Below are 288,358 nucleotides of genomic sequence, written 5' to 3' on the forward strand. Positions count from 1 at the left end.
ATTCTGTTGTAATGTACTCTCCCATGTGCTCAGTACAGTGCTGTGCACAGAGTAAGTGTTCAAATACGATTGATTGAAAAAGACAGTTTTAATGAGTCAGGAAAAATATACTTTAGGAATTCGCTGTTTATTGCTATTGTTCTCGTCTGTCCGTCTCCCCCGATTAGACTGTGAGCCCGTCTAAGGGCAGGGACTGTCTCTATCTGTTACCCATCTGTACATTCCAATCGCTTAGTACAGTGCTCTGCACATAGTAAGCGCTCAAAAAATACTATTGAGTGAATGAAAAGTCCTAGGACAAGAGAATTCCCCCCAACCTCAGTTATCAAATGATGATGTTGGTATTTGTTAAGTGCTTACTATGTGCCGAGCACTGTTCTAAGCGCTGGGGTAGATACAGGGTAATCAGGTTGTCCCACGTGAGGCTCACGGCTAATCCCCATTTTACAGACGAGGTAACTGAGGCACAGAGAAGTTAAGTGACTCGCCCACAGTCACACAGCTGTCAAGTGGCAGAGCTGGGATTCGAACTCATGACCTCTGACTCCCAAGCCCGGGCTCTTTCCACTGAGCCACGCTGCTTCTCTAAATGTCAAAGGCATTTAGACATGAAAATGTGGTGCCAAAGAGGACTGAGGCCATCTAATTCCAGTCATATTAGAACCACCTGTTAGGAGTCTTATGAGTCTTCTAAGTAAAGTCTATTATTATAAATTATATAAGCTATAAATTATTACATTATCATTAATCGATAAATTTTGTCTTCAATTAGAAGATTGCAGGGTCTCCACAATAATAGTATAATAAGACTATTAAGACTTAATAATCTCGAGATGAGATTCAAGGTGTTGATCTTAATCTGTGAGGCTTCCCGGAGCTTGGCTTCTGGTTACCGCGGAGATCGCCTCTCTCCCCAGGCACCTTGACGGTAATTAAAAGCAGTTGGATTCTCCTGCTGGTGTTCTCCAGTTGGAACCCTGGAGAACCGGAGGTTATGTTTTCTGGGCTGGGATTGCTTGTTCGGCTCTCTGAAGTATTAGGGGACATAACTGTTTAGATGATCTTCCGGGAAAAGGGAGGCCAGGGCTGCCCAAACTAGAGAGAAGCATTTATTCATTCATTCAATAGTATTTCTCGAGCGCTTACTATGTGCAGAGCACTGTACTAAGCGCTTGGAATGTACAAATCGGTAACAGATAGAGACGGTCCCTGCCCTTCGACGGGCTTAGGGTCTAATCGGGGGAGACGGACAGACAGGAACAATGGCAAGGCATGTGCAAGTACATTCGATGACAGTATAGGTCCACAGTGCCCTGGACATCCACTGATGCACAGTCCCTCCGTCATTCATTATTATTTATAGAGGATTTGACTCATTACGTTGCTTAATTTAACAATAGGGTACGAAGTGCAAGTAAGATACTAGCATGCACAAATAACAACTACCGATTTAGTTTCTCCACCCAATCTCAATAATAGAATTGACGACAAAACTTATTTTTTTCAATATACTGTCATCTGAATTAAATTTTGTCTTCAATTAGAAGACTGCAGGGTCTCCACAATTACGAGAGGTTTTTTTGGAAAAGGGGTGATGATACCGTGAGCCCGTCGTTGGGCAGGGACTGTCTCTATCTGTTGCCGAATTGTACGTTCCAAGCGCTTAGTACAGTGCTCTGCACGCAGTAAGCCCTCAATAAATACGACTGAATGAATGATACAAGTTCAGGTTGCGAGTTTATTTTCGAACAAACTTTCTCAATTAAACTCTACCTGCACTTGTGTTACCCTTTTTCCAAAAAAAAAAAAAAGTCTCCTAGTGGAGATAAAAATAATAATAATAATAATAATAACATTGGTTTTTGTTAAGCACTTACTATGTGCAGAGCACTGTTCTAAGCACTGGGGTAGATACAGGGTAATTAGGTCGTCCCACGTGAGGCTCACAGTTAATCCCATTTTATAGATGAGGTAACTGAGACACAGAGAGGTTAAGTGACTTGCCCACAGTCACACAGGTGACAGAGCCAGGATTCGAACACATAATAATAATGTTGGTATTTGTTAAGTGCTTACTATGTGCCGAGCACTGTTCTAAGCGCTGGGGTAGACACAGGGAAATCAGGTTGTCCCACGTGGGGCTCACAGTCTTCATCCCCATTTTACAGAGGAGGGAACTGAGGCACAGAGAAGTGAAGTGACTTGCCCACAGTCACACAGCTGACAAGTGGCAGAGCTGGGATTCGAACTCATGACCTCTGACTCCAAAGCCCATGCTCTTTCCACTGAGCCACGCTGCTCTGTCTCCCAAGCCTGGGCTCTTTCCACCGAGCCACGCTGCTTCCTGCCATCTTTTAATTCAGAGTATGTAAAGAGGTTGCAATCCTTGAACTGGACTAAATATTGTCCATCACAGCGACGATGTTCGAGAACAGAATGGGCATGTTTAGATAGTTTTTTAAATCTGCCAGAAGAGATTCCAGAAATGCTTTTGAAGTGAAGATGTATGGTGAATTATGAATATAGGGAATAGGTAATTAATGGAGCATGATCATTTCTGATGAGAAGCAGCGTGGCTCAGTGAAAAGAGCCTGGGCTTGGGAGTCAGAGGTCATGGGTTCGACTCCCGGCTCTGCCATTTGTCAGCTGTGTGACTGTGGGCAAGTCACTTCGCTTCTCTGGGCCTCAGTGACCTCATCCGTACATCGCCTCGATTCTATTTAGTTGCCATTGTTTTTACGAGATGTTCTTCCCCTTGACTCTATTTATTGCCATTGTTCTCGTCTGTCCGTCTCCCCCGATTAGACCGTAAGCCCGTCAAACGGCAGGGACTGTCTCTATCTGTTGCCGACTTGTTCATCCCAAGCGCTTAGTACAGTGCTCTGCACATAGTAAGCTCTCAATAAATACTATTGAATGAATGAATGAATAAAATGGGGATGAAGACTGTGCGCCTCACGTGGGACAACCTGATTACCCTGTATCTACCCCAGCGCTTAGAACAGTGCTCTGCACATAGTAAGCGCTTCACAAATACCAACATTATTATTATTATTATTATATGGCTGGGTTTTTTGTACTAACCTGTAGGTGCTCATACTGACAAAATTAAAGCCAGCCATGCTGTTATTTCAAATGAAGATTGCAGATTAAACTGCCTACTCAGAAGATCTCAAAGCTGGAAGGATCCAAGTAGTTCAGTTGTCTGTTTGTAAACCCATTGATGGAAGAGAAGGTGGGCAGACGCTTTTACGTTCAACTGCAAAGAACTCAAGACAATTCAGATTTTTCCTCGGAACCCACTGTGTACATTTTTCATACATTCCGTTCAGAAGAGCATTTTGCCTCCTCTTTCGATGAGTACACTCAGTCTGTGGGCAAATCCTGCGAAAATTAGCTCCACAATCAATGGGGTCTATTGAGCACATACTGTGTGCAGAGCACTACACTAAGCACTTGGGAGAGTACAATACAACGAAGTCCATAGCCACGTTCCCTGCCCACAAGGAGCTCCGCAACATCAGAGAAGCAGCGTGGCTTAGTGGAAAGAGCCCGGGCTTGGGAGTCAGAGGTTGTGGGTTCTAATCCCGACTCCGCCATTTGTCTGCTGTGTGACCTTGGGCAAGTCACTTCACTTCTCTGGGCCTCAGGCACCTCATCTGTAAAAATGGGGATTAAAAAATGTGAGCCCCACGTGGGACAATCTGATTACCCTGTATCCACCCCAGCGCTTAGAACAGTGCTCTGCACATAGTAAGCGCTTAACAAATACCATAATTATTATTATCCCTAGAATCCACTCCTTCCCCTCCATCCGAACTGCCACAATACTGGTTCAAGTTCATTCATTCATTCAATAGCATTTACTGAGCGCTTACTAGGTGCACAGCCCTGTACTAAGCGCTTGGAATGTACAATTTGGCAACAGATGGAGACAATCCCTGCCCGATAACGGGCTCGTACCTATCGTATCCCATTGCCGCTACTTCATCAGCGCCCTCTCCGACCTCCCCGTCTCCAGTCTCTCCACCAGTCTGCTACCCAGATCGGGTTCTAAAATAATGGTCTGTGCACACCTTCCTGCTCAAAAAACTTCCAGTAGCTCGCCATCCCTCTCTGCATCAAGCAGAAACTCTCGACCGCCATCAGCTTCAGGCCAAGAAGGTGTTTGTTTCCCTGCTACTTACTCTCAATCCTCTCCCCAACCCCACTCCTCTGCCTAAACCTACTAGCTGTGCCTCGCTCTCGTCTTTCTCGCCATCGATCTCTGCCTCACGCCCTCCCTCCTGAACTCCCCCTTCCCGTCTGGCAGACCACTGCTCTCCCCATCTTCAAAGGCCTTCTGAGTTCACATCTCCTCCAGGAAGTCTTCCCTGATTAATCTCTCCCCTCCCCACCCTATCGTCCCCATTACCCCATAGTAATAATGATAATAATGTTGGTGTTTGTTAAGCGCTTACTGTGTGCCGAGCACTGTTCTAAGCGCTGGGGGTGATACGGGGGAATCGGGTCGTCCCACGTGAGGCTCACAGTTAATCCCCATTTTACAGATGAGGGGACTGAGGCCCAGAGAAGTGACGTGACTCGCCCACGGTCGCACAGCTGACAAGTGGCAGAGCCGTCATTCGAACCCATGACCTCTGACTCCCAAGCCCGGGCTCTTTCCGCTGAACCACACTGCTTCTCACCTGCATCACTTGAACACTTGAGTCCATTCTTCCTAGGCACTTGGGTCCTCACCTCGCCCCCTTACTTCTGCAACACCCATGTACCTTCATTCATTCAATAGTATTTATTGAGCGCTTACTATGTGCAGAGCACTGGACCAAGCGCTTGGAAGGGACAAATCGGTAACAGAGACAGTCCCCGCCCTTTGCCGGGCTTATGTACATATCCTTATACTGTCTGTAATACATTTTAAAAAATAGTTGTCTTCCCCTGCTAAGTTGTAAAGCTCTCCAAGGGAAGGCTGGTGTCTGCTTTATTCCCCCAAGGATTTAGCCCAGTGCTCTGCACACAGTAAGGGCTCAAAAAACACTGCTGCTATAGTGATTCCTAAATCCTTTGCACAGTGCTCTGCAGAGTCAGCACGCAAACACTGTGGATTGATAACACTGAGGAGAGTCCAATTCCAAAACAGTCGGTAACTACACAGAGCCGAGTTGTTTCTGGAACTTAGTCCGTAGGACCTGGTGGTAGAAGAGAAGCAGCGTGGCCTAGTGGATAGAGCACGGCCCCGCGAGCCAGGACCTGGGTTCTAATGCCGGCTCTGCCGCTAATCTGCTGTGTCACCTTGGGCTTCTCCGTGCCTCAGTTCCCTCATCTCTAAAATGGGGATTATGACTGGGAGCCCCACGTGGGGCGAGGACTGTGTCCAGCCTGATCCCCTTGGATCTACCCCAGGATTTGGAACAGTGGTTGGCACCTGGTCAGCGCTTTAAAAATACCCCCTGCAATCTTTTTTTTCTTAAAAAAGGGCTATATTTTAAGTGCTTACTAGGTGGCACTTGTTGAAATGAGAAATGGACCGCGAGCTGTAATCCTGGAAGTTGGTAGTTTCAAAACTTCTAATAGGAGTAAGAATCTGAATGAGAGTGACAGACAAGAGCCTCGACTTCGGGGGCAGAAACCATGGCCTGGTAGAAAAAACCCAGGGCCGGGAAGTAGGAAATGTGGGTTCTAACGCTAGCTTGGCAACACTGAGTCAGTCATTTAACTCTGCCTCGGTTTCTTCACCTATTATAGAAATTTCTCACTGTCACAGAGCTTCGTATGACAAACGAGATGCTCAGCGTTAATGAGATGCTCAATGTTTATTTTCTGGATTTGGTAAAATCAAGAGCATAATACACTGGTAATCCATTTCAAAGTTGTTCTTCGAAAGGATACCGGGAGGCCTTTCGGGCTTTCTGTTCTGCCGGATTTCTCCGTACCTTAGACCAAGTCACTGAACGTCCCTGAATTTTGGGCTCCTCATTTGTGAAACAGGAATTAGATTCTCTGAATTCAGCACGTCACTAAGGATATCATAACTAGAGAAAGGATGCCAGAGCCCCTTAGTCATGTGTAGTTATACCAGATATTTGCACCTCAAAATCAGCAAGTAGCCAGTGAAAACTAAAGGATAATGAGGCCCACGTTACCCAAGGTAAGCTACTGTAGAGGTCCATGTGCCTGAAAGATGTCAAAGAATAGTTGAAAGAATTGCAGTATTTCAGCCTGCAATAAGGTTCATTTAAAAGAGAATTGCATGAGCAATTCCCCTCCTCTCCGCCCCCTCCCCTCCTCTCCGCCCCCCACACACCCCAATGATCTTTCCCTCTAAAAGTCCCGGCTCAGCCACTTGTCAGCTGTGTGACTTCGGGCAAGTCACTTAACTTCTCGGTGCCTCAGTTCCCTCATCTGTAAAACGGAGATGAAGACTGTGAGCCCACGTGGGACAACCTGACTCCCCTCTATCTACCCCAGCGCTTCGTACAGTGCTCGGCACATAGTAAGCACTTAACAAATACCAACATTATTATTATTAAAAAGACTAGGGAAATTAGCAATACTAAGTTTTAGATTATTTAGCAGGGGCAAGGCTTCCCTATCCTTGGAAGACGGACACCAGTTACCAATTTCATCAGCAAATATCCTCTTCCTAAAGGCCTCCTGAAGTGCCATAGGTAAGATTCTACTTCATGAGCTTTTTGGGTTTTGCTTAGGCACTCAGTTCTAACCTTTCAAAACGTCCTAACCGAGAAATCTAAACATCAACAGATGACAGGTCTGGGAGAAAGAAGGCAAAGCTAGATCGGGTATTTCCGGATCCCGAGGAGGGGAGGGGCAAGTTCCCGGCATCGAACAGCAGACATGGAGTCCCAGACCAATGCTGCTCCTGAGAAGAGGATGGGCCAGAGCACCCCGATGATAATTATTACGGTATTTGTTAAAGTGCTTACTATGTGCCAGACACCGTACTAGGTGCTGGGGGAGGGGGCGGTACAAGCAAATCGGGTTGGACACAGTCTCCGTCCCGTGCGGGGCTCACAGTCTCAATCCCCATTTCACAGATGAGAGAACTGAGGCACAGAGGAGGTGAAAGGACTTACCCAAGGTCACATGGCGAACAAGTGGCGGAGCAGGGATTAGAATCCGTGACCTTCTGACTACTAAGATGCCTTCTAACTATCCTACTAAACGCTTGGGAAGAGTACAGTACAAGAGGCGATAGGCACATCCCCTGCCCACCTTGACCTTACACCCTAAAGAAGCAGTGTGGCACAGTGGAAAGAGTGCGGGCTTGGAAGTCAGAGTTCATGGGTTCGAATCTCGGCTCCGCCGCTTGCCAGCTGTGTGACTTTGGGCAAGTCACTTCACTTCTCTGTGCCTCAGTTACCTCATCTGTAAAATGGGGATTAAAACTGTGGGCCTCACGTGGGACAACCTGATCACCTTGTTTCCCCCAGTGCTTAGAACAGTCCTTTGCACATAGTAAGCGCTTAACAAATACCACCACTATTATTATTATTATTATTAAAGGGAGAGACAGACATTATAGTAAATGATGGGGATGAGTGTAAATGTCACAGGGCTGAGTGTGGTGTGAATATCAAGTGCTTAAGGAGTACGTGATCAAGTGCGCTCAAAACTCCTGACTACTAACCTGATCATTCTCCTCTGCTGACCCCTTTCACGCGTAGCCGCTCTTCTCCAGGCTGTGCGGTCGTTTCCTTAAAACTCATTTAATAATGATGACATTCGTTAAGCGCTATGTGCAAAGCACTGTTCTTAGCGCTTTATAGCTGCCAGCCACGTTCCAGTTTCCCATCTCCCATCCCCCGTGCACCCGGACACCCGGTTGGCTCAGGTTCTCGTACCTGATGTTCCCCCGGCCGTTCGGGGAGACAAGGGGTCCAGAATCTGTAGCAGTGCACGAGCCGACCGTCTTCCCAAAATCCTCAGGACTACGGACGATGAAATTAGTCCAGTCTTCTCAAAATCCTCAGGACTTCGGACGACCAAGTTAGTCCACTCTCCCTGGGGGATCCAGGGACCAGTTCTGGCCCAAATCCAAAGGAGACGGTTTTCTCAAGACCAGAAATCACGTCTATTTACCCCATCATACTCTCCCAAGTGCAATACAGTGCTCGGCACACTGTGAGCGCTCCGCGAGTACCACTGGCTGACTGTGGGACTGTCCTCGATTAATGCCGAAAGGTTGTTCAGCAGAAGCCTCCAAGCATGAGAAAACTACACAGATTCAGGGTTGGTGATCACTCAGGAGAGAATGAGAAAGCATACCATGTGCAGCACAACGTAGTAGAGGATAAACTTTTCGAAAATGTGGAGCAGCAGTGTGGTCTAAAGGACCTGGGTTCTAACCCTGGCTCTGCCAATTTCATGCATTCGATCGTATTTATTGAGCTCTTACTACGTGCAAAGCACTGAACTAAGCACTTGGGAGACTACAATAAGAGAGCAGATAATAATAATGGTATTTGTTAAGCACTTACTACGTGCCAAGCACTCCTCTAAGCACTGTGGTAGATAGAAGGTAATCAGGTTATGATGATGATGGTATTTGTTATCCCGTTTGGGGCTCACAGATACATTCCTGTCTACAAGCTCACAGTCTAGAGGGGGAGGTAGACATTAATATAAATAAATTTATTTATTCCTGTTGTGGGACCTTGGGCAAGTAACTTAACTTTTCTGTACCTCAGTTACCTCATCTGTAAAATGTAAAAGAATCTGTAAAATCTGTGAGCCCCATGAGGGACAGGGACTCTGTCCAACTTAGTTATCTTGTATCTACCCCAGCGCTTAGTACACCGGCCAGGCACGTAGTGAGTGCTTACAACATATCATTAAAAAAAAATTGTTGGAATTTTCCTCCAGAAGATTCAGATTCCCTCTATCTCCGATGTTATTTTGTGTTTCAGAAACCTAAAATATTACTAGTTCTGCCGTGGGAGGCCATAACCACCACTTGGATCTCGATGAGTGGCCGGGCTCACCTGTGTCGGAAAATCGAGTCATTAAAAGGAAACTCACTCCTCCAACTTTCCCGTTTCCCTTCTGTTGCGGTCCCATGCTTTCACCTGGCATCTGACCAGGCCTCTCCTCCCCCTCAGAGCCCTGGCCTGAGGGCTGGGTAACCTGATGACCAGAGCCGCTTCACTCCTCCACCCCCTCCCTGAAGGAGCACAGGGTGATCGGACGTTATTTCTCTCGAGAATGTTTTGACAACTTGGGCCGGGCAATTTGGGCTGAAGCAGGCCGGCAAGAAATAGACCATTTGTCGCTGTCTTTTCCCTTCCAGCAGTCCGCCCACTCTGCCTCCCGACCCACTGTAGATTCATTCATTCGTACACTCGTATTTATTGAGCGCTTACCATGTGCAGAGCACTGGACTAAGCGCTCGGAATGTCCAATTGGGCAACAGGTAGAGACAATCCCTGCCCAATAACGGGCTTGTGGGTTAATAACCAACCTGGCCATCAGAAAGCTATTCTTCGGGGGTGCAGTAGGCTCTTCAGGGGTGATCCACCGCTTTTTACCTATCCAACACTTCTGCTTATCAACCGCTCAACTGTATATATTTTCATTCCCCTATTAATTTTGTTAATGAAATGTACATGGCCTCGATTCTATTTAGTTGCCACTGTTTTTACGAGATGTTCTTCCCCTTGACTCTATTTATTGCCATTGTTCTCCCCCGATTAGACCGTAAGCCCGTCAAACGGCAGGGACTGTCTCTATCTGTTGCCGACTTGTTCATTCCAAGTGCTTAGTCCAGTGCTCTGCACATAGTAAGCGCTCAATAAATACTATTGAATGAATGAATGAATGAATGAATTCCAACCTATTATGAGCCAGCCATTGCTTACATTGGAATCGGGGCCAGGGATGGAGCTGGACAGGAATGGGGCCAGATCCTTTCAATTTCCCCTCCCCTCCCCGCTGGCTCTGGTACTTCAGAACTAGGTGTGGGTTAGATCTGGAGCACCGGGGAGGACATGGCGTGTTGAGGCAGGGGCCCACTTATTGGGAAAAGTATAATCTAGGAGTCAAGGATCCTAGGGGAGGCAGCGTGGCTCAGTGGAAAGAGCCTGGATTTCAGGGTCAGAGGTCGTGGGTTCGACTCCCGGCTCTGCCACTTGTCAGCTGTGTGACTGCGGGCGAGTCACTTCACTTCTCTGGGCCTCAGTTCCCTCATCTGGAAAATGAGGATTAACTGTGAGCCCCCCGTGGGACAACCCGATTCCCCTGTATCTCCCCCAGCGCTTAGAACAGTGCTCTGCATATAGTAAGCGCTTAACAAATACCAACATTATTATTATTATTACATGGACTGAACGTTTTTGTAGAAAAATGATCTGCTCCAACATCCAACGGCCATCCTAATCCTCCTCGACCTCTCAGCTGCCTTCGACACTGGTCGACCATCCCCTTCTCCTGGAAACATTATCCAACCTCGGCTTCCCGGACACTGTCCTCTCCTGGTTTTCTTCCTCTCCGGCTGCTTCTTCTCAGCCTCCTTCGCAGGCTTCTCCTCTACCTAGGAGAAGCAGCGGGGCTCACTGGAAAGAGCCCGGGCTTGGGAGTCAGAGGTCATGGGTTCGAATCCCAGCTCTGCCGCTTGTCGGCTGTGTGACCGCGGGCAAGTCACTTCACTTTTCTGGGCCTCAGTTGCCTCCTCTGCAAAATGGGGATGAAGACGGTGAGCCTCCCGTGGGACAACCTGATGACCCTGTATCTACCCCACCATTCAGAGAGCAGTGCTCTGCATGTAGTAAGCGCTTAACAAATACCAACATTATTATTACCTCTCCTCCTCAAGGTTCAGTTCTGGATCCCCTTCTAATCTCCATCTACACCCACTCCCTTGGGGAACTCACTCACTACCATGGCTTCAAATACCACCTTTATGGGGATGATTCCTAAATTCACATCTCCAGCCCCGATCTCTCTCCCTCTCTGCAATCTCACATTTCCTCCCGCCTGCAAGACATCTCTACTTGAACGCCCCACGGACGTCTCGAACTTCACATGTCCAAAACAGAACTGCTTTCCTTCCCATCTCTGTAGATGGCTCCACAATCCTTCTGGTCTCACAAGCCCCTAACTTTGGCATTATCCTTGACACCCCTCATTCAATAATAATAACGTTGCTATTGGTTAAGCGCTTACTAGGTGCAGAGCAGCGTTCTAAGCGCTGGGGTAGGTACAGGGTCATCAGATCGTCCCACATGAGGCTCACAGTCTTCCTCCCCATTTTCCAGATGAGGTAACTGAGGCACAGAGAAGTGAAGTGACTCGCCCACAGAGTCAATCCATCACTAAATCCTGTCGGTTTAATCGTCATAACATCACTAAAAATCTGCCCTTCCCTCTCCAAACTGCTACCCACATTAACCTAAGCACTCGTGGCTCAGTGGAAAGGGCCCGGGCTTGGGAGTCAGAGGTCATGGGTTCTAATCCCAGCTCTGCCACCGTCAGCTGTGTGACTCTGGGCAAGTCGCTTCTCTGTACCTCAGTTATCTCTTCTGTAAAATGGGGATGAAGACTGTGAACCCCACGTGGGACAACCTGATTACCTTGTACCCCCCCCCCCCAGTGCTTAAAACAGTGCTTGGCACATAGTAAACGCTTAACAAATGCCATCATTGTTATTATATCCCACCTTGATTACTGCCTCAGTCTCCTCACTTACCTCCCCGCCTCCTCTCTCTCTCCCTCTACACCAGTCCCCACTTCACTCTGCCGCTCAGGTCATTTTTCGACAAAAACGTTCAGTCCATTCCTCCCGACTCGAGAACCTCCAGTGGTTGCCCACCCACCTCCGCATCAAACAGAAACTCCTTAAAATCAGTTTTAAAGCACTCCATCACCTTGCCCCCTCCCACCTCACCTCGCTGTTTTCCTACCACAACCCAGCCCGCACTTGCCGTGCCTCAACCTCCTCAATCCTGCCTCCGACCTCTTGCCCACGTCCTGCAACACCGTTCCCTCTTTATAGCTAACATTCCCTCTCCCCACCTTCCAACTGAAGGCAGATCTCCTCCAGGCGGCCTTCCCTGACTGAACCCTCATTTCCCCTTTTTCCCACTCACTCTGCACCGCCCTGACTCGCTCCCTTTAATGACCCCTTCCTCAACACCCTTGTACATAGAGAAGCAGCGTGGCTCAGTGGAAAGAGCCCGGGCTTGGGAGTCAGAGGTCATGGGTTCGGATCCCAGCTCCGCTTGTCGGCTGTGTGACTGTGGGCAAGTCACTTCACCTCTCTGAGCCTCAGTTCCCTCATCTGTAAAATGGGGATCGAGACTGTGAGCCCCACGTGGGACAACCTGATCACCTTGTGTCCCCCCGCGCTTAGAACAGTGCTCTACACATAATAAGTGCTTAACAAATGCCATCATTATTATTATTTTCTTTACATTTAATGTTTATCTCTCCCTCTAGACCGTGAGCTTGCTGTGGGCAAGGGATGTGCCTACCAAGTCTTGTAGTGAGCTTTTCCAAGCACTTAGTAGTGCTCTGCACACAGTAAGCACTCGTGATCCCTTCACCTTGCCAACCTTGGGCCCAAACCCCAACGTCCCTGAGGAAAATCCCTCCCCGACTACGTCCACGGTCTTTACTACCTTTCACCCTTAACCAAGGCAGACCCCGGCCTTCCCGTCCCAGCAGATCGGGGCATCCAGTCTTCAACCAGCCTCTTCAACAAGACTGGAGTTGTGACCAGCCGGTCCTCTCTCACCTCCAATACCTTCCTCGGGCCCAGAACTCTCTCCACCCCCTTCAAATCCGCTAGACTACGGCGCTCCCCCTCTTCAAAGGCCTTCTGAAATTACACCTCCTCTTGGGAGATTTCTCTAGAAATCTCCCCCCTTTTTTTTCCTTCCCTGATCATAGCCTCTCAATCACATCAGCACTCTCCAAAAAGTCAATTTCTCGTTACAACGCCGCCTCGTGCCACTCCAAGTTCCCTTTCCTGGTTGGATTGGCGGTGAGCATTGCGTCTTACTAGTAATAATGATGGCATGTTAAGCACTTATTCTGCGTGAAACACTGTTCTAAGCGCTGGAGGGGGGATACAAGGTGATCAGGTTGTCCCACGTGGGGCTCGCATCTTCAGCCCCATTTCACAGACGAGGTAACCGAGGCACAGAGAAGTCGAGTGACTTGCCCAAAGTCACACAGCTAAGTGGCGGAGCCGGGATTAGAACCCATGACCTCTGACTCCCAAGCCCTGGCTCTTTCCACTGAGCCACGCTGCTTCTCTACCACTTAAGGGAGCTGATGAGATAAATATTGAGGATAAAATGCTCCTTCTCCCTCCCTCTTTAAGGGAGCCGACGAGACATTGAGGATAAAATGCTCCTTCCGCCTCCCTCTTTCACCCTGTGCCTCATGTGGGCAAGGATTGGTATCCCATCTACTCCAGGGCTTGACAAGTGCCAGTTATGATGAATACAGACTTTCTCTTTACATTCACTCAACCATGCGTATCCTTCCTTCCATTCTCTTCCTCCCAATTTGTAACTTTTTCTGCCTTTAGCTAGACTGTATGCTCCCTGAGGGCAGGAATGCCAGGCTTAGTGTAGTTGGCACTCGATGCCAATGGCTCACAGTGATTTACAGAACCCACCTCTTCCTTGAAACTCAGGAATACGTGTCCCTTGTTCTAGTTTCCGGACCTTTCTGGGCTCAGCAGGTTCCACCCGCGGAGTTCAAGTCTTGGGTCTCCATTCTTCCACGGCGAGGGGTCCTCTAGCAATCGTATCATTTCTGGGCAGAGGCCTTGGTCTTGACCACGCCCATCCTCATGTTTGTGTTGGGGGTGCGGGGGAGGGGGGGACTATGTGGAAAGATAATAATTGTGGTATTTCATAGGCCCTCCCCATGTGCCACGCGCCGTGAAACGAGATGAGCGGGTTGGAAACGGGCTCGGTCCCACATGGAGAACAAGTGTTTTATTCCCCGTTTTCCAGAAGGAAGAGAAGGGAGCCCGATTCATTCCAGTCTCTTCTTGAAAGCCTTAAACAAGCTGTTGACACTTCCAGGCTAAGGGGATGCGAGCATTCGCCCGTCAAACACTCTCAAAATGTCCTTTCAGCGATTTTTGCAAAAACCACACCCAAGAGAAAAATCTAACACCAATTGCTACGTGTTCCCCCCTTCATTCTCATCAGGCCTACCCTGCTTTCTTCAAAGGCTCCAGGCAGAGGAGCCGCTGCTTTCTCCTCACCTGTTTTGCACAGCTGCAGTTTCTTCATTTCAGCAAAATCGGACTCGAATTCAGCCCGGGGAAGAACGTGATCATCGGCAGCCGCGTGGCTCGGCCCCCCGAGGGGATGCTGCCCTTTCCCCAGGGTTCCCCCCTGTTCCAGGTGACCCTGGGGTCCAGACCATCTCAAGGTCAAATGCTATCTCGTGACCTCCCGAGCCAGCAGGCAGAACTCGGAAGTGAGGGTGGGACACCGCCCCCAAAACCCAAACTGCCAGATTGACGGCCCAAGCTGGGAATAGAGACGGTGCCCCTCGCCCCCGTGCCAATCAAATTAGGAATGGAGGGGGAGGGCAGAGATTGGATAAACTGAGGCCGGAAGCTGGAAAGGCCTAAGGGCACAGGTGATAAATACCTGCCGCCTCTAACCTTCTGTGCAGAGGAATGGGACTTGCAGCAGCCGACTGCGGGTCGCCTCTGTCCAGAGCGTGAGAAGGCCGTTCTGCCTGCACCATGTGAGGAGCCGTGGGATGGGTGAGTGTCCCGTCCTGCTGAGTGCTCTTGGGGTTGGAAGCGTATGTAACATTAAAAATGGATTTGATGTCAAAGTGGGTGCCTCCCCAGGGGGACGAGAACCGGGTGGGAGCTAGCCGCCTCACCGAGTGCCAGTAGCACCTAAGTGGATTCGATCTAATAATAATAATAACAATAATGATGGTATTTGTTAAGCGCTTACTAGGTGCCGAGCCCTGTTCTAAGCGCTGGGGTAGACACAGGGCAATCAGGTTGTCCCACGTGGGGCTCACGGTCTTCATCCCCATTTTACAGATGAGGGAACTGAGGCACCGAGAAGTGAAGTGACTTGCCCAAAGCCACACAGCTGACGAGTGGCCGAGCGGGGATTCGAACCCATGACCTCTGACTCCAAAGCCCGGGCTCTTTCCACTGAGCCACGCTGCTTCTCTAAGCAGGATGGCTTAGATGTCTAAGTGGGTGCCTCCCGAGTGGGACGTGAATATGGTGGGAGCTAGCCGCCTCACCGAGCGCGAGTAACCCTAAGTGGGCAATGCATAACTGGGTTTAACGCATAAGTGTATGTAAAGCAGAAGTGTATGTGACGCCTAAGAGTACGTAACTCATTAGTGTTTAACGCGTAAGTGCATTTAACGCAAAGGTGGATTCCTCCTGGGTGGGGCGAGCACACGGTGGGAGCCAGCTGCCTCGCCACGTTGCAAGGAAATCATAAGGGGGCTCGGGCGTCCGGCCACACGCAAGTAACGTATCAGTGTATTCCTCCCGTTAGGGAAGCTCTAACACCATACTCCTCCCAAAGGGGAAGCTTTAACATCATGTTTCCCCCAAAAGGGAAGGCCAATTGTCGCGTCTAAATAATTAAATTCAATTCGCCCCGCGGAATGAATTCTAGATAAAACTCAGGTTTTCCATCCCCAGTCTCTCTCTCTCGCCGCGCCGATACCGAAAGATCCCGTCCCCGGCGACGGGTGACACCCCCTCACCCACAGGTGACAGTGTCTGGCACAGAGTGAGAGCTTAAATAGCAAAAAAGGGGGAAGGGGGAGGGAAAAAAAAAGAGAGAGGCCTCCAACATGAAGCAGTCACCTCTGTGGCTGCAGCCGTGACTTGTGAGACTGCTGGTCTGGGCCGTGAGAAGCGTGAAATCCTGCCGGCTCCTTTCATCCTTATCGACGTTTTGGTCTTTTCGGTTCTCGTTCACCTTTCTTCGTGTGTTTCGTCAATCTCTCCACCCCACCCCTCGGCCCAACCACCCACCCCACCTCCCCCACGCCTTTCTTCGTCTGTGAGCCTCTTTGGTCCAGGGACCACGTCTATATCTCATTTGTGTATCTTTCCCAGGGCTCGGTTCGGTGCTTTGAACAGAGAGAATGCAGAATAAATACTACTATGCTTATTACAGAATTTATTCATTAGCTCCTTCCCTAAAAAGATATTGGGAAAAAAAAAAATCAGTCACCTCAGTGACTACAGGAACAGATCTACCCCATCTGTTAGAGTGTACTCTCCCAAGCGCTTAGTAAGTGTTTAACCAACACCACCTGATTGATTAAAGAGGGTTCCCTTTCAAAATACTCAAATTCACACCAACGGACTCCCGGGCTACAAGCGTAGGACTGTGCCAAGCTGAACTGCCGGCACTAATACCTGCAAGAACTGTGACCGTGTCAATTTTCTAAGGGAGACTCTGGCAGACGCCCGCATTGAGGTTTTAATCGGTCCCAGAATGGGAGTCGGAGCTACCAGGTGGAATCCTGTTTGTCAGACACAACTCCCTCCCCCAGGTGGAAGTTTCCCAAAGTTTCAGGCACCACTTCCCTGACTACTGGACAAATCGGAGGCCTGGCTGCGGCAATCACACCCCACCGTCTGAACCCACACGCAGCCGGTAGCTGCCCGATAGTGTTGGTTATTTGTTAAGCGCTTACTATGTGCAGAGCGCTGTTCTAAGCGCTGGGGTAGATACAGGGTCATCAGCTTGTCCCACGTGAGGCTCACGGTCTTCATCCCCATTTTACAGATGAGGTAACTGAGGCACCGAGACGTGAAGTGACCTGCCCACGGTCATGTAGCTGACAGGCGGCAGAGCCGGGATTCGCACCCAGGACCTCTGACTCCCAAGCCCGGCCTCTTTCCACCGAGCCACGCTGCTTCGGAATGGAACGGAGCAACCACCACTGAGGGCTTCATCAGTCCTAGATTCTTCAGGAGACGATTCAGCACCGTCCCTCCTCCGCAGGCTGAGTCTTACCCCCTCGCTAAGCTTAAAATCTGAGAGGGATCGCCCAACTCCTTGAGGAAGTTGCATAGTTTATGGTGATGTGTACACTCCACGTATACATCTCAGCCACCTTGAAGTGTCGCGAGGACAGGGAGCGCATCTTCATTCATTCAATCATACTTACCGAGCGCTTACTGCCTGCGGCGCACCGTCCACCGAACGCTTGGAAAGTACAATTTGGCAACGGATATCTCCCCTGCTGTACCCTCCCAAGTGCTCAAGGGAGTTTTCTGCGATTCAGTTCACGCCCATCGTATTTATCGCGCGTTTACTGCGTGCAAAGCACTGCACTAAGCGCTCGGGAGAGTCCAACAGCACAACGGGAAGAGCTCAGTCAATTATGACAGAGGTACTTGGTGAGCGTTCACTCTGTTCCCAGTGCTGGGGTAGATATGAATTAATCAGATCGGACCCGGTCCCTGTCCCGCACGGAGCTTAGAGCGTAAGGAGGAGGGAGAAGAGAACCGCATCCCCATTTTACAGTTGAGGAAACTGAGGCACAGAGAAGCTAAGTGACTTACCCAAGGTCACACAGCAGGCCAGTGGCAGAGCCGGGACGGAAACCAGGTCCCCCGACTCCCAAGCCCCTGGCCACGCTCCTTCCCAGCCGATACCAGCGATGACTAAGTGTCTACTTGTGTGCAATCCCCCAAACGAGACTCAAAAGCCGACGATAAAAGGAACAAAACACGGTGGCTGCCCCCGAGAAGCGGACATTCTACCGAGTTGAGGAAAAGGGTGCAAAGGGACAAAAACAAACAGAAACGTGCCCACAAAATGTTCAAATTTTAAAGGCCGTTAAAAGAAAACAACACACACAAGAGACAAGAGATTTACCGGGCAAAGACTGTGTCCAGGGATGGGAGACAGAACAACGCGAGGTTTTCAAAACCGTGCCAAAGCCCCGCCTGTCCGGAATATAATCAGCATGGCCTAGTAGAGAGGCAGCGTGGCGCAGTGGAAAGAGCCCGGGCTTTGGAGTCAGGGCTCATGAGTTCGAATCCCGGCTCTGCCACTTGTCGGCTGTGTGACTGTGGGCAACTCACTTCACTTCTCTGGGCCTCAGTTCCCTCATCTGGAAAATGGGGATGAAGACCGCGAGCCCCACGTGGGACAACCTGATTCCCCTGTGTTTATCCCAGCGCTTAGAACAGTGCTCTGCACATAGTAAGCGCTTAACAAATACCAACATTATTATTATTATTATTAGTGGAGAGCACCCGGGCCCGGGAGTCAGCAGGACCTGCTTCCAATTCCCGGCTCTGCCACTCGTCCGCTGTGTGATCTTGGGCAAGTCGCCTCACTTCTCTGCGCCCGTTATCTCATCTGTAAAACGGAGATTAGGTCTGTGAGTCCCAGGTGGGATACGGAACTGTGGCCAACCTGAGAAGCCTCTATCTACTCCAGCTCTTAGTACCGGCCCGATTTCCTAGTCTTATTGAAGGCTTATCTCCTCTGAGAAGCCTTCCGCGATTAAGCCCTCCTTTCCTCTTCTCCCACCCTCTCTGTCGCCCTGATTCGCTCCCTTTATTCATCACCCGCCCCGCCAGCCCCAAAGTCATTCATTCATTCAATAGTATTTATTGAGCGCTTACTATGTGCAGAGCGCTGGACTAAGCGCTTAGACAATTCGGCAACAGATAGAGACAATTCCTGCCCGATGACGGGCTCACAGACTAACCGGGGGAGACAGTCGGACAAAAACGAGACAACAGAATCACGATAAATAGAATCAAGGGGATGTACTCCTCATTAACAAAATAAATACGGTAATGAAAATATATACAAATGAGCACAGTGCTGAGGGGAAGGGAGGGGGGAGGAGCAGGGGGAAAGGGGGAAAAGGGGGTTTAGCTGAGGGGAGGTAGAGGGGGGAAGGGGGAAGGAGCAGAGGGCGGAGGGGGAGCAGAGAGAGAGCAGAGGAGAAAGGGGAAGCTGAGTCCGGGAAGGCCTCTTGGAGGAGGTGAGCTCTCAGTAGGGCTTTGAAGAGGAGAAGAGAATGAGTTTGGCGGAGGTGAGGAGGGAGGGCGTTCCGGGACCGCGGGAGGACGTGGCCCGGGGTTCGACGGCGGGATAGGCGAGAACGGGGGACGGTGAGGAGGTGGGCGGCGGAGGAGCGGAGCGTGCGGGGTGGGCGGTAGAAAGAGAGAAGGGAGGAGAGGTAGGAAGAGGCAAGGTGATGGAGAGCCTCGAAGCCTAGAGTGAGGAGTTTTTGTTTGGAGCGGAGGTTGATAGGCAACCACTGGAGTTGTTTGAGAAGGGGAGTGACATGCCCAGATCGTTTCTGTGGGAAGATGATTCGGGCAGCGGAGTGAAGAAGAGACTGGAGTGGGGAGAGACAGGAGGAAGGGAGATCAGAGAGAGGGCTGACACAATCATCCAGTCAGGATATTATGAGAGCTCGTACCAGCGCGATAGTCGTTTGGATGGAGAGGAAAAGGCTCATAGGGCTCTTGGCGATATTGTAAAGATGAGAGCGGCAGGCACGGGTGACAGATTGGATGTGTGGGGTGAAATGGATTTATATTAATGTCTGCCTCCCCCTTAGATTGTAAGCTTGCTGTCGGCAGGGAATGTGCCTGCTATATTGTACTCTCCCAGGCGCTCGGTACGGTGCTCTTCTCCGTGTGCTCTGCTCACGGTAAGTACTCAATAAATACGACTGACTGAGCGTGGCTCCCGGTAATCGCTTAAGGAACACCATAAAAACAAACAAACAAACATGGTATACTTTCCAAAAACAGCCAGCGGAAGGTGTCCTCTGAAAGGGCCCAATCTAACGCAAAGCAGGAACAGTGAAAAAGAACAAAGAGACTTTGAAATCGCTTGAGGGCTCCCAATTTCCGACGCATCTGATCTCCCGCAGGAAACAGAATCAATTTCAAGTCGGCCTACGAAAGATAACGCACACCAAATTTAACCTGTAATTACAACTGCGGGGTAAAGCGGGTCCGGATTAGATTTCAAACGCAGTCATCAAGCCAGCACGCTTCACGCCCGAGTTCGGAGACACGCACCCCGCAACGGATGGCTGGAAGAGTCATTCCGCCGGGCAGTTCTCCTTTGGCTCCCTCGAGCTTCTTGCTTGATGATGAGGTTTTCAGAACCTAGGCTCGGGTTTGTTAAAAGCATCATTTCCTAACTGATTCTCTTCCCCTCTTCAAAACCCTACTTCAAACTCACCTCCTCCAAGAGGCCTTCCCAGACTGAGCTCCTCTTCTCCCTCTACTCCCTCTACCACCCCCCCTTCACCTCTCCGCAGCTAAACCCTCTTTTTCCCCTTTTCCCTCTGCTCCTCCCCCTCTCCCTTCCCATCCCCACAGCACTGTACTCGTCCGCTCAACTGTATATATTTTCATTACCCTATTTATTTTGTTAATGAAATGTACATCGCCTCGATTCTATTTAGTCGCCATCGGTTTCAACGAGATGTTCTTCCCCTCGACTCTATTCATCGCCACTGTTCTCGTCTGTCCGTCTCCCCCGATTAGACCGTAAGCCCGTCGAACGGCAGGGACCGTCTCTATCTGTTGCCGACTTGTTCATTCCAAGCGCTTAGTCCAGTGCTCTGCACATAGTAAGCGCTCAATAAATAAATAAATACTATTGAATTCCCGTGAACGCCTTCGGCCCCCTCTTCCCCTGACATTATCCCGCTCAACTGTGAATCTCCTTGCTCCGCTCCTCATGTGAAGTATCGGATACCGAACCGCTGTGAAGTACCTAAAATCCTAGACGGTGCATGGTGGGGTGGAGCGGAGAACGCGACAGAAGCGGGGACTGGGACTCTGTAGAGCGGCTGTTCCAGGTGAAGGCCCGAAGAGGCTCCTAGCAAGAAGATTTCCCCTTTAACTTTAGCACCACGGTCAGCCTGAGGATAAAAAAAAAAAAATCAGGGAAGGAAGGACGGTAAAGAACGACTGCGGGGGAGACTGCAAACCGGAGGAAGGGTTACAGGGGACAACGTTTTTGGAAGGTAGTTCGTTCTTGCCAGGACCCAGAGGTCAACGTCATCAGCGCGTCCTACGACCTCCGATTCCCCGGACGTCGGGAAGGGTGGGCTTGCGAAGGGTAAAAGGGTTTCGAGTGGCCCGAGGCCTAAGGACCGAAGCGTCGGAGCAGAGAAAGGGGACGTTGGGCAGGGTGACACCACTGCGTGAGTTTATTTTGGGGTGCGGACCGGCCTCTTCCTCCTCCTCCTCCTCCGATAATGATAATAATGATGCTGGTATTTGTTAAGCGCTTACTCTGTGCAGAGCACCGTTCGAAGCGCTGGGGGAGATACAGGGCCATCAGGTTGTCCCTCGTGGGGCTCCCAGTCTTCATCCCCATTTTACAGATGAGGGAACTGAGGCCCAGAGAAGTGACTTGCCCACAGTCACACCGCTGCCAAGGGGCAGGGCCGGGAGTCGAACCCACGACCGCGGACTCCCAGGCCCGGGCTCTTTCCACTGAGCCACGACGACGGTGGTATCTGTTAAGCGCTCACTATGTGCCGAGCACCGTCCTAAGCGCTGGGGGAGAGGCAAGGTGATCAGGTTGTCCCACGTGGGGCTCACCGTCTTCACCCCCGTCGGACAGACGAGGCAACTGAGGCTCAGGGAAGTGACGTGACTTGCCCAAGGTCACACCGCGGACATGTGGTGAAGCCGGGAGTAGAACCCACAACCGCTGACTCTCGAGCCCGGCCTCTCGTCGCCGATTACTGTAAGCCCGTCAAACGGCAGGGACCGTCTCTATCTGTTGCCGACTTGTTCATTCCAAGCGCTTAGTACAGTGCTCTGCACATAGTAAGTGCTCAATAAATACTATTGAATGAATGATTATGATTATTTGGGTGGGAGGAGGAGCTGGGGTGGAGAGAGCTTGGCACCCACCGCCCTCCCCCCCCCCTCCCCCCCGAATGCTCTCCAACAAATGGGGTGGAAGGTTTCGGTTTCGAGAAGCAGCGTGGCTCAGTGGAAAGGGCCCGGGCTTGGGAGCCGGAGGTCGTGGGTTCGAATCCCGGCCCTGCCCCTTGTCGGCTCTGGGACCCTGGGCAAGTCACTTCACTTTTCTGCGCCTCAGTTCCCTCATCTGTCAAATGGGGACCAAGACTGCGAACCCTACGTGGAACCACCTGATGACCCCGTATCCCCACCCAGCGCTCAGAACAGTGCTCGGCCCCTAGTAAGTGCTTAACAAATAACAACATTATTACTATTATTACCCCATCGGTAAAATGGGGATGAAGACTGCGAGTCCTACACGGGACCGCCTCATGACCTCGTATCCCCCCCCCCAGCGCTCAGAACAGCGCTCGGCACACAGCAGGCGCTTAACAAATACCAACATTAACATTATGTGCCGAGCCCTGTTCTAAGCGCTGGGGTAGGCACAGGGGAATCAGCTTGTCCCACGTGGGGCTCACAGTCTTCATCCTCATCCCCATTTGACAGATGAGGTCACTGAGGCACCGAGAAGGGAAGTAGTGACTTGCCCACAGCCACACAGCTGACAGGTGGCCGAGCCGGGATTCGAACCCATGACCTGTGACTCCCAAGCCCGGGCTCTTTCCACTGAGCCACGCTGCTTCTCAGTTTGTTAGTACGCGCCTAACAGATACCAATATCTCCTCTACACCCAGCAAGCGCTTAACAAATACCAATAGCTCACCTACACATAGTAAGGGCTTAACAAATACCAATACCTCACCTGTACAGAGTAAGCGCTTAACAAATACCAACGTTATTAAAAGCAGCGTGGCTCAGTGGAAAGAGCCCGGGCTTTGGAGTCAGAGGTCATGGGTTCGAATCCCGGCTCGGCCACTTGTCAGCCGGGTGACTGTGGGCGAGTCGCTTCACTTCTCGGGGCCTCAGTTCCCTCCCCTGTCAAATGGGGATGAAGACTGGGAGCCCCACGGGGGACCACCTGATTCCCCTGTGTCTACCCCAGCGCTTAGAACAGTGCTCGGCACGTAGTAAGCGCTTAACAAATACCAACATTATTATTATTATTATTATTACAATCACTCTTACAAGTCTCCCCATCGTCACTATTACAAATCCCACCTTCATCACTATTACAAGTCCCCCCCTTCATCACTATTACCGATCCCGCCATCATTGTCCGCTCAGTCCAGCGCTCTGCACACAGTAAGCGCTCAATCAATACTACTGAATGGATGAACGATCATCACCATCACTATTACCGATCCCCCCATCATTATCCGGGCGCTCTGCACATAGGAAGCGCTCAATAAATACTACCGAACGATCATTACAAATCCCCCCATCATCACTATTACTGATCCCACCATCGTTATCCGGGCGCTCTGTATATAGTAAGTGCTCAGTAAATACAGTTGAATGAATGAATGATCATCACCATCACTATTATTGATCCCCCCCCATCATTATCCGGGCGCTCTGCACATAGTAAGCGCTCAATAAATACTACCGAATGAATGATCATTACAAATCCCCCCCATCATCACTATGACCGATCCCCCCCATCATTATCCGGGCGCTCTGTATATAGTAAGTGCTCAGTAAATACAGTTGAATGAATGAATGAATGAATGAATGATCATCACCATCACTATTATTGATTCCCCCCCCATCATTATCCGGGCGCTCTGCACATAGTAAGCGCTCAATAAATGCTACCGAATGAATGATCATTACAAATCCCCCCCATCATCACTATGACCGATCCCCCCATCATTATCCGGGCGCTCTGTATGTAGTAAGCGCTCAGTAAATACGATTGAATGAATGAATGATCATCACCATCACTATTATCGATCCCACCATCATTATCCGAGCACTCTGCACAGAGTAAGCACTCAATCAATACTAATGAATGAATGATCATTACCATCACTATTACCGATCCCACCTTCCTCAGCCGAGCGCTCTGCACAGAGTAAGTGCTCACTCAATAGGAATGAATGAATGATCCTCACTATGACCGACCCCCCCCCCCCATCCTTATCTGAGCGCTCTGCACATCGTAAGCGCTCACTCAATAAGAATGAATGAATGATCCTCACCATCACCGACCCCTCCATCCTTATCTGAGCGCTTTGCACACAGTAAGCGCTCACTCAATGGGAATGAATGAATGATCCTCACTATGACCGACCCCCCCCCCCCATCCTTATCTGAGCGCTCTGCACATCGTAAGCGCTCACTCAATAGGAATGAATGAATGATCCTCACCATCACTGATCCCACCATCCTTCTCTGAGCGCTTTGCACACAGTAAGCGCTCACTCAATAAGAATGAATGAATGATCCTCACCATCACCGACCCCTCCATCCTTATCTGAGCGCTTTGCACACAGTAAGCGCTCACAAAATAGGAATGAATGATCCTCACCATGACTGACGCCCCCATCCTTATCCGAGCGCTCTGCACATCGTAAGCGCTCACTCAATAGGAATGAATGAATGATCCTCACCATCACTGATCCCACCATCCTTCTCTGAGCGCTTTGCACACAGTAAGCGCTCACTCAATAAGAATGAATGAATGATCCTCACCATCACCGACCCCTCCATCCTTATCTGAGCGCTTTGCACACAGTAAGCGCTCACAAAATAGGAATGAATGAATGATCCTCACCATGACTGATGCCCCCATCCTTATCCGAGCGCTCTGCACATCGTAAGCGCTCACTCAATAAGAATGAATGAATGATCCTCCCCATCACCGACGCCCCATCCTTCTCTGAGCGCTTTGCACACAGTAAGCGCTCACAAAATAGGAATGAATGAATGATCCTCCCCATCACTGATCCCACCATCCTTACCCGAGCGCCTTGCACCTCGTAAGCGCTCACTCAATAGGAATGAATGAATGAATGATCCCCGCGTAGGCGCTCCATCGATACCAACGAATGAACGATCACTCCGGATCGCCCCCTTTCCTCACCGTCCCCACCACGAGTTAACTGTTAATGCTAAACAACGACGATTTCGGGGCGGGGGTCCCGCGGCCTCCCCGGTGCGCAGCGCTTCGCAGAAGGAAACGGCGGCGGCGGGCGGGCGGGCGGACGGACGGGGGGGGAGGGGGCTGTTCCGTCGTCCCTCCCCTCCCCCCGCGGGAGCCGCTCTGCCCGAGTCGCTCCGCCGCCGGTCATGTGACCTTAACGTAACCGGACAGGAAAAGCCCCGCCGCCGCCGCCGCCGCCGCCGGTGATCCCGAGCGCGGCGGCAGCAGCAGCAGCAGCGGCAGCAGCAGCGGCGGCGGCGGCGGCCGAAGGGCGGGCGGGCGGGCGGACGCGGCCTCAGGTGAGCCCGGGGACCGGTCGGCGGGGGCGGGGGGAAACTGAGGCCGGGGACGCGGGGGGCGCGCGCGCGCACAACCGGCGGCGGTGGCGGCTCCTCCATCATCCGGGTCCTGGCAGGACGACGACGGAAGCCGGGAGGGCCGACATTTCCCCCGCCACCCCCACCCCCACCCCCGCCGGGGCCGCTCCCGCCAATGGGGGGGAAACCGGCCGGTGGAGGACGGGGCGGCGGCGGCGGGGGGGGGGGGGGGCGCGCGCGCACGCGCCTCCCCGCCGCTCTCGCGCTGGCTCCGGGGCTCGCGCGCCCCCCTCGCGGCGGCGCCGGGCAGCTCGCGCCGGCCGGGGAAGCAAGGGAGGGGGAGGGGCGTCGCGCGCGCCTGGTCCCTCGCGCGCCCGGGCTGGAGGGAAGGGCGGGCCCGCGCCCGCCCAGGCCGTCTCGACCAATGAGGGCCGCGCTCGCGCTCTAGGCCCCGCCCCCTCGGCGGCGTCGCGCGCCGGAGGCTGGAGGGAAGGGCGGGGCCGCGCCCCCCGGGCCGTCTCGACCAATGAGGGCCGCGCTCGCGCTCTAGGCCCCGCCCCCTCGGCGGCGTCGCGCGCCGGAGACTAGGGGGAAGGGCGGGGCTGCGGCCCCCGGGCCGTCTCGGCCACTGAGGGCCGCGCCGACGTCCTAGGCCACGCCCCCTCGTCGGCCTCGCGTTGCGGACTGGGGGGAAGGGCGGGGCTGCCCCCTCCTCCGCCGTTTCGGCCAATGAGGGCCGCGCCGACGGCCTAGGCCCCGCCCCCTTGTCGGCGTCGCGCGCCGGAGACTAGGGGGAAGGGCGGGGCTGCGCCCCCCGGGCCGTCTCGGCCACTGAGGGCCGCGCCGACGTCCTAGGCCACGCCCCCTCGTCGGCCTCGCGTTGCGGACTGGGGGGGAAGGGCGGGGCTGCCCCCTCCTCCGCCGCCTCGACCAATGAGGGCCGCGCTGATGTCCAGGCCACGCCCCCTTCGCGGCCTCGCGCGCCGAGACTTTGGGCGGGGCGCACCCCCCTCGCCGCCGTCGCCGCGCTGACGACCTAGGCCACGCCCCCTTGGTGGCGTCGCGCGCCGGGCACTGTGGGGAAGGGCGGGGCTGCACCCCGCCGCCGTCTCGACCAATGAGGGCCGAGTCGCCCGTCTAGGCCACGCCCCCTCCCGCGCGCCGGAGACGGGGGAGCCCCCCCCAGCCGTCTCGACCAATGAGGGCCGCGCCGCCCATCTAGGCCACGCCCCCTGGGACCGTGGGGGAGGCGGGGCTGCACCCCCTCCCCCCCTCCGGCCGTCTCGACCAATCAGGGCCGCGCCGCCGCTCCGGGCCACGCCCCTTCCCGGCCTCGCGCCCCCCTCCCCTCCCGCGCGCCGGAGACGGCGGAGAGGGGCGGGGCTGGGCCCCCGCCGTCTCGACCAATGAGAGCCGCGCTCCCTCCTAGGCCACGCCCCCTGCTCCAGCACGCCCCCTTCCGGGCGGCCGCTGCAGGCGCGGCCTCCGCGCGGGGCGGGGCGCCCCTTCATTCATTCATTCATTCATTCATTCATTCATTCCTATTTGTTGAGCGCTTACTCTGTGCAGAGCACTGGACTACTCGCTTGGAAGGGACAATTCGTTCGGGCCCCGCCCCCACCTAGTAATCATAATAATAATCATGGTGTTTATTAAGCGCTTAATAATGAGAATAATAATAATAATGAAGGTATTTGTTAAGCGCTTAGTGTGTGCAAAGCACTGTGCTAAGCGCTGGGGGGAGGGATACAGGGTGATCAGGTTGTCCCAGTGGGACTCACAGTCTTAATGATAATGAAGGTATTTGTTATTAATAATAATAATAGTAATAGTGATGTTAGTATTTGTTACGCGCTTACTATGCGCCGAGCACTGTTCTAAGCGCTGGGGTAGGTACAGGTCATCAGGTTGTCCTCTTGAGGCTCCCAGTCTTCATCCCCATTTTACAGATGAGGGAACTGAGGCCCAGACAAGTCAAGCGACTTGCCCAAGGTCACACAGCTGACAAGCATTGGAGCCGGGATTCGAACCCATGAGCTATGACTCCCAAGCCCAGGCTCTTTCCACTGAGCCATGCAGTGGGGCTCACAGTCTTAATGATAATGAAGGTATTTGTTAATAATGTCGGTATTGGTTAAGCGCTTACTATGTGCCGAGCACTGTTCTAAGCGCTGGGGGAGATCTAATCCCCCGATTAGACCGTAAGCCCGTCAAACGGCAGGGACCGTCTCTATCTGTTGCCGACTTGTTCATTCCAAGCGCTTAGTACAGTGCTCGGCACATAGTAAGCGCTCAATAAATACTATTGAATGAATGAATGCAGGGTCATCAGGTTGTCCCACGTGAGGCTCACAGTTAATCCCCATTTTACAGGTGAGGTCACTGAGGCCCAGAGAAGTGAAGTGACTTGCCCACAGTCACACAGCTGACAAGGGGCAGATCCGGGATTTGAAACCCATGACCTCTGGCTCCCCAAGCCCGGGCTCTTTCCACTGCACCACGCTGCTTCTCATGATCATTAATGGATAATGAAGATATTTGTTAAGGCTTAGTGTGTGCAGAGCACTGTGCCAAGCACTGGGGGGAGGGATACAGGGTGATCAGGTTATCCCAGTGGGGCTCACAATCTTAATGGTAATGTTGGTATTTGTTAAGCGCTTACTATGTGCCGAGCACTGTTCTAAGCGCTGGGGTAGACACAGGGGAATCAGGATGTCCCACGTGGGGCTCACAGTCTTCATCCCCCGTTTTCCAGATGAGGGAACTGAGGGACTGAGAAGTTAAAAGTCTCGATTCTGTTTAGTCGCCGTCGGTTTTTTACGAGATGTTCTTCCCCTCCACTCAATTTATCGCCATCGCTCTCGTCTGTCCGTCTCCCCCGATTAGACCGTGAGCCCGTCGAACGGCAGGGACCGTCTCTATCTGTTGCCGACTTGTTCATCCCAAGCGCTTAGTCCAGGTGCTCTGCACGTAGTAAGCGCTCAATAAAATACTATTGAATGAATGAATGAAAAGTGACTTGCCCAGGGTCACACAGCTGACAAGCGGCGGAGCGGGGGATTCGAACCCATGACCTCTGACTCCCAGGCTCGGGCCTCTTTCCACCGAGCCACGCTGCTTCTCTCTTGGTCCAAACCCGATCTGCTGGTATCCACCTCAGCGCTCAGTACAGTGCCTGGCACACAGTTAAAGGCTGAACAGTTACCGTAATTTTCATTTAGTAGGTGTCCCAGTGGGGCTCCCCGCCTTCATCCCCATTTGACAGATGAGGGAACCGAGGGTACAGAGAAGTGAGGTGACTTGCTCAAGGTCACCCGCTGAGAAGCGGCGGAGCCGGGATCAAGAACCCACGACCTCAGAGTCCCGAGGCCCGGGCTCTTGCCACCGCGAGCACGTGGTGCAGCGGGTTTTCGCATCTGGCGCGGGGTGTTCCTCCCTCGAGGTCGTCGGCCCCGGGCTTTCCGCCCCGGGCAGATCTGTTGCCTCCGATAAGGGGGCGGACGGGCGTCGAGCCCCAAGGGCCGGCCTGTGTTTCGGCTGCTTTGCCCCCCTCCCCGTGAGGTCCCGGCGCGGGCAGCTCGGGGTCGTCGACAAGGAAGCGGCGGGTCTGGGAGTCGGAAGGACTCAATTGAGTAAACGCTCGATAAAATAAGATTGATTGGATGGATGGATGGATGGATGGATGAATGAATGAATGCAGGCCTGGGTTCTAATCCGGCTCTGCCGCTCGTCTGCCGGGCGACCCGGGACCAGTTATCAGTCCCGGCTCTGCCCCTTGGTCCAGCCCTGTGACTGTGGGCGAGTCACTTCACTTCTCTGGGCCTCAGTTCCCTCATCTGTCAAATGGGGATGAAGACTGGGAGCCCCACGTGGGACGACCTCATTCCCCTGGATCTACCCCAGCGCTTAGAACGGTGCTCTGCACGGAGGAAGCACTGAAATACCAACATTTATTATTCAGTTGTATTTCCTTGAGCGCTCACTGTGTGCAGGGCAGTGTACTAAGCACTGGGCAGTGTATCTATTGCCAGATTGTCCATTCCGAGCGCTTAATATTCATAATAATAATGATAATAATAATAATAGTATTTGTTAAGCGCTTACTCTGTGCAGAGCACCGTTCTAAGCGCTGGGGTAGACACAGGGGAATCAGGTGGTCCCACGTGGGGCTCCCAGTCTTCATCCCCATTTTCCACATGAGGGAACTGAGGCCCAGAGAAGTGAAGTGACTTGCCCACAGTCACCCGGCTGACAAAAGGCAGGGCCGGGATTCGAACCCATGACCTCTGACTCCCAAGCCCGGGCTCTTTCCACAGAGCCACGTACAGTGCTCTGCACAGAGTAAGCGCTCAATAAATACTCTGGGATGAAATACTGTGGAACGAACGTACAGTTCGGCAACTGACAGATGATGGCGGCGGGACAACGGGCTGACAGTCTAACAAGTAGTCAGGCATCGATGCCGTCAAGAGATCCATAGAATCACAGATATAAACACGTCATTAAGAAAGGGAGTAGTAAATCAAATATAGAAATCGACACCAGTGGTGCGGGGAGGGGAAGGGGGGAAGAGCGGAGGGAGGGAAATGGGGGAGGGGAGGAGGGGCAGAGGGAAAGGGAGGGCTCAGTGTGGGAAGGCCTCCTGGAGGAGGTGAGCTCTCGGCGGGGCTTTGAAGAGGGGAAGAGAGTTAGTATTATTGTGGTATTTGGTAAGCGCTTACTTTAATAACAGTAATAATACTAATGTTGGTATATGTTAAGCGCTTACTCTGTTGGGGTTCACGGTCTTCATCCCCATTTTACAGATGAGGGAACTGAGGCCCCGAGAAGTGAAGGTGACTTGCCCAAAGCCACACAGCTGACGAGTGGCCCGAGCGGGGATTCGAACCCATGACCTCTGCCTCCCAAGCCCGGGCTCTTTCCACTGAGCCACGCTGCTTCTCTTTATGCCAAGTACTGTTCCGAGCGCTGGGTAAATACGAGATAGGTTGGACAAGGCCCCCGTCTCACACCGGGGCTCACAGTCTTAATAATAATTACTATTATCATTACTTAGTAATAATGGTAATGGTACTTGTTAAGCGCTTACGATGTGCCAAGCAGACCTTGAGAAGCAGCATGGCTCAGTGGAAAGAGCCCGGGCTTGGGGGTCAGAGGTCATGGGTTCGAATCCCACCTCCTGCCCCTTGTCAGCTGGGTGACTGTGGGCAAGTCGCTTCACTTCTCTGGGCCTCAGTTACCTCATGTGTAAATGGGATGAAGACTGTGAGCCTCACGCGGGACATACCTGATGACCCTGTGTCTACCGCAGCGCTTAGAACAGTGCTCTGCACGTGTAAGCGCTTAACAAATTCCACCATTATCATTACTATTATTCTCGGGACGCGTTCTAGTTCGAACCCCGCACCGCTGTAGCCTTAGCCAGCCCGAGGACCGGAGGGATTCGGGGGGGGGGGGGGGAGACCGGGGGTCGATACCGGGGGAATGGGGCAGTTTTGGGGGGGGGGGGGCGGTTGAATCCATTCATTCATTCATTCATTCAAGAGTATTTATTGAGCGCTTACTATGTGCAGAGCACTGGACTAAGCGCTTGGAATGAACAGATCGGTAACAGACAGAGACAGTCCCTGCCCTTCGACGGGCTTACGGTCTAATCGGGGGAGAACAATGGCAATAATAGACGTCGAGGGGAAGAACATCAATCACCCGTCAATGTATTGAGCGCCTACTATGTGCAGAGCGCTGCAGTAAGGCTGGGGGTTTGTACAGCCCAGCAGACGTAGCAGGGGGTCGGGGGGGTGGGGGGCGAATGGGACAGGATTGGGGGGGCCGCCGCAGGACGGGGGACGGACTGGACCGAGGGCCGGGGTCCTCGGGGGGCCGCGCCGCTGGCACCCCAATGCCTTGGGCTCGGTGCGCCTTTGCTCTTTTTCAAAAGGACGCGGAATAAACGTTGGAGAAACCAGCCCCATCTGCGCAGTCGGGAGGAGTCCTCCATTTTAAACCCAACACAGAGAATCCGAAGACATCGTCTAAAATCAAGTTGCCTCCTTTGTCGGGCAAGAGTTCCCCGAGGCTTCCCCAATTTTAAAAGCTCTGGTTTCAAGAGTCCTAGCCACGAACTGAATAAGGCGAACACAGTCGTTTGCCAGGGGAAAGGTGGATTTCGTTTGAACGAGCGCCCTGCACGCGGTAAGGGCTTGAATAAATACAGTCGAACGAATAATAATGATGAATAATCAGGTTGGTATTTTGTTAAGCGCTTTACTCTGTGCAGAGCAACCGTTCTAAGCGCTGGGGTAGACACAGGGGAATCAGGTGGTCCCCCGTGGGGCTCCCAGTCTCCTCCCCATTGACAGATGAGGGAACTGAAGGCCCAGAGAAGTGAAGTGACTTGCCCAAAGTCACACAGCTGACAAGTGGCCTTAAACGAAAAACCAGGTCCTGGATTTTCACTAGCTTTGACAACACCGTTTAGCGCGGGGATTGTCTCTATCTGTTGCCGAATCGTCCATTCCAAAGCGCTTAGCCCAGTGCTCTGCACATAGTAAGCCGCTCAAGTGAATACGACTGAATGAATATTGGAAATCCCGGGTACCTCGTTGCGTAGCTCAGTCGCTCGATTCGGCTCGGCAGTGGGTGGACCAGGCTTCGGTCGCCCCTGTTGGGTGCCTTTCGGGCCCTTTTCTTCCCATTATTGATTGTCGGCTCACTTCGCCGACAGCCAGGAAGAAGGAGAAAATGAAAATGCCATCAATCCCTCTTGCCCTGTGACGTCCCCCAAAGTTGAGATTGCTGAGAAGGTGTTCGGATTATCCAGACTTCATTTATTCGTTCATTCAGTAGTATTTATTGAGCGCTTACTATGTGCAGAGCGCTGGACTAAGCGCTTGGAATGGACAAATCGGCAAACAGAGAGAGACGGTCCCTGCCCTTGACGGCTCACGGTCTAATCGGGGGAGACGGACGGACCGAGAACGATGGCGCTAAATAGAGTCGAGGGAAGAACGTCTCATTAAAACAACGGCAACTAAATAGAATCAGGGTGATGTACATCTCATTAAACCAAATAAACAGGGAGATGAAGATATATACAGTTGAGCGGTACGAGTACGGTGCTGAGGGGAGGGACGGGAGCGCTCTCCCATCCCACGGAGAGCAAATCGTCCGAAAACGATTTCATTTTCAGTTTCCTTTCACCATCGTGATTATCGTGATTCCGTCGTCCTGGTTTTGTCCCTCCTCCTCCCCCGATTAGACCGTGAGCCCGTCGCTGGGCAGGGACGGTCTCTCTCTGCTGCCCGAATTGTCCATGTCCAAGCGCTTAGTACAGCGCCGGGCACAGAGTAAGCGCTCAGTAAATACGATCGAATGGCGTAGAGCTCCTGAAATCATTCGGGGGGGAGGGGAGGGGGAGCCGCTTGAAGCGTGGGTCCGGCAGGGTCCGGGGAAAAAGCCAGAGATCCAGATCCGGGCTCCGGCTGCTCAAGCCGGAGGATTGGGAATCCCGGAAGGGCTGGGGCCGTTGACCGTCTCTCTTCCCCTCATCCTGTCTTCCCGCCCCAGCTCCTCTTCTTTCATTCATTCAATAGTATTTATTGAGCGCTTACTATGTGCAGAGCACTGGACTAAGCGCTTGGGATGAACAAGTCGGCAACAGATAGAGACGGTCCCTGCCGTTTGACGGGCTTACGGTCTAATCGGGGGAGAACAATGGCAATAAATAGAGTCGAGGGGAAGAGCATCTCTTCTGGCTGTGCGACGCCAGGGACGGGAACCCCGCGCCAAGGCCAACGGCGGACGGTTTGGCTACCGGATCGATAGGATGATCGGGAAACCAAACTTGTCACGTTTTCAAGTCCCCGGTCTTAGAAAGAAAATGGAAAGATATTTCTACCCGTGTGGGAATTGGTTTATTCAGTTCTATTGTCCCTCCCCTGCCCCTCCCCAAGCAGCGTGGCTCAGCGGAAAGAGTCCGGGGCTTGGGAGGCAGAGGTCATGGGTTCGAATGCCGGCTCTGTCCCATGGCAAGCTGGGTGACTCCGGGCAAGTCACTTCACTTCTCTGGGCCTCAGTTCCCTCATCTGGAAAATGGGGGGTGAAGGCTGTGAGCCTCACGTGGGACAACCTGATTCCCCTGTATCTCCCCAGCGCTCAGAACAGCGCTCCGCACATAGTAAGCGCTTAACGAACACCAACATCATTATCATCGTCCTTTCGTCTTTATTTTCCCTTCTGGACCGGTGATTTGTCAGCAGTGTTGGTCCGCCTCCCCTCTGAGATCGTCAGCTTCTCAAGGGCAGGAAACACTCGTCTGGCTTCCGATCACTCTCCCAAGCGCTTAGTCCAGTGTCCTTGGAAGGCGCTCAATAAATAGCGTCGGTGGGTTGACGCTTTATTTATCGACTAACTTCCCGAGTCTCGCCCATCTGCTCACCTCCCCGAGTGTCAGAGCGTTTTACGGCGACATTTGTAAAAAAAATGTTATTTCATTTTTTGCCTCCGACGGTCGGCGTTGGGTTGGCACGGTATTTTTGGCTTCGGTGCCCGCTCGAGGCAGCGTGGCTCGGCGGAAAGAGCCCGGGCTGGGGAGTCGGAGGTCCTGGGTTCAAATCCCGACTCCGCCGCCTGTCAGCTGTGGGGCCTTGGGCGAGTCACTTCTCTGGGCCTCCGTGACCTCATCTGTAAAACGGGCCTTAAGGACCGTGAGCCCCACGTGGGACAACCTGATCACCTTGCAGCCTCCCAGCGCTTAGAACGGTGCGCGGCCCATAGTGAACGCTGAACAGACGCCATCGTCGTCTCGAGGAAAGATCAGCACACATCATGGACAGTTCGGACTTTTCCCTCCCAGCCCCGATCCCCGCTGGGTTGGGAAGTTCTCAGGATACCGGTGGTGTTTCTGTAAACGCTTACTATGCGCCGAGCGCTGTTGTCAGGATCAACGGGTTTAAATGGGGGGGGGAGAGGACCGCGTTCCGCCCTGCCTACCGGCACCCGAGAGGAGCGGCGGCTTGCACGCCGGTCCCCAACCGGACTCCCACACCGGTCAGGAAACACACACGAGGAGGCATCTGATGGCAAAAATACCTCGTCCGCAAGATCTCGGTTTAACCGGCTTTTTGAGCCTGACCGGGTTGAACTGAGACCAGAAAACGTCAGTGCAGCATTCCCCGAAATCGAAACCGGTCAGAAAGGCAGTTTAGGAAACAGTTGAGAGGCAGCGTGGCCTCAGTGGAAAGAGCAAGGGCCGGAGAGTCGGGGGACCTGGGTTCGAATCCCGCTCTGCCCGTTGCCGAGAAGCAGCGTGGCTCCGGGGGGGAGTCGGGGGTCACGGGTTCGAATTCCCCGCCCTGTTGCTTAAGAGGCAGCGTGGCTCAGCGGACAGAGCCCCGGGCTTGGGAGTCGGCGGGTCATGGTTCGAATCCCGGCTCTGCCCCTTGTCAGCTGTGGGACCGTGGGCGAGTCGCTTCGCTTCTCCTGGGCCTCCAGTTACTTCATCTATAAAACGGGGAATTAACCGTGGGCGAGTCGCTTCGCTTCTCTGGGCCTCAGTTACTTCATCTATAAAACGGGGATTAACCGTGGGCGAGTCACTTCACTCCTCTGGGCCTCAGTTCCCCCTCGTCTATAAAATGGGGATTGAACTGTGAGCCTCGGGGGGGGACAACCTGATGACCCTGTATCTACTCCAGCGCTTAGAACAGTGCCCTGCACAGAGTAAGCGCTTAAACAAATACCAACGTTATCATCATTGTTGGGTGACCCTCGGGCGGGTCACTTAACTTCCGGGTGCCTCCGTTCTCCTGGTCTCGCTCGTACTTAGACTGTGAGCCCCATGCAGGGCGGGGACTGTTTCACCCTAAAACGACCGCGTTCTACCCAGCGCTTAGAACCGTGTCTGAGACACGGTGAGCGTTTAAACCGATAGCATTTTTTTTTTTTTTTCAAAAGGCAAAACCCGAAACATGTTCTCCCTGCCGTTAAGAGACGGTGAATCAGTGGGGAATACCCACCACGGTCTTTCACCGCCGAGCCGAATGGCGACAGTGCAGGTGGAGGGTCGTCACGGTTTTTTTTGTATTGGTGTTGCTGATATAATTATGGCATCTATTAAGCGCTTACTACAGAGAAGCAGCGTGGCTCAGTGGAAAGAGCGCCGAAGCATCGGAGTCTGAGGTCCTGGGTTCGAATCCCTGCCCCACCACCTGTCAGCTGTGTGACCGCGGGCAGTCACTTCACTTCTCTGGGCCTCAGTTCCCACATCTGTCAAATGGGGATTAACTGTGAGCCTCACGGGGGACAACCCGATGACCCTGTGTCTCCCCCAGCGCTTAGAACAGTGCTCTGCCCATAGTAAGCGCTTCACAAATGCCAACGTTATTATTACGTGCCAGGCGCTGTATGGGGTTGGACGCGGTTCCTGCCCCACGTGGGGCTCACAGTCTGCGTCCCCATTTTACGGTGAGGTCGCCGAGGCCCAGTGAAGTGACCTGCCCAAGGTCACCCCACGGCTATGCCACGTCGAGCTTGTGGAAACAAAATCAGTTTTACTAGAGAAGCGGCGTGGCTCGGTGGAAAGAGCCCGGGCTTGGGAGTCTGAGGTCCTGGGTTCGAATCCCTGCCCCACCACCTGTCAGCTGTGTGACCGTGGGCAAGTCGCTTCACTTCTCTGGGCCTCAGTTCCCTCATCTGTCAAATGGGGACAAAGGCTGTGAGCCTCACGTGGGACAACCTGATGACCCTGTATCTACCCCAGCGCTTAGAACAGTGCTGTGCACATAGGCAGCGCTTAACAAGTACACATTGTGATTAATTATTATTGTTTGAGGCTCCCTGATTGCCCGGGGAGTTTACATGATTGATATCATAGATATTTGGTGCCTCCAAACCCCTGGGGATCCTTCCCCCCTCTTTTATTCCTTTCCCTTGCTGGGATTCTGGGATCTGCCGGATCCGAGCAAGTTCAGGGGAGGTCGGGGGAATGCCTGAGATGTCCATCTATCTACACTCGGAAGCAAGACTACTTCATTTGGCTTGGCAAACCCGCATTGATTTCAGGGGCAAGCATCCCCCAGACCTCTGGGTCCGAAATAGATCTGCTGAAAAAAACAAGATGCATTTAGGAAAACTTGAAAATATTTGGTAGAGACAAAACCTCCGTCCAATTGAGTCGCTTGCTAGAAAAGTCTGTGGAAAAATCAGGTCCTGTATTTCACTATCTTTGACACCGTTTAGGCTGGGAGCCCGTCGTTGGGCAGGGATTGTCTCTATCTGTTGCGGAATTCGTCCATTTCCAAGCGCTTAGTCCAGTGCTGTGCACATAGTAAGCGCTCAGTAAATACTATTGAATGAAGGGGAACTTGGTGTGGGAGACGGTAAGGGGATAATACATTCAGAGACAGCAAAAAAAATAATAATAATAATAATGATAATTGCCTGCCCAGAATGAATGGATTTGCAGCAACTGCACATTCATTTTTAAAACTTGGAGGAAAGTTCAAGGATCCTGCATAGATCTTTACAGTGCAAACACAGCAGGCTCTTTTTCATTTCATTTCTCCTACCCTCCGACCCCAAAGCACTTGGGTACATTACCTTTAAATTATATCTTCTTAATTACTTATTTATTCTTATTATTGCCAGTTTCCTCCCTCTAGACTGTAACTCCTTATGGGCAGGGAAGGGGGCTGCTGATTCTGTTGTTTCCTCTCCCCAGCACTTAGTACATTGCTCTGCTCAATAAACACCACTGATTGATCATTTATAATCATTAACTGCTCACTAAATACCACTGACTGATCGATGGGTTGATTGATTTCAAGGCTCCAAGCAAGAGTAGCGCTCTGTGCTTCCCAAACACTTGTTTCCTTCTCGGACGCAGGCAGCGTTCGCTTTAGGACGGTGCTTTGTATTACGGGCTCGCTGAAACCCAAACTCGTTTTCAACAGGAAGTGTGTTTCCGAAAGCACCCTCGCAGCTCTTTGTGGGCAGGGAGGGACCGTTGTCTACCGACTCTTGTCGAGCTCTCTCCCAAGCGTCCGGTACAGTGCTCTGCACACGGTCGGCGCTCAGTAAATAGGACTGATACTCAATTAATAACGCCCACCGTCTTGTGGCATCCTGAGCGGACCATCTCATCTGAGTGCTCACCCATTATATCTGGGTCGAGGTATACACTGGGTCGAGATCACAGTGGGGATGAATGCATTCAGCGAACGAATTCTGCAAACAATATTCTTCTGGCTCTACAAGTCATCCCTGACACCTGAGGAAAGGAGGAAGTTTGGGGATCGGTCATAACACTTCCCTTTCTTAGATTTACCCCCGCGAAGAGTTTTTATGCGTTTTCCTTTCGTTATCTTCTTCCTCGGTTCTCTAGGCAAAACTCATTCAGGCTCGGTCTGCTTGTCCTTTCAGGGTAACGGATTGAAAAGTACAAGAAATAAGGACACTTTTTTTTAAGCCTTCCAGATAATATCTAAAATTAAAAATCTAAAATCTCTCTTCCTCCCCAGTAATCCGTTCATCACTGGAGTCTGATTTTTTTTCAGCCAGTGGGAGAGCCTGAAAATTCGAACCTATGGAGTCTGATTCTTTTCAGCCAGTGCAAATCCCTGAAATTTAAACCGATTTTCTCCCTTACTGGGTTCCTTCAGGTGAGCTTGTTCTTCCTGTATTAATTTGTCGTGTTGATGGTCTATTTTTACCTACAGTGTCTCCAAGGGACGGTCTGTCCTTTGATAACCAAAGTCTGCTCCCGGTGGGAGGGCCATCTAGGTGCCACAGCTGTTAACGAGGTACACGCTAGTCCCACTTCTGAACTTGTCCGCAGGTCCTTTGATGTGTCACGCTCTCAAATTCGCCCAGACCCTCCCCGGCCTCGCTCTCCCCATCTTGTTGTCAGCTTGTTTGGCTGAAGGGCAGACCCAGTGTTTAGAAACACCAGTTACAGAGGGTCAGGAGAAGAAATGCAGGGGCAAGGTGGTCCCTAAACACCCATGACTGGTTCTCACAAAGCCAGGCAAACCTGACACCCCCCCATTCCTAATCCAGAATTTGTTTCACTGACCACAGAATCATGAACACACGAGCCATTAAGAAGTCGGATGCAATTTTTCACCCTAAACCTGGCCAGATATACTGTAGGAGAGGACCCAGAATACGTGTTGACCCCTCTCTCCCTTTGTTGCATTTGCTAGTCCATGTTTTTATTTTTAGCAGATGGTGACGTTTTATTCCCACATCTTCCCCAGAGGCAGCTAAAATATTTTGCGTTTGGGCCTTGATTTTGTCAAATCAGTCCAGTCAATTGTATTTATTGAGTTGTTTGCTGGCGGCAGAGCACTCTACTAAGCAGTTGGGAGAGTGCAATATAATCAAGTTGGTAGACATGTTCCTGCCACAAGGGCTTACGATCTCACACTAAATATCCCTTTGCCCATCTTAAACTTGATTGGAATAAGCCTATCTCTTGTCTTTCCAGAGGAAAGGGTTTGAAGAGTTCAATCATCATAAAAAAAAAAAAAAGGCATTCTATTGAGGGCCATTTCAGGAAGTTTCAGTTCAAAACAGAGCAAATTTTAAATCCCTCCTCCCTGCTCCCTACCCCCCACACGCACACACACATGCACACTGTGGCTGAGCCTAAACTTTCACCAGGAAATAGTGTAGCAATTTTGCAAAAAAAAAAAAAAAAAAGTCATCACACATGCTACTAACACGATGTCCTTTGGAGATTTTTTGTCTCCCCCTGCAAAAATGGGATTCATTACCACAACTTTTCATTCTAATCCAGATGGTATGCCTGGCAGTCATTTACAGGAGTTTCGTGCTTCCATGTAATATGTGGACTCACACAATTGGCCATTCATATCCAGACATGCGGAAAATTCTTTTTCCCCCCTCTCTCAAAATCCCATGTCTCTGCTGGCCTCCAATCCCTCTTCACGTGGCACCTCCAACTCAATCTGTCCAAAACTCAACTTCTTCTCTTCCTTCCTAACCCTTTCCTCCTTGTAACTTCCCTTTTCATCATCAGCATCAATCTCGGCCCTTCCCTGGCTGTAAAGTCCACAGTCCTCCACTGTCATCCTCAACTCCTCTCTACCATTCTGCTCTCACAGTCTGTATCATCTATGCACGTGGATCGGTGATCTTTGGACGTTCGATGTTTGCCCCACCTCCCCCCCCCCACGCACTTGGCATATAGAATAGCTTCCAAACTACGCGTTATACATTATTTTATTTATTCATATTCATGTCTGTCTCTCCGCCTCTAGACCGGAAGCTCGTTATAAGCGGGGAACACGTTCCCATTAATTCCTGTTGCCCCCCCTGGTATTCTCCTAGCGGCTTAGTACACGTGCTCTGCGCATATAAGTGCTCGATAATACCCTTTCGATTGATTGGTAGTCAGGTTTACTGACGTTTTCCCTGAAGAAATATTTGATGGCCTTTTGCCCTTCCCTCTCTATCCAAATAGCTCTACCCGCGTGTTTCAATCACGTCATGTTGGTTGCTAGCGTTGGCCTCGTCTTGGGGGACCCTGCCCTGGCCTATCCGGCCTCTCCCCCACTTCAGTGCCAACTGGTCCACACGGCAGAGGACATGCCTCCCTGGAGCATTGCCTCAGCACACCGTTTGCCCTCCCACATTCCTGGCCGTGGGTTGCCCCATCTCCCTTCATAGCAAAGATACTGGCCATATTGGCTTCATCGTTGGCTTTAAGACTCTCCCCTTGCTCATCAGCTCTCTTTACCCCAAGCTCCCCGGTTTGCCCTCTTTGCTCCTTCCAAACCCATCTCCCAGCCTCTACCCCACTCTCACGCCCATCCCCAACCCTTGCAAACATTGACCCCTCTAGGCTGTAAGCTCTTTGTGGGCAGGGGACCGTGTCTTGTATTGTACTCTCCCAAGCACTTGGGACAGTGCTCTGCACACTCTAAGCCTTAAATAAACGTGATTGACTGAATTGACTTGGAACTCCCCCCAAAATGCACCAGACCTCAGCCAATCAATCGTCTTTAATGAGGGCTTACTGTGTGCAGAGCACAGTACTAAGCATTTAGGAGAGTACAATATAACAGAGTCGGTAGGCATGTCCCCTGCCACCATGAACATACAACCCTCCCCACCGTCAAATTCCATCTCTTCCAACAAGCTTTCCCTGACTAATTTATCAATACCTCAGTACTTATCCCCAGCACTTGTGTAAATATCCACATAGTAAGCGCTCAATAAATACAATTGAATGAATGGATAGGCATATTTAAATATTTCTACGCCTGACTCCCCTTTTAGAGTGCCAGTACTCTGTGGGCAGGGAATGTGTCCTGGGCTTCTGTAAACCTCCCCAGCCACGTACAAATGGGCAAGGTATTTATTAGGTGCTCAATAAATGCCGTTGCTGAACTACCACACATTTCCTTTGCTTCTCCCCACTTCGCCGGTCTCCTTGGATTTAGGTGAGGGGCGGGTCTGACTCACCTAAAGCATGGTGTGTGGTGTCAGTGTCTGAATGCTATCTGTCAGAAGCGAAAGGACGACATTATCTGCACATAGTAATCGCTTAACAAATACCAACGTTATTATTATGGCCCTTGGGAGAGGTCTAGAAGCATGGCTAACGGATCCCGGTATTCCCCAAACAGAGAGATGTGCCTACCTAACCCAAATGCCATCTACCAATCATCGATGAATCAATATTCACCGAATCCCTGCTGGGGCACAGAGCATTGTACCCAAGTGCTTGGGAGAGTATAGCGAGTTGCACACAAGTTCCTACCCTCAGAGAGCTTACAGTCTAGCAGGGGTACAGAATTCTAAAATAATTCACAGAAATTACAGAAAGGGGATATTTAAGGTGTGTCTTTAAGGAATAGTGTGATTGGCACACTAAGGGAGTGGAGAAATCAGCGGGGAAGATGTAGTAGGGTAGATATGATTTCAGAAGAGCTATGAAGATGGGGAGAGTAATGGTCTGGTGGATAGAGAGGGAGAGCGAGTTCCAGGCAAGAGGAAAGGCATAAAGGATGGGTTGGGAGGCAGAAGAGATAAGAGTGAGGTCCAGGGAATAGGTTAGTTTGAGGGGAAACAAAGAGTACAAGCTGGGGCTGTAGTGGGAGGGAGAGAATAAATAGATAGGGGAAAGAGAGCTGATTAAGTGCCTGAAAGCTAATAATCCGAAGTTTCTGGTTAATGCTGAGAGGATGGGTAGCTGTTGAAGGCTTCTGAGGAGTAGGGAAGATGAGTGTAGACTTGCATTTTAGGAATAGGATCTGGGCAGCAGAGTAAAGTAGAGATTGGAGAGGGAAGTGTTTGGAGGCAGGGAGGCCTGGGAGTGCTTAGGCATAGTTAAAAAAGGATCAGGGTAGTTAGTACTTGTTTAGATGGAGGGGAAGGTTGAATCTGGAAATATGGTGGAGGAAAAAGAGGCGTTAGTATCAGACTGAATACGGAAGTTGAAAGAGTAGGTGGGCGAGGATAATGCCTAGGTGATGGGCTTCAAAATGGATGGTGGTGCCCTCAACTTTTCTGGAAAGTTAGGTGGAGGAGAGGATTCAGCAGGACGATAAGGACTCAGTTTTGGACATGCCGGGCTTTGAGATGCCAGTGGAAAGTCTGGAGACAAGAAGAAATTGCGGGCTTTGTACTAGATGGTGGTCAGAGGTTGGAGCTTACAAGGTAGATTTGGGAGTCATCTAAATAGAGGTGGTAGCTTAATTCAAGAAAACAGATGAGCTCCCCAGAAGAAGAAGTGTAAAGCGAGAAGAGGAAGCACCCAGAAAGAGACAAACCATTATTCATTCATGTCAATATTCATTCATTCAGTAGTATTCTGTAGCGCTTACATATGTGGCAAGAGCACTGTACTAAGCGCTTGGAATGAACAAGTCGGCAACAGATAAAGACGGTCCTGCGCTTTGGACGGGTTTACCGGTCCTAATCCGGGGGGAGACGGGCAGCGAGAACAAGGGCAATAAATAGCAGTCAAGGGGAAGAACATCTCATTAAAACAATGGCAAACATAAATAGAATCAGGCGTGGATGTACATCTCATTAAACAAAATCACATAGGGTGATGAAGAATATAACAGTTGAAGCGGACAGAGGTTAACAGTGCTGAGGAGATGGGACGGGAGAGGGGGAGGAGCAGAGGAAAGTGGGGAGAAGAGGGTTTAGCTGCGGAGAGGGTGAAGGGGAGGGTAGAGGGAGCAGAGGGAAAAGGGGAGCTCAGTCTGGGAAGGCCTCTTGGAGGAGGTTCGGGCGGCAAACAATTAGAGAATGAGGTGGCTGAGGAAAGACAGCCAAGGGGTTGAGGAGAGTTAGGAAAGAGTAGAACCCGCTAGATTTAGGGAGGAGGAGGAGGAGGAGGCCCTTGGAGAGAGAATTGAGTGGAGGCAGCAGATGTGTTTGATCCAGGAGAGGAGTTTGGACAAGAGTGGAAGCAAGGAGACACCAGGAGCCGGTCGTAGCAGTAGTCAGAGAGCCGTCAGAGAGTGAGTGGCCGAAAGTGGTCAGGATGGTGAGAAGAGTGGATGCAAGCATTTTTAGAAAATGAGAAGGGATGAGGTAAGAGGCACAGGGCATAGATTTTGAAAGACGACAGGCGATCTGGAGCCTCGGGTGCAAAGGTTGAGAAAGTGGATGTTGGGGAGGTCAGCGAGAGGTTTTGGGGAGCAGATGCTCCCCAAATTTAGAGAAGCGGCGTGGCTCAGTGGAAAGAGCACGGGCTTGGGAGTCCGAGGTCATGGGTTCGAATCCCGGCTCTGCCACTTGTCAGCTGTGTGACTGTAGGCAAGTCACTTCACTTCTCGGTGCCTCAGTTCCCTCATCTGTAAAATGGGCATTAAGACTGTGAGCCTCACATGGGACAACCTGATGACCCTGTATCTACCCCAGCATTTAGAACAGTGCTCTGCACATAGTAAGCGCTTAACAAATACCAAATTATTATTATTATGCTCAGTTTTGTCAACAAAGTACTAAGTAATTGATGGGGACAATGGGGGCTTTAGGAGGGAGTTAAAGATCTGGAATAATTGGTGGGGGCAATGGGCTTGCTTGACACAAGGGGAAAGGGGTCTAAAGGGTGGAATACTTGGTGGGGAGAGAGAACAGTTTTGTGGGGAGGGGATGTGCAAGTGAGGTGGCAGATTGGAAAGTATCTGTCAGTGAGTGATATTTCGGAGTTATCAGTCTGGAGCCACTAATAAAATTCCACCACTTGTCTGCTGTGTGACGGTGGGCAAGTTATGTAACTTCTCAGTTACCTCATCTGTAAAATGGGGATTAAGACTGTGGACCCCAAGTGGGACAGGGACTGTGTCCATCCTATGTCCACCTGTACCCCAGTGCTTAGTACAGTGCCTGGCACATAGTAAGCACTTAACAGATACCACTAAAAAAAAATCAAATGGGAATAAGATTTCCTAGGATAAGTATGACAAACTAGAATACTTTTCACATTGTTGTGGCACCTAAGGCGGCCCCAAAATGAATGTGCCTCTACGTCCTGGATAGTGCTTTTTATTTGGTTCCATGAAAGTTGAGCATGAAGTAGAAGAGAGCTAAATGTGGTATAGTTTTCCATAGAAAATAATGTCGTGCCTCTCCAAGAGCCCCTAGAAGTACATTTTAAAATGTGATTTAAAAAAGACAAATAGTAGAATAACATAATGAAGGAGCGATGTAAATATCACCAGTAATGGAAGACTGAATATTTGGGGGGGGGGTGTTTTTATGTAATTACAATGAATTTTTTAAGTGTCTTCTTTCACATCCTATTAAGCAAAAAGGCAGCTCCTGCTAAAGATTAGAATATGGCATCAGGTATGCTAAATAGATGCCATTATGTAGTGTTAAGGTGAAATGGGCTCTAAATTACTCAGTCCAAATTCTCCAAAGGGAAATGCTTATGCCAAGGTAAACTGCACACTGTCTTGAAGGGAGAGAGTGCTGAAAGTCATTACCGGCGTTAAATTCAATATTGCTGTTGTGAAAGAGGAGCATTATAACAGAGGTGGCAGTAGTCGATATCAGATCACCCGAAAGAAACACGCAGGTCGGGTCTGCCCCACACAGAGAGAAGAATTGATAGGGAGATCGTGTAGTTAAATTGATCAATGCAGACATCCAGCCATTCAAGCCAAACCACCCCCTAAAATACACACCAACATACTTACAGATTATTCTGGGCCCCTTATTAGAGACTGCTTCTCCCACCTCTAACAGACAATCGTGTAAAGGGATTGTTTTCAACAGGTGCCCGTTTTGAAATTCCACACGGTTGAAGACAAGCGTAAAACCGGTGAAGAGAGTTACCGAAATGGGCCACGGAACAGGTCCGGAAAAAGACAAAGTCCCGGGAGGGGGCTGGGAGCCACCACGCTGTGTGAGCCACATCAAGCTGCACAACCAGTTTGGCTGTGCGGCCGTTGACCAGGGCTCTTTAACTGGCAGTGGAACCCCCACTTCCTTCACCCCTCACTGGCTTCCCCCAGCAACTCAAGTCGGGGACGAGGTGGGCAGATGGTCCCTCTTCCCAGTAATGGTCATCTACTGCACCCCAAACCGCACCTCCGACTTTTTTAACCATTTTGATCCCTTCCGCGCATTCCTTCTCTTTCTCCGTCCCTACGTTGATCCTAGGGGACTTCAGTATCCACACAGATGTTCCTGCCGACCCTTCCGCTCCCTACTTTCGATCACCCCTCAACTCCACTGACTTCCTGCTCCACCCCAGCTCTCCCACTCACCAACTTGGACACGCACGCAATCTTATTATCTCTAGACACCGCTCCATGTCTATACCCTCACCAATTCTGAAATCCCTCTGTCCGACCTCAACCGTCTCACCTGCCTTCTCTCCCACATACCTTTTCCCCGCAAATCTGTGCCATTCTCCCACAGAGACCTCCGATCTTTTGATCCCATCTACTTTTGTCAAGTCAGCATGCCCCATTGAGCCTCTGTACCCTAACTACCTTCCCTTGATGACCAAATTGATGCTCTCATTCATTCATTCAATAGTATCTATTGAGCGCTTACTATGTGCAGAGCACTGTACTAAGCGCTTGGGATGAACAAGTCGGCAACAGATAGAGACAGTCCCTGCCCTTTAACGGGCTTACGGTCTAATCGGAGGAGACGGACAGACGAGAACAATGGCGATAAATAGAGTCGAGGGGAAGAACATCTCGTAAAAACCGATGGCGACTAAATAGAATCAAGACGATGTACAATTCATTAACAAAATAAATAGGGTAATGAAAATATATACAGTTGAGCGGACGAGTACGGTGTCGAGGGGATGGGAAGGGAGAGGGGGAGGAGCAGAGGGAAATGGGGGGAAAAGAGGGTTAAGCTGCGGAGAGGTGAAGGGGGGCAGTAGAGGGAGAAGGGGAGCTCAGTCTGGGAAGGACTCTTGGAGGAGGTGAGTTTGAAGTAGGGTTTTGAAGAGGGGAAGAGAATCAATTTGGCGGAGGTGAGGAGGGAGGGCGTTCCGGGACCGTGGGAGGACGCGGCCCGGGGGTCGACGGCGGGATGGGCGAGACCGAGGGACGGTGAGGAGGTGGGCGGCGGAGGAGCGGAGCGTGCGGGGTGGGCGGTGGAAAGAGAGAAGGGAGGAGAGGTAGGAAGGGGCAAGGTGACGGAGAGCCTCGAAGCCTAGAGTGATGAGTTTTTGTTTGGAACAGAGGTTGATAGGCAACCACTGGAGGGGTTTAAGAAGGGGAGTGACATGCCCAGATCATTTCTGCAGGAAGATGAGCCGGGCAGCGGGGTGAAGAATAGACCGGAGCGGGGCGAGAGAGGAGGAAGGGAGATCAGAGAGAAGGCCGACACAGTAGTCTAGCCGGGATATGACGAGAGCCCGTAGCAGTAAGGTATCCGTCTGGGTGGAGAGGAAAGGACGGATCTTGGCGATATTGTAAAGGTGAAACCGGCAGGTCTCGGTAACGGATAGGATGCGTGGGGTGAACGAGAGAGACGAGTCAAGGATGACACCGAGATCGCGGGCCCGAGAGACGGGAAGGATGGTCGCGCCATCCACGGTGATAGGGAAGTCTGGGAGAGGACCGGGTTTGGGAGGGAAGATGAGGAGCTGAGTCTTGCTCACGTTGAGGTTTAGGTGGCGGGCCGACATCCGGGTGGAGACGTCCCGGAGGCGGGAGGAGATGCGAGCCCGAAGGGAGGGGGAGAGGACAGGGGCGGAGATGTAGATCTGCGTGTCATCTGCGTAGAGATGGTAGTCGAAGCCGTGAGAGCGGATGAGTTCACCGGGGAGTGAGTGTAAATGGAGAACAGAAGAGGGCCGAGAACTGACCCTTGAGGAACTCCAACAGTTAAAGGATGGGACCCTCTCTACTGTTCGCGACTCACTCGCTCCCCTCTCCCTTCATTAATCTCGTACCACTAACCCACGGCCCTGGATCACTTCCACAGTCCACCTCCTTCTCTCTTGTGTACGAGCCGCAGAGCGCTGCTGGTGGAAATCTAGATCTCAGGCCAACCTCGTCCACTTCAGGTTTATCCTTGTGTGCTTTAACTCTGCCCTCTCCTCTGCCTGATAAAATTATTTCTCCATCCGTATTAACACCCATGCCCGTTGCCCTCGTCAGTTGTTCCAGAAGTTTAACTCCCTCCTCAAGCCTCTGGTCCCCACCTCTCTCCCTACCCCATCTGTTGCCCCTAATGACCTGGCCTTCTACTGTATTGGGAAAATTGAAACTATCAGGCATGATCTTCCTAAAATCTTCCCCCCTTCAAAACCCTACTGAGAGCTCACCTCCTCCAAGAGGCCTTCCCAGCCCCAGCCCCTCTTTTTTCTGTTCCTCTTCCCCTCCCTCTGCTCTACCCCATTCCCCACCCCACAGCACTTGTGTATATCTGTACCTATTTATTATTCTATTTATTTTATTAATGATGTGTATAGATCTATAATTCTATTTATTTTGATGCTATTGATGTCTGTCCACTTGTTTTGTTTTGTTGTCTGTCTCCCCCTTCTAGACTGGGAGCCCGTTGTTGGGTAGGGATCGTCTCTGTTGCCGAATTGTACTTTCCAAGCGCTTAGTACAGGTGCTCTGCACACTGTAAGCGCTCAGTAAATACGATTGAATGAACGAATGAATGAAATCTCCCCTGCCCCGCCCCAGTCCCTCCCCCGTCCCGCCCCGTCTTCAATTCTCCCATCTTTCCCAGCAGTGCCTCAAGAGGAGATCTCCTGCCTTCTCAAAATTGACCTCCACCACCTGCACATTCAACCCCATCCCTTCACACCTTATCAAAACCCTTGTCCGCTCCCTCCTTCCCTCCCTAACCAACATCCTCAACTGTTCACTCTCCAATGACTTCTTCCCCGCTGCTTTCAAACATCCCCGTGTCTCCCCTATCCTAAAAAACCCCTCCCTTGACCCCACGGCTCCCACCAGTTATTGCCCCATCTCCCTCCTACCATTCCTCTCCAAAATCCTTGAGTGAGTCGTCTACACCGGCTGTCTCAGGTTTTCCTCCAGTTCTCTCCTTGACTGCCTCCAATCTGGCTTCCATCCCCTCGACTCCACAGAAACTGCCCTCTCAAGGGTCACAAATGATCTCCTTTCTGCCAAATCCAAAGGTCTCCACTCCATCCTAATCCACCTCACCGCCTCGGCTGCCTTCGACCCTGTCGACCATCCCCTTCTCCCGGAAACGTTATCTGACTTTGGTTTCAATTACATCAACCTTTTCTGGTTCTCCTAACTCTCTGGCTGCTCATTCTCAGTCTCTTTCTCAGGCTCCTCTGCCTCCCACCCCCTAACTGTGGGTGACCCTCCAGATTCAGTTCCCAGTCCCCTTCGATCCTCCATTTACACCCGCTCCCTTGGAGAACTCATTCAATCACATGGCTTCAACTAACCACCTCTCTGCAGATGATTTCCAAATCTACATCTCCAGCCCCGATCGCTCTCTTTCTCGGCAGTGTCACATTTCCTCCTGCCTTCAAGACATCTCTACTTGGAAGTCCTCCCATCACTTCAAACTTAATGTGGCTAAAACTGAACTTCCTATCTTCCCACCCACACCCTGTCCTCCCGCTCACTTTCCCATCAGTGTTGACGGCACCGCCATCCTTCTTGTCGCACCAGCCCTTAACCTTGGCATTGTCCTTGACTTCCCTCTCTCTCTCGTTCCACCCACATATTCAAGGCACCACTAAATCCCGTCAGTTCTACCTTCACATCATCCCCAAAACCCAACCCGTCCCCTCGGTCCAAACTGCTGCCACATTAATGCAAGCACTTATCCTATTCCAGCTTCATTATTGTATCAGCCTCCTTGATGATCTCCCTGCCTCCTGTCTCTCCCCACTCCAGTCCATACACCATTCTGCTGCCCAAATCATCTTTCAAACACGTTCAGACCATACTTCCCCACTCCTCAAGAAACTCCAGTGGTTGCCCATCCACCTCCACGTCAAACAAAAACTCGTCACTATTGGCTTTAAAGCACTTAATCGCCTTGCCCCCTATCTCATCTTGCTACTCTCCTACTACAACCTAGCCCGCACACTTTGCTCCTCTAATGCTAACCTTCTCACTGTACCAGGATCTCGTCTAACTCGCCGCTGACCCCTCGCCCACATCCTACCTCTGGCCAGTAACACCCTCCCTCCTCATATCAGATAATTGCTGTCACCCACTTCAAAGCCTAAATGAAGGCACATCTCCAAAAAGCCTTCCCCAAGCCCTCTTCTCCCACTCCCTTCTGTGTCACTCTCGTTCCTTCACTCACCCTCCCTCATTCATTCATTAGTATTCATTCATTCATTCAATAGTATTTATTGAGCGCTTACTATGTGCAGAGCACTGTACTAAGCGCTTGGGATGAACAAGTCGGCAACAGATAGAGACAGTCCCTGCCGTTTGACGGGCTTACAGTCTAATCGGGGGAGACGGACAGACAAGAACAATGGCACTAAACAGCGTCAAGGGGAAGAACATCTCGTAAAAACAATGGCAACTAAATAGAATCAAGGCGATGTACAATTCATTAACAAAATAAATAGGGTAACGAAAATATATACAGTTGAGCGGACAAATACAGTGCTGTGGGGTTGGGAAGGGAGAGGTGGAGGAGCAGAGGGAAAAGGGGAAAATGAGGCTTTAGCTGCGGAGAGGTAAAGGGGGGGTGGCAGAGGGAGTAGAGGGGGAAGAGGAGCTCAGTCTGGGAAGGCCTCTTGGAGGAGGTGATTTTTAAGTAAGGTTTTGAAGAGGGAAAGAGAATCAGTTTGGCGGAGGTGAGGAGGGAGGGCGTTCCAGGACCGCGGGAGGACGTGACCCAGGGGTCGACGGCGGGATAGGCGAGACCGAGGGACGGCGAGGAGGTGGGCGGCAGAGGAGCGGAGCGTGCGGGGTGGGCGGTAGAAAGAGAGAAGGGAGGAGAGGTAGGAAGGGGCAAGGTGATGGAGAGCCTTGAAGCCTAGAGTGAGGAGTTTTTGTTTGGAGCGGAGGTCGATAGGCAACCACTGGAGTTGTTTAAGAAGGGGAGTGACATGCCCAGATCGTTTCTGTAGGAAGATGAGCCGGGCAGCGGAGTGAAGAATAGACCGGAGCGGGGCGAGAGAGGAGGAAGGGAGGTCAGAGAGAAGGCTGACACAGTAGTCTAGCCGGGATATAACCAGAGCCCGCAATAGTAAGGTAGCCGTTTGGGTGGAGAGGAAAGGGCGGATCTTGGCGATATTGTAGAGGTGAAACCGGCAGGTCTCGGTAACGGATAGGATGTGTGGGGTGAACGAGAGGGACGAGTCAAGGATGACACCGAGATTGCGGGCCTGCGGGACGGGAAGGATGGTCGTGCCATCCACGGTGACGGAGAAGTCTGGGAGCGGACCGGGCTTGGGAGGGAAGATGAGGAGCTCAGTCTTGCTCATGTTGAGTTTTAGGTGGCGGGCCGACATCCAGGTGGAGACGTCCCGGAGGCGGGAGGAGATGCGAGCCTGAAGGGAGGGGGAGAGGACAGGGGCGGAGATGTAGATCTGCGTGTCATCTGCGTAGAGATGGTAGTCAAAGCCGTGAGAGCGGATGAGTTCACCGAGGGAGTGAGTGTAAATGGAGAACAGAAGAGGGCCGAGAACTGACCCTTGAGGAACTCCAACAGTTAAAGGATGGGAGGGGGAGGAGGCTCCAGCGTAGGAGACCGAGAATGATCGGCCAGAGAGGTAAGAGGAGAACCGGGAGAGGACAGAGTCCGTGAAGCCAAGGTGAGATAAGGTATGGAGGAGGAGGGGATGGTCGACAGTGTCAAAGGCAGCAGAGAGGTCAAGGAGGACTAGAATGGAGTAGGAGCCACTGGATCTGGCAAGAAGGAGGTCATGGGTGACCCCAGAGAGAGCAGTCTCGGTAGAGTGGAGGGGACGGAAGCCAGATTGGAGGGGGTCTAGGAGAGAATGGGAGTTAAGGAATTCTAGGCATCGATTGTAGACGACTCGTTCTAAGATTTTGGAAAGGAAGGGTAGTAGGGAGATAGGACGATAACTGGAGGGGGAAGTGGGGTCAAGAGCGGGTTGAGCGCTTACTATGTGCAGAGCACTGTACTAAGTGCTTGGATAGTACAATTCGGCAACGATAGAGACAATCCCTGCCCAATGACGGGCTCGTCGTTCCCACAGCACATATGTATATATTTGTATATACCTGTAATGTATTTATTTCTTTATTTATATTAAAGTCTGCTTCCCCCTCTAGGCTGTAAGCTCGTTGTGGGCAGGAATGTGTCTGTTATATTGTACTTTCCCACGCACTTAGTACAGTGATTTGCACATAGTAAGTGCTCAATAAATACAATTGAAAGCCTGAATGAATGTTAATCCACTTATCCTATCCCATCTTGATTACTGTGTCAGCCTCCTTGCTGACCTCCTTGCCTTTCCCAAGCGTTTAATACAGTGCTTTGCACATAGTAAGCGCTCAATAAATACAACTGAAAGACTGAATGAATGTTAATCCAATCACTTATCCTATCTGGTCTTGATTACTGTGTCAGCCTCCTTGCTGACTTCCTTGCCTCCTGTCTTCTCGCCGCTTAGGTCCATACTTCACTCTGCTGCCCGGATCATAGAAAACGTTCAGGCCGTGTTCCCTCCTCCAGAACCTCCAGTGCTTACCCATCCACCTCCGCATCAAACAGAAACTCTTTACCATCGGCTTTAAAGCACTCAATCACCTTGCCCCCTCCTCTCTCACCTCGCTACTCTCCTACTACAACCCAGTCTTCACACTTTGCTTCTCTAATGCCAACCTACTCACTCTACTTCAGTCTCATCCATCTCGCCGCCACCTCTCACCCACATCCTGCCTCTGGCCTGGAACATCCTCCCTCTTCATGCCCGACAATTAGTCTCCAACTTTATTTATATTAATGTCTGTCTCCCCCTTTAGACTGTAAGTTCTCTGTGGGCAGGAACTGCATCTCTTGTACTCTCCCAAGCGTTCAGCACAGTGCTCTCCGCGCAGCGCTCAATAAATACAATTGATTGACTGAACCCACAGGGCCCCAGGGCAGAGCTGGAGGGGATGGACAGCACCTTTTGGGTCTGCTCAGTTCTTCCAGGCTACGTGCATCATTCCTGTTTGGTGCTGGGAACAGCCGTGTGGGGAGCAGTTGCTCCCACGAGGAGCCACGGCTGGCCGGCAAAGGGCAAGGAGTAGAGATGTCGTAATGTTGGTATTTGTTAAGCGCTTACTATGTGCAGAGCACTGTTCTAAGCTCTGGGGTAGATACAGAGTAATGAGGTTGTCCCACGTGAGGCTCACAGTCTTAATCCCCATTTTACAGATGAGGTAACTGAGGCACAGAGAAGTTAAGTGACTTGCCCACAGTCACACAGCTGACAAGCGGGCCTCCTTTCGGTTCCCAGGGGCAGGACGCTCTAGCCCATGGGGCCAGATCTAATAAGTAATAATAATAATTATGGTGTTTCTTAAGTAATGATTATGGTGTTTCTTAAGCGCTTACTCTGTGCCAAGCACTGTTCTAAGCACTGGACTAGATATAAGGTAATCCGGGTGGACACAGTCCCTGTCCCACATGGGGCGCACAGTCTCAGTCCCCATTTTACGGATGAGCCAACTGAGGCACGGACCTTGGGCAAGACACTTCACTTCTCTGTGCCTCAGTTACCTCATGCGTAAAGTGGGGACAGAGACACAGAGAGGTGAAGCGTCTTGCCCAAGGTCACACAGCAGACGAGCGGCGGAGCCGGGATTGTCCTCACGGTGCCAGGCCCAGCGGGACCAAGGTCCCCATGGAGTTGGGTACCCCTGGTTGGCACCATCCCTAGGGGAGGAAGTCACCGCATGGAGGTTATTCTGTGGGCGCAGAGCACGCCGAGTTTCTCAGCAAAGACCTCAGCTGCTGGTAGAGCGAAAGTGAATGTCTCACTCAGCAGTGGGATAGAGATTGGATGAGGGCATGGCAGGGACTGCCGGTGAGACGGGGGCACGACCATTTGCTGTTCCACGGATGGCACCCATACACTAGCCAACTGTCTCACACTGTGCATTAGTGGCTACAGGAGGCCTGGGTGAGCGTGCGAATGACGCAGTGCAAACCACCACTGCTAATGGAAAACAATTCAAGCCACACCCTACTGCTGGTGACCCGCTCTGCTCCTCCCCCTTCCCCTCAGCACTGTGCTCTTTTGTATAAATGATTACCCTATTTGTTTTCTTAATGAGGTGTACATCCCCTCGATTCTATTTATCTTGATGATGTCTTGTGTTTGTTTTGTTCTGTTTTGCATTGCTGTCTCCCCCGTTTAGACTGTGAGCCCGTCACTGGGCAGGGATTGTCTCTAGCTGTTGCCGCATTGTACATTCCAAGCACTTAGTACAGTGCTGTGCACCTAGTAAGCGCTCAATAAATACTATTGAATGACATCTCAAAGCTTCATTACACACAAGCACACGCTATTAGATGCTAGCCATCAGACATGCCTTTTTTGGACACCTACTTAAAGAACTTGCTACTGGAAAAAATAATAGTGATGTTGGTATTTGTTAAGCGCTTACTATGTGTAGAGCACTGTTCTAAGCGCTGGAGTAGATACAGGGTAATCAGGTTGTCCCACATGAGGCTCACAGTCTCAATCCCCATTTTACAGATGAGGTAACTGAGGTCCAGAGAAGTGAAGTGACTTGCCCACAGTCACACAGCTGACAAGTGGCACATTCGAACCCATGGCCTCTGACTCCCAAGCCCGGGCTCTTTCCACTGAGCCACGCTAAATGATTGCTTGCTTTAGACAAGACCAAGATGAAGTAGCGTTTTGTCCATGTCGGTATCCAATTCAGTTCAGTAGTAAAAGGGGATGTTTGGATGAGCATGATCCAGTTGGGCTACCCTACCTGGTCAAATGAGATAAATATTCACTAAATCAGCCCTTCCTTTTGCAAGTATAGGCCTAGCCGCTCAACATTCACCACTAGCCCGCCTTTCCAGGCTAGGGACTTGTACCTGGCATTCACCTTGGCCCTTCCCTTTGTACTCTTCCCACTCCTCCCATGAGGAACTAATGATATTAACTGCGGTGTTTGTTATGAGCTTACGATGTACTAAGCAGCGGGGCAGATACAGTGTAGTCAGACCAGGCACAGTTTCTGTCCCACATGGGGCTCACAACTTAAGTAGGAGGGAGAGCAGGTTTGAAGTCCCCATTTTGCAGGTAAGGAAACTGAGGCACAGAGAAGTTAAGTGGCTTACCCAAGAACATGGTAGCAGACAAGTAATAATGGTGGTATTTGTTAAGTGCTTACTATGTGCAAAGCACTGTTCTAAGCGCTGGGGGATACAAGGTGATGAGGTTGTCCCCCGTGGGGCTCACAGTTTTAATCCCCATTTTACAGATGAGGGAACTGAGGCCCAGAGAAGTGAAGTGACTTGCTGTGGGCTACTCCAAAGTAAGATGCACCTCTTATAGTAATGATAATTATGGTATTTGTTAAGCACTTACTATGTGCCAGGCACTGTACTATAAGCACTGGGGTGGATACAAGCAAATCGGGTGGGAGACAGTCCCTGTCCCTTGTGGGGCTCACAGTCCTCCTTTTACAGATGAGGTAACTGAGGCCCAGAAAAGTGACTTGCCCAAGGTCATAAAGCAGACATGTGGTGGAGCCGGGATTAGAACCCATGACCTTCTGACTCCCAGGCCCATCTCAATCCACTATGCCATGCTGCTTAGCCTGTAAGCTTACTGTGGGCAGGGAACTTGCTATATTGAACTGTTCCAAATGTTAAGTACAGTGCTCTCCACATAATAATAATAATAATAATAATGGTATTTGGTAAGCGCTTACTATGTGCAGAGCACTGTTCTAAGCGCTGGGGTAGATACAGGGGAATCAGGTTGTCCCACGTGAGGCTCACAGTTAATCCCCGTTTTACAGATGAGGTCACTGAGGCACAGAGAAGTGAAGTGACTCGCCCACAGTCACACAGCTGACAAGTCGCAGAAGCGGGAGTCGAACCCACGACCTCTGACTCCGAAGCCCAGGCTCTTTCCACTGAGCCACGCTGCTTCCCTAAGTAAATCCCTCCACGTAGTAAATACTCAATAAATACCATTGATTGATTATCCCTCACCAAAACATTCAGATGCTAGCCCGGCTATGCTTCTTTTATCTGCTTTTACCCTACCTGTAATTTATTTTAATGTCTGCATCCCCTACTGGATTCTAAGCTCCTTGAGGGCAAGGATCGGTTCTACTTACTCCATCACTTACTCCGACGTATTCTCCCAAGCGCTTAGCACAGTGGTCTGCATACACTGGTCTGAAAATGTTCAATAAATACGATCGATCGATAGTTATTTCAGTCTTCTGATGGAAGCAAGCTGGAGCAGTGATAATGGGTGAGTAAGAATAGAAAGAAAAATTAGAGACTCATGGTCTAAGCTCGGATTTTCCTATGTAGGTATATACAAAGTATTATGCAAATAAACTTCTGCCCTTCTGAAGTTCACCTGGGAGCAGCGTATAGGGAAAGGGCCAATAGTTATAGTAATAATATTTCTCTCAGGCACCCAGTGTGGGCAGAGCAACGCTCTGTGCTGGGAAACAATATACTGTGAGTAGCAGGTACAGTTCCTGGGCCCGTGAGGTGAGGCTCATGATCTAAGAATAATGGACCGGAAAAGACTGGCAGCACACTTGAAGAAAGAGGAAACTCAACAAACACAAAAAACCCCATGCAAGATAAGTACAGATGCCATAAGAACAGCAGGGTACGACGGTGAGAGCAGATTTTCAGGCTCTTCTCAGCTCGGAGCCCAACTGAAGCCACAGCCGTCCCAACCTAGATTTTGAGAAAACACGTTGCCATTGTCTCCTCACCCTAACCAGAGCAGGGGCTGTTGGATGTTCCGTTGGCATGGGGCTGGGCAGCTTCTCCTCTGGTCTCGGTCGTCTGTTCGTATGGGGACTGGCGAGGGCTCGCGTTGCCGGTGTTTCCCCGTCGTTCTCGGGCTGGAGCCGGGGGCTAGTGGGAAGTCCCGACGGCGTGGGGGCCAGCCCGCGTTCCTTCCCTGGCTGAGTGGGGCCAATAAGAGCCACTGGATAAAAACTCTGGAATTCGACTGTGGAACCTCTGCTCGATCATGGCCAAGGCCTCAGTGCGCCCTTGGATGGAAGAGCTCTCGTGCCTTCGGATATGGCGGTAGGCCTCACACACGATGAAAAGTCACAGTGTTCAGCGTGCTATTACTGTTTCGGCGCTGGAGGAGGGAAGGATCGGGGCACCGCCAGTTGTAACCGTTATTTAAAACATTGCTTTGCAGACCCAAAAAAATGGATTTGGCCAACCATGGACTTATTCTGCTGCAACAGTTAAACGCTCAGAGGGAATTTGGTTTCCTGTGTGACTGCACAGTTGCTATTGGTGATGTTTACTTCAAGGCCCACAAATCTGTCCTTGCTTCGTTCTCCAATTACTTTAAGATGCTATTTGTCCATCAGACCAGGTAACCAAAATGGATGAGTATAAAATCGGATGGGATTGGGGTTGCTCAGGAGGGGTTGCGTCATCCTTTAGCTGCAAGACTAGTCATGTTTTTTCTCTCCATCAGACCGTATGAAACTACACGACACTATAATGGTGGAAGCAAACTACAAGTATTACGTGGCCCGTGTTGGGAAGAACACATATTTTAACTCTGAGGAGCCGGGAGTTGGCGAGCGATTAATTCTAGCTAGCTGGTAGTCCGAGAAAACACTAAATGACTGCTGGCTAAATATGTTAAAAGACTGAAATACGGTAAAAATGGCAACAGTCAAATACAAAAACGATGGTCTGATTTCTTAGCTCTGAACGGCAATGTCTGTTTACCTCGGTCAGGGTCACCGCAGTGCTTTTATTCCAACCTGGCCCAGCTAGGTCCCCCGGGCAGCTAGCAGACTCATCGTAGCCACTGCCTTCCCGGGCTTCACACGTGACTGGCTCAGAGGTCTGCAGGAGGCAAGGAAGACAGAAGGGACTAGGGCTTGCTGAAGAGTCATGCCAGGCCCCTGAGGAGCTAGAAGCAGCCTCACCACTTGACCAGTCCTGAAATAAAAACGAAAAATAAAACATGTGATCTGTTTGAAACTGATGCACACTTTTTGCTTCCACCGTAAGCCTGTCCTTTTAACTCAGACCACCTCAGGTATTTATATGTGCCGGGGCTAAGAATACTACGTGAATTGCGTACTTCTAACTTGACCATTTGTTGCAACGATAAGCCACTCCGCCAAGGGCGAGGCGCAGGGCAGTGACCAACTCTGCTCGTCTAATGGGCTTTCAAAATGTTATTCTGGAGAAACCGTGAGCCGTTTTGCATTCCTTGAGCAAGAGTTTTAACATTATATATTGAGATTGGCAAAGATCTTCATCCTCATCCGCATTTTTTAGTGTTCACACTGAGATGAAGCAAGTCTGACCATCACTCTTTACGCGCTCCCACAGTGCAGCTTTCAGCCTCTCCGCGGTTCAAGGGTTTCGCAGGTTTCTGACCAAAGGCTTCCCTTGGGGCCGAGGGCCAGACGCCTTGGAGAAGCCCAGAGTCTAATTCTGCTTCCTAAAGCTTTGGACAGGGCGGAAAACCTAGTTGATGCCTTGCCTAGTGTGGGCCTAGTCAGGGTGAGGGAGAATAGTAACTTCCACCTTCACCCCAGCACTTTGCTGAGAAGAGGGGAGAGTCAGGAGAAAGGACCAACTCAAACGGAAGAGAGGGAGGCAGTATTATGCCTGTGTTGTTGTTTTTTTATTCATCTTATTAAGGGAGAGAATGATAGTGCAGATGGGACCCCATTTTTAAGGAGAGAAAACTTAGAGAAGGATGCTATTAAATAAGACTGTGGTGCATTCTTTGTTTCTTTTTTTTTTTTAAAAAAAAAAGCATTAGTGAAATCCTAGAAACTAGGTGAATGCCTGTTCTAGGATTCGATACATTTTCTAAGGATTTCTTGAAGGGAGAATGAAGAAGGCAAACAAAATGAAAGCTTGCATTTACACCCAGACTCACTCATAAGCTTCCCACCCATCCAGCCAGTCGTACAAGTATACTGAGATCCTTGCCTATCCAGACACGGACCCTTACCTACATGGGGCAATGGGGGTAATCATCCCCCCCAGCTACCTGAGCTGGACTTCCAGACTTGCTCAACCCAGGTCTCTGATCTACAGTGTAAGTTTGATGTGGGCTGGAAATGTGTCTGTTTATTGTTCTTTTGTACTCTCCAAAGTGCTTAGTACAGTGCTCTGCACACAGTAAGCGCTCAAGAAATACGACTGAATAAAGAAGACCCGAGAGTTTCCAGGCAGGGCTGAAAAGGCCTAAGGCAGACAATCAGTCATATTTATTGAGTGCCTACTGTGTGCAGAGAAATGTACTATACATTTGGGAGAATACAATATAACAGTCACATTCCCTGCCCGCAACGACTTTACAGTCTAGAGGCAGCTTCCTGGACTATTAGCTCTCCTCATTTCCCCTAAGATCCCTATGTTCTTTTCTCCGTGCTGCTCCACATCCAAAGCTCTGTCCCAGATGCTCATGCACACTCTTACACACACAGTCTCACACATACACACAGATATAGACATACCAAGAAACGTTCACAAGCATGCCGATCTCCTTTTGCTACAGGAAATGAGGAAAAAGTGTCACATCTGCCTCTGGCCTGTTGTATGACTTAGACAAGTCACTTAACCATTACGTGCCTTGGTTTTCTCATCTATAAAATGAATATATTACCCATTCTCCCTTAGAGAAGCAGCGTAGCTCAATGGAACCAGGCTTGGGAGTCAGAGTTCATGGGTTCGAATCCCAACTCTGCCACTTGTCAGCTGTGTAACTGTGGGCAAGTCACTTCACTTCTCTGGGCCTCAGTTCCCTCATCTGTAAAATGGAGATTAACTGTGAGTCTCACGTGGGACAACCTGATTACCCTGTATCTCCCCCAGCACTTAGAACAGTGCTCTGCACATAGTAAGCGCTTAACAAATACCAACATTATTTTAGAATGTAATCATTGTGTGGGGCAAGGGACTATATCCAATCTGATTATCTACCCCAGTGGTTAGCACATAACAAACTTATATTGAAGAGAAATTGGGAGAGAAAGAGAGATAGAGAATGCCTTCAGGGGAAAGAGTTTCTTCTTGTAGGGGATGTTGAGGGAGGAGGAAATTCAGAGAAAGGAGATTGGGGGTGGAGACAAATGGTTAGGTTTTTTTCTGTTTATTTCTCTTTCAGAAATCTGACCTGTAAGACAGAGCTTGCCCAGACACACATTTTGCTCCTTGTGTGCACCTCTCCTCCTCAAAATATTTTTTTGAAACTACCCATGTCTTCAACTACTACTTTATCACACCTAGAGTCTGTGGTTAAACTTAGTTTTCATCTTTTTAACCGTATTAACACTGTTTATCCTGGTAGCCTGTTTGAAAAACATTATTGTTTGAAAAACCACATTGAAAATAAATCAGTGAACGGACTACTGATCGAAAAGGGGACATTTGAGAACCAGGTTTCAGATTATGAAGCAAATAGTAACTAGAGAGTGGTATATAAGTGATTGATACCATTAAAGGAATCCAAGAAAACTAATTTTGATTAAACTGAAAGCGGAAATGAAAATCATGCTTTCGTACAGGAAGCATAGCCCGGCCACATTCCACACTTTAGCACTTAAAGGCACTATTTCTAGAGACTGTTGAGTCCGACATCACTTTAGGTGTCTAAGGGGTTTTACTAACTAAGCGTTATTTAATCACTTTTGATATATATTTCAAATAAATAAAAGCAAGAAAATCAGCCTACCAAGGTGTGGAGTGGGGCCCGGGTAGAAGAGAGCTTCCAGGCAGCCAGTGGTGATTTGACGGTGTCCCTTGATTGGGAGTTTAAATCCAGACTTCCCCAGCTCCTGTTGCTGGAGGTGCAATAGTAATAATAATAATAATAATAACAGTAATGGTATTTGTTAAGCGCCTGCTATGTGCCAGGCACTGTTCTAAGCACTGGGGTAGATGCAAGATAATTGGGTTGGACACAGTCCCTGTCCCCCATGGGGTGTGTAGTCTTAATCCCCATTTTACAGATGAGGGAATCGAGGCCCAGAGAAGTTAAGTGACTTGCCCATGTTCACACAGCAGACAAGTGGCAGAGCCAGGATCAGAACCCATGATCTCCTGACTCCCAGGCCCGTGCCCTAGCCACGGTCCCGCGCAGCAGTTTTCACAATCGAAGTTAAGGTGTGTGACACCGCTGACCTCAGCCTTCTCACCATTCCCGGATCATGGGCCCTTAAGAGGCCAAGGGGACTCTCCCCTTCTAGGCAGTCCCTGGATCCCGCTGAGCAGGCCGGGCCTGTGGGAGATCTCAGCCCATCCCCTTTTTCCAGTCCAAGGGAAAGGAAGGGGCTGTGGAATCCTTGGCATGTCCCCTTTAGCCTTAGGGTGAAGGGTTGGGACTCTGATTCCTCTCATGGCTTCTTCCCCTCCGGCAGTGGAGTTTAGGGAATAAAGTTAGCAGCAATGAAAGGCGTGGATTCAGTTCCTCCATTGGCCTCCGTAAATGACCCATTAACAAGGAGCCAAATGTGTTGAGAAAAAAGCTTTTTTCTACACAGTTTCTGGGGCCAACCAGCACATTTTTTCCCCCAGCCTGAATTTGGTTTAAAGTATGGGAGAATAAATGCCGATATGTAGGACCCAATTTGAACTACGACATTTATGGGGAGGGAGTTACACTGTTGAGGCACGATTCCTCCTCTGCCGACTCATCAAAGCACATTCGCTTTCCCTCCAACGAGCGTATTCCAAAATCAATTTGCAATACTGCCAATTATTTGCCCGAGGGAGTGTGATCCCTTTTCAAAGTCATCGCAGGACCGACAAGTCGCCATTTTAGGAACGATTTCCGATTTAACGGGCCGGTTCTTTTTTTTTTTTGTTTGTTTGTCTCTTCCAGTGAATGTGTCCGCTTGAAGCCGTCGGACATCCAGCCCGATATCTTCAGCTATCTCTTGCATTTGATGTACACGGGGAAGATGGCACCCCAGCTAATCGACCCAGTCCGATTAGAACAGGGAATCAAGTTTCTGCACGCCTATCCTCTCATCCAGGAAGCCAGCCTCGCCAGCCAGGGAGCCTTCTCCCATCCGGAGCAAGTTTTCCCCTTGGCCTCGTCTTTGTACGGCATTCAGATTGCAGATCACCAGGTAAGACAAGCCGCTAAGGTTACCTCGGCCGCCGACAAGCTCGGGCGAGAGCCAAGGCCGCACACGTCCAGGATGAACCAAGAACAGGTGCCCGAAGGGGCCCCGCTCTCTCAGTTAACGCCAGCCGTCACCCAAGCGAATCGGACTAACGCCACCCCCTCGGAACCCTTGCAGCCCTCGCTGTCCCCCGAACTCGTCTCTACTCCCGTCCCGCCGCCCCCTCCGGGGGAGGAGACGAACATGGAAGCCTCCTCCTCGGACGAGCAACCGGCAGCCCTCACGATAGCCCACGTCAAGCCGAGCATCATGAAAAGGAACGGCAGCTTCCCAAAGTACTACGCCTGCCACCTGTGCGGGCGGAGGTTCACCTTGCGGAGTAGCTTGCGGGAGCATCTCCAGATTCACACCGGGGTCCCTTTCCCGGCAAGCCAACAGGGAGAGGGTAGCGTGTCCCTCTCTCTGTGTAGCAGCGTGGCCGAACTAGCGAAAGATGCCATGGAAGTGCCTGAGGCGGGGATGACGAGCGACAGCGAGCTGCAGCATATCTCCGACTCCCCCATAATCGACGGGCAGCAGCAGTCGGAAACCCCACCCCCTTCGGACATCGCGGACATCGACAACTTGGAGCAGGCGGACCAAGAGCGGGAGGTTAAGAGGCGGAAATATGAGTGCACCATCTGCGGACGCAAATTTATTCAGAAAAGCCACTGGAGGGAGCACATGTACATACACACCGGCAAGCCTTTCAAATGCAGCACGTGCGATAAAAGCTTCTGCAGGGCCAACCAGGCAGCCAGACACGTCTGCCTAAACCAGAGCATAGACACGTACACCATGGTGGACAAACAGACGCTGGAGCTTTGCACCTTTGAGGAAGGGAGCCAGATGGACAACATGTTGGTACAGACCAACAAACCCTACAAATGCAACTTGTGCGACAAAACGTTTTCTACTCCCAACGAGGTGGTCAAACACTCGTGCCAAAATCAGAACTCTGACGTGTTTGCTCTAGACGAGGGGAGGTCCATCCTCCTGGGCGGCGGGGACTCGGAAATGACAGAGCCGGATCACTCAGTGTTAGCCTCCATCAAAAAGGAGCAAGAAACAGTGTTATTAGATTGAATGGGTTACTCGTTTTTTACGCATCGCTTTCGTTCTGACAAAAGACTGTTCTTCCTTTCCCCCAACCGGAAGTACCAACGAATCTCCTTGGCATGATAGGAAGACTTCCTCCTTCCCTTTACCCTCTTTCTTCCAACTCCCCCCGACCCACCTTTAAACAAGGTTTTGTGCATTGTAAACCTGGAGTATGTTCAACTTCTAACGCAAAAGAAAATTTCAAGGGGAATGACCGGTACCGCTAGCGGACTCGAGAAATAGATCTTGAGAAATTTTCGGCTCTTTTAAAAGCAGATTTGGACTCGGTGCAGGATACCCATTAGAAACTCAGTTAGCCATCCGGTAAACTAAAAATCAAATTATTACCACTGTTTCCCCACGTCTTCTATCTGAGAAGGGCTATTGTCCAGTGATGGTGCGCTTCTTAGATCTACAGCTGGGTACCGTGGAAAATACCGTGTAACAGTTAAGAGAAAAGGTTAACCCCGAGAAATCTATTAATATTTAGTTACCCTCAAGGTTTTGTTTCAGGTCACATCATTTATTTACACACACCCCCAAATCATAAATTACTAAACCTACTTTAACAACAAAAGAGTAATAATAATGTGATGGCAATCTCTTTTAGTTTTGAAAAACTGTTGAAAATCTATGCGTGTATGAGTGTGAGAGAGTGTCTAAGTGTGCGTGATCGATATACTATAAACAGGTGAATAAATGCACATGCCTTATCTAAGCGTTGGCCTTCTCTTTCCATATTGAACCAAAAAATCTCATTTTGGTGTGGGTTTTTTCTTTTTTTTTTCTTCTAGGGCCCTAAAATTAGGTGTTATACGTAACGCTCTTTTTAAAAATCAAATTCCCATGTGCACATTGAAAATATTACTACTGAATGGTAAATGATATGATCAATATTCTCAATCAGACATAGAGGTAAATAGCGAAACTTTGTATTGGTGAATGTTGTTCCAAGGCTGTTCCAGCAGTCACCTTACTGAATTCACCTGTAGCACTAACAAAGTCTTAAGTGCACGCTTGTTTCCCTAAAAGATACCGGCAGAAGAAGAATATAGTGAAGGTGTAGGTTTGTAAAATATACTCTGTAAGCGTGTCTTGAAAGCCATCTGATTTAAAGGTCTAAGTCAGAAAAGTAGGATAAAAAGCTGGAAGTTGCTATTTGAGCTAGCTCATGGTTTCGATGTTCAATATTGTTTTGAATTTTTTTTTTAATGCCTGACAAAAGTGGCCGAGTTGGCAGCAGTAAAAATGTCCATTAACCTGTTCTTAAGCCAGTAGGAAGGTCTCAAGGGCCAAAATTAAAGTCCCACCGAAATAAAAAAAGGAGGAGAAAGGGGAAGGAAATCCCTAAAGTTCTACTCTGTGTATATGTTAAACTGAATGTCCCATCATTCTACTCCATGTATAGTTGAGTTCTAAGATTTGTAAGTTTTTATACATCATTTCATTGAATAAAAATGAATTTAAATGAAGTGTGCTTCATCTGTATGTAGTTCTTTTAAGTTTCCAACTTGTTCCTGGTCATTTACATCCGAGCTGTAGTGTAATGGACATATTTGCACTTCACAGTTTGAATGATAGCATCGCCACAACTTTAAGAAGAGATGATACTGCATAACATAAATTTACCTTTCAAATTTGCATCTTCCTATTCTGACCATATTGCTAAGTGTTAGTCCTTTTACACTATTTGTAACAAACTTTTAGTGAGCTTGGGGGGAAACTAGTTAATCAATCACTCATCCTTATTAAATACTTACTTTGTGCAGAGCACGTTACAAAGCGCTTGGGAGAGCCTGTATAACAGAGTTGTAGACCTGTTCCCTGCCCACAAGGAATTTTTCAGTTTTGGGGCATTGGGTCATGTTTAATGTCACAGTTTCATTCATTCAATCGTATTTATTGAGCGCTTACTGTGTGCAGAGCACTGTGCTAATCGTTTCGAGCGTACATTTCGGCAACAGATAGAGACAATCCCTGCCCAATAATGGGTTCACAGTCTAATTATTGAAGGATGTATTCCTCCATCTTTGAAATAATCTGCAAATAATCAGAACCACTGCTACTGTTGCTCTGCCCTTCCAATTAAAGCAGCCTAAAGTGACAGCATAGCCAGTTATACGGTTGTTTTGTAAAGTACAGTTAACTGCATACAGTCCATCGGTGGTATTTGTTGAGCTCTTAAGGTGTGCTGAACACTATACTAAGCTCTTGGGAAAGTACAATAGAACAGAGTTGGCAGACACAATCTCTGCTGACAGGGAGCTTAAAGTCTACAGGGGGAGACAGCCTTAAAATGAATTACCGAAAAACATTTAAAAATTGAATGATTTTAATGGTAGGGAAAAGTTGGAGGAGAGAATTATGAGTAGCAGCGAGACCCAAGGGGATAGAGCACAGGCCTGGGAATAAGAGGGACCTGAGTTTTACTCCCTGCTCTGCTACTTGTCTGTTTGACCTTGGGCAAGTCACTTAACTTCTTTGTGCCTCAGTTACCTTATCTCTAAAATGGTGATTAAGACTTTGAGCCCCATGTGGGTCATGGACTGTGTCTAACCTGATTACAGTCCGTGTCCCAGAGAAGGGCTCATAGTCTTAATCTCCATTTTATATATGAGGTAATTGAGGCCCAGAGGACTGAGATCACACAGCAGAGACCTAGTGGATCTTAATTAGGACCCAGGCCTATGCTCTTTCCACTAGGCCGTGCTGATGCCTGGTTTTCGTAGGAACTCAGGTTTGTAGATGAATTCTGAGCTGGAAGAATGTTAAATTGAACTTCTCCCTCCAGTGGCATCTTTGTTGCATGCCGGAAGCCAAAAGTTGGAAGCTGATCATCTAGTGGCTCAAGTCATGTGGAAACCTTAACTGAAAGAAGAATAGGTGTTTTAAAGCCTATTAAGTAGAGTAAGATTGACAAAAGGGTGGAGGCAAATCCTGAAGCAGTGTGTTCTAGGGGATAGAGTACAGAAAGGGAGTCAGACCTGGGTTCTAATTCTGGCACCGTCATTTGCTGACTGTGTGACCTGGGGCAAGTCACTTAACTTCTCTGTGCCTCAGTTTCCTCCTTTGTAAAGCAGGGATAAAATACCTGGTCTTCCTCAGACTATGGGACAGAGATTTTGTCCGATCTATTTTGTATCCATCTGAGTATTTAGCACAGTGCTGTTTGGTACAATAATTTGTATACAGTAAGCGCTCAATAAATACAATTGAATGAATAAATGAATAAGCACTTTAAAAATAGCACTACTGATAATTACCAACTGCAAGGCTGCAATTTGTGGCATAGTCAAAACCTCACCTCAATTGATTATAGTCCTTGAAATTTCCAAAATGGAAACCAAACTGAGAAACCTTTTAATTTGGTCAAAATAGGAGGATTCTTTGAAGGAAAACATTGAAGGTTATAAACGCTGGCAGGGTAGTTAGGAGGAGAAATTTCAAAAAACATCCTATCTAATGAGCACTTACTGTGCATAGAGTGCTGTACTAAGCACCTGGGGGAGTACAATATAACACTTGGTAGACATGATCCCTGCCCACGAGTTTATAGTCTAAACAGGGAGAGAGACATTAATATAAATAAACTCCGGGAACATAAGTGCTATAATAATAATAATAATAATGTTGGTATTTGTTAAGCGCTTACAATGCGCCAAGCACTGTTCTAAGCGCTGGGGTAGACATAGGGGAATCAGGTTGTCCCACGTGGGGCTCACAGTCTTAATCCCCATTTTACAGATGAGGGAACTGAGGCCCAGAGAAGTTAAGTGACTTGCCCACAGTCACACAGCCGACAAGTGGCAGAGCTGGGATTCGAACTCATGAGCACTGACTCCAAAGCCCATGCTCTTTCCACTGAGCCACGCTGCTTTGGGGTTGAGGGGTGGTGAATAAAGTGTGTAAATCCTAGTACAAGGGTGATGCAGAAGGGAGTAGGAGTAGAGGAAATGAGGGCTTAGTCAGGCTAGACCTCTTGGAATTGATATGCCTCAGATTCAGAAAAATCCAGAAACATAGGACAGTGGTAAGCGCAGGGGAAGAATCAAGCTAATCAGGTTGGACACAGTCCATGTCCCTCATAATAATAATGTTGGCATTTGTTAAGTGCTTACTATGTGCAGCGCACTGTTCTAAGCACTGGGGTAGATACAGCATAATCAGGTTGTCCCACGTGAGGCTCACAGTTAATCCCCATTTTACAGATGAGGTAACAAGCACAGAGAAGTTAAGTGACTTGCCCACAGTCACACAGCTGACAAGGGGCAGAGCCTGGAGTCGAACCCCTGGCCTCTGACTCCGAAGCCCAGGCTCCTTCCACTGAGCCACGCTGCTTCCCCATGGGGCGCAAGTCTCTAATTCCCATTTTACAGATGAGATAATGGAAGCACAGAGAAGTTAAGTGACTTGCCCAAAGTCACTCAGCAGACACACAACCTGAAGGAGTTTTGGAAGCCTCTAGGATCCGTCAGAGGGTGGTGATTCAGGTCTTGGGAGACCCAGAAGCGGGACGTTCTACTCTGGCCCAAGTTGTTCCCAACTGGTACAAAATGGAGTGTTTATAATACTAACTGGAATTCACCTCGGGTCACTAAGATGATCCCTGAGGTGATTGAGGTCACTTTCAGGATTCTGGCCTTGCTGCTCTCCTTTGAAAGTGATGGTCACTTGGGAATCACATAGAGTCCTTCTGAGATTCCCACTCTAGTGCTTAGGTCACTTGGGAGGAGTGTAGTCCAGGCTCTGCCTCTTAATAATGTTGGTATTTGTTAAGCGCTTACTATGTGCAGAGCACTGTTCTAAGCGCTGGGGTGGACAAGGGGAATCAGGTTGTCCCACGTGAGGCTCACAGTCTTAATCCCCATTTGACAGATGAGGTAACTGAGGCACAGAGAAGTGAGGTGACTTGCCCAGTCACACAGCTGATAAGTGGCAGAGCCCGGATTTGAACCCATGACCTCTGACTCCAAAGCCCGTGCTCTTTCCACTGAGCCATTGTCTGCTGTGTGACCTTGGGCAAGTCACTTTATTTCTCTGGGCCTCCATTCCCTGATCTGTAAAAGGGGAGCCCCATGGAGACCTAGAGTGTCCAACCCGATTTGCTTGTATCCACCCCAGCACTTAGTACAGTGCCTGGCACATAAGTGCTTATCAAGTATCTCAATTATTCATTGTGTAGTAGAAAGTGCTTTGGGGGGGAAAAAAAGTGCTTTACAAGTTCCAGGAGGTATCTTTATCTCTGAGACACATTTAGTTTGGCAGTGGATATGTATGTGATTATATGGACGAATCACCCCGCACGAGTAAGGATTTTAATTAGTAAAAAAACCAATGCCTTTTGAACTGTCTTTATGAAGAGTTAATTTCACAACCTAACTTACCTTCAAAAGTTGTTGTAGAGTTAAGATGATCGCTTACACAGTTCAAAATGCATTTCTTTATAGGAAATAATAATAATAACTGATATTTGTTAAGCATGTCCTATGTGCCAGGCACTGTGCGAGTCACTGGGGTAATACAAGATCATCGGTTCCCACATGGGGCTCACAATATAAGTAGGAAGTGGAACAGGTACTGAATCCTTATTTTACAGATGAAGAAACTGAAGCTCAGAAGTGAAATGACTTGACCAAGGTCACACAGAGGTCAAGTGGTGGAAGTTGGTATTAGAACTCAGGTTCTCTGACTCTTTCCACTAGGCCATGCTGCTTTCCAAATAGTAGGAAATGGTATTTGAAATTGAGGCATTTCACCTCTTAGAACATGTGACACTGATTTTAAAAAGTAACTGTAATATCAGTTCAATGAATGAGGGTTTTAAAAGTACTAAAAACTTGCATTTCCATTGTCTAAACAACACTACAGGATTAAATTCCAGAAAATGGAGGGACGTCCACACTATAGTAGAAAGGGTAAGTCATTAGTATACTAGATTTTGGTTGTTTCATCCACTCCTAAAACCATTAGTTTTTACCACCCAATCCACGGCAAGATTTCTACACAAAACTCAGGCTTCTGTGGATCACTTCTGCCTATACCGATTGAACAAAACACTCATCAAATTTGCAGTTCTCTTAAATGCCATCAAATGGATCCAAGCAATCTCCTAGTGAACATCTCAGGAAATATACTATTCCTAATTTTCTTACTGGGAACCATCACTAGGGGAAAAAAACACACCCTTATAAAGCTGACTTACAATTTCAAGTGTAAATTTTGGCTAAATTATTAAGCAGAAAATGCAAGTATTCCCCCAACACTTTAGTTTTCCCTAAAAATATCACATACCTGGAAATGAGAAAGTCTGCTGGGCACTTGAATTTTCTTTCCGGTACTTGGTGGCTTTCCTTTGTTCCCTAAATCTAGTTTATTGCAAGTCAGTTCTATTATTCAGGAACTAATTTGCCAGTCTGTGAGAGTTACCAGGTCCCCATTCTACTCACTTCCCTTTACCTTTGCCAGTCTTTTTGATCATTTTATTGCTTGTTAGCACTTCTGTTGGTAACAGGGAAAGGAGAAGTTTTGAAACTCAAATTAGCCAAATGGTTTTTGTAAAGTTTGGTGGGGAGAAGGCTAGAATGTTGCTCACCTTGTTTGTGGGTGATCAGGATCTTCCTCTTCTTCTCAATCTCCTTGGTCTTTTGGCCATTCCACTACTTGTCTCCATCTGTGTAATGGGGAAGGAAGGAAGATAAACTCAAGGCAGCTGAGGGTCCTAATGATTATCAGCCCTGGTGAAAGATGTGAAGTCAAAGAGACTGAAATGGGATTTGGGGATTTTCTCCTGTGCTTTCCTTATTGCTGCATCAAGCCAACTGTATTCTTGGAAAGAGCACGGGCTTGGTAGTCAGAGGCCGTGGGTTCTAATCCCGGCTCCGCCACTCATCTGCTGTCTTAGGCAAGTCACTTAATTTCTCTGTGCCTCAGCTACCTCATCGGGATTAAAAATGGGGATTAAAAAATATGAGCCCCACTTGGGACAATCTGATTACCCTGTATCTATCCCAGCGCTTAGAACAGTGCTCAGCACATAGTAAGCACTTAGCAAATACCATAATTATTATTATTCTGGTGAGGCATTGGCTCCATCTGGAAGAGAAGGTTCAGAGAAAGAGGGGCCTGGTCAGAGGGGGTAGATGTGATGCAGTCCCAACCAGAGAAAATCAGGAATTCCCCAATCAGAACTGCCAGAAGGGCTCCAGGGCACTGCTTCCTATTCAGCAACGGCACTGTTGCTGAGCTGTAAAAGCAATTTAAGCAATCGGCCCTATTTACTGAGAGCTCACTGTGTGCAGAACACCATAACTAAGAGCTTAGGAGAGTACAAGGGGTTAACATTGTCCCCCTGCAGCCTGTGAAAAATAAGGTATTGCAGCACTCCCTAGGGGCCCCCAAATGCCAGCGCCCAGAAAAGACAGGTGTTTCCAATTCCTCATGAAGAGTGGTAACAACTCTGATTAAATTCTGGCTTCATCATTTTACAAGTACCCAATTGGGTTATAAAGAGAACTGAAATTCTTAAAATTCCAATGAAAATAGCACAAACCAAAACTTAAGATAGGTTTCTTATAAATAATAATAATAATGTTGGTATTTAAGCGCTTACTATGTGAGCACTGTTCTAAGCGCTGGAGTAGATACAGGGTAAACAGATTGTCCCACGTGAGGCTCACAGCTAATCCCCTTTTACAGATGAGGTAACTGAGGCACAGAGAAGTTAAGTGATTTGCCCACAGTCACACAGCTGACAAGTGGCAGAGCTGCGAGTCAAACCCATGACCTCTGACTCCTAAGCCGGGGCTCTTTCCACTGAGCCACAATGCGTGGCAATTTCAATATCAGAAAGGTGATTTAATTTCTGAATCACCAATTATTTATTTGCATTTTAATGCTCCTGCTGTAAAAAGTGATAAAGGACACTTTTGAATTCAGTTATTACTTTAGGTTCTCAGTTGCTCTTAACCAGTGCGGGCAATTTCACATGGATCCACTGATTCAAAGTTTTTAGTACTTTTACATGACCTAGCTGGAGTTAATGACTCATGGAGTTCAGAAGAATGGGAAAAGCTACATTTCCTACAAGAAACCATTTACCCCCTCCACTTGCCAATTCAATGACTGAATATTTCACCCTTTAATTTTCAACCATATATGACACTGGAGGAAACAAAGATATCCTGTGTCATTGATTTAAGATGAAAATTTTTGTTGTTCCCACCCAGTGACATACCCCAGATTCTGCAGCTCAGTTTCTGTGGACTTATCATGAAATATTTATATGGAATTTTGCTAGAGAGTGAGTTTGCTTTGAAATCTTCCAATAAAGCAAAAAGTCTATTGGGCCCAAAGGCCTGAGAGCAGATTCAGAGAATGGGTGGATATGAGGTCTGGCCCGCGGAGAATAGCACTCAGGCCTGGGAGTCAGGTGGTCATAGCTTCTAATCCCAGCTCCGCTACTTGTCTGCTGGGTGACCTTGGGTAAGTCACTTAAATTCTCTGTTCCTCAGCTACCTCATCTCTAAAATGGCGATCAAGACTGTGAACCACACGTGGGACAGGGACTGTTTCCAACCCAATTTGATTGTATCCACCCCAGCACTTAATACAGTGCCAGGTACATAGAGCTTAAATAGCATTACTATTATATTTTCTAGTTGAATTCTGGGCCCCTTTCAACCATTATCTTTCAAATAGGGGTTTATGCAGTGATGTCTAGTGTCAAGAATGTGACCCTGGGAGTCAGATGACCTGGGTTCTAATCCTGGGCTTCACCATTTGTCTGCTGTGTGACCTTGGACAAATTACTTAAGTATCTGTACTTCAGTTTCCTCATCTATGAACTGAGGATTAAATCCTACTTATTCTGTGTCCCACCTTATTTTCCACCTACCCTAGTGCTTAGTAGAGTGCTTGGCACAGACTAAATGCTTAAATATTATGCATATAAAAAACTCACTGAAGGACATAAACTCACTACTTTTGAGTTTTTTAAGCCACATGACTTTTAGCAGCAAGTGTTCTTTCCATCTGTAAACAAAACCCTGGGGTCTCCACTAGTTTCTTCCCCCTAGCTTTTTCCTATTTTAGGCCAAAAATGGTAAATTCAGGTACCTCAGCCTTATCTTTTGCAAAGCTGAGAACATCAAAATTAATAGCACATTTAGTGGTAAAATGGTAAATATTTTTCCCTCCACTTCATAGGTCAATTATCTCAATAGGTAAATATTTGTGTTCATAAGCCCTTTTAATGTTCTGGGGCAAGTCAAATACTGTAGGATTCTTAGGAAAGCATTCAAAATTGATTAAGGTGCAACTACAAAAAGAAAACCCATTGGATTGTATTTGAGTTGAATTTTATTTAGATAATGAAAATCTACCTTAAAAACAGAATGAGGAACCAAACATCTTGTAACAATGCCTTGGACCAGAGGAATCTGCAAAGCTTGAAGCTCAAAATGCAAGCTAAAGTTCCAAGCCCTCAACTGAATATTTGTGGTTCCACAGAGATCAAAGCAGTATATTGCAAAAGTGCTTGTATATAGAGACAAATCACTGGCACCATTAATAAAATAATCTCTGGGGGGGGCAACATTTTATAGTCCTCAGTTACAAGAAGTGTTAAGGAGTTTACAATTGGCTGCATTGCTTCTAACTATACAAGGCCCCACAATTATATCAAAAACAAGCAAGATTTAGGCACTTGCTCCCCAATTTTTCCAAACAATTTACAGTTGCTAGAGCTGAGTTCTAAATCCAAATTTACTTTACAAATTAACAGCTGCTTCAGAACTATGAAACTTAGAATCAGTATACAGTTCATGCTATGTTTGTTGTACCCGTTGCAGCTAGAATATGGCCGAACAAATATCAAACATACAATTTGTACAAATGTAACCAAGGACACAATGAGGCATTGGCCTAAAAACACAGACAATGCAAGCCACCCTAACCTCTGTAAAACCAATTGTCATTTTTGGCATGTATCAGGATATGTGCCCAAAGCTAAGGAGACTGGGGAGGTGGGGAGGAGAATGGCCCGGGGAAATGGCCAGGAACGAGACAGTAGGTAAAGATGGGAATTTGGAAGGAGTCAAAATAAGACATAATATTCTGCTAAGTTTGATTAATGTATATGCTTAAGTAGCTCTATTTGAGTAAGGCATGGCGTTCTTGCCTGTTAGATGCATGATGCGTCCAGCCTGGCCCCATTATAAAAATAGTAGCAGCCAGGGGCATATATATTTGGGGAAGAGGAACAAGTATGAGAAGTTTGTGGGCCAGTAAAATTAACACGGCAGTCACAGGTAGCCCACAGGAGTTCATGTCAATGGTAAAATGTTTGCGAATGATGAAAGAAAATATCTCCAAGGCCAAATTCATAATTAAGGGCCACAAGTCAGATATTCCTTAGTTACAATGCAAATTTTCCATAGTAGCCATGTGTGCTGCTTGCAACACTAATGGAAAAGAACTTCCAGTTTAGAAGTAAAATTGACAGTAGTATATTGACATTTAGTAACAGTCTGCACGGGGAGAGAGACAGACTTTCCAGCACATCTAAGTACATAGGTCTAAGTGACCTGCAGCCTGAGCACTTAAACACTGGAATACTGCAGTTATGCTAGAGAGTGACATTTAGAAATACATACTATGAGATCAATTCTAGACATAGAGAGACAGCATGTTTAGGACGTGAACATTATGGCAGATATTTTGCACATTTGTAATCTGATTGTGTTTAAGGATACTCAGGAAGCCCATTCTTGCCTCCTGACAAAACTATCGTTGGAATCATTCTCAAACACAAGTTCAAAAAATTCTCCTATGCCAATCTTGGCCCTGGGTATCTTCTTTTAACAAGGATCCTGTAAAAAGTAAATTCCTAGGTATATGAGCATTTACTTTCCAATCCAATCAGAATGTCTGGATTATGTACTGTCAGCCCCAGAGGGATGAACAACCTTCAAAAAAACACCACTAGATGGTAGAATTTCACCAATATTTAACAATTCAGTTCCCTTCGGTCTGTACTTTTGGAATGGGGAGTGGAAGGGTTGGGGCAAAAAGGTATCGCACCCTTTCTGGAATGTATTCAGACTTTTGAGAAATACTTTACTTATCTTGAATACCACTGAATAAGGCTGGAATGAAGTTGCATATATTTTCTGTAAAAATGGTCTTTTAAGTTGGCATGGTAACTCACTTGGACACCGCCGAAGTGAGAAAGTTGCCGTTTTCTAGTTTACCCAGTCTTTCAATTCATTCACCCATATCCATAAGGTAATTTTTGTCTGTCCCAAATTTCCTAGGTCTTAATAAAACCGACAAACCTATGTGTAGGCAAGTATTTTATTTAAGTCATTTGTGAAAACACAGTTGGCCAAATGAATGTGAAGATAATGAAACACTGTCCTTAAAAAAAGTGAGCATAGATATGAAGATACAATTCAGTATCTATCAAAAAACATTTTTTTATAGAACTTGTCTTATTTCATGCTGTTAATGTATGTTGTTGGTCCAGGAACTGTAAAAAAAAATCTAAGCATTACAAACAGTCAACCTTTTCTTGGTAACATCAAATACAATTCAGAATCGTCTTGAGACATAAGCACACTCATCTGTTAAAAGAGTCATGCCAAAGTGAATGGGGATGGAGTTAAGACATGAAGTTTACAAATAGAGGGACTCCCAGCTTCTGGCTTTTCAAAAAAAAGTGTTTAAATAAAATTATTTCTAGCTCTCCACTGAATGACAAGAAAACCAACGATCCTCAGGGTTACAATTTCATTGCTCACATATACATCAGTAGGTTTATTAATTGGAATTGTACCTTTTGACCAGGAATGCCTTTATGGAAGAAACAACCTTAGTTTTCATAGGTTAGTTATTTTGGGCCAAAACTTTACAGCGCTTCACTTTGGTCATGTGCACTTGATATTTCACGTACTTCAAAACTAAGAGTGATCGATAACCACCCACTGCATATTTCTTTAAACATAAAGTTGAGAAAAATATACAATAAAACAGAACTAAGTTTATTTAAGATATACATATAAATACATAAAAGAATTACACTCCAGTTTTGGAAGGATGTAAAAAACAGAATTCTGGAATCGCAGAAACTGGGTGTCGCCAACTTCCTTTCCAGGTTAACATGTTAGGTCAATAAATCAAAAACATCATGTATTATTTTATTAAGCAAAAATACAGGGAGGTTTTGAAGAGAGGAAGTGTGAACATCCATGAATAAAAAATGGTGATTAAAGCTCCTGATGCTACCTCAGGATTGTCAGTAGCTTCTCCAGGAATGGTATGGATGTTGGTAGCCTTTCTTTTCTTCTCACAGCTCAGAAAGATTGGTCTGCAGTGTAATTAGCAATCTTCATTTTCTTCTCTTGCCTTCTTCACATTCTGGTCATGCAACGTACATAATGTACTTTAGCTGTAGAGGGATAAGAAATGAATGAAAGTGATCAACTATTGCTGGGAACTTTAGTACTGTCCCAGAAGATGAATATCTGGAAAAATGGATTAAAACGGTTGCATTTGAAAATCAATAGTAATATCCCAGTTTCAAAGTTTTATAAAGGCCAGCAGAATAAAAACATTGTAGAAATCAAACATAATATTTTTAATATCTGAATGATTTTTTCCTCAGAAAGTGATCCAATGCCAGGAGGCGTTATTATTATTAATCGTATGAGGAAACTAGCTACATACTATGGTCTTCCTAAAGCCACGTATAAGGGAGGAGAAGGGGGAGGCCATTACTGATTCCTATCCTCCCCCATCTCCCCAAATCTTTTTCTCCTCTTTTTCCAAGCTCATGAGACTTTCAAATCCTTGCTAACCGCTAAGGATCCTTACCCTTCAGAGAGGGTAGCTTAAATCAGGACTGGGGGAAGGAAGTAGTGGGGAAAGGTGAGAGTCCTCTAAGTGGAAACTAACCAACAATCCGGAAGCAGTGGGAACTGCTGTAGCTTTCTCTTCCAGAAACCCCACTATTTCCCCTGGCCTATCAGCAGAGACATCATGAGTTTCTACTTGTGTAGGACTTAGACTAAGTCCTCTCCTCTCCTCTCTCCGTTTTCCCCCCGGCCCTGTGTTCACAGATTAAAAAAGGATGCTCTTTTGCCCAAGTTGCTAAAAAGATACTTACACTACGTCTCAGGATTCTTCAGAAGCTGACTTTGGTGGACATACACAAGATCCATCGTCATCCTTAGATACCTCTTCCTGCTTCTGTGTTTTGATATCTTCTAATGACTCACTACATACTTCTTCCTTTCTTTCCACATACGTCTGCTCAACTACTAGTGTCTCTTGGGATTCCACCACCTGGAAGGCTTCCTCCTCCTTTAGTTTTGGTCCATTTGCATCTGGGGATTTTTCAGCTACTTCTTTTGAGACATTTGCTTCCTCTGGGCCTGCTGTCTGGTCCTCTGAGTGACCAAGTGACACCTCACCTTTATCTTCTTCTTCGGATCCAAGTTTTGGTTTATCAGTTCTTTCTCCCGACAGGTCATGATCATCTTTCAAATGTGGTTCTCTTCCGATTACCGCTTTGTCTTCTTCAGGCAACACTACAGTTGCTTCACACTGCTGCTCCTCTATAGGTAATCTAGATTTCTGAGCACTTGAGGCAGTTGCATTGTCTGAGGCCTGAACGGTGTCTTCTTTGGAAAGATCTGAAGTTACGGGTAAATCTACAGTTGGCTCTACCGCCTTTTTGTCTTCTACTGAATCCTCTTCAACTGTAACAGATTTCACTTCACATTTTGTGGGAAGCTGAGGAGCTGCCTGTACCCTTTCATCTGTTTCCGTTGTAGACACAGCCTCCTGGCTTTTACTCTGCGTTAATTGTACCGGCTTCTCGGGACTCGATTCGGATGTTCCAGCATCTGGCTCTTCCGAGTCCACTAGTTGTTCAACAGCCGTCTGAATAACATTTTGAACAATTTTGCTACTTTGAGATTCTATAGTTAAAGTCTGATTCTCATCCTTTCCAGATTCCACTAGTGCTGGCATCTGACTGGTTTCCTGAAGGACAGTTTGGTCGTCAGCCTCATCTAGCTTCAGTTTGTGCAACTTCTGGCTACATCCTTGTTCTAGATCAGAGGTTTTCAATTTCTCCGCAACAGCGGCACTTGCTGGTACGGTTACTGTTCCTGATATGGGTTCTGCTGTTGGAGATGCAGACTCCGTTGAAGGTTTCTGGTCAACTCCAGCAGTCTGCTCTGACTGACGAGTCATTAAGCCTTGCTCTGTCTCAGAAGGCATTTCTTCAGGAGCAAAGTTCACATCTACAGGCTCCAAACTTTCGGCTTCTGTTCCTACAGCCTTTACTGTTTCTGCTACCACCTTCTCCTCTACTGCTGCAGCAGTGAGCGGTAAGGATGCTTTTTGAGCCTCAGAGCTCTCAACTTTGAGAATTTCTGAGGTCACTGCCTCATCTTGCACCACAATCTCTTCCTGCACTTGAGTGGAGTAAGATTTAACATCACTCTCTAGTTCTATGTTTTCAGAATCGCCCACATACTGTTCCACTTTAGGCTCTTCGGGACGGGTTGCTTCCTTTGGTTCAACTTCACGTATCCCTTGTCGATCATCATCCGACTTGATTATTGCCGGGTCTGAAAAAGCTTGAAAATCTTCCTCAACTGGGGTGGCTTTGAGGTCTTCATCCTCAACATGCCCATCTACCTGTTGCACAGTTTCATTTCCTGAAGAAATCTGAATCGTTTCAGCCAGCGTGTCTTTCTTTATAGATCCTGGCACTTCCTTTGACCTAGGCTCTTCCGATAGCTTTTCTTGGGGAGGCTGGGAACCAGAATCTTCTGGAAGTACCTCACTCTGTACAGGGGCTTCTGTTAACTCTGACCCCATGTGAGTGACTGCATCTACCACTGCATCTAATTCTTGGGGCACGTCAGCCTTTTCTTGATGCAATATAGTTAGATCTTCAAAATCTGCTACTGGGGTACTTTCTTCTGTCGCCTCATCCGGTGATGATTCTGTGGACCGTTCTGTTGAAATGGCCCGTGATTTTACTACGGGTAGAATCCCAGGTTGGGATGCTGTTTTAACATCACTATATAATTTATCTTCATTAGATGTGGACTCCTCCACACTCTCTTTAATTTCAGGCACTTTTTCAACCCTCTCTGAAATCGATTGTTCTTGACCCTGTCTGTCATCCGATACATATTCTGTTTCAGCCTTCAGTAGCAGTTCTTTTGCCCCACTACTTATCTCCTGACTCGTCTCGGTCGCTTTCTTTTCACTTTCTCCAGCTTCCGCAAAAGATCGTTCAATCAGTAGCTTATCTTGTAAGGGACCTTTTCCCTCTGGGTCTTCAGATCCATCTGCCTGCACAACGCCTTCTGCCTCGGTACCGTCAGGAACCTGTGCTGTTTCCGTTTCCTTCACTTTTTCTGCAACTGCCCGAAGCACCTCCTGTGTTCTTTTGTTCAAATCTTCTAAATCTGGTGTGTGACCTTCCACCTCCTGCACAGGGGTAGCCTCCTCTGTCGTATCAGGGGATTCCGTTAACCGGGAAACTGCAGAAACCATTTCGGTGGTCTCCTCTGCACAAGACACTTCCATTGTTTCCTCCACACAAGAAGCTTCGGTGGCTTCGTCTGGGGCTGTGACAGCTTCAGATGTGAACTCCAGGTCACTAACAATAGTGTCATCGCTAGCGTCTTTCGTCTGAGGCAAGGTTCTGATAACGACCGATGTTTCTTCCACAACCACTTCCTCTTCAAGTATCTCCGCAGCCCGTTGCTTTCGTTCATCTTCTGCCACTGGCTCGACGGGCACGGTCACGGTAGCAGATATCCAAGACGGCGATCTTTCTTCAATGCTGGTTACCGCCCGCTCACCCTCTACCACCGTCACAGTTACCGCATGAACCAGTCCCTCAATAGGTTCCCGTCCATCGGCATCGTCCTGTCCAGGAGCTACAGTTTCCGCTCCACCCTCTACAGAACTTCTTTGTACCACCACGTCATTTGTGGCTTGCTCATGAGCTTCAATCTTCTCCCGTTCTGCCGCATCATACTCAGCTAGAGGTACTACAGCAGGGATATCCGAGTCCTCTTCATTCCCTTCTGCCATCTCTTCAGTTTCTTCAACGGGTGCGTGCTCCTGTTTCCCATCTGACTTTTTCTTCCTTCGTCCAGGGATGAACTTTTTGATGGAAACCCAAGATTCATCTTTCCCGGCTTCGACGTCTGAGTGCTCTGTGCCAGAAACGGTGGCTGACTCTTCAGTTTTCTCTTCCATTTTGGATTTTGACTTTTTCCTGGGAGTGACTAATCTTTTAAAGGATTCCCAGGTGGAAACCCCTTCCCCTTCCGATGGGCTTCCAGCTTGTTCTGGGGAGGAACTTCCTTGACCGTGATCATTTTCTTGGGAAGTGGCCAGGGTTACTTCTGCTCCCATTTCTTTGTTTTTTCCAGCTTCTTCGACGGCCTTCTGGCCGTCTCCTCCAGACTTCTGTCCTCCTTCTTCATCCGAAGATGATGATTTCCTGGCTCTTTTTTTAGATGATCCTACACAGATTAAGGCTTCCCACGATACTGAGGTATCAACCTTTCGCTTTGGCTCTTCTGTCTTCGGCTCTTCCCCGTTTCCTTTTGTTTCTTCTTGAGCTTCCGAGGCCGCGCTCTCGGTGGAAGACATGGTAGCACTCTTCGCCTTATCTACTTCATCTTCTTTGTCACTTTCAGAAGGTCTTCTGACCCGTTTCTTTGGGGTCACCATCTTTTTAAAAGATGCCCAGGGAGTAACACCTTCCCTTTTTCTCTCTCCGTCAGATACAGCTCCTTCTTCAACTTCCCCATCCTGCGGAGCATCCGTTAAGCCTTTCTCCACTAAAGTCAGCTCATTTGATTCTTCAGGAGAAGAGGCAGAGCTCTCCCCCTTCTGTTCCTCCGGACTTTCTGGGGAATCGGCTGAAGCCTGCATGTGTTCTCCTGACTCCTCTAGCTTTGTTTCTTCATCTCCCCCTCCTCGTTTTCCTTTGTGTTTCTTCCCAGAAAGCTTCTTCAAGCCAGTACCAATGAAGAGTTTCTTTAAAGGACTGCCTTGCAGTTTGATTCTTTCTTGTGAAGAGAGTATTTCAGCCTCATTAGTAATACCTTCAGGAGGTTTACATGAAGCACTCTCCTCAGGGCTGATTTCAGTCTGGGTGTCATGGTCACCTTCTGAGGTACACACTTCTTTGGTCTTTGACGATTCCTCCACCGAGTCAATTTTCTGCTGTTCCGCAGCTGCTTCGGGGGACTGATCAAGGGGCAGAGAACCACAGAGCTGTACTACCTCGACTTTTTGATCTTGTTTCTCCTCAACAGTATGGACATGAACCTCTGCCACAGTCTCTAGCTTTTCATCAAATATCTCTGTGGCCAAGGGAGCGGTCTTCTCTTCAAGGGATATTTCGGTTTTCTTGTCAGGGGCGGTCTCCAATTCTTTCCCCGGCTCTTTGGGGGCTATACCTTTTACATCCTCAATGGCGCCTTTGCCTTCGGGGGTCTCCTGATCAGGCAGCTCTTTGGAAGGGGATAATTTTTCGGGGGCATCTCCTTTCGGCCCATGTTCTTCGACTTCAGTTTCAACGACATCGGTCTTTTCTGGCTCTTGTTCCTTTTTCTTTTCAGAAGCTTCCAGCTCATCTTCCTTGGGCTTCCTAAAACTGGTCTTTTTTCTCCAACCGGCCCAACCTTGGGTGAAAAATTTTTTGAATGGTGAAGCAGTTTCACTGGCCAGTGGATTTGTTGGTGACTCAGGAGTCTTGCTGGCTTCCTTGTCCTTTTTCTCTTCGGTAGAATCCTTGCTCTCCTCCAGTGGCTCAGCAGCGTAATCTGCATCAGGGGGATTTTCTCCTTTGCCCTGCTCGGTCTTATCTGGTTCTTCAGGTATCTCTGTTGTCTGAGTCAATTCATCCTCTTTCGCCTCTTCTTTGACTTCTTCCAATTTCGTTTCATCATGATCTCCAGCTCCAACGCCAACATCATCTCTTTTGACGGTGAGTAGTTGGACAGGGTCAGATTTTTCGGTCTTATCCTTTTTCACTGTGAATTTAAAGCCAACGAACTTGAACACTTTTTTAAATCCGACATCATTTGATTGAGGTTCACTTGCTTGTTCCGCCTCTTCACTATTGTCTTCTGGTGAGGGAAGCTGTTCGATTATTTCACTGGCATTCTCCTCTTCTCCCTTATCTTCCGCATCATCGCCAGCAGCTGCTGATCGGGATGGCACAAGTTTATCTGAGTCTTCTTTATCGACCACATTTTCAGGCTCATTCTGCCCAACTGTAAAGAGGTATAAAAGTTAGAATTTAGAAGATGGATAATTAGGACTCAACGGATGAACTACTCTCCTTATCCCCAATGAATGAATGAAAGAAAATGTGTTCTTTCATCTTTACATGTTAGACTTGTATTATTAAAATAAAAAATACAGCATCTGACAAATCAGGGTTTTCAACGGGCTCATTAAACCAACATTTGTTGAGCCCTGCTACCAACATGGCTAATGCAGGATCTAAGGGTGCATTTTGAGAATTTGTTATTCACCCCACAGTACTTACATACATATCTGTAATTTATTTTAATGTCTCTCTGTCTCTAGACTGTGAAGTCCTTGTAAGCAGGAAACGGTGTTTACCAACTCTGTAGTATATGCTCCCAAGCAATTAGTACAGTGCTCTGCACACGGTAAGTGCCCAATAAATGCCAATGATTGATTGAGAAAAGAAGTTAAGTACAAAAAGGACCTTGATATAGGTAATTAAAAGAGAGATCAATCAGAACAAAAGTGACCAGTTTATTCCTACTGTGCCCTCTCTAGACTGTAAGCTCCTTGTGGGCAGGGAAAGTGTCTACTTACTGTTATATTGTACTCTCCCAAGCACTTAGTCATAATAACAATATTTGTTGAGCGCTTACTATGTGCAGAGCACTGTTTTAAGCACAGGGGTACATACAGGGTAATCAGGTTGTCCCACGCGAGGCTCACAGTTAATCCCCATTTTACAGTTGAGGTAACTGAGGCACAGTGAAGTTAAGTGACTTGCCCACAGTCACACAGCTGACAAGTGGCAGAACCGGGATTCGAACCCGAGACCGATGACTCCCAAGCCCGGGCTCTCCACTGAGCCACGCTGCTTCTAGTACAGTGTCTTGCACACAGTGAGCACTCAATATGATTAATATTAAAATGCAAGCCTTTGGAGTTTGCAAAGCATGTTAATGACTAGAGTTTGTAAGATGTTTTAGTGACTAAGGGTTGCTGTTTAGTGTGAGCCCCAAACCATGATGTGCACCTCCTGAGGAAAGTGAAATGTACCTCCTGAGGAAATACTGTGAGGATAGTCACAAGTCATCATTAAGCTCATTGTTCAAAGGTGATAGTTACAGGTAAAGCTTTTTTCTCCCCAGAAAAGAACTTTATAGTGAACCCAATATTGGTCAATCGACGGTATTTATTGAGTGCTGTGTGCAGAACCCTGTACTCAACACTTGGGAAAATGCAACTGAGTTTCTAGGCATTAATGTATTTGGCTATTGGCCAAAATAATCCTGCAATGTAAACATTTGTAAAAAGAATCAGTGTTAAGGAAGAAGATGCAATAATAATAATAACAAGAAATTTTAAAATACTTAGTATTTGCCAAGCAACATATTAAGCATCAGGGTAGACAGTATAAGCAGATAAAACACAAACCCCTCCCAACTGGGGCTCAAATTTTAATGGGGAAGGAGAATAGGTATTAAAAACTGTTTTATGGATCAGGCATGGATCACTGATTTGCCCAAGGTCACAGAACAGAGAAAGCAGACAGAACTGTGCTCTCGTTCTCAAGCCACAGAGCCCTGCTGGTGGAAATCTACTATCAGGCCAACTTTGTCCACTTCCAGTTTGTCCTTGCATGCTTTAACTCTGCCCTCTCCTCTGCCTGGCGAAACTATTTCTCCACTCTTCATGCCTCACCCATTCATGTCCATCACCTTCACCAGTTGATCCAGACATTTCACTCCCTCCTCAGGCCCCCTGTCCCTCTGCCTTGCCCATCCCTCGCCCTCAATGACCTGGCCACCTACTTTTTAAGAAAATTGACACCATTAGGTGTGAGCTCCCCAAAATCACCCCTGCCCCTCCTCAGTCCCTCGCCCTTCGCCCTTCAACTCTCCCATCCCTCCCAGCAGTATGTTTAGAGATCTCCTGCCTTCTCTCAAAAGCCACCCCTTCCACCTGTGCATCTGACCCCATTCCTTAGCACCTTATCAAACTCTCGTCCCCTACCTTCTTCCCTCACTAACAGCCACTTTCAACCATTTGCTCTCCAATGTCTTCTTCCCCTCGGCTTTCAAAAATGCCCATGTCTCCCCATCCTAAAAAAAAACCAACCAAACAAAAATCCCTCCCTTGACCCCAGGCTCCCTCCAGTTATCACCCCATCTCCCTCCTACCATTCCTCTCCAAACTCCTTGAGTGAGTGATCTACAACCTATGTCTCAAATTCCTCTCTTCTTTCTCCTTGACCCTCTCCAAACTGGCTTCCATCCCCTTAACTCCAAAGAAACTGTCTTCTCAAAGGTCACCAATGATCTTCTTCTTGCCAAATCCAATGACCTCTACTCCATCCTTATCCTCCTCAACCTTTCAGCTACCTTCAACACCGTGGACCACCCCTTTTCCTGAAAACATTATCCATCCTTGGCTTCAGTGACTTTGTCCTCTCCTGGTTCTCCTATCTCTCTGGCCGTTCATTCTCAGCCTCCTTCTCTGCCTCCCACCCAACTGTGGGAGGTCCCTCAAGGTTCAGTTCTGGATCCCCTTCTATTCTCCACCTACACCCACTCCCTTGGAGAACTCATTCGGTCCCATGGCTTCAACTACCACCTCTTTGCAGATGACACTCAAATTTACATCTCCAGCCCTGCTCTCTCCCCCTCTCTCCAGGCTCGCATCTCCTCCTGCCTTCAAGACATCTCTACTTGGATGTCCTCATCACCTCAAACTTAACATGTCTAAAACAGAGCTCCTTATCTTCCCATCCAAAACCTATCCTCTCCCTGACCTTCCCATTACTGTAGATGGCACCACCATCTTTCCTGTCTCACAAGCCCATAACCTTGGTGTAATCCTTGACTCCGGTCATTTAATCCATCACCAAATCCTACTGGTCTCACTTTCACAACATTGCTAAAATCCATCCTTTCCTCTTCATCCAAACTGCTACTACGTTAATAGAATCACTCATTTTATCCCCCCTGGATTACTGCATTAGCCTCCTTGCTGATGCCCCAACCTCCTGTCTCTCCTCACTCCAGTCCATACCTCACTCTGCTGCCTGGATCATTCTTCTACAAAAACGTACAGGACAGGTCACGCTGCTCCTCAAAAAACTCCAATCATTGCCCATCCACCTCCACATCAAACAAAAACTCCTCACCATTGGCTTTAAAGCATTCCACCACCTTGCCCCTTCTATCTCTCCTCGCTTCTCTCTCACAACCCAGCCCACACATTTCGCTCCTCTGGTGCTAACCTTCTCACTGTGCCTCCATCTTGCCTCTCTCACTAATGATCCCTAGCCCAAATCCTGCCTCTGGCTTGGAACACTCTCCCTCCTCAAATCTAACAGACAATTATTCTGCCACCTTTCAAAGCCTTATTGAAGACAAATCTCCTCTAAGAGGCCTTCCCAGATTAAACCCCTCTTTTCTTCATCTCCCACTCCCTTCTGCGTCACCCCAACTTGCTCCATTTACTCTTCCCCCCCACCGGCCCCACAGCACTTCTGTAATATCTATAATTTTACTGGTCTAGATATCCATCTCCCCCACTCTACACTGCAAGCTCATTGTGGGCAGGGAATGTGACTGTTTATTGTTGTACTGTACTCTCCCAAGCGCTTAGTACAGTGCTCTGCATAGTAAGCACTCAAAAAATACGACTGAATGAATGACAAGTGGCTATACGCTCATATCCATACATCTTAAGTACTTGATATTCACCCCACCCTTGGCCCAAGAGCACTCATGTACATATCAAAAAAAAAAAGTCACTGGTATTCTTCTAGCCCTTACAGTATGCAGAGTCCTGCACTACTGACTTTTCCCTTATTTGTAATTTATTTCATGCCTGTCTACCACTCTAGAATCAATCTGTGCTATTTACTGAGCACTTACTATGTGCTGAGCAGGGACAGGCACACGCGTATCTACCAATTCTGCTATATTGTACTTTCCCAAGTACTTGATACAGTGCAAGGCACAGAGTAAGCTCTCAATAAATACCACTGATTGATTGCATAGATAATGAATAGATCATGGGCCTAGGAATCAGAAGGGCCTAGATTCTAATCCCAGCTCTGCACTTGCCTGCTGTGTGACCTTAGGCAAGTCACTTCACTTCTCTGGGCCTCAGTTACCTCATCTTTAAAATGGGGGTTGACTGTGAGCCCCATATGGGACAGGGATTGTGTCCAACCTGATTAACTTGGATCTACTCCAGCACTTAAAACTTAAGGGCTTACTGTAACAGTGCCCTGATTATCATCATTGACTGGCATTAGAACCCAGGTCTCCTGACTTCCAGGTCTATGTTCTTTCCAGTAGGTCGTGCTACTTCAGCAGTTGAGGTTATTTCATCAGTTTTAAATAAATACTCTTTAGCAACAAAGATTTCTCTCCATTCCACTAAAAGATTGCTTGAAACTGTTTCTAACGATAGGAAGCATTGTTACAGTCAAGAGAATCCCAGGGAAACAAACTGGAAAGCAAAAATACGAATGATGTATATTTCTACTTAAGTTTCCATTTGTTCCTTCTGCAGGTGATCCCATATTCCCCCAAATCTGTGAAAATACCTCTTCCCTCCTTTAATTCACATACACAATAGGACTAGATTCATGATGCTAGAAAGGGCCATGAGAAGTCATTCGCTTATTCCCCACCTGCCACACAGGAGCACCTCTTGGTCGCTTCAGACCGATGAGAATACATCCTCTTTTAAAATCTCCGGAATATCTAATATCTCACTTAAGGCACTTTTTTCTTGTTCTGGCTTCAGTGACACCTAAGCTGAATATAGCCCACCACTGCCTGGAAGTGGGCGCCAGGAAATAGCTCATCACATAACCGGAGACTGATCCTATTGTTCCTTTATAACCTTTTCTCACAGCCTTAATTACCTTTATGACTCTCTTTGGTTTTTCCACAACCCCAGAACTGGACCCAGAATACTAGAAGATGTTTGATCAGTGTTCCTGGGAAATGATGCAGTACTCCTATTTAGGCATCTCTCCTATAGCACATTTATTTTTTTAAAACCACTGAGCTATGCTGCAACTGTCTCACTTCTGTTGTTCCAGCTGAGTATTTCACAACCCGAGTTTGAAGAGTTTGATTTTCTTACTATGCTTCTCTTCCTAATGAACCCCTTTAATTTGACCATTATATTTTAAATTAAAATCTACTTTCTACAATATTGATTCATTTATACTTACTGATGATCCTGTACCTATCCTAGTGGTTAGTACAGTGTTCTGCACATAGTAAACCCTTAAATACCCCAATTATTTTATAGATGTGCTCATATGAAGAGATGTACCAAAACACCAATCACTCCAAATTGGTAAAGAATTATCCTCGGCTCAAAGTGAAGTTCCAGAAATACAGACTCTAGATCTGTTTAGTTTTCCATGCATAGCCAAGTATTTTAATTTCTCCAAAATGCTTTCTTAAAGAAAATGACATTCTGTACATTTTGGGTGTTAGCATGTTTCTGACTTTTTAAAAAATATCAATGTATAAATGAAATGAATTACTCCTTTCCCAGCTACACGAGGATAAGGAAATGTATGTGAAATTCAAAGCAGTCGATCTTGCTGTTTGGAAGTTGGTTGGTAAAAGATGTGTCCTGGGGGGGCGGGAGAAATCAAAGGATTTCATTGATCCATAGTAATCCTTATCTGCCACAGAAAGCTGCTGTAATTATCTAATTGTCCCTTATTCCTGCAAGGATCTTTGTATCTACCCCAGGACTTAGAAAAGTACTTGGCACATAGCAAGTGCTTAACAAATACATTATTATTATTATTAGATGGACAAGCCCAAGCATCCTACTTGAGAAGCAGCATGGCTCAGTGGCAAGAGGCCGGGCTTGGGAGTCAGAGGTCATGGGTTCGCTTCCGCCGCTTGCCAGCTGTGTGACTTTAGGCAAATCACTTAACTTGTCTGTGCCTCAGATACCTCATCTGTAAAATGAGGATTGAAACTGTGAGCCCCACATGGGACAACCTGATCACCTTGTATCCCCCCAGCGCTTAGGACAGTGCTTTGCACAGAGTAAGCGCTTAACAAATACCACCATTATTATTATTACTTCCTCTGTTGGCCCCACGGCACTATTCCAGTATTCTTTGTCTTGCAAGTTAAAGTAATCCAAAAACACAAAATGGAGTTTGCAAGCAGAAAACAAGTAAAACTGAAAATTAGCGGATTTCCTTACCCTGAGAAGATACCAAGATATCTTCTCAGGGTAAGGAAATCCGCTGGCAGTGAAGAAAGTGAAAATCTAACTGCTAAAATTGAGCTGTTTCTTCTAAACTTTCATCCCAGAGGCAGTTTGCCAGCTGAAGAAAAGCACTAGACCAAACAGGAAATTAGCATAACAAACAGTGGGGAATAAAGGATAAACCCTTAAAATCCTTCTTTCCTAGTCCCGTCCCACTAAACTTCTAGGTTGGGGAGGAGAACCAAGATATTTTCGTGTGTTATAAACATCCCCAAACTTTCTATTAGATGTCAATAAGCCTGATCATCTACATTTAAGTTATCCAGATATTTAATAGCTGTTTAATAAAGACCTGACCCAAAGCACTGGAATAAAGATTAGAGTGCATTTCCTTTCGACCTGATTATCATATAATAATTGGTACTTTGCCAATGCGTTCCAATCCTTTTAAAATTACTATCACATGCTTGACTTGCTTCAAGGCAAATACCACCCTCCACCCATTATTACCCTGAACCTTTTGTTTTGAAAGGAAAAGGCCATCTAGACCTGTTTACCACCTTTCTTCTCCAGTTATCTCCAAATACACCTGAATTCAACCAAACAAAAGATGGGGAGAAATCACAGAGAAGCTGGTTAACTTTGTTTTCCTTAACTTTGTTTTCTGCATGGCATTTCGAGAGACTAAAATACCTGGTCTATGACGCCACTTTCATTTACATTTGAACAAACTGAAATGCTTTGAAATAGGATTAAATGAAGTTTGAGGGAAAAATCTTTTCCTCGGGGACAAATGGGTTTCTATTTACAATATGAATACTCCACATCCATTTTAAAAATTTTCTACGATAAATTAATCGACAATTTTAAAACTAGCTCTGCCCCTCTTCAAAGCCCTGAGAGCTCACCTCCTCCAGGAGGCCTTCCCAGATTGCTCCCCCCTTTCCCTCTGCTCCTCCTCTCCTCCCCATTCCCCCTTCTCCCTCCCTCTGCTCCTCCCCCTTCCCCTCAGCACTATGCATATTTGTATTATTAATTTATCTATTTTGTTAATGATGTGTCTATATCTATGATTCTATTTATCTTGATGATATCCACGCCAGACTAATTGTGTTGTCTTGTTCTGTTTTGCTCTGCTGTCTGTCTCCCACGTTTAGACTGTGAGCCCGTTGTTGGGCAGTGATGGTCTCTATCTGTTGCCCAATTGTCCATTCAAAGCGCTTAGCACAGTGCTCTGCACATAGTAAGCGCTCAATAAATACTATTGAATGAATTTGTTTTGTGTTGCTGTCTGTCTCCCCCATCGTTGGGCAGGGTCAGGCTCTCTCTGTGGCCCAAATGTCTATTCCAAGCGCTTAGTACAGCGCTCTGTTCACAGTAAGCGCTCAATAAATACGATTGAGTGAATGAATGAATGAATGAAAACACAGCCTACATCTCCTCGCAGCCTTTCCCTCCAGATTCTGGAACAAAACAGAACGCTTATCACATTATTAGATCCAATCTATGAGTGTTGCCTGCAATAAGATGCACCTTTCACGCACTTATTTTTAAGAGCTTAATCACCATTCTCCATCCACCTACTTTTCACTCTTTTTTACTCCAATTTTTGCTTCCTTCCTTCTACCACTCAATAAATACACTTGAGTGCATAAATGAAAATATGGCCTACATTCATTCATTCAATAGTATTTATTGAGCGCTTACAACATCTCCTTGCAGCCTTTCCCTCCACATTCTGGAATAAAAAAGAGTGCTTATCACATTATTAGATCCAATCTATGAGTGTTGCCTGCAACAAGATGCACCTTTTGCACACTTACTTAAAAGAGCTTAATCACCATTCTCCATCCACCCACTTTTCCAACCTCTAATTTTTGCTTCCTTCCTTCTACTGCTCAATAAATATGAGAGGAAGAAAAGGAAAGGAAAAGGAAAAGGAAAAGGAAAAGGAAAAGGGAAAGGGAAAGGGAAAGGGAAAGGGAAAGGGAAAGGGAAAGGGAAAGGGAAGGAAAGGAAAGGAAAGGAAAGGAAAGGAAGAAAAGAAAAAACCGCGGCCTACATCTTCTTGCAGACTTTCCCTCCACATTCTGGAACAAAACAGAGAGCTTATCACATTACTATATCCAATCTACCAGTGTTGCCTGCAACAAGATGCACATTTTGCACGCTTATTTAAAAGAGCTTAATCACCCTTCTCCCTCCACCCACTTTTCAACCCCCAATATTTGCTTCCATTCTTCTGAGCCTTTAATTGCCCACAGGCCTCAAACCAACAACAAGTGCATGCAAAGGAGGGTGTCAAAGAAGGGGTTTTACAACCCCCTCCTTACAAAGAGGCCTTTGGGGGTTTCCCTGGGTACTCACTACATGTCTTCCACCACGACATGTTGGCCTGGGCTTGTCGCGACAGTGGCCCTACAGGAGCCCCGTGGGGTCAAATGGCAACCGCAAAATGGCCCCGACCTCCAGGGGGAGACAGGCTTCAGGAAGCCCATAGGCCTCTGGGGCTAATGGCAGCTCTAGGCCCTTGAAGACCTTCCATTTCCCTTACACAGAACAAATGGGAAGGCTCTTTAGCAATAATAACAACAGTGGTATCTAAGCACTTAATAATAATAATAATAATAATGTTGGTATTTGTTAAGCGCTTACTATGTGCAGAGCACTAAGCACTGGGGTAGATACAGGGTCCCCTGTGGGGCTCACAGTTAATCCCCATTTTACAGATGAGGGGACTGAGGCACAGAGAATATTGTTGGTATTTATTAAGCGCTTACTATGTGCAGAGCACTAAGCACTGGGGTAGATACAGGGGTCCACGTGGGGCTCACAGTTAATCCTCATTTTACAGATGAGGGAACTGAGGCACGGAGAAGTTAAGTGACTTGCCCACAGTCACACAGCTGACACGTGGCAGATCCGGGACTCGAACCCACGACCTCCGATTCCCTAGCCCGGGCTCTTGCCACTGAGCCACGCTGCTATGTGCCGAGCACTGTTCTAAGCACTGGGGTAGATACAGGGTCATCAGGTTGTCCCACGTGAGGCTCACATTTTTTAATCCCCATTTTACAGATGAGGGAACTGAGGCACAGAGTAGCAAAGTGACTTGCCCAAAGTCACATGGCTGACAAGTGGCAGAGCCGGGATTAGAACCCATGACCTCTGACTCCCAAGCCCGGGCTCTTGCCACTGAGCCATGCTATACCATGAGGAGGACAAGGCCCAGAATAATAATTTGTTCTACGGAATACACTTTCTTTCTTGTTCTGGGCCTTGGTCTCCTCCTGGCATTAATTTGTTCGGTTCTGGTTTTTGCCAAGGCAGAAAGAGCAACAGAAACCTACGGTGGGTAGGTTTATCCCTCCAACTGTGAAAACCTGTCAGCTCTTACTGGGAACAGGGAAAAGTTGATATATAAGAATATATATCCTACTTTTCCTATAGTTTCCTACTGGGAACAATAAGGCATTGAAAGAGTTTTGTTACTGAGCGCGGCTCAGTGGAAAGATCACGGCCTTAGGAGTCAGAGGGCTTGGGTTCTAATCCCAGCTCCGCCACCTGTCAGCTGTGTGACTTTGGGCAAGTCACTTCACTTCTCGGTGCCTCAGTTACCCCATCTGTAAGATAGGGATTAAGACTGTGAGCCTCATGTTGAATAACCTGATTACCCTGTATCTACCCCAGCGCTTAGAACAGTGCTCAGCACATAGTAAGTGATTAACAAATACCAACATTTTTAATTGCAAATCCAATCAATTGTATTTATTGAGCACTTGCTATGGGCAGAGCAATGTATTAAGGGTTTATGCAAGTACAATATAACAGAGATGGTAGATTTGCAGATGAATTTGAGGACACTTTTGCCTCATTTTCTAAACTGTGGTTTGGCTTTTGTTCCAATAGGTGTTGAGCAGGTGCTTAAACAGGCCCCAAATTTCATCAGACAGATATAAGAGACTGATTGGTTAGACTTTTGCTATGTGCCTTTTTTGACTACCTGCTTGTGCTCAGTTCCCCTCCCCCTACACCAGCCCCACTTTATTAATAAGAATAATAGTAATGGTATTTGTTAAGCACTTACTATGTGCAAATCACTATTCTAAGCGCTGGGGTAGATACAAAGTGATCAGGTTGTCTCATGTGAGGCTCAGTCTTAATCCCCATTTCACAGCTGATAAGTGGCAGAGCCGGAATTAGAACCCATGACCTCTGACTCCCAAGCCCATGCTCTTTCCACTAAGCCAGGCCGCTTCTCTAAAAACTTAGGGACCCATACGGGAGTCAAACCTGCGACCTTGGCCTTATTAGCACCACGTTCTAACCAACTGAGCTAATCCATATGAAAACATAATGTATAATAGAGATGGTAGATTTGCATATGAGTTTGAGGATGCCTTTGCCCCATTTTCTAAACTGTGGTTTGGCTTTGGTTCAAATAGGTGTTGAGCAGGTGCTAAACAGGCCCCAAATTTCATCTGACAGATATGGGAGGCTCATCGGTTAGATTTTGCTGTGTGCACTTTTTGACTGTCTGCTTGTGCTCAGTTCTCCTCCCCCCACACCAGCCCCACTTTCTCCAACATTCCCTCTCCACTTATCCAGTGTGAGCAACCGACTATGGAAACCAGAGGAAATCAAAAGTCAGGGGTTACTCTGACAAGTTGGAGGGGAAAGGGGAAAGGCGCTTCAGTCAGCAGTGTGGTTTTGGGTGTCTTCAAAGGACCACTATCCCAGGTGGGATGTGGCCGTCCTATTGGCAAGGGCACAGAATTAAGATTCAGGGCACTTGGGTGCTAAAATCATGGCCCCACCTCTTGCCTATATGACCCTAGGCAAGTTATATAAGTTTTCTAGCCTCAGTTTCCACATCTGTAAGATGAGGTTTAGGGCCAGTTCTCCCTAAGTGTTCCCTGTGGAGGGAGTAGGTACAGTGCCTACTCGGACTGAACTGTATCTAACCCCATGCTTGGCATATAGTAAGCCCTTAGCACAATCATCTTTTTTTTACTACTTTCTCAAAGAGGATTTTGGGAGCAGACCTTTAAAATTTCGTCACTTAGCAAAATCGGGTCACCTTACACATGTGGAAACATGAAGGAGGAATGTGCCTGCCTTGGGCCTGATTGAGCAGTAAGTCAAATGACACTGCCAGGACCCAGAGATAAGGCGAGACAAACAGGCGAGGCTCAAAATGAGGCTAAGAGGAGAAGCCCCAGGATGAGAAATGACAAGTGAGTTAAGTTGTGAAAAGGAGATGGCAAGACCTCTCTAAGATCTGAAGAAAGGCTTCCTGATGGAAGGAGCAAGCAGCTCTGATGACAGGTACAGAAAGAACATTTGGGTATTTACATCTATTTCTTTTGTACCTTGGGTAGTCTGCTCCCAGAAAAGGAGCTCTGGCCCTTTGGAGAGACTGGGACTTGGGAATGGGGAAGATTAGAACAGTAGGAAGGAAAGGTGAACGAGCTATATTGCCTATTGGCCTAATTAAAAGGGATGAGGGTTACACAGGTTCTATAATAAGGATTGGCAGCTTTGCTGTGCCAGTCTGTTTCGGCATGCTACCCTCTGGCCAAACCATGGACCTCCCACGGGCGTACACCCTCCCCACCCCCCGAATCACGTAGGTGGTAAGTGCACCTAAACCATTACAATAGTGCTCTGCACATAGTAAGCACTAAATACCAATGAATAAAGTTCCTCTAGTGAAAGGATTACATCTTTCTTAAAAATTGTACTCTTGCATATACTTAACAATGCTCAGGATATGGTAGGTGTTCAATAAATATCGACTGCTTTGTCTTTCATTGTGGGCAGGGAATGTATCTGTTTATTGTTGTATAGTAATAATAATGATAATAGTATTTAAGTGCTAAACTATGTGCCAGGCACTGTACTAAGCGCTGGGGTTGATACAAGCAAATCGGGTTGGACACAGTCCCTGTCCCAAGTGGGGCTCACAGACACAATTCGCATTTTACAGACGAGGTATCTGAGGCCCAGAGAAGTGAAGTGACTTGCCCAGGGTCACAGCAGATAAGGGGCCAAGCCAGGATAAGAACCCATGACCTTCCAACTCTCCGGCCCATGCTCTACCCACTACGCCATGCTCTTCCAAGCGCTTTTCACAAAGTAAGTGCTAAATAAGTAAATACAATTGAATGGATTGTATTGTGGATGAGTTGATTTATACACTTGAAGATTTGGAACATTGTTCAACCAGGACAATCTATGGGCTGTGTTGACATTCATTGTAGTGTGGGTATATTTGTCTGGAGGGGAAAAAGTCCTTTATTTTTGTGGAAAATAACTAATCTTAAATCATTAGGCAATTAAAAAAATATTTTTTGGAAATTTTCTACTGCATATATCAATGGGCTATACCCCATGCTTCCTTTTGTAAACAACATTAGAAATAGAATAAAGCAGCCTCGCCTAGTAGGTAGACTCTGGGTCTGAGTGCTAGAGGACCTAAACTGTAAGCTCGTCGTGGGTAGGGAGTGAATCAACCAAGTCTATTATAGTGTACTCTCTCAAACGCTTAATACAGTGCTCTGCACATAGCAAGCACTCAATAAATGATCTCTTTTATTGATGATCTATTGACTGACCTGAATTCTAATGCCGGGTCCATCCCTCACCTGCTCTGTGACTTTGGACAATTCACTTAACTTCTCTGTGCCTCAGTTTCCTCATTTGTAAAATGGGGATCCAATACCTATTCTCCCTCCTACTTAGACTGTGAGCTCTCTGTGGGACAGGGATTGCATCTGACCTGATTATCTTGTATCTACCCAGCGCTAAAACAGTGCTTGACAACTGCTTAACCAATAACCTCCCAACCACCACCCCACAGCCACAAGATCTTTCTACTTCATAACAGAGAGCCACAGAGGGATTAAAAAGTGCCCCAAAACATGTTGGAATCCAAATGCAAGTTAGAATTCACAGATTAATCGGATTTAAATATATCTCAGTTTCTCAAAATTTAGAAAATTCAACACCAGGAGAGAATTTGAGTAAGTCTGAAACTATTAATTGATTAATAAGTGAAACCAGGATGTCACCAACTAAATTAAAGTTGCTAAATTACTTCTGGGCTCCAGAAGTTGACACATTTCTACTACCAGAACTACAAAATTCAGAACCCTTAAAACAGATTGCTCATACCTATAGTCTATGTTTCAAGGATTACACTGTTTGTATTACATTAAACTTATTTCCTGAAGCAGATGAAAGCATTTTTATGAAGATCAATGACACCTTGGCCCTTGATACAGATGTCATCTTCAGACTTCCCTAGAATTATCCCTGTAGAAAAATTTGTAGTAATAACTGGTATTTGCTAAGTGCTTGCTACGTGCCAAGCACTGTCTGAGGTAGATATAAAATAATCAGGTTAGACAGAGTCCCTATCCCACCTGGATCTTGCAGTTTAGGAGGCGAGAACAGGATCTTAATCCTCGTTTATATAAATGAGGAAGATGAGGCACAGATAAGTTGAGTGACTTGCCCACGGTCACATAGCAGGATTATAACTGAGGTTCTCTGATTCAAGTTTGGGGTCTTTCCACTAGATCACAAAGCTATTAAAAATAGACTATTAACACCTGCAATGCTGTACCAACCCTCTTTGTGCATTCAAACCAGTTTCCAGTACTGTAATCTTGAAAAGGAAATAAAAATACTATTCTTTATTGCAGTAAAATTATTTTTAAAGAGGACAGAAAATATGAAAAACACTAGATTGAGGTTGGACAGATAGAATATTTTAATTAGGGGTCCACTTAATTTATCTTAGTGGATTCAACATTTATTCTCAATTCCCCAGGCCCCTAATATTCACTAGGAATAGACACTGATATTTCTATATAAAATGATTAGACATCCCCACATAATTGAGGTATACTAATGTTTCGGGAGTTGAGTACCTAAATCAAGGTGGCCACACATTTCTCTTCAAAAGACATGTATGGTCAGGACAATTATCAAACAGAGATTTTCCCATTAAATATCATTCTGCTTGTATTGATTCAGATTTCATTTTAATTTACAAAGTAAAGAGTCTAAAACCCTTTATCTACAAGTTCACGCATTGCGTTGATGACCTTATATAGTTGATCCAATTAAACATAAAAAAACTTGATTTAATGCTTGTGGCCAGAAATGCTTTCACTTTTATTATAAGTATTTATCACAGAATCTACTTAATATGTACTACTGATTACTAGAGTGAGAGCATTGTGGCCTAGTGGAATGAGCACAGGCCTAGGAATCAGAAGATTTGGCTTCTAATCCCGCTCCACCTTGCCTGTTTTGTGACCTGGAGCAAGTCACTTAACTTCTCAATACCACAGTTTCCTCAACTATAAAATGGGGATTCAATACTTACACTATGAGCCCCATGTGGGAGAAGGGTTGGATCTACCCCAGAGTCCTTGATGCATAGCGAGCATTTAAATACCTTTTTTATTTTTAAAGTAAGACTGATGTTACTTCACTAGTGAACTCAAATGAGATTAATTCTCTAAAAGATGCTTTGGAATGTTGTGAGAGTAACATAATATATTCTGACAACAGAACAATTGATCATTACCTATTTCATACGTGCATTCACACATACACATACTATCCAACTCAACTTTTTGGTATGAGTCAGAAAATGGTCACTAAGAGCTTTATAATGAGTCATTTTGATATATTGAAAATGAAAATATATAGAATCCATTAATGCCAAATATACTTAAACTAGCTAACATACAGCCTAAATCTATCTGATAGAACTAAATATAAAAAATGTGGCAAATTAAGCTCCTTGAGGACTGTTGTCTCTAAGTGGTCAGTACGGTGCACTAATAAGCAATAAATACCATAGATTGGTTGACAGCAATCAAGTACACTGTTGCATAGAATAGGATGTTTATAAAATTTCAATTTCTCTCTAGAATATCATAAGAAGTCACTGACAGATGGGTTGTCAAGTCACTTATTCCAGAAACTAACCAGGGGCAATAGAGTAAGTCTTGGGAGGAACTAGACTGATTTTATCTCTGCTTCTAATGGTTATTTGAGAAGCTGGGTAGTCTAGTGGAAAGAATATGGGCCTGGGAGTTGGGGCAGCTGGACTCTAATTCATATATTTAATTGGGTAAGGATTGGGTCTGCTTTTACTGTACTGTATCTACCTTAGTGGTTGATAAAGTGCTTAGCAACTAGTTAATGCTAACAAATTCCCATAATTATAGTGGAAAGTTTTGGGGAAAAAAGTTCCATTAATTTTAAAGTTAACCACATTAAGTCCAACCAAATTCCTGATACTTAATGTGTTTCAGAATACCTATGCATTTTTCATCGCAAGGGACTTCTTGGAGGTAGTGTGACTGGTCTGACTAGAGAACAAACTTCCTAACGAATTCTGTCATGTAAAATAGAGAAGTTTAAATCAACTTTAAATATTTAAAAACTTTAAATCAAGTTTAAATAACTAAAGCAAACTATTTTCAGTTACTATTATCAGAATTCTTTTAAAAAAAGTTTCAATCCTTCAGTTCCACTACATTAAAATGGGTAATTTTAGAGCACTACATAGAGAAAACACTGTTTAGTCCAAAAGGCCATTTATGCTGTTTAGAACAATCGAATAAAGGGCCAGGAGATGGCAGTGTGATATTGCTTTCAAGTATTTCTAAATGACCCTTGGATTACCACATACAAACTGTGAATACAAGAAGAAAACCTATTCCTATTCAGAATTTTTTTTTAAAAAGTGTATGATATGTAGACTGTGGGTCACTTCTCTGTGATCCACACACTAAGATGGAATCATCTCTTGTGTTGGGGATATCTTGGAGGTGGAATTATTGTGATAATAATAATAATAATGGTATTTGTTAAACATTATGTGCCAAGCACTGGGGTAGATATCAGGTAATCAGGTTGTCCCACATGAGGCTCACAATTTTAGTCCTCGTTTTACAGATGAGGTAACTCAGGCCCAGAGAAGTGAAGTGACTTGTCCATGGTCACACATCAGACAAGTGGCGGTGCCGGGATTAGAACCCACGACCTCTGACTCCCAGGCCAGTGCTCTTTCCACTAGGCCACACTGCTTCTCCTAAGTATTATTTGTGCGGGTGAAAGGACAGGAAAGCACTGTCTACCCAAACTGGACATTTCTGAAGAGGGGCTTTAGAATAAGCGATAGGTATTGACTTAGAGGGTGTTTCAGGATGAATAACTTGCTGGAAGATTTGCCTGACTGATGAAAAGGAATAGTTTATAATATTGTACTCTCCCAATCACTTAGAATAGTGCTTTGCATACACTAGGCTCTCAAATACGATTAAATGAATGAATAGGATACTGCTGCAGCCAGAGACAATGAAAACTAGGGGAGTGGCATTTTTAAAGAGCTGTAGAAAAGACCACCCTGTGGGAGAAAGCTCATTAGTCTCCAAAGAGTTAACTTTTAAAAATGTAATGGGAAAAGAAGTGTCAGGATTTAGAGAGGAATAGCTTGATTCTGGGTGAAAAAAGCAAAGTAGAAACAGAAAAAGGATTCCCATAAGAGTCCTTAAGTTTTTAACAATCAGAGAACTTTAAGAAAGCAATTTCAGGTGCTTAATCTTTACTAACATCACGTTGGAAGTACAATTAATAGATTTACTTTTCAAGAGACCCTCCAAAACCTAGGGGAGCCATAGCCACTTCTCTGCTGTATGCCTTTGGGGCAAGTAACTTAAATTTTCTGTGCCTCACTTCTCACCTGTAAAATTCAGATTAATACTGTGAGCTCCATAAGGGCATGGACTGTGTCCAACCTGATTAACTTCTATCTACCCCAGTGCTTCATGCAGTGCCTGGCACATAGTATGCACTTAAATGCCATTAGAAATAAACCCACAAAACTTATTTTTCCCACAAAAATCGGTTTCCTACATCTGGACCCGTTTCTTGAGGTTTTCCTGGGATTGGCACTATGCAAGACGTGGTGCTTCATTAGTTCACCCTGGATCTGACTGAAATTAGAAGAATTTGTGGCCTCAGGCTGGGTGAGGAGAGGAGAGAAAAGAACAGAAGCAAGAGAAACAAGGAATTTAAGAGGCTCTGGGTAAGTCCTCAATAAATAGATTGATTGAGAAGCCCTATTCAGGTCATTGCAAATAAGCTGGTCTTCTAGGAAATTCCCTGTGCTAAATGATAATAACCTGTTCAGAGTGCTTAACTAACTAAGGGGGGGAGGGGGTTCCATCTACACTACCAAAAATATGCACCTCTGTGGTTAGATCCTTATTTCCTAAATCAGATTTTAAATTTGCATAACTTTACAGGCAGCCCCTGAATGTGAGCAGAACTAAGACAGTTCAAATATATTTGTATCTGAAAATACTTTGGAGCTAATATAATTGGGTGAAAGCATTTGAATCTAGACAAAGTCTACTGGTGCCTATACTTTCTCCTCCTCCGGAAGCCTTGTTCTTTCTCTAACCCACTGCAAAGGCAAAATGGTCAGTTCTAAGTACCTGAAAAGCGTAACATTAACAAAAATACACACCGAAGTAATTCATGTTGTGTCAGGTATCATTCGCAAGTACAAAACTGTTTCAATACCATGCTGAATTCAGTCATGTGCATGCTGTCAAAAGAACTTTCCCCTGATTCCAACAAAATGCTATCCTAAATATGTAATAAAGCAAGTGTTTTCCAAGAACTGAAGGTATGTACTGAAGGTATGTATAGCCAGTAGGATGGCTAAGTAGGATACATTTTAATGGAGTGTTCCAAATTTAAGCAAATCTATTTGCCCAAGTAAATCTGCATTATTGAATTATTTTTTTTCCATTCCTCAGTGAGCAGTGTGGCATAGTGGATAGAACACGGGTCTGGGAGTCGGAAGGACCTGGGTTCTAATCCCGGCTCTGCCATTTGTCTGCTTGTGACCTTGGGCAAATCACTTAACTTCTATGTGCCTCATTTACCACATCTGTAAAATGGGGACTAAGACTGCGAGCCCCATGTGGGACAGGGTCTGTGTCTAGCCCAACTTGTATCCACCCAGTGCTTAGTACAGTGTCTGGCATATAAGAAGTGCTTAAATACAATTATTATAATTATTAACTGGTGCAACTGATCTAGCCAAATGGTCCCTTTAGTATTTGAAGTCCATTTCTACAAGGAACAACCCTTTCTCTTTTCCAGATTCAGAACATAATAATGCCATACTGGGCTCATGCTCTGAGAATTCTGGCTCTGAGCCAATTGGGCAACAGAGGATGCTTAGAGAGAAGAATGAAGGTTGCCTCCCGGAAGTCCCGCCACAAAGCTATGGTTGTACTAATTAACTTCCCCACCTTTTTCCATGAATAACATTTTCAAGTCCTGCCATCTATGAGTACATCTAAACCTAAAGCATAGGGTATGGTCAGGTCAGACAGAAAAGTGAGGAGTTGGACTAAACAAGAAAGACAAGGAGAAGAAAGGTTTTGCTTATATCTTCCCCTCCCCACATTCTCTTCTCTTCCTTTGTAGTTCCAAATAATAAAGAGAGTGGTATCCAAGCCTATCGACACTGAGCACCTCTGCTTAGGCTCCAAGCCCCTAGAAAGATGCACCTATATATTCCCTGAATAATAGCCAGGGCATTGCTGATGCAAAAGTAAATGACTCATGATAACCAAGCATTGAAGGAAAACCATTGGTAAAATACTACAGAACTGGTCATCATCCTTTCAGTTTCCTGGAAAGTACACACCAACAGTCATGATTCATTTCCAGAAACTCGTTCAAGCACCATACAAGGAGTAAGTGACAATTTAAACTCTATAACAAGTGAGGGCAAAGTCTACATGGCAGCCAGAAGCCTATTTTTTCAAAATAAGATATGAATTGAGTAAAATGAAGAGATATCAAAACACCATCAACATCATTAAAAGAGAACTCTCACTTTCAGTGATTAACAAACATCCTTCTAGAATTCATTTTTTGTTTTAAGAAAACATATTCAACTATAGAATTATCTGTTTTAGAATTGGACTCCTAAACAATAGAAATAAATTTTGAAAGTGCTCTGACTGCTTTAAAAATGAAATCATGACAAGGATTTCCAAAGTTTATAAAATGGAATCATATTATGGAAAAGTAAACTGCAAGGCATGGATTTCAAATATATATGTGGCAATAGATGCCAACAGCATATTTCTCATGATATGCAACCCTCATCTCATGGGCATGGGGGTGGTCAAGGAATACAAACCTAGAATAAGAAGGGTTGATTGAGATAGTGATAATGATACTCATTTTTTGCATCTCTCCAAACTGTATAAATATCTAATCTGCAAATCTTACCCAGTCTCTGTAAGCATTACTATATTTCTAAATAACTCCTGTAGGAAAGGGTCCCTAAATTAAAATTTCCACCTTCCCAGTCAATCTAATCTCACCTCAGTCACCTTAAGTGCTTAACAGATACTGTGGACATTAGTGTATTATTTTGATTTTATAGGCAGAGAACTCAAAGTCTGAGAAGGAGCATGGCATAATGGACAGAACGCAGGCCTGGGAGTTGGAAGGACCTGAGTTCTCCCAGATCTTCCACTCCCTGCATGTGTGACTTTGAGCAAGCCACTTCACTTCTCTGGGCCTCAGTTACCTCATCTGTAATATGGGGATTAAGACTGAGCCGACAGGGACTGTCCAACCCGATTTGCGCATATCCATCAAGCACTTAGTACAGTGTCTGGCAGATAGTAAGCACTTAAATAATTATTATTAGAATGATCGAATTGCCTTATATCAAACGGCAAGTTGGAGTCAAAGGAAAAGTCTAAATCTTGTCTCTAATAATGATGGTAGCATATGTTAAGTGCTTACTTTATGTCATCCACTGTACTATGTGCTGGGATAGATATAAGATATAACACAAAGCCTAAGTAGGAGGGAGAGCAGGTACTGAACCCCCAATTTACAGGTAACAGACACAGAAAAGGTAAGTGACTTGCCCAAGGTCACACAGAAGGTCTTCTGATTCCCTGGCCTGTGCTTTCTCTCCACTAGGCTACACTGCTTCTATCCCACTCTTGGCACTCTATCCATCATTGAAAATTTTCTGTTTTCTTTTTTCAAAAAAATTCGGAGGTTGACTTTCACTTGACCATGGATTGATCAAATAACTCCCTTGACCTCATTCTCCCTTTGAATTTTTTATGTAATCTCACTTTCCACCTTCAAAAACCATCTAAAGAAACCTGTCCATCTCACTTCCTGGATTGTAAGCTGCTTGAGGGTTTAGTACAGTGCTCTTCACTCAGCAAGCAATAAACAGACTATTTTGTGTAGAAAGGAAGAAAAAAAAAAGAGTCTTTAAAGTCTAATAGCTTACTTATTGGCCATCTTTTATTTTTGATTCCGGAAACCTCTCCCAGCATTTAGATCTATGCTTTCGACACAGTAGAGAGCTAAAATAGTTTTTTTTTTTAAAAAAAGCACATCATTACTAATTTTTATCATAATCCATTTTTAAGGTTGGGGGGATGGAGGGAGAAGAGAAGGAGCATGACAATGCCCTTCACTGAACAAAGCAAAATAAAAGTCCTACCATGAGAATCTTAATATGTCATTCATTTTTCACAAATACATAAATCCTTTGCTATCTGGACTCTTCAGCACAAGCACCATGATATTTGGAATCGGTCTTCAGATGATCAGCAAATCAATCATGTTTATTGAGCACTTACTATGTACTAAGCATTTGGGAGAGTATGATACAACAGAATTATCAGACTTATTCCCTGCCCATAACAAGCTTACTAATATGGTGATCTGAAGAGGCATCAATCACCTTGGAAGAACACAACTTAACATTTTCAACTCAGTTTTTTTTTTTAAATAAGAAAAAAGGTAAAAGCTGAAATTATGTATCATCATAATTTTACACATGGGTACTTCTTGAAACATCCTGAATAAGTAAGGGTAATGCGTAGTATAGAAACAATGGGTGATACATAATATTCATGCTTTGATATGATTGTGTTTTAACTAGCTGGAGAGCACTTGGATATTTTATTCAGAAAGTAATTGATTTACTGCTAAGTGTTAGGATTCTTTTTTTAAAAATAAAGAAAATACCTGATATCCAAGACACATGAGAACTAATTTTTAATTTCTAAAGAAATGGGCTTCTGTGTTCTGTTCCCTTTTATTTAACCCCTCTCATATAACAATTTTTTCTAGTACTTCTGGAAATCTGATATAGATAAGGATGAACAGCCTTCTTTAGTTCCAGCAGATTAGAAGGCAGGGGAGAGGGCTGCCCTCCAACTGTTTGGGATAGGAAACTTTAGGCTTTAACAGTTAAATCTAAAGCACTTCATGTGCTTGCAGTCATCCATGTCGACATCTGGAGCTGGTTGACTTTTCTCCAGAGATTTGTAGCACTACCCTGGAATTCTTCCAAAAATTCTCTGCATTCTAAATCCATCAGATATATCCTACACACCCAACCCCCTATGTTCCAAATCCCATTAACCATTGAAACATTCCAAAGAGGGCTTTTGGTTTGAGGGGTGAGAGGTTCCCCCCCTCCTTTTTTTTTTGGTTGAATAGGAAGGTTTAAACATATAAGAATTTGACTTAGAAACAAAACAATTTGACAATTCTAACCATTGTTTCTGACTTTTTTAGTTGTAATTTGTTAAGCACTTAATATGTGTCAGGCACAGGGGGATTTTTTTTTTGTTAGGACAAGATAAAATCAACTGTTCTGAAACTCGCTAAACACCAGGCATTGCCATAAAAATCAGGGTTATAGAAGTGGTCCTATTCTTCACCTTACCCACAATATTAGTAGAAATGTTTTCAATTATTTTATTCTGTATTTTCTGTAGAATGACCCATTCAAAAAGAGAAGCAAATAGGTTTTTCTAATTGGCATAATGAAAAAGCTTGCACATCAAATAATTGTTATCCAGTGTCACCAAATGAATTTGATTGAATTGGCCATGAAACAAGAAACTTTTACTTCTGAGAATGTCAATTTGGGTCATATATCAAATGATTGGACACTTAGCATCAGTAAATGTCAATTTGACTTTCATCCTTAGTATTTCAGAGAGGAAGAAATTATTTTTAAAGTGTTCAGGAACTCAATCTATTGATTCACAGGTTTATTCCCCATTTCACCCCCAAAATAAAACTGTAAATTTGAGAGGAAAAAAAGTCTTCCACTCTTAAAACAACTCCTGTTCAAAAGTAACTGATTGTACCACGAACCTACTCAGTCTATAGAGGTAAGAGTCTTATAACCAATTTCACCGTACATTAAGTTTATTACAGTCATTTAAACAAAAAGGTTAGCTTTAATAATATTTGATTTGCTATAAAAATGTTCACTATTCTGAAGAGCTTTATTTTCTCATTTGATTTATATGAAGCATCCAAGAATACATTACCTGTCCCTGTTTGCGCTTCCTAATTACAAAGTTGTATTTTCTCTCAAATCACTCCAGTGTCAGTTAATGCATTTTTTCTATTTTAAATGAGTGTTTTAGTTATTTCTAGTCTTATATATCTGAAAATTTGCATGGCTTTTTTAAAAAAGCTCTGTTTGCTATATACTAGTCTTATAGTGGATGCTTTGGGGATTCTTGGCAAGTTTCAAAGAGGATGACCTTTTAAAGCTTCAAGGTATAATTTTCTTTTAAAGGGGCAAAATCAAAAATATTTCATCTTGAGCTTCTATGAGGCAGATTGAATGCTTTCCTCATAGTAGGGTGCCAAAAAACGAATAAAAATGATAACTAATGTGTATTTTTTGTGGGGTCTAGTGATTACTCCAATTCACATGCTATTTTATTTACTAGAAAACGTTGAGATTTAACTACTCATTCCTTGCATTGCAATTAAACTGCAAATCACAGCAGTCTGTAATAGTAACTTGGGTTCTTGCATATTACATGGTTCTTCATTCATCATTCTTTCAAGATTATCTGACCCTATTAAAAAGGTTCCTCAAAAGAGAAACAATTTAACCCATAATTACTGCTCCAAAGAAAAGAACCCCTAGGGAAGAGGGGCTCAGCATGTGATAAGCTCATTAAGCAGCTAGTTTCATGAAAACCTCATTGTATGCTCCACTGTAAACAGCACCAAGTAAAGGTATGGTCAGGATTCCCTCCCCCTCTACCAGCTGTTCTACAACACATGGCATCCTTGCAGGCAGAGTTTCTGGTATTTGCAGGTTTTATCTACATAGATATCGTACCACAAAATTGGGTTTCAAAGAAAGTCTAAGAAGTTTCCCATATCCAGTGGATTGGCTCACACACACAAATCCTTTATCACCTTTCTTATAACTAGAGTCAAATGCAAGACAAACAAAAATGAGAATGGGGGGCGGGGAGTGAAAAGCTGACCTCTTTAGTTGCTAATTAAGTGAACACTCTAAAGAAGTAAACAAGCCAAACTACAGGAAATAATAAAATTCGATTTCGTCCAAACCTTGCTAAACTTTTCACCTTCATTATACTTAGTCACAGGAAGAGAGGGCTGTTCGCAAAAGCAGCACTAAGGGAAATTTGTGCTTCTTTTAATCCCTAGAGCTTCTAAACTACATGATTTTTATGGAAACCAAACATGCTGCGGTATTTTTTTTTTGACATACCAAAGAAAACTTTTGATCTCTACAGGGTTTGGCTAGGAAAAGGAAAACACTTAAGAGTTTGGACAGTTTCATCCCTTCCACACAAGTTACTTTTCAAAAGCTTGACAATTTCATGATCAATCAGTATCTGAGTTTTTTGAATTATCAAGTGATGATCTGACCCTTGAGCACAGAAGAGAGGGAGTAAGAGGAAGGAGAATCTGTTCTTTGGATTAAGAGGCTGTGATGAGAAGTTTAAAACTGCTATAAAACAGTGAAGGTACCTAAAGGTGTTCTGTTGTAAGATTTTTAAAATAGCCTAATTTACTGAAAAATACATTTGGATTACTCGACATCTAAAACTAACCATTTCTGGGAAAAAAGTTATTACTTATATTAGCTAATGAGGCATTTTATTCACTTAGGCAGTTTCCTAGACTATATCAACCTTTTACAAATGAGATCAAGTACAAACATTGGGTAACATGAATTTTATATAAACGCCTTGGCTTTGATATGAATCATGCCTAAAAGAACTAATACTTGGGTGAGCACTAAGTAGAGTATTTGGGTTCTTTTACCCTAGGTCATCAGAGAGAAAAGTCTAGTTTCATGAGGTAACTGCATTTTAGACTCATTTGGCTACAAAAACAAAAAAATCTCACACTGGTATCCTGCAATGCCTCAGTAAGAGATCCTTAAAATTCAACATGTCTAACAAAAAGCGACGATCAGATTCCCCCTGTATATGAAATATTCAGGGTTGTTAAAGTATCACCTGTTTTTTTCTCCAAAATGTTTTTTGAAAAAATTCTAATATATGCAATAAATAACATTCCGCCCCCTGCCACACCCCAAGATCCATCTCAGCAAGGCCAGCAGGGATCCTTTGCTTTCACAAATAATGAAGCCACTGATTCACAGTACTCAGGCATGACTACATTATTTTTTCTTTTTGGTAACCTACCTGTGATTGTTATGGTCCCCAACATTTTGAAAGCACGACTCTGCCGGGTAACCCTTTTTTCCTCTGTCCCTTTTCCACACTCGGGTGCTTCTTGCTTGCAGCAGCCCCGCAGCTTCTTAGATTAAATGAGAACACAGCGACCAAAGCTTCCTCAGTGCCCGATGAGAAAAGCCAGCTGAAGATGCATTTCAGCAGCTTAACTGCATGACAGACATCCTGTGGCCTGTCCCCTCCCTCGACTGTTTGCCTTAGTGTGATAGGAGTGTAAAGGACCTCTCACTTGACTTGGCAGGATGATCAAGTGAACCACGTGGTTCTTTTTAAGGGAGGGAAACCCTCCCCCATCCTGCCTCTACTGCTGACCAGCAGAGACCTAGGAATTGTTCAAAAATCTAGAATGTTTGAGTGTCGAGTCCGCAGATTTGATCTAGGCCATTATTTCACTCTGGACACGAATAGATTTACGCCTCAAACTCTTGATTTCAAAAATGAATTTTTAAAGGAAAAACTGCACAATTCCAGGAATACAGTAGTCAAAATGGCTACAGCATTTATTCATTCAGTAGTATATAGCAGTGGGTGTTTGGGTTTTTAAGTTGGGAAATATTTGAAACGCTCATTCTGAATTGTGGCATTGCAGACTCTTCATTCTGGGAGAAATGTAAAGTTCTCACCTTTTACATAGACCAAGGAAAGGACTTATCTACTTTTATTTGGTGGTGGGGGTTTTTGGGAAACCGACAAATTAAGGTTAATTTCAAGTGAAAACAACCTTCCCAGTCCAAACAAAATTCCTGATTAAAAATACATTTCTTCTCTATAAAATAAAAACCATAAACATTTTTTAAAGACCACAATGGGAAGGTTTTTATTAACAAGGAAGATAGTCATCTGCACACATATTATTGTACTGAAATTTCCTCAATAGATACAGAGGAATGTGGATTATTCTTCCGACTCTACTTTTTTCTCTCCATCTAAAACTTTACCTGAACATCTCAAGATGGCTTCACAGGGATTTAACAGAGTTTATTCATTTAAAAGAGACAAGTGGCAGAACTAAACACAGGGATCTAAGGTAATTAAATTTTATAAGAATTTGCAAGCCAAATGTTTCCCAAGAGAAGGGTTGACAAGATTAGCATCCTATAGCTGCTTCTCCCTTCTGCCAAGAACTTCAGAAGTCCAATATATATTTAATGCATTTCCACTGATAAAAAGTGTAAGTTAAAACCCTTTGTATTGTTAATTCGTAGGCTAATTGTTGAAGTGTTCTAGCTTCAACTTGAAGTTACCAGATTTAAATACTATCCTGAGGTCCGATAATGGAATTTAATACAGGGTCCTTAAGAATAGGTCATAATATTAGGGTAATCTCACTGCCCAGGTGCAATGGGAATAAGATGAAAAACAAAAAAAGAGATCTCCTCTATCTGTTGTTCTCCCAGTGCTTAGTACAGTGCTCTGCACACAGTGGGTACTCAAACACTATTGATGATCTTGAGAGATCAATAAAATACTCAAATTCCCACCCCAGTTTTGTGTTTTTAAGGAGAATTTGTAGATAAAAAGGGACTTTTAGCCCTTATATTTCTGTACCAGACATGGGCAGGGAGCAAAATCTTTCAGTTGTAAATGGTTTTATGTTTCTCTCTCCTCTTAAAAAGTAAGGTCCTTGTGGGCAGGGAATGGGTCACTTCATTATTTTTTTTTTAAAGGTATTTGTTAACCATTTACTATGTGCCAGGAAGTGTATTAATTACCAGGGAAGATACAAGAATCAGGCTGGACATAGTGACCCATGTGGGGTTCACAGTCTTAATACCCATTTTACAGAGAAGGTACGTAGAAATTACATAATTTACTCACGGTCACATAGCAGACAAGTAGTAGAGTTGGGATTAGAATCCAGGCCCTGTGACTCTGACCCATGCTCTTTCCACCATGCCAATGCTGCTTCGTTATTCTGTACTTCCCAAACATCTAGTAGAGTGCACGACACCAACTGGGCACCCAAATGCTGCTATCACTACTAGTGGGGTTAGAATGCGAGTGTTAAAAACAAAAACAACAAACTCTTTGCTTCATGGGATAATGTCAGAGTTGCCAGCATGGGTGCAAGAACTCATTTAGTGGGAGTTAAAAAGCAGAGCTATGTAGGATCAGAGGAAAAGCCAGGGTTCAAAAATTATAGAAATCAAGATCAGTATTGCTACTGTAATTGTTGCCTGGGATTTTTGGATAGAGATCAGAACATTTTGCTCAGAAAAGCGCAGATTAGGCTGCAGTGATACCTCTGGCTACCAGAGGGCTCTGTGAATCTGTCAACTCACTTCTCTTAAAAAAGTAAGCAGGCACTTTCTGGAGAGAGGGACCATTCTATAGAGGGACCATGGCAGTTCCTAACCAAGTAAAATCTTATTCTTTCCCTGGACCCAGAAGCAGCTAGAGCTTAGTTTGGGACACCACACTCTCCTTCCTTTTTTTGTATGGATGGTATTTGTTAAGCGCGTACTGTGTCACGCTCTGTACTAAGTACTTGAGTAAGACACAAGCTCATCAGGTTGGATACAGGCCATGCCACTAACATCTCTCCCTCATATTAATTTCCTCTACTGACCTTCTTGAAATTAGAGCAAATCACACCCTCTTTTTTAAAAAATGGCATTTATTAAGTGCTTACTGTGTGCCAGGCACTGAACTAAGTACTGGGGGTAGATATAAACTAATTAGGCTGGACACAGTTCACACATCCTACTAGGGGCTCACAGTATAATCTCCATTTAACATGTGAGGCAACTAAAGCCCAGAGAAGTGAAGTGACTTGCCCAAGGTCACAGCAGACAAGTAGCAGAGCTGGGATTAGAATCCAGATCCTTCTGACTCTAGGTAGTTACTAGGTTAAATTGCTTCCCCACTCATGCCCCACTCTCTGAAATTTTAACTGCTACCTAGTCCATAGTGGCTCTCCTCCATTCCCTTTTTTCTTTAAAAACTCCCCTTACTTCACACCACTAAACAACTTCTTTTTAGGGAAGAAGCATAAAACTGGGGTGGGAGCTCTTCTGCTGACCTCTTTCAAAGTGATTATTAAAGTTCATGTAGCTGGATAATAAAAAAGTTGCAGGCAGCAAGCTTTTAAAGCCTTTTTGAAAGAGTGGCAGGGAAAGGGTAAGAATATTTGTGTGGATCTGCATACATCAAGGAACAAGAGAATAAAGCACAAACATAACATTGCATTAGCCTGATAAAGTTAAGCCTTCCCTTTTAACACTCCGAAAATGAGATAGTGAAAACAGCAAGCAGAGCAACAGATCAGCCCACAAGCTGTTGTCTCAGTTCAATTCAATTTACAGATGGTCTTTCTTTGATCTTCGCTATTAAAAATAATCAGGAAAAAGGTTTTCACTTCAACTCCCTAGTGAGTTTCTGTAGCTAGTTTACAATTAGAATCTGTAGCCATTAGGACAAAAACAAAGGGTAATGATAAGGTCAACATAAAAAACCCAGGCTCTCTTTTTATTAAATTATCTGAGGTTTCCTAATTCTGTCTTTTAAAGTTGGTTTTATTTTCTAAAGCAAGAAACACCATGGTAAAAAAAAAAATTATGGTTCTTTAACTGTGGTATTAGTTTAGGGAAAAAAAATCATTCCCTGAAATTTTGACTTTTCCTTTCTAAACCTGTAGACAAAGATGTCAATTAGACAGCATTGTAGATTAAGGCTGGAGGCTAAAGAGACACCAAAATGTCAAGACAATGCATTTTAGTGTGGCTTGATGTAGCCCTAGATTAATCAATGTTACTTACTGAGCACTTACTGTATACAGAGAACAGCATTAAGCGCTTTGGAGAGAACAATACAACAGAGTTGGTAGACAAAGCACCTTCCCCTAAGGTGCTTACAGTCTAGACAGGGGCACGGATATTAAAATAAATTACAGATTTGAACATACCTGCTGGGGAGCTAAGGGTGAGGTATATGCAAAGTGCTTAAAGGTTACAGATTCACGTTTCTGGGGACACAGAAGAGAGATGAGGCTTAGTCAGGGAAAGTCTCTTGGAGATGTGATTTTAATGAAGCATGACAGTGGGGAGAATGACAGTCTGCTGTATATGGACAAGGAGTGCTAGGCCAAAGGGAAGACATGTATATCGGTTCAGCAGAGATACATGATAAGCAGAGTGGCTTAAAGGATAGAGCAATAGTCTGGAAGTCAGAAGGACGTAGGTTCTAGACCAACTCCTTCCCTTTCTGCTGGGTGACCTTGGGCAAGTCACTTAGTCTCTCTGGGACTCAGTTACCTCATCTGTAAAATGGGGATTAAGAGTGTGAGCCTAGAATGAGATAGGGACTGTGGCCAACACGATTTGCTTGTATTTACTCCAGTGCTTCATACAGTGCCTGACACATAGTAAGCACTTAAATAGCCAGTGTGACCCGGGGACCTGCCGAGCTCCTAATAGCAATAACAACAACTGTAGTATTTAAGCAGGGAAGGATTTAGAAGTGTGGCCTAGTGGAAAGAGCAGGGGTCTGGATGTCAGAGGATGTGGGTTCTAATCTCAGCTCTGCCACATGTCTCCTTTGTGACTTGGGGCAAGCCACTTCACTGTGCCTGATACGTCATCTGTAAAATGAGGATTAAGACTGATTCCCATGTAGGACAGGGACTGTGACTGACCTGACTACCTTGTATATAGCCCAACACTTAGAATAGTGCTTGGCACATAAGTGCTTAACAAATACCACAATTATTATTATAATGATGCATGTGAAAAACTCTTTTATCCAGTGATCCCTTACCACACTCTGGGGGAGCCTGCTCAGTGCCTCAGCTTAGTTCTTTGCTATTTAGCCTCTGGCTCACTGCCCCAATAGCGGCTGACACTCCTTAACATCCCTGAAACGCTGTTGGAAACCTGGGCTTTTGGCCAGAATGACATTCAGATAGTCACTGTACCATTAAAACCTTCTTATGTTTCCACATGGCTATGAAAACCTCTTAAGGGGAAAAAGAGGTTGCTAGGTTGGATTCTTTTCAAATAAATGGTATTTATGAGAAAATAATATTTTAAGTGTGTTTCACAGTTCCCTAAAAATGGATCTCAGAGATTGTAGTAATGTATTAGAGAAGGGATTTAAAAAGGGAGGGGGTCTTTAAGCTCTACATAACAGAGATCGGTCTTTGATCCATTTCAAAAAGATGACAAAGACTTAATTCACACACGATAAACCCAATATCAGAGTGAACAAATCAGGCGAGTTCTATAAGCTTTTTAAGAGTCCCATGGTTACTAGCCAGTTAACTCTAGGGGGAGGATCTGCTACTGGTCTTGTTTGACCAGCCACACCCACTGACTGAAAAACATTAGTTTGCAATATCGAATGTGGACTTTATCTGAAAGATTGTCTTCACATGCACCTCTTGATTAAGCTGGGAATTATCCAGATCGATAGCTGCTATCAGAGGCCAGGAGGAACCTTAGTAGTCCTGCACACTGCTCATCTGCCATGACACTGGGAGCTGGCCCTAGGCCCCCAGAACAGTACCAAGGAGGGGAGGATCAGGGCTGAGGAATAGAAATGGTCTCCTACAACTCGGCCTGCACACTTGCTGCCTGTAGTGCTAGCTTTCTCACTGTACCTTGATTGTCTCGCTGCCGCCTACCCCTCACCCATATCCTTCCTCTGGCTTGGGAAACTCTGTCTCTTCAAATCCACAGGCAATGACTCCCCCACCCCACTCCCCGCCTTTCAAGCCTTATCGAAGGCATATCTCCTCCAAGAAGCCCTCCTGACTGAACCCTCCTTTCCTCTTCTCTCACTCCCTTCTGTGTTGCCCTGAGTTGCTCCTTTTATTCACCCCTCCACACACACACTTATGTACATATCTGTATTTTTAATATTGTGTGTCTCCTCCTCTCTAGACTGTAAGCTCTTTCTGGGCAGGGGGATTTGCTTGTTATACTGTACTTTCCCAAGCGCTTAGTACAGTGCTCTGCACATAATAAGCACTCAATAAATACGATTGAATGAATGAACGTCTGTCACTTGGGTGGAATTGCTGACATCAGAGAGCTTGAGGGCGGACTCTCAAGCAAAACTGATTGAAGCATTAGCTTGGGATGCAATGAGCCATCGCTTCTGATGTTAGCACGGCTCGCAAACTTACTTTTTCCCTATGAATATCTAGATGCCAAAAGGAACTGCCATTAAGACATTCTTTCAAAAAGCATCTGTCCCTGGGCCAATACAATTAGTGTGCTTATATAAGAACAGGTGGTGTCCTAATGCATGATCACTGAATATTAAATAGTCCTATTAAAAATGAATGTAAGTGGTGCTGGCTTAGTCTTTCTATTCTGTTGCTACTCAGACAATTAGAGCTTTTTATTTCTATTCCTTTCCTCTTTGTGTAGTATCATAATCTGATAAGCCTTATCCATGAATACAGATGTAACTAAAAAAAAAAATCCACCCATTAGTACTTTCCAAACTAGACCCTCATAGCCACCTTGTGTAATTGCAACAATAATACCTTTTGTCATCAGCAGTGAAGAAACTGATCAGTCATATTTGAGTAATACATCCTTCCTCTTTCATTTTAATAAAGATGTGATTTTATTCTTTACCTGTGATTTTTTTACTTTACTGAAATTGGAAATAAGGGGATACTTATGAGATTGATCCTTCTTATCCCAGCTAAATTACTCATTATAAGTATTTTCTAGCCAGTCCAGTTTTCAGCTGGTCCATCTTTATCTGATATGGATAAAGACATTCAGTGCCCTATAGTTCATATTTTTCTTTTCAGCATCCAGCAGCCTTCCACTTTGGCGTCTGCCGCTGAATTCCACAGCTCAGAAACAGTGCCCATATTCGAAAGGACCTGAAAGGGACAAACACAGAGGCTCTGGAGCAAAACGAGTGGGAAAGCCAAAAAAATAAAAAAAAACTTCTTCCCCAAGGGTAACAGGTTGAAGGCCCCTAACACAGTGACACAAAACAGGGTTTATGAGAGCATCACAGTAAGCTGCATGCTTGGTGTAACGTGACATCATGATCACCTCCTTGTCTGATATCCACAAAGTCAGAGGCCACCTTATTTCTAGAGATAGCAAAATGGTTAACATCTACTTTTCACATTTTCAAAATTAAAGGAAAAAATAATTGTTTTCAAGGAAAAAAAATAAGCTTTCCCCACTAACAGGGCATTCTTCAAAAAAAAAAAAAGTTCAATTTTTTCAGTCAATCAGTGGTTTTAATTGAATGCTTACTGTGTGCAGATCACTGTACTAAGCGTTTGGGAAAGTACAATATAGACTTGGTAGACATGACCCCTGCCCACAAGATAGGCATGATCTACTTTTCCCTGGTATTTCTTAGGCTTTGAAGCTCAAAACTCATTTTCTTGTTTCCCTTTAGGCCAGGAGAGCAAGATGTGGTTCTGATTCCAAATTTAGTGTTTAAGAATACACTAATTTGTATAGATTTTCTTTGAAAATCTATTTCTATACCCTATGTGTAATTTGGGGCATTAGCAAGAAAGAGTATTAGGTTGCTGCCCCAGGTCCCCCCCGCCAGCGCCTCCACCACATACACAGGGTACATTTGACTCCTCAGAAATTGGTCAAACAATTTTTCAACTCTTGGAAAAAGACTTAAGACTTAAAATATCATTGGAAAGCCTAGTTTACAAAACTCAACATTTTCGGGGCAATGGAAGTGATTTCCCCAAACCCCAGAATTTGAGCTGTGAAGGTAAAGCCATTTTCTTCACCCTACACAGATATAAAGGCATCGAGGAGTCCTAACTAGATCCTACCCTTTTCTCAAAGATGAGAGGTGTACAGGAGGTTGAGTCTTGTCAAAGTAGCAGTGGGCTCTGTTCAATCTGTCAGGACTATGGTGGGCCTGATTCTCCATTTCAATTCTCCCAAAGTGAAAATAGTCTCATCTTAAATCTCCATTTGGGGTATGGGGCAACCAGGATCATCGTTCCCACTACAGACGTGAGGGGGAAAAACAGGTAAATCTTTGTTTCCTGTCACAATGATTCTTCTCTTTCCTCCATTCAGAACCAAGTCTACAAATCAGTATTTCTTTATGGTATTTCCTAAGCACTTACCATGTGCCAGACACTTTACTAAGCACTGGGGTAGATATTAGATAATCAGGTTGGATATAGTCTTAATCTACATTTTACAGATGAGGTAACTGAGGCACAGAAGTGAAGTGACTTGCCCAAGGACATTGCAGACAAGTGGCAGAGCTGGGATTGGAACAGGTCCTTCTGACTCCCAGGCCCATGCTTTATCCACTAGGCCAAGCTATTTCTCTCAAAAGATACTGGACTGCATGCTGTCTCAACACTACTGCATATTATTTTATGCTTATTTCTTCCCAGCAATGCTACGGTACTATGTATTCACACAGTAAATCTTTAGTAATTATCACCAGTTTTAATCTGATCACGTAGTTTCACCAGATTAGTAAAATTTTCAAACTTAGTTCTAAATCATTGATTTGGGATACCTCATGGAATGTTAAAAAAAACATAGGGAAGAAAACCCATGATTACCAAGTCATAAGCAAAAAATAACAGATCAAAAAGTACACTATACCAAATACATTTTATATATATATATATATATTTTTTTTAACACAAAGCATAGCTACTTTGTATGAAAATCAAAATCACTATATTGTTAGTGGATATCAGCATTTCACTTATTCATTTGCATGCCGTAGCAAATTGCTATTGGATGTTGGGATTATAGGAGAATGTTTAGAATCAGAAACAAAAACTTGGCTTATTTTAGGATTTCTAACACCTGGAACTCTTCGGGCCCAAACTGACAGTTAATAGGACTGGTTGATTGAACTTTTAATTAATCATTCTTTTCATATGCAAGATTCTCCAAATCCTGCTATGAGAGTTTTATCTTACTTTTATCATTAGATAAATTACCTTTGTGATAAGGCATTGTTACCAGACTTTTTATGGGTTGTTGAGTGTCATGGTATGTGAAACCCTCCTGAATAGCTGGTAACTAGCCAAAGCACTCCAAGCTAGTATAAGGAAAATTTTCCATACATAAGGAAAAGTTCCTTGAGGGGGCTACCTAGGACTAAAATATTTACAAATATGAGTAGATATTCAATTCTTTCATATCAAATTATATAGAAGCAATTTGGCTTAGTGGAAAGACCCTGGGAGTCCGAGGACCTGGGTTCTAATCCCAGGGCTGCCACACATCTGCTGTGTGCCCTGGCCAAGTCACCGAACTTTTCTGTATCTCAAATACTTCATCTAGAAAATGGGGATTAAATCCAAGTCCCTCCTACTCAGAATGTGAGCCCCATGTGGGACAGGGACTGTGTTCAACCTGATGAACCTGTATCTACCCCAGCACTTAGAACAGTGCTTGGCAATAGTAAGCACTTAGTACTGTAGTTATTATTGATAATATCAGGCACAGTCCCTGCCCCACATGGAGCTCACAATAAAAGTAGGAGGAGAAACAGGTTTTGAATCTCCATTTCACAGATAAGGAAAATTGAGGTACAGAAGAGTTAGGTGTTTTGCCCAAGATCACACAGCAAGTAAATGGCAGAGCCGGTTTTAGAACCCAAGTCTTCTGACCCACAGACCGGTGCCCTAGGTCACACGAGAAGCAGCGTGGCTCAGTGGAAAGAGCACGGGCTTTGGAGTCAGGGCTCATGAGTTCGAATCCCAGCTCTGCCACTTGTCGGCTGTGTGACTGTGGGCAAGTCACTTAACTTCTCTGGGCCTCAGTTCCCTCATCTGTAAAATGGGGATTAAGACTGTGAGCCCCACGTGGGACAACCTGATTCCCCTATGTCTACCCCAGCGCTTAGAACAGTGCTCGGCACATAGTAAGCGCTTAACAAATACCAACATTATTATTATTATTATGAGAAACTTTCTTATTCCTTTTCTACTTCTTCGTCGCAGTTGAATACAACTGATACAAGAGGAAGTGTTCATAGCCCAGGGAAATTTAAAGAACAGCAGCATTTTCTGGAGCCACTGGGTTCTTTCTGCTCTGCCAGTCCCACATTTGACTTGTTAGCCTTTTTCAAGATATGACTTCACTTTCAGTATTTCAAAACTACTGCAGCCCTGAGGAAAATGAAGAGATATTAGTGGGTGATCCATAACCTTTAAGATAGCAAAGCCTGGTTGCGGTTTAGGGAATGAGATTTGGGATAATGGGAACTTGAGGATTACTTTTAGATGCCTTCTGGCAGAAGTAGGTGTATTTTTAAAAATTTCCCTTCACTGGAGTTTGCTTAGTCAAAATAATTCTACCATTAAGTTTAAATAAGGATAAGCGGATCAATTTTCCAAAGTTTCAAAACAGACCGCCTTTAAAAGTGAGGCCACGTTTGTTCTTGGGAGAAGCTGTATTTCTTTAAGAGATAAAATCAAGGAAGAATTTATACCAGAGATTTGTCAGTGACATAAGTGATATCATAGCAGTATTACTAAAAACATTGTAGCAGATGACCGAGGGAATGAATTAAAATCAGTTCCCAGAAATTGCTTAAAAGTTTTCTAAAGTTCAAGGCCCATTTTTCCCCCCATTTTCAAAACTACAAAACAGGATACAGCTTGAGAAAAAGAGTCATATGAAACAACTGAAAGCTGATCTGTACTTCACCCAACACAAAAAAGCCTCCCTCTCCATTCTTTGTCTAACTACAAGTCATAATTGACAGCATTTCTCACTTAGTTGCACACAGAGGGTAGTGTCTGATTGCTCGTTTCCAAGCAACACCTGGACAACCAATGGTGAACTCCAGTCAAACACAGTGTATTGAAGAGTATCCAGCTTTTTAAGTCCAAGCTACAATAAAAGAAAAGGGGAGTTCTTGTTTAAGCCCTTCCACAGTGCTTCATTACCCAGGAGGTGAATCACTACTTTGCAGCTTTCAGTGGATATAATTATTCAGGGGCTTTAGTGGATAGATTTTTCAAGATATTCTAGTACACACTAGAAAATATAAATAAAAATTTCCACACATAAATGTTGATCTGCATGAAAATGCTAAATTGCCCTCAAAATTATTAAAAGCAGAAAAAGAACATAAGAGATCAGGAACGAAGTTTGACGTCATTTAATGCTATCAAAGGAAGATATTAAGGAGCCGTGGAACAGCTTCTCAAATATAATAATTAAGACATGTCCACTTCAGTCTAAGAACATTAGCCAAACCGAACAAAGGACAGTGGGAGACGTCTGCTGCATCCACACAGAATGGTTAAAATTAAACTTCAGAAATCTCCTCCAACTAAAAAACAGATTCTCTGTCATGTAACCTGACCCAATGCACATAGTGCTGGGCTCATCTTGCAGCAATATTTTGGGGGGTTTTCCCCCCACACTTGAGAAGGTCTTAAATAGCTATTTTGACAAAAATAGAGGACCTGGGATTTTATTGCCAGTCCATTAAAAAGAAAAAAAAGATCCCAAAGGAATGGTGGCTTTCATAAACCATTTTATCAATAATCAAAGCTGCCAGGAAACAGCATGAGGATGCATTTTGTGCCTCTATTGAACTCACACTAAGTTGTAGGAGCAGGGAACATTACATATCAAAAATATTCCGAGTAATAATATCTTAACTGATCCAGTAGAAAGGTTACCCCATACTTTATCAATTTGATTGAAGAGTTAAAATGAGGACTTAAGTATATTGAAAATAAGATATACAGTAAGAGAATTAATAGTATTAATAATACCAATTAATAGTATTGGTATTATTATAGTATTCCTTGACCTCTCTGCTGCCTTTGACACTGTCGACATCACCTCCTCCTCCATACCTTATCTCACCTTGGCTTCACGGACTCTGTCCTCTCCTGGTTCTCCTCTTACCTCTCTGGCCGATCATTCTCGGTCTCCTACGCTGGAGCCTCCTCCCCCTCCCATCCTTTAACTGTTGGAGTTCCTCAAGGGTCAGTTCTTGGCCCTCTTCTGTTCTCCATTTACACTCACTCCCTCGGTGAACTCATCCGCTCTCACGGCTTTGACTACCATCTCTACGCAGATGACACGCAGATCTACATCTCCGCCCCTGTCCTCTCCCCCTCCCTTCAGGCTCGCATCTCCTCCCGCCTCCGGGACGTCTCCACCTGGATGTCGGCCCGCCACCTAAAACTCAACATGAGCAAGACTGAGCTCCTCATCTTCCCTCCCAAACCCGGTCCTCTCCCAGACTTCCCTATCACCGTGGATGGCACGACCATCCTTCCCGTCTCTCGGGCCCGCAATCTCGGTGTCATCCTTGACTCGTCCCTCTCGTTCACCCCACACATCCTATCCGTTACCGAGACCTGCCGGTTTCACCTCTACAATATCGCCAAGATCCGCCCTTTCCTCTCCACCCAAACGGCTACCTTACTATTACGGGCTCTCGTTATATCCCGGCTAGACTACTGTGTCAGCCTTCTCTCTCACCTCCCTTCCTCCTCTCTCGCCCCGCTCCGGTCTATTCTTCACTCCGCTGCCCGGCTCATCTTCCTACAGAAACGATCTGGGCACGTCACTCCCCTTCTTAAACAACTCCAGTGGTTGCCTATCGACCTCCGCTCCAAACAAAAACTCCTCACTCTAGGCTTCAAGGCTCTCCATCACCTTGCCCCTTCCTACCTCTCCTCCCTTCTCTCTTTCTACCGCCCACCCCGCACGCTCCGCTCCTCCGCCGCCCACCTCCTCGCCGTCCCTCGGTCTCGCCTATCCCGCCGTCGACCCCTGGGTCACGTCCTCCCGCGGTCCTGGAACGCCCTCCCTCCTCACCTCCGCCAAACTGATTCTCTTTCCCTCTTCAAAACCTTATTTAAAAATCACCTCCTCCAAGAGGCCTTCCCAGACTGACCTCCTCTTCCCCCTCTACTCCCTCTGCCATCCCCCCTTTACGTCTCCGCAGCTAAAGCCTCATTTTCCCCTTTTCCCTCTGCTCCTCCACCTCTCCCTTCCCATCCCCACAGCACTGTACTTGTCCGCTCAACTGTATATATTTTCGTTACCCTATTTATTTTGTTAATGAATTGTACATCGCCTTGATTCTATTTAGTTGCCATTGTTTTTACGAGATGTTCTTCCCCTTGACTCTATTTATTGCCATTTTTCTTGTCTGTCCGTCTCCCCCGATTAGACTGTAAGCCCGTCAAACTGCAGGGACTGTCTCTATCTGTTGCCGACTTGTTCATCCCAAGCGCTTAGTACAGTGCTCTGTACATAGTAAGCGCTCAATAAATACTATTGAATGAATGAATGAATAGTATTTAATGAGCACTCTAAACTTTTGAGAGTACAGTAGTTTGTAGACACAATCCCTGTTCATAAGGAGCTAGGAGTCTAAAGGTGGAGACAGACATTAAATTAAGTTACAGAGAAGGAAAATGTATTAAACTTCCTTGGAGCTGAGGATGGGGGTGAATAAAGTGCTTAAGGGGTACAGATCAAATGGTGTTGGCAAACAGGAGGAAATGAGTGAGGGGGAGTGATTTTAGCAGGATTTTGAAGATGGGGAGAAAGGTTAACTGTTGAGTATAAAGGGGGAGGGTGTTCAGGCCAGAAAGAGGGGGCACGGGGATTGATATGAAGACACTCTAGATTAGGGTAGTCTGTATGGGATTGTTAGAGTGAATTAAGTGGTTGGATTGCAGTAGATCAGCAAGGAAGGGTAGGAGGAGGATAAAGAGCTGATGGAGAGCCTTAAAGTTGATGGTAAGAAAGTTTCTGTTTGAGGTGGAAGCTGCATGGGCTACTGGATAAAGCTCGGGCCTAGGAGTCAGGACATGGGTTCTAATCGCTGCTCTGCCACTTGTCGGCTGTGTGACCTTGGGCAAGCCACAACTTCTCTGTGCTTCAGGTACCTCACCTGTAAAATGGGGATTAATGCTGTGAGCTCCACATGGGACAAGGCCGGAGTCCAACCTGATAGGTTTCTATCTACCCCAGAGTTTAGAACAGTCCTTAACACATAGTAAGCATTTAAATACCATAATAGTAAATTATTGGAGGTTTCTGAGGACAGGATAGATCTGAACTGAAGTTCAGGTCGGGAGTGGGGCAGGAAGAGACTGTGAAAGGGCAGCCTGAGATATAGGAGGAGAGCCAGGAGAGGACTTGTCAGCGAAGCAAATTTATTTTGTTAATGAGATGTACATCCCCTTCATTCTATTTATTGCTATTGTTTTTGTCTGTCTCCCCGATTAGACTGTAAGCCTGTCATTGGGCAGGGATTGTCTCTCTCTGTTGTTGAATTGTACATTCCAAGTGCTTAATACAGTGCCCTGCACATAGTAAGTGCTCAATAAATACTATTGAATGAATGAAGCCAAGGTTGGATAGAGTTAAGAAAAACGTCTAGGTCTATAATGTCAAAGTCATTTGAGAAGTTGAGAAGGATTAGAATGGAGTAGAGGTCATTGGATTTGGCAAGAAGGAGGGCATTGGTGACCTTAGAGAAGGTGGATTCTGTGGAATGAAGGGGCCAGAACCAGATTGGGGGTGGGGAGGAGTGTCAAGGAGAGAGTATGAGGAGAGGAAGTTGGGGCAGCAGGTGTAAATAACTTGCCTGAGGAGTTTGGAAGGGAATTGAGATGAAGTGATAACTGCCCAGTACTTTGAAAATATACATTGTTCTTGTTCTCCTTTCCTTCTAGAATGTCTTAAATTTTTAGCTAAAGGCTTAAATAAATATTTGGGGGAAAAAAAGTAAAATAATGTAGTCACTAGATGCTGCAAAACTTTTCTTCACAATAGTAGAAGATAAGCTTTAGAACAGGCAGGTGGCCCCTCACTGGGGAATCATTGAAAGACTGCTTTTGTATTTCCAACTTTAGAACCCTTTGCTGAGTTTTCTGGATTATAGTCAACTTGTCCTCTTCCCCAGTGTACATGACAGCCTTTGCTCCTAGTGAGTTCCTGTGTTCTTAGTCATGGTATGCTTGAAAAACTGGGGAAGTAGAAGAAGAGGTTGTAACCACTTTACTTAATTCTTTGTTGAGTGACAAAGATGCACCCAAGAAATTCTTTACGATTTTTTACCTCCTTCTTCTGAACCACATTTAGTTAATGCCACCTTTGAATAGATTTCTAACAAAGGGTAAATTTTCCACCTTTGGGTTAAATCAGGCAAACTGAGGGGCTCTGTACCAGATCTGTGTTTATTGATACAGATATTGATATTGTCAGAATAATTATCAGTGGCATTTTCCTGAGCACAGAGCATTGAACTAGGCACTTTGGAGAGCATGTTACAGTAGAGATGGTAGACATGTTCCCTGTCCACAGTGAGCTTAAAGTCTAGAGGGGGAGGCATACATTAATATAATTCCTAAATGTGTACATAAATGCTTTGGGCTGAATAATCTGAGTCATATCTTATCTGCCAAAATTTAAAAGTACATTCTTTCCTGAAATCTTGAATAATGTTTCCAAGTTATTCCCTTCTTGAGTGGGGGGTGACGGGGACAAGGTTCTCGTTCAACTAACTCAAGTCACTTGGGCAAACACACCAAACAGTTGGTGTGAAGACCTTCTTACTAATGCTAAAGGAAATTGGAATTTGTTCCATGTTGATGGATTAAGATTAGTTTTGATATAGGTAGTAAAAGAAAAGCATAAGAAATAGATCTTGAATTCCACAGTAAACACCCAGTAAAAATGTTGATGATCATCCTGCTGCAAAGGAAAACTCTCTCTTTGGTTAAGTGAGGGAGGATAATGTAGTGTCTCCCTCTTCCCCAATGCAGAGCAGGAAATAGTCCATGGACTGAAGTACTGAGCCCTCCACCTTCCATCAGTGACTCCAGGTCACCTGACAATGTTGAAGAGAACTAACTTCTCTGTGCCTCAGTTACCTCATCTATAAAATGGGGATTAAGACTGTGAGCCTCACGTGGGACAACCTGATGACCCTGTATCTACCCCAGCGCTTAGAACAGTGCTCTGCACATAGTAAGCGCTTAACAAATACCAACATTATTATTATTACAGGGAAAAGAGAGAGCCAGTTGTTGGAACCTTAAGCAGTTAGGAAGGGGATAGTTTGGGGGAGAAAAAAAGTTTCCAACTCTTCTTCATGCCTCTGGAAGAAAAAGACAAACTGAGGAGAATGGAGCACCTTCCCTCTCTTTGTCTGTATGTCCTTACCTTCACTCTGAAGAAACCTGAGGGGAAAAATTCCAGGAGTTTTTTCACAGGGACAAAACCTGGTCTTCAAGAATTAAGTAACCACTGTGCTATCTCTTCAGGCATCTAATGAAACAGGCATCTAAAGGAACATAGGACAGCAAAAACAACCAAAAACAACCAAAAAAACCCAACATAGTATGCCTCCAGTTGGCCAAAATGAATTTTATGACTGGCAGATGGGGATATGGGGGGGGGGGGGGGGATAATCAGCAAAAAGCTTACTGGGTTTTATTTTTTCTTTCTGAAATTTGGGAGCAAAATTGGGTTTACGTTTTAAAAATGGTTCTCCAATCTAGTAGATCCCTGGAAAAGGTACCTGAAAAAGAAATCAGCCTTAATGCTATTTACCTGTGGTAGAGAGGTGAATGGGAGATACTAGGACAGGGGTGTTTAGTGTGTAGGAGCACTTTGTGGCTGGGAGTTTGCCGCAGGCTAAAGCCAGAGGTTGGGGGTGAGGGGTTGGGTGGGAAGCAGATGGCTCTGCACTTTTGCAAACTGCATTCTTCTCTAGCTTCCTGCCCCCAGGAGCTGTTCCTTCTATGTCAGTTTAACATGAGAGGCTGCAGAGAGAAAATAATCTTTCATAAGGCCATGCTGGAGAATGTCCTGGATGCTGCTTTAAGCTTGACTTTACAGAAAAAGCCCTCTACTGCCCATAGTTATTAGGGAAACTTATGGAACAGAAGACTCAGTTTCACAAAATACCAAGGAGCTAATATCTTCTGGCTTGCTCTCTTTTTTTAATGGTATTTGTTAAGTGCTTACTAGGTGCCAGGCACTGTATTAAGCACTGGGATAAATACAAGATAGGTTAGACACAGTCCCTGTCCCACATAGGACTCACAAGCTTAATCCCCATTTTACAGATGAGGTAACAGGCACAGTAAAGTGACTTGCCCAAGTGCCCAAAGCCCACGATCTTTCCACTAGACCATGCTGCAGTGATTTGATCTGCAAAAAACCTTCTGATGCATTTCCCAAGCTTTAAGCCAGGAAGGAAACTCCAACTTCTATTCCCTATTTGTGAGGTTCCAGGACCCAGAAACAAGGGGTTACCCCTCCTGCTTGGGCAGGGTGGGGGCCTTTAATAATGATGATGATGGTCTTTGTTAATCACTTACTGTGTGCCAAGCACTGTTCTAAGTGTTGGGGGAGATACAAGGCAATCAGGTTGTCAATCTTAAACCCTATTTTCCAGATGAGGTAACTGAGGCACAGAGAAGTTAAGTGACTTGTCCAAAGTCACACGGCTGATAAGTGGCGGAGCTGGGATTAGAACCCATGACTTCTGACTCCCAAGCCCGTGCTCTTTCCACTAAGCCACACAGATTCAGAAACAAAAGTTTAGGGATCCCCAGTTAGGGGTCATAGTAGCAACGCAGGATTGACAGCGCTACATCAGAACAGCCAGGCACAGGATCTGCCCACGTTTCAAGTCTCCCCCAAAATAGGAACTGAAGAAAAAAAGGCAGAGGCAAACCTCTGTGAAGGTTTTCATGGGAATGTGTTTCCTATGTAGAAACTTGGGTTATATTTGCCTTAAAACAGACCCTTGAGATATTAGAAACAGTAGGAGACAGTAGCCTAACTCGGGGAAGGGAAGCCATAGGTGGAGCCGCTGCCATACTAACCATTTGAATATGTCAAATGCTGACAGACGCTGCCATGTGTGCTCTAGCAGTGCCTAGGCACAGATGACTATGTGTATTTCTCACTTTACACTGCGTCCTTGTGAAACCCGCAGTTCCTACTGACTTCAAAAGGAGCTCCATGCTTGAATCAGCACTGCGGGGATTGAGCAAGATGAGAAACAGGCCCCTTATATCAGAATTAAGTGTCTCTTCCAGTCCAGCTATTTACTTTCATAGCATTAACTCTAAACTCTGCAACTGCCACTACATTTTGAAAGGGGAAAAAAAAACATTTCCTTTTAAGGTTGTGTAACTATACCTTAAAAGGCCCCGTAAGATCAAATCATTTTTGAAAGTTAACAGCTTTTAAACTATGCATTGAACTCACCCCACTGCCTGGCAGTTTACCAAAAGACCAGTTATAAGAAAGGAGTAGCAGCTCAAATTTTACCTCAATAAAACAAGCTGAACTGATAAAACTATAAGCCTCCAGTCTTTTACCAGAACAAATACACTGTGGTTTGGAAAAAAAATATAGCAAAATTTCCCTACAATTATTATTACTTGACCCTGTCACAGGCAAACCACTGTTGAACATAGAAAGATGGCCCAGAGGGTACACACTTTCAGCTCCTCAGCTCTGTTTGGTGAGAATAGATCGCGAAGTTTCAATTTTCAGGTATAAATCATTCCTGTTCAAAACATTCTGCATTCAGACTGTTTTCCACTTAGCCTTCAAAAGACAAGCAACTTTTAGTCACCATAATGTGGAGTGAATTCAAAACTAGCAAGTTCCTGGTGAAAAGCTCAATATCCAATTACCCATCCCCAGAGACACATCGTCCTCAGATTTTTAGCTACTACAATAATATGTAGAGTAATGTATGTTCAGAGAAATGGAAAGATGCTTTTATCTTGAAATTTGAACTGCCAGAAAAATTGTGCAAGTGCAGCAGATTTATCCTTAAGGAAAGATGTATTAACTGTAAGAAAGTACCCATTGCTGTGTGTTTCTAACAGGAATTCACATTCACTGAAAATCCGAGCCACGCCGTTGGCCAGAGGCCAACAAAACTTCAGCATTCCATACCAGATAAGGAGAGTTGAGATAGGAGAGAGCTAAACCTTAGCGTTATGTGGAAGCATGATACATGGTAGTGTCACTCTGGAGTCGAAGCATAGAGAGGATTGCAAAAACGTTTGTTGGATCAGTAAAATTCTTCGTTTTGCTTTTGGCATCTCTAGCTGCCAGATGATGTGTGTGAGCACATGATTTTCCCTGTTCCTCTCCTACGTTATTCTCAGGTGCATCAGCACTTGAGCCTTTGGAAGTTTGCCCAAATCTTTGGAAAGGTTAACTCACCATCTGTGGTGATGGTGGCGTTTTCCGGCTGTCCAGTCGGTTCTACTACCTGAGGGCAGAGTTCTACTTGTTCTTCTTGTAGCCCATTAAGGTTGGCTATTTGGCCATTCTTTTGGAGAACCTGCAGGAGGAGGTGGGGGAGGGGGAGGAGAAAGAGAGAGATTAGTTGGGGGTTAAAAACAAAACACAAAACCAAACAGTCCTCATTCATTCACTCAATAGTATTTATTGAGCGCTTACTATGTGTACAACACTGTACTAAGCACTTGGAATGTATAAATCGGTAACAGAGACAGTCCCTGCCCTTTGACGGGCTTACAGTCTAATCGACAGGCTTACATGACTAGCTCAACTGCAAATATTTTCGTTTGGAGCAAATTAAGATCAAGATAGTAGAGAAGCCTATGGATCCTGGGTCCCCTAGAGAGTTAGAAACAATTTTCCTCTCAATATTTAAGCTCTATGTGCCAGACACTGTACTAAACACTGGGGTAGATACAGGATAATCAGGTTGGACACAGACCCTGTCCCACATAGGCTCACAGTCTCAATCTCTATTTTACAGATGAGGTAATCGAGGCACAGAGAAGTTTAGAGATTTAAGGTCAGAAAGCAGGTAAGTGGCGGAGCTGGGAATAGAACCGAGATCCTTCCGACTCCCAGGCCTGTGCTCTCCCACTAGGCCAAGCTGCTTCTTCATTCCTTCCCGACCATCAGTGATCCACAGAATGTCAGAGTTGGGGCACAGACCCTTTGCTTCCCGAGGTCAAAGTGAGTTGCCTAAAATGAGGTGATGTTTTTTCCTGAAGGTGTCACCCAGGTGTTCTTCCCCTTTTCCCAATTTCCTAACCTTTCGATGCTTGTCCAGAAAACTGAAAGGTCCTTCTTCACACCAACTTTTACAGAGGCCCACAGAAAAAGTTAGCCAGGAATCAATTAATAGTATTTAACGAGCACCTACACTGTGCAAAGCACTGTACCTAGGGCTTGGGGGAATAGAATACGATAAGGTTGACAGACTGATCTCTCCTTCAATCTCTTCCTCTAAACTCATTTTGGGCAGGCAATGTGTTTACCAACTCTGGTATATTGTACTTTCACTAGGGCTTGGTATAGTGCTGTGCATACAAGTGCTCAAATACGATTGATTGATCCCGGCCCTCAAGTAGATTTCATTGCAATCTAGTGGAGGGTTTTAGAATGTTTCTAAATTCCACTTCAGTGTTTTATTTATTCCGTCAGTGATATACCTGCTGCCACAAACAACCAAAACAATGAAGTAATGTAGGATTTGTCTACCATAACAGCTATATTCCTGAGGGGTAAGTACTCTTGCTCTCTCTATATATGCATTTTCGCCCTTTGCCTGAATATGTAATATACTGAAGCCATATGGGTGGATTGTTTTGAAATGAGGTCTAAATCTACCAATTTACTAGTAAAAAACCCACCAAAATTCCTATCTAAGGGGAATTTTAAAATATTTACTAATTTTGGCCCAAAGTCTACACTGAGATGGGTACCAAAACTTTATTTAGGCTTAAACCAAAAAACAGAAACAGCCAAATAAACACCAGATGAAATCATGTTCAGACTAGCTTATGAAGATGGGCTCATGTGTGTTTTGTACTGCTCATGTGACTTGAGGTCAAGTCAGTCACTAAGCCAATTAAAACAATCACTTAACCAAGAGATTTATTTTCATGGACTAGCAGCTGCCCCACTGCAAAAACATCTCTAAAGTAAGACAAAACCACTTGGCAAGCACCTAATGTTACCTCTGTTGCTTATTGTTTGACAGATCCTCTGGTTGCCAAACCACTGATTGAGGTTAGATTTTTTTTTTCCAAGTAAGAGAGAGGTGGTGGGTATGAGACTTGGAGGTATTCTATCCAGAAGTCCTTAGTTATGCTAAATTAATTCCACCTGACAGTGTTCTTCTCTATGCAGAGCTGTCCAACTACATAATTTTCTCTAGGGAAGAAGAGATGTGGATACATTCTAATGTTATCACCACAGATGGAATAACTTGGCTTCAAAATTTTACATGCTGAGACTATATATTAAATAAAAGGGTGAAAGACCCAAATACTGATATTTTATTCCCACTCAGTCTTTTCTGACCATATGTAGACAATAGATATTAAAACAAAAACGCCACAATGCTCACGAGCAAGAGAAATCCATATTTTCATCATTTCTATGACCCTTTTAAAGACGTTCAGTGTTAAAGTGATGAAAAGGAGTCAGAGATTCCTAAAACCTGATTTTGTTGTTCCTGCACTTTTCATTCCCCTTTAAAGAAAGTTCTAAGTAGTACAGGGCAAAGAGGAAAAATATAACAGCAGTTGCTTTCTCTTTGGGGTGGCCACCTGTCAAATTTTACATTGGACATCCCAGTTTTATTAATATTAACAATGATAATTATACTAATTCTGGTATTTGTTAAAAGCTTACTATATACCAGACACTGTTACAAACACTGGTGTAGTTACAATCAGTTCTGATACAATTCTTGTTCCACATGGGTCTCACAGTCTAAGTAGGAGGGAGGATAGGAATTGAATCTCCATTTTACAGATGAGGAAACTGAGGCATAGAGAAGGTAACTGACTTGCCCAAGATCACACATCAGGTAATTGGCAGAGTTTGGGATTAGAACCCAGATCCTCAGACTCCCAGGCCTCTGCTATTTCCATTAGACCATCCTGTTTTTCAGAAAGCCTGTCCAGAACTGATAGAGCACTAACCATTTTCCTGTCCTGAACTTTTATTTTTAAAGTAGGCAGCAAGACTATAGATTGTTTGAAATCCCCAGATAACCTTTTTATATATGTGTCCTTATTAATCAATCAGTGGTATTTATTGAGCATTGCCTGTGTGCAGAGTACTTGGGCAAAGTACAGTCAACCAACTGGTAGATAAAATCCCTGTCCATGAAGAGTTTGCAGTCTAAAGTAGACAGAAGTAAAAATAAAAGGATGCCTTTCTAAATTGTGTGGTGTCTATAGCCTGCTCTGAGATTAACCTGAAAATGACTGTCTTTATATATTTCAAAATAAATGTCACCAAGAACGAGAAGCAGAATGGATTAATAAAAAGAGCACAGGCTTGGGAAGCAGAGGACCTAGGTCCAAATTCCAGCTGTCAATTGCATGCTGTGTGACCTTGGGCAAGTCACCTCACTTCTCTGTACTTCCATTCCCTCAACTGTGAAATGGGAATTAAATAACTCTAGACTGTAAGCTCGTCATGAGCAGGGAACAGGTCTATTAAACTACTGTATTGTACTCTCCCAAGCGCTTAGTACACAGTACTTAGTACACAGCTTTGAACACAGTAAGCGCTCAATAAACACAATTGAGTGTTCTCCCTCCTACTTAGCCTCTGATCTCCAGTAGGAACAGGGACTGTGTTCAGCCTAATTAACTTGAACAGACCCCAGCAGTTAGATGAGCTGGAGAAGCAGCATGGCTCAGTGAAAAGAGCCCAGGCTTTTAAGTCAGAGGTCATGGGTTCGAATCCCTGCTCTCCCACTTGTCAGCTGTGTGACTTTGGGCATCACTTCACTTCTCTGTGCCTCAGTTACCTCATCTGTTAAATGGGGATGAAGACTGTGAGTCTTACGTGGGACAACCTGATTACCCTATATCTCCCCCAGCGCTTAGAACAGTGCTCTGCACATAGAAAGCGCTTAACAAATACCAACATTATTATGAGTACTTGTCATAGTAAAAACACTTCACTACCGTACAAAAGGACAGAAAGACAAGCATTGATGGCTTTCAGCAAAACAAGGCAAAAAACCACAAAACATAAAAGAAAATCAATGATTTGTGGTTTTGATCATATTTATAGCTATGAAAAATAATACAGGGAAGACTCATCAGCAAAGGAGCATCTGAATTCTTGTGCATGGTCCCTGAAGCAGCATGGTTTAGTGGATAGAACACTGGTTGGGGAATCAGAAGGACCTGAGTTCTAATCGAGAAGCAGCTTGGCTCAGTGAAAAGAGCCCAGGCTTGGGAGTCAGAGGTCATGGGTTCTGATCCCAGCTCCACTGCTTGCCAGCTGTGTGACTTTGGGCAAGTTGCTTAACTTCCCTGTGCCTCAGTTACTTCATCTGTAAAATAGGGATTAAAACTGTGAGCCCCAAGTGGGACAACCTGATCACCTTGTATCCCCCCCAGCACTTAGAACAGTGCTTTGCACATAGTAAGCTCTTAAATACTATCATTATTATTATTAATCCCAGCTCCATCACATCTAGAATGTGACACTGGGCAAGTCAATTCACTTCTCTGTGCCTCAGTTACCTCATCTGTAAAATGGGGATTAATAGTGTGAGCCCCATGTGGGACAGGGTCTATATCCAAACTTATTAACTTGTATCTACCTCAGGGCTTAGAAAATAGTGCTTGGTACATAGTAAGAACTTTACAAGTACCATTATTATCATTATTATTATTCCTCCACTACCTGGTCCCAGTGCAAGGGATACCCCTCACTTGCTATAGTGGAACGCTTTGACTTCTGCTAGAGAATGCTCCTTGCTCTTCTGACACCACCCATGCATAGACCTTCCCATTTCCCTATTTTTGGTAGGACTCGGAGGTGATGATGATTTAAAGTTCCTTCTCCCAAAATTAGTCGATTTGCTTGAAGGACCACAGCCACTTTCTACGTTTTGGAGGGAGATGGGGTGAGTCCAAATTGCTGCAAAAAATTTTTCTATCCCCATCCATGTCTTAAAATATCCAGTAGATGGGAATAGGAACAGATGAAGCTGCAAGTCGTTAGTAGCAAGAGGCAAAAGGTTGGGAGATAGAAAGGGACGTAATGGTGTGCTCAGAAGTCAGAGAAAAAGAGAAATGTTCATATTTATGGTTTGAAGTCTTTTGTTCATCTATAGCACTTATTTAGCACTTTGTGCAGACCATCGTACTAAGCTCTATTTAATATCTAAAGGTTCATCCCAACCCCTATGGTAAATAGTGATTTACCGGAAAAGACAGAACAAGTCTAGTAGGGCTTAAAAAAACAAAAGCTGGACAGAAAAATGTCCAGTTTTTTCGGTAGTTACATATTGTAAAGCTTTCCACACACTTCAAAGAGTCCTATAAACATCTTCCAAACAGACTAGAGGCATACATAAAAGCAAACAGGAACTATTAATAATCTAGTCAATATATGCATTGCCAATTTTTTTTCCAATCTACATTTTTCTGGCAAATGCTTGGAACTTACTTTCAGCAATATCAGGTATACTAATCTTTCAAAAGCTATAGTAACTCAGCAGTTGTATAATAAAGGAAAGCAGTGATTGTCAGTGCTAAGATTAAGTGGACTTGATACAATAAGGTCCCATGAGCAATACAAACTCTTGAATTTATGAATGATATTTTATTTGGTTTGGTATATATAGGATTCTAGTCTCTGGCTGAAAAATACTAAATTTAAGTCTAACTTTTAATGATCGAGGGAGTTGTAAGTATGTGTTTAAGAGAAACCCTGACATTCTGGTTTTATATATATATATATAAAAAAAAAGTTTACTTTTTTTATTGGTCATTAATCAAAGCAGAACCCTATTAGCTATGCCTATACCATGACCCTAATGAGGCGCTTATCAAGCAGGAAAATTAAAAATGGACAGACCTGAAGAGATGTTTTTAATTAGCTAAAAAGGGTTGAATCAACTGCTGTAGTTGACATCACCACAGTGAAACAAGCTTTGAAGGTGCACCTCTTCCAAGAGGCCTTCCCAGACTAAGCTCCCTTTTCTCTCCTCAGCTCCCCTCAGGTCATCGACTAACTCCCTTTGCTCTTCCCCCCTTCCCCACCCTACTGCACTTATGTATCTATCTACAATTCTATTTATATTGATGCCTGTTTACTTGTTTTGATGTGCATATATCTATTATTCTATTTATATTGATGCTGGTTTACTTGTTTTGATGTCTGCCTCCCCTCCTTCTAGACTGTAAGCCCTGTGGGGCAGGGACTGTCTCTTTACTTACTGCAGAACTGTACTTTCCAAGTGTTTAGTACAGTGCTCTACAATCAGTAAGCTCAATAAATATGAATGAAAGGGGGCATTAAAGCCAATTATGAGGCATTTGTTTGATGTGGATGAGCAGCCTCTGGAGGTTTTTGAGGAGTGGGGAGTAGTGGACTGAATTTTATTTTAAGAGAGCAGCAGAATAAAGTATGATGATGATGGTGGTGGTGGTGGTTGTATTTGTTAAGCACTTACTATGTACCAAGCACTGTTCTGGGTAGATAGGAGGTAATTGGGTTGTCCCACATGGGGCTCACAGTATTAATCCCCAATTACAGATGGGGTAACAGGCACAGAGAGGTTATGTGACTGCCCAAGGTCACACAGCAGACAAGTGGCAAAGGCACTTCCAAATTTTTATCAAGGAAACTATGGATACACTACCAGAACGACTGCAGAGATAATAATAATAATAATGTTGGTGTTTGTTAAGCGCTTACTATGTGCCGAGCACTGTTCTAAGCGCTGGGGTAGACACAGGGGAATCAGGTTGTCCCACATGGGGCTCACAGTTTTAATCCCCATTTTACAGATGAGGGAACTGAGGCACAGAGAAGTTAAGTGACTTGCCCACAGTCACACAGCTGACAAGTGGCAGAGCTGGGATTTGAACTCATGAGCCCTGACTCCAAAGCCCGTGCTCTTTCCAATGAGCCACGCTGCTTCTCTGCTGCTCAGAGAGAGTTGGGGCGTTCTGGGAGAGATCTGTCCATGGCATCACTATTGGTCGGAGACGACTCGACCGTATAAGACAAGGACTACCATTTGGGACACAGCAGCAGCATAAAAAAAAAGCCAAAAACAAAAACAAACAAAAAAAAAAACCCAACTTTCCCTACTCATCTCCTGTCATTATGTTCCCATTGGCTTTTTTTCCTGAGATTATTTATTTCTGCTGTGACCTCAAAATGCTCCTGGGAAGTCAAGGTGAAATTGACTTTATAGGTCAAGTTTAGCAACTAAGGAAAATGGAAGCATGTACCACAATTCTCTGCAGTACATCAAGAAGAAATATTTTACTTCACCGGCTTCCTCCTATTATCAGTGGTATTTATTGAGCACTTATGTGCAGAGTACTGTACAACAGAGTTGTTATACATGTTCCCTCCCCATAGTGAGTTTACAGTCTAGAGGGAGAAACAGACATTAATAAAAGTTTTAGTTTGTAGTCATGTACATAAGTGCTCATTGGTGCTGTAGCTTCAGCACACCAGTGAAACTAATTTCAAAACTGCTGGGATTCAAACTGCATGCTAGCCTAATTCTCTATGACTTAGTTGGTAGAAATTGTAAATTATTTATGTTTAGTAATTTGACATTGACAGGTACACTTTAAAAGAAAGCAAAGGAAATAAAGTTAAGTTGACAGGACAGTGTATCACTTTATTCATTATTTTTCAGCAGTTGAACAAAAAAGTGTTCGCATTTCTCAGTCTTTTCAAGATCTTTTCAAGAAATTGAGAAGAATGGGGTATCCAGTCCAGTGGATTTCTCTGGAGATATTTAAAATTTTCGCTTGTGAGCCCTGCCCAAAAGGAGAGAGAACACTTTCTTGTGTAAAAATTATGACAAAGATAAGCACCAAGGATGGATATGATAGTGCAGAAGCATAAACAAAGTACATCAACTTCTGGCTCACCAGTTGAAGGTCCCAAATAGAAAATGACATAGCAGTACCATTAAAAAAGATAAGCTTGACTGCAAGATATGGAATCACAGAGGCTTCCCATCCCACTGCTAATAATCAGCAATTTTAAAGTTTCATATTCTGCTTTTCTCCCCCATTACATTTAGCAAATTGAAAATTCTTCTACTGTTGATCACATATTAAGGCCAAACAAGGTTGGACAGTAAATCCAGAGAATCAATCATTTCCTCAGTGGGCTCATAGAATGTAGCTAATCCCCATCATTCCTTGATCCAGATCTAGGCTCATTCCAAACATTCTGCAAAACAGATCCAAATGCACCAGAGCTAATTTTGCCTCATTCTTTTCATCCTTCTACACTGGTTCTACTAAAATACCCAGATCCAGCTGTCTCGACAACTGATTAAACTACCAAAACACATGCTGCAAATGTACCTCCAAGAGCCTTCATTTTAAGTCTTGTGTTCTCATTGGCTAACCAGTCTTGCTCCACCACCAACTGTCCTATTAAAGTGTTACTCAGATGACAAATATTTCATAAGAAGTTTAAATCACAGTTATTACAGAGCTCACTGGGTTATGGCAGACAATATGCCCTGCCTGGTATTGGTTTATATATTGAAATGTCTACAAATTACAAAGAGTCAAAGGAATAATATGCATCGCCTTAAAAATAATGTTTTGAAGTCAGCAGCCGTCTGCTCTGATTGGAAGTATCTGAATTACCTGTTTTATACAGAAACAGACAGGATCAACAACAATGGTTTTGGTGACAGTTCTTGATAGTATGTCATCCAAACCCAAACAATTTCTCACTTTAATATTTTTGTAATATGATTCAAAAATCAAAAACTGAGTGACAAAAATAGTAAAGACATGTCAGAAAATTAAAGACATAAGACAGGAAAATCATCACTGGTGTAATATTTTTTCAAAATAGTGAAGATTCTAAATTAGAAGTAAAAAAACTCAAAGAATTTTATTTTGAAAGATAATGACAAGAGATTATTTTATGGCATTGGCTTGAGATTATTACCCAATTATTAGAAGACCTTGTCATACCATTCTCTCACCATGCATGTTTCATTACCTGTTTTGGCTAGATGTGGTTGGGGGATTATATGGCATGCTTTTAAATAAACACATGAGTAGTGATGATCAAGTTAGTGATAAATATCTAAATTTTTCTTTAATAAGTTGATGACCATTATCAATGGTATTTATTGAGCACTAAGTGTTCAGACCACTATACTAAGCAGTTAGGAGAGTACAACAGAGTTGTTAGATATGAACGCTACCCACAAGGATCTTAAAGACATTAAAATTAATTAGAGATAGATCTTTTTTCTCTCCCATTTCCCCTATCTTTAAGTGAGGTATGGATTGGAGTGGGAAGAAAAAGAGGCAGGAAGGTCAATTAGAAAGCTGATATAGTAGTAACCAAGGCAAGAAATAAGTGCTTGGATCAATATGGTAGCAGTTTGGGTAGAGAGGAGACACTGGGCTCTAGAGATGTTGTGCAGGTAGAGTCTACAGGATTTGGTGATGCTAGATATAATGGGTTGAATGAAAGATGAGTCAGGAATAATACCCAGCTAGTGGGTTTGTCAAACAGGGAGGACAGTGATGTTGTCTACAGTGATAGGAAAGTCAAGGGGAGGATAGGTTTTGGGTGGGAAGATGAGGAGTTCTCCTTTGAATATGTTTAGTTTGAGGTGTCAGTGGGACATCCAGGTAGAGATGTCCAGAAAACAGGAAGAGATGTGTCTGAAGAGGAGAACTGGAACCTCAATTTGAAATTCAAATAGTAGCGTTTATTGAGCACAGACTGTGTGTGGTACACTGTAACAGCCATGTAGGAAGTACAGAACAACAAAGTGATGTGTTCCCTGACCTCTGGAGTTTACACTCATGTAATCTCCATGTTATAGGAAAATTTACAGTGTTGGAATTGCAAATAGAGAAGCAGTGTGGTTTAGTGGATAGAGCCTGGGTTTATAAGTCAGAACAACCTGGATTCTGATTCCAGCTCCACCATTTGTCTGCTGTGTGATCTGGGGCAAGGCACTTCTCTGTGATTCAGTTACCTCATCTGTAAAATGGCGATTTAAGACTGTGGGCCCATGTGATACATGGACTGTGTCCAACCCAATTAGCTTGTACTGTTATTATTAATGTCTGTCTCCTCCCTGTCTAGACTATGAGCTCATTCTGAGCAGGAATGTGTCCACAGTTCTGGTGTACTGTACTCTCCCAAGTGCTTCGTACAGTGCTTGGCATACAGTAAGTGCTCATAAATACTACTGAAGTGTTTAAATATTTTTTAAAAATAGAAGCAATCTGGCACTTGCTCCACTAAATTAACGCTAAGGACAAAATTGGTTCTAAAATCATGCTTCTTCCTCCCCACCCCCCACCCCCAATAAGAAACTGATGCTAATTAGGAAAATCATAAAAAATAGAAAGGACTAACTATCCCATGTCTTATTTCTACCTTCCAACTCCTGCCATTACCTCCACCCGTAACTGTCTACAGAAGAGAACCTCTCCAGAGACTCCCATAAGGATGTACCCTAGTGTCAACTCTACAGCCAAGAAATCTTCCTAATATCTTGCCTAAATCCCTCATCTTTCGATGCAAGTTCATTCCTTCTTGTCCTGTCCTAAGTGGAAAAAAAACCTGCACCTCTCTCACATAGGCAATTAAAGATGATTAAATCTGTTACCCAATAGCATTTATTGAGTGCTTACGACGTGCAGAAGAGAATATGACAGAGTTAGCAGATATGCTACTTGCCCACAACATAGCTTATAGGCTATGGTATTTAAGTGCTTACTATTGCCTAGTGCTGGAATAATAGTAATAATGATAATAATAATAATGATAATATTTGTTACGCACTATGTACGAGGCACTATACTAAAATAATCAGACAATTTCAGTTCCATGTGTGTCTCCCAATCTATAGGGAAGAGCAGATATCTAATCCCCACTGCATAGATAAGGAAACAGGCACAGAAGTGAAATGATTTGCCCAAGGTCACTTAACAGGCAAGTGGCAGATCTGGGATTAAAATCCAAGATGCCCGACTCCCAGGGCAGTGCTCTTAGCATTAGGCAACTATTGCTCACTTATCTCTTTTCCGGAACATATCCCCAATTCTTTTTGGGCCTAATTTCCAAATTGTCCACATCTCTCTTCAGATATGGGGCAGAAACTTGACAGGAGTGGATTGCTGTGTCTTAGCCTAAATAAGCCAAAATACCAACGCGGTAAAGTTGCTTGAAAACATTTATGTATCAGGACAAAAGGACTAAGTGCTTAGACTGTGAGCCCCATTAGGGATCTGATTATGTTGTGTCTACTCCAGCATTCAGTAAAGTGCTTGGTACAGAGTAAGCACTTAAAATACCACAGTTACCCTGTACCAAGGATGGTGCTAAGCACTGGAGTAGATACAATCCAATCAAAATCTTTGACCCACTAAGAGCCCCCTGAAAATCGACAAGCCTGTAAGAGTCTGTATATTTTCCTCAAGGAGAATCTTTGGAAAAACAGCCTGCTAATGTTTGCTTACTAAATAATTTAAGTTTATTGCCTCCCCCTCACCTAAAAAAATAGTTTAGACAAAGTTGTAATTTGAATATTCAAGATGGTTGTCAATTATGTATCTGAAACTAATTTTCATTAATCTGATTCACATATCACTCACATAGAAGCAGCATGACCTAGTGGATAAGAGCATGGGCCTGGGAGTTGGGCATCTTGAGTTTTAATCCTAGTTCTTCCACTTGCCTGTTATGTGACCTTGGGAACATCATTAAACTTCTGCACCTGTTTCCTGACATGTGACTTTGGACTAGTCACTTAACTTCTCTGTACCTCAGTTACCTCATCTGCAAGATGGGGATTTAGACTGTGAACCGTGTGGGTTTCAACCACGACCACTATGCAGATGATTCCCAAATCTGTATCTCCAGCCCTGATCTCTCTCCCTCTGCAGTCTTATATTTCCTCTTGCTTTTAAGATCTCTCTACTTTGATGTACTGCCATCACCTCAAACTTAAGTCCAAAACTGAACTCCGTATCTTCCTACCCAAACCCATCACTGCAGATAGCACCATCCTTCTTGTCTCACGAGCCCATAACCTTGGTCTTATCCTTGACTCCACTCTCATTCAACCCATCACTAAATCCTGTCAGTTCAACCTTCACAACTTCATTAAATATCCACCCTTTCCTCTCCATCCCAACTTCTGGCACAGTAGTACTTATCCTTTCCTGCCATGATTATTATATCAGCCTCCTTGCTGACATCCCTGACTCCTGCCTCTCCCTATTGCAGTCCATACTTCACTCTGCTGCCCAGATCATCTTTCTACAAAAACATGGTTTCCCCACTCTTCAATCTCCAGTGGTCACCCCACCTACTCAACAGAAACTCCTTACTATTGGCTTTAAAACACTCAATCACCTTGCCCTCTCTTACTACAATCCAGCCCGCACACTTCCGTCCTCAAATGCCAACCTACTTGATTTACCTCAATCTTGTCTATCTCTCCATGAACCTCTCACCCACATCCTGCCTCTGGCCTGGAACACCTTCCCTTTTCTTATCCAGACGATTACTCTATTAAAATTACTGTACTCTACCAACTGCTTATTACAGTGCTTTATGAACAGTAAGTGCTCAATAAATAGGATTCATGTGGGGCATGGATTGTGTACAACCTGATAAACTTATATCTACCTCAGCACTTAGTACAGGTCTTGGCACATACAATTAAAAAAAAAACCACCATGCCTTAATTATAGATGAGTTCATTTTTGTTTAACACCTCTCTGATTTTACTATTTGGACCTTTTAAAGTGATTTTTGGACACCTGCTATTTAATGCTTAAACAATAACACCAGAAGGTTGTAGATTATTCACTATCTCACTGTTGTTAAAGCCACAACTCCATGCTTCATGTACTGTCTTATCTTTATATCCAAATTTGGGATTCTGTGAAGGAAAACCTCAGTACTCTAAAGGTCATGGGTTCTAATCCCAGCTCGCCACTTGTCTGCTGTGTGACCCTGGGCAAGTCACTTCACTTTTCTGGGCCTCAGTTACCTCAACCGTAAAATGGGGATTGAGAGCCCCACATATGACAGGCACTGTATCCAATGCAATTGTGCTTGTATCCACCCCAGCACTTAGTACAGTGCATGGCACATATTTAACAAATACCATAATTATTATTACTATTATTAAAAATCTGGGTAGGTAGGAGACCAACCATATCACCTATCCACAAGTTCTGCCTACCTGAAATTAGCGAGGAAAGACAACAATAAATGACAACTTAAAACAAAAAACCACTACCACCACCAATAGGTTTTGGGTTTGTTTTTTTTGAGTGCTTTGTAGATGAGTTGAGAGTAACTAAGTATACTCCATGGTAACTGACTGGCAGAGTCCTTATCTCTCTTACTGATGACCTTTTGCTCAGGCCCTTCCTGTTACCTAGAATTCTCTCCCCTTTGAGTGCTTACACTGGACAGAGCACTGTACCAAGTGCTTGGGAAGAGGGTTCAATATAGGAGACCCGACCCTGCCCTCTAGAACTTTCGATCTAGATTGGCTATCTAAAACTTGAAGCCATAAATTATTTAAAATGATGTATTCCTATAGTTCATTAATTTCTGAATGTTTAATTATTCCTTAAAAAACTAAACAGAAAGTTTTTTCCCTTGCAGCATGTATCAGTAGTCTAAATTTGCAATATCATAAGATCAGGGATCAATAGGATATTAGGGCAATCCTTGCCATCAAGATGTATAGGAATTTCTGTTATATACACCACCCTCTTCTCACACTCCACTTTTCAGCCTAAGTGCTTCAGTTGAAGATCCATTTCTGTAGTCAAATGTTCTCCATTTGGCATTAGATTAATAATAGATCTTTAGTAGGTTAGTATTGGTATTAAGATGCCTTTTGCTGACTAGCCTGTGAACTATAACACTTCCAAAATTGAATATGTACAAACATACATGAAACAAATATTTCAAGGTATTTTGGGTACAAATTTCTATTATTTGGTTATGTCAGTATTGTGTTTATAACCCTGTCTTGAATATATTTACAGTCTTGGGGGGTTTTTTTGGAAATACACACATTAATGGACACAGTATGGCTTAGTGGAAAGAGCATGGGCTCAGGAGTCAGAGGTTGTAGGTTCCAATCCTGGCTCTGCCAGTTGTCAGCGGTGTGAATTGGGGCAAGTCACTTCACTTCTCTGTGCCTCAGTTACCTCACCTGAAAATGGGGATTAAGGCTGTGAGTCCCATGTGGGACAACCTGATTACCTTATCTACCCCAGTGTTTAGAACAGTGCTTGGCACATAGTAAGTGCTTAACAAATAGTCACCATTATCATTATTACTGGGAAAATACACAAATTATCTTACTGAGAAACTACTTTGAGTGTCACAACACCATTTTTGAGGAGCCAAATCAGAGTACTCGCTGGGGAGTTCTTGCATTTATTATACTTAAAATAGCCTCAGATAGTTTCCTGAAAAGTATTCAAATGATACATCAATTTTTTACTTTGCCAGGAAGTCGGCTTGTTAAAGGCAAAATTAAGTGAAATTTAAGAACCCAGGCCCTTATTCCTAAACATTGCAGGATATGCCTAAACTGATAAATCAGCTCCACCTATCCAACACAACTGACACAAAAGTCCAAACTATATGAGTGCATATGTATAAATCAATATTTAAAGATTAAAAGTATATATGGATACACTTCCATTCTTAATTTTTGTCCATTCCATTCTCTTCCCCACCACCCTCTCAGCTCCAACATACTTATTGGATGGAGGTCTCCTCCTCTAGATTTAAAACTCCTTTAGGGAACAGGCTAGGTTTTCACAATATTAGTACTTTACGTATACTCAAATACAACAGGTTAGGATGTAAGCTCCTTGTGGGCAGGCTTCTAGTACAGTCCACCTCACCAAGCAGGTGCTCAATAAATGCTACTGCTGAACAGCAGACTAATCCGGGCTCCGCCACTTGTCTACGTGACCTCGGGCAAGCCACTTCGCTTTTCTGTGCCTCAATTCTCTCATCTGTAAAATGGAGATTAAGACCATGAGCTCCATGTGAAACAGAGACTATATCCAACCTGATTTGTTAGTATGTGCCCAGCACTGAGAACAGTTCTTGATATATAAGTGCTTAACGAATACCATCATTAATAGCCCTGGCCAGACTTACCACCATCCTCTCTCCCTCAAATTGATACTTATGCTCTGGGTGGGCAATTTCTTTATCTCCACCCCATCTCTCTAGATGGGCCAGTACCTCTCCCACCCACTTTTTTTCCCAGTTGGCTGCTCCCTACTGATCAAAGAGATGGCTTTTAGGATGTGGGGTAAGGAGGGGGTGCCTTCTTATGCACAACTCCCCTTCTTGGTCCTTCTCCCAGCGAATCCTGCCACCTAGGAGCCAGCTGAGCTAGTTAAATTTTTATCAGTCAAGGGTACATACTAAGTACTATAATATACCATTATAGTTGAGAAAGCTGAGTCTTGGAGGAGTTAAGTGACCTGCATAAGGTCACACCAGAGGCAAGTGGCAGATACAGGATTCGAACCCAGATCCTCTGACTCCCAGGCCCATGATCTTTCCACTTGGCTACACTGCTTCTCAAATGAAATTCAAATGCAACAACAAATTGGCATAATGGGTAAATGTTTGAACTTCAACAAATGGAATGTACTGTGCAGAGTACTGTTCTAAGCACTTGGGAGAACACAACAGAGTGGATGGACCCATTACCTGACACAAGGTAGCAACCAATATAATCACAACATTTTATATTTATAAATTGGGATGACAAGTGAGGACCAGTAGATTAGTACGTAATGTGGACATTTAAAAAATTGTTTTCCTGATTTCAGTCTGGCCCTGAAGCTGTGATTCCATGCTAATATGTACAACTGTACAGGGAGTTAAATAACTTATTCCACTGCATAAATGGTATATTTTTAAAATTAGAATCCAAGATTCCCAATTCTCCCTTTTCACTACTAGATGACATAATACATTCAGACAATTATGCTCTATTTAATAGTTGGTTCATGTCATCCTAAAGTCTTCATCCAGCACCTAATGCAGTGTCTGATGTATGGTAAGTTCTTAAATAGCAGGAAAAAATTAATAGGAGAAATAAGCAGTTTTATATCTTTTGAAACCAAACACTACTTTGAAATCACTAGATATATTATTGCAAAAGGTAATTTCTCTTGCCTCACAAATTCCAATAAAAGGTGGATCACTCATGAAATATACAGGTCTTTAAAATTCAAATATGTATCCATTATGCCAGTTTGATGTTGAGCTTAAATTTCATTTAAGAAGCGGTGTGGCCTAGTGGAAAGAGCATGGGCCTGGGAGTCAGAGGATCTGGGTTCCAATCCTGCATCTACCACTTGCCTGCGGTATGATCTTGGGCAAGTCACAACTCCTTGCCTCAGTTTCCTCAACTATAAAATGGGGGATCAGAACTTACAAGCGTGAGCCCCACATGGGACAGGGACTGTGTCCGACCTGATTGCCTTGTATCTACCCAGTACTTAGCACATAGTGAGCATTTAAAAACCATTTTTAAAATAGTATTGAATAGCAAGATAATTTTTAAAAGCAGGAAATTCTTCACTAGAAAGGATGAAAAGGCAGGAGATTCTTCAGGGGCATAGTCCCCTTAACTGCTATCAGCCACAAAAAGTATTCTGATGGTCAGCCCTGTTTACTCTAAAATGAGTTGTTTGCTTCAAGAATGTTCACTGAAAGATAAAGTTGAATCAATAACCAGGAATCAGTTGGGTCAGTGGGTTGCAGCCCTGACCTGGTTTTCTTCCAGCTGTCTTGTAGCATTATCACTGAAGAGCTTACTGCACATGGCAACAGAAGAATAGTAAAATTTTCCACCCACAAGGAGGGGGTGAATATTGTTTTACACTTGCTGAGGGAATCTCCACTACTTTGTAGTCTATGCGTTCTAAGCTACTTTTGCAATTGATTAAAATGTCTCAGCTTTGAAGCATACTAAAACAGACCCTCTACTGCTCCATCTCTCCACTCCTGTCTTCAGGATAGAAAGCACTCAGCATGGAAAGAAGGGGAGGTCAGAGGGGAAAGTTATATTAAGAGATACCAAGGGAATTCTGAATGCTGCCCATGTGAAAAAGCTAAAGAAAGTTACTGCACAAGATGGCATGGATTATTTAATAAAGTTATTAAAAATTTAGCTCAGATAATGGATCTAAAGAGGGTGCCCTTCTGAATAATCCATTTAGGCAGCATAAATCGTTGCTAATCATATTGAAATGATATATTGAAATGGATTTTTTTTATTTTCTTGCCAGCACTATACTTCCTTATCATTCAGTGAGTCAGCCTACTACTGTCTTGCCAGAATACAAAGCAATGACCTCCAGAATCGGTGCCCAGAAACATCTTAGAAGAGGAAGAGTAGAGACCTAAGCCCTTCTCTTCACAACCCTGCTTTCAGGTCACCCAAGGTCCTGACCTGCTTTACTATTTCAGCTGTGTCTTCAGCCATTTCGCTTTCAGGGAATTGGGCCGTATCACTGATCCATGAAGTGCTGAGCAAAAAGCACCTAAGAAAAAGGTCTCGTGTTAGACAGCCTCTCTTCCTGCTCACTTTTAGAACTAGAGTCAACCCAACATTCACTCCCAATATCCAATAGGCAGCATGGTATAGTGGATGAAGCACAGGCTTGCAAGTCAGAAGGTGATGATTCTAAACCCACCTCCACCACTTGTTTGCTGTGACCTTAGGCAAATCACAACTTCTCTGTGCTTCAGTTACCTCATCTGTAAAACATGGTGATTAAGAGTGAGAGCCCAATGTGGGACAGGGATTGTAACCAAACTGATTAACTTGAATCTACCTCAGCGCTTAGAAGAGTGCTTGGCACATAGTATGCACTTAAATACCTTATTAATTCTCAAAAGGAGGCCCTGGACTCTGAAATTCTGCTTCTTCTGTCAGCCTACATAGCCTAACTTTGATGACCTTCAGGGCATTGATTTTGACCTCGAGGTATAAGAATGCAGGAAGATTCCAAAATTTGGAATAAATTTCAAAATAATTGAGCCCATTGGTTGACAACTATATACATCATGCACTCTGGAAATGATTAAGTGTTAACCAGCGATAAGGCTTAGAAGGATGTTCAGTGCTTAGAACAGTGCTTGGCACATAGTAAGCACTTAACAGATGCCATTACTATTATTATAAGAGTATGATTGCTAATAAAAGTTTTGTATTTACTTGACAAATCCCCAAAACTTTTCAAACTGTAGAGTCACTTAGTAGGGAATCCCATCAGTGGGCTAGTTTTTCATTGAGTATGTGGGGGCAAAAAGGGGGTATGGAAACTGGGGAACAGGAAGAGCAACAGGCAAGTTGGCATTTTGGATATTTTGAGCCCTGTTCAGAAATTTTCAACTCTTAGTAGAGACCTGGGATGAGTGAGCCTGGGAGTCCAAACCAAAAAACTGAGTTGGGGGTGGGGGTGGGAAGGGAGGTGTTTTACTGTAAGCTTGTTGTGGGAAGGAAAGGTCACTATTTATTGCTGTGTTGTACTTTCCCTAGTGCTTAGTACAATGCTCTGCACACAGTAAATGTTCAATACAAATGATTGATTCTATCACCCCCATGGAGTTATCACTTATGGGCCCATCCACCCCAGCATTAAAAAAAAGAAGAAGAAGAAAAGACAGAAATGCTCCAAGCTAAGCAATGGAGACAGGCATTTGCAGATCAGTATTCAATAATATTGAGTATTCATTCATTCAATAATATTTATTGAGCACTTACTATGTGCAGAGCACTGTACTAAGCACTTGGAATGAACAAGTTGGCAACAGATAGAGACAGTCCCTGCCGTTTGACGGGCTTACAGTCTAATCGGGGGAGACGGACAGACAAGAACAATGACAATAGAGTCGAGGGGAAGAACATCTCGTAAAAACAATGGCAACTAAATAGAATCGAGGCGATGTATATTTCATTAACAAAATAAATAGGGTAATGAAAATATATACAGTTGAGCAGACGAATACAGTGCTGAGGGGATGGGAAGGGAGAAGGGGAGGAGCAGAGGGAAATGAGGGAAAAAGAGGGTTAAGCTGCGGAGAGGTGAAGGGGGGGTGGTAGAGGGAGTAGAGGGAGAAGAGCTCAGTCTGGGAAGGCCTCTTGGAGGAGGTGAGTTTGAAGTAGGGTTTTGAAGAGGGGAAGAGAATCAGTCTGGCGGAGGTGAGGAGGGAGGGCGTTTCAGGACCGCGGGAGGACGTGACCCAGGGGTCGACGGCGGGATAGGCGAGAACGGGGGACAGTGAGGAGGTGGGCGGCAGAGGAGCGGAGCGTGCAGGGTGGGCGGTAGAAAGAGAGAAGGGAGGAGAGGTAGGAAGGGGCAAGGTGATGGAGAGCCTTGAAGCCTAGAGTGAGGAGTTTTTGTTTGGAGCGGAGGTTGATAGGCAACCACTGGAGGTGTTTAAGAAGGGGAGTGACATGCCCAGATCGTTTCTGCAGGAAGATGAGCCGGGCAGCGGCGTGAAGAATAGACTGGAGCAAGGCGAGAGAGGAGGAAGGGAGGTCAGAGAGAAGGCTGACACAGTAGTCTAGCCGGGATATAAAGAGAGCCCGTAGCAGTAAGGTACTTACTGGGTCCACAGCACTATCCTTAAACCCAGCAAATGGAGGAACCTAATCCAATAAGGTTATAAACCCCTTGCCTACAGGAGATATGTAATGATTTACAGATAGAAATAGGAAGGGGAATGTGCTTAAATACCAGATTAAGTCAATAGGTACAAGAGTGATGAGATGGTAGTTGGGGAGGATTTAACCTAAGAAAAATTGAATTGGGGGAAGTTTTCTGGAAATGTGATTTCAGAGGGATTTGAAGATGGCAAGAAATGAGACCTGGCAGATGAAGGGGAGTTCCAGGCAGGAGAATGGGTATGATTGGAGGTGGAAAGGTTGGGATTGAAAAGTAGAGAGAATGAGAGTTTGGAAGTATGGAATGAGGTATAGGGGAAGAAGAGAGTGACTTGTTACGAAAGGGAATGAACTGATGGAGTTCCTTAGAGCCAATGTCAGAAGTTTGTTTAATATAGAGGATGAATTACCAATGAAGTAGTAACAAAAATACTGCCTACAAATTAAAAATATTTGCAAGGTAAACTTCTATATATCTCTAGGCTGTAAATGCGTTAGGGGCAGGGAACATGTCCACTAATTTTATTGTACTCTCCCAGGCTATTAGTACAGTGCTCTGCACATAGTAATCACTCAATAAATACCATTGATTGATGTGTTTTGCTGTTGCCAAGGTTCATCTCCCCAAGGGTAGGACATGGAACATCTGCAAAGCTTCCCAGAAACAACAGTGTGTACTTTATTACCTTGCAATTATTCTTTCCTTTTATCATCAGGTATAAACTAAGTCAAAGGAACCATGTTTACAATATGAGAGCGGAGAAAGATCACAATCTTTGATAGAAGAGTTGCCTAGGTTTTCTTTCACAAACCTAAACAATGGCATATCATAGCAGAAATGAAAATCTACTAGATCCAGATCAAGTTACAAATAGAATTGTAGGTGGCAAACACTTGTGGGAGGAAGAGAATATAAAAAGAGAGCAAGAGGCACACAGTTTTAAAAACAATTTTTCTTGGGGTTTTCTGTTACAATTGCTGTGCTCCCACAAACACTATAAAAACCTGGCTTTCTATGCCAGCCTTTAGTCCCACAAATCAGCAGATGTGACTGACAACATGCAATCATGTTCTCTCATGCAAATATTTATTTTTGCTTCTTTTTAGTTTTCATTTTTAGAGGGGGAAAAAGACTTCATTTTTTACCACAATGGGTGCCTACTACTGCACAGAAATTCAGAAGCCCCTAAGTTTTATAAGGCAGATAACATCACTATTTGGGCTATTTTCCTTGTGTTACTTATTGGGAGTGATCTAATCTCTTTTCCCAGTGCATGTGTGATCTTTAAAATCTAGGAAAAATTTTTTTTTTAAATGTAGTTGTCACAACAGGAAGCACTTGGAGTTCTAATAACTAGTTTTAGTCTTGTGTCCTATTTTCCACTCTAGGAACCTATTAACCTATTTTACCAACAAAAAATTATAGCTGTCAAAAACACTTTTTAGATATACTAGGTAGTATGGTATACTTCTAGTGTTGCAAGAACACACACATTTGCAATATTGCTCAATACAGAAATAGGTCAGGAACCCATGCTTAAGCACTAAGATGCTTTCATTTCAGAGCAAAATAAAAGGCCCTCATTTATCCAAACATCAAAACTAGCTTTATAGATAAAAGGGGATTGAATGGATTGAATACATTTTAGCATGGGCACAAAGTTCAGGAGGTGATCATCTTAAATTGGGTTTCCGAAAAGCCTGGATTGTCAAGCCACAAGCAAAACAGGACTGTTAAAAAAAAATGCAGACATGTTACTGGAGTTCATGGCCAAAAAAGCCAAAAACACATAATTTGAGGGAGCAAGTAATGAGAGTCTGACCCACTGAAAATAAATATCAAAAGATGAACCAAACAATAAGTACTATATAAAAGAAAGCTCCATGAACAGTGAATCCAAGTGGAGTTCAAAAGGAAATATTCTCATTGTAATTTCAGTCTCTAAAACAAAAAACACAAGTTAACTAGAAACACAGGGCAAATAAGTAGACTATTCCCTCCTTGTCTACAAAACCAGTAGCAGTGACCCTTTATGCCCTACAAAGAGTACCTTTGAAAGTGACTTCTACTGCTCTTGGTGAAGTCTTCAGCATAAATAACAACCCAGAGCTAGGGCAAAATATCCCCAGTCCACCCCCCAAATTTCACCTGAAACATGAGGCCAAGTTCTTCCATTGGGCTTCCTGACATCAGTAACAGCAATTAAGGTACTTGAAATAATAAGCTTCTTAAACACTTTTTCAGCAAAGCGTTATGATTAAAATGACCATATTGCCTCAAATTCACAGAACGCAGGATGCCATGGTAGCATTGCTGCTACTCCTAAGACTGCCGTTCTAGAACACACCCCCACCTCACCTGCTCCATCCCTCTTTTTATTGCTGCTGGTTTACCACACCTGCTTTCAATATGGGCACAGCCAGGAATACCGACCTCACATCCAGAAATCATCAAAATGGCTTTGGCAAGCAGGGGGTGGGCTAGCAGTTCCCCTCCATAGAAACCTGCTGCTGCTGCTTTCCAGATAATGGCCTAGTGAACGAGCACAAGCTTGGGAGTTAGAAGACCTAGGTTCTAATTCTGCTCTGCCACTTACCAGCTGTGTGACCTTTTGCAAGTCACTTACCTTTTCTGTGCCCAGTTTCCTCATCTGTAAAATGAGGATTAAATCCTACTCCCTCTTGCTTAGACTGTGAGCCCCATGTGAGGCAGGGACTGTGTCTAAGTGATTATATTGTATCTACTCCAGCACTTACTGCAGCATTTGGTACCTGGTAAACACTTAGCAAATACCAAAATTGGTTATTATTATTATTATTATTATTATGTCAAAAAACTGGCCAGGTTCTTAGATATTTTGAAGATCAGTGGGACAGAGTTTTAAAATGGGGCATCATATCACTTTACTGTATTAAGCAGTGATAACTTTGCTCAATGAGAATGCAAAAAGCGGTTTGATGAACAATCACTCTTAAGAAAAGCTTTAATCACAGGAGCAGTGAAGGTGTTGAGTGGGAAAAAGATTTTAAATTTACATCCCATGAGGAAGCAAGATGAGAAACTGGACAAGGAATCTTGGAGCCTTTGGGTCTTCTGGACTACAACTGAAGTGACGGAAGATTTTGTACAAGAGAAGATAACTACCAAGTGCTCGGAGGAAATGAGGTACTTTATTTACTGTATGCAAAATGATCTAGAGAACTGGGAATCAAGTTATCTTTGGCTTCCTAAGTTGTGCAGTGAAAGACTGCACGTGCCACTCCTCCCGATGTGACCCTACATAGAATGGCCGTGGATCCCTGTTTTCATTCTTTTTCCTGTTTTCTTTTGGAACATTCCCCCCATCTCCTTTCAAAATATTTCTTTCTCTTATCCCTAGGGAAAATGACTGTAGCAATTCTTTAAAACAATATTAGATCATTTAAACAAATTGCCCATTTCTTCCCCTCAGAAAAATGTCATTTCTACAACATTTCAACAAATTACATTTTGAGAATTGTAATCTCCAGCCAAACTCTGGTAATTAGAGGATTTGGGAACACACATACCAAATACATATTGTGATTCTTTTTGAGGTGAACAATAACTTCTTGGCTAGAGAAAAGGAGTCTTAAAAGCAAATTCAACAATGTGAACCACTGCCAACTGAGCAGAAGGAATAAGCTTACCAACTGACACACTTGATAAAGGGAATATAGATCCGAGGCTTAGAATTTTCATCCAAACATACTGAACCATGATTAAAATCTTCAATAATCAGGTATATTCGTGGTGGACTGCTTCAAACTTTCATACTTTTCCAGAGTTGTTTATTTGTAATTTATTTATATTAATGTCTGTCTCCCCTCTCCAAAGCCTTTTAGAGGGCACATCTCCAGGATGAGATGTACATCCCCTTGATTCTATTTATTGCTATTGTTTTTGTCTGTCCGTCTCCCCCGATTAAACTGTAAGCCCGTCAAACGGCAGGGACTGTCTCTATCTGTTGCCGACTTGTCCATTCCAAGCGTTTAGTACAGTGCTCTGCACATAGTAAGCGCTCAATAAATACTACTGAATGAATGAGTGAATCAAGCCTTCCCTGACTAAGCCCCCCTTTCCTCTTTGCACAATCTCTTCTGCGTCGCCCTGACTTGCTCCCTTTGCTCTCCCCCCTTCCCAGCTCCTCAGCATTTATTTACATGTCTGTTATTTATTTATTTAATGTCTGTCTCTCCCTCTCAAGACTAAGCTCATTGTGGGCAGCAAATGTGTCTATTATATAGAGAAGCAGCATGGCGCAGTGGAAAGAGCACGGGCTTGGGAGTCAGAGGTCATGGGTTCGAATCCCGGCTCTTCCGCTTGTCAGCTGTGTGACTGTGGGCAAGTCACTTAACTTCTCTGTGCCTCAGTTACCTCATCTGTAAAATGGGGATTAAGACTGTGAGCCTCATGTGAGACAACCTAATTACCCTGTATACCCCAGCGCTTAGAACAGTACTCTGCACATAGTAAGCGCTTAATAAACCAACATTATTATTACCATTATTCATTCAATCATGTTTATTGAGCACATACTGTCTGCAGAGCAAGGTACTAAGCGCTTGGAAAGTACAATTCAGCAACAGAGACAATCCCTACTCAACAATGGTGCATTGTACACTTAGTACAATGCTCTGCAATCAGTAAGCACTCAATAAATATGAATGGATGAATGAATGAAGGACATTTTTCCAAGTACACAGGAGCAAAACTATATCTTGATTTTATTTAGCCATAAATAATATCTTCCTAATATGTAGTCAGACAAGAGAAGCAGCATGGGCTAGTGGCAAGAGCAAGAGCTTGGGAGTCAGAGGAAGTAGGTTCTAATCCCAGCTCTAACACTTGTCTGCCATGTGATCTTGGGCAAGTCATTTCACTTCTTTATGCCTCAATTTCCTCATCTGTAAAATGGGGATTAAGACTGTAAGCCCCGGGTGGGACAGGGATTGTGTCCAACCCGATTACCTTGTATCAACCCCAGAGCATAGAACAGTGCTTTGCATATAGTAAGGACTTAAAATACCATTACTGTTATTATTATTATTATTATCACAGACCTTTCATTTATCCAGAGATTGAACTATTGGTAATTTATCACACTATTAGCTTATTTTTACTCTTTTTAAAGACACAAAGGCTGTCAGAAACAATTAGTATTGAAGCTTAAAACTGAGAGCCACCTTTTTTACAAATATATATCCATTTCATGTAAAATCACTTGTCTTTTAGATGGAAACAAGTTCAGAGTATATAAGGAAATGTTATGGCCCTAGATTGTAAACCTGTTATGGGCAGGGAACCCAACTGCTAATTCTCCTGCATTGCACTCTCCCAAGTGCTTAGTACACTTAGCACTTAGTAAGTGCTTGATAATAATAATAATGGTATTTGTTAGCTCTTACTATGTGCCAGGCACTGTTAGTCTCACCTGGGACAACCTGATTACCCTGTATCTACCCCAGTGTTTAGAACAGTGCTCTGCACATAGTAAGCGCTTAACAAATACCAACATTATTATTATTATTATTATTCTAATTGCTGGCATAGATACAAAGTAAGCAGGTTGTCCCATGTGGGGCTCACAGTCTTAATCCCCATTTTACAGATGAGGTAACTGAGGCACAGAAAAGCTAAGTGATTTGCCCAAAGCCACACAGCTGACAAGTGGCAGAGCCAGGATTAGCACACACGACCTCTGACTCCCAAGCCTGTGCTCTTTCCACTAAGCCATGCTGCTTGATTGATTGGTGTTCATTTTTAAAAGTACTAACGGGATGCCCAATTCTTTGCCTGGAATTACTGCATCCCTTTTTTTTTCCCATCATTTTCCTACTTTCATGATCCTTGAATATGACCAGTAGGAAATGTTTTACTAGTGTTTTAAGATCCCACACAGACTACTCTAGTCAGGTTATGGCTTCTTTCCTTACTGTCACCCATTTTCTCCATTTTTGTGAAACAACTGCTGCAGAAAGACAGAATGACTCACTGCAATCAAGAAAGGAGTGGCTCTGATGAGACCTCTGAGGGGATTGTTCAACAATGAGACAAAAAGAAATTGTCAGACACTGTATTGGACAGTAACACAATAATAATGATGGTATTTGTTAAGCGCTTTACAAAAAAAGATGTGCATGCAGTGAGGTTATATTCGTGCACCCAAAGCCTCACTATCAGTACTAGCAACTCCATGTACAAAGGAAAACTGCACATACACTTCCTATATGCTTCAGGGAAACCTGGTCCCCCTCTATCTCCATACCAATGATATTAATTGAGTGCTTACTGGGTGCAGAGCACTGTACTAAGGTCTTTGGCGAGTACAATTTAATCAGTTCATTGCACATCATTCTCAATTTTTGGTGCCTTTCATTCAGTGGTCTATGCTACTTCTTTCCTCTCCTTCTACCAACTTCCATCAAATTTCACACAACACTGATCACAGGTACTACCACTGCTGAGGAATCATACCCACAATCAATTTCAAGTTCGGCCTTTGGAATAGTAACACTCCAGGGAGTATCCGAGAAGTCTGGACAGTGATAAAGGCAGGCAAAGACCCAGTCATCCCTAGGTTTGCACAGTTCAGAGAGTAGGTAAGGAAGGGATGGAGAATAGGAGACAGTAACACACCCTTGCTTCTGTCCTTGGGCTGTTAGATCAGCACTTTACCTTCCTCTCCTATCCACAAGTGACAGGTATTATATTGTATCATTCTACAATCAATGATTTGTCTTTTTGGGGGGAAAAATAATGGACTATTAAAATAGGATTAGAAAACCATACCAGAAAAGCGATAATTAAGAAAGTAAAACTGCCTATCTCGAAAGATCAAGCCATGCTAGAGAGATTATTAAAGGTGGAAAGAGAGGTTCTCACAGACACACCCATTTATTGAGTTATCATTTGCTCCTACTATTCATTTATATGTTAAAAAAGTAAATTCTAGTTAATTTCAACTCATGAAACCAAATGTTTATCTCTTGTGGCCTTCTAGATTTCAAAGAACATGTCAAATTACCAATTTATCAAAATCTGAGAACTACAAATTCTTCCATTTCATTAAAATGTATCCTCAGTACTTCATATATTACAAGGAATAGATTACACTTTTTTTCAGGAATGGTAGTTTTTCGGTACATTTATTTTTAGATACAAAAAAAAAATGCACTACTTTCCTGCCTGGAAGTTTGACTGGTCTCCAACCTGCTCAAAACTATAACACATAACTGTCAGCTCACTTCAAATGTCTTGCAGTCACACCCATTAATAATTGTACTCAGAATTCTCTTAATTTAAACCTACCACAAGTGAAATTTGAATGCCAATTCCACAGAACCCACCTTTAAACAGCTGCAGAAGTAGTTCTCACCGAGAAAGGAAGGGTTCATTTTCTTCTCTATCTTGAAGATTTAAAAAAATTATATATCTAATGTCCAAATGACCAAAATTGATATTCAAAAAATTTTGAATTATGTGCTAGTGAAACCTACTGTATGTAAGACTCCTCCAGCATCTTAGAAAATCCTCACTAGGAAAAGAGCAGAAAAATCTTACTTGGGATTCAATTGAAAGGATTAAGAAAGGAAAGCTCCCTTTAATGTCCACTTACATTACAAATCCCGATAGTTTGCATAATTTCTTAGAAATACAATTGTGGTAAAAATCCAGGGATGTCTGATTTATCTTTGCTAAATGCCAATAGAAAATCTGCCCATATCACAAGAAATACCTTCCTCCCTTCCTAAAAAACAAAAAAAGTTGTCCAGATTCTCGAGTCTTCTGATGTATTTTTTTTCCTGGCTGAAGTCAGCCACTCCCAGCTCTGCTCTTCTGTCCTTTCCTTTGTGTGATGTTCTGCATCGACTATGTCCACTGGGAGATGTACTGCAGTGACTGCTTGGCGTGTTTGAGAGAAACTACACCACTTCAACCTATTCAGTTTTGCTGACTAAGTACAGTCTAACTAAACGTCTTTGCTTAGGGCAACCGTAAAAATGTTATATAAAATTACCGTAAGCTATAAAACCCACTATAATAGAATCTAAAAATGTAACAGACACTTCAAGGAAAACACAGAGGATGAGATCAAACTCTGAGGGAAAGAATTGAAATAATTATAATTTCTTTCTGTGCTATTTTTTCAACCTCATCATTTAATTCGGGCAATCTTAACACTGTAGGTCTGATTATTAGTACATCATTACTTTTATAATGGATTTATTTGTATTAATGATTTGATACAAAATTATAGCTTTGAATTATATTTATATGTAAACGTGCCTCAGCAAGATCATTATTCAGTATATTTATATTCATTCTAAAAAATAAAGTTTAAAAGAAGCCTGAAAAGGAAGCCAAAAATAGAGGAAAGTTCTTCTCTACCCTAGAGCTCAGGCTTGTTTCTGTAAGTGTGGACGGATAAATGTCCTTCAAACTCTACTTTTTCTCTCTTCTAGATGACAATAGCAGTACAACACACTCCATTTCAAACAAAATTAAAACTAGATGCCCCTACCGGACAAAGGTTTCAGAAACATGAGGGCATCCCCCTGATTTACTCTGCATAATGCCACTCAACAAAAGAAATATAAAAATCAGCTGTTCTCCAAGCCCACATTAGCCAGTTTAAAATGCAAACAGGCAGTTTTACAAAAGAGAGTTTGAAAAGGAATGAAAAGCACAGGAGTTAGCAAACTCCCTTTGAAATCGAATGTTGGACCAGAATACCGGGAAACCATAGGTTTGTGTTTATGTAAAATGAGGGTAAAAACACATTTAAAAGGTATCTTGCAATGGAAGAAGTGTGTCAGACCTTTGGCCTGAATGTTACAAATTCAAATATTTTGTTCAATTTACACTCTGACTTTAGCATTAGCAATGGATTTTCTGTTACAGTTATCTTCTATTATCTCACTTTAGCAAAACCAAAGCAGTGTGGTATAATGGAAAAGGGCTTGCACTCGGTAAAAGGGACTTGGGAATGTATCCTCTGAATGACAGGATGTGTTTGTTTTGGTTCTTTTTACATTGATTTCTACAAATTTCTTCTCCACAATTAAGACTTTGTCACTCTTGCTAATTTCTCATTTAAACTGTGATCTAGGACTGTCATCATGTCTAAACCATTTACTTTGTAAAATCATTCCAGCGCTTAGCAGAGTAGTGCATAATAAGCATTTAATACAATTACTACTAATAATGTATGGAGCGTCCTGTGAATGAAACTATCCCATCCTTAGCAAGCTTTAAAATCAGAGTGCATATCATCTCGGTGAGCCAGTTTTTTCCGCTGCCTTTCAAGGAGCCTCTTTTGGCAAATTTGGCAATCCGGGCTGAGAGCTAATTCTTTCAGATCACTAGATTGTTTAGTGGAGGTTTATACAAGAACCCCTGAGGATGGTTCAAAACACTAAAAATAATACATCAAGTATGGCAGAAAAATGAGGGTTAAATCACTCACCTCTATCGTAATGTGTATTTTCACTATGTACTTTGGCTACAACAGGGAATTAGGAAAAATTTGTCCAACAGTACAAGTGTGTTTGGATACAGCTTGTAAGCACTATTGGACATGGTGAATACTATAGTGTGAACATTCCTTAACTTGGAGTTCTCAAGAATGCAACCCCTGCGTAGAATGGTAGAACTGGATGTAATGGGAAATAGGGGATCTCAGCAGAGAGCAGTTGCAACTGAGAAGAGAGTGCCTGTCTCAGGACCATGTGGCTAAAGCAAAGCAGGAACAATTTCTCTTAGCTTCTCTTCTTGCTAACTCTAGAGTACTTCTGTGTATGAGTGCATGAGAAAGGGAGCGGGTGGCTATGGAGAGAAGAGGGAACTGAGTGGAGGCATGGGTGGAAAGGGGGAATCTGGGAGGGGAGGAGAGAAGGGTTCAAGGCTGCTTCAGATAAAATTGAACCTTGCAAGAGCCCAGTTTCTAAAAAAAAGTTTTGATATTTCCACCTTAGTGCTTTGCTGGGTGTAGGCATCAAAGGCCTAAACCAACCCTGGCTGGATGAAAATACTAATGTTCCTCCTAAAGTAACTAAGTCACTTTGGGGCTAAAACTTTAGGAACTTGAAATAATTGGGCTAATTAGCATTAACTTGAATTTCTCAAAATAATACAGCTTTAAGGCTAAATAGATGATCAGTCAATCAGTCGACGCTATTTATTGTGTGCTTGCTGTGTGCAGAGCCCTGTACTAAGTGATTGAGAGAGTACAAGATAACAGAGCTGGTAAAGACATTCTCTTCCCACAAGCAGCTACTCCTTTCTGAATAAATGAATGAATGACTGAATCAGCAGTACAAATGGGAAGGAGAGATGAGGGAAGAGAAGCTCAGAAAGAACAGATAACAGTGAGGTGAAAGTGTAGACTTATTTATAAAGAAGTAGAGTTCTTTTCTGTGGCATGGACTAATTGTGTCTGCCCAGAATTAATGTCCACGAATGTGGGTGTAATGATTTTCTGGAACATTTTCATTAGCCCAGATTTTCAAACTGTCCAATTCAATGGATAATTGCTCAACCTTCTCACTTAGTACTGTGTAGGTGTGGTTGTTTAAATAATTTATACAAACCCCTTTCAACTTCAAGTCTGCATCTGAAACCAGGAAGGGTAGCAAATACAAAAGATTCATTAAACTGTGATAACCAACATCTGTGTGATCAGTTATATGTGATTAACATGTCTTGGCAGTTTCATACCTTTTTTATTCAAATTCCTCATCGTGACAGAATTATTTATTTTTAATGGGCATAAGAATTTTTTTTTAACTAAACAAAAACAGAACATTGATAATTCCAATGTGGAATAAATAACCCCCTCCCAACCTGGGCCCTAAATGATTAAGTTTTATTAGTGGAGGGTAAAAAAATGTGCCCACCATGACAGGCTAAAATTTCATTAATTGTTTCCCCCAGAAAATGTAACTGTATTTTTAGTAAGGATCTAAATTTGTCCCCATTTACAGTTGAATTACCAAAGCCACAGAGTTCGGGAACTTGCTCAAGACCATGAAGTTGTGGTTACTGGCATAGAAACTTTAAGGTCCTTTGCTCAGTGCTAGGGAATCTATGGGTTCTCAAACAACACTGGAATGCCTCACTTTCAAAGCTTCATTAAAGGCACATCTCCTCCAAGAGGCCTTCCCTGACCAAGCCCTCATTTCCTCTTCTCCCATGCCCTTTGGCATCGCCCTTCAACTTGGATTTGCACACTTTATTCATCTCTCCCTCAGCCCCACGACACTTTTGTACATATCCTTAATTTATTTATATTAATGTCTATCTTTTCCTCTGGACTGTAAGCTCACCGTGGACAGGGAACGTGTCTACCAACTCTGTAATAAGTGTACTCTCCTAAGCACTTAATACAGTGCTCTGCACTGAATCCCCATTTTGCAGATGAAAGAACGAGACATAGAGAAGTGAAAAGACTTGGCCAAGATTTTACAACAGACAACTGTCAGAACCAGCATTAGAACTCAGGTCCTGACTCCCAGGCCCATGTTCTTTCCTTTAAGCTACACTGCTTCTCAGCTATGGGATAAGTTTGATGAGAAAACCTGTTACCAGCTTCCAAATGTTCTAATTGTAGGGAAGACAGGCTTCTCCCCGGGGGTTGGTGTTTTGAAGGGAGGAGGAGGTGTACTTCTGTCGATTGTTTCATCTTTGAATAGGACAGCTTTGTGGATGTATGTATACACAAGCACACACAGGGAATAGAAGAAACCTTTTAAGACACCGTAAAATGAAACACTATGGCAAAGCAATAGACAGTTGAGAGACAACAGCAGAAAACAGGTTAACTTTGCACTCAGCAATTTGAAATGGGGTAACCATTTTAGAGCAGTGGCTTTAGAAAGACTGTGAGACCAAGAGGAAGAAGAAGACATGGGGCAAGCAATGAGGTACCAAAATACAGCAAAGAACATTCTTTGAAGCAACAAAATGTGGGAAGAATTAATGGTCTCACAATGTCTTTCAATCATATTTGCACACACTGATAAAAAAAATCTCAGCATCATCTTCAAAACAGAGGATAGCTTTGTATTAAAGTAAAATTATAAGTTTTAAGTCAAATTACAAATTAAAGTTAGAAGTATACATATGAATATACAAATATATGCATGTATTTATCAAGAGTTACATTTTTAAGATGATATAAAAAACCTAGATCTTGAAGACAACTTTGTTTCACCTCATTTAGTAAATATTTTCTGATACACAAAACATTCTACCACATTTTACTAGCACCAGAAACAAAATGTGTCGGGCCTAATATTTATCAAGGTTAATTTCATGTAATATTATCCAAAATGAGATTTTCCCTCTTAATTGTGATGGTTTTTTTAAATCAAAAATTAAATTGACAGTTGCTGGTCTAATCCATCTTTGGGAAAATATTTTTCTTCAGGAAAAAGCTGTTTCCAGGAGCATAAACCCAACCTAAGCCACTCCAGGGGAGCAGAGAGAGCTTATAAAGAGGGGTCCAAATTTCACCCTCTCCACGGCATATGCAGTTGTTGCTCAGCTCAGCTCTCCCGTCTTTTGTTATAAAATGGAGCAGCATCACATCACATACAAATTGGGGGCTCCAGGGATTTCCAAAGGGCCAATTATCAACATTCCCTCATTCTGCAAGGGGAAGACCCATTTTCTGGGCTTGAGGACTCCTGAATTAAAATATTGTATATAGAGCAAAATATTGTATATATGTAGCATTTCATTTCTTTTCTGGATTGCAGTGCACTGTAAATATTCAGCAAAGCACACTTGTTCAGGAAAACTCTTTTGAATCTAGGAGATTATGGGGTTCCTTTGTGAAGAAAGCTGAAAGTATAGTTTCCTTATGCTCTGTTCTGCAGGCACCGAATTGTTTATGGCTCACTTTTATATCTTAGATCTTTAATAGAAAAGCTAATTAGGTACAACAACTTACATACCAAAACACAGTTATTTCCCTGCTCCAGTTGGGTTGGAATTTATATTTTTCTTCTTGGTAGGAGCATACTTTGTATGACACTGTCCACATGTTTAATCATTGGAGGAGGTGATTGTGTTACTCCCGTTGCATCAGTTTCTTGTTAACACACACTTAGAAGAAAGGAAACTTCTACAGGGTTTGTAGTAAGAACAGCCACATGTGTCAGGGCAAATCAAATTCAATGCTGTGATTCGAGAAGAAAACACAATGCATTCTTTAATTATGAAACGTTCTCCCAGCAGATGTCCTGGCAATCTCTGAAGGTGGAAGTTAACTAATTCTGTTTTCACTACATTTCAGGGGGAGGGAGGGCAGGGGGACAACTAGGTCAGAGTGCCCTTAAAAAGACATTCAGCTGTATTAACAAAGGCAAATATAAGGTTACATGTATGAAGAGGTTTTTTTGAACGCACAGCAGTCTTCAAAGTTAGCAGGGAAGTTTTATCCTTTAAAATCAGATAGCCTTTGATCAAAGGAACCTGTGTTAAAATATGGTCTTATATTACATTGTGGAATCTTTTCACAAAGATAAATTTGAATACTTTTTTATGATGACTGAATCCAATCACTGGGCATAAGATTTTTCACACTTGGTGTTCCCTTAAGAAAACCTCCCTTTTTGCTTAGTCATCATCATGAATAGTATTAATTGAGCACTAACTATGTGCAGACTACTGTACTGAGCTCTTGGGAGAGTACATTACAACAAAGTTGGCCAACATGTTCCCTGTGCGTGAGTCAGACTGACTTCTAGTTGGCACTTTAATGAGATTAGCTGTGATTCTCACACAATTCAGATTGCCACCTTCAAAATGAATAAAATGACATGACTTTTTAGGATCTCAGTGTCTTTGAATGGAACAACGAGCTTTCAGGCCTTGCACTGTAGTCTAGATGAGGGCTTTAACTGAAACACAAGCAGATTTGTAGTTCATTGAGTGTCCAATCCACAAGACAAAAACCAGCCCTAAATCATGTCGTGTTTTAGAAATCCTGGTACTGTCATCGTTCAACTAAATGTGATTTTGCTTGAATCTCAGTAGGAATGCTTGTCATTATCCATGCCAGTGAAGGGGTGAAGGATGGATATATGGCATAGGGGCCAGGGAATCGGAAGGTCAAGGGATGTAATCCTGGCTCAGCCACTTGTCTGCTTTGTGACCTTGGGCAAGTCACTTCACTTCTCTGTGCCTCAGTTACCTCATTTGTAAAATGGGGATTGAGATTGTGAGCTTCTAAAGGGTCGGAGACTGTGTCCCACTCAATTTGCTTTAATCCATCCCAGCTTTTAACCTGGTACATAGTAAGCACTTAACAAATACTATAATTATTAAATGAAATCTAGGTAAAGCCCGAGGTTAATTTCAGTCATTAATCTCTACTTTTTTACCCACCACGGTTTTCATTAGAATAGAAAAGATATTGGCATTTTCCCCACTCATGCTCTGGTGGAATTACTAATGGAAAGAGAAATGACCATAAAGGTGACAGCAAAGAGGCAGAGAAAGAAAACCTGGGTTAGCCAGGAAGCTTTATTCTGTCACACTTCCTCTCTCCCTCTGCAGCAGCTGCTTGGATGTCGCACTGTCATCCAACCTTTGCACATGTGGTTTGTTATGTAATGTGTTTTTATATCATTCTATCTGTTGTGTTTATCTTCTCTCTTCAGTAAGATTGTTAAGTTCTTCAGGGCAGAGACTTTGTCTTCTTTTACTTTGTTATTCTCCAAAGGCCCTGTATTCACTTAGTGTTTTTCTTGATGATATCATCTAACTGCATGAAAGGAGGCTGTAATAAGCAGCATTGCTTCATCACTGAGAAACTAACTGCATCCTAGGCCTTTGTTGGGAATCCTACCTTGCAGTTTGACATTATTTTTGTCCAAAATGCTTAAATGAGTCTATAGAGAGTCAGCTAAAACACATGTAAAGGGTAACCAAATAGAAAAATGAGACCCTACATATTTTTTTAGAAAATCATTAAAGGATTCACTGAAATTCATTCATCTTCAAAGACTCTTCTGCTCTCTCACTCTACTCCCAGATCCTTCTGCACTTAAATCACAAATTTGGCAATACATACCTACCACTGATCAATCAATTAAGCAAGCAATCATATTTATTGAGCCCTTACTCTGGGTAGTACACACTGATTTGGATGAAAGGCAATTTATTTACAGTTTTGAACATAAATTTCTAAAATCATTTGGGTTTTGGACATCTGCAAGTTATTGAAGAATTCACTGCATCCAACTCTCATCATCTCATTTTTCCCAACCCTACTTTTTAGGCTTGCCATGCCTGTAAAGACATTATATGGTTTTATAGCCCCAACATTTTCTACATTATATTTGTATTCCAAGAGCAAATACATTCGTGCCAAATGACAACTTTCCAAGCAAGATTATTGTGCCTGTTCTACAACTCAAACAATATTAGAACAGCTCATCTGACGTTCCCTACTGCACTGATAAAGAACTAAGGTTGGGCCCATATCTACTGCTCTTTAGCCATTTTTACTACTCTTAAATGTCTTTATTGTTGCCCTTGATTTCTCATGTAGTTTTATCTGTCACCTTCTCTTATGTGGCTATTGCCAAATCTCCAAAGGTCACAGATTCAAATGTATATAGAACACAGAAGGGAGAGGGAGCTGGGGAAAAGTGGGTTTGATCAGGGGAAGGCCTCTTGGAGAAGATGTCACCTTTGAATTGAGAGAGAGTGGTGGTCGGGTGGAGAGTGGAGGTCTGGTCATCTGGTTGTCACTTACTGAGCACCCCCTGAGTGCAGTGCAGAGAACTCTAGTAGGTATTTGGGAAAATGGCTTCTATCCTAGGGAAACTTGCCTATACTTTAATGGGAGAGATAACTGGACCCAAATTGCACACACACAATAAGTAAAAGAGCTACAGTGATAGAAGGCAAGTCACTTAACGTCTCGGTGCCTCAGTTACCTCATCTGTAAAAATGGGGATTTAAAAATGTGAGCCCCATGTGGGACAATCTGATTACCCTGTCTCTACCCCAGCGCTTAGAACAGTGCTCTGCACATAGTAAGCGCTTAACAAATACCACTATTATTATTATTATTATAGAAGCCAACACAGACAAATAGCAGCTAAACATGAGTTCTAAGATGACTGGGTCACATGACCAGAAAGACAGAGATAAGAGAGACATTACTCTTAGGAAGGACAGGGTTTGTAAATTTAAGTTGTGCAGAGAGGAAGGTGCACCATGAAAACTAAATGCAAGGTTTGGTTAGACATGCAGCAGGAACAGTGGTGATGATGTGGAGCTGAGGATCAGTCATACCCTCCCCAGAATGTGAGCCCATCACTGGGCAGGGATTGTCTCTTTTGCCGAATTGTACATTCCAAGCGCTTAGTACAGTGCTCTGCACATAGTAAGCGCTCAATAAATACTATTGAATGAATGCAATATCTTTAGACTTTAAGCTCACTGTGGGCAGGGAATGTGTCTACATCTCTGTTATTATTGTACTCTTCCAAGCACTTAGTCCAGTGCTCTGCACACAGTCAGTGCTCAATTAATGACTGATTGATTGATGGATGTTGCTGCTTTGGGCTGCACACAGAGATCTCTCTGTCTCTAGAGGACTGTGGCCAGATGGCTCAAAATGTGTGAGATCCCAAATTTGGAGCTTCCATTCTGGAGTCCCAAAAGCCTAAGATGGCAGCTATCGGTATCCATGGAACCAGTGGCAGCCAATACAATGACAGAAAAGAGGAAGATCAGTGGCCATAGAGTCTTCTATTTTAGTGGCAGGGACAGCAACCACAGCACATGTCTGTATAAATCTGTTGTATTGTACTCTCCCAAATGCTTAGTAGAGTGCTCTGCACACAGTAAGCACTCAATAGATGACTGAGGGATTGCTATTGCTTTTTTGAATCTTATGTGCTATTTTTTCATATGTTCATATTTTTCAAAGACTATCGGAGATGGAGATTCTATAATCTCCCAAAATACTATCAGGAAATTCTCTTTTATATCTAGCCGAAATCTCTTTCATGGCAGTTGAAAACTGATTTTCTCTTGTTTGACCCAAGGTGTGATTAAGAACCACCATTTAGGTAATAGCTCTTCATAGCCTGTAACTTACATTTGGGCAGTTCTGTTGTAAAAGACTACACTAAAATGAGGTGGGTTTCTGTTTCTTTGTGTTTTTTTATAATCTTTACTTGATGTCAAGTTCATTCTCTCTAGTTAACTACAATAAGGTGAAGAAGGTACCAGTTTATTTTCCTCTATATTTTGTCCCCTCGTAATCAATCCAAGTAATGAGGTCATGTCTTGGTGTCAGATATCTGGGGTCAATAGTTTGATCGATTTATGCAAAATTATTTATGTGACATAAACAGAAGGGGTAGGGGACAACCAATTTTCCCTTACTTCAAGGCAACAAAATGTGAAAAACAGGTCCTGCCTCTAAACCGCAGATTAGCAGTGATCATTTGTACTGCAGTAAAACTGTGAACTCCCTGATTTATAATACTGATGGATTTCTGGTTAGATTCTCAAAAAGTAGCCCTCATTCCCTTGTGAAACAGGAAGAAGCAAAAATAAAGCCACAATGAAGGCCAGGAAATAAATATGAACAGGATGAAAAATCTCTAAAGTCATATAAGTGTTGACACTGGGGTTTGTGAAAGGATTTGTGGGAAAGGTTGGGGACAGTCTGAGTGGGGAGTGCAGACTGTTATAAAAAAAGAATGACAGGAAAGCCCCCTTGCTAGGGAATAATATCAACTTGGCTTTCAAAGTGTCATCTTCCCTAGTTTTTCTCCTAAATATCATGCTCTGTACTTTTCACTTGAGTGCTTATTATCTTACATGTTCCTCCCTGAAATGGAATGTTGCCCTTGCATTCCTACAAACTCATTTTCAAAGTGCCACCAAATCTGTCTCGGCCCAGTAAATGTGAAATGTAATTGATTTTTGAAAAATGAGATGCTGTAACTAGAGGTTTGTCTACTAGAAATTTGAAACAAATTATTTTTCACCTAATTAACAGTTATTAAAAAATAATGTCCTTTCCAAAGTCATAATGGTCAATCCTTATCATCTTCATTGATACGTATGGATCGAATGTCCAAAGGGTACATAACATTGTACTAAATACAAATACAAATCACTTCTAACTAGCCTTTCTCTCTTTCCTCAATCTCCACTCCTCCCACATCTTCTCTAGTTTTCAATTACTTTCCATTCACTTTTCAAATCTATAAACATTTCTTATATGCAGCTTTAAAATTCTCTTCTGTAGCATGTAACCCTAAATGAGTATCTGGGACAGTGTAACCTTAAACAAACAGCAGCTGGGCAAGATGCCTAGGAAATACATCCATTCTCTCTGGGACTGGAGCAATTTTGAAAGGAAAACAAAAACATTAAAGAGTCAAAAAAGAATAGCCGGTGGAATAAAGAGAGATTAGACCCACCAATTCCATCATGTTCCCAACTGAAGGCTTTATGCAGAATCTTGAAAGATTCAAAAACAGTTCATGAGAAAAAGGATATGGCTATTCATATGAAAATTCTGTAGTACTGTCATTATAAGTGAAAATGGTGTACAAAGGATTAGGTATCTTTGTAGATAGAGAAAAATGTTAGTTTATCAAATTGCCAAATCCCGTGACTTAAAATAAAAACAGGGGTTTTTTTTGCAGTACACTGCAGCGTCATAGCTTGTTTATCATGCAGACTTGTCTGTCAGAAGGGCAGTTTCAAAAATATTCCTATTATAATTCTAATAATACAGAAGACCTTTGGTATCATATCACCAAAACCACATTTCTATTTTATAGATGTTATGGAAATTACTACAGACCCAAGGCATTAAAGGAATCTGGCTGGTCTTAAAAGGCATCAGGTTATGAGTAACAAGGAAGACTTTAAGAATAAATTTTGTAAATGACAAATGAACCCGTTGAACTGAAACTTAATTGCTTATTACTAATTGTTTGTTATTGATAAGTTTAAGCATAAGGGAAATTTGAGGGACTAGTAATAAAACTTTTTGTGGATTGTCTAACTTGATTGTAAAATTACTTTGAAAAATCACTTTCCTCACTTTGGGAAACTATTTCAGAGTTTTGTAGACAAATTGAACCCAATGAAATACTGATTATACAGATAAAAGAACCTCTGAAGGAATCCTATGCACCCAGGGATGGTGTTAGAATATAGATAGTGAAAACAAAAAAAACTCTGAAGTTCACTTTCTTTAAAAAGCCTTTGAAAAGTAAACCACATCCCAAAATGTCTTGCTTGGAACTGTCGCAGTCCCTTGTCTGTAAAGATCTAAAGATAACTCTACTACTACTATTATCTGACATGGAAAATGTGCCAAATTATTCAGATTAAAAATAATCTGTTTTACTCCGTCAACATTTTCACTTGCTTCCTTTAATGATGATCATCAGCTCCAGAATTTAAAGTTTTAATACAGCAAACACACTTTAAAGGACATTAAATTCTGCTTAGAACTTAGTTTAAGTACCCACTATAGTCCTCTTCTTGTGTTAAGTTTCAGAAGAGAAGTATTTAAAGGAACAGATGGTTCCTGAAGCCCGTGTGAAAAGGAAATAAAAAAGAAAGCCAGAAATGAACCTATCAGACAAGCTCAATAAACAGGGAAGAGAAATGCATAAATACACACACAAACACACACCTGCTTGAAACAGATCAAGATTAAGATATCACTTTCACTAACATGCAGTTTGGCCAGTCAGCATTCATTTTTTTATGAGCATACTTTTTTTTCCCCTTTGCTTGTCAATGTTAACTTCTCACTAGCATGTTTCCCACAGATTTAAATTACGGTGTATACACCTCGTTATTGAAAAGGATTACTGAGTCGAGGTTTGAGCATTCATTCTGGAGCTGGTTAGAAGTTTCGTTTAGATGTGCCTGCCAAAAACACTTATTAAAATCAAACCACCAAGGAGTAAAGTTCACAGTTTTAAAAACTAGTTGCCCCATAAGTGGCTCTACATTAAGGTAACCATGTTCTCCAAAACACTGTGGGAAATGGAGCGGGGCCAGTGGTCTGATTGGGGCTGAGAAAAAGCAGGAATTGGAGAGAAACAGGCAGAGACCGAGACTGTAATCTCACCGTGGGCAGGGGATGTGTCTATCTGCTCTCTTATATTGTAATTATACTCTCCCAAGGGCTTAGTACAGTGCTCTGCCCACAGTAAATGCTCAATAAATTCCACTGATTGATTGATTAATTGACAGAGGCAACAGGAGAAACAAAAAGCAAGAAAAAGGGAAAGCCAGAGACAAGGGCGAAAAACATAACATGACCTAGTAGGTAGAGCTCAGGCCTGGGAGTCAGAAGGATCTAGGGTGGTGAGATAGATGGGATTGAGGCACAGTGAGTAGGTAAATTGTTAGGAGTGAAGTGTGTACTGATTAAATGTATTAGAGCTGATGGAAATGGATTTGTTTGATGGATGGGCAACCATTCGGAGTTTTTAAGGAGATATGTGGACTAAATGTTTTTTAAGAAAAATGATCCAAACAGCAGGATAAAGTATGAACTGGAAGGAGGTGAGACAGGAGACAGAGAGGTCAGTGAGGAAGATGTTGCAAGTCAAGTTGGGATAAGCGCTTGGATCATCATGGTAGCATTTTGGATGGAGAGGAAACGGCTCTTGTTCCAGAGCTGTTATGAAGGAAGAACTGACAGGCTTTGGTGACCCTGAATGTGTAGACTGAATGAGAGCTGAAAAGAGAATAATGCCAAGGCAATGGGCTTGTGAGATGGGGAATATTACGGTTGTCTACAGTGATAGGAAAATCTGAGCAAGTACAGAGTTTGGGTGGGAAGATGAGTTCTGTTTTGGACCAGTGGGCATTCCAAGTAGAGATGCTCTGAAGGCGAAAGGAAATAATAATAATAATAATAATAATAATAATGTTGGTATTTGTTAAGCGCTTACTATGTGCAGAGCACTGTTCTAAGTGCTGGGGTAGATACAGGGTAATCAGGTTGTCCCACGTGAGGCTCAGTCTTTATCCCCATTTTACAGATGAGGTAACTGAGGCACAGAGACGTGAAGTGACTTGCCCACAGTCACACAGCTGACAAGCGGCAGAGCTGGGAAATGTGAGACTGCAGAGAAGGAGAGAAGTCATGCTGGAGAGGTAGATTTGGTAATCATCCACATAGAGATGGTAATTGAAGTCATGGGAGCAGATAAGTTCTCCAAGGGAGTGGGTGTAGATGGAGAATAGAAGCAGCCCCAGAATTGAAACTTGAGGGACTTTTTAGAGGGTGGTAGGCAGAAGAGACTAAGTGACCAGAGAGACAGGAGGAGAACCAGGAGAGGACAGCAGTGTCAGTGAAGCCAAGGTTAGATAGTATTTCCAGAAGCAGGGGGGTACTCCACAGTGTTGAAGCTGCTGAGAGGTTGAGAGGAGTAGGATGGAATAGAGCCATTGGAATTGGCAAAGGAGGTCTTTGGTGATTTTGAGAAGGCTATTTCTGTTAAGGAGGCAGATGCCAGATTACAGACGGTCAAGAAAAGAATTGGAGAAAAGGAAGTGGAGGCAGGAGGTGTAAACAATTTGCTCAGGGAATTTGGAAAGGAATGATAGGAGGGAGGTGGGGTGATAACTGGATGGAGCCAAAGGGTCAAGAGGGTTTTGTTAGGATAGGAGATACATGGGCATCCTTGAAAGCAGTGGCGAAGGAGCCATTGGAAAGTGAATGGGTGAAGATGATGGTCGGGGAGGGAAGAAGTGACAAGGTGCGAGGCAATGGGATCAGTGACGCAGGCAGCTGGAAAGGAGAGGAGACGGTGATCTTGAGATACTGCAGGAAAAGATGGGAGGAGGAAGAAGGGTGACCACAAGTGTTTTAAGAAGCAGCATGGCCTAGAGGATAGAGGATGGGCCTGGGAGCCAGAAGGTCATGGGTTCTAATCCCGGCTCTGCCACTTGTCTGCTGTGTGACCTTGGGCAAGTCACTTAACTTCTCTGTGCCTTGGTTCCCTCATCAGTAAAATGGGGATTAAGACAGTGAGCCCTTTGTGGGACAGGACTTTTCAAACCGATTATCTCGTATCTACCCCAGCGCTTACAGTGACAGTGCCTGACACAAAGTAAGTGCTTAACAAACACCATCATCCCCTGCACTTCCTTCTGCCTCCTCTTCAACTCTCCCATCTTTTTCTTCAGTATCTCAAGATCACCTGTCTTCTTCAAAATCTATGTCTCCTCTCAAAGAAGTTGGAGAAAACCTGATCACCATCTTCTGAGTAGATTTGAAGATACCATCATTATTAAGTAGAGGTACAGGGGAGAGTTTAGCCCACCTGTTGTTTTCAATTTTATCAATGAAGTAGGTGGCAAGGTCATTAGGGGCAAGAGATGGAGGGGACAGGCAGACAGGGGTTTGTAGAGATAATTAAAAGTCTGAATCAGCTGGCACAGGCAATGGTCATAGGTGTCAATAAAAATGGAGAAATATTGTTGTGGGGTGGTGGAGAGGGCAGAGTTAAAGCAGGTGAGGATGAGCTAGAGATGGACGAGGTCAGCCTGGTGTCTGGATTTCTGCCAGCAGCACTCTTCAGCTCAAACAAAAGAGTGGAGGAAGAATACTGAGGAGGAGATGGAGGCTTGTCAACAAAAGTTACACCGAATCTTCAAATCTACTCAGAAGATGGTGGTCAGGTATTCTCCAACTTCATTGAGCCAAAGGTGCTTAAGGAAATTAGCAAATATCAGTAAGACATTTTGATGAAAGACATTTAGGACATAAGGAGAGCTTTTGGACAAAGTGGGCTGTTAAAAACTAGAATGAGTTACTTACTGAAAGACAGGCTCTGAAATTCTCTGCTCTGGAGGAGCTTTCTGACAAAGTGTGTTGTTAAAAACTAGAAAGAGTTACTTACTGAAAGACAGGCTCTGGAATTCTCTGCTCTGGAGGTCTGTAAATATAGGCTAGATACTCATCTGTCTGAAGTGACTAATGTGTAGTTCTGCCTGCAGGCATTGAGGGAGTTAGGTGATGTTAGTTTTAGGAATCCACTGTCCTATTGAAAATACTTAAAAAAAAAAGAGGTTTTTTCTGTAAATGATGTCTGCCAAGATCTAATATTCCTGGTACTGTTTTGTTAGAAAATAAAAACCTTGACTCATATATGTTCTGAATTTCCAGTTTCATATGCCCTCAAACTGTAACACTGCAGTTTTTGCAAACGTTCTAAACACTGAAAACAAAAGCTCTTTTTTAATGATTTCTATGATAATAAAATCCAGCCTAAGGCTTTATTTTATTATATATCAACCCAGTTGTATATGGTGAGCAATCACGGCGGTCTTGTCTTATGCTGTCGAGTCGTCTTTGGCCCATAACGACTCCATGTTCACATCTCTCCCAGAACACTCCACCTCCCTCTGCAATCGTTCTGGTAGTGTATCCAATAGAATTTTCTTGGAAAAAATGCAGAAGTGGTTTACCATTGTCTCCTTCCCGCAGTGAACTTGAGTCTCCGCCCTCAACTTTCTCCCATGCTGCTGCTGCCCAGCACAGGTGAGTTTTGACTTGTAGCAGATGGCCTTCCACTCGCTAGCCACTGCCCAAGCTAGGAATGGAATGGGTATGCCTCTGCTGGACTCTCCCTCCCGCTTAGTACAGTGCTCTGCACATAGTAAGCACTCAATAAATACTATTGAATGAATGGATAGTGGAGACTGATAGAGGACTGGAAACTCTCCAGGTGCAGTCCTGAGAGGGGAATCATGGTGGTAGTATCCACAAAAAGACAAAGACATTCAGGACAGGAACATGGGGAGCAAGGGAAGAAAGACCAACTTTATAGATGCTTTATCTCAAAATATCAGCAATGCAGCTAGTAGGGACCACATTGTCCAAAGTAGAAAAGCCCAAGGGACTCAGAGACAGAAGACCTGGTTTTTTGACCAGGGCCTGCCACAGCTTGCTGTGTGATCATGAGTAAGTCTCTCTATTCCTCAGTTTCCTCATTTGTAAAAAGAGGAAAAAATACCTACTGCTCTTCTTAACTACTCTAGGTAGTGAAGCCAGTATGGGTCAGGAACTGTGTCTAAATCAGATTATCTTTTACCTGAGAAGCCCTGGGTTAAAAAGACAGGGTTAATCAATCAATGGTATTTACCAAGCACTTATTGTGTGCAGAGCACTCAACTAGTAAAGGCTGGGGAGAGAACAATACTAATGGCCTTCTCATGGGCCTCACATAATAGCCACCTTATCCATAAAAAAGTGTTGATTTCATTCCTGTCCTTACAGCTTAGATCGGAAACCAACCACACCATTTTGCCTCTCTTTCACATTTAACATCCATCTCCAATTCCAAGTTCTAGTAGGTCTAGTTCGAGAAGCAGCGTGATCTAGTGGACAGAGCACAGGCCTGGGAGTCAGGAGATCATGGGTTCTGATCGTGAACTTCAGCAAGTCTCTTCACGTGTCTGTGTCTCAGTTCCCTCATCTATAAAATGGGGCTTAAGACTGTGACCCTATGTGGGACAGGAACTGTGTCCAATCCAGTTATCTTCTATCGACCCCAGTTCTTAGAACAGTGCCTGGCACATAGTAAATACTTAAGAAATACGATAATCATTATTATTAGGATCAGTAGTGAATTCCCCTTCCCTATGTCCCATGGCAGCCACCAGAATAGGACCACTCACTGCCCCAAAGATGAATGACTATTTCCTAAAACATCCTCACTGCATTGCCAATTCCCAGAGAGAGGATCCAGTTGACTGTAATTTACTCTGTATGAGAATATGGGAGAAGGGAGTGGAATTGTCCTTTAATGGATTTTCATCCTTCAGGGCAGCTGATATGTTTAAACAGACATTTTGCTCAAAGTGAGGGTTAAGAAAAGATTTCTTACTGGAAATAAATAAAGTCTGATACATTTTGACCACAAACTATTCAAGTAATCTAGTTTAGTCATTTGAGCCAATGCTATTACTCCAAAACAAGGCAAAAAACAAAAGAACAGACCTGCTTTGTACATATTATATGTCGAATGGAAAAAAACAATTGTGTATATGTGGATTTGTGTATATAAAGACTAGATAATACATCTAACTAGCCAAAGTAGATTGCTCTTCCTCCTCAAATGACTTGATGCTCCAGGGCCAATATTACCCTTTACTCTTGTAAGCAAATGCACCAGTAAACACAAAATGATTCCCCGGCCATGGCCCTCTCAAAACAAACATCACTGTTTTTATGTCTTCACTCCCCCATACCATAGAGGATATCAAGAAGTCTCTGCTGAATAAAGCAGATTAGACTTCTTGAAAATTTAACTAAATCCAGTCTCATTTACTTCAAAATAATCTTATAAGAATGCCTCGCTCTGTCCCATTTCTCGGCAGCTTCACTGACAGATAAGAATGAGGATGGGTAAGAAGGGAAGGAGGAAAGAATGTTCAATGAGCATGGATAGAAGCCAGAGCACTACACAACTGACCAAAGCATCAGTTGAAGGCTCCGAATGTCCAGGAAAGAGGAGGCTCTGAGGGGTTGAGAGGCCTGGCTGGGAATGGCCTCCAAAGGGTTGGAAAAACCTGGGTGAGGAATTCTTTCAGGAAGGGAAGGGCAGCCTCTGGGAAAACAAGTTGAACAGAGACAGAATCCAGGGAGAAGTACAAATTTTCTAGTATGCTAATGCTTGATATTCACCTCCATGTCATTTTTGTGGAGTTAGCTAAAAACATACTTTAGAGTCTATGGACTTTTATAAGGAGAATATTCCTTTACCTGTAATTTATTTTAATGACTGCTCCCTCATTAGAATATAAGATCCTTGAGAGTAGATATTAGGTCTAAAACCTATACAGTACTCTCCCAAACGGATTCACTGGGGAGTCAGTACCCATTCTCCATCCTCCTTAGACTGTGAGCCCCATGTGGGACAGGGATTGGGTCTGACATAATTGACTTTCATCTACCCCAGCACTTAGAATAGTGCTGGACACATAGTAAATGCTAAAGAAATACCATGAAACAAAAATTGAAAAACAATTCATTGAATGTCAATTATAGGAACCCACTGATCAGGTGACATGATATACTCAGAGTCATCCAGGGTCTTTACTGGGCAGACGAATATGGCCCTAGGCTTTGTGGCTGCAGGTGGGAAGCCTTCTTGAAAGTAGCATCAAGCCTGAACAGGCTTATAATCTTTATGCCACAAGCATATCAGAATAGAAATTCATAGTCTGTAACTGTCCAATCAATCAAAGGTATTTGTTAATAATAATAGTATTTGTTAAGCACTTGCTATGCATCAGGCTCTGTACTAAGATCTGGGGGCTTACAAGCAAATCAGATTGGATTCAGTCCCTATCCCACATGGGGGTCACAGTCTTAATCTCCATTTTACAGATGAGGTAACTGAGGAACAAAAGTGAAGTTACTTTCTCAAGGTCACACAGCAGGCAAGAGGCAGAGCCAGGATTAAAACCCAAGTCCTTCTGACTCACAGGCCCATGTTCTATCCACTAGGCCATGCTGCTTTGAGTGCAAACTGTGTACTGAATGTGTACAGTCCACTTCACCATACAGCATCGACCATTCTCTAACAAAACATCCATTACGTTAGAGACCTGCCAATGCCTTCATGGTCAACATTATCCCCAGTGAAACCTCTTCTCCTTTTCCCTGCACTACTCCACCAATTCTACAGCTCTCTGTTGATTAGAGAATGTCTTTTATGGCTATCATTAGTATCAGAATATCATTAAAGTTAATTGCCCAGAGTCCCAATAATTTTGTCATTTGTGCCTCATAAATATTAACAGCAGGAATCTCAACAAGTCATCCACCACATAGGATCACACTTTCTCAAAATCTAGCTAATCAATATTGGTCAATTCTGCCTAAGCAGCTTTAATACAGTTAATCACCTTCATAATGTTTGTTGTATTCCTACCCCAAACTGGTGGATTTTTGCTGACCATTTAGGCTCAATTTAGGCTATTTATGTCCTTTGGATGGTTATAATAATGAAAAGAATAACAATAGTATTGGGTCAGTGCTTACTATGTGCTCAGTACACAGTAAGCACTTAATACAACCGATTACTATATACCAAGCACCGTAGTGTCTCACAAGCCCATAAGCTCATCTCTCTCATTCAACCCACATATTCAGTCTATCACCAAATCCCATCGTTTCAACTTTAACAACATTGCTAAAATATGCCCTTTCCTCTCCATCCAAACTGCTACTTCATTGATCTAAGCACTTATCCTATCCCTCCTTGATTACTGCATCAGCCCCCTTGCTGACCTCCCTGCCTTCTCTCTCTTCCCACTCCACTCCACACTTCACTCTGCTGTTTGATCATTTTTCTACAAAAAACATTCAGTTCATGTCTCCCCACTCCTCAAGAACCTCCAATGATTGTCTTTTCACCTCCACATCAAACAGAAACTCCTTACAGTCTCTGCTTTAACGCACTCAATCACCTTGCCCCCTCCTACCTATCTCCCTGATTTCCCCCTTTCCCACATCCTGCTTCTGTCCTGAAACTCCATCCCGGTCCATATCTGACAGAGATTTACTCTCTCTACCTTCAAAGCCTTATTGAAAGCACATCTCCTCCACAGGGTCTTCCTCAACTAAACCCTCATTTTCTTTTCTCCCACTCCCTTCTGAATCACCTTGTAAGGTTGTTGTGGGCAGGGAATGTGTCTGTTTATTATTATATTTTACTCTCCCAAGAGCTAGTACATTGTTCTGCACACAAGTGCTCAATAAATACGATTTAATGAATGAACAGTACTTAGATTTGCACGCTGTATTCACCGCCCCCTCAGCTCCACAGTACTTTACCTCATATGTAAAATGGGGATTAAGACTATGAGCCCTACGAGAGACAGGGACTGTACCCAACCCAATTTGCTTGTAGCCACCCCAGCACTTAGTACAGTCTCTGACATATATTAAGCACTTGACCATAATTATTATATACACAATGTATCTATTTATATTAAGTCCTGTCTCTCCCTCTAGACTTTAAGTTCACTGTAGGCAGGGAACATAGCTACTAACTCTGTTGTACTTTCCCAAGTATTTAGAACATTTAGAACACAGGATGCAGTCAATAAATAGGATTGATTGGTTGATTGATTAGCCCTGGAGTGGATATAGGATAAATCAGGCCAGACATAGTCTTTATCTCCCAAGGGGCTCACTGTCTAAGAAAGAAGGATTTACAGATGAGGAAATTGAGGCACAGAGAAATTAAAGCAACTTATCATTATTGTTATTATTATTATTATGTGCCATCGAGTAATTTCCAATTCACAGTAACTTCAAGTATATATTTTCTCCAGAACATCCTGTCCTCTGTCATAATCTGTCATAATAGGCACAGAGAAGTTAAGTGACTTACCCAAAGTCACAAAGATGATGAGTGGCAGAACCAGGCTTAGAGCCCATGACCTCTGACTTCCAAGCCCATGCTCTTTCCACTAAGCCACACTGCTCCATTAGTCATTAACATAGAGATGGTAGTTAAGGTCATGAAAGCCAAAGAGTTCTCCAAGTGAGTGGATGTAGATGGAGAATAGAAGGTGACCTTGAACTGAGCCCATGAAGGAGACTGATAATGAGCAGACAGAGTGATAAGAGAACCAGGAGAGTCCAGTATCACTGAAGCCAAAATTGGGTAATGTTTCCAGGAGAAGGGGGTGGTGGACTGTGTCAAAGGCAGCTTAGAACTTGAGGAAGATTGGGATGGAGTAAAGGTGACTGGATTTGGCAAGAACAAAACACTCCTTCTTGTAACTGTTCATTGAGTAGCATTCATATCTCTAGAATTCTGCCCCAAAGCTTTCACTTTGTCTACTTAAGATTTCCTTTCAGATCAACTGCTTCAGATCTACCAGAGCTGGCCACTTCGCCTTACATCCCTTCTGTCTCTTCCCTTCTTTTGAGCTACATTTTCAAAGAAATAACTGTGCTCCCCACACTATGCTTTTTGCCCAGTAATTGAACAATATGAAGTTGAAAGAAAAGTTTGATGTGTAGTAAGCCCTTGACAAGGATCCAGGCATTTGCAAGAAAGGTACAGAGAGCTTCAAGGTGTACCTTTAGATTTTGATGGCAATGAAAGTTTGAAGCCACAGGAACCAGTATAAAATCATACTTCAAAATGCCCAGAAACAGGCCAGATCTGTTTCAAAGTAACCTGCAAACCAATGAAACTCTTGCAGAAGGAACATCTACAGCACAGCTAAGAGCTTGAAGTCCTAGGAGCAGAGGAACCTCTGATCTTAAAAGCTTTCCTTGCCAAGCCAATCACACTTTTTGGGAAGACCATATCCAGGCCAAAAATTTGGCTATAGCTGCACTTTGCTTCTTTCAAATGTTTGTCAATTTTTAAGAAAAATAACCAACTTTTGTTTACAAAGGAGCTTCCTTCCCAGAGAATGTATTACCCAAAATGACTATATCTGAACCAAGGCCAGTTAGGGCATATTAAAAAAATTTCACTGGAATAAGTACACAAAACTGAATAAGGGCTTGGCTGAGACCAAACAAAGCTGGGTTATCTATTAGCCAAATTTGGGTTGGTCCTAGTTAGCTAAGATAATCGGCTGTTTATTATTCTTCAATCCTCTCTGTCCAGACAGATTCTACTTTCCAATAGTGGTGACCCCGAAGGTAAAGCACTCATCCTGGATGCCTTGTGATATTCCGTACCAGTACAATTATGTCTTTAGAATGTACCAAATATTTAAAATGAACTCAATGCAGAGGGTTACTTGGCAAATGTTTTATAATGTAATCTCTATAATATTTTTTGCTAAAACTTTTCCATTCAAAATAGAGGGGCATCTTACAATACAAGGCATCTGATAACCAAAGGTAGTTTTAATAATCAACTGGGAAGAAGCTTGGCCTAGGGTAAGAGCACAGGCCTGGGAGTCAGAGGACCTGTGTTCTAGTCCCCGCTATGCCACTCAACTGCTCTGTGACTTTGGGCAAGTCACCTAAATTCTCTGTGTCAGTTTCTTCAGCCATACAATGTCTCTATTGAAATACCTATTCTCCCTCCTATTTGGACTGTGTGCCCCTGTGGGACAGGGATCATGACTGATCTGATTAACTTGTATCTAATAACTCCACTTATTAGAACAGTATTTGACACACAGTAAGCATTAACAAATGCTACCATTATTATAATAAATAATAGTGGTAATAATAAAAATCTCACTTTTGATAAATTGAGAACAACACAGCCTACTGATAAGAGCACAGAAGTAGGAGTCAAGAGGCCTGGGTTCTAATTGACTGATGTATGATCTTGGGCCAAGTCACTTAACTTATCTGTGCCTCAGTTTCCTCATCTATAAAATGAGAATGATCTGACTGCACTTTGTTTACCCCAGAGCTTAGTACAGTGCTTGATTTATAGTAAGCACTTAACAAATATTGCCATTCTTATTATGACAATTGTGCATTCAGTCAAAATTGGCTGAAGTTCTTCTGTAGGGATCTTAGATGATCCTGTGAAAGGATGCTGGTACTCCAGGGAGAGACTGGCCTTGAACATTTTAGGAAACATGAAAAACACCTAACTTTCAATTGTGCTCAAATTAAATTTCATGATTAATATGACCAGAACATAAATCATACTGTCTTATGGACAATTTAAGTGATGGGTAAGATTTTTGTTTCAAATCATTTTACATCACAGCACTAACTAAAAATCACAACAAAGAATTCACCTGTACTTGAAGGCATAAATATTGATTTCTTAACATGGAAATCACAGCTAACCTATATTTCACATCTCTACCTCACAAATTTTACAAAGTAAAACCTAATGCCATGTCTCACAATGATGTCTTGCATCCTGAATAATTTAAATTTCATTTGGCATGGGAAAAATGCTATATTCCTAAAAAACACTTTTACATTAATATAAAATATGTACTCCCAAGTGCTTAGTACAGTGCTCTGCACATGTAAGAGTTCAGTAAATATAATTTATTGATTGATTCCTATAAACTAACAAGCATTGACAAATGTCTGCTGAAATGTAATTGAATATATCTGAATGACTTTTCACCCTTTAAATACAAGATTCTTCTCTAAGTATTAAATTGCCCAATTGGGTTGCATGAGTAGGAAGGTGGGGAATTAGGGTATGCTTCGTGGAGGAGATGTCTTTTTGGAAAACTTCGAAGGTGGGGAGAGAAGTGGTTTGGTTGACTTGGCTGGAAAAAAGCAATTTTGATTTTTATTAGATACAACATAAGCATATGACTCCAACCTAACTAATTATCCTGTATCTATCCCAGTGCTTAGGACAGTGCCTGGGACATAGTAAGTGTTTAACAAGTACTGTTAAAAAAATGTATTGAAAGTTATATTTAATCACTTCCAAAGAAAAATTATGTATACATATATAAGCAAGCTTTGAGAGGTTTGGCAGTAGGAACTCATGATTGGACTTAACAGAAGGAAATAAATGAATATCCTTCGTCACTTCTTATCCAAGTATGAAATCCAGCTGGTCAACTCACTGCAAAAGAATCACAAACTTTTTTTTTCACATACACTTCATGACCATAAAAAGCAAGAATTGGGTGACATTTCCCTTTACTCATATTTGTCTGAGGAAGAATTTGGAACTCTATTCAAGACAGCACTGTTTGATGTCCTCCCCCGATTTTTTCTAGAGTTCACATACAGTTACAATACACCAGTATTCTTAGCAGGATCTGGAAAGAGTTTGGAGAGCAGGATCAATTTCAGCATTTAACTCGACAGTAGTTCGATTGTCCTTGGCACCAGAAAACATTGTTGAGAGAAAGATTGGTGGGATAGCATGGTTTGTCTTGAAGTTTAGTTCTCTGCTCTAACAATTAATGGGTGTTTAAAGAGCTCAGAGAGATTATTACCTTTTTTCATCTTTCTATACCTGTAAAAGTGATGAATGGAATCCGCAGGCAGAGCAACGACAAAAAAAATGTTAACTGCTATAAATTAACATGTACGTTAAAACGAGGTGTTCAACCCACAAATCAGAAACTTCAAAGGGCTGGACAGATCTCAGTCAATGTGCTAATTTTACACTAAACAACGTGATATGAATTTGGATCAAAACGTGGCAAAGATAAATCTCAAAACAATAAATTTAGTCCCAGGGACAGAAGTTTATTTGTAAAGATTTTCCTAATAATAAGAATTCATTCCTCTCCCACAAATGCTCACGGGAACTCTTCTATGTAGCCTCCTTCCCTCTGTTTTCACTACATTATTTATTTGCAAAATTGAACTACATTTAATGCACTAAAGGGGAAAGAAGGAAGTTACTATTCTTATAATCATGAACCTATCTTGCTGGAACTCTTAGGAGAACCTAATAAAAATATCCTGAAATTGTTAACATCCCGTGTGGCTAACACATTAATTAGACCTCACAATTAGCCTAAAATGTAGCCTCTTGAGGTAAGCAGCTTTAAGGAGCTTCTTGAGAAGGATTTTTCACTAAAGCAGTACTTTAAACCCATGACCTACTTCCACGAACACTTTGAGCATTCCTTGCATTCCTCCCCATCATGAAGAGATTGTTTATCAAGCACAGCTCTCCAAATGACTTGGGATCTCTGGCCACATTTTCAATGTGAATTCAGATAAAACTGTCGGTCCTCTTTGTCCCCATTCAGGACAGAATGCTCTGTGAACAGTCAGAACTTGTTTCTTTAATTGCCTTCAAATAAGGGACCATCTCCATTCCTTCTTTCAGACAATGCTGCTGAAAGTATCAGCCTATTTACTAAGAACAAAGAAGATAAATGATTCAGTAACGCTAAAAGCTAGAAATCAATTTTTCATTATATGAAAGTGATTTAAAGTATTTTAAAATGAAAAACACCAACACAAATGGAAAATTTCCCCTTGTTTTGTAAGGAATTTTTTTGCGGGGGGGGGACCCTGATAGTTGGCATGTTGTGCATGTAGTTCACTGTTATGCCCTGGGCAAATCACACAACACAACTTGTTGACTTCAGGAGTGGGCATGATTGGTGAGGGGCAGAGAGGAGGGGGCAGGGCAGGTGGGGGAGGGAGAAAGAGTGCGTGAAAGAAGAAATGTGAAATCACCACAGCTCCAATTTTCCCCCACTTTATCAACCCTGGCCACTAGACCCTGAGCTCCCTGAAGGGAGGGAGCATGTCTTCTACCAATCAATGGCATTTACTGAGTTCTTACTATGTTCAGGGTACTGTACGATGGTTTACACTACAATATACCAGGGTTGTTACAATACACTAAAGTTGGAAACAGGTGCTCCATACCTACAAGGAGCTTAGAGTCTAGGAGGGGTTTACTGTCGAGCTCTTTTATACTCTCCCAGGTGCTTAGTACAAAGTTCCCTACAAAGCAGGCTCTCAAAAAACACCATTGATTGACTTGAGCCGCCGCTGCTCCAGAGAGAAGCAGTATGGTCTAGTGGAAAGAGCACGGGCCTGGGAGTTAGAGGCCCTGGGCTCTAATCTCTGTTCTGCCAATTGCTTGCTGTGTGACCTTGGGCAAATCACTCAACTTCTCTGTGAATCAATTCTTTCATTCTCCCTCCTACTTGGACTGTGAGTCCCATGAGGGACAGGGACTATATTCAAGGTATTTAACTTGTAGCTACCCCAGGGCTTAGAAGAGTGTTTGACACATAGTAAGTGCTGAACAAATACCATAAAACAAAACAAATAAGCAAACAGGGTTTCTGAATTTCTAGGGGGATGCATTCCATGCAATTTCCTAACCACAAACCTAAAGGGGCTGCCTGCCGAGGTAGTGGAGGATCAGTCTCCCTTCACCATATCTCTGCTACTAAGACAATAACTGCCCGAGAATGGAAAGATCAACTAATCAGTGAGGCAGAGGCAGCAAGACCTAGCGGATACAGCATGGGAGTCAAAAGGACCTGGGTTCTAATCCAGCTCCACCACTTGTCTGCTGTATGTCCTTGGGCGGGTCGCTTAACTTCTCCGTGCCTCAGGTACGTCATTTGTAAAATTGGGATTAAGACCATGGACTACGTCCAACCTGATCATATTATTGTATTGTACTCTCCCAAGGACTCAGGACAGTGCTCTGCACACAGTAAGCGCTCAGTAAATACTATTGACTGACTACTCCGGTGCTTGATACAGTCTAGAACATAGTAAGTGCCTAAAAAATGCCATTTAAAAAATCAGTGGCATTTCTAGCAACTAGTGAATGCAAAGAACTGTACTAACAGCTTGGGAAACTACAATAGAAGCGGGACACCCATTCCCTATCCTCAAGGAGTTCACATGGAGACACAATTCTTTACAAATCATGTGAATAGGAGGGTATAAAAGGATCAACTGTGTTTGTATGGGTGAGTGAGAGTGAAAGACTTTTTTTCCTCATTAATTTTGAACTGTGCTCAATGCCACAGAAGCTCTGCCCTCAATCACTGTTAACACTGCAGGAAATAATAGTCTAGTCACTTTCATTTCTTTGTATTCTATTTGATTATAATAAATTAGCCCGAGAATTATTGCACATACAATTTATAGTAATTTTTAAAGCCCCATGTAAGAAGTTATGATTACATAAGAAGCTAATCCAATAGGAGTGAGAAACAGTGTGGCGTAGTTGATAGATATGGACCTGGGAGTCAGAAAGACCTGGTTCTAATCCAGCTCCACCACGTCTGCTGTGTGACCTTGGGCAAGTCACTTTAACTTCTCTGTGCCTCAGTTACCTCATCTTAAAATGGGGGTTAAGATTGTGAGCCCCATGTGGGGTATGGACTGTGTCCAGCCTGATTAGCTATCTACCCCAGCACGTAGTATAGTGTCTGGAACATGGTGCTTAAGAAATACTATTTAAAAAAATGAATCGACTAATTAGCTTTATAGAGTTGCTAGAAACTTCAAGTAAAGTGATTTCTGTGGAAGACAGAGGACAACTTCACTACTGAGTTCAAAGCATGGAAAGGACACAAATCAAAAGACATGAACTTGGAAGACAGTTAAGGAAAATAGAATAGAAAAGCTAACCATTTAAATTGTGTTATTCATTTCTTTTCATTCGATTCAAAATTAGCTCCCTGTAAAACATGTCAGCAAACATAGATTATAAAAACATAAATGAAATCCAAACAGTATTTATCCTATCCCACCATGATTTACTGCATCAGCCTCCTGCCTCTGTCTCTCCCTGCTTCAGTCCATACTTTAATCTGCTACCCAGATCATTTTTCTACAAAACTATTGGGTCTATTTTTCCCCCCTCAAGAATCTCCAGTGGTTGCTCATCCACCTCTGCATCAAACAGAAGCTTACTTTTCACTTTAAAGCACCTTGCCCCAAACTTCCTACTACAACCCAGCAAGCACAAGTCGCTCTAATGTCAACCTACTCACTGTACCCAGATCTCCTCTATCCTGTCTCTGGCCTGGAACTCCCTCCCTCTTCATATCAGACAGACAATCACTCTCCCCAACTTCATTCTTTCCTTCAATCATGTTTATTGAGGGCTTACTGAGAGAAGCAGCGTGGCTCAGTGGAAAGAGCATGGGCTTTGGAGTCGGGGGTCATGAGTTCGAATCCCAGCTCTGCCACTTGTCAGCTGTGTGACTGTGGGCAAGTCACTTAACTTCTCTGTGCCTCAGTTACCTCATCTGTAAAATGGGGATTAAGACTGTGAGCCCCATATGGGACAACCTGATTCCCCTGTGTCTACCCCAGCACTTAGAACAGTGCTCTGCACATAGTAAGTGCTTAACAAATGCCACCATTATTATTATTATTATTACTGTGTGCAGAGCATTGTACTAAGCACTTGGGAGAGTACAATATAACAGTAGGCAGACATATTCCCTGCCCACTTTGAGCTTATAGCCTCAAGGGGGAGAAAGACATTAATATAAATAAATAAATTACAGATGTGTATTTAAGTGCTGTGGGGCTGGGAGGGTGGATGAATAAAGGGAGAAAGTCAGGAGGATACAGAAGGGAGTGAGAGAAGAGGGAGACTTAGTCAGGGAAGGCATCTTGGAGATGTGCCTTCAATAAGGCTTTGAGGAGGGGAGAGTAAATGTCTGTCAGATTTTGAGGAGGGAGGGCATTCCAGGCCAGAGGAAGGATGAGGGCAAGGCATCAGCATTGGTAATAAAGGAGATGAAGATACAGTAAGAAGGTTAACATTAGAGGAGCAAAGTAGGTGGGCTGGGTTGTAGTAAGAGAGTAGTGACGTGAGATAGGAGTGGGCAAAGTGATTGAGTACTTTAAAGCAGTGGGGAAACAAAATCTGAACTTTTTGTAGAAAAATGTCCCTAGCAGCAGAGTGAAGTATGGATTGGAGTGAGGAGAGACAGGAGGGTAGGAGGTCAACAAGGAGGCTGATACACTAATTAAATTGGGAAAGGATAAGTGATTGTATTAACGGTGTAGCTGTTCAGATGGTGGGGAAAGGGCAGAAACTTCACTGCCTCTTCTCCCACTCCCTTCTGCTTTGCCCTTGCTCTTGGATCTGCACCCTTTATTCATCCCCATCCCTCAGCCCCAGGCATTTATTTATATTAATGTCTGCATCCCCTCCTAGACTGTTAAACTCATTGTGGGCTGGGAATATGCCTACCAACTCTGTTATATTGTACTCTCCCAATCGCTTAGTATAGTGCTTTGCACATAGTAAGCACTCAATAAATACGAATAACTAATTAATTTCAAGTTAACCTCCTCCCTAAGCCTTGTTCTCATCTCACTGTAGTGGGTTCGAACCGCAGCTCCGCCACTTGTCTGCTGTGTGACCTTGAGCAAGTCACTTCATTTCTCTGTGCCTCTATAAAATGGAATTGAGACTGTGAGCCCCACGTGGGACAGGGATTGTAACGAACCCAATTTGCTTGTATCCACCCCAGTGCTTAGTACAGTGCCTGGCACACAGTAAGCACATAACAAATACCAGAATTATTATTATTATTATACCTCTTGCCCCCGCCCTCTTTCTTTCCTTCTCCCAGTCTGGAACTCCCTCCCCGTTCATATCCGACAAACCATAGCACTCATCTTCAAAACCCTTCTGAAATCACATCTCTTCCAGGAGACCTTTCCCCATTAATTTATAATCTCCTGGCCTTACATCCCCTTGAACTGCTACTTCAGCACTTCCATATTTATGTCCTCACCACCTAAGCACTTAGTCCTCACCACACCACCCCGGCAAGCAGTTCTGGACATCTTTATATTCTATTACTTCCTTCAATCTGTAATTTATTTTACCGTCAGTCTCCCCTGCACGATTTTAGGAGTGTAAACTCCTTTATGGCGAGGGAACATGTCTACCAATGCTATTGTATTGTAGTCTCCCAAATGCTTAGTACTGTATTCTACATATAGTAAGCACTCAATGAATACCACTAATTGATGATTATAAGATCCTTGAGGTGAGGGATCATGAATACCATTATTTTGTACCTCTGCCAGTATGCTCAATATGATGCTTTGCACAGTAGCTCAGTAAATATGAAAATGACTTAGGTTACTTAGATAAGCAGAGTGGCTATGAGAAGCCGAGTGGCTTAGTGGAAAGAGAACAGGCTTGGGAGTCAGAGGTCATGGGTTCTAATCCCGGATCCACTGCTTGTCAGCTGTGTGACCTTGGGCAAGTCACTTAACTTCTCTGTCTCAATTTCCTCATCTATAAAATGGAGATGAAGACTGTGAGCCCCACGTGGGACGACTTGACTACCTTGTATCTACCCCAGCGCTTACAACAGTGCTTGGCACATAGTAAGCGCTTAACAAATATCAACATTATAAGCATCATGGCTTAGTGGCAAGAGCACGGACAGAGGATGTGGGTTCTAATCCCACCTCCGCCACTTGTAAGCCACTTAACTTCCCTGTGCCTCAGTTACCTTATCTGTAAAATGGGGATTTAAGACTGGAAGTCCCAAGTGGGATAACCAATTACCTTGTATCTACCCCAGCACTTAGGACACTGCTTGGTTAGCACTGTGACAGCAGACAGCAGAATGAAATATACAGACTGAAGTGGAGAGAGAAAGGAGGCAGGAAAGTCAGCAACGTGGGATGCAATAATCAAAGATGGATAGGATAAATCTTGTATTAGCATGATAGTACGGATGGAGAGGGAAAGGCAGATTTTAGTAATGTTGTGAAGGTTGAACTGACAAGATTTAGTGACAGATTGAATATGTGGGTTGAATGAGAGAGATGAATCGAGGATAATGACAAGGTTTCGGGTTTGTGAGGCAGGGAGGATGGTGGCACTGTCTCCGGTGATGGGAAATACAAGAAGGGGATGGAGATGGGCCTTGGGTGGGAGAATGAGAAGCTCTGTTTTGGACATGTTAAGTTTGGACATCCAAGTACAGATTCCATGAAGACAGGAGGAAATACAAGGGTTCAGCAAAGAAGAGAAATCAGTGCTGGAGACGTAGATTGGGGAATCATCCACATAGCTGGTAGTTGTAGCCATGGGAATGAATGATTTCTCCAAAGGAGTGCGTGTAGATGGGCAATAGAAGGGGACCCAAAATGAAGGCTTGGGAGTAGGAGGCAAAGGAGGAGCCTGTGAAAGAGACTGATAATAAATGTCCAGAGAGATGCAGGAGAACCAAGAGGACAATGTCAGTGAAGCTGAGGTTGGATAATGTATCAGGAGAAGGAGGTGATCGACAGTGCTAATCACTTCTAAAATAATTCCAGGAAATTTTTTGGCATTAAAAAAATGTTGATTTTTCCTTCCTTTCGGTATAATGTTTTCCCTCTCCTTTATTTGTATCAGGATGATTTCGGTGCTTTGTAAATCACATCTCTGCCAAGAGACCTTCCCTGACTAGGCCCCCATTTCCTCCCCCACTCACCCTTCCTTCTGGATCTCTACCCCTTAAACACTTGCTATTCACCTCACTCCCAGTATTTACATATATATCCTTATTCTCTCCTATTTCCTTTTCCATACTTTTATTTCTTTTTTATGGTATTTGTTAAGTATTTTTACTATGTGACAAACATTGTTCTAAGTGTAATGTCAGTCTTTCCTGACCCCCCCCAGACTGTAAACTCCTTGTGCGCAGGGATTGTGTCTCCCAACTCGATTGAATTATACTCTCTCCAGCTCTTAGTATAGTGCTCTGCACACAGTAAGCACTACGTAAATACCACTAATTGATTTAGCATCTTACCTGCCAAATTGGCATTCTGCTGTTTTCCTAATAGGCTTATACACGAAATTTACTACCAAGCTAAAAACAGGCTCACAATGTGTAAATTATAGAACTGCTTCAAGAGCAACCTCACATCTAAATTTGCTAATACAGTATCTCAAAGTGAGTTTAACAAATCATACACTGTATAATCTAATCAACTAGCATCATCCATTTATACGGATGATCTAGTCATATACAGAGCAGGAAAAAGAAATGTTTCCTTGAAGCAATGGAACAGAGCCATCAGCCCGAGAGAAGTGACAGCAGCAAATTACCCATGCTGGCAAATAGTAATCAACAGATATGGTGACTAAATTTCATTAGGATAAGTTAAGGTGTGCTAATCAGGAGGCAGTGGAAAGCGTCAAAGCCTGACTGGTCCTGTAAGCTTCAATTGCAAACCACAGCAGCAGTGTACCCACTTGTACATTCTGAATTACAGTTTGGACTGTCCTTCAGGAAAGATCTTTAGTAAGCTTGACAACAAGCAATCCATCCTCTTGCACAGGAATTATAATTATTTGTGCCATTATAAGATATATTTTTATTTTTTGTAATTGCTTCCCCTCTAATTTTTGCAGAGTCCCACTGTATTTCCAGGGGAGACAGCACAGTTCTGGGAATCAAGAAGCCCACTTGGCAGGATGGGAACTTTTTAATGAGACTATGCCATCAGTGGTGAAGGTTCAGACTGAAGAATCCAGTAAGGCACTTGAAGAGAGGGACAGGCCCAAGAGGAAAAAGAGCTGGCTATTGTGGGCAGCAAGAGCCACAGAGGCTGCCAAGGAAACTGCCTGCCAAGTTAGTGCTCTACAGCCCAACCTAAGCTCTCTTCAGCGGTCAGTGGTGTTTACTGAGCACCTACTCTGCGCAGAGCACTATTCTTAGCTTGGGAGAGTAAGTACAACCAACATGGTCCCTGCCATGGATTCCAAATCTAAAAAATGCATACGCATGCATTTTGCACTGTGCTATGCCCCTGCCTGTATACTCACGTTTTGTAAGACTCAGCGGGAACCTGACTGTTAAGGCACGAGAGAGGCTCATGGCACTACACAGGTTCCTGATCCCAAAGTCTCAGGACCGAGGCTCTGAGATCACTGTTCTTTCCTTGTCTTCCTTCCTCAAACTATTTCTATCCCCCCGTGAATCAATCAGTAGTACTCACTGGGCAACAACTTTGGTAACTGAGGCACTTTAGGAAGGACAAAGGAAGACCACACATGGTCTCAGGTCTTGAGGAGCTAGCTAACAGGGGAACCGGGACAAAGAAACAAAATGAACAAGTCATAGGAGTATGGAAACCTTGGAATGAAAATAACAGAAATACATACAAATTATATAGCTTATAGATGACAAAATTATACTAGCTGGACAAAATCAAGCAGGTATATTACTGAAAGGATTCATCACTAATAACTCAAGTATTTATTCAGTGTAATCGTCATTATACATAATGCTATGTGCTAAACACTGCAAAGCCCTGTGGTAGGCTCCAGGTAATGACATCAGACATAATCCTTGTCCTGAAAAGCGGTCACAGTCCAAGAGATATAGAGAGCTAGTATTTTATCCTCCTTTCCAAATAAGGAAACTAAGGCACAGAAAGGTTAAGGGATTTGATCAAGGTCACACGGCAAGCAGGAAGCAGACGTAGAACAGAAACCCAGGCTCCTGACTCTCAGTCCCATCGACTTTTCACTAGGCACTGCTGCCTTATCAAGGAGGAGAATTTATTAGAGACTGGAAGGTGGTGAGGAATGAGGTTGGGAGACTATTACAGGCAAGAGGAACCACAAGTGCAGTTCCACAGGAGATGCAGCATGGTCTAGTGGAAAGAGTATGGGCGTGGGAGTCAGAGGATTTGGGTTCTAATTCTGCATCTATGACAGACCTGCTGTCGGACCTTAAGCAAGCCACTTAACTGCGCCTCAATTCCCCATCTGCAAAATGGGGATTCAGTATCTGTTCTTCCTCCTATTTAGACTGCGAGCTCCATGTAGGACCTTATTATCTAGAATCTACCCCACTGCTTAGTACAGTGCTTGGCACATAAGAAGCACTTAACAGATGCCACTATTATTATTACTGGAAAATCATGCACAGGACCAAAAGTAGGTAGCCTTAAATGAAACTTGATAACAGAGATGAGGTGGAGGTAAGGACAGATATGTAAGGAGGGGGGTCAGATTAATGAAAAGTCTTGTAGTCTAATGCTGGTAGTTTGATTTGACATGAACCACAGCAGTAAACACAGTAAGTTTTTAAAGAGGGAAGCAGACTATAGATAGGCAGTGACACGATCAGAATTATAGATGACACCTACTGCATAGATGATAGATTTGGGGGTACAAATAAAAGAGAAATAAAAAGGAGAAATAAAAGGATGCTACTGCTTCCCCTGTAGACTGTACGCTCATTCTCTAGACTGTAAACCCATTTTGGATAGGGAATGTGTCTACCAGCTCTGTTACCGTCCATCCTCCCTAGCACTTAATTCAGTGCTCTGCACACAGTAAGTGCTCGATTAATATGATTGATTGATTTATAGACTGCAAACTCATTTTGGATAGGGACTGTGTCTACCAACTCTGTTACAAAATATTCTCCCTAGCACTTGATACAGTGCTCTGAGAAGCAGCGTGGGTCAGTGGAAAGAGCCCGGGCTTTGGAATCAGAGGTCATGAGTTCGAATCCCAGCTCTGCCACTAGTCAGCTGTGTGACTGTGGGCAAGTCACTTCACTTCTCTGTGCCTCAGTTACCTCATCTGGAAAATGGGGATTAAGACTGTGAGCCCCACGTGGGACATCCTGATTCCCTGTGTCAACCCCAGCGCTTAGAACAGTGCTCGGCACATAGTAAGCGCTTAACAAATACTAAAATTATTATTATTGCTCTGCACACAGTAAGTGCTCAATTAATACGATTGATTGATTGACAGTCAGGTGGGAGTCAGGCTCTAGGGCATGGCTCAAGTGGCCCCCCTCACCCTTCCTCTGTTCCCTCTGCTGCCTCTCTGCCCCCCCTTCACCTCCCCTCAGCTAAACCCCTTTCCCCCCCTTTCCCTCTGCTCCTCCCCCTCTCCCTTCCCCTCAGCACTGTGCTTATTTGCTCATTTGCAAGTATTTTTATTACCCTATTGATTTTGTTAATGATGTGTACATCCCCTTGATTCTATTTATTGCTTCTGTTTTTGTCTGCCTGTCTCCCCTAATTAGACTGTGAGCCCGTCAATGGGCAGGATCGTCTCTATCTGTTGCCGAATTGTACATTCCAAGTGCTTAGTATAGTGCTCTGCACATAGAAGCAGCGTGGCTCAGTGGAAAGAGCATGGGCTTTGGAGTCAGGGCTCATGAGTTCAAATCCCAGCTCTGCCACTTGTCGGCTGTGTGACTGTGGGCAAGTCACTTCACTTCTCTGTGCTTCAGTTACCTCATCTGTAAAATGGGGATTAAGACTGTGAGCCCCACGTGGGACAACCTGATTCCCCTGTGTCTACCCCAGCGCTTAGAACAGTGCTCGGCACATAGTAAGCGCTTAACAAATACCAACATTATTATTAAGCGCTCAATAAATACTATTGAATGAATGAATGGGGCCCCACGGAATGGGCCTACCCTCCCACCTGGCTCCCATCTGGTTCTCCAGAGCTACCTGGGAATTTGCTGAGGATGGAAAGGAGAATGGGGAGAAGGCTATGCAGGCACCACCACCACCACCGGGTAAGGATCAGCGGCTATGGTAGCCAAAGCTGGTGAACCCAACGGAAAGGCAGTCCAGTGAAAACGTGATCGGGGACCCTTTGGTACTCCTTTGGGACTCCTGCACTTCACAGCTCCAAAGCACTGACCTCCTCCCCATCCCTGGTGATGGGGCTGTCCAGGCATCAGAAAGAACTATGGTGTTTATTAAATGTTTACTGCACTTATTTGATGTTCTCTGGTGGAGTTATTAAGTGCTCAGTGGGCAGACAACCTCTCCTCCCAGGAATTCTGGGCAAGAGGAACTGTGCTGCCTTTCAGTTTGGCCTGCTGGTTGTGGCTCCTGGCCATGGCATCAATACAGCCTGAGTGCTGGTCACCATTCCAGCTCTGGCAGACCCCTGGGTTCCTCAGGAATGGACAGAGCTGGGGGCATCTCCTTCAAGAGGTCTTTCCTTACCACACCCACATTTCCCCTACTGGCTCTCCTCTTGTGTTGCCTATGCACTAGGATCTGTAACCGTTAAGCACTTAATAGTCACCTCACCCTCGGCCCCATGCTTACAAACACATCCTTATACGCTGCCATTTTCCCTATCCGTAAATTATTTTAATATCTACCTCCAGTTTCCCACTCTTCAACCAAAAAATACTGTAAGCTCCCTGTGGGTAGGGATCATGTCATCCAATTCTTTTGTACTGTGCTCTCCCAAAGGCTAAGTACAGTGCTCTACACACAGTAAGCACTCAAATACCACTGATGATTGAATGATGAGCAAATGGCCATTTATCACAGAGCCCTGGGGCAGGGTGAGTCACTTGGCCAGACTTAGCTAAGCAGTGATGGTGGAGGAAAAACCTTATGAAACCCTCTTCCTTCTTTTCTCTTCCCCCCTTTCTCCCGATTTACTACTCCTGCCTCTTCCAGTTTATTAATTAATTCATTCAGTAGTATTTATTGAGCGCTTACTCTGTGCAGAGCACTGTACTAAGCGCTTGGAATCTACAATGCGGCAACAGAGACAATCCCTGCCCAATGATAGGCTTAATTTCCCTTTCTCCCTTCCATTTTCTTCTCTTCCTCCCTTATTCTCTCAAAGTCCCATCCTGTATGCACCATCCTCTTTGCCAGTGGCCTAATTCCACTCCCCATGCTCAAAATGAACAATCCTTGAAGTCAATTCTAGCTCCTGGCTGTTAGACAGAGGGAGTGGGCAAATGAGGAGACAGGGGAAAGCGGAAGAGAGGCTATTATAATAACACCAACAAAGTGTGCCCTAAACCAGGGTAGTGGCTGTGGAAATAGAATGGGTGGATCCATGAAACATTATTAAGAAAGGATTGATAGAACAGGACTTTCCCTCATCATTCACATCCAGTCCATCACCAAGTCTTGTCAGTGATTTCTCTGTAATGGTGGAGCTAACTATTGCTTTCTGGGTGATACAGAGAATGATGGGAAAGTTTTAGGAGGAAAGATCCTGAAGTTATTTTTAATTGTGCTAATTTTAAGGTGCGTTTGGGACTTCAAAAATGAGATATCTAAAGCAAGGGGGAAAAGACATTCACTTATGCATTTAATTTATGCCAAGTATTTTGTCAGTGCTGGAGGAAAATTCACAAACAGTAATTTAGACAAGGTCACTGGCCACGGGGGGCTTATAATTTCAATGGGAGAAAAATAAAGGCACAAGGAAGGAAATATGGGACTAGGGAGAGAGGTCACGGCTGGAAATATAAATGAGAGCCAAGTACAAAATGCTGATCATTGAGGCTGACTGGATAAGCTCCCCCACACCCCCCACACCCCCGGCCCCCACTCCCCTAGAGAATATAAAATGGGACTGAGACTTAACCTGGGGAGCGTCCCCTGTTAAAAAGGAGATTCTCAGCTCATGTTTACCCTTAGGTCTCACACTTTCTCTCCATTCCAGGTCAGTGAATCCTGTGTAGGGTTGCCATCTCTCTGCCTATAGATTTCCAGAATTAAGAGTTTCTAGTTTGATTAAGGAAAGCTCCAGTTTCAGGTTGGCCTCTAGTGAACATGCAGTCATGTTTGCCCTTCATGCTGAGATTCCTGACTATTGTGTAGGATGTTTGCCCCTCACATATTCCTCTCCCTCCCAATCTCAGATGAGCTCAAGGGCCAAAGGCGCTGGGCCAATGTCCAGTCTTGTGCTGCTGATTCGCCAGAAATCACTAATCCCAGAGTAGATTTTATTCTGGTTCTACCAACTCTTCCCAAAACTAGTGGGAAGGGCAGGGCTCAGTAATTAGAAGTCTCCCATACAATACTCAAAGCATTTGCCCAAGGATGACTCAGAGGCTGATCTCCTCATCCTGTGCTTTTGTAATTCAAATTTTTGCATATAATAGTAGATCATCCATTTAAGTAGTATTTGGGGAGAGGAACTTAAACTACCCCTTTGTAAATTATAAAATACAGGTACTTATGCTAGTGTATTTACACAGCAAATACAGGAGAGAACTCACCTAGGACCAAGCAAGAATTAGGTAAATATTTATCATGAATGAGGGAATACAGGTAAGAGGGTCATTCTGTTTTAAAGGCTTTTAATTTATTGGTGAAGAGACAAACATTACCTATGGTTTCTATTGCTTTGAACTCCTATCCTTTTAAGAGATCAGCTCCACCCAGTAAAGACATACATTTTTGTGAGAATGGGGCAGAGTAGGGAGGCTTGGACCATAATACAATAAACTACAAACTTTTTAAAAAACCCTCAACTTTGAATTCTCATCTAGAGGGCAAGGGGTAATAATTATGGTAGTTGTTAAGTGCTTACTATGTGCCAAACATTGTTCTAAGTGCTGTGGTAGATTTGAATGTCAGGTTAGACACAGTGTCCCACATAGGGCTCACACTCTTAATCCCCATTTTACAGATGAGGTAACTGAGGCTCAGAGAAGTGATATGAGTCGCCCAAGGTCACACAGCAGACATGGCAAAATCGGGATTAAAATCCATGACCTTCTGACGCCCAGGCCCGAGCTCTATCCACCAAGCCACACTGCTTGTGGTCTGCAGAGTAGTGTGCTTCTGCAGACACTTCAGAAGTACTACGTGCTGCGGACAGGGAATGTGTCTATCAACTCTGGTATATTGAACTCTCCCAAGCGCTTAGTACAGTGCTCGGCACATAGTAAGTGGTCAGTAAACACCATACTGATTGATTGCTGCTGATGGCTAGAAATATGATTACAAAGAAGAGTTCTGTAGCAGTAGAGTCTAAAAAATAACTGGGTACTTTTTTGAAACTGACTTTTTTTAGTAAGGGGAAGAGTATGTTTGAAGCTAGAGATGTCACTCCCAAGGCGTTATCTTTAACTATGATAGGCAAGTTTGCACAGTCTGATAGCTGATTGCTCAAGTACTTTAAAAATAAAGCTATGGGGGATAAGAATTCAGGAACAATTGGTGTTGATGAAGTCAGTAGACTGCTACTTCTGAGAAGGAGATAAGTGTTACATATATTTTCATATGCTAAAGAAGTAAAATTTAGGGAAAACCTAAAGCAATTAATTTTAAGAAACAACCAAACTCCTGTAGAAGACTTAGCCCCTCCAATCCTTTGTGCCCTATAGTTCATTCTGTGAGAATCAGCGAGGCCCAGTGGAAAGAGCATGAGCCTGGGAGTCTGTTACTTGTCTGCTGGGTGACCTTGGGCAAGTTAACTTCTCTGGATATTAGTGTCCTTGAAAAATGAAGATTCAATTCTTGTTCTCCCTCCTACGTGGACTGTGATCCCCGTGTGGGACAAGGACTGTCTCTGACCTAATACTTCAATTATGATTATTCTATTCTCTTAACTTTCCTTCCTAGAATCGTGAGACAGCTGGTGCTGCCACTGCTCCAACTTGGTCTAGGTGAACTCGAAATGCACCAGAGGTGAATTAGCCATGGCCACTACAATCTGGACTCGAGGTCTCTCTGGAAAACCAAAACTCCAAGGTGTCCAACTCAAAGCCAGAAAACCTTGAGGCCATGGGAGAACAAAAACCCCTGCTTTGTCTAACTCACATTTTCTGAGTTTATCAGTCTAGTCTGGATATGATTAGCATGGCTGACATCTTTCCCATTAATCTTTACAGGAATTGTCAAATCCTCACAAATGATTAATTTTTCCCAGTGATTGAAAGTCACTTTAAGACCAATAGCTTATAGTTGATAAATTAATAAAGAACTTTTAAAAGATCAAAAACTTGATAACAGTTCAACTGTTCTTTAATTTCATGAGAGTTAATCAAATAATTAAATTGCTATTATTTGGGATTTAATTATTTTCTTGCTCATTACCATGTCTGAGTTTGAAAAAGCTGGAAATTGATTACTGCTAGTAATAATAATAATGTTGGTATTTGTTAAGCGCTTACTATGTGCCGAGCACTGTTCTAAGCGCTGGGATAGACATAGGGGAATCAGGTTGTCCCACGTGGGGCTCACAGTCTTAATCCCCATTTTACAGATGAGGGAACTGAGGCACAGAGAAGTTAAGTGACTTGCCCACAGTCACACAGCCGACAAGTGGCAGAGCTGGGATTCGAACTCATGAGCCCTGACTCCAAAGCCCGTGCTCTTTCCACTGAGCCACGCTGCTTCTCAATGCTAGTCATTGAGTGGCTGGCTTGTGGTGCTCTGGACTGTAAAGTCATTAATAATGTTGGTATTTGTTAAACACTATGTGCAGAGCACTGTTCTAAGTGCTGGGGTAGACACAAGGGAATCAGTTTGTCCCACGTGGGGCTCACAGTCTTAATCCCCATTTTCCAGATGAGATAACTGAGGCCCAGGGTAGTGAAGTGACTTGCCCACAGTCACACAGCTGACAAGTGGCAGAGCCGGGATTTGAACCCATGACCTCTGACTCCAAAGCCCAGGCTCTTTCCACTGAGCCATGCTGGGCAGGGAACGTATCTACCAACTCTGCTATATTGTACTTTCCCAAGTGCTTAGTACAGTGTTCTGCACACAGTAAGTGCTCAATAAATATGATTGATTGATTGGGCCAACTAAGAGGCCACTTCAAAAAGAGTGGTGTGTGATGCTGGCGTATGGGGGGTTGGCTAAGAAAAAAAAACAACTTTGAAGGAAATTCCTCTAAGCTCCTCTAGACTGTAAGCTTGTTGTGAGCAGGGAATGTGTCGATCAATGCTGTGATATGGACTCTCCCACTCCCAAGTGCTTAGTACGATGCTGTCACATAGTAAGTGCCCCCCAAAATATGATTCACTGATTTCCTGGCTTTTCTATAAAGTTTGCAGAATATTCATTCATTCATTCATTCAATAGTATTTATTGAGCGCTTACTATGTGCAGAGCACTGTACTAAGCGCTTGGGATGAACAAGTCGGCAACAGATAGAGACAGTCCCTGCCGTTTGACGGGCTTACAGTCTAATCGGGGGAGACGGACAGACGAGAACAATGGCACTAAACAGCGTCAAGGGGAAGAACATCTCGTAAAAACAATGGCAACTAAATAGAATCAAGGCGATGTACAATTCATTAACAAAATAAATAGGGTAACGAAAATATATACAGTTGAGCGGACGAGTACAGTGCTGTGGGGATGGGAAGGGAGAGGTGGAGGAGCAGAGGGAAAAGGGGAAAATGAGGCTTTAGCTGCGGAGAGGTAAAGGGGGGATGGCAGAGGGAGTAGAGGGGGACGAGGAGCTCAGTCTGGGAACGCCTCTTGGAGGAGGTGATTTTTAAGTAGGGTTTTGAAGAGGGAAAGAGAATCAGTTTGGCGGAGGTGAGGAGGGAGGGCGTTCCAGGACCGCGGGAGGACGTGACCCAGGGGTCGACGGCGGGATAGGCGAGACCGAGGGACGGCGAGGAGGTGGGCGGCAGAGGAGCGGAGCGTGCGGGGTGGGCGGTAGAAAGAGAGAAGGGAGGAGAGGTAGGAAGGGGCAAGGTGATGGAGAGCCTCGAAGCCTAGAGTGAGGAGTTTTTGTTTGGAGCGGAGGTCGATAGGCAACCACTGGAGTTGTTTAAGAAGGGGAGTGACATGCCCAGATCGTTTCTGCAGGAAGATGAGCCGGGCAGCGGAGTGAAGAATAGACCGGAGCGGGGCGAGAGAGGAGGAAGGGAGGTCAGAGAGAAGGCTGACACAGTAGTCTAGCCGGGATATAACGAGAGCCCGTAATAGTAAGGTAGCCGTTTGGGTGGAGAGGAAAGGGCGGATCTTGGCGATATTGTAGAGGTGAAACCGGCAGGTCTCGGTAACGGATAGGATGTGTGGGGTGAACGAGAGGGACGAGTCAAGGATGACACCGAGATTGCGGGCCTGCGGGACGGGAAGGATGGTCGTGCCATCCACGGTGATGGAGAAGTCTGGGAGAGGACCGGGTTTGGGAGGGAAGATGAGGAGCTCAGTCTTGCTCATGTTGAGTTTTAGGTGGCGGGCCGACATCCAGGTGGAGACGTCCCGGAGGCGGGAGGAGATGCGAGCCTGAAGGGAGGGGGAGAGGACAGGGGCGGAGATGTAGATCTGCGTGTCATCTGCGTAGAGATGGTAGTCAAAGCCGTGAGAGCGGATGAGTTCACCGAGGGAGTGAGTGTAAATGGAGAACAGAAGAGGGCCAAGAACTGACCCTTGAGGAACTCCAACAGTTAAAGGATGGGAGGGGGAGGAGGCTCCAGCGTAGGAGACCGAGAATGATCGGCCAGAGAGGTAAGAGGAGAACCAGGAGAGGACAGAGTCCGTGAAGCCAAGGTGAGATATGGTATGGAGGAGGAGGGGATGGTCGACAGTGTCAAAGGCAGCAGAGAGGTCAAGGAGGATCAGAATGGAGTAGGAGCCATTGGATTTGGCAAGAAGGAGGTCACGGGTGACCTTAGAGAGAGCAGTCTCGGTAGAGTGGAGGGGACGGAAGCCAGATTGGAGGGGGTCTAGGAGAGAATGGGAGTTAAGGAATTCTAGGCATCGATTGTAGACGACTCGTTCTAGGATTTTGGAAAGGAAGGGTAGTAGGGAGATAGGACGAGAATATGGGAAATGAGAATATGGGAAAATGCATTAAAATGCTCTGTCTATATTTGTAAGATAAACTGATGCAACCAAGAGAGCTAAAGTACTATATATGGGTATTCCTTTTTTTCCCCCCTTAAGCCAACTCAAATTGGTTAGAGGTAAAACTTGAGTATCACTGCACAATGAACCAGTACGGTTCAACAACCAGAATAGTCATTTGATGTTCTTAATTTAGTCTTACTCCCATAGCTTGCTAGACTGTTTGGAAGTGAAAATGACAAAAAATTATAGGTACAGTCTACGAAATCAATAGTACTTAGTCAAATGTGTCTGTTTATTGTTGTACTTTAGGCTCCCAAGCACTTAATACAGTGCTCTGCACACAGTAAATGCTCAATAAATAAGATTGAATGAATGAATGAACAAGACAAATGTAAATGTTAATTTGCAATTATTCTGAGCACATGGGGAATCAATTCATTTTATGCAGTAAGCAACATGCAAATCTATCTCAATACCACAAATAGCATTTCATCTATCCTGGGAATCAAAAAGGTATCTCAGTGGTTTTCCTTCACTGCTACTTCAACAGCTGGAAATGATAAGAGGCAAAGTAGGGTCATTTGTATTTGTTTTTCATTTTCTAATCATCAATTTGGGATACCTAATAGATTAGAGAAGCAACGTGGCTCAGTGGAAAGAGCCTGGGCTTCGGAGTCAGAGGTCATGGGTTTGACTCCCAGCTCTGCCACTTGTCAGCTGTGTGACTGTGGGCAAGTCACTTCACTTCTCTGTGCCTCAGTTACCTCATCTGGAAAATGGGGATTAATTGTGAGCCTCACGTGGGACAACCTGATTACCCTGTATCTACCCCAGCGCTTAGAACAGTGCTCTGCACATAGTAAGCGCTTAACAAATACCAACATTATTATTATTATTATTATTATATGAAGTTCAGGCAGGTATTTGCATGAATAAAGGTAAACCTCTAACTGAGCTTATTTTTTTAAAAAAAGATCATTCTTCCGTTTAGAAGATAAAGTGCAGGCAACATGCATACCTTTCTTCCCTAGGCATCAGCAGATCACTCCATAAATATCAGTGTAATTAATTTTAAATTCAATCTATGACATTCTTTTATCAAAGGGAACATTCAGAATTAATTTGCCCCCAGGTTGAAATCATCTCCGTTTGCAGAATCCATCTCATTGTCAATATGTTCAAATCTCAATTATCTGGCTAAAACATGACTGAGGTATAAATGAAATTCACAGATCATCCTCATTTTAGCTAATAGTGTCAACCTTCTCCTTGAAGGTGGATTTTTATTAAAGCTAGATCATGAATGCTTGGCTTGAGCTATCCCAGATCACCTTCATATAGAGGTGCTAATGAGCCAAATGTCTGGTGTAGAAAGTTGACTTCCCTGTGCAAAACTAGAATCCTAAAGGGTAAAGTCCCTTTATGTGACTTACCACTCGATTTTCTATTTGGAATTCCTTTTGAACACTGTCTTCAATGTTTTGTAACAGCAATAAATCTTACTACCTGTTTGTCTTGTATTCATCCCAGGGCTTGCCCCAATGCTTAATAAGAGTAAGCAATTAATAAATACCACAACTAACTAGTTGGCGGGGTATGTGTGATCTTCTCCCCCCACGCCCTACCCCCATCTTGCACCCCTCCCCACAAAGATATGAAAGAAAGATCAATTTAACTCTTCAAATTGATAGCTGGATGCTATGGCTAATTATATTGCTGTTTTCTGCAGCAGATGGTACTGGAGAGGAGGGAGGGGGGAAAAGAGAAAAAGAAAGACCAGTAAATAGGTCACAAGGAAATGGCTAGACCAGTCCTTGAAGAGGATGATCTGAAGGGAAGGGCAGAAGGACAGAAGTTATCAGTTCTATTTTTGAGAAGCACTATATATGTGGATGAAAAGAGGTGGACTTGGAGATGTAGAGTAATAATAATGATGATGGTATTTGTCAAGTGCTTACTATGTGCAAAGCACTGTTCTAAGTGCTGGGGGAGATACAAGGCAATCAGGTTGTCCCACGTGGGGCTCACAATCTTAATCCCCATTTTGGAGATGAGGTAACTGAGCCCAGAGAAGTTAAGTGACCTGCCCAAAGTCACACAGCTAAGTGGCGGAGCTGGGATTAGAACCCATAACCTCTGACTCTCAAGCCCGTGCTCTTTCCACTGAGCCATGCTGCAAAGGAACTGTGACTGGGAAGGAAGAAACTTGGATAGACAAAATTGGAAATAGATTCAAGTGCTTAGTCCAGTGCTCTGCACATAGTAAGCACTCAATAAATACTATTGAATCTGCAAATCCAAAGAATGGGAGAATGGGAAGAGCCCTCTAAATTGAGAGGCATCCAACCCAGAGAGAATCCATGAGTCCTCCATAACAAATATTGGAAGACTGCTGCTTGCACACATAAGAGATTCAATTATGAGAAGCAGTGTGGCTCAGTGGAAAGAGCATGGGCTTTGAAGTCAGGGCTCATGAGTTCGAATCCCAGCTCTGCCACTTGTCAGCTGTGTGACTTTGGGCAAGTCACTTAACTTCTCTGTGCCTCAGTTCCCTCATCTGTAAAATGGGGATTAAGACTGTGAGCCCCACGTGGGACAACCTGATTCCCCTATGTCTACCCCAGCACTTAGAACAGTGCTCGGCACATAGTAAGCGCTTAACAAATACCAACATTATTATTATTATTAATTATAAATAAATTGAATTGCAGGTTCAGATTATTTTCCTCTAGAATTTTAATCGGAATAAAATCATATTTTCAAGGCCACATTTTGCCATGTATACCTTAAATTACTTCTATCATTATGATCACTTGGCTAGTCACAATACTTTAAGCTCCACAACATTAAAGATAATGCATACATTAAAAATGTGATGATTTGACCTCATGAGTATCATCTTTCCAAATGAAAACCAACTACTGTATACTTACTCTCCTATTTTATTAAAAAAAAAAAAGATGCTTCCAGATCACTACAGTTACTGTCTTTGTAGTGATCTTTGTTTACCTTTATTCATGCAAATATCTGCCTGAACTCCAATAACCTATTATTAGGTATCCCAAACTGATAATTAGAAAATTACTAACGAATACAAATGACCCTACTTTGCCTCACCAATTCGACTTCTTATTATTGCCAAATGCTACTAGTGTTTCGTTGCTAGAATTTCTTCAAACTATTAGGGAAGCTTTCAACAAGCCGTCAAACTTTAAGAGGACAGCCACCTTGGAAAATTCTAGCTTCAAGTAAAAACTTGTGAAGTTCAGAGAATATTCAACGAGTACTTAGGTTAGCACGCCGACTCAACTGACATTATGGATTTTGCCCCCAAAGTCCTTCACGTTCCAGATCTGATCCCTGCGTCTTTGCGTTTTAAAAAATTCTGAAGCTTTTGAAAAGGATAAAACTAGCTTCTTCCCCCCTATGAAAATGAATGGTTGAATGGGAAAATCTTAATTAGTGATCAGAATATTCTAAAAAGTATCCTCCTCCCCCTCAAGGACCTCCAGGCTAAGGACAATCTGTTTATCTCCCACTAGTGTGCATCCAACTAGAAAAAAGATAACTGGTTCTTTGCACATCTATCCACACGCACTGACAATATTTAGTTAAAAGCCTCAGCTCCCCCGGTGGTATTTCATCCCATTTTTTCCTGTAGTAATTCAGGGACATAGCCAACTTGAGGCGTCTCCACCAAAGTTCTCTCCCAGAAAGTCCAGACGAACCCTCATCCCTTGAGAGTTTCCAGGCGGCTCTTCATTTATCCGACGGGCCCCAGGGACAGTGAGATCCTGGACAAGGAATGGGCCCGGTCCATTCGGGAAAACCTTTCCCTCTGGAAGCGTCCCGAAGGCACAGATTCTTCCTGAGAGAGAGAGAAAACTGCTGGCACCGCAGGCATCCTCTGCATCAGGAGGATCGGGTACCAACGTCTGGGAGATCTTCTCTTTCAGCGCATCCAGTCCTGGACATTCCCGGGAGAAAGGGGAGGGGGCATAGGGAGCAAGCCCCCTTCCTCTCCCCATCGCACCCCTTTCCTAGCCTGCCTGTCAAGCCCCCCACTAAAGTAAGGGATTTCCTGGCTTTCTATAATAACGATAATAATGTCATGATTATTACATGGCTCTCTTTAATACCAATAATAACAACAATCGTATTTACTGAGCGCTCACTGTGTGCACAGCACTGGGAGAGTACAATATAACAACAAACACATCCCCTGCCCACAACGAGCTCACTTTTCTTTCCACATCTCCCGGGGAGGAAGGGGGAGAAAAAAAGGGATGGGGTGGGGGGAGGAGCAAGATTTCGGGCTGAAAAAAAGAAAAACCAAGGAAGGCCGCTGGAGGATGTGGCTGTGGTCGTCCCGGGTTCAAGGAGAGGGACGCTGGGCTCGGTCACTGCAGAGCTGAACGTTGCGCAGAGGCCCACCCTCAAGGGACCTGGACCAGGATGGAGAGGGAAAAGCCCCTCGCCCCGACAGGCCACAGAAGGGTGGGGGGCTTGGATGACGGAGATTTGTCATCTGAACCTTTTCCTAGATGCCCCCCCCCCACCCCAAGTTTTCCCAGGAGGGCACCCCCGTCCACGCAGAGACGCTAAATGGAAAGAGCACCGGCTTGGGAGTCAGAGGACGTGGGTTCTAATCCCACTGGTCTGCTGTGCGACCTTGGGCAAACCGCTTCGCTTCTTTGTGCCTCAGTTAGCTCATCTGTAAAATGGGGATGACCGTTAGCCCCACGTGGGACCACCTGATTGCCTTGTATCTTCCCCTAAGGGTTCAACAAATAGCGTTATTATTATTATTATTACCTCAGCGCTTAGAACAGTGCTGGGCACATAGAAGCAGGGTGGCATAGTGGGGAACAGCGTGGCGTGGTGGCTAGATCCCGGGCCTGGGAGTCAGGTCGTGGGCTCTAATCCCGTTCCCGCCACTCGTCTGCTGTGTGACCTTGGGCAAGTCGTTTCCCTTCCTCTACGGCTCAGTTCCCTCATCTGTAAAATGGGATTGAGACTGGGAGCCCCACGTGGGACAGAGATTGTGTCCACCCCGATTTGCTTGTATCCACCCCAGCGCTTAGTACAGTGTCTGTCACATAATAACCGCTTATCAAATACCATCATCGTTATTATTATTAGCCCAGCGCTTAGAACAGTGCTTGGCACATGCGAGCGCTTAACAAACACCATCATCATTATTATTATTCTTATTAGCCCAGCGCTGAGAACAGTGCTTGGCACCAAGTAAGCGCTTAACAAACACCATCATCATCATTGTTATTATTAGCCCAGCGTTTCATCATTATTAGTCTTATTAGCCCAGCGCTGAGCACAGTGCTTGGCACCTAGTAAGCGCTTAAGCAAAGCCCTCATCAACATCATCATTATTATATCATTATTAGCCCAGCGCTGAGCACAGTGCTTGGCACCTAGTAAGCGCTTAAGCAATACCCTCATCAACATCATCATCATTATTATATCATTATTAGCCCAGCGCTGAGCAGTGTTTGGCGTCTAGCAAGCGCTTAAGCAATACACTCACCATCATCATTATATTATTATTAGCCCAAGCGCTTAAGCAATACCCTCATCATCATTATCGTTATATTATTAGCCCACCCCTTCATCATTACTAGTTTTATTAGCCCAGCGCTGAGCACAGTGCTTGGCACCTAGTAGGCGCTTAAGCAATACCCTCATCAACATCATCATCATTATTATATCATTATTAGCCCAGCGCTGAGCAGTGTTTGGCGTCTAGCAAGCGCTTAAGCAATACACTCACCATCATCATTATATTATTATTAGCCCAAGCGCTTAAGCAATACCCTCATCATCATTATCGTTATATTATTAGCCCACCCCTTCATCATTACTAGTTTTATTAGCCCAGCGCTGAGCACAGTGCTTGGCACCTAGTAGGTGCTTAAGCAATACCCTCATCATCATCACCATCATCATTCTATTATTATTAACCCCCCGCTTCATCATTATCATTATATTATTATTAGCCCGCCCCTTCATCATTACTAGTCTTACTAGCCCAACGCTGAGCTCAGTGCTTGGCACCTAGCAAGCGCTTAAGCAGTACCCTCATCATCCTCGTATTATCAGCCCACCGCTTCATCTTATGAGCACAGTGTTTGGCACCTAGTAGGCGCTTAAGCAATACCTCATCATCATCATTATAATATTATCAGCCCACCGCTTCATCATTATTAGCCTTATTAGCCCAGCGCTGAGCCCAGTGCTCGGCATCTAGCAAGCGCTTAATACCCTCATCATCATCATCATCATCTAGTAAGCGTTTAAGCAATACCCTCATCATCATCGCCATCATCATTTTATTATAATTAGTTCACCCCTTCATCATTACCATTATATTAGTATTATTAGCCCACCCCTTCATCATTACTAGTCTTACTAGCCCAGCGCTGAGCCCAGTGCTTGGCACCTAGCAAGCGCTTAAGCAATGCCCTCATCATCCTCATATTATCAGCCTACCGCTTCATCTTATGAGCCCAGCGCTGAGCACAGTGCTTGGCACCTAGTAGGCGCTTAAGCAGTACCTCATCGTCATCCTTATAATATTATCAGCCCACCGCTTCATCATTATTAGCCTTATTAGCCCAGCGTTGAGCCCAGCGCTTGGCACCTAGCAAGCGCTTAAGCAGTACCCTCATCATCACCATCATCATTAGAATATTATCAGCCCACCGCTTCATCATTATTAGTCTCATTAGCCCAGCGCTGAGCCCAGTGCTTGGCGCCTAGCAAGCGCTTAAGCAGTATCCTCATCATCCTCGTATCATTATCAGCCCGCCGCTTCATCTTACGAGCCCAGCGCTTGGCACCTAGTAGGCGCTTAAGCAGTACCTCCTCCTCCTCCTCCTCATTCTAATATTATCAGCCCACCGCTTCATCATCATTAGTCTGATTAGCTTCATCATTATCGAGCAGTACTCTCATCCTCCTCACATTATTATCATCAGCCCACCGCTTCATCTTCTGAGCCCAGCGCGGAGCACAGGGCACCCAGCAGGCGTTTAAGAAAGACCCTTAATGACACTGGTTTATTATTATTATTATTCTTCTTAATGAGGGGACGAGCGGGGGGCAGGGCGTGGGCCGCGGGGTGGTACCTGGGCGTCGGCGGCGGGTCCGGAGGGGACCCCGGGGTCCGGGGTGGGCTCGGCCTCGGGCGTGGAGGTGTGGGTGTGGGCCAGGGTGGTCTGCCCGGGGTCCTGGTCCTCCGCAGCGCTCGGCTCCGCGGAGCTCCCGGCCCCCATGGTCCCGGTGGACCGACGGACACCCCAATCCTTGGACCAAAGGACCGGCTGGACCCCGATCTCCCCGAGGCCCGCGCTCCCTCCTTCCTCGGGGTCAGTCCTGACGGCGAATGGAGGAGCCCAGCGCTCAGCAAAGTCCTTTTGAGAAAGAGGGAGGACCAAAGAGGAAAGGAAAAAAAAAAATCACCTCTCTCCCTCCTCCCCCACCCGCTTTTTCCCCTCTCTCTTCATCACATGAGCACAGCCCCGGACACGCCTTGCTGCAGCAGCAGCAGCAGCAGCAGCAGCAGCCCACCGTCAGGGAAATCAAATCAAATCAAGAGGCCCTAATCAGGATTCGCGGACGTTCCCCGCGGGCTGCCCCAATTCCAGAGAGTCCCACGCTTCTCCAGTGCGTATGTGTGTGCCCCTTTAGATTCCACAATCAGCGAGCGAGAAAAGAGAGGCCTCCCCAGCCCTCCGGATCATTAAATTAATCGGGCGGTATGGCATCAAGGAGGGCCGGAGGAAAGGGCTTCTGCGTCGCTTCTGACCTTCAGCTCTCCCATCGGGGAGGAGGAGGAGGCGTCCCCCTCCTTTCCCACCCACACCCACAAATCGGTTTGGATTCTGACTAAGCATCTGGGGGTCTTTTCGGTGGCAGGGAAGAAAGGCGAGCATTGGCTCCCCGGGAAGCATCAGTCCATTTGAGGGCATCGCTTGGCAGAGGCGGGCGGCTAAAAGAGAGAGGGTTAGTGGCGTCAGACCACGATGAGGATAGCCACCTCCTATCACATGCTGTCCTCCCAAGGGATGTAACAGCGCTCCTGGCCCTTCTCCTTAGGGGCAGATGCCAAGGGACTGCCAGCTGCTGCAGGCCGGGCCATCCATCCCCAAGGCAGGTCACTCGGGGGCTTAGGGAGCCTGCCTTTCCCTGGGTTTGAAAACCCGGGGGGGACGTGGGGCCGTTGCTCCACGAGACGAGGGAGGAGAGGGCAGGAAAGGGCACACTCAAGTAAATAGCACCCCACCCGGTTGCCCCTCTCCCCCTCCCACCCCACTGACCCACACAAGGGCAACTCCGGGAATCCCAGTTTCTGGGAGGGGCAGGGCACACCTTGGGGCCTGGGGCTATTTGGAACCCCTCCGGGAAGGGTGGGAGAGACAGCTCTGGAGGCAAGCATATTTAAGGATGGAAGTTCCATTCTTTAAAATCCCTCACCCCACCCTTCCATTCACTCTGATGGGACACCTCGACCCCAGGGATGTCCCAAGGCTGCAGATACTCAAATCATGAGGGATGGAGAATAACGACCTGTACTTCCCGCCCCCACCCCCGCCCCCACCCCCTTCCAGAGAATGCAGAAAAACAATGGTCTAAACCCATTTCTACTTGGATTTGCTCCTTTGAATTCCCGAATATTGTATTTTATTCCCTAAATCCTAGAGGAATGGGCACAAAGGTGGTGTTCATTCAATAGTATTTATTGAGCGCTTACTATGTGCAGAGCACTGGACTAAGCGCTTGGAATGGACAATTCGGCAACAGATAGAGACAATCCCTGCCCACTGACGGGCTTACAGTCTAATCCGGGGAGACAGGCACACAAGAACAATGGCAATAAATAGAGTCAAGGGGAAGAACATCTCATTAAAACAATGGCAAATAAATAGAATCAGGGTGATGTACCTCTCATTAAACAAAATAAATAGGGTGATGAAGATATATACAGTTGAACGGACGAGTACAGTGCTGACGGAGTGGGACGGGAGGGGGGAGGAGCAGAGGGAAAGGGGGGAGAAGAAGGTTTAGCTGCGGAGAGGTGAAGGGGGAGTAGAGGGAGCAGAGGGAAAAAAGGGGGAGCTCAGTCGGGGAAGGCCTCTTGGAGGAGGTGAACTTTAAGTAGGGATTTGAAGAGGGGAAGAGAGATTGGCGGAGGTGAGGAGGGAGGGCGTTCCAGGACCACGGGAGGACGTGGCCCAAGGGTCGACGGTGGGATAGGCGAGAATGGGGGACAGTGAGGAGGTGGGCGGCAGAGGAGCGGAGTGTGCGGGGTGGGCAGGGGAAAGAGAGAAGGGAGGAGAGGTAGGAAAGGGCAAGGTGATGGAGAGCCTTGAAGCATAGAGTGAGAAGTTTTTGTTTTGTGCGGAGGTTGATAGGCAACCACTGGAGGTTTTTAAGAAGGGGATTGACATGCCCAGAGCATTTCTGCAGGAAGATGAGCCGGGCAGCGGAGTGAAGAATAGACTGGAGTGGGGAGAGACAGGAGGAAGGGAGATCAGAGAGCAAGCTGGCACAGTAGTCTAGCCGGGATATTACGAGAGCCATTGTGACCACCAGTTTTACAGTGACCCCTGCATTTACGGCCAAATCCCTGGGTTGCCAGCTTCCCCTGCCCCATGATTACCCATGGATAGTCACCAATCTCCCATCTGTACTCTGGTTTGCCAACTAGTGATTTAGATCAATGTTCTCTGATCGAGGTTCAGATGAAGCAAATGCATAATCCTCTACAAACCAGGTTTTTAATTTTTTTGTGGTATTTGTTAAGCGCTTACTATGTGTCAAGCACCGTTCTAAGCGCTGGGGTAGATACAACTTAACTAGGAAGGGCACAGTCCCTGTTCCACATGGGGCTCACAGTCTAAGTAGGAGGAAAAGCAGGAGAACTGAGGCACGGAAAAGTTAAGTGACTTGGCCAAGTTCACACAGCAAGAATTTGGCAGAGTCAGGATTAGAACCCAGGTCTTCTGACTCCCAGCTCCATGCTCTATCCACTAGGCCATGCTGCTTCCCTACTTGTTAAGCGTTTACAATGTGCCAGGCACTCTACTAAATGGTGAAGTGGATACGAGATAATTGGGTTGGGCACAGTCCCTAACACACACAGGACTCACAGTCTTAATCCCCATTTAATAGATGAGGTAACTGAGGCACAGAGAAGTGAAGTAATTTGCCCGTGGTCACAGCAAAGAAGGGGCAGAACCTGGATTAAAACTCAGGTAATCTGACTCCCAGGCTCATGCTCTTTCCACTAGACCCCTCTGCTTTCAATAAATTGCTTACTAGGTGCGGAGCACCGGGCTAAGTGCTGGGTAGATACAAGATAATCAAGTCATCAATAGTATTTATTGAGCACATACTGTGTGCAAGGCATTCTGACTGCTTGGAAAAGTACTACAGAGTTAGAAAACGATCTCTGCCCTCAAGAAATTTACAGTTTAGGCAAAATAATTTACTGATAGGAGGAAAAAGAGAACGGAAAGGTGGATATGTGGTTGAGTAAATGCTTAAATACCCTCTCTACCAGTCTCGACTACAGGAGGGAGGGTCAAGCAGAGGCATACCCATTCCATTTCTAGCTTCGGCAGTGGCTAGTGAGTGGAAGGCAACCTGCTACAAGTCAAAACTCACCTGTGCTGGGCAGCAGCAGCATGGGAGAGAGTCGAGGGCAGAGACTCGTTTACTGCGCAGAAGTAGGCAGTGATAAACCATTTCCATATTTTTCCAAGAGATACACTAACAGAACGACTTTGGAGCATTCTGGAAGAGATGTGTCCATAGCGTCGCTATGGGTCAGACACAAAAATTTTATCCTTTCCTGCCTTAACTCTGCCCTCTCCTCCGCCAGGCAAAGCTTCTTCTCCTCCCTCATCGACACCCATGCCCGTCACCCCCGCCGATTGTTCCGGACCTTTAACTCTCTCCTTAGGCCCCCTGTTCCTCCCCCTCCCCCATCTCTCACCCCTAATGATCTGGCCACCTATTTCCTCACGAAAATCAACACGATCAGGTCTGAGCTCCCCAAAGTCACCCCTCCGCCTCTCCCCTCCCCCCCAACAACCCCCTCCCCTACTTTCCCATCCTTCCCTGCAGTATCCTCAGAGGAGATCTCCTCCCTCCTCGCAAGTGCCACCCCCTCCACCTGTGCCTCGGACCCCATTCCCTCTCACCTTCTTAAAACCATCGCCCCTGCCCTCCTCCCTTCCTTAACTTCTATTTTTAACCACTCAATCTCCAAGGGCTCCTTCCCCTCTGCCTTCAAACATGCCCACGTCTCCCCCATCCTAAAAAAACCCGCTCTTGACCCCACTTCCCCCTCCAGTTATCGTCCTATCTCCCTACTACCCTTCCTTTCCAAAATCCTAGAACGAGTCGTCTACAATCGATGCCTAGAATTCCTTAACTCCCATTCTCTCCTAGACCCCCTCCGATCTGGCTTCCGTCCCCTCCACTCTACCGAGACTGCTCTCTCTAAGGTCACCCGTGACCTCCTTCTTGCCAAATCCAATGGCTCCTACTCCATTCTGATCCTCCTTGACCTCTCTGCTGCCTTTGACACTGTCGACCATCCCCTCCTCCTCCATACCTTATCTCACCTTGGCTTCACGGACTCTGTCCTCTCCCGGTTCTCCTCTTACCTCTCTGGCCGATCATTCTCGGTCTCCTACGCTGGAGCCTCCTCCCCCTCCCATCCTTTAACTGTTGGAGTTCCTCAAGGGTCAGTTCTTGGCCCTCTTCTGTTCTCCATTTACACTCACTCCCTCGGTGAACTCATCCGCTCTCACGGCTTTGACTACCATCTCTACGCAGATGACACGCAGATCTACATCTCCGCCCCTGTCCTCTCCCCCTCCCTTCGGGCTCGCATCTCCTCCCGCCTCCGGGACGTCTCCACCTGGATGTCGGCCCGCCACCTAAAACTCAACATGAGCAAGACTGAGCTCCTCTTCTTCCCTCCCAAACCCGGTCCGCTCCCAGACTTCTCTATCACCGTGGATGGCACGACCATCCTTCCCGTCCCGCAGGCCCGCAATCTCGGTGTCATCCTTGACTCGTCCCTCTCGTTCACCCCACACATCCTATCCGTTACCGAGACCTGCTGGTTTCACCTCTACAATATCGCCAAGATCCGCCCTTTCCTCTCCATCCAAACGGCTACCTTACTATTACGGGTTCTCGTTATATCCCGGCTAGACTACCGTGTCAGCCTTCTCTCTGACCTCCCTTCCTCCTCTCTCGCCCCGCTCCAGTCTATTCTTCACTCCGCTGCCCGGCTCATCTTCCTGCAGAAACGATCTGGGCATGTCACTCCCCTTCTTAAACAACTCCAGTGGTTGCCTATCGACCTCCGCTCCAAACAAAAACTCCTCACTCTAGGCTTCAAGGCTCTCCATCACCTTGCCCCTTCCTACCTCTCCTCCCTTCTCTCTTTCTACCGCCCACCCCGCACGCTCCGCTCCTCCGCCGCCCACCTCCTCACCGTCCCTCGGTCTCACCTATCCCGCCGTCGACCCCCGGGTCACGTCCTCCCGCGGTCCTGGAACGCCCTCCCTCCTCACCTCCGCCAAACTGATTCTCTTTCCCTCTTCAAAACCTTACTTAAAAATCACCTCCTCCAAGAGGCGTTCCCAGACTGAGCTCCTTTTCCCCCTCTACTCCCTCTGCCACCCCCCCTTTACCTCTCCGCAGCTAAAGCCTCATTTTCCCCTTTTCCCTCTGCTCCTCCACCTCTCCCTTCCCATCCCCACAGCACTGTACTCGTCCGCTCAACTGTATATATTTTCGTTACCCTATTTATTTTGTTAATGAATTGTACATCGCCTTGATTCTATTTAGTTGCCATTGTTTTTACGAGATGTTCTTCCCCTTGACGCTGTTTAGTGCCATTGTTCTTGTCTGTCCGTCTCCCCCGATTAGACCGTAAGCCCGTCAAACGGCAGGGACTGTCTCTATCTGTTGCCGACTTGTTCATCCCAAGCGCTTAGTACAGTGCTCTGCACATAGTAAGCACTCAATAAATACTATTGAATGAGTCAGAAGACAAATGCTTAAATAAATGCAAAAATATTACATTGGTTTTGACTGTGTAAGGGTAAATTTGCCTCAAAAGGTAGTAGTTGGGAAAATTTGACCTGGGCAGAGGAGAAATGACTAAGAAAAGACTTCTTGGAAGAGCTGGAATTTCAGGAGGGCTTTGAAGATGGAGAGTTATGTCCTGTCATTTAAAGAGAAAGTTCCAGGCAGGAGTGAGAGCTCAGAAGGTTGGTGGCCAGAGGCATAAGAGGAGTGAAGAGTATGAGCTAAAGTTAAGAGGAGACAGTAAGGTGCTACAGTCTCTGTCCGATACTGCAGAGCTAAGATTTTATCCATCAAAGGTGGAGAGTAATGTATACAGTAGAAAGGAGGCATATTGATTGTGGTATTTATTAGGCGCTTACTATGTGTTAAGTGCTATTCTGAACAGTGGGATAGGTACAGGTTAACCAGATCAGACACAGTCCCTGTCCCCACAAGCAGTCGCAGTCTAAGTAGAGGGGAAAATAGGTACTGAATCCCCATTTTACAACTGAAGAAACCTGAGGCACAGAGAAGTTAAATGATTTGCCCAAGGCCACACAACAGGCAAGTGGTGAAGCCAAGATTAGAACCTAGGTCCTCTGACTCTCAGTCTTGGGCTCTTTCTACTAGCATATAAACCAGGAAATCAAAGATGTTTTACAGCATATTGAAGCTCAGGCTGAAAAAATATGAAATAATAATTGTAGTACTTATTAAGCACTTACTACATATTAAGTGCAGGGGTAGGTACAAGATCATTGGGTCACACAGGGGACTCACAATCTAAGTAGGAGAGAGAAAAGATATTGAATCCCCATTTTGGAGATGAGGAAACTCAGGCACAGAGAAGTTAAGTGCTTTACCCAAGGACACACGGCAGACAAGTGATGGAGCGGGGATTAGAAACCTGTAGAAAGAACAGAGGACTGTTGGGAGACTGTGATAACCAGCACACAGGAGAGAGGTCACCCTCCTTGAGAAGAAATTTCAGGAGGACTGAGGAACCAAGGTGCCCTTACAAATACCAACAGTCGCTGCACAAATGGAAAATTCATCAGCCCAGCAAAGGACTATGAGTATAATGGAGTATTGGCAATGCCAAGGCCCTTCTCCCACACCCACATATCCCCTAGATTTGCAAGATCCTTGAGAACAAGAATCATGTTTACAAATTCTATTGCACTTTCCCAAGCTCTAAGTACAGTGCTATGCACAGAGTAGGCACTCCATTCATATTACTGTTTGACTCTACTACCTTTCAAAAGTATTAATAACATTATTACTAAGCATCTAATATGTTGACATTAGCAGCAGCAACCCTCTTGGCTTCCCACCCTCTGGAGAATAATAATAATAATTCTGATATTTGTTAAGTGTTTACTGTGTGACCATCACTGTACTAAATGTTAGGGTAAATATAAGATAATCAGACTGCATACATCTCTGTCCCACATGGGGTTCACAGTGTACAGGAAAGGAAAAACAGGTATTGAATCCCTAATTTATAGATGAGGAAACTAAGCTGCAGAGAATTTAAGTGACTTGCCCAAGGTCACAGAGCAGGCATAGAGTGGAGCTGGGATTGGAACCTAGGTCATCTGCTCTTTCAACTAGACCCATCTAGTAGAAATAGCATGAGCCTGGGAGTCAGGAGACCTAGGTTCTAATCTCAGCTCTGCTAAATACTTGTGGTGCGAATTTAGACAAATTGGATAGAGCACAGGCCTGGGAGCCAGAAGGTCATGGGTTCTAATCCTGACTCCACCACTTGTCTGCTGTGAGACCATGGGCAAGTCACTTCATTCATCCATTCATTCAATCTTATTTATTGAGTTCTTATTGGCGGATGTACTTCACTTGTCTGTGCCTCAGTTACCTTATCTGTAAAATGGGGATTGAGACTGGGTGGTCCCAGTTGTCACTTGCCTGCTGTGACTTGTGGGCGAATCACTTCTCTGTGCTTCAGTTTCCTCATCTGTATAGAAGAGATTACTTCATCTCCCTTCCCCTTCGATTGTGATCCCCATTTGGAACAGGGCCTGTGTCTGACCAAATTTTCTTATATCTACCTAAGCATTTAAACATAGTGTTTATCATATAGTAAGATGAACAAATACCACCCACAATAATAATAATAGTTATTACATGGTCCTTAGGCCCCAACAAGCTCACAATCTAGCAATAAGGTGTGTTGGGGGTGTGGGGTATGGGAGTGTGTGTGTGTGTTTGTGTGTGCGCGCATGTGTGTAGTAGTGGTGGGAGGGGGGTGGTACAGAGAGACTAGCAACAGACACATAAGGAAAGATTAAAAACACAAAAACAATAAAAAAAGACAAGGACAAAAATCGATTCAAAAGATAATAAAGCAGTAGGGTATTGTGGCAAGAGGAGCAGAATTTCAGGCTCCTCTCAGCTCACCATATCATCCTTGGAAATGAAGGACTATTTTATATTATGTTCATATATATATTGTGTGCATATATATTTTCTGAATATTAAGAATACGTTATCCTTATTCTGTTGCCCAAATTATAAATCATTTCTTGGAGGGTGTAAATGGAGTGAATTCTCTTGAGATTTCAACTGTGAGAAATATTCAGGATCCTGCAAAGGAATTTACACCAGGGTTTCTATGCATTAAGTCAATTTTGACGTTCAAAATCTAGTCTGTATTGATTAGGAAACATGGAAAGCTTTGGAGGAAAAAAATGATCTGGTTCTCACCTTTTTCAGTGTTTTGGTGGGGAGGGACAGGAAATCTTGAGCAAGAGTCATTGTTATTGGTAACAGTCTGTCCCATTAAAAAATGTCATTTCAGTTGCCTGAATAAGCAGCATATTTGCTGTCATGATTTTCTTGTTTTATTCTCAGACACAACAAGCATCATCATGTTAGCTGGGGAATTCTTAAGATACTTTTAATTAATCTTTCCACATATAGCAATGTTCTCAACTTTATATATTTTATAATTTGCTAGGTTGAAAAATTACCAGCAATCATATGCAAATCATATCCTAAAGCCGAGATCCTTGTAAATCTCAGATGTGTCTTGAATATTCATTTTAATTTCCCTGCCTCCCACTGATAAGAGCACCTACTGACTTCATGGAAAAAATTCCGCCCTTTAATATCTACCATAAATTCTTTCTTAAGTGCATCAATCAATCAATCAATTGTATTTTTGTGTATTTTTTAAGAGCTTATTATGTGTCAAGCACTGTTCTAAAAGCTGAGGTAGATAAAAGTTAATCAGGCAGGATACAGCCCATCCAATATGGGGCTCACAGTCAATGGGAAGGAGATCAGGTATTGAATTCCCATTTTGGGCAGTTGAGGAAACTGAGTCACAGTTCATTTAATAATGGTGGTATTTGTTAAACGCTTACTATGTGCAAAGCACTGTTCTAAGCACTGGGGGGATACAAGATGATCAGGTTGTCCCACGTGGGGCTCACAGCTTTTAATCCCCATTTTACAGATGAGGTAAATGAGGCACAGAGAAGTTAAGTGACTTGCCCAAAGTCACACGACATAGCTGGCAAGCGGCAGAGTTGGGATTCGATCCCATATCCTTTGACTCCCATGCCCAGTCTCTTTCCACTGAGCCACGCTTAGTGACTTGCCCAAGGTCACACAATAGGTAACTGGTGAAGCTGGGAATAGAACCCAGGCCCTCTGGCTCCCGGGCCCTGCTTTATCCAGTAGGCCTTGTTGCTTCCATATTTACTGAGTATTTATTACATTCAAATTAATTAATTTATTCATTCAATAGTATTTATTGAGTGCTTACTATGTGCAGAGCACTGTACTAAGCACTTGGGATAAACAAGTCGGCAACAGATAGAGACAGTCCCTGCCGTTTGACGGGCTTACGGTCTAATCAGGGGAGACAGACAGACAAGAACAAGGGCAATAAATAGAGTCAAGGAGAAGAACATCTCATAAAAACAATGGCAACTAAATAGAATCGAGGCGATGTACATTTCCTTAACAAAATAAATGGGGTAATGTAAATATATACAGTTGAGCAGACGAGTACAGTGCTGAGGGGATGGGAAGGGAGAGAGGAAGGAGCAGAGGGAGATGAGGGGAAAACAGGATTATGCTGCAGAGAGGTGAAGGGGGGGCAGTAGAGGGAGAAGGGGAGCTCAGTCTGGGAAGGCCTCTTGGAAGAGGTGAGTTTTAAGTAGCACTGGATTAAGGACTAGGGAGATTATAATAGAGTAGGAGGGAGAACAGGTATTTAATCCCCATTTTACAGCTGAGGAAACAGAGGCACAGGTGAGGAAACTAAGGGACAGAGAAGTTAAGTGACTTACCCAAGGTCACACAGCAGGCACTTGGTGAAGTGGATTTAGAATACATGTCCTTCTGACTCCCAGGCCCATGCTCTGTGCACTAAGCCATGAAGCTTCTCAGTTTCCAACTCCATCAAAACTCATTTCTTAGAACAAAGAACACAGAAATATCTTGCAAGCATAACTATTAGCTAAGAAGTGAATCCTGAAATATCCACCAGTCAATTAATGGTATTTATCGAGTGCTTACTATGTGCAGAGCACTGTACTGAGCACTTGGGCAAGTTCAATATAACAGTTCGTAGACATGTTCCTGCTTAAGACCGTTAGCTCCTTTTTTATGGTATTTGTTAAACATTTACTCTATGTCAAAAACTGTTCTAATCGCTGGGGGAGGTACAAGTTAATTAGGTCAGTCACAGCCCCTGTCCAGCATGGGGCTTACAGCCTAAGTAGGAGGGAGAACAGGTAATTAATCCCCATTTTCCAGTTGAGGAAACTGAGGCACAGGATAGTTAAGTGACTTGCCCAAGGTCACACAGCAAGCATTTTGGCAGAGCTGGAATTAGAATCCAAGTCCATGCTTTTGCCACTAGGGCATGCTTCTTCCTTGCAGGCAGAGAATATGTCTACGAACTCTACTGTACTGTACTCTCCTTTGAACACACTAAGTGCTCAATAAATACCACTGATTGATTGAAGGAGCTCAAATAATACTAGAAAAAGAAAGGAAAAGTAGATATTGCCTACTTTCAAATTACCTAATGACCCTATGCCATATTCTCTTCTCAGCAGTAGCATCTTCATATTATATTCTCTGAAAAGCGGGAAGCAGAATCTGTTCTGCTACAAATCCTAGTCAATGTTTTTTTTTTCTCTTCCGTAAGGCACTTGGCAGTGTCTACATCTCAGCTTCACTTAGAACACGAGTTTGCTTGTTCACAAAAACATTTTTGGGGATTTCACAAAAGTAAAAAAGTCTGCCAATATGGCTAACAGAACTTGAACTACTTCTAAGCACATTCAAAACATACAGTAAACACAAAATTTACTACTATTTAACATCCACTCAGCCATTTTTGAGTATTGTTGGTGTGTACCCCAAATGCTCTGCATTGTCTAAATAAATTATTAAGGAAATTCACATAATATAGAGATGATATTTCAATAAAGATTATGCACATCCATTTAATGCACATGCATTAAAACATATTAATTCATTTTAAAGGGAGAAATCGAATATCAAAAACCACCCTCAATCAATCGATTGTATCTACTGAGCTCTTACTATGTGCAGAGGACTGTGTTAAGCATTTGGGAGAGTAAAATACAATACAACCTCAAGTATTCCCTCCCCAGTTGCTTCCTTAAGGAACAAGTCGTTATACTACTCAATTTATATTTATTCTGTTATTTGGGTTTTACACTACATTGTGATGTTTTTACCTAGTACCTTCAAGATGCTCATTCAGGTAAGAACAAAATTCCAACTTTCTCTCATTTCACTTTTAACTATCAATCCAGGGTCTGCCACTGGCCTGCTGTGTGACTTTGGGCAAATCACTTAATTACTTTGTGCCTCAGTTTCCTCATATGTAAAGTGGGTATTTAACCCTGTCCCCCCTCTCATTGAGACTGTGAGCCCCCATGTGGTCCAGAGACTATGTCTGATTTTATTGTATTGTGCCCCCCCTGTACCTAATAATAATAATAATTGAGGCATTTGTTAAGCACTTACTGTATGCCAGTCACTATACTAGGCACTGGGGTGGGTACAACCTAATCGAATTGGATGCAGTCCCTGTCCCACATGGGGCTCACAGTTTAAATTCCCATTTTACAGATGATGTAACTGAGGCACAGAGAAGTGAAGTGACTTGCTCAAGGTCACCCACCGGACAAGTGGCGGGAATCAGGTTTAGCACCCAGGTCCTGACTCCCAGGCCCATGCTCTATCCACTAGGCCACCCTGTGCTTGGTCCTGCCTCTAGCCTGAAGTGTCCTCATAGCCAACAGACAATTACTCTCCCCTCCTTCAAAGCCTTCTTGAAGGCACATCTCCTTCAAGAGGCCTTCCCTGACTAAACCCTCCTTTCTTCTTCTCCCACTCCTGACTATCCTGCCTTGACTTGCTCCCTTTATTAATCTCCCCTCCTGGCCCCACAGCACTTATGTATACATCTGCAATTTTATTTATTTATGGTCAAGTCTGTGTCCACCTCTAGAATGTAAACTCATTGTGGACAGGGAATATGTCTGCTATATTGTTATATGGTATTCTCCTAAGTGCTAAGTATAGTGCTCTGCCCACAGAAAGGGCTAAATAAATACAGTTGATTGACTGACGGACTGACTGACTGACTGACTGACTGACCTACTATTAGAGAAGCAGCATAGAATGGGCCTGGGAATCAGAAGGACCTGGGTGCTAAACCTGGTTATGCCACTTGTCTGCTGTGTGACCTTGGGTAAGTCGCTTCACTTCTCCCAGCCTCAGTTACCTCATCGGTAAAATGGGGATTGAGACTGGAAGCCCTATGTGGGACAGGGACTGTGTCCAACGTGATTATCTTGTCTCTACCCCGGTGCTTGGTACAGTGTCTGGCATATAGTAAGTGAATAACAAATACCACAGTTATTATTATTACTAATAATAGGAATAGTACTGTGTGCAGATCATTGTACTAAAGTGCTTGGGAGAGTACAATGAGGGTAAAAGACAAAAAACAAAACTATGTGATACCTGTATTGGACAGAGGTTATGTCCAATCTGATTATCTTGTACCTATCACAATATAGAGCACATAATAAGCACTTAATAATGCCACAATCTTTATGAGCAAGAAGCTTCAGCATTTACGTATACCACCTTCTTCCAGTTATACTACTGGAAGAAACAAGAGAACCTCAGACTATCTTCAAGGAGAGCTCTTAAAACAGCTGCAGTCTGCTAAATCCATTAGTTCATTCATATAATTATTATTCTTTCATTTATTTTTCCCTTAATTACCACCACGTCTTATGACATTGGGTGGGATTTCTTCTACCCCTACCTTTCATTTTTTTCTTAACTCATTCTCCTTTCTCATTTCCTGCTTATATTGTGCTCACTTTAGAAACTCCAGCAAAGTTGGCCTAAAAAACATGCTGGGGCCAATTGCCCTAGGGTTAGGGGTGAAGTTGCCTAATTGCAAAGCTGGATAGTCATGTTTATTGATGTCACCAAGTACTTACCTATAATAGTCAACAGTCCTGAGACTAAGGACCCTTTATATCAAGAGGACAATGCTTTTCTTTGCTTTTTTCTTTCCATACAAAGTGGAGCTAAAGCCATACTTTGGGTTCCTCTGCAGGCATCTTAGCACTTTAGGCTACCACCTACCACCTTCTGTTCTCAGATCACTGATCAAATAAAGACAGAATCAATCAATCATATTTATTAAATGCTTATTGTGTGCAGAACATTGTTCTAAGCACTTGGGAGAGTACTGTATATTAAGAAAAATCCAGTATCGTTCTTGCTCCCTACCCACTTTATTTGAACATAGCAGTAAAACGGTATAGTTTCCAACTGCATACACATACATGTTCATACATGTCGTTGCTTCCCCTACCTGCAATTTATTTTAATGTCTGTTCCTCCTGCTAGACTGTAAACTTATTGAGGGCAGAGACCATATCAACTTACTCCATTGTACTCATTCACTTGCTCTGAACATATTAAGCACTCAATAAATGGTACTGATTGATTGAATGGAGTCAAAGATACCAGACTTTGCTCTGCCAGTCTTCCTCAGGATACTGGCCAGAAATATTGGTGAGCTTCCTAAGGACACTAACTATAAATTATTCTAATGCAATTGATACTTCTATGGGATAAAATCAAGTCTAATGATAATAATTGTGATATTTGTTAAAGCATTTACTATGTTCCAGGCACTGTCTTAGCCCTGGAGTAGATAGATACAAGGTAGTTGGGTTGGACGCAGTCCCTGTCCCACCTAAGGCTCACAATCTTAGTCCCCATTTTACAGATGAGGAAACTGAAGCACGGAGAAGTGAAATGACTTTCCCAAAGTCACACAGCAGACATGTGGAGGAGTCGAAATTAGAACCCAGATCCTTCTTACTCCCAGGCCTCTGGTGTATTCACTAAGCCATGCTGCTTCTCAAGTTTTATAAGTGTCATTTGAGGAATTCTGCTACAAGTGGAAAATGAGGCGTGAGTGGCCCATGTTGGGTTCTTAACTCCAAGTAATTCCAACATCCTTAGATACCTTTGTGGAGAGGGAAAGACTGTTATGATGGACATTATTATTAGTCTACCCAACTGAAGTTATTTTAAAGGTAAAAAAATGAATATTTTGGTATACTAAATTTTGAGTAGAAATCATATGACCCTTTAAAAATTGTGCCCTTGAATCTCTGGTCTATTGTAACCAATCCAAGAGTGCAGCAAGAGCTTGTAGGTAATGTCTCCAGTTTCCTATATATCAGAGGTTGCTTCCTTGCAAAGATTTGCATTATGAGAAACTAAGGCTGTAGTACACATCATGTCGACACCATGAGCATGCACACAATCCATCTATTCCGATATAGGGTGTGCTGAAATAGGGTTCTAATCCCAACTCTGCCACTTGTCTGCTGTATGATCTTGGGCAAGTCAGTTAATTTTCCTGTCTCAGTTACCTTATCTGTAAAATGGGAATTAAGACTGTGGGACATGGACTGTTTCAACCTGATTAGCTGGTATCTACCCCAGTGCTTAATACAGTGCCTGGCACGTAGTAAGTGTTTAACAAATACGAGAAAGAGGGAGAGAGAGAAAGAGAGAGAGAGGAGCTAGTCAGAGAGACTAACTAGAATTGGCCAGAGATGTTAAAGGAAAACCAGGAGAGAATTGGGTCAGTAAAAACAAGGATAGATAGTGCTTTAGGGAGAAGGGAGTGGTCCACAGAGTCAAAGGCAGCTGAGAGGTTTAAAGGATTAGGACAGAATAGAGTGACTTAGATTTGGCAAAAAGAAGACCTTTGGTGACCTAGTAAAGAGCAGTTTCATTACAGTGAAGGGGGTGTGAACTTCAGAATAAAATATGCACAGTATTTTGTTCATTATATCTTCTTAGGTAACAGCCTGGTGCTTATTAAACTAAATAATATGGGATTTTCTGACATGGATTGGCCAGGGAATATATCTGTATGTTGTATTGTACTCTCTCAAGCACTTACTAGAGAAACAGCGTGGCTTAGTGGAAAGAGCACGGGCTTGGGAATCAGAGGTCATGGGTTCTAATCCCTGCTCTGCCGCTTGTCAGCTGTGTGACCTTGAGCAAGTCAGTTAACTTCTCTGTGCCTCAGTTACCTCATCTGTAAAATGGGGATGAAGACTGTGAGCCCTATGTAGGACAATCTGATTACCTTTTATCTACCCCAGTGCTTAGAACAATGCTTGGCACATAGCAAGTGCTTAACAAATACCATCATTATTATCATTATTATTATTACAGTGCTCTGCACAGAGTAAGGGCTCAGTGAATTCGACTGGAGGAATAAATACGATTGAATGAATGAATATGGAACAAGTGCAAACTATTTTACAAATGATGGCTTAGCCAATCATCATTGAGATGTCTTACCAGTTACTTCAGTATCTGCACTATACCAAGAAATAAAAGTGGGCTAATCTATATTAGATAATGAGCAGCAGCATCAATAACATTTAGGGAGCACCTACTATGTATGGAGTACTGAACTAGGGACTTGAGAATCTACTGTAGAAGTAAAAGGCAGAGTCCCTGCCCCTGAGGAGTTTACAGTCTAAAGGAGGAATTTATAATCTCCTTATCAGTGGCTGTGAAGCTCATCAGGTTCCTAGATAGTTTACTCTTGAACAATGATTAAAAGAATGCTATTGATCTAACTCACAGGATTAGTTAGTTATACAATGGTTCAGTCTTTAGAAAGTACATAAAAAGTCAGTAGCTTTTACTTAAATCAAGAAATTTCTTCTCTCTTTTTTTTTTACCAGACATCAATTCATTTTCCAGTTTCTTCTTCCTCCCAAATCAAACACCATAACTGAAATCTTTCCCAGTTTGTTTTTCAGTACCCATATGAAATAAGGTACATTGTTTTAATTATGAATAACCAGATGTTTCAAAAATATACAATAAATGATACGAGAAAAATCCAGTGTTGCCTGCTTTTTTAAAAGCCCTTTAATTTTATTTTCAGTGGGGAAAAAGTAGATGATGGTCAACAGTCTTCTCCTCTGGTATCACCTCTAAATTGCCCTGTATTTTTTCTTTTGGTCATAAGGGAATCAAAAGGCTCTTTATCAAATTAGAAGGAGGAGGGTAGGAGGGAGAGGCTATCAGATCCTCTTGGAGAAAGGTCACACAATCAAGATTACTTTCCAAAATTCTCTCTCCTTGATATTCACTGCCATTCCAGATTGTTTTTGGTTTACTATATTGATAACCCACAATAAGGGACTTTTCAGAAGAAGGAAAAGAAATGAAGGACACACAAATCTGTAATTTATTTTCTGGACTTTTTTTTTCTTTTAGCTTAGACTTTTACAAAACCAATGTCAGAATCATACTAATGTATGTCCATTAAGGCTATTGAACAATCCCAAGCCTGGTTTTTATTTTCTGAAAGAAGTAAGGCAATTCCATCATAACGTCTATAGGCAATATAGAATGGAATTTTGTTTTGAGAAACCCCTTTCGTATTCAAGGTTGCATGGTGAGGTACTTTCCAAAGTAATAAATTCAAGGAGTATAGTGACAGAATAAAAAAATCCAATAACAATTATGCACTTAGCAAATAGCTTTTTCACAGTTCATGCATTAGAAGCTGACATCTGAGAGGATGGAGCTGCAGTCTTGACAGTAGGGTTATCCCTTCTGTCACAAAAGATGTCTTCCCCCCACTCAAGTGCTAACTAGAATTAGGAAGAAGAATCTTTGTTTTAACACTTCTAAAATAATATGTGTACTAATTCATAACCAGAGGGACCTATGATGAGTATCCAAGGCTCCTCAACCCCCATCTATGCCATCTAAAGAGCTCATTCCCCAGACTAGGGAAAATAAGATGCTCTGAACTTCCTCTGGTTCTTAAAAAATAGCCTCAGGAGCCTCTTAGAGGGGGTAATTCACCATTTGTCCTAAACTCAAAGCTCTCATTGACCACGGTGCGTTGGACCCTCTGAATAAAATAGCGATTGAGTAGAAGGATGAATGCTTTTATTATTTAAATACCAATCCCCACACACAGCTCTCACTGTTTTTCTCAACATAAGTAACCAAGACCTACTTCCTAGAACTGTATTGTCACCAAGGAATTTAAAGCAGAAAGGCAAAAAAAAATGTAAACCCCAGTTGCTTTGGATGCAAGCCATTCTTTTTTCTGTCTTGAACTAAAAAGGTACCGTTCTGACCCATGTTTTCAGTTTTCTATGTGCTCGCAGGGGTCCCCTTTGTATCCCATTCACCCAACCACTTCACCTTCCACCTTCCAAGTCATTCCCCTCTTATCCTATAGCTCTTCTTCCTGTTCTAACCCCTTCTCCCTCTGGTTTGTCACCCACCCCTTTGATTTTTTTTTTCACCCAGGTGATGGGGAAGGTGTCCGTTGAGGGTTAAGGGGGAAGAGGGGGAGGGACTCCCATCCCACACAATCTTCTAGTTGCTTCAACCCCTCTACCAGCTGAACAACTGCCCTGGAACTACCAGTCCCCCACAAAAGGTAACATTCCACTGAAAGAATGGGGCTCTCATGGGGAGGGCGGGGCTGCGAAGGGTTGGGGGGAAGGGTTGAAGAAAATGCAAAAAGGTGGAATCTAAAGTAACCTCCCTGACTACAAACATGAAAGGGAACACTCTTCGGGGGGGTAATGGATAACATCCCGGAAATGCAAAAGGCTTTGAAATCCTGCCTAGTGGGTTAAAAACATTTTTTTTTTTTGAGCAGATCCAACTCATTCAGTAAGCATCTCAGAAAAGTTTGAAAAGGGAGGAGGCTCATCTCAGCAGTGCGTGCTTTTTTTTTTTTAACTTAATGCTTAAAGATCACCAAATACATTTTACCTGGGAGTTCACCTCCCCTGTGACATACCCTTGATTCAAAACGATTTCCGTGATAAATTGACTCCATGAATTTACCTCCCTGGAGAATTTACATAACCGCAAAATATAATTACTTGCTAGGATATTTTCCAGGGAACAGTAATCATAAAGGCAATGTAAAGCCACCCGGCGTTTATTCAGTTTCTCCTGCAGAAATTGCCCAACTCCGGAGAAATTAGGTGAAAACTGATAAATAGACATTAATGCTAAAAGAGTCTGTATGAATTTTAAGATGCTCTGTCCGGTAATTTAAAATTTTTAATTTAAATAATATGCCTAGAGATTACTTTAAAATGCTGACCTAAACCTTTAAAATTTAAATTTAAACTGCAAGTCCAGGTGCTAAGTGTTAATTTAAAAAGGTCTTTACGAGTTAGAATTCCCAGACTCGTGCTGCTAAGCCATAAAAGAGATACTGGTTCCTCCCATGAGATCCCAGCTGATTTAAACCACGGGTGTTACCCATTTCATAGTCAAAAGCCATTCAAAGACAGGTTGTTGCACCATTTGGCTTAGAAATCGAAGAAAATGTAGTGTTAGGAAATGAGGTCGTGAAATGACAGACTATGTCCCAAAAGCAATTTTGCAATGAAAATGTTGCCACAGAGAAAATGCAGGGAAGTGACTCTACTAGGCTAATGATCTGCAAGATAACCTCATACAGTATGTGTAAATTCCAAAGCAGGAGTTGCTGCAAACTAGACAACTTCTACACGAGCTGTAAGTACTATAAACTAAGATTTATTTTTTCCACTTTCCTGCTCTCTTGGCTGTTTGTGGGCCCAGAGCATTTTAAAGTTAGCATTAGACTAGCTTCTGTTTTCATTTGTATTTTTCTGAAAGAAATAAAAAAAAGTTAATGACCTTCTTGGAGTGATGCTTTTCTATTTGTTTCTTTAGAAAAAGAGTTAGGGCACTACTTAGAATGGAAAAACATTTCCCAAAAGCCCAAGAGGCCCTCATAATTGCAGCAATAAAGGTAAGATAAACATAGCCTAGTCCCTTTTGTGAGAGGCCAACAAAAACAATCGGGTTATCCTTACAAAGTGGCCCATAAAACAATTTTAAAATCAACTTTTGTAGAGGAAACAGTCTGACTTTAGAAAGTCAAGGAAATGAAATCCCTAGCAAAAGGTCTAGAAACAAATTCTATCTTGGGTCTTCATTAGAACCCTAAATCATTACCTAGACAGTAAGTTTGAAAAAATAGACTTTGAGATGTAAGATAGAGAATTCATAGTCCTTGCTCTTGGATTAGAGACAAAGTCTTATACTGAGTGAGTTGTTGCTGATGAGCAGTATGGCTCCCAGCTAGCGACTGGGTGGGAAAGCTGGAATACTGGGGATACATATGCTTAATGGGTCCCCTTCTATTGTCACCTTTTATCTCCAATTGTATTGTCTCCAATAGGAGCAAATGGCCAAGCTCTTTGTGGTCAGGGAATCTTTTGTTGTTGTTGTATTGTACTCTTCCAAGTGCTCAGTACAGTTCTCTGCACACAGTAAGCACTCAATAAATATGACTGATTGAAGAGGTTCATTCCTTTGGGTCCCTGCAGCCATCTTGGAATGGCATAGGCAGTGAAATAAAATAGAGGCAATGAGTCCATAGATTTTTTCCAAGTGTTTCTCCTCTATTCATTGCCTCCCTGTCAGTACTGCTCCAGTATAATAACGTTGGTATTTAAGTGCTTACTATGTGCAGAACACTGTTCTAAGCGCTGGGGTAGATACAGGGGAATCAGGTGTCCCTCGTGAGGCTCTCAGTCTTCATCCCCATTTTACAGATGAGGGAACTGAAGCACAGAGAAGTGAAGTGACTTGCCTACAGTCACACAGCCGACAAGTGGCACGGTTGGGATACGTTTTTTGCTTCTCCCCTTATGCCTGTCTGATGACTCTCATGGTGGCTTTCATGTCTTGTGTCTTCCATCCATATTAAGCATGGATTTTTTAATAGGCATTATGATAAATATTTACATGCATTATCATTTGAAGGGTGATAATACATGAATTTCAGAATTATTGTCTTTAGTTTTGTGATCTCCAGGAAATGGTCCCTGACCCAAGAAAATGACTTATCATATTTTAAAAAATGAATATGTTCATTTAGTCATTAAGTGTTTACTGCATGCAGAGGACTGTACTAAGAGCTTGGAAAGATACAACAATAAACAATGACATTCCCTGCTTCAAAGTGAGTAGAGGTATGGGGAGCCAGGTTCTGGCCACTGTCTATAGATTCCAGCTGAAAGTGGCACAGAGGCCATGCAGCTCAGACCAGTTCTGTAGTTTCATTGCCTCCTCTTATCCTTGTATTTGTTAAATGCACTATACAAAGCTCTGGAGTAGATACAAGATAACCAGGTAGGAAACCCTCCCTGCGTGGAGCTCATAATCTAAGTAGGAGGGAGAACAGGTATTGAATCCCCATTTTATAGAAATTAAATTATTTGCCCAAAGTCACACAGCAGATAAATGAAAGACCTGGGATTAGAACTCAGGTCTTCCTCTAGCCTGAAGCTCAATGTAGGCAAGGAATGTGTCTGCCAACTCTTTTGTACTCTCCCAAACCTTTAGTACAGTGCTCTGCACATAGTGCTCAAATACCATTAATTGATTTTTGACTCCCACACTTGTCCTCTTCCACTAGGCCATGCTGCTTCTGGTGACAGCCCAGTGCCCCCTGAGTTGGTTGGGCAAGAGTAAGATGCCAACCTGGGTTCAGCTATCCTGCAGTGATGTCATTACTTGATATTACACCAATATTTTGTGGAAGAGGACCCCGGTGGCCCACCATTCCCATGATTTCCCCTTGATCAAAGGCCTTGGGCTGTTTGGCTCTGAGACTCCTCCATAGACCTCACTAAGGGATCGCTTTCATGCTATTGTTTTGATGAAGGACAGTGGCAAATGCCATCTTAGAGATGAGCTATGTGCCTTTGGGAGGTCCTACACCCTGAGCCAATGGCTTACCCAATGAAGCTGGGTCTGAGATGTGACCACCTCATGGGGTTAAGCATTGGCAGGTAGAAGAACTTCTTGATGATGATGGTATTTGTTAAGCACTTACTACTTGCCAGGCACTATACTAAGTGTTAGGGTAGATAATAATAAAGATGGCATTTGTTAAGGGCTTACTATGTGCCAAGCACTGTTCTAAGTGCAGGGGTAGATATGAGGTAATCAGGTTGTCCCAGCTGGGGCTTGCACTCTTAATCCCCATTTTACAGATGAGGTAACTGAGGCACAGAGAAGTTAAGTGACTTGCCCAAAGTCACACAGCTGACAGGTGGCAGAACTGGCATTAGAACCCACAACCTCTTTCCACTAAGTCACACTGCTTACTATGGTTAAGTGCTTACTATGTGCCAAGCACTGTACTAAGCGCTGTCATGGATACAAGCAAATCAAGTTAAACACAGTCCCTATCCCATGTGGGGCTCTCACAGTTTCAATCCCCATTTTACAGGTGAGGGAACTGAGGCCCAGAGAAATGAAGAGACTTGCCTAAAATCACACAGCAGACAAGTGGTGAAGTTGGGATTAGAACTCATCACCTTCTGACTCCCAGGCCCATGTTCTATCTACTATACCATGCTGCTTCTCATTGCTCTCTATTTCTGGTGAGAACCAGATAAGCACAGTGGAGGAGGAAAAGGGCAGAGAGGATTTTGTCCTCTTCCACCCACTTTTCCCCTCTTTCACTGGCTTTATCTGCCCAGCCCCTCAAACAAAGGTCCATCTCTCAAACTCTGCCGCCTCCTCATCCACCCAAGACATCAACCTCTGAGTTCCTGACCATGATCAAAATTAAAAATTGGCATCCCTGTCAACACCCCTCTCTCCTCTCCTTCTTCCAGCATAGACCAGATATACCTAGTTTTTGGAATGTAAAAAGAGCAAAACTTTAAGCTCCATTTAAATAGTATTTAAGCCCTAGGCATATTTTTTCTACTCTCTGGTCTTCTGGTTAGTCTGTGGGACTAGACATGGTTAAATAAAGTTAAAAGCAAGCAAGTGAATGGATCAAGTGTACAAATGACTAGGTGCCAGAGCAGTTGTTCAGAAATGGGTCATTTGATAGCCTCAAACAGGACCCCACCCATGTGGGGTTTTTTTTTCTGAGTAAAGCAAAATATATTTGAGCAACAGGATTTTCATGTGTTAAAGGTTTGAATAAATATTAAAACTGCAAGGTTACAGTAAAACAGATGAAGTCTTATTCACATCATAATTGAGATGTATGTGATCAAGGTGAGAAGATGAATTTCTAAACATTCTGATTTTAGTTGGCAGCTGGGGGTTCTTAGGGCATAATCAGACAGATAGGTAAAGTCAAGTTTCACCCAAACTCACAGCTGGTTGCAGTTTTAATTGCACTCAGCTGTCTAATTCTTATAAGTTAAACTTCCCTCTTCTTCCCAAACTATTTTAATTTAACTTTTATTCCCAACAAGAGATGAAACAACATAGTTGTTTTTAATAGGAAAAGCTTACAAATAGGAGTTGGTAGAGGAGCATTTTAACAAGGTGAATTGAAGTGATTTTTTCCTAATGCCATCACACACTGACAAGTCCTCACAATCCTTCTCTGAGGATATAAAATACCTGTGAAGCAATCCCCAAACAGGCTTAATTAACAGGGCTGCAGAATCAGAACAGCCAAGAACTCTAACTGCCCTTTATGATGACCCACCTATCCTAGGACACCAAAGTAATTAGGCCTTGAATGTATAATTGGAATCAGTCCCAAGATGTTCGTTCCAAAAAGGCAGCACCATCTGTGTGATCAAAATGGTGCAATTCAATTAAACCGGTAAATGGATTAAAAGAATGGACCATCAAAAGGATCTGGTTGAGCAAGAACAACAGGCAAAAATCGAACAAGCAAAATAAAATCAAAGAACAAAATTTCATTTGAAATGAACTATCTCTAAAGACTGACATCAGAACCTGAGTATATGAAAGTGAAAGGATAAAAAGCAATTAAGACTATTCTGAAGAGCCACATTTGATATAAAAGGAAAGAAAAACTGAAAAGAGACTACCTCAAATGGTGGAAAATATTGCAAAATATTGCTAAAACAACCACTGTGGGCATGTATATGCAGCTATATTTTATGTTTTGTTAAATGATCCCTGCCCAAATATAATTTAGAAATTACCTCATTTTTTTCCCCTAGGTCATATTAAACAGTTGTGTTTTTACACCAAAGAGACTTGCTGCTTATAGAGCTGAAATGTAAATAAGAACATTTCAATTTGATCACCTGTTAACTAGGGCTGAAATGTAAATGAGAACGGTATGATTTGATCCCCTGTTACTTGCCCACTCTTTATCACCTGATATCTCAGAAGGAATGCCTCTAATTTACAACCTAATTTTACTACACAGAGAGGCCGGGGGGGGGGGGGGGGGGGGGGGGGGGGGACCTGGAGAGCAAATCAGATTGTCAGGACAAGATGGGCTCTTGGGAGGAGGGAGTGAGGAAGGAGAGAAGTACACCCAGGACAAGAACAGAATGAAGTAGATGAGGGAGAGATAAAGCAAAATTCAGCCATGTTTGTTGCTAGCTGACAGAGAACCGGAAAGCAATACAAAACACATGCCAGCAAGCTCATCTGCCAAAGTGTACCCACCCATATTGTCCAAGGCTCCTTGGAGAGCATTCGTTTTGCTGGACTTTTTTGGAACCCTCCCTGGAAGAAATGTTCCAAGGCTCCTATTTTTGCAAATAGAAATCTCAATGTTCTCTTTCTCAGGCTCTAATTCATCACCAAAGAATATGCCACAGTTAACTAACCTTTGTAGCCCTTGTGAGTTGACTAAATGGTAAGCAATATCCTGCCTTTTTGGCAGATGGAGTCTCAGTGGGTGCTAATTGATTAGAATCAATTTCTGTATTTTAGAGAAATCAAGTTCTCTTAGGCTCTATTTAGTGTTTCAGCTATGATACCTGTCTGCTGCCAAGGTCAATGAGAGTCTCTGAGGAGGAATGGAAATTTCCCAAACGTATCATAAATAGGAGGCAGGAGAGAGAAACATGAGATTTCTGGTATTCAGACAATTCCAGACCCAACACTTCTGGAGAAAATAAGTATTTTTAAGACTGGCACAAACAGGTGGATTGACTCTATAGTATTAGGCTTCTGATTTCTTGTCATTATTTAAGCATCATAATCTAAATCTGATGGAATAAGCAATTGGTTAAACCACATATCCTTTTTGTGGCTGTATTAAATGAAGCCCCTGTTCTATTTGATCAAAATATTTTTGGAAAATCAGTGGCAGTAGAGCTTCACCCAGTAAAATATCAAGAGTGAGAAAGGAGAACAGATATTAAAGCTAGAAAAAAAGTCAGGGTAAGAACAGAGGCAGCAAAACAGAGGGAAGAGTTGAAAAGCAAGATGGCCTAGTCGAAAGAACATGGACCTAGGATTCAGAGGACCTAGGTTCTAATCCTGCCTCTGCCTTGGGCAAGTCACTTAGCTTTCCAGTGCCTCGGGTGCCTCATATGTAAAATGGGAATTGAATAACTGTTCTCCCTCCTATCTGAACTATTAGCCCCATGTGGGATAGCGCTTGGAACAGTGCTTGACACATAGTAAGTGCTTAACAAATGCCATAAAAAAAGATTTGAAATTATATTCACAGAAGTATCTTCACTAAATAACCATGAAATTATACCCAGCCTTCCTCCCCACATAGACTATGTATTGCATTTAACATTGGCTTGTCTCCACTGTTTTCCTCTCACAGCCCTCATTAAAATTGATTTAAGGCCTTTTTTTTCTTTGTGTCAACAATAACAAATATAGACCTTAGTTCCATCCCATCATGCACTGTGACTTTCAAATCCTTTTTTGGGCATTTGAGTCAACTGCTAAATAGATTATGGCACAACTAGCTCTCTCAATTGTGCATCAAACACAGCCTCTAGGAAAGTTGTAGGTGTTTGTTCTTCAGGTTTTGAGTGTGGAATCAGAATATATTTGGAGCTAACTTTAGCTTATGGAGAACTAGCCATCCATGTAAGAGCTTTGGTCTCGAGCAGCACATAGCCATTCCCTGTTTAAAAATAAGGAAAAGAAAATTGGGAGAGAAAGCAGGGGGTTGCAGAGGAACAGAAAAAGAGAAAAACATCTAGGGATATGTGAGAGTGGTTGACAAGTTTAAGTATGTGGATATTTTGTGGGGGAGATTGTGGGTAGAGGATAAAATAAGAAAAAAAGAGGCCTAAACTCTTCCCCTCTCCACCCACCACTGCTCTGTGCAAAATGCTAGCTTGCATGGAGCCACTGAAAAACTGTCCCAGGAGAGGAGAGAGTCTGCCTTTTGCGGGAGAGGGGGTGGGGGGTGGGGCGGGTGAACAAAGCAGCTCCAGGCAACCACGGGCTTCTCCTTCCCTGAAGCTGGCTCTGAAAGCTGCAGCACAAGGAACGGGGGGGTGTTGAGCAAGGGAATTTGGTTTTCTAAAATTCATGCAAAGTAAAAATAGGTTTTCTTCCTCTTTCCCTGTTAGTCTGTTTCTCCTCCTGAAACTGTGTCACAAACCTCTTTTAAGCTAAATTGCTAATCACTATTCTAACAGCCATAGTGATTTAAGAAAAAAGAGAGAGAGATTAATGACTTTAATTCTCTAACACGTAGGGTGTGAGTGTAGTGGTGATGTGATGCTCTGGTTAATTGGCAGAAAAATCTATACTGGATTTTTCATTTCATCTTAAACTAGGGCACTATTCATGTCAAAAAGCACATGGAGCCACTAGAATATAATGAGAAATCACTGAAGACCCAGGAATTTTTCAGGGTTTATAGTTTAGAATGGTATAGTCCCTTGAGCATCAAAATGTCGCTTGCAATGGGAAAAAGCAATTCTTTTTTATGGTACCCACGGCTCAGTGGAAAGATCCCGGGCTTGGGAGTCAGAGGTTATGGGTTCTAATCCCCACTCCACAGCTTGTCAGCTGTGTGACTGTAGGCAAGTCACTTAACTTTTCTGTGCCTCAGTTACCTCAACTGTAAAATCGTGGCTCAGTGGAAAGAGCATGGGCTTTGGAGTCAGGGCTCATGAGTTCGAATCCCAGCTCTGCCACTTGTCGGCTGTGTGACTGTGGGCAAGTCACTTAACTTCTCTGTGCCTCAGTTCCCTCATCTGTAAAATGGGGATTAAGACTGTGAGCCCCACGAGGGACAACCTGATTCCCCTATGTCTACCCCAGCGCTTAGAACAGTGCTCGGCACATAGTAAGCGCTTAACAAATACCAACATTATTATTATTATTATTAAAATGGGGATTAAGACTGTGAGCCTCCCATGGGACAACCTGATTACCCTGTATATACCCCAGTGCTTAGAACAGTGCTCTGCACATAGTAAGCAATTAACAAATACCAACATTAATATTATGTGCCAAGCATTGTTCTAAGCACTGGGATAGATACAAGTTAATCAGGTTGGACATAGTCCCTGTTCCACAGTTTAAGCAGGAGGGAGTAGGGTTTAATCCCTACTTTACAGATGAGATAACTGAGGCACAGATAAGTTGTGACTTGCCCATGGTCACACAGCAGATAAGTGGCAGATCCTGGATTAGAACCCACATCCTTTGACTCTTAGGTTCGTGCAACTTCCACTAGACCACCCTGCTTCTCATTATATTTTCCATTTCATTTTCACATTGGGGATGAAGGAAAACATCTATACAAGATTCCTTCACTTAATGAAGCTTGTTTCTGTGTTGATTCAGCCAAACTTCCTTTAATTTTAGTTCAAAATTTGTAAGGCACAAAAGTGATTTCTAGATGCATCATCAGTCTGCCTCCCTGTGGGAGTCAGATGGGCTAAGTTCTTTTCCAGCTTTATCCAGTGTTTCAGGTGTTTGGCAAGACCTCGTGTGCATGGAATGGTAGACTGAGCTCCAGCTTCAGAAGATTGCAGAGCCAAACTTTCATGTATGTCCCACAAGCTGTGGCTAAACAGATTGAGGGGGAAGGCAGTATCACCATAAGCTCTCTGGAGACCCGGAATGGAATCTTGTTTGTTTGGGTTTCCGGAGACTTTGCAAAGCAGACTTGGTTTGTTCAGCTGCGGCCTAGCTGACAGGGTTAGTAGAAATGGTATTACACATTTACTGTGCACAAACCCCTGTACTAAGCACTGGGAGAAGAGGCCAGGACTTGGTTTAGCTTAGCTTGAAAGGCTCATGAATCCAACTCTGAGAATTCTGCACTAAAGTAGATGTGCTTTACACCGATCAGGTTTGCAAGGCTGCTTACAAGGGCACACTTCCTCTGGAGACCCCTGAGAGAAACTCTGATGACCTAGCAGACCCAGGAGAATTTTTAGCTTTAGTTTGGCCTTTCCCTTTGGTCCCTCATTTTTACTTCCCCAGAAAAGCAGCATTTACATTAAATAATTAATAACTGATTGATTTCCAGTGGAACAATTTACCCCCTTTTCAAAGCACTTATGGAGAGCAAACTTTTCAGTTCTTTCAGAAGGTACTAGCTAACCCTATAAGTTCCTTTCAGAGGAGTAGAGTGATTGAAAAAGGACTGGAATCAAGAGAATCTATTAGAATAAGGATTCCTAAGGATACGTTTTTATCATTTCTTAACTTTTATAATCATGGGAGAATGTAGGGGTATTGCTTTGTGTCTTATAATGTACAACTGTGGTTTTTTAAAATGACATTTAGGCACTTACTATGTGCCAGGCATTCTACTAAGTGCTGGAGTAGATATAAGATAATTGGGTTGGACACAGTCCACATAGGGTTCACAGTCTTAATCCCCATTTTACAGATGAGGTAACTGAAGCACAGAGAAATTAAATGACTTGCCCAAGGTCACACAGCAGAAAACTGGTGAAGCTGAGAATAGAACCCAGGTCCTCCGACTCTCAGGCCTGATCTCTTTCCACTAGACCGCAGTGCTGTTAAGCGGTTACTATGTGCCCAACACAGTTCTAAGCTCAGTCATAGACACAAAATTATCAGGTTGGACACAGTCCCTGTCCCACATGGGGCTCACAATCTAGATAGGAGGAAGTGTTTTTGGAAAAATAGCTGCTGTAACATTCCTTAGGGCACCAAAGAAATCAATATTCCAATAAACCATAAATAAATATGCCGATTTCTTGTCTGGCTCTGTTCAGCCTGCTCATCGGGGAATATATGCAAAAAGAAATCTCCTTCTAAGCACCTTGAGAACAGTTCAAGAATCCTTGAGCTTTCCTTTGGTATACTAGCTAAAAGTGACATTCTAGCCTAGCCCCTGAATCAATCAGTCAGTGTATTTATTGAGTGTTCACTGTGTGCCGAACACTATACTAAGTGCTTGAGAAAGTACAATAAAGCAGCGTTGATAGACATGTTCCCTGCCCACAAAGGGCTTACATACTAGATGGAGACAGAAATTGAAACAAATTACATATATGTACATAACTGCTGTGAGACTGAGGGTGGGGTGAATAAAGAGTACAAATCCAAGTCCAAGGGCAGTGCAGAAGGACAAAGGACTAGGTGAAAAGAGGATTTAGTTGGGCAAGGTCTCTTGGAGGAGTTGTGATTTTAATAAAGCTTTGAAGGCGGGGCGAGTGATTGTCGGATATGAAGTGGAAAAGAGTTCCAGGCTAGGGGCGGGATGTTGGTGAGGGGTTGGCAGAGAGATAGATGAGACTGAGATATAGTGAGCAGGTTGGAGTTAGAAGAATAAAGTGAGCATGCTGGGTTGTAGTAGGGAATCAGAGAGGTAAACTCAAGGAAAGGCAAAGTGTTTACAAACTCTTATACTCTCACAAGTGCTTAGTACAGTGCTCTGCATACATTGATTGGCTTTAAAACAATGTTAAGAAGTTGCTGTTTGATGTGGAGGTGTGGATGGGCAACCACTGGAAGTTCTTTAGGAGAGGGGAAACATGGACTGAACACTTATTTAGAAAAATGTTCTGGGAAGCAGAGTGAAGTATGGACTGGAATGGAGAGAGACAGGAAGCAAGGAAGTCAAGACATCAAAGAGACTAATACAGTAGTCAGGGCAGGATATAAGTGCCTGGATCAGCTTGGTAGCAATTTGGATGGAGAAGAAAGGGTGGATTTTAGCAATTTTGTATAGGTTGAACTGGCAGGATTTGGTGACATTGAATTTGGGGGTTGAATGAGAGATGAGTCAAGGGTATGCCAAGATAATGGGCTTGTGAGACAGGTAGGATGGTAATGTTGTCCATAGTGATAGGAAAGTCAAGGGGATGACACGGTTTGGGTGGGAAGATGAGTTCTGATATGGACCCTTTAAGTTTGAGGTGTTGGTTGGACTTACAGGTAGAGATGTCCTGAAGGCAAGAGGAAATATGAAACTGCAGAGAAGGAGAAAGATCAGGGCTTATATGTAGATTTAGGAATCACCCTCATAGAGACGGTAGTTGATGGTTTTGATGGTACTGATGCCTGACTACTTGTTTTGCTGTCTCCCCCTTTTATACTGTGAGCCTATTGTTGGGTAGGGATTGTCTTTGTTGTGGAGTTGAACATCCAAGTGCTTAGTCCAGTGCTCTGCACACAGTAAGCTCAATAAATACGATTGAAGGAATGAATGAAATTGAAGCCATGGGAGCGAATGAGCTCTCCAAGGAGGTCAGTGTAGATGGAGAATAGAAGAGGACCCAGAAGTGAGCCTTAATAATAGTTGTGGTATTTAAGTGCTTATTACGTGCCAGGCACTGAACTAAGCCCTGGGGTTAGTACAACAACAACAACAACAAGCAAATCGGGTTGGACACAGTCCCTTTCCCACATGGGGCTCATAGTCTAAATCCCCATTTTACAGATGAGGTAACTGAGGCACAGAGAAGTGAAACAACTTGTCCAAGATCACACAGCAGACATGTGGCAAAGCTGGGATTAGAACCCATCATCTCTGACTCCCAGGTCGATGCTTTATTCACTCTTCCATGCTGAGCCTTGAAGGACTCCCACAGTTAATAGGTGGGAGGCAGAGGAGGAGCCCACAAAAAAAGTTGAGAATCAGTGTCAAGGAAGGTTAACAAGGAGAGGATAGTGTCAATGAAGCCAAAGTTAGATAATGTTTCTAGGGGAAGGGGGATGTTCCACAGCATTGAAGGTAGCTGAGTGGTCAGGGAGGATTAGGATTGAGTAGAGGTCATTGGATTTGGAAAGAAGGAGATCACTGGTGACATTTGTGGGGGCAGTTTCTGTGAAGTGTATTATATTTTCCCTAGCAATTGGTACAGTGCTGTGCACAGTCAATCAGTCAAGTGTATTTATTGAAAGCTTACTGTGTGCGGACCACTATACTAAGCACTGGGGACAGTATAATATAGCAATAAATAGATACATTCTCTGCTCAGAATAAGCTTACAGTCTAGAGACTGTAAAACTGAACATAGTACATGCTCAATAAATACCATTGATTGATTGGGTTGGGATAGGGAATGGAAGAATCCGAGGTAATGAATACTTGAAGACTTGTACCACTCCTAGGTTGGCTTTAGACTAGGTCAGAGTAGTCAGCTGTCAACTGGTTAAGATCGATCCCAAAGTTTATAACTAAACTGTTCTGTATTTTTACCAAGAAAACTTTAGGTACACTAACAGAGCGATTGCAGATAGAGAGCAGTACATTCTGGGACAGATTTGTCCGTGGTGTTGCTATGGGTCAGAAACGACTTGGTGGCATAAAACAAGATCCTTGAGTGAAGTTGCACAGTGTTCAGCTGGGTATTTTTATCTTGCTGCCTTGGAAACCTTGATTTTGCTACAAAGCAACAGCATTGGAACTCTGTGGTAGTGTTACTCTTATAATTATGCTCCCACAGTAACCTCAGCTAATTGCATCAGTTTCCGCGTTTGTTAATAAAAGGCTGATGAAAATTAGGCTTCTGAATTTCACAGCTTTGGAGCTAATGGGTAGGGATCACACACTCTAATTTCATAAGATTATGCTGGAAATTTAGAGCTGACACTCTGGCCTTCTCAAACCAAAAATATTTTGTTGAAATATAACTAGTATCCAATATCTACCTTTGTTCTGTACTAGAAGGAAGGAAGTTTCATGTGTGGAATTCTCAGAGCTTGACCTAAGCATATACACTGGAAAAATCTGATATAACAGCTTTTTAGCTTTCATTTTTAATTTCCTATTTTATGGAATAATCAGTAAGGTATTTAAGCATTTACTATGTGCCAATCAAGGTATTAAGTGTTGGGTTAGATACAAGATAGGTCAGGCACAATCCTTGCTCCTCATGGGGCTCACAGTTTGAACAGGAAGGGAGAGCAGGTATCGATTCCCCATTTTACAGATGAGGATATTGAGGTACAGTGAAGTTAAGTGACTTACCCAAGGTCACACAGCAGAAGAGTCAGGATTAGAGCCCAGATTCTCTGGCTCCCACGCTTGTGCTCTTTCCACTAGGCCAAACATTCCAATCTTTTCTTTTTTTTGGAGATACTCCTAACTGCTTCATCTGACATACACTGTTTTCTAATAATGGACTGCACTGCCTTGAGATTTGGTCTGAAATATTAATTAACTTTTCTCTAAAGCTTATTGTTTCTTTGAATCTCTTTTCCAAAGCCAGGCCCTATGCATAAGAAAAAGACTTCTATATTTAAGCTTTGGATACTTTAATTTTAAATAGGGACCGTAATTAATTTCTTTCCAGTTTTATGGGACATTAAATACTGCAAGTCAAGTTTTCTTGTGTTGGGGAATTGGGAGAGAAATCTGTAAAATCTCACAACACTAAGAAAAACTGTTAGCATTATCATAGGATTCTTACTCAAGGTCAGTGTTCTGCTTAGGGAAATGAAAGAGTAAAATGATTGTATTAATTAGGGAGGAGAAAGGAGGGTAACTTGTGTGCCCAATAAAACCTTCAGGAAAAGTTCAGGGGTGGACTTGAGTTCATAATTGTCAGTCACCAAATCCTGTCAGTTTTTCCTTCACAACTTTTCCAGAATCCGCCTTTTCCTCGGCATCCAAAATGGCACCACCTTAGTCTAAGCAATTCCTTTATCTTGAATCGATTACTGCATTGCCCTACTCACTTATGCCCAGGTTTCCAGCCTTTCCCTCTTAGTCCATAACTTCAATCTGCTGCTATGATCAATTTTCTAAAACATCATTTTGTGCCCCTCTCCCCACTCCTCAAATATCCACCAATGGTTGTCCATTCCACTCCACATCATGCAGAAACTCCTGACCATAGACTTTAAGGCAGCTCTTTTCCCCCATTACTTAATTTCAGTCCTCTCCCACTACAGTCCAGCCCACTAATGCCAACCTACTCACTGTGCCTCACTCCTGACAACCTCACAGTCAACCTCTGGCTCACTTGCACCCTCCCTTATGCCTGGAACTCCCTTCCCTTTCACATCAAGCATACCACTGCTCTGTCCATTTTCAAAGCCTTTCTGAAATCACATATCCATGAGGTCTTCCTTGATTTAGTTCTCATCTCCCCAGCTTAATTCCCCTCCTATCATTTCAACACTTCTAAGTCACCTATGCACTAAAGTCCCCCCCATCTAAGCACTTAGATATTCACCCCTTTCCCTTCTCTAGACTGTAAGGATGATGTGGCCAGGGAATGTGTCTGTTGTTATATTGTACTCTCCCAAGCACTTAGTACAGTGCTCTGCACACAGTAAGCGCTCAGTAAATATGATTGACTCCTCCCCTTAGCACTTATGTTTTTATCTTTAAATTCTGTTTCTTCTTCCTACCTGTACTTTATTTTAGTGTGTCTATCCCCAGATTACACTGTAAGCCAGTCAATGGGCAGGGACTGTCTCTATCTGTTACTGATTTGTACATTCCAAGCGCTTAGTACAGTGCTCTGCACATAGCGCTCAATAAATACTATTGAATGAATGAGAGGTTAATTAATGATGGTATTTGTTAAACACTTACTATGTGCCAGGCACTGTTCTAAGGTTGTAAGCTCCTGGAGGGCAGGGATCATGTCTGTTAACTCTATTGTACTCTCCCAAGCTCTTGGTACAGTGGTCTCCATAGACTGAATGCTCAATAAATATTACTGACTGAATGATAATAGATTTTACTCAAATGCTGTGGTCTGACTCTTGGAAGAAATGAAAGAATATCAAGTAAGAATCTGTCCTAATTTAGGAGAGGAATTATTTATTTTGACAAAGAAACAGGACTTATGGTGGTACCATGCTAAACATCTGTCACTATGTGGTGGAGGGGTCTGGTTCCATGAAAACTTCATTTGAACATAAGCTGAATTAAGACATTATTTGTAGACATTCCCCAGACAATCTGAGAGAAATTGGAATAAATACTTGCCAATGCAAGATGTTCTTTATATCTATGTTGGACGTGCCTTTTAAATAATAATGTTGGTATTTGTTAAGCGCTTACTATGTGCCGAGCACTGTTCTAAGCGCTGGTGTAGATACAGGATAATCGGGTCATCCCACGTGAGGCTCACAGTTAATCCCCATTTTACAGATGAGGGAACTGAGGCACCGAGAAGTGAGGTGACTTGCCCACAGTCACACAGCTGACAAGTGGCAGAGCGGGATTCGAACTCATGACCTCTGACTCCCAAGCCCGGGGTCTTTCCACTGAGCCACGCTGCTTCTCTAATCTAAGGCGATGCCATGAATAGCTAGGAAGAAAGTTCACAGTCTCTACTTTTCTGTTCTGAAAGACAAATTTAGCCAATTGTAGTAAGCATTCAGTATGTCTACTAATATGCCTCAGAGAGAAACTGAGGATTCCAAGGTTATCTGTCAGGGTTGACCATAATGGAGAAGGCAATGCATTCCCTAGTTTAATTTGTTGATAGCCTTCCTCTTAAACATTAAACTAAATATAAAACCTTTTGGCCTTCCCTGACATAATTAAATGGATAGGAATTCAATGGAATAAGGTTTTGGTGTTTGTTCTCCAGATAGACAAAAAAATTTAATAGGTGTTATAACATTGGAAGTTCTATGAGGACAGCAGGGTTGACTGCTCTATTAAGAAAAAACACCCAACAGAGTTGGCAGACATGTCCCCTTCACACATATGTACATGAGTGCTGTGGGGTTGAGGGTGAGGTGAATATCAAGTGCTGTAAGGGTACAGATCCAAGTGCAAGAACTGCACAGAAGGGAGAGGGAGTAAGGAGATGAGGCTTAGTCAGGAAAGGCCTCCTGGAAGAGGCGTTATTTTAATAAAAGACTTTGAAAGTGAGGAGAGTGGTGGTCTGTTGTATATGGAGGAGGAAGAAGTTTTAGGTCAGAGAAAGGATGTGAGTAAGAGGTCGGCAGCGAGATAGAAAGGATCAAGGTTCAGTGAGTAAATTGGCTTTGGAGGAGTGAAGTGTGCGGGCTGACTTGTAGGAAATAGGTGAAGAAAGATGAGGGGGTGAGCTGAGTGAGTACTTTAAAACCTATGGTAAGGATTTTCTATTTGATGCAGAGGTGGATGGACAACCACCGGAGGGTCTTGACAGATGGGAAGATGTGGGCTGATCATTTTTGTAGAAAAATGATCTGGGAAGCAGAATAAAGTATGGCTTGGAGTGGCACAGGCCTGGGAGTTAGAAGGTCATGGGTTCTAATCCAGGCTCTGCCACTTCTCTGCTGTAGATACAAGAATATGAAATACATCATGAGGCTCACAGTCTAAGTTGAAAGGAGAACAGGTATTGAATCCCCATTTTGTAGATGAGGTAATAAAGGCACAGAGAAGCTAAGTAACTTGCCAAAAGTCCCAGAGCAGGTAAGTGGTGGAGTCAGAATTAGAACCCAGGTCCTCTGACTCCCAGTCCTGTGCTCTTTCTGCTTATCCTTTTTGAAGATTCAGATCTGTTCCATCATTAGGAAGAGTATCCCCTTCAGAGTGTTCAGAGAAGGATGATCCAACAAGGTCATCAGTAACATTGCAAAGCACAGCTCTCCTCTGTTTGGGAACGTGTTTTGTGTGTGGGACATCTACAAATAGGATCAAGAGGGTTCAGATGCTGGAGGATTCTTCGAGACATGGTCTCAGTCCAGAAGCTGCTAGGTAAATGTTCTCTGCTCCCCACAAACCCTCAGGTAAATCAGTTTTACTTACAAGGGTTTGATCAAATCAAACCAAACGACTAGAAGAGAAACAAAAGATTCCCCAAAGGATGATGTTTCCTTATCTAGATGTGTTTGGAGCAGCCTCTGCCCCTCTCCTCTCCCCGCCCACCCAACTCCTCCACATTTACTTTACAGGAGTATTTGAGAGGTGGGCTGAATCAATCCATCAAATGGATGCAAAAGAGTGCTCAGGTGTTTTAGGGAGATAACTGACTCACATCTCAGACTCACCATGTCCTGGAATTTTCCCTCCCCATAAATGTGCATAGTAATGACAGGTTTTTTTTTTATGGATTTTTTTCCTTTTTGACCTGAAGAGCATTACACCTTCCAGACAACAATTTGTTTACAACAGTTAACGAGCTATTCTTTTTGTTTACAAATATAATAATGCCAGGTTTTCATGGTATTTTGACTCAGGAAGGTTTGATGATCCTGAGGCGTCACTGCTGTTTACAACAGTTTACAAGCTGTGCTTTTAATTTCCAAATACAACAAATCAGGTTTTCATGGTATTTTGACTCAGGAGGGTTTGACAGTCCAGAGGCAGCAGCATTAGTAGTAATAGGAGTAGCATTTATCCAGTGTTCACTTGGTGTAATGCACTCTAATAGGAATTTGGGAAGAACAGAATAACCAATCAATAAATACTATTTATTGACTGCTCACTCTGTGCAGAACACTGTACCAAATCCTTGGGACAGTGAGTAAGAATGATCCCTGTCCTCAAGGACTTTACAAATGTAGGGGGAAGACACTGAAATAATTAAAAGGCAGGTGAAATAAAATGTACTGAGGTCTTACTGTGTGCAGAGCTCTGTACTACACACTTGGAAGAGTATAATATAACAGAGCTGGTAGATACATTCCCGCTTACAGTATAGAGAAGACAGACAATGATATAAACAAGTAAACTATGAATATATTGGATATATACATAATTATTGTAGGACCGAGGGTGGGGTGAATAATGGGTGCTAAATTCAAGTGCAAGGGCAATGCAGAAGAAAGTGGGAGGAAGAAGAAATGAGGGCTTAGTTGGGGAAGGCCTCTTGGAGATGTGCTTTTAAGTAATTTGATCATATTTATTGAGCGCTTACTGTGTGCAGAGCACTGTACTAAGTGCTTGGAAAGTCCAGTTCAGCAATAGAGACAATCTCTGCCCACAGTGGGCTTACAGTCTAGTAACTTTGAAGGCGGGGAGAGTGATCGCCTGCCAGATGTGAAGCGGGGGAGAGTTACAGCCCAGAGAAGGATGTGGGTGAGAGGCTGGTGTGGCGAGATAGATGAGATTGAGGTACACTGAGTAGGTTGCCATATGAGGGGTGAAGAGTGTGGGCCGGTTTGTAGTAGTAAAGCAGTGAGGTAAGGGAGGATGGGGCCATGTGATTGAGTGCTTTAAAGTCAGTGGGTAAAAAGTTTCTGTTGTTTGATGCAGAGGTGGATGAGCAACCACTGGAGGTATTTGAGGAGTGGGAAAACATGGACTGCATGGTTTTGTAGAAAAATGATCCAGGCAGGAAAGTGAACTATGGACTAGAGTGAGGAGAGACAGGAGGCAGGGACGTCAGTAAGGAGGCTGTTACAGTAGTTAAGACAAAATAGGATAAGTGCTAGAATTAGCATGGTAGCAGTTTGGATGAAGAAGAAAGGGTGAATTTTAATGAAGGTGTCAAAGAAGAACTAACAGGATTTGGTGACAGATTGAGTATAAGAGTTGAATGAGAGAGATGTGTCTAGGATAATGCCAAGACTGTAGGCTTGTGAGACAGGGAGGTTGTTGGTGGTGTCTACAGTGATGGGAAAGTCAGGGTAGAGATCAGCCAGAGGCAGAATGTGGTTGAGAGGTCGGTGGGAAGGAGTTTCAGGCAGGAGGGAGGTGTGAGCAATGGTTGACCACAAGAGAGATGAATTTGAGGCTTAGTGAGTAGGTTGGCATTAATGTGTAGGCTGGGTTATAATGGGGGAGGAGGGAGGATAAGTAAAGAATCTGGATGATTCCCAAATCTACATCTCCAGCTCTGGTCCCTCTCCTTCTCTGCAATCTCACTTTTCCCCCTGCCTTCAGGACATCTCTAATTGGACGTCCTGCCAAAACCTCAAATTTAACATATTCAAAACAGAACTCCTCATCTTCCCACCCAAACCTGACCGCCCCATGACGTTCCCATCACTGTAGACAGCACCACCACACACCCTGTCTCACATACCCTTGACCTCAATGTTATCCTCGACTCACTTCTCTCATTCAAACCGCATATTTAATGTCACCAAATCCTGTTATTTAAACCTTCACAACAGTGCTAAAATCTGCCCTTTTCTCTCCATCCAAACTGATACCACATTAACCGTAGCATTTATCCTAACCCACTTTGATTCCTGCTTCAGTCTCAGCCTCCTTGCTGATCTCCCTACCTCCAGTCTCTCCCCACTCCGGTCCATACTTCATTCTGCTTCCCGGCTCATTTTAATGTTAAACCATTCAATCCTTGTTTTCCCCACTCCTCAACAATCTCCAGTGCTTGCCCATCCAACTCCGCATTAAACAGAAACTCCTTACCAGCAGCTTTAAAGTACTTAATCACCTTGCTCCATCCTACTTTACCTCTCTGCTTTCCTACTGCAACCCAGCCCGCAGCCTTCTCTCCTCTAATTCCATCTTGATCTCATCTATCTTGCTGCCGACTACTTGCCCATGTCCTGCCTCTGGCCTGGAACACCCTCCTTCTTCGTATCTGGCAGATCATCACAGCCCACATTCAAAACCTTATTAAAAGCACATCGCCTCCAAGAGTCCTTCCACTATTAAGCCCTCATTTCCTCCTCTCTCATCACCCTTGCACTTGGATTTTCACCCTTCATTCACCTCTCCTTTAACTCCAATGCACATATATGTACATATTCATAATTCATTAATTTATACTAATGTCTGTCTCCCCCTCTAGACTATGAGCTCATTATGGGCAGGGGATATGTCTACAAATTCTGTTATACTGTACTCTCCCAAATACTTAGTATGGTGCCCTGCACACCAGAAGCACTCAATAAATGTGACTGATTGAGAGAGTTTGGGAGGGAAGATGAGGCATTGATTTTGGACCCGTTGAGCTTGAGGTGTCGGTCGGGACATCCAGGTGGAGATGTTCCGAAAACTGGGGAAAATGAGAGATGGCAGACAAGTTAGATTTGAAAGTCATCTGTAGAGAGGTCAAAAGTATGGGAGCTGATGAGCTCCTCAAGAGAGGGAGCGAGTTTGGAAATAGGAGACCCAGAACTGAGGCTTGCGGGAGTGGAAGGCAGAAGAAGAGGAGCAGAAGAGACTGAGAAGGAACAACCAGAGAAGTAGGAGAATGATCAGGTGAAGACAGTGTCAGAAAAACTGTGGTTTCTAGGAGAAGGGAATGGTCCACACATAGGCTGCTGAGAGGTCAGTCAATCGTATTTATTGAGCGCTTACTGTGTGCAGAGCACTGTACTAAGCACTTTGGAAAGTAGAATATAAAAATATAACTGACACATTCACTGCCCACAAAGAGAAGATTAGAACAGAAAACAGCCCATTAGATTTGGCAAGGAGGAGGTTATTGGTGACTTTGGAGAGAACACTTTCAGTGGAGTGGAGTGGCCTGTCTCCAGATTGTAGTGTGTTGAGGAGGGAGTTAGAGGAGGTGAAGTTGCAGTGGCAAGGTGTACACGGTCAATTCAAAGAATTTGGACAAGAATCGTAGGTGGGAGCTGGCGTGATAACTGGAGGATGCAGAGGGTCAGGGAAGGTTTTGCTTTTATGGTAAGAGATATATAGGCATGCTTTAAAGCGTGGAAGGAGGAGCCCTTAGAAGGTGAGCAGTTGAAGGTGGCAACTGGGAAGGGAAGAAGAGTGACCATAAGTATTTTAAGAAGCAGCCTGGCATAGTGGATAGAGTACAGGCCTGGGAGTCAGAAGGTCATGGGTTCTAATCCTGGCTCCGTCACTTGTCTGCTGGGTGACCTTATGCAATCACTTTACTTCTCAAGGCCTCAGTTACCTCATCTGTAAAATGGGGATTGACACTGTGAGCTCCAGGAGGGACAGGGACTGTGTCCAACCCGATTTGCTTGTATCCACCTGGGCGCTTAGTACAGTGCCTGGTGCACATAGTAAATGCTCAGCAAATACCACAATTATTATTATTATTTATTATTATTAATAAAGTAACAGATGCAGGTAGAGGTGGGTAGATTTCAAGAGGAAGCAGGACATCCTTCTCTTGAGAGATGGTGGGAAGGATGAGAGAGTCAATGTGGGAGCCAGGATGGGGTGATGACTGGGGAGGTATAGAGGGATTTTAGGGAGTTCATGCTTGATGGTCACAATTTATGTTGGCAAAAGGATGGCAAGGTTATCTGGGGCAAGAGATGGTGGAGCAGAGGGACTGGGAGTTTAAAGAGAGAGCTAAAAGTCAGAAATAATTGTTGAAGTGGGTAAGGTTGGAGAAATGTCATTGTTGAGTGGAGGAGGGGTAGAGTTAAAGCAGGAGAAAGTGAGTTTGAGATGGACAAGGATGGCCTGATGTCTGGATTGCCACTAACAGGGCTCTGTGATGTGAGCACAAGGGTGAAGGAAGAACACATGGAAGAGACCCGGGGCTGGGAGTTGGTGGTGCGAGAACAATAAAGTGACACATTTCCAGCCCTCAAGGAGTGTAAATTCTTTAAGGGGAGACAAACAGAATGATGGGAGCAGCAGGGTGTCCACCCCAACTTGGGTCAAGCAAGCAGGCTCCATGGGGTGACATGTAGGTGGTCCAGTGTGAGGGCTAGTCTGGGGAGAGTCCCTGGGACAAGGCCAGGGGTAATGTGGTGTGAGCTGGAGGACGTCACATCCGCAGGGGCTGATGTCCGCAACATTATGCCTTATTGGTCCCAGTGCTGCCAATCATTGGGAAATGTCATTGGAGACTCCCTTGCTCGTGGATATTGGAGGTTCTGGATGGTTCTTGATTGGGTGGCTAGGGTTTGGGGATCAGCAATAGTGGGATACCGATAAAGTTCCTCCATGTGGTATTAGGCAGAGTTTAGGGACAGGATTTTTACAGAATCCCCAGCGACAGGATTGGCTGAGTTCACAGAGTGATTTGAGAGGGGGTAGGGCAGAGCCTGGTTTGTGAGAAGGTAGAGCCTCTTTCAACAACTGGTGGTGTCTATTTTGATAGGGGAAGGGCTTGGAAGAGGGCAATTTTGACAGCTAGAGGAGGCTAGTTTAATGGGTGGGTGGGAGGGATTTATTTTGACAGAGCACAAGGACGAGGGCTTGTTTTTTTTTGACAGGTGGGTACAGCTGACATTGACAGAAGCTACCTCTTTGTTACCTGTTTTTGCGGGGGTTTTCGGCCCCCCCAATAAATCCATATCTTTTCAGTCCTGCTTAGAAGCACATAAGCTTTGCCAGATATGTCGGATTAGAGAGTCTGGGAGTCGAGCCCAGAGTACCGGGGGGTAGGGGTGATGGGAAAGGAAGAGACAAAAACAACAGTTTCCCTGCTGTAGCTAGAAAGGCTTAGGGACAAAGGTCCCCCATCATTCCCATGAAGCTGAGATCTCTGCTTCCATGTAAATAGCAACAGAGTGAACGAGGGAGAAAGAAATCCAGGGGAGATGAATGGTAGATGTCAGAAACTGAAATCAAGGCCAGAGAATGATTCATTCTGTGTGCCAGGATCCTATCAAATGGGGGGAGGGGACAGCTAGTAGGAGAATGGCTACACCTAATAATTACTTTAAAGTTTTGTTGATGAAAAGATGTGAATTCCAATGTTGCTAAATTAGCTATTTTTTAGTAGTTCATATAATCATGTGGTTTGTATCACTAATCAAGCAATAAGTTTTCTTGGAGGGGGACTATTTGAATGTGATGTACTAGGCTGCAATGGATTTCAATGCAACCCTCTCAAGGGCTAGCCCCATACGTTGAGCCAAATATAAATGGGATCAACAGGGCATAGTGGCAAAGCTGGAATAACCTTGATGAGGTCATCTATTTGAGCCCATATCCATCAGGCAAGCCATTTCCCAAATTCCCCAAAGTGAATGCCTGTCCAGTTCCTTGAGGGCAGGAAATGTCTATCAGCTTTCTTGTATACCTCTAAATGCTTAGTATGGTGCTCTGTGCCCAGTAAGTGCTAAATAAAAAGAATGATTGATTGTGTAACTCAGTGATGTCATGTGTGTCCTATTCCACTTTTCCAACTCCCCTCCTGGAAGCTAATCCAATTCTCATCTGTTCATAGGATGAGGAGTGGAATGGGCTGGATGGAAAGAATGGATGAGAATGTCTGCTTTGCTCTGGAGAGAGCTCAGTTCTTTCCCCAGTCAGAGGATCCCTAAAGGCTTAATCACAGCTAAACAGGGATACAGATCTGTTTAGACCAAGCCCAGAATAGCCCAGGATTCTGGACCACTCTCTCACCCTCTTCAGAGCCTTATTGAAGACAAATCTCCTCCAAGAGGCCTTCCCTGACTAAGCCCTCTTTTACTTTTTTTCAACTCCTTCCTGTATGTCCCTGATTTGCTCCCTTTATTCATCCCCCTTCCCAGCCCCACAGAACTTATGTACATATCTGTAACTTATTTATTTATATCAATGCCTGTCTCCCCTTCTAGACTGTGAGCTCATTGTGGGTGGGACATGTGTCTGTTATTTTGTACTCTCCTAAACTCTTAGTATAGTGCTCTGCAGGTAGTGGGTGCTCAGTGAATACAGTTGGCCGACTGACTGACTGACTGAATGACTAGTGTGCAATCGTGTACCTTAATCCTCCATGAAATCCCGTGGGCTGCTGTGGGTGGTCCACTGTACAGATGGCCTGGAGGCCGCTTCAGCCATTCCAGGGCTGGGCCAGACAAGAGCAATCACTCAGGGTCACCTGGATACGTGCAGGAATAGGATTTGCTCTGAGAGCCTGTCCATGCACCCAGGATTCCCCCAGGAGTTACCTGCTATATATCAGGGAAGATGAGCACTAAAATAATTAACAGCTAGAGGGAAGTAATAAAATGTAAAGTGACAACTACAGAAGTGCAAAGTGGCATAGTGTGAGTATTCAAGTGCCGCTAGACTATAAACTCATATTAGACAGGGAATGTGTCTACCAACTTTATTATGTTGTGCTCTCCAAGTGCTTAGTACATTGCTCTGCCCACAGTAAGTGCTCAATGAATGTGATTGATTGACCAGGCCTCCTCATCATTTATTCGTGGACCTCATTGAATTCTGAAGCCTATTTTGCTTCCTCTGACCTCTCTGAGCTCCACACAGAGCATCTGTCACCCAGGTGAGTCTGTTGCTGCTGTTTTGGCTCAATTCAAATCCCACCATTTGGCCAGGGCAATAGGAGCAAGGCCCCTCTGCCTCTAGCTCCTTGCATGTTTTCATGAGACACTTTAGTTTCTTGATGCTAATTGGAGTGGGACTAGAATTTCAGGTGTGAGCTTGGAAGAGTAAAAATTTCATCTAAGCCAACAATTATCATGGCCTGCACCCAGAACCAGAGTCTGGATGCACCAACAGCTGCCCTTGACAAATAACAATATATTGGGTTAGTGTTAGTTGGACGGGTGGTTAGAAAATATTGTGTATTCTAATTTAAAAACCTCAGTGGCAAAGGATTTTGCATCCTTCCTCAAAGTATCATCTTAGAACTTACATTTCAGAAAGTTCTTATGACTAATATGTCTCCCTTGTTTCAATTTATTTTCTTTGGGCATTCCTAGTAGAAACCAAGGGGTTAGTTAGTATCCTGTGTTGATGATTCTTCCACTGTCTAAATGCTTTGCATTCTTCTGGGGTAGATATTTTATAAAGATGAAAATCAACTAATGAATCTTCCTTGAAATGGGAGCACAAACAGCCCCAGGGCTCATCCTGATATGTGTAGTGTAACTTTATACCACTGTGGGTTTGTACTGTGTAAATCCAATTATTTTATCCACCAATCCAAATAGGTATGTATTTATTACATACCTAATGTATGTAGAGCACTGAATTGGGCACTTGGGAGAGTGCAGCAAAATGGACATGATCCCTATCCCCACGAAGCATACAGTCTAGCAGGGAATATGGACACTAAAATAAATTACAGTTAACAGGAGGTAATAGAGTATAAAGGCACGTAATTATAATAATAATAATGTTGGTATTTGTTAAGCACTTACTATGTGCCAAGCACTGTTCTAAGCACTGGGGCAGATACAGGGTAATCAGGTTTTCCCACGTGGGGCTCACAGTCTTAATCCCATTTTCCTGATGAGGTAACTGAGGCACTGAGAAGTGAAGTGACTTGTCCAAAGTCATCCAGCTGACAGGTGGCAGAGCCAGGATTGGGACCCATGATCTCTGACTCTTAAGCCCGGGCTCTTTCCACTGAGCCATGCTGCTATATAAGTGCTAAGGGTAGTGTGAGTATGCAAGTGGCACTAGATGGTAAACTTCTTGAAGGCAGGGATCATATCTACCAACTTGTATTGTACTCTCCCAAGTGCTTATTTCAAAACGCAGCACACAGTAAGTGCTCAGTAAATACCACTGATGGGCTGATGATGAAGTACTAAAGTGGCTGGAGTGGGGATGTAAGGTGGAGAGATTTGAAAGTAATCAGGGAAGGTCTCCTGGAGGAGGTATGATTTCAGAAGGGCTTTGAAGATATATTGCACTCTCACAAGCACTTAGAACAGTCCTCTGCACAGTAAATGCTCAAAAAATACAATTGATTGGGAAAGTAATGGTCTGTTGGAAATAAAGGGGAAGGGAATTCCAGCCTTGACCGATGGCAAGAACAAGAAGTCAGTGACAGAAGAGATGAGAATGTGTCGTAAGTAGCTTAAAAGGACTCGAGAGTGCAAACTTGTCTGCTGAATCACCTTGGGCAAGTTACTTAACTTCTCTGTGCATCATTACCTCACCTGTAAAATTAAGACTGTGAGCCCCATTTGGGACATGGACTGTGTCCAACCTAATTAGCCTGTATCTGGCCCAGGGCTTAGTATACTGCCTGGCATACTGTAAGTGCTTAACAAATACCAATTTTTAAAAAAGGTGGTGTAGTGGGAGTAGATGAGTAGGAGAGAAAAAGAGAGCTGATTGAGCTTCTTAAAATCAATGGCTAGTTTCTGCTTGATGCCCAGAGGAATGGGCAACCACTGGGCATTTTTTGAGGCATGGGAAGATGAAATGACAGCTTAGAAAAAAGCTTAAAAAAGTCTGGGCAGCAGAAGGAAGAATGGCATGGAGAGGGTAAAGACAAGAGGCAGGGAAGTCAGTTTTCAGGCTGATGCAGTAGTGAAGCCAGGATGTAAGCTCCTTGTGGGCAGCCATCCTGTCTACCAACTCTATTGTAGTTTCCCAAAAACTCAGACCAGCGCTCTGTACCCAGTAAGTTTTCAATAAGCACTATTAATTGATTGCTGTATTACAAGCAACTGGACCAGTGGCTGTTTGTAGAGGAAAGGGTAGATTCTAAAAATGTTGAGGAGGAAGAATGGACAGAATGTGGTTACAGTCTGAATATGGGAGATAGAAGAGAGAAAATAAGGCCAAAGTTACAGATCTGAGAGATGGGGAGGATGGTGTTAAAAAAGTTAGGTGTCAATCAATTAATCAATCCTATTTACTAAGTGCTTACTGGGTGCAGAGTCCTATAATGAGTGTTTGGGGGAGTATAATGTAAAAGTTGGTAGACATGTTCCTTGCCCACAGTGATCTTACAGTCTAGAGGAAACAACAGACAGGAATATAAATAAATAGATTAAGGATATGTAAATAGGTGGAAGAGAAAATTTGGGTGGGAAAATGAGAAGTTCATTTTCAGAAATGTTTAGCTTGGCATATTCCACCCTCTGTTATTCTAGGCTGTAAACTCTTGCAGACAGGGAACACTTACGGAACAATTTATTTTAATTTCTGATTTAAGCTCCTATAGACTGTAAACTCCTTGTGGGCAGGGAATGTGTCTACTAACTCTGTTATAAGGTACTCTGGAGAGTACTTAGTACAATGCTCTACATACAGTAAGTGATGAATAAATATGATTGATTACTCTCCTCATGCTTCCCTATTGGCATTTTATTGTACAGCCTCCTCAGTTTTAAAGGGTGAGGCTGCGGGAGTTGCCTAGGTGGGGTGCCACTCAAATCGGGAAATTTTCTTTGCATCAGTTACTATATTTGGGGGTGGGGAGGAGGTTGAAGCAAATGGCTCAAAGAGATTTGCTTTCAGTAATTAGCATCCTGGGGTTCTTTCCTGAATCCTCATCATTAAGAGGTGGCAAGGCTTGGCACTTAATTTCCACTAGGTTATGTTGAGTTGGTTAAAATGACACCTTTCCTGTATCCCTGGGGTCGGGTGGGGAGGATGTGTGTGTGTGTGTTTGTGTGTGTGTGTGAGAGAGATGATAATAGTAATAATGATGATATTTGTTTAATGCTTACTATATGCCAAGCTGAGGAGCAGTGTGATTTAGTGTACGGGCCTGGGAGTCAGAAGGGCCTGGTTTCTAATCCCGACTCCTCCACTTGTCTGCTGTGCAACCCTGGACCAGTCACTTTACTTCTCCGTGCCTCACTTACCTCATCTGGAAATGGGGACTTAGACTGTGAGCCCTATGTGGGACAGGGACTGTGTCCAATTGAATTGCCTTGTTATCTACCACAGGGCTTAGTACAGTGCCTGGCACAAAGTGTAAGTACTTAACAAAACTCACAATTATTGCTATTATTATTATGACAATGTACACCCTTCCCCCACTACCACTAAGCTGGTAGCTGAACATGGGAAGCAGCGTGGCTCAGTGGAAAGAGCCTGGGCTTCGGAGTCAGAGGTCATGAGTTTGACTCCCGGCTCTGCCACTTGTCAGCTGTGTGACTGTGGGCAAGTCACTTCACTTCTCTGTGCCTGTTACCTCATCTGTAAAATGGGGATTAACTGTGAGCCTCACGTGGGACAACCTGATTACCTTGTATCTACCCCAGTGCTTAGAACAGTGCTCTGCACATAGTAAGCGCTTAACAAATACCAACATTATTATTATTATGTGGTTTCACTGGGATGCTCTGTCCGAGTGGTGTTTATAATGCTCCAGTGAAGAAAAGCTGTCCTCACACTTAATGTTAAAATGCCGAGTGACAAACACTGGCCAAGATTCGTTACCGTCATTACACATTCATGTGAAAATTGTAGAAGGGCAGCAGCTTTGCCCTTTCTCCCTCCCCTACGTCGTCACACACCATGCTATATTGTGGCCACACCAGTCCTTTTGGCAGAAAATGAGCAAGTGTAGTCGTGATGGGGGGCCTGTGAACAGACCTCAACTGTCTCTTGATTTGACTGCTATTCATAACACAAGATACTCCACAACCCCAGGGCTTAGGCTGCCTTTGCTCTCTGCCGGCAGGAGAGCAGAGGTTTTAAAAAAATGAACTGTAGATAACAAGTCCAAGTAACACGAATCTAGTCATGTTTTGGAAGACCCCGGGCACCCTAGAATTTTTCGGCGGGAGACCTTTTCCCCTTTCCTAGGCAGCAATTTCCAGGCAAAGAATGTGTCTCTTGGGCAACAGCCAGTTGGGGTCATCTCAGAAACATTTGGTTGGCAATGCTTTTAAATGAGCAATTGTCATTTCTTCAACATCTCTTGTAGTCAAAATGTCTGGTGCAGACAAAGTATGGAGACCACAACTCGACAAAACATTCCCTGAAAGCATCTTTTCTTCCTGCACATCTGTAACTGCTTTACAATTTCTCACCTTCTGGGAATCTTGGTAAAGGTCCAGTTATAAAAGATTTGAAGTTCAGTATCACTTGCTTGTCTCTTTGATCTCTCTCCCTTTTTCTCATTCTCCATACACTTAAAACTTGACATGGGTAATTCTAACCTCTTGGGTCAGATCCCACTTCTTGTGCTGAAAACTAAGTTGATTGAGTGTAAATGATGTGAACTGGCCCATATGCCTCATAACCCATTTTACTAGACACAAAAATCTATCACTTCAGTGGTTTGATTCTGAATTTTGGGTTTTATTTTTCTAACAGTTAAAATTAGCAGTTAGGGTGTATGATTTCTGAAAAGGGGGGAAAAATGAAGGGGAAGAAAGCTTAAAGTGTAGTCGTGTTCACATTCACCTCCTTAAGTTTGTTGCCACTTTGGGTTAATAGATTTGGATTTGAGCATGAAGGGTACTTTGAACACCCCTCTTTCCTTCCTTTAGCAGACCTGAAGCCTACAGCACCCTCAAATTGAAGAGTGCTTGTAAAGAGATCAAGCAGTCTTTATCAGTTGGGCATCAGGAACCTGAAACCCTCTTGATAGCTTGGAGCTAAATTGTTCACATTTTTCTGGACTACAGATGCAATTATATCCTTTCTAAAGAGTTGGGTCTATTGCTCACCTGTAAGGGACATTTATCAATCATGCCTGAACCTTTCTGGAGAAAGTAATTGTTAGATGAGTCAGAAGATACAGACTCACTCAGGTATAACGTTAGAATTTGAGCCTGAGAAGATCTGAATGGCAGAACTCTGATTAAGAAGTCTTCCTTTGAATGATATTCCAATTCCCACGGGTACTATTCACCCCTTGTAAATTACTGAGAAACTCCCTTCTTCCCTCCTTCTCTTTCTTCCTACCCTTCTTTCCCCTCTTCTGCTCTTCTTCCTAACTCTGTGTGACAAATCAATCAATCAATCGATCCTATTGAGTGCTTACTGTGTGTAGAGCACTGTACTAAGCATTTGGGAGAGTACACTATAACAATGTAAGAGACACCTCTCGGGTGCTGTGTTCTATCAGGGCAAGTGAAATTCATGAAGTGATTTTACAGTCCCTCACTCTCCTCTCTTCCTCATTCCCCTACCAAATTAAAGAGCCTTCACACCCACCCTGCCCTTTGTTGGTTCAGTCAGTCAATGGTATTCACTGAGCACTTGCTGTATGCAGAGGACTGTACTAAGCATTTGGGAGAATATTTTACAACGGAGTTGGTCGACATTTTCCCTGCCCACAGTGAGCTCAGATATTATCGCAAATGTTCATTTGTTATTAAAATCCACTAGGCCAAAGTGAAGTAAAGCAAGCTGAAATGACTGTAAATGTTAGAATGAAGAAACAAGGTTAAATCTTGTTTGATGGGGTCTTTTTGGGCGGAGGGGTAGGAGGGAGAGAGGATTGCTTTTTTGTTTTTTAAATTTTTTTGTCCCCACCCTTCTCAAAGGCATCCAGGGCAGAAATGAGGGCCAGATCAGAGCTCTTTCTCTCACCATCCATTTGGTTAGGGACCTACAGCAAATTCCCTTTAGGACTGCAGTGGGTAGTCTACAATGAAAACAATCAGTGAACTATTAATTAATAGTTTGCATATGTGTCCCATGATTAGTAGCCACCAAATGGGTCCTTTGGTAAATCAAATCGATCAAATGATATTATGTACTTATTGTGTGCAGAGGACTGTATTAAGCACTTGGGAGTGTACAATATAGAGTTGGTAGACATGTTTCCTGCCTATAATGAGCTTACAGTGTAGATGGGGAGACAGACATTAATTTGAATAAGTAAATGAATTGTGAAAATGTGTATAAGTGCTGTAAGTCTGAGGGAGAGGTGAATAAAGGGTGAAAATCCAAGTGCAAGGGTCATGCAAAAGGGAGTGAGAAAGGATATGAGGACTTAGACAGGGAAGGCCTCTTGGAGGAGATGTGTTTTTAATAAGGCTCTGAAGGTGGGGAAAGTGTTCGCCTGTCAGATATGAAGGGGGAGGGCATTACAGACCAGGTTCAGTATGAGTGCTGGAGAACGTAGGCTTGATAGATGAGATCAAGGTACAGTGATGTGCTTGGCATTAGAGGAGCAAAGTGTACAGGCTGGGTTGTAGTAGGAAAGCAGTGAGGTAAAGTAGAAGGGATAGATAAAGTTTGCGGGGAAATCATCTCAATTTTCAGCAAAAAACCAAACCAAAACAAAAAAACTAATGAATAAGAAAAAACCGTAAAAGGTTGTCATGATTGATTGTGCTTTAAAGCCGGTGGTAGGAAGCTTCTGTTTAATTGGAGGTGGATGGGCAACCACTGGAGGTTCTTTAGGAGTGAGGCTGAACCTTTTTGTAGACATGATCCAGGCATCAGAGTGAAGTATGGGCGGGAGAAGGAGAGACAGAAGGCAGGAAGGTCAACAAGGAGGCTGATGCAACACTCATGGCAGGATAGGATAAGTGCTAAGACATTAGATCAACAAAGACATTTGATCAAAGTGCTACACCTTGGGACAGGCAGGTTAAATTGATATCATATTCAGTCTAGAAAACAGGACTTCATATGTTTGATTAGGTGTTCTTCTGTAGAGCTGTTCTGTTAACATCTTAGGCTTTTCTACTTAAACTTGCATAAAATGTTTCCCCCTTGATAAAATGAAAAATGTAAGGTTTAACTACAAAAAATCTGAGTAGAATATTCAGTGGCGGTTGTGTTGGGTATCCATGCCGTCTTCCACAGTCCAAAGTTCAATCCAGGCAGACCGTTAAGCCTTACAAAACTTGTGAGGTAGGGTGGCTTCATGTTCAGCTATATTGAAAGGACAGCTCCTTCTAGTCCATTAAATTTCATTTATTGAGTGCTGGGATGGAAACTTCAGGCATAATCCTAACTTGGCATGCGATTAATGAGATATATGCTGGATTCTCAAGTACACCTAATCCCCAAAATCCGATGAGTTCTGGACTAATAAAAATAATTGTTGTATTTAAGTGAATACTTATTTGCCAGTCCCTGTGCTAAACACTGGGGTAGATACAAGCAAATCAGGTTGGACATAGTTTCTGTTCCACATGGACTCACAGTCTTAATCCCCATTTTACAGAATGAGGTAATTGAGGGGCAGAGAAGTGAAGTCACTTGTCCAAGGTCACACAGCAGGCAAGTGGCAGATCTGAGATTAAAACCCAGGTCCTTCTGACTCCCGGGCCCTTGCTGTGCCCATTTGGCCACGCTGCAGTATTAGTAACATTTAATTGACTGTCCAATTGATAAGGTACCCTGTCCTGGGTGCTTGGAAAGTTCACTTCCTCTCTTCCTTCTCTCTTCTCCCTCACTCTTCCCACCCCCCCATCCAAGATGCCCAAATTGGACCAAATCTTCAGTGTGCATCTGGTGCCAAGTACAGATATGACTGCTTTTGCAAGCGACATTCTCTGGAACGTTATGCCCCCTTCCCAGGCACCTCGGAGTTACTCTATATTGACATTTAAATGACCATTCAGAGGCACTCAATATTTTAGTTCCATATTGGTTCCACCATAATTATTCCAGAGTTTGTTAGGGAAAAAAGTGTTCTTAGAGCAATCAATGAACAGTATTTATTGAGTTCTTACGAGAGTAGTACAATACAATGGAGTAGGTAGGCATGATCCCTGCCCATAAGGAGCTTGCGGATTAGAGTGGAAGAAAGATGTTAAAATAACTTACAGATGGAGAGGTGTTATAAGTGCTAGATCTGAAGGCAGCAAGCTTCTCTCCTTTTTAGTTAGAATAGTTTTTTTTCATTTTCCTTATTCACAACACATACCAACTAGACTGACTCCTTTAGGGTCAGTCTAAAGGACTGTTATGTTTATCCTTCTAGACTGTAAGCTCATTGTGGGAAAGGAATGTTTCTCCCAACTCTGTTGTATTGTTTGCTCCCAAGCAGTTAGTACAGTGCTCTCCACATAGTAGGCGCTCAACAAATCCTACTGCCTGTCTCTTGACTGCTTCCTTTCTTAAGGGAGAGGTCTTCAGGAAGAGAATAGCTTGAGAAGAAGCTCAGGAACAAGCACTGAAAAGAATACCTTTGCCCACTGACAGTGAAAGATCAGTTGTGCATAATAGTCCTTTGCAAACCAAAAGTAGATTTGTATATGAAATTTTTGGGGGGGGAGGGGAAGGAAAAATTAATCTCTAGATTCAGGGTTTTGAAAACAGGATCCAGTGTAAAAAGAGACAGACTCACACATCTTTAAATGAGTTTGGAACAACTGTGTGAGAACATAAAGGAGCGTCATGGGGAAAAAATGTGCTTATACTCACTGGTCGTTCACATAAGCCAGTTCTACAAACCAAGCAAAGAGGAATTTGTGGCAGCTGAGGGAGCCAGTCTGGCTAGTTCAAACAGAAATGGATTCTTTTTCTATATTACTCTCTCCTTAGACTGACCTAAATTTCCCAGATACTTGCACTCCATTTCACTTAACAAAGAAGGCTGCATTGCCTAGGGTTATCATCATACTTCCAAAGGGATTACTCTTTACACATTTTCTAGTGTTAGACATCTCAGTGAGCTCTTAAGTACATTTCACACAGATGATGAGGGAAGCGGCAGTTTTTGCATGTGTGTGGTCCTGCAAATGAATAGAATAAATAGACCACGACAACCTCTTTGTTACGTTTTTTCCTTGATCATTGGTATTTTGGTTTCTGGTGGGGTTTTTTGCTGAAAATTGGCATGATTTCCCTGACAACTTTATCTGAGTATTTTAGTCTCTATAGCCAATTATTTTTTGTGCCATGAGAACATGGGGACAGGGAACATGTCTGTTAATTCTGTTGGATTATACTCTCCCAGGTGCTCAGTACAGTAAGTGCTCAATAAATGCCATTGATTGATTGATTAATAGCACGAGTAAGTGAAGTCCATAGAGAACTTGCTAACAGCTTTGGCATTTATTTTCAACCTCTTCCATCTCTAGTCTCTCCCAACCAAGTCACAGTCTCATAGGTTTGAACCACCCTTAGTCTGGACCAATAATTTCTAGGATACCCACGATATCTCCTCCCTCCTCAAATCCAACAATTACCCTCCCCCACTTTAAGGCCTTATTGAAGGCACATCTCCTCCAGGAGTCCCTTCCTTTCCTCTTCTCCTACTCCCTTCTGCATCACTCTGACTTGCTCTCTTTTTTCTTCCCCCTTTCCCCCCATCCAGCCCCATAGCACTTATGTATGTATCTATAATTTATTTATATTAATGTTCATCTCCCCATTTTGACTGTAAGCTCACTGTGGGCAGGGAATGCATCTGTTTATTGTATTGTAACCTCCCAAGAACTTATTACATTGCTCTGCACACGGTAAGCACTCAATAAATACAATTGAATGAATGAATGTGATTTTCAAATAGCCAGTGCTTACATTTTCATATATCCATTTGAGTTTATTTTTAAAATGACCACTTTTTAAATGCATCAAAACCTGAATTCTGAAGAACAATTTTGTAGCTTAAAATGAATTTTAAGTGTGAAAATAAGGAAACATCAAGAAACTAAATTCTCTTTGGGTTCACCTTCATTTTATGTATGCAGTATATGCATATAACAAGATAAAGCAAACTTAAAATTTCTTGCAGAAGTAAGAATGAGTATAGTTGGGTCATTTTTAAAAATCTCAAAATTCCAGTTTTCAGTGTGGACTGGGTTGTAGTCAGAGAGTAGCAAAGTGAGGTAGGAGGGGTAAGGTGACTGTGTACTCTAAAGCTGATGAAAAAGAGTTTCTGTACGATGTGGAGGTGGATGGGCAGCCCCTGGAGGTTTTTGAGGAGTGCGGAAACATGGACTGAAGGTTTTATTAAAAACAAATAAATCTGGGCAGCAATGTGAACTATAGGCAGGAGTGGGGAGAGATATGAGGCAGGGAGGTCATCAAGGAGGCTAATATAGAAATCAAGACGGGATAGGATAAATGGTTTGATTAGCATGCTAACAGTTTGGATGGAGAAGAAAGGAAAGATTTAGAGAAGCAGCGTGGCTCAGTGGAAAGAGCACAGGTTTAGGAGTCAGAGGTCATGGGTTCTAATCCCGGCCCCGCCACCTGTCAGCTGTGTGACTTTGGGCAAGTCACTTGACTTGTTGGTGCCTCAGTTACCTCACGTGTAAAATGGGGATTAAGATTGTGAGCCTCATGTGGGACAACCTGATTACCCTGTCTCTACCCTGGCGCTTAGAACAGGGCTCGGCACATAGTAAGCTCTTAACAAATACCAACATTATTATTATTATTAGCAGTAGATGATTGAAGTCAGCAGTAGAGGACAGAGCAGACTGCTTTGTAGCAGCCAAGAATTAGGTATCTCACCTCATGCAGAGTCTTCATGAAGATTATGAGACGGAGGTAGAAGCAAGATCAATCAATCCGGCAGTGGTATTCTGGGGCACTTACTTTCCACAGAGCACTGTACTAAGCACTTGGGAGAGTACGATAAAGATATGATCATTTCCTTCAAAAGGTTTGTAATTGAGAAGCAGCATGGCCTAGTGGATAGAGCACTAGCCTGGGAGTCAGAAGGTCATGGGTGCTAATGCTGGCTCTGCCACTTGTCTGCTGTGTGACCTTGGGCAAGTCACTTCACTCCTATGTGCCTCAGTTACCTTATCTGTAAAATGGGAATTGAGACTATGAGCCCCACATGGCACATGGACTGTGTCCAATCTGATTTGCTTGTATCCACCCCAGTGCTTAATACAGTGCCTGGCACTTAGTAAACACTTAACAAATGCCATTATTATTATTAGTGGAAAGAGCACATGTCTGGGAATCAGAGGCCCTGAGTTCTAATCCCAGCTCTGCCACTTTCCTGCTCTGTGACCCTGGGCAAGTCACTTTACTTATCTGTGGCTCAGTTACCTCATCTGTAAAATGGGGATTACGATTGTGAGCCTCATGGGGGACAGGGACTGTGTTCAACCTGATTAGCTTTTATCTACCCAAGCGCTTAGTACAGTCCCTGGCAAATAGTACGTGCTTAACAAATACCATTAAAACAAAGAAATTTAGTGGAACTGGTTCTGAATATACATAACAAATGCACTGGCATTGCCAAAAAGGAACTTTGTGTGTATGCAGTGTGGAAGTGAATTAACATTAGTCTTTCTAATAAAATCATCTTTGTGTGGAAGGACATCTTCCACTGTCCCTTATCCGTTACTATGTGCAAAGCACTGTTCTAAGCACTGGGGGGATACAAGGTAATCAGACCTTAGAGGGAGACAAACATCAATACAAATAAATAAGTTACAAATCTGTACATAAGTGCTGTGGGGCTGGGAGTGGGAAAGAGCAAAAGGAGCAAGTCAGAGTATGCAGAAGGTAGTGGTACAAGAGTAAAGGAGAGTTTAGTCTGGGAAGGCCTCTTGGAGGAGATGTGCCTTCAATAAGGCTCCCTATCTGTGGCCGAATTGTACATTCCAAGCGCTTAGTACAATGCTCTGCACATAGTAAGCGCTCAATAAATACTATTGAATGAATGAATGAAATGGGGGAGAGTAATTGTCGGGTTTGAGGAGGGAAGGAGTTTGAGGCCAGAGGCAGGACATCGGCTAAAGGTCGGTGATAAAAGAGGTGATATCGAGGCAGAGAGAGAGAGGTTAGCAGTAGAGGAGCAAAGTGTGCAGGCTGGATTGTGGAGGGAGAGTACCGAGGTGAGGAGGGGGCAAGATGGTGTAGTGCTTTAAAGCCAATGTTGAGTTTTTGTTTGATGTGGAGTTGGATGGGCAACCACTGGAGGTTTTTGAGAAGCAGACTGACGTGTCCTGAATGTTTTTGTAGAAAATGATCTGGGCAGCAAAATGAAGTATGGACCGGATGGAGAGGGGAGAGATAGGAGGCAGAGAGGTCAGCAAGGAGGCTGCTGCAGTAAGCCAGGCAGGATAGGATGAGTGAGTGATTGTATTAATGTGATAGCAGTTTGGATGGAGAGGAAAGGGTTCTAATCCCAGCTCTGCCACTTGCCTGCTGCGTATCCTTGGGTAAATTACTTAACTGCGTCTTAATTTCTTCATCTGTAAAATGAGGATTCAATACCTGTTCTCTCACCTACTTAGGCTGACAGCCCAGTATGGGCCAGAAACTGCGTCTGACCTATCTTATATCTATCCCAGTGCTTAGTACAGTGCTTGGCAAAGAGTCAGTGCCTAACAAATGCCATAATTATCATTATTAATTTCCACTTGCAATTTGCCCTTAAACCCTTAAAGTGTTTCTGTTCTTTGTTTTCAGTCACCGCAGTTTCAGCCCTCGATGAAGAAGCTGTTGAGTGTCCTATTGTCTTGCAGTCTCTATACGTGATCTACTGATGGATGCTGTGTTAAGGTGAGCATAGATATTTGAGGCTATTAAAAAGACTCACTTGTAGGATTGCTGTTGGGTTACTGTTTTGCCACTTGCTGTTGTGTAAGGCTCCAAGTCAAATGTGGCATTATTGTGGTGGTTCCACAACTACAGTCACTGAATCACACTTCAGTGGAGTTGATGCTTTCCTCTCCCTTTTTAATGAATGCAATTAGATAGCATAAGGATAATACTTGCTCCCCTCTTACCTTACGGTGGTATCGTTGAGGATAATTAGTTCATACCAATAGGTCATTTTGATCTAGGAGATAGGCAAGGGTTTAAACAGGAAGAACTACTTATTTGTTTTAATGGATTATTCTAACTTCAGCATGTCCAATCCATCTCTGCATGAAATGATAGTGTTACCTAATTACATTGTCATTCCAGAGTTTGATGTATCATCTAAATGTTTGAAATTGTTGGAGAAGTAGAGTGATCGAGTGGATAGAGAATGGGCCTGGGGATCAGAAGGACGTGGGTTCTAATACCAGCTCAGCCACTTGTCTGCTGTGTGATTTTGGGCAAGTCACTTCACTTCTCTGTGCCTCAGTTACCTCATCTGTAAAATGGGAATTAATACAGTGAGCCCCATTTGGGACATGGACTGTGTCCAACCTGATTAGTGTGTATCAAAAAAAAAAATTGGTGCTTTTGCTCTACCAAAAATGGCACTGGATCAATGAACTTTGAGTCTCAGGCTCCCTGATACTGGGTCTGAGGGAAAAGGGTCAAAATCCTCAATAATGTTGGTCTCGGGTATAGGGTTTATTTCTCAACAACTTATGGGTCTTCTCTTTTGTTACTGATTTTATTTAAATTAATGTCTGTCTCCGCCTCTAGACGGTAAGCTCACTTTGGGCAGGGAACATGTCTACCGACTCCGTTATCGGACCCCATTCCCTCTCACCTTCTTAAAACCATCGCCCCTGCCCTCCTCCCTTCCTTAACTTCTATTTTTAACCACTCAATTTCCAAGGGCTCCTTCCCCTCTGCCTTCAAACATGCCCACGTCTCCCCCATCCTAAAAAACCCGCTCTTGACCCCACTTCCCCCTCCAGTTATCGTCCTATCTCCCTACTACCCTTCCTTTCCAAAATCCTAGAACGAGTCGTCTACAATCGATGCCTAGAATTCCTTAACTCCCATTCTCTCCTAGACCCCCTCCAATCTGGCTTCCGTCCCCTCCACTCTACCGAGACTGCTCTCTCTAAGGTCACCCGTGACCTCCTTCTTGCCAAATCCAATGGCTCCTACTCCATTCTGATCCTCCTTGACCTCTCTGCTGCCTTTGACACTGTCGACCATCCCCTCCTCCTCCATACCTTATCTCACCTTGGCTTCACGGACTCTGTCCTCTCCTGGTTCTCCTCTTACCTCTCTGGCCGATCATTCTCGGTCTCCTACGCTGGAGCCTCCTCCCCCTCCCATCCTTTAACTGTTGGAGTTCCTCAAGGGTCAGTTCTTGGCCCTCTTCTGTTCTCCATTTACACTCACTCCCTTGGTGAACTCATCCGCTCTCACGGCTTTGACTACCATCTCTACGCAGATGACACGCAGATCTACATCTCCGCCCCTGTCCTCTCCCCCTCCCTTCAGGCTCGCATCTCCTCCTGCCTCCGGGACGTCTCCACCTGGATGTCGGCCCGCCACCTAAAACTCAACATGAGCAAGACTGAGCTCCTCATCTTCCCTCCCAAACCCGGTCCACTCCCAGACTTCTCTATCACCGTGGATGGCACGACCATCCTTCCCGTCTCTCAGGCCCGCAATCTCGGTGTCATCCTTGACTCGTCCCTCTCATTCACCCCACACATCCTATCCGTTACCAAGACCTGCCGGTTTCACCTCTACAATATCGCCAAGATCCGCCCTTTCCTCTCCACCCAAACGGCTACCTTACTATTACGGGCTCTCGTTATATCCCGGCTAGACTACTGTGTCAGCCTTCTCTCTGACCTCCCTTCCTCCTCTCTCTCCCCGCTCCGGTCTATTCTTCACTCCGCTGCCCGGCTCATCTTCCTGCAGAAACGATCTGGGCATGTCACTCCCCTTCTTAAACAACTCCAGTGGTTGCCTATCGACCTCCGCTCCAAACAAAAACTCCTCACTCTAGGCTTCAAGGCTCTCCATCACCTTGCCCCTTCCTACCTCTCCTCCCTTCTCTCTTTCTACCGCCCACCCCGCACGCTCCACTCCTCTCCCGCCCACCTCCTCGCCGTCCCTCGGTCTCGCCTATCCCGCCGTCGACCCCTGGGTCACGTCCTCCCGCGGTCCTGGAACGCCCTCCCTCCTCACCTCCGCCAAACTGATTCTCTTTCCCTCTTCAAAACCTTACTTAAAAATCACCTCCTCCAAGAGGCGTTCCCAGACTGAGCTCCTCTTCCCCCTCTACTCCCTCTGCCATCCCCCCTTTACGTCTCCGCAGCTAAAGCCTCATTTTCCCCTTTTCCCTCTGCTCCTCCACCTCTCCCTTCCCATCCCCACAGCACTGTATTTGTCCGCTCAACTGTATATATTTTCATTACCCTATTTATTTTGTTAATGAATTGTACATCGCCTTGATTCTATTTAGTTGCCATTGTTTTTATGAGATGTTCTTCCCCTTGACGCTGTTTAGTGCCATTGTTCTTGTCTGTCCGTCTCCCCCGATTAGACTGTAAGCCCGTCAAACGGCAGGGACTGTCTCTATCTGTTGCCGACTTGTTCATCCCAAGCGCTTAGTACAGTGCTGTGCACATAGTAAGCGCTCAATAAATACTATTGAATGAAAGTTATATTGTACTCTCCCAAGCACTTAGTATAGTGATCTGCACACAGTCAGTGCTTAGTAAATGTGATTGCTTGATTATTGAGCTCCTTCTGTTAGGATTTCAATGGCCGATAGATGACTGGCAATAGAAAAGAACTCAGGGTATTTTCCTGAAATACACTCAATGCTTCTTATGTAAGGACATTGGGGCCACCTTCAAAGGTTCAAAAAATGGGGAATTGGCCCTGATTTTTCTCCAAATCTCAAATTAAACCAGTCCCCTCCACAGTGAGCTGAACTATCCACCCAAGTTAACAAAGAGAGAGTTGTGTTTGATTGTGGGCCTTATCAAGTTCTCAGAAGCTTGGGAAGAGGCTTTGACCTCTTAGTCATTTGCTTTTACACATGATAGCATAGAGAAAGAGCAGAGAATCTGGAGATTCAATAAATACTTTTTAGGGAGGCTGAGAGTTGGGTAAAAATGAAATTGAGAATGTTGAGGCAAGTTCTGGAAACAAAAGTTTGATTTAGCAAAAGCCATGGGAGGTCCAATGTGATTAGGAAAAATTCGATCCCCAGTGGTTACCCTGTGAAAAATAACCGGAGAGCTCTCTCCAGAAGCTAATTACAACCATTACAATTATTCAAGTGAAAGGCAGGCCGAAGGCTGAGGATTGCTTCTCATAAAGGACATCAGAGCTACATCTAAAGGTGTCACTTGGCTTCCCATAAAACATGTTTTTCCAGCTTTTTTCTCCAGCCAACTCTTTGAAAAAGGGAGGAAAAAGCCATGTCAGTGAAATTTAATAAGTTTCACTCTCCTCTGCCCTGAAAGCAAGTTCCCTAGGTTCAACTTCAAGATGCTCTATCCAAATGATCATTTCACCAGACCTCTTTTTATGAATTCTAGTTGATGTGTTCTTGGCTGTTTTTGTCCAGGTTAATCTACTTGACATATCCTTTATATCACCTCCAACTCTGTGCCTTCTTGCATGCTGCTTGCAGGGCCTGTTATGGCCACCTTCTTCAGATCTGCACTCCTGCTTTCTAGCTGTCAACTCTTACATTCCACTGATAGCGAAATCCTGCCTGTTCTTCCCGTACAAAATATCTTGATTCATCCCTTCCTATCCACATAAATCACTTCCACATTAGTGCCAACTCTCGTTATGTTGTAGCTAATGTGTCCACCTTTTTGCTGCTCTCTCTGTCTGCAGCCCATTCACCTTCTAATTCTACTACAATCAATGATATATATTGAGAGCTCACTGTGTGCAGAACACTTTATGAACACTTGGGAGAGTATAAGTAACTGAGTAAGTAGACATATTCCCTGCCCAAAATGAGCTTACTACCACCCAGATAACCACCTTGAAACATTACCTGGCATGCATCTCTCTACTCCTCAAAACCCTCCATTGACTTTCTGGGTACCTCTGATTCAACAAAAACTCTTCACAGCAGCTACAAGTCCATGAACCAACCCACTTACTAATTCTCACCTGTCTTCACTGCTCCTAAGATAACCTTCTAAAGTCTCAAAAAGCAGCTTGGCCTAGGGGATAGAGCATGGGCCTCTGTAAACCTGCCCAGAGCATAGCCCAGTGCTTGGCACAAAGTAAGCACTTAATGAATAAATCAATAATAAAAATTATATTAAATTAATCAGGAAAGACTTTCCATTGGAGGTGGAATCTTAGGAGAGTTGTGAAGATGGGGAGAACTGTGGTCTTTGAGACACTGAAAGGAGCAGAGGTACCAAGTGGTCTTTAAAAGAGAAAGTAGTGGTTTTTAGTAATAATATGTACTGAGCACCCACTTGTACTCTTGGAAAGAAGAGAATAGTGAAGTGAACTGTGGCCTAGTTGAAAGAACATGGGCCTGGGAGGCAGAGGACCTGGGTTCTAATCCCAGCTCCACCACAAACCTACCGTGTGACCTTGGGCAAGTCACTAAACTTCTCTGGCCTCAGTTTCCTCACCTGCAAAATAGGTATTCAATACCTGTTCTACCTCCTACTTAGACTGTGAGTCCAGTGTGGGACCGGATTGTCTTGTATCTACCCCACTGCTTAGAAGAGCTATGCCTTCAGTAAGGCTTTGTAGGTGGGGAGAGTAATTATCAGATATGAAGAGGGAGGGTGTTCCAGGTCAGAGGCAGGATTTGGGCAAGAGGTCAGCAGTGAGGTAGGTGAGATTGAGGTACAATGAGCATTAGAGGAGTGAAGTGAGAGGGCTGGGTTGTAGTAGGAGAGTAGCGAGGTAGGAGGGGGCAAGGTAATTAAGTTCTTTGAAGCTGTTTGATGTGGAGGTGGATGGGCAACCACTGGAGGTCCTTGATGAGTGGGGAAACGTAGCCTGAACATTTTTGTAGAAAAATAATCTGGGCAGCCTAGTGAGTGTGGAGAGAGAGGAGGCAGGAAGGTCCCCAAGGAGGCTGAAACAGTAAACAAGATGGGATAAGTTCTTGGACTAATGTGATAGCTGTTTGGATGCTACAAATAAATACAGTTGATTTACTGAGCTCTTACAGAATGGAAAGCACTGTACTACATGCTTGGGAGTGTACATTATAACAAAGTTGGTAGACGTGTTGCCTGCTTACAACAAGTTTATGGTCTAGAGGAGCACACTTGAATGTACTGGGCTTTTCATACTTCCCTTATTTCTATCTAAGACAAGGCTTAATCTTTGGGAGGGACAAAGCAAGGAAGGTGCTTAGTGGGGCATAAATTGCTGGCACTATGCAGACTCCATGACACTATGGAAGCTTGACATAAGGGCAAAGGAAACTCTCTCTAGGAAGAAAGGAATTCCGGAGAAGATGGCAGGAAAATGCAAGAAATGTCCTCTCATTGCTGCTGCTTCTTTTGTGGTCTCTCTTGAAATGAATAGCCATGAAGTTTCAAACCCTGGGGAGTGGAAAGGCTGGATGGGGCCAATTTGGTGGGTCAGGGTCAGGAACTCTTTCTCTCAATTTCCTCCTTGGTAGAGGAGGTCCTGCTTGTACCCCTTTACATCATTTTTTCTGCATGCTATTTTGTTGTCTCTTTTAACGTACAGTCTTTAGGGCAGGAGCTGCTCTTTTAAATTGATTTTGTATAGTATCTAGTTTAGTCCCATGCTTAGGAGACGCTATTTAATGTTGATGACAATAATATCTTTCCAGAGGTTGGTAAACTGGAAGCCTTTTTCATTTCCAATAAATCTCCTTTCCTAGACCTTAAAAATTTCGGTCATGAAATGGGCTTGTCTTGGAAAAAATTTCAGGGGTTCCTCTCTCATCCTAAATTCTCTGTACTTAAAACTGAACTCACTATCTTTCTCAAACTCCATTTCAACCTTTGTCGACATCTGTATCCTTTCTATTCCCTCATGTGTATATTCCGTGACTAATTTCTTACCTTCCACATTCAGTCTATATCTAAATCCAGATAATCTTTCTTTCTTGTTACTCCCTTGGGCACTACCCTTCCCTGTCTTTAACCATCTTTGTTCTGGATCACTGCAAAGGTTTCCTTGTTGATCTCCTTTCCTTTCTCCTCTATCCTCCACAGTCACAAGGATCATCTCACTCTTCATGTCATTCCCTTGCTTGGAAACCTACCAATTAAACTATTAAAGCCCCTTAATACCCTTTTCCCCAACCCTCTACCAAGTGGCCCACCATTTTGAGCTAAGTTGCTCATCACCTTACACCCTCAATTTCTCTGCTGCTCCATAGTTGCTCATGTTAATCACTCAGCTTGAAAAGTTCTTCTACCGCCTTTTCAGCAAACCACATGCCATCCCACCCTCTTTCTCCATGAAACTCTCTCCCCCGACCAAAATGAATGTTCTAGTCACTCCAGCTTCATCTGGGCATTGTTTTACTACTATGAAAGTGCGTATGCATTTTCTTTAGGCTGGACATTTAACTTAATGGCATTTATTGAGTGCTTACTGTGTGCAGAGCACTGTATTAAGCATCTGGAAGAGTACAATTTGACAGAATTGATAGATATGTTCCTTGACCACAATGCTCTGTTACTAAGTTCCAAATGGACATTCAAGCTTTTTTTTTTTTTTGAGAAGGAGGAGCTAAGAGACTATCAGGTAACGGAATGAAGAGTAAGAATCTACCACAAGAAGCTACATTTCCCAGAAGACAAAGTGCTGTTTTCTGTTTCTAAATAGGAACCAGAATATAAATTCCCCAGAAAGCCTTTCTTTGCATTCCTTCAGCAGGAGCCTTAAATATTGTAAATCTGAGCTATATTTCATGTCTCCCCCATTAGGATATAAGCTTTTTGTTGGTAGAAAGCAAGCTGCCTTTGTCTCTAAAATAGGACTTTTAATGATCTACTCCTCATGGTGAGCATTCAGTAATGTGTTGTGGAAAAAGTTTAGGAGAGGCAAGGAGGGTTTGAATTTATGGTGAATTTTCCCCTCTGTTAATTGCAGTTCTTAATTGCAATTCATTTCTGGTTAAACTGCTGCTGATGAAGATTGGACTTGTAAATATACTCTTGGTTAAGAAGTATTCTGGGAAGTTTAATGCGTTTTACAGAGCAACTTCCTAACGCTTTAAGGGCTCTGTTAGCATTTCAATTATTCTGGATCTCTCTGGGCAAATTAAGAATATTGATACTCATTTTCCACATTGCAAATAAAATTAAGTGATCGTAGCAGTCACTTGCAATTATTTTTTTACTTGTATGTTGTACATGAGTTTATCCTTCTTCCCCCAACATTGTATGCTTCTGTTCATCAACAATAAGGAGAATGGATACAGAGGTACTGCCTCACCCCCTTTCCTTATGTAAGGAATAATGAGGAAAAATTTTCCTCCTTTCATAGGGGTGGAAGGTTGAGTGCTTGAATAATGCCATCACTTCTACTACTGAGTGGCTTTAGACATTTTTCAGTGTTTGACCAGCTGGGAGCCAGAAAAGACACTATTCTAATTAAAGGAGGGGGAAAGGAGATTCATGGGCAAAATAGGGAAGCAGTGTCACCTCGTATAAAGAGCACAGGCCTGGGAAACAGAGGGCCTTGGTACTAATCCTGGTTCAGTCTCTTGCTTGCTGTGTGACCTTTGGCAAGTCACTTAACTCCTCTGTGCCTCAATTTCCTCAACTGTAAAATGGGCATTCAATACATATTCTCCCTTCTCTAGACTGTAAGCTCGTGTGAGCAGGGAATGTGTTTCTTGTATTGTTATATTGTACTCTTCCAAATGCGTAATACGGTGCTCTGCACACAGTAAGTGCTCAGTAAGTATGACTGTCTGAATCCTACTTAGGACATGTAGGACAGGGGACTATGTCCAACGTGATTTGATTTTTAATTATCCCAGCACTTAGAACAGTACTTGACACATTGTAAGCTCTTAACAAATGCCATTAAATATACACCTGTGTGTGTGTATATATGTACATGCACACATACTCTTTTTCAGTCAGCTGACACAAAGGGAGAGGAATTACAGAAATGTGGGGCAACTCAAATTACAGGAGAGACAGTTTAGGGATTGATCGGTTAACAAACACAAATTTTCTTGTACAGGACAGCTCCAGGATGAAATAAGGTCTGATTTAGGGGTCCCCTTTAAATATTTGGAATAAGCAGTAATTCCATTAAACAAATCCCAGTAGCCGTTTTTCTTTTCAGTCTCCTAGAAGACGTTATCTCCTAACCCTGGTGCCCCCATTTCTACCAAGCTTTAATTTCCACTCCTAAAATTTTTTTAAAAAAGGCATTTGTTGCTTCTTTCCCCTTAATCAAAGAAGGAAAGAAATAGCTTCACACCTGAGAGGACTTGGAAGGTTTCAAGTTAGCGACCTTCCCAGCTGTCCCAGGTAAGGAGAGGGTTGGATAGTGGGTTTGGGAGGATAGAGCCTGGGAGACATGGCATGTATGATAGTAAACTGTTGGTTAATTGTTCATTTATGCACAAGAAGAGGAGAAAGAGCAACATCTAAATCATTTTCTGATTAAGTAAAAGCTTTGCATTTCTTCATTCTGAATGTTATTGCTAGTAATTAATTATGGTATTTGTTAAGCATTTTACTATATGTCAAGCACTGTTCTAAACCCTGGGGTAGTTACAAGGTAATCAGGTTGGATGCAGTCCCTGTTTCACATGGGGTTCACAATCTAAGTAGGAAAAAGCACTGGTGCTAGTCAGAATTAAAACTTTACAGTTCAGCTTTTTGGACTATATGTACAGTTTCTTAATGGAATGAATTAAAGGCCTCGCCCTAGGAAATGAGACAGCTTTTAAGTGGTTTCTTTTTGGTCTTCAGTTCTTTGAAATGTTTGCTTGCACTGGTGTTGTCTGTCTTTATTGCTGTATCATTGAGGGCAGGGATTTACTTTATACAGTGCTCAGGACCAATTAATAGCATTTACTGAACTCCTACTGTGGGCAGAACACTGTTCTAAGTGCTTGGAACAGTACAAAGAGATGGAAGACATAATCTCTTTCCCTAAAGAGTTTACAGTCTATATAGCAGGGAAGACTTCTTGCAGATGATGCGATTTCAGAAGGGCTTTAAATATGGAAAGAGCTGTGGGCTGCCATCTATGAATAGGGAGGGAGTTTCTGACAGAAGAGAGGATGTGGCATGAGTATGAAAGTGAAGAAAGTTAATAATAATAATAATGATGTTGGTATTTGTTAAGCGCTTACTATGTGCCGAGCACTGTTCTAAGTGCTGGGGTAGACATAGGGGAATCAGGTTGTCCCACGTGGGGCTCACAGTCTTAATCCCCATTTTACAGATGAGGGAACTGAGGCACAGAGAAGTTAAGTGACTCGCCCACAGTCACACAGCCGACAAGTGGCAGAGCTGGGATTCGAACTCATGAGCCCTGACTCCAAAGCCCGTGCTCTTTCCACTGAGCCACGCTGCTTCTCTGTTAAGAGATGAAAATGAAGCATAGTGAGTAGGTTTAGCTGGAAGAAACAGAGTGTGATCTAGGGTGTAGTGGGAGAAGAGAGAGAGAGAATCAGCAGAAGCAGTACCGCCAAGTGGATAGAACCTGGGCCTGGGAGTCAGAAGGACCTGGGTTCTAATCCCAGCTCTTCCACTTTGCTGTATGAACTTGGACGAATCATTTAACTTCTCTGTGCCTCAGTTACCTCATCTGTAAAATGGGGATTAAGACTGTAAACCTATTGTGGAACAGGGACCGTGTCCAATCTGATTAATTTATATCTACCCCAGCACTTAAAACAATGCTTAACAAATGCAATTAGTGCATAGTAAGCACTTAAAAAACACCATTATTATTATTACTTTTATTATTATAAGTAGAATGGAGAGAGCTGAGTGAGCGCTTTAAAATGCCTGCTCAGTAATTTCTATTTGATGTGGAGAGGATAACCACTGGAAATTTTTGAAGAGTGGGGAGATGTGTGCAAAATGGAGTATTAGAAAAATGATTCAGGCATCTATAGGAGTGAGGTATAAACTGGAGAGGAGAGAGACTGAAAACAAGGACATCAGGAAGAGGCTATAAAATTGTCAAGTTGGGCTACAACAAATGCATGTACCAGTATGATGGTCATTTGGATGAGGAGTCAGAGCCTGGACATGTTTTGAAGGAAGAACCATCAGAATTTGGCAGCATATTGAATATAGGAGTCAAATAATGGAAGGATAATACCAATGTTGCAAGCTTGGAAGGCAGGGAGGATAGTGGTGTGGTCCATTTTGTTGGCAAAGTAAGGTGGAGGAAAGGATTTGTGAAAGAAGATGAGTAGTTCAGTTTTGGATCTATTGAGCTTGTGGGTGAGAAGCAGCGTGGCTCAGTGGAAAGAGCACGGGCTTTGGAGTCAGGGCTCATGAGTTCGAATCCCAGCTCTGCCACTTGTCGGCTGTGTGACTGTGGGCAAGTCACTTAACTTCTCTGTGCCTCAGTTCCCTCATCTGTAAAATGGGGATTAAGACTGTGAGCCCCACGTGGGACAACCTGATTCCCCTATGTCTACCCCAGCACTTAGAACAGTGCTCGGCACATAGTAAGTGCTTAACAAATACCAACATTATTATTACATTATTATATCCATGTAGAGATATCCTGGAGGGAGGAGAAAATACAAGATTGCAGAACAGGAGAGAGATCAAGGCTAACGTGGTACATTTGGAAGTTATCCCCAAAGAGGGGATAGTTAAAGCTTTGGGAGTGGGTAAGCTTCCGAAGAAAAGAAAGGGACCTACAGATGAAGGCTGAAAGGCCAAGGAAGAGCAGGCAAAAGGGATTAGGAAAGATTGGCCAGAGAGGTAAAGAAAGAATCAGGGTCAGACTGTATCAGTAATACCAAGGTTTTACTTCCAGGAGAAGGATGTGGTCCACAGGGTCAAAGGCTGGCAAGACGTCAAGGACTATTTTGAAAATTAGATTATTGGTGACCTTAATCAAAGAATAGTATTTATTGACAGGAACTGTGTTAAGCACTCCACTGTACTAAGAGTTGGTTGACCTAGTCCCAGCCCACAAAGAGCTTACGGTCTAGAAGGGGAGAACATCTTAGGGTTGTTTTAGTCAAATGGAGGCACTGAAACTAGATTGTATAGAGTCAAGAAGAGATTTGGAGGAGAGTAAGTAGAGGCAGTGGGTGTATATAATTTGCTGAAGAATTTTGGAGCCGAATGGAAGAAAGGAGATGGGAAGATGACTATGCTGCAGAGAGCTTCAGAGAAGCCTTTTTTAGGCTGGGGTGATGTATGTGTGTTTGAAAGCAGAAGGGAAGGAGCCATCAGAGAGTGAGTAGTTCATTCATTCATTCAATAGTATTTATTGAGCGCTATGTGCAGAGCACTGTACTAAGCGCTTGGAATGTACAAATCAGTAACAGATAGAGACAGTCCCTGCCCTTTGACAGGCTTACAGTCTAATCGGGGGAGACGGACAGACAAGAACAATGGCAATAAAATGATGGTCAGGAAGGAAAGAGGAGGGGATGTAAGTGTCTTTTAGAAAGTGAGAATTGATAGGGTTGAAATCATACAAGGAGGGAATAAGTTGTGAAAAACAGGCGGCTTTCCCCTTGAGGGATGGCTCAGAAAGATGCAATAACTGCTTCCAACGTGAAGTTGGGAAGGAGTTGGGAATATGAGGGGGAGATTTTGAGGGGGTCACCCCTGATGATTTTGGTTTTGTCACAGAGTAGTTTGCAAGCTCAGTAGGAAACGAGAGTGGGGAGGTGGGAGCACTGGGAATTTCAGGAAGAAGTTAAAGACCAGGAACAGTTGGTGGGAACAATGAGCGTGGCTGCTGATGAGGGAGTTGAAGTAATGTTGTTGAGTGGAAGAATGGGAAGGATTGTGGCAAATAAGGATAAATTTTAAATGACCAAAGTTGTCCTGCTTCCTGGATTTTCACCAACAGCACTCTGCAGCGCAAGGACAGAGCAGAGGAAGCATATTGTGGGGCTGACCCACTGCATTGTGCATAAAGACCCTTAAGAAATATTTCTAATGTAGCAAAGATGCTGTCCAGCCAAGCCTGTGCGTAGACAGATAACTCATTTTGAATAAATGATGCGAACAAAAGTAGTACCTGGAAAACTTTTCTATCAGTCATTGCTTGGAATAAACCCAATAGCTTTGAGCTACAACTACATCCCATTCAGCTTCTAACACAAAACTGGTCCAAATGTTTATTCCTGGTTCTGGAGATTTTCCTGGGGCTCTGTTTAAAAGAGTTTTGTAGAGAATGAAGTCTGACCAGTGAAACACTGGCCAGGCTTAGGAACTGTTTGAACTTAATCCATTAACTCCTCTCATTTTGCAGGTTTCCCAGTGAAGTTAGTTTAGGAGTTTCAGCTTTGCTGCTTGCCTACTGGGTGATAGTGAAGAAAGTTTCTAAGTCACTTTTTTATGGTATTTGTTAAGTGCTTACTATGTGTCAAGCACTTCTCTAAGCACTGGACCAAATACAAGTTAATCAGGTCAGAATCAGTCTTTGTCACACATGGGGCTCACAGTCTCAGTAGGAGGGAGAACAGGTATTGAATCCCCATTTTGTAGATGAGGAAACTGAGGCACAGAGAAGTTAAAGTAATTTGCCTAAGATCACACAGCAGGCAAGTAACAGAAGTCAGGTCCTCTGGCTTCCAAGCCCATGCCTTATCCACTAGGGCACACTGCTTTCCTGATGCCCAGTTTGTCTTTGTTAAATAAGGGCATCACTCTTTGTACTACTTAGTGTTGGTTATTTGGGTTTAAATAGGGTCTCTTTTTTAAATTGTACTATGTAGTTGAGTCTTGTGAATGTTAATTTCAGCTTTAACATGCCTCATTAGGTAGCTGCTTTACTTTAGTGTCTGTCTCTCCTGCTAGATTGTAAACTACAAATTATTTTAGTCTCCCAAACACTTACTATCGGGCTTTGCACATAGTGGGAGCTCAATAAATATTATTGACTGATTCATTTGTTGGGGGCGTGAGTCAACTGAGTCCACATCAAATTCCAAACTTCGTGATAACTAGAGCAGTATTGTCATTACTTAACTGGTCTGGATGAATATTCATTCAATCATATTTATTGAGCGCTTACTGTGTGAAGAGCACTGTACTAAGCAATACAGAGAGTACAGTACTGCAATAAACAGACATTTTCCCTGCCCAAAACAAGTTTACAGATTAGAGGCGGGGTAATAGATATGTTTGTTCTCAGGTTCTGGTGGAGGGGGAAGGCAGATTTCCTGGAGGCCTTCAAACTCCCCCTCCCCCGACCCTGCTTCAACAAAGCAGGTATCTTGCCTGGTGGAGGACTAAAATGAAATGCCATTTTCAAAGAGAGACAGAAAGCAGGGCCTGATTATCAGCTTCATCTTCTAACTGTTGTGAGGAAGGTGGAGTTCAGAGTGTGCTTCTGGGGAAAAAGCTAGTTGAAGCCTTCTTTGAGGTGCTGGTTTTCCAACATACTTCCAGGCATGTATTTCCTGCTTTTTGTAGCTACTGTTCTTTCCCATCCCCATTAGTCTCCTTAACCCCCAATGTCCAATTTTGTCCATAGATCCAATTAAGTGTAGGGCTTATTCTGTACTGAGCACTTGGGAGAGTACAGTAGAGTTGGTAGATATGATCCCTGCCCCTGAGGAATGAACAGCCTAGCCAGGGAGACAGACATTAAAATAAATTACAGGTAGGGGAAATCGTGGAGTTTAAAAATATGTAACTAATTCTATAGGGAGAAATGTGGGGAGATGAAAGATTCATCACAGAAAACGTCTTGCAGGAGACGTGGTTCTAGAAGGGTTTCGAAGATGGGGAGAGCCTCACATTTCTGCCTGGAGGGAAAGGGAAGGAAGTTCCAGGAAAGAGGGAGAGTGTGAGCTAGAGTAGAAGGTGAAAAAATGAGAATGAGGCACAGTGAGCATGTTGGCTTTGGAAGAGCAATGTATATTTTAGAAAAATGATAAAGGCAACAGAGTGAAGTTTGAAAGAAGGGAGAGACTGGAGGGAGGGCAGCTGGAAGGAGGCTTATGCAGTATTCAAGTGGGGATACAACAACTGCTTGGAACAGTATAATGGCAGTTTGGATGGAGGGAAGGAGGTAGATTCTGGAGATACGAAGAAAGAGCCAACAGAATTTCGGGCTAACTGAATTTGGTGTTTGAAAGAAAGAAAGGAGGAATTAAGGGTAATGACAGCTTTATGGGCTTGAGTGATGTGGGATAGTGGTGTTGTCAAAAGGGAGCTGGGAAGTTAGGGGAAGACTTCAGGGAGTTTGTATTATTATCATCATCATTAACATCATGGGATTTGTGAAAAGCAATGTTCTAAGTGTTACAGGATAATCAGGTTGGACACAGTCCCTGTCCCACAAGGAGCTCACAGTCTAAGTAGGAGGGATAATTTAATTCCCATTTTACAGATGAGATAATTGAGGCACAGAGATTCATTCAATAGTATTTATTGAGCGCTTACTATGTGCAGAGCACTGTACTAAGCGCTTGGAATGTACAAATCGGTAACAGAGACAATCCCTGCCTTCGATGGGCTTACAGTCTAAGTCTACAGATAAGACTTGCCCAAGGTTACGCAGCAAACAAGTGGCAGAGCCGGGATCAGAATCCAGGTCATCTGCTTAGTACAGGTCATAAGCACTTAGTACAGTGCTCTGCACACAGAAAGCACTTAAGTGCAAGTTATACATGATTGAATGGATGACTCTACTCTCAGGCTAGTGCTCTTTACATTAAGCCATATGCATGCTGCTTCCCTGATAGTTTTGATTTTTATTAAAAAAAAAAAAGTAGTTGGCAAGGTTAGCAGGGGTGAAAAGTCTATAGATGACACTGGTGAATATGCTCCAGAAGGTTTGTGTCTTCTTTGGAAAATACAGATCTCACAGTCAATTAGAAGGTGGGCACACATTAGCTTTATAGAACTTCAAACTGGTAAGGAGCTTGATGGTCCAGTGTTACAACATCCTGTTTTGCAGTCTACTGAATGCTATGTTAGCTATTCAAATTCCATTTTGCATCTTTGTCTACCCTTACATCATTAGTTAACATTACTGCCTACATAGCAAAATTTAGTAATTGCTTTAAATTCTGTGTGACTAATTAAAACCTTTGGCTTCATGTAGAGATTTTCGGTGGTAGGTTACTAAGTTCACATTGGCTTTATTCAGTCTTATTGTTAATTTATTGAACTCTCCTGATACTGCATGGTAATTCATAATCATTTGTACATGGGCCTCTGGAGTACAGACTTATTGATTTCCTGAACTACCGACTCAAAAACTTCTGATACTGCCATGAGCCTGATAAACTGGGAGAGTTTCTAAGGGGACTGGAAGCAAATTCCTACTCAAGTTTACAGTGCCTTTGCTCCAGCATCATAGCATAAATTAGGTTGAAAAGGACTAACCTAATCCAGAGTCGAAGAAAGGGGTAGATAGAAAATCTTCAACCCTTGCTCGATCAACCAGCCCATGAATTTCCTGAAAGAACTGAAGTTGTTTGGCACTGTCTAGAGCCTGCATCTGATGATGTTAAATGGTTTGGTAAGGTGGATGAACAAAATATAGAGTTCTTGCTGTTGCTCTTTGCACTTTTGTTTTAGGAGTTGGGATGTAAAGAACATATCTGCTGTGCCATTTTCCTATCTGAAGCCACACTGTTTCGGGTGGTTCATAATGGACTATGTTAGGAAGGATAATGGCTAAAATTTTGCCTGCAATAGAGAAGGCGGTTTCCTCTCTGACCGTGAGCTCTGTGTAGAACAGGAGCTGTTCCAATCTCATAACCTCGGCTCTACACCACCACTTAGCCTCCTCCTTGACCTCCTTGCCTCCTGTCTCTCCCCACTCTAGTTCATACTTCACTCTGCTGAATGGATCAATTTAACAAAAACATTCAGTCCATCTCTCCTCATTCCTCAAGAAGCTCCAAGAGCTGCCCAAACAACCTCCTCATTGAACAGAAAATCCTTGCCGTCGGCTAAAAAGCACTCAATCAGCTCACCCCATCCTACTTCACCTCACTAATCTGCTACAGCTTAGCCCGCACACTCCATTCCTCCTCCTCTAGCACCAGTGTACTCACTGGGCCCTAATCTCATCTATCTCACAGCCGACACCTTTGCCATAACCTTCCTCTGTCCTGGAATTCCCTTCCCCTCCATATATGTCAGTCCACCACTCTCTCCATCTTCAAAACTTTATTAAGGTCACTTATCCTTCAACAGAAGTTCCCCGATCAAGCCCTCTTTTCTCTTCTGAGTCATCTATGCTCTTGGATCTGTGAACTTTGGACTTTCAATATTTGCCTCACCTCAGCCTCATAGCACTTAGGTACACATCTTTACATTATATGTTATAAACTACTTATATTAATGTATGTCTTCCCCTCTAGAATGTAAGCTCATAATGGGTAGTGAACATTTTTCAAAACAATATCAAGATTATTTAAAGAGTGTAAAAAACTATTACAACTATTGACAGATTTTTGAAGTGATTAAGCAGAGTTTCTACCATTTTCCCAAAGTCTCTTAGATCTTTCCATGACCCATAGTTATGGCCGAGAGTTTCATTCATTCAAGAGTACTTGCCACATATAAAATGTTGTACTAGGCACCTACTACATACAGAACACTGTACTGGTCACCTACCTTGTTCATTCATTCAATAATATTTATTGAGAGCTTACTATGTGCAGCAGAACACTGTACTAAGCACTTGGAGTGTACAAATTGGTAACAGATAGAGACGGTCCCTGCCCTTTGACAGGCTTACAGTCTAATCGGGGGAGACAGACAGACAAGAACAATGGCAATAAATAGAATCAAGGGGAAGAACATCACATTAAAACAATAGCAAGTAAATAGAATCAAGGTGATGTACATCTCAATAACAAAATAAATAGGGTAATGAAGATATATACAGTCGAGCGGATGAGTACAGTGCTGAGGGGATGGGATGGGAGAGGGGGAGGAGCAGAGGGAAAGGGGGGAGAAGAGGGTTTAGCTGCGGAGAGGTGAAGGGGGGCTAGAGGGAGCAGAGGGAAAAGGGGAGCTCAGTCTGGGAAGGCCTCTTGGAGGAGGTGAATTTTAAGTAGGATTTTGAAGAGGGGAAGAGAATTAGTTTGGCGGAGGTGAGGAGGGAGGGCATTCCAGGACCGCGGGAGGACGTGGCCCAGGAGTCGACGGCGGGATAGGCGAGAACGGGGGATGGTGAGGAGGTGGGCGGCAGAGGAGCGGAGCGTGCGGGGTGGGCAGTAAAAAGAGAAGGGAGGAGAGGTAGGAAGGGGGCAAGGTGATGGACAGCCTTGAAGCCTAGAGTGCGAAGTTTTGTGCAGAACCTACTGGGTGCAGAACCTTGTGCAGAAACTACCTTATTGCATTGTACTTAGCCACGTGTTTGGTGTTCAGCACATAGTAAGTGCTCAATAAATACCACTGATTAAGAAATTGCTTGGCAGATAGGCCTCAATAAATACCACAGCTTTTTATTATTACTGTTATTATTATCACCTTGTAGTTTCTGTAATCAGTCAATCCTGTTCCTTTTCTTCCTCTCGCCCTTCTTCTTGAAAATGGTGACATGTTAATTACAATTTGAAAGCTCTTTCAGCTATAAATTTCAAACTTTACAAGTATTCTCAGCAAACTTTTTGCAGCTAAATGAACCACAAATTAATGTTGCGTAATGTTCTAATGCAAACCAGTGAAGAATCAAGAACAGACTTCAAATGCTAGCCTTCTATTTTGGTGTGCTGCCCATCAACAAACAACACTATCTACTCTATTTCCTTTTATAAAAACTGCATCTTTTGCAAAACTGTCATTGCAATCCAGGGCAAGCATTAAAACCCTAAAACAAAAATAGGAGTACAAACACAGGTTATTTATTAAAATACCGTAAGACATCTGCCACACTGTTGGGAATGTTATTGCCTTTGGAGTATAGGCAGTGTTAATAATTCAGACAGAATAAAGAAACTAGAAAATCTGATTTATTAGTTTCCATTAAGATATCGCTCCCAGGGATATATTTCAAATGGCAGATTTAGGGTTTTCATTCCTAAACATTCACAGTGTAAATAACACAGTCACAGCAGTGGTACTTCTCTAAGAAAAAGAAACATTGCCATAATTACAGATATAATTACAGCTCACTGGAAGAATGTGTATTTTAGGGATAATCATGCAAGAGGCTAGACCATGGACAGTATTAACAAGAAGAAAATGTAAGCGGAAGAAAATATTTCAGGTTGGTTGGGTAGAGGGGAAAGGGATAGGAGAAGAGGCTTTATATCTTTCCCTTCACATTTTTTAAATTATTAAAACGTGCTTGAATAAGTTAAGATTCCAAGATTTTCTTTCTTCCCTCCCTCAAGGAAGCAAAATTTATTTTTTGTTTCTTTTTTTAACTCAACCAAGTTTATGTCTGTTCTTTCAATTTCAGATAGAACAGGAAATGTATTAGCCTGGAATCTCAGTGGATTCTGAGAATCTTGAAAATACAAGTCAATACCATGTTTTAGGCTTAATCCATTGCTGCACATCAGGTTTTAACTGTAGCACCCTTCATTTATTCATTCAATCGTATTTATTGAGCACTTATTGTATGCAGAGCACTGTACTAAGTGCTTGGAATGTACAGTTCGGCAACAGATAGAGACAATCCCTATCCAGCAAAGGGCTCAGAGTCTAAAAGGGGGAGACAGACAGCAAATTGGTCTGGAATTGGTAGATCTTAACCCTAGCACCTCTAAACTTCCCATTTCATTTATGAATGTAAAATCTATAATTTAGATTTGTTAAGACTGTAGATGCTACAAACATCTAACATGCCTACAGTATTATATTAAAAAAGCAGGACTGTGTTTCTGTGGCAGGACTGTGTAGCAGGATTATCGCCACTACTGCTCGGCATTATAAATTTAAAATGTAACACTACCTAATCACATGAGAACCCAATCCCAACCCTTACAAATTAAGTTCTAATAATAGGTATTAATAATAATCATGGTATTTGTTAAGCACTTACTATGCACCAAGCATTATTCTAAGCAGTGGGTTAGATAAAAGTTAATCAGGTTGGAGACAGTTCCTGTCCCACATGGGGCTTATGGTTTTCATCCCTGATTAACAGATGAGGTAATTTAGGCATAGATAAGTGAAGTGATCTTCTCAGGGTCATACAGAAGGCATATGACAGAGCCGGGATTAGAACCCACATCTTCTGACTCCCAAACCTGTTCTCTTTCCACTAGACCATGCTGCTTCCCTAATTCCAGGAAGCTAGGACTATTGACTTAAAAAGAAGAACTATTTACCTGTGAAACTACTGTCATCGAATCCCCCTCATTACCCCAACCATCACAGCAGAATGTAGCTATGGGAAGGGAAAGTTTGATGGAGTCAGTAGCTTTGGTTTGTATTAATAGAGAAAACTTACTAAAATTTTATATTAGGGTTCAAATTTGAATTTTTCTAATTACACCTTAAGTTTGCATCATTCCAATTTTCTTTCCAAAGCATTTTCACATCAACTTTTTTTTTTTTTAATCCTCACAACATTCCTTTGAGGTGGGAAGAGTTGGATATTACACAGATGAGGAAACTGGTTAAGTGACATGCCTAAGTTCACAGCAGGCCAGAGTTGACACTATAACTCAGATTCTCTGCCTCCTTTTCTCTACAATAAGTGGCCTCCCTAAATTACATGTGAATGGAGTTCAGTATTCATTCATTTATTCAATTGTATTTATTGAGTGCTTACTGTGTGCAGAGCACTGTACTAAGTGCTTGGAAAGTAGAGTTTGGCAACAAATAGAGACGATCGCTACCCACCAACGGGCTCACATGGTAGTACATAGAAAATAAATATTTATTGAACTGTGACAGTGCCTTTGAACCCATACCATGGAATTTCAATTGACATTTCAGAATGTAGACTGAAATATTTTTTAAAGCTGCTGTGTGATTGAAGGTCTTTGTGGGCAAGGATTGTGTCTGCCAACTGAATTAATAGACACTTTTAGACTGCCTTAGACTTTGAGCCCCATGAGGGTCAAGAACTCTCTGACTTGATTATCTTGTATCTATTCTAGCACTTAATATGGTGCTTGGCACATAACAGTAATAATAATCGTAATAATGGTGGTATTCATTAAGTGTTTACTATGTGCCCAGCACTGTACTAAGAGCTGGGGTAGATACAAGATAATCAGATCTTACAAAAAGCTCACAGTCTAAATAGGAGGAAGAATAAGTATTGAATTCCTCATTTTGAGGATGAGGGAACTGAGGAACAGAGAAGTTTTGACTTGCCCTAGATCACACAGGAGGCTAAGGTGGGAAGTCATTTATTGAGTGGTTACAGAGCACTGTACTAAGTGCTTGGGAGACAACAATAAATAGACACATTCCCTGCCCCCAAAGAACTTACATTCTAGTGGGGTGAGACAGACATCAATAACAACTGGAGTTTTTTAAGGAGTGGGGTGTCATATCCTGAATGTTTTTGTAAAAAACGATCTGGACAGAGAGTTAAGTATGGAATGGAGTGGGGAGAGACAGGAGGCTGGGAGGTCAGCAAGGAGAATGATGCAGTAATCCAGGAGGGATAGGATGATTGATTGTATTAATGTGGTAGGCAGTTTGAATGGAAAGGAAAGAGTGGATTTTAGTTATGTTGTGACTCTGGTGGTTCTGGCAGGATTTGGTGATGGATTGAATGCAAGAGAGGAGTCGAGGATAAGGCCGAGGTTATGGGCCTGTGAGACAGGTAGGATGGTGGTGCCATCTACAGTGATGGGAAAGTCAAGGGGAGGGCAAGGTTGGGGCAGGAAGATAAAGAGCTCTATTTTGGACATGTTAAGTTTGAGGTGACAGGAGAACAGCCAAGTAGAGATGCCCTGAAGGCAGGAGGAGATGCGAGACCGGAGAGAGGGAGAGAGGTCAGGCCTGGAGATATAGATTTTGGTATCATCTGCATAGAGGTAATAGTTGAAACCACGGGAGCGAATGAGTTCTTCAAGGGAGTGGGCGTAGGTGGAGAATAGAAGGGGACTCAGAACTGAATCTTGAAAGACCCCAACAGTTAGGGGGTGGAAGGCAGAGGAGGGGCCTGCAAAGGAGACCGAGAATGAAAAGCCAGAAAAATAAGAGGAAAACCAGGAAAGGATGAAGTCAGTGAAGCCAAGGTCTTTTCACTAGGGCGCATTGCTTAAGCACTGAATAATAATAATTATTATTCTCTCTCTATAAAAACGTTCAGGCCATGTTTCCCCCCTCCTCAAAACTTCCAGTGGTTGCCCATCCACCTCCCCATCAAACAGAAACTCCTCTCCATTGGCTTTAAAACACTCAATCACCTTGCCCCCTCCTACCTCACCTTGCTACTCTCCTACTACAACGCAGCCCTCGCACTTCGTGATAAGCAGCTTTGAAGTGATAACTTTCTCACTGTATCTCGATCTTGTCTCTTGCTACCAACCTCTTGCCTATGTCCTGCCTCTGGCCTGGAACGTCCTCCCTCCTCATAACCAACAGACAGTTACTCTCCCCTCCCTTGCCACTTCAAAGCCTTATTGAAGGTACATCTCCTCCAAGAGGCCTTCCGTGACTAAGCCCTTCTTTCCTCTTCTCCCGCTCCCTTCTGCATCGCCCTGACTTGCTCCCTTTATTCATCACCCCTGGCCCCCATCCCCACAGGACTTATGTACGTATCTGTAATTTATATTAATGTCTGCCTCCCCCTCTAGACTGTAAATTCATTATGGGCAGGGAATGTGCCTGCCAACTGGTATATTGTACTCTCCCTTTGCTTAGTAAAGTTCTCTGCACAGAGTAGGTGCTCAATAAATACAACTGACCGACTGACTTAGTACAGTGCTCTGTACACAGTAAGTGCTCTGTTTGAAGAGCTGTTGTATTTCACCTTGGAGATGGATATGGGTCAGTGGGAGAGAAGTGAAACAGGCCAGGAAACATTCAGCTCTGAGGGAATCATCTGTTCTTACCGTTATCATTTTGCTTCCCCAGCAAGGAAGATCTTTCTCCTTGAAAATACAATGTTCACAAACAAGAGCGCTTTAGATTTATCAGTTATTGACTGGCAGTAAATAGCTGTAGAGAGTATGGTTTCTGTACACTGGGGAGGAAGCAATGATGAGGGAGGAGATACATATTTGAAACTTGGTGAAGCAACAGAGGTCATAGGGGTAGAAATGCCAGAGTTGTTTTCCTAGACACCAAGTCAGATCGAGCCAGACTGGATAATGGGGACAATCCTCCCCCACACAGACATCAGACCCTCTCCAAACAAAACTCGGCGATTATTAATCTTGCTCCCCTGGAGAGACAACAGAGTGATTTATTTAGCGTTTTGTTCAAATAACATGCAGAGTATGTGGTTGACCACTTTGATGTCTCCTCTCTCCATTGAAAGAGTTATTGGATTGTTACTTTGGCAGAAAGACATTGTTTATCTGCCAGGCTCAAGGGGAAGTGCAAGGCTGGAGGGCGGGACAAAGGCCCCCAATTGCATCTAATTACAAAATGAGACCGTCCATGTTTCTGGCCAATTGGGTCAAGATGATAACAGCCAAGGGCTACTTAGATCTGAATGTTCTCAGGGCAGTTACAAAGCTAGCACCTGGGTAAGAGCAAAGCTCCCACAGTGCTCAGAAAACACCGTATTGATGAGTGTCTGAGGAAAGGTGAGTGAGATGCTTCTTGGAAGCTTTTGTCTTGAGTGGCTCAGAGCACTTTGGTCTAGGGTGGCCCCTGAGGGCGCTCACAGATACAGGAAGCACCTTTGAAAAACCAGAAAAAATGACCATGGCCGTGTTTTAGGCAGGTTACACCACATAAAGTAATGACATAATATGACAACTTTTGCAGTAATCAGCAGAACCTAGAACCTGTCCCAGGGGTTACTCCTGGCCCTTCCTTGCTTTGTTCCATGTTCCCTGTGAATAGACACACTGCTTACAAGTCACAGGGCTTGGAGGCAGGAGCTACACTGGGAGGGAAGTGTGAAATCGAAATCCTGAACATAAAGGCGTCTGGTACTAAACCAGTATCTAGTAAGGCTGTAACCTAATGGAAAGAGCGTGGGAGTGGTAATAAGGAAAAAGTATTCATAATAATGATGGTACTAAATGCTTTCTCTATACAGAAGATGGAACCAAGCAGGGTGGAATCAAAATAATCAGTTAAGACACAGTCCCTTTCCCACATGTATCTTATGGGAGAAGAGTTTTAGTCCTGGCTCTGCCACTTGCCTGCTTGCGATCTTGCCATGTCGCTTTACCTTTCTGTGTCTCAATTTCCTCATCTTACAAATCAGAATAAAATACCTATTTGCATTCTCTCTCTGTGAGTCCCATGTGTAGGTCAGAAACTGTCCAATCTAATTATTATCACTGTGCTTGGCACCTTGTAAGCACTTAATAAATACAAATATTGTTATTTATTAGAAAACCAGGCTTTCCAGCATCAAATTGGGTGAATTGAGAAACAGAATGACTTTGTGGATTGAGCACGGGCCTGAAAGTCAGAAGGACCCGGGTTCTAATCCCAGCTCCACCACTTGTTTGCTGTGTGAGCTGGGGCAAGTCACTTCACTTCTCAGTTTCTCAGTTCCCTCATCTGAAAATGGGGTTTAAGGCCATGAGCCCCATATGGGACAGGAACTGTGTCCAACCTGACTAGCTTGTATTTACCCCAGCATTTAGTACGGTGCTTGGCATAGAGTAAATACTAAAGAAATACCTTTTTTTTTTTTAAAGAAAAGAATAGCCACTCTACCTTTCCTGACTAGCCTAAGATTCAGTCATGAATGTCCCCTGTGTACATGTTGGCAGAGCCTCGTTGTGGAAATGATGTTTTAGGCCCTTAATGGGGGCTGCACTGATTTATGATAAGAGGACTGAAGAGGTAACCTCACTGTGGGCAGAGATTGTCACTGTTTATGGTTATAGTGTACTTTCCCAAGCGCTTAGTAGAGTGCTCTGCACACAGTGAGTGCTTAATTAATATGACTGAATGAATGAATCTTTTTCAAGTTCCCTGGTGCTTGGGAACTGCTTTTCCAAGCTCTTCTGGGAGGAGAGCCTAGCAGAAAGCTGAGTAGATTCAGGAGGAGAGGCAAGTCAGGGCTCTCCTTCCTCTTTTGCCTGGTGAGTCATGCTCTCCTTTGGGCAAAGAAGTGTGAAATCTCCTGCTCTGATTCCAGTTAGTTTGAAAGCCTATAGACTATTCTCCTTTTTGGGAAGTTGGCTTGTGCATTTATGGATGTCTGTGAATGTACTGAATCTTGTATGTATAATCTGGATCTGTTAGCTTTCCTCTTTTCTCTTCCTCTGTGTTAGCTCTGGTTTTATTAAACAGTAGTATAAGCTATTGGAATCACTACAAGATACTCAGATCAGACACAGCTAGTCCCTATCCCACACAGGACTCAGAGTCAAAAGGGTAAGCAGTTGCCTTATCCCTGTTTTACATCTGAGTAATCTGAGGCACAGGGAAGTAAAGGGTTCGAGGTCTCACACAGCTATCCAGGAGCAGAACTGGGATTAGAATTCAGTTTTCCTGACTTCTAGTACCGCACTCTTTTCATTAGGCCCTATTGCCTCCAAAATTTCTGTCTGAGCTGAATGCTTCAAAATATCTGGAAGTCCCCTGAAGCCCTATCTGGTTCCTTCACCCCTTCCCAGAAGATCAGTTTCTGCTTAGTGCCACATGGCTAGTAATTACAGTCTCTTAGATTGAGACCTTTAAAAGACATTTTAAAGAACTTGTCATACAACAGTAGTACTGACAGACAGCTAAAACCTCTTCTAAAACCTTGGCCTATGAGGTGGCCAGTGCCCAATATAGAATATAGGGTCCTAATTCCAGGGAAACACACAATCTTCAAACAACCTTGCAGACAAGAACAGAAAACTTATTTCAGTGCCATTTTCAGGTCTGCTCTAAGCAGGGCACTAAATGTTAACTTGCATCATTTGTAGCCCATTTGGTTTGAATCATGGCTGTCAACTTCTTTCCAAATGGGTAAGACCAGTCTCCAGTGTGTGCTGGGCTTAGGGAGCTTGGGCATTAATGACCCAATGCCCTGGGACCTGTGAAGCTTGAACCATGTGGGAAGTCATGAGGCTTGGTTCAGTTCACAGCAGATCCTGGAGCTCAGGTCAGTAGCCATGTGGAAACAGCATGACGTAGAGGATAAAACATAGGTCTGGGAGCCAGGGGACCTGGGTTCTAATTCTGACTCTGCCACTTATCTGCTGTGTGACCTTGGACAAGTCACTTAACATCTCTGTGTCTGTTTCCTCTTCTGAAAATGGTGATTCAATACCTCATCTCCCTCCTACTTAGGCTTAAACTGTGCCTACTTAAGTTGAACCTACCACAGGACTTAGAACAGTGCTTGACACATAGTAAGCACTTGCTAAATACCATAAAATCAGAAACAAAAAAAAAATATACCAATGACACTGGACTGGCATTTCCAGCTGACTAAAGACTCCCTGGGAGATGATAATAATAATAACGATGGTATTTGCTAAGGGCTTACTATGTGCCAAACAATATTCTAAGCGCTGGGGTAGATACAGGGTTATCAGGTTGTCCCACATGGGACTCACAGTCTTAATCCCCATTTTACAAATGAGGTAACAGGCACAGAGAAGTTAAGTGACGTGCCCAAAGTCTCAGAGCTGACAAATGGCAGAGCTGATGAGCTAACCACCCATCCTGGTTTGGCCTGAAGCATAATTGGGGTGGTCTCAGATTAACTACTGCCTTAGAGCAAGCATGCTTTTTGGGGAGTTCAGAACCGGACCAGAGCCACTCTGGAACAGCCCAGGTCTCTGAAGTCTGTTCCAGAACAAACTCAAGATGGTGGGTGTTTCCTGAGGCCAGTATCAATCAATCATTGATATTTATTGAGTGCTTACTGAGCATAGAGCACTGTACTAAGCACTTGGCAGAGTACAAGTCATTAGGATTGCATTTGCCTGACTGTGGGGAATGCTGGAGTCTCTGTGATTTCATAATGGACTCTGGGCCTCAGGATAGTTCCTCGGTGGATTGTTATGCCTCATTCACTCATTCAATCATATTTAGTGAGCGCTTACTTTGTGCAGAGCACTGTACTAAGTGCTTGGGAGAGTACGATATAACAATATTCTTCCAGTGTTATTACAGGACTTCTCCGGTGGCCTTTCTGGAGAAGGTGAAGACTGCCTAAATCTTACTCATTTCACTAACCTGTGAAACTATTATATGAATTTCAGAGTTCCAGTTGTGAAATCAGTGGGGAGTAGACAGATATAAATGAAGTGTATGGTGACATTTCCGTTTTACATAATCTTTTGGTGCCCTGTAGATTATAACTTCCATAAGCACCACTTTTACTATAATCTCAGGGAGAAACTGAAAAAAACTTCATCTTTTAAGAACCTCAAGGGTTGAACCTTTGTTCTCATTTCTTAGTGATTAGATTTATTTTTTGGGGAGTGGCTTTGTGATGATTGTGGATGGATGTAATTCTGCATGGATAAATGTAAACAGCGTGTTTCCAGCCTCGCGGGATATTAAGTATACACTGCTGGCTAACGCAATCAAAGCAATTCAATTATTTCATTTGCAGGAAGCCTGGATTTTAGCTTAACCAATGTTGTCTCAAGAATGATAGAATTCTAGTCACATATTCATGATTGCATCCAGCTGATTTAGTCTAATTGCATACAAATTCTGTATGACTACTTAGTGGAGTGAGTTTGCAAACGACGACAGTCCCAAAGAGAAAATAATTTTCTGTGGATTTGCGGCTGTAAATAAGCTCTCTCAGAATCCAGGATGTGAGCATTTTTCATAAATGATATCCACCATAATATCCATCCTAAAAAGAATCCAGACTCCTCTTAAGTGTGGACCAGGAAGGTTTGCTTTGAGTATTAGCATTGGAAAAACCCAGTTCCCAAAAGACCATACAAACCTATGTATTGCAACCCTTGCAATTGATGAAATAGAAATGAAAATACTTCCATGAGCTCAGAGCACTTTCCAGAATGCCCACTTTCAAGATTCCACTGGGAAGCAAGCTCTATGCCATGTACTTTGTTCAAAATGGCTCAGTTTGTTGTTTTTTATCTTTCCCTGGTAGGTAGAATCCCATTTCTCCCCGGTCCTAGACCCATCACCAAGAAATATTAATAATAATAATAATAATAGTGGCATTTGTTAAGTGCTTACTATATGTCAAATACTGTACTAGGGCCTGGGGTAGATACAAGGTAATCAGGTACCACATGGGGGTCACAGCCTAAGTAGAAGGGAGAATAGGTATTGAATCCCCATTTTTGTAGATGAGGGAAGTGAGGCACAAAGAAATTGAGTGAGTTCTCCAAGGTCACACAGCAGGTAAGTGGCAGAACCAAGATTAGAACCCAGGTCCTCTGACTCCCAGGCCCATATTCTTTCCTTTGACAAAGGCCTTGCAGTAGTTTTACATCCAATTAGTGTAGGGACTGAAGGAGCTTATTAGCTAAGGGCTTTCATGGTGGATGGTTAAGGAAAGACCTTAATAGGATAATTTACTAGAAATAGGCTTCTAGACTGTCACAATCAATCAGTAGTATTTATTGACACGTACTGAGAGCTAAGCCCTGTACTATGCAGATGGAAGGTTCAATAAAATAGAGTTGGTAGGCATGATCTCTGCCATTAAGGAGCTTACAGTCTAAAAAGAGAGACAGACATACAAATAAATTATGGATTGGGGAAATGGAGATGTACAAAAGTATTGTGGGGCTGGGAGTGGGTGAATAGCCTGAAAGCTCATTGTGGGCAGGGAATGTGCCTGCCTATTGTTATAGTGAACTCTCCCAAGCACTTAGTACAGTGCTCTGTACACAGTAAGTGCTCAAAAAATACAATTGGATATCAAGTGCTTAAGGGATATAGACAATAATAATAATAATAATAATGTTGGTATTTGTTAAGCACTTACTATGTGCAGAGCACTGTTCTAAGCGCTGGGGTAGATACAGGGTAGTCAGGTTGTCCCACGTGAGACTCACAGTTAATCCCCATTTTACAGATGAGGTAACTGAGGCACAGAGAAGTAAAGTGTCTTGCCCACAGTCACACAGCTAACAAGTGGCAGAGCCAGGAGTCGAAATCATGACCTCTGACTCTGAAGCCCAGGCTCTTTCCACTGAGCCACGCTGCTTCCCCTATATAGATAAAAGTGCAAAGGCAACTAGGGGAAATGAGGGCTTAGTAAGGCCTTGTGGAACAAGTGTGAGTTTTTTTTAGAAGGGTTTTGAGGGTGGGGAGAGTGGTGGTCTATCAGATATGAAGGAAAAGGGAGTTCCAGGATAGAGAGAGAATATGTGCAAGGCATCAGTGGTGAATTAGATGAGATCAAGGTAGAGTAGACTGGTATTCGAGGAGTGAAGTGAGTGGGTTGGATTGTTGTAGGAGATCAGTGAGGTAAGGTTCAATGGGGAGAACTTTTCCCAAAATCCTATGTTGGCTTCTAATTGCGGCTCGTTACATGTGAAAGAGCCCAACCCTGGATTATAGGTTTTAGATTAAAACTCTTGGTGACAGGATTTGAGGTTTTCCCTCCCAGATTTCCAAGTTTCTGCATCCATACTCCCCAGCATATATTCTCTACCCCAGCCAAACTATCCTTGTTCTGCAAAGCCTGTCTTCCCTCCTCCACTCTGTTAAACCTATTCCCTTTGATAAAATGTAAACCTTTCTCTATTTCAAACCATGTCTATTTCCACATTCAAACTTCTCTCCTCCAAGAAACCTTCCTTAATGATCTCCACCATACTCTAATTACTCCAGTTCCTGCTCAGTATGTGAGTGAGTAGCTGTACTAAATGTATATCCAGGTATTTGTCAGTAGTTTGTTATAAATACGCCTGAAGGTGAACATTATCATTCACCATCTGTGGTATCTTCTTTGAGCAAATATATGCATTATTTACCTTCAGCCCCAGAACTTAAATACATCTCCTTATACTCTGCCATTTCCCCTGTCTGTAATTCATTTAAACTTGTCTCCCCCTCTAGACTGTAAGATCTCTGTGGGTAGGGATCATATTGTATTGTACTCTACCAAGAACAGCCTTCTGCTTACAGTAAATGCTCAGTAAATGCCACTGATGATGTATTTTATGCATATCCTCAGCACTTATGTACATATGTAAAGAATATTCATTTGTATGTATACATATAAATATTCTTAATGCTCAAAGAAAGAAACCTAAACCTAATAGTATAGATATGCTTGTGCATAGTGTGTGCTTGCATTGTGTCTCATTTTATGCATCTGTATTTATGTTGTTTCTTTCTCCTTTGACTTTGTACATTTTTTGAGGATTGGGAATAAGTATCTGAACTTCCTGTGGCTCTCTACAGTGTCTTCAGAATATTCTGCACTTAATGGCATTAAACAGATGTTTTATCACTAACCAAGGGAAACCAGCAGATGTATAAGGATATATTTTTGGCTGACAAAAGCATCTTGGTGTTGATTCACATTCTTCTTAATGCTTATTAAAGGAACCCAGTAAGAGCAACTCCATTAGGGCATATTAAGAATGGGACCAGGACACGGAAATCAGGATCAGAAGGAGCAAATGATTCTTCACCTTCTTTTATTTCAGATTAGTGCAGCGGCAATTTCTGCATAAGATTAAGATTTCTACATAAGTGCACGGAAAATCAAATGCAAATCTGACCGTCTAGTACAGTTTAAGAAGTGAGGAATAGTTAGCAGTAATGAAATAACAACTGTAACCATGTCTCTATTTTGGAACATGTTCATGCACATCACTGTTTGGGTCTGGGCTGTAGGAATTTCAGAAAGTAGAAGGCAAAATAGCAAAAAGAAAAATAAATAGCCAAGAAATACATATTCCAAGTCTTGGCCCTTTCCAAGAAGCTAAATTGGAAACCTTGACATTGGTGGGTTTAGAGAGCAATTTATGTCATATCAGATGTCACAAGAGTTGTAATAGAAAGATACATAACTGACCTATAAGACAAGTTTTTAAAATAATAAATATATATAATTATTCAGAATTGCCGGGAGCATCCTACTAATACTGGATTCTGGAAAAGTCAGTTGTAGGTTTCTTTGGCACCTTTATAATTAGGAGGGACAAAACACTAGTGGAAAAAAGATCTCATATAGGCATGAGGCTTTGCCAATCTGTTCCCAGAAGCAATGTGGCCTAATGAACAGAACATGGGCACGGTAGTCAGAAGGACCTGGTCTTTAATCCTGGTTCCTCCACTTATCTGCTGTGTGATCTTGGGTAAGTCATTTAACTTCTCAGTGCCTCAGTTACCACACCTGAAAATGGGGATTAAGACTGTGTGCCACATGTGGGACATGGACTTTGTCCAACCTGATTAGCTTGTATCTCCCCCAGCGCTTAGTACAGTGCCTGGCATCTTGTAAGCACCTAACAGCACTACCAAAAAAAAACCCGTCTAATTAGTATTTTTTATAATATGCATGATGAACCATCCAGTGACCTTTTGATTAACAAGGGGTTAATTATCCATTTATGGGTTATCCAAGCCTTTCGCTTCTCCTCCTCCTTCTCCTTTCAGTTTTCCTTGGCTATTTGTCTGCTAGCACCCTAAATGGGGAGAGAAAGAGGCAGGGAGAAAGGCAAAAATTTAAATTGGTCGGTTTTGCTGCCTGACAGCACTCTATTAAAGGTTTTGTAGAGGAGGAGGGTGTCTGCCATTCTTAAAGAGATCCCATGTTTTTCTAGTGCTATCCAGCCAAATTGGTCCCTTAGCAGCTAATGGAGCTAGTAGTCGGCGTCAGCACTGAAGTCATATTTAGTGGGAACAAGCTGTGAACTGTACTTTTCACAGAAGAATTCTGTGCCACCTTCTCACAACCCTTAGGAATGATAAACTGAAACTTTTACATAAATCATACTTGCCAGACCTTCAAGAAGTGATAACACAGTGAAACTATAAGAGCCATTGTTCTTTGCTGCCCAGTGGATTTCCTACCTCTGCTACTGTTGGACCTCTTTATGTAAAAACAGTTTGAAGATGGAAACTGTTTCAGGTGAAAAACTGGTCCTGTTCACATGCTTCTTGATCATTCTGTCTAGATTGTTCTCATTCAGCCATCCTGAGGGCCTAGATTTTCTTTTC

General features: G+C 43.8%; 2 protein-coding genes across 5 annotated transcripts; one reads left to right on the forward strand and one right to left on the reverse strand.

The window, feature by feature from the left end:
• The first annotated feature begins 55,394 nt into the window (after nucleotides 1-55,394).
• Nucleotides 55,395-63,677, forward strand: ZBTB2 (zinc finger and BTB domain containing 2). Its single transcript, XM_039911149.1, has 2 exons — nucleotides 55,395-56,330; nucleotides 60,819-63,677. Exons 1-2 carry the CDS (start codon nucleotides 56,158-56,160, stop codon nucleotides 62,188-62,190), a joined length of 1,545 nt encoding a protein of 514 aa, XP_039767083.1. The 5' UTR covers nucleotides 55,395-56,157; the 3' UTR covers nucleotides 62,191-63,677.
• A 7,867-nt stretch (nucleotides 63,678-71,544) lies between these two features.
• Nucleotides 71,545-201,591, reverse strand: AKAP12 (A-kinase anchoring protein 12). 4 transcript variants are annotated; one of them, XM_029048158.1, is made up of 4 exons: nucleotides 201,271-201,591; nucleotides 124,583-124,703; nucleotides 75,368-80,528; nucleotides 71,545-74,650 (listed from the first exon to the last, which is right to left on the reverse strand). In XM_029048158.1, the coding sequence occupies exons 1-3, from the start codon at nucleotides 201,415-201,417 to the stop codon at nucleotides 75,376-75,378; spliced, it is 5,421 nt and encodes a 1,806-aa protein (XP_028903991.1). In that variant the 5' UTR covers nucleotides 201,418-201,591; the 3' UTR covers nucleotides 71,545-74,650; nucleotides 75,368-75,375. The 4 variants fall into 4 exon arrangements, with proteins under 4 accessions (XP_028903991.1, XP_007658526.2, XP_028904001.1 ...); XM_007660336.4 differs by lacking the exon at nucleotides 201,271-201,591 and adding an exon at nucleotides 146,248-146,373; XM_029048168.2 differs by lacking the exons at nucleotides 124,583-124,703; nucleotides 201,271-201,591 and adding an exon at nucleotides 105,351-105,569.
• Nucleotides 201,592-288,358: the final 86,767 nt, after the last annotated feature.

Source organism: Ornithorhynchus anatinus, chromosome 2 (genome assembly GCF_004115215.2).
Source record: "Ornithorhynchus anatinus isolate Pmale09 chromosome 2, mOrnAna1.pri.v4, whole genome shotgun sequence".
NCBI classification, from domain to species: domain Eukaryota; kingdom Metazoa; phylum Chordata; class Mammalia; order Monotremata; family Ornithorhynchidae; genus Ornithorhynchus; species Ornithorhynchus anatinus.

Coding starts and splice junctions, on each gene's coding strand:
- ZBTB2 (XM_039911149.1), top strand. CDS start 56,158: ATGGATTTGGCCAACCATGGACTTATTCTGCTGCAACAGTTAAACGCT. Junction 56,331..60,818: donor CTATTTGTCCATCAGACCAG/GTAACCAAAATG, acceptor TGTCTCTTCCAG/TGAATGTGTCCGCTTGAAGC.
- AKAP12 (XM_029048158.1), bottom strand. CDS start 201,417: ATGGGGGCCGGGAGCTCCGCGGAGCCGAGCGCTGCGGAGGACCAGGAC. Junction 124,704..201,270: donor GACCCGCCGCCGACGCCCAG/GTACCACCCCGC, acceptor CTCCTCCTGCAG/GTTCTCCAAAAGAATGGCCA. Junction 80,529..124,582: donor CGCCACCATCACCACAGATG/GTGAGTTAACCT, acceptor ACCTCTTTACAG/TTGGGCAGAATGAGCCTGAA.